The following is a 243,913-nucleotide window of genomic DNA, read 5'->3' on the forward strand; positions in this document are numbered from 1 at the left end:
AAAAAAGAACCAAAACACTATTTCTACCACAGACACATTCCTAGGCAGATCAATTTTAGAAGAGACATGTAGAGGTTGAGGACTTGGTAGACATTGCCTTAAAATTGTCAATACATGTGTATCTCCTGCAAAGTCATTGTGTACCCCCAGGGGTGTATATATTCCTTTTAAAGATAGCTTTCCTAGAATATAAATGCTATGAATGCAGGAACTTGGTATAATTGTTTTTTCACTGCTTGTGTTGGATATTTTGTTTGCCTCCCTAGATACACTTTCCATCCTTCTCTGTCCCAGTGTGTACCCTGACACTGGGCTTCTTGCTTGAAATCTACTTTTTAAACTTTCTTGTCTCATTTTCCTTCTGTCTGTAAAAAACCTTCCATTTTCTACAACTCTTCAGGGCTCCTATCTACTTGCTAGATGGGATCCTGCCAAATTCATGAATTCTTGAATAAAGCCAATTACATCTTCAAATTGACTCAACTGAAATGTGTTTTTTAACACAAGCAATGTACCTAGCCACAGAGTAAATCCTCAATAAATATCTATTAAATGAAAGACAGGGGGAGGGCATAAATAATTGTTCGAAATAAAGGTGAATCAAGGGACACAAAGTTCTCTCTCTCTCTTTTTTTACAAACATATCAAAAAGACTTAAAAAAGAAAAAAAAAAAAAAGCACAGCACTAGGTTGGAGGTAGAGAAGCAGGAGTAGGAGAGGAGATGTCTGAGTCAGAGTCCTTCTTTGACCTAGAAGGACCTTCTAATCCCAGCAGCAGGCAGTTTATTTCACTAATAATACAAGGAAATGAAGCAGGGAGGGGAATGAACACCACATGAAAAGAGTAAGCCAAGCTGGAAACAGCTAGTCATCATTTCCAAAGGGAAACACACCATAGACAGTTATGCTGATTTCTGTCCAAACTCCATGTCCCTCTATAGCCCTGGACCACCTCAACATTAGATGCATATATATCAGTAACTTATTTTTCTAACTTCAACTGCTTACAAAGTTTCTTGTTTCCTTTTGGGATGTGTTTGATTTACAGTTATTCTCAATATCCTAATGACTCTAATTGTGGGAAACTCACTTTAACTTATTCTAGTAGGATCACAATTCTATTTGATACCAGACGCTGACTCTGTCTTTACCTAATCCTTCCTGGAACACTGAATCCAGAGAGGTGTTAAGACCCTGACTTGAAAGTAAGACAAATATCAGGAGCCAGGACCTATGATACTTCTAGGATAGAACCACAAGTTGGCTTAGGGTCCAAATGACAATTGCTTCCCACCATCATCACCACATCTCTTGCTGGGCTCCTGTACTGGCTCCCAGGACATTCTTCATGGAAGCTTCAGCAGAATACAATGCAATCCTTCAGAGTACAGGAAAAAGCTTGTTTGTCTACTTAAAACATCTCTGACACTAAATATGTGGGTTTTCCACATCAAGCAATTCTCTAATTCTCTATGGACACCGACTAGGGGTCCAACCAGTCAATTCTGATACTAACTACCTGGAATTAGCATAGACCTCACAGGTTAAGGGCTCAGTTCCCCACTTCAAATGCCAATTGCAAGTCCCAGGTTGTAACCTATACTTCTAACCAATCAGCTATAAAATGGGAGTTCCCATGATCCCCTCCTCAAATTTGATAATTTGCTAGAATGGCAGGAAAGCACTCTACTTACAATTGCTGGTTTATATAAAGGATACAACTCAGGAAAAGCCAAATGGAAGAGATGCATAGGGCAACGCATGTAGGAAGGGGTGCAGAGCTTCCATGCCCCTCTGGGCATGCTAAACCCCCCAGCACTTCTGTGTGCTCACCAACCTGGAAGCTCCCCAAACCCCATTATTTAGGGGTCTTATGGAGGCACAACTGACTAAATCACTGGGCATGGGTGATTATGTCAATCTCCAACCTCCCAGGAGGTGGGGAAAACACAACCCTCTAATCACTCTCATCACATAGCTAAGTTCCTCTATTAACCAACCCCCCTTCTCCAAGAGTCACCTCATTAGCACAAACTCAGTATGGCTGAAAGGACATTTATGAATAACAAAAAATACTCTTTCATTCCTATCACTCAGAAAATTCCAAGGGTTTTTGCTCTGTGACAAGAAGCTGGACAAAGACCACCCCCCGCCCCACACACACACGCATCTCATATCACAACATCACACAGGGGCTCTATGCAGTAATGTGGCAGGTCCAACCCCCTTCTCCCAGAAGAAGCTATGAAATTTCATGTATAACAATTTTCTCTGGACTAGGGTCTTTCTTCTTCAGCTGCCTCCCAGAACACTACTTGAGATCACTTTCCTCACCTCGGCCAGACTAACTACAGTCACTACCAACACCACCTCAGGGGCTCAACTTGGATTCTCAACAGAGCTACTCCACCTCCCGGCTCACCCAGGAAACTCACATTCATCTGAGCACCTGAGGCTCAGCTGGACACTCAGAGCCATTTGGTATCTAGTGGGGAGTTAGGAGCAATCTGCCTTTCCACAAGCACAAGGAGGTGAACTATCTGTAAAGGATTTTAAAATAGTAATAAAACCAACCAAAAATTAGCCTGACACAACAATGCTAAACAGTGTTAGTGCTAAAATAACACTTGCACAACAATATTTGTTGGTCGAAATTCTAAACAGTTGTTATGGTTACTGTTGAGTTATAATGATATATATGGAGGCTTCAATGTTTATTTATTTTTGGGACAGAGAGAGACAGAGCATGAACGGGGGAGGGGCAGAGAGAGAGGGAGACACAGAATCGGAAACAGGCTCCAGGCTCTGAGCCATCAGCCCAGAGCCCGACGCGGGGCTCGAACTCACGGACCGCGAGATCGTGACCTGGCTGAAGTCGGACGCTTAACCGACTGCGCCACCCAGGCGCCCCTATATGGAGGCTTCAAATGATCACTTTTTAAAACCAATTCAGTAACAATTTTATTCTACATGAAAATTAATTTGGGGGACTATCAGTTACACAGTCAAATTCAGCCACATATGCTACTTTTCACAGTTAACTCATAAGAATTTATGAACTTCCAAACTCACTTCCGGTGCTTTTTGGACTCCAACCCTTCTAGTAGAACATAGCCCTGCTTCGAAAACGGTAAACTTAAAATAAACAATCTTAGGGGTGCCTGGGCAGCTCAGCCAGTTAAGTGTCTGACTTTTGGTTTCAGCTCAGGTCATGATCTCACAGTTCATGAGATCAGGTTCCCAATCAGGGCTCCTCACTGACAGCACAGAGCCTGATTGGGATTCTCTCTCCCTCTCTCTCTGCCCCTCGAGGCCCTGCTCACACAAGCACTCTCTCTCCCTCTCTCTCTCAAAATAAATAACAAAGAACCCTTTAAACAATTTTAGTTGCACAAAATTTTCCTTTACCAAGTTAATTTTTTAAGGTAACGTTTCAGACGAGGCCAATCAGACACAAAAATATCTGCAAACCACCAGGATAAGTCTTGAACAACATACAGTAAAACACCAAGGTTTAAAATTGTTCCATGGGGGCGCCTGGGTGGCGCAGTCGGTTAAGCGTCCGACTTCAGCCAGGTCACGATCTCGCGGTCCGTGAGTTCAAGCCCCGCATCAGGCTCTGGGCTGATGGCTCAGAGCCTGGAGGCTGTTTCTGAGTCTGTGTCTCCCTCTCTCTCTGCCCCTCCCCCGTTCATGCTCTGTCTCTCTCTGTCCCAAAAATAAATAAACGTTGAAAAAAAAAATTTTTTTTTAAATAAAATTGTTCCATGAATACCAGCCCACAAAGCTATTAACTATGCAACCACAAAATGTAAGGAAGTTGACATACAAAAAAGAATCAAATTTTTGAGGACTGCCAGAAGAGACAAGAGATGAAGGCTTTCACATCCAAAAATAATAAAGGACAATGTTTGATACTGTATATCTTCACAAGGTGGACAGTCCTTTTAAAGCCATGATCAAATAATGTCAGTTGCAGTTCATTTTCTCTTAACTTTTGCAGAAGAAAATCTTCACAAGATTTTACCAATAGAAATTTACAATGAATTTTCAATCATGGAAATCCTGAAAGCTGCAAGAATTGATCCCAAAGAAATAAGACACAGGCAGTATTGTAATTCCTGGAATTTATTGTGAAACATGATTTGTATAAATCTACGCCAATGTATCCATGTGTTTAAGACTTTTCCTAAAGGGGCACCCGGGTGGCTCAGTCAGGTAAGTGTTGGACTTCAGCTCAGGTCATGATCTCCTGTCTACTGAGTTCAAGCCCCACCTGGGGCTGCTGACAGCTCAGAGCCTGGATCCTGCTTCAGATTCTGTGTCTCCCTTTGTTTCTGCCCCTCCCCTGCTCATGCTCTGTCTCTCTCAAGAATACATTTTTTTAAACATTTTAAAAATTAAAAAAAAAAAAGACTTTTCCTAACTACTTGTATATCTGTTGCTTCAGACGAAAGAAACTTTTCAAAACTAAAATTAACAAGAAGTGTTCTCTGGTCACTAATGAGAAAAGAGACAAATCTAAGTGTGCTGTCCACTGAACATGAGTATGTGAAGACCGGTGTGTTGGTCTCCTAGTGCTTCTATAACAAAGTGTCACGAATTGGGCACCTTAAAACAAATTTATTGGCTCATAATCTTGAAGGCTGGAAGTCCAAAATCAATGTAACAGTTGGGCCATGAATTCTTTTAAGGATCTAGGGAAATTTTTGTTCCATGCCCTTCTTTTAGTTTCAGGTGTTTGTCAGAAATCCTTGGCAATCCTTGGCTTGCAACTGCCCAACTGGGATCGCTGACTTCTTGGTCACGTAGCATTCTCCCTGCGCGTGTCTCTAGTCTGCACAACGTTGTCTTCACTCTGTGCCTGTCTCTGCACTTGTGTTCTATGAAGACGCCAGTCGTTTGGATTAGATGCCCACCCTACTCCAGTATGACTTCATCTTAATTAATTGCAACTGCAATAATCCCCTTCCCAAATAAGGTCATATTCTGAGGGTGGAGGTTGGGAAGGGTTAGGGTTTAATATATCTTTCTTGGAGGGTGGGGGAACACACAATTCAACCCACAACGAGGAGCAATTTTGACAAAAGTGATTGCAAATTTGCAGACATTAAGGCTTAAAAACAGAACACCAGACCATTACTGCACTTTAACACAAATGCATAGGTATGTTTCTTACGTTTTAAAAAAATACACTGATGCAAGTGAAAAGTATTAACCCATTAGTTTTCCTTAGAGTGCTGTCGTTTTTTAATTGGGATCGTTACTGTGTACTTTAACAAAAGAAAATTTTCACTAGCTGCGCTTCTTTTCTGAGCATCATTGTTATTCGTTTCATTTCACCATTAGAACGAAAAATAATTCTGTGGAAAGGAAAGTCACGCTTAGGGAGTCAGACACGCTGGCTCGCCAACGCTGGGGACGGGCAGGACCGCCAGCTACAGCGCCGCGACCCCGCGGGGGAAGGTGGGGGGATGGGGGGGGCTTCACCTCAGATACTCACTTTCCCAGCAGGCTCCGCGGCGGAGCTTCCCGTCGCCCTAGAGGCCACAAGACGACTGACTTAGCCCAAAAGGAACTGGACGGCACGCACCGTCCCACACTAGGTGGCGCCTGGTTCCCCTGCCCGACGCTGAGAGCTCGGAGCGCCTTGAGGCCCGCCCCCCTCGCCTCCTCTGGAAGGAACTAGCACCTCTTCTCCGCCCTCCCCCAGGTTGCCAACGAGGCAGGCTGTGATACTCATGCGCAAACACGTCCACCACGCACCTAGGTACAGCGCATGCGTCCTCTCAAACCCTTCTCTCCGCAGCTTCTCCCTTCGAATTTCCAGTTCCGGCCTCCCAAGGGCGGAGACAAGCTAGGAATTATGCGGCTATCGGTCGCCGCCGCCATCTCCCATGGCCGCGTATTCCGCCGACTGGGCCTTGGTCCCGAGTCCCGCATCCACCTGTTGCGGAACTTGCTTACGGGACTTGTGCGACACGAACGCATCGAGGCGCCATGGGCGCGCGTGGACGAGATGAGGGGCTACGCCGAGAAGGTGAGGGGCGGGGTCCTCTAGTCCACCGCGCGCGTCTGGCCTGAGATCCGGCTGGACTTGGGAGAGAAGTGGCATAGCCCTGGTATCCCCCGCCCAAAGGCTGGATCCCTTATTACCCTGAGTTGAGTCCACTCCTCCGGCCCCCAAATGGGCCACTGGTGAGAGCTGCGGAGTTAGGGGTGGCCTGAATTAGCGGGATGCCTTGCTAGGGGAATGAATGAGTTGTGGCCCGGCACTAAAGGAGTAAGATTTGCGCCTCCTTTCTTGCTCGGGTTGAATCAGTGATGTTGTCTTCTCAGCTCATCGACTATGGGAAGCTGGGAGATACCAACGAACAAGCCATGCGCATGGCTGACTTCTGGCTCACGGTGAGTGCATCCATCCTGTCTGCCTCCCGTATCTTATCCTTTGCTCCCTGTGGGGAAGGGGATTGTTAGAGGAAGGACGACTGGGCAGAATTAAGCTAAGATACTCACTTTTACGCACACATATTGTAAACTAAGTTAGACACGTGTGCCTTAAGTTAGTTGAATGCTATGTGAATCAACCTGCACAACTGCCTGTAACCCCTCTGTGTTAACTTTGACACTACCACTTTAGGGGGTGGGAGAGTTCAGTGTGTACATGTTTGGACCCTGCTTTGGGGAGTGCTGAAAGTTCAGTGTGTCACTGCAGTGGTGCCTGACTGTCCTCTCTCCCGAATAACTCTCCCCCTCTAGGAGAAAGACTTGATCCCCAAGCTGTTTCAAGTACTGGCCCCTCGGTACCAAGGTCAGAATGGGGGCTACACGAGAATGCTGCAGATCCCAAATCGGAGTAAGCAGGATCGGGCCAAGATGGCAGTGATCGAGTATAAAGGGAACTGCCTCCCACCCCTGCCCCTGCCTCGCAGAGACAGCAACTTTACACTTCTAAACCAGCTGCTTCAGGGCTTGCGGCAGGACCAGAAAGCAAGCATCCACAGCTCCCACACAGCTCAAACACCAGGGATTTAACTGGAGCCAAAGGGTGTATAGCACCCTCATCAGTGCCCATGCTCACAGTAATCTCTAAGAAAAACTGGAGCTAGAGTCCTTAACAGACAGTCTTCATGGAAAAGTTTCTGGGGAACCAGATAAATCATCTCTTTGCACAGTAGATAAAATTCATTATATGAATGTATGTATGTATATATTTTTTTTCCTCTCGTTGGGATTTCTGGAGAATGAGAACTATCCAAATGCTCAGTCTCCTTGGGTTAGTGAATTCACTGCTTATGTTTCTGGCTCTTCATTTGGGTTGTTTGGTTAGCACAGTTTTGTTTTTCTTAATGCCAGTTTATATGGGGCACGTATCCTATAGTTCCAAACTGGCCTCCAAAGGTGATTGAGTTTTGACATCTCGCATAGAGATTGAGCCCCTAGGATTTCTTAGAGAAAGATTACTCCCTGACAGGGACCTAGAATTGAACACCTAGAATTGAACCTTCCATAATAATCTGATACTTTGGGAAACTTCAAGAAACACTACAACTATTCCTGTTTCTAGGCAGGATCACATATTACCCCCATGTGTTCCCCTCAGCCCTGAATAGACCTTAGAGGACAGGACCTGAGAACTCGGATGTACTACCGTCCTGGTCAGCGTCAGTGGAAGCATTCAGTAAAGGATAAGCCCCTTCCCCTTGGAGTTGGGGGTGGGGGAATAAAGGAGATAGTTGAAGTAGGAGAAGGATTAGGAAGTTAAATGGGATGGGAATTTCCTGGAAGCTTTTATTGTTGTCAAATCTGGGCTTCTCTGGGAATTCAGAAAAGGGAAATCCGGCTTCCGAATGGCCACGGCATAGGAAAAGTGGGAAGCTCCTTCATATCCACTAATTATTGTGAACCCAGACTTAGCCCAGCCAGGCTCCCCATTCCTCAGGCTCAAAGGTTTGACCAGGGTAGTAGTCATGGGAAGACCTGTAACTATCATTCCTGCCTGAACACTTGACAGCAAGGCCTGACAATTCCTGTTTCTCTAGCACAGTGAAAAGAAGAAATTTCATCTTAGGCTGGACCTTCAGAGTGTAATGGGCTTGCTGAACCTAACCATTGTCAGAAAATAAGGTGAGGGTCGAGGGGGTCACTGATCTAGTGACAGAGCTCTATGCTATGTCACTGCAGCCGCTCTAGGCTTAAAATTCATCTGCTCCCAACAGGGTTCTTCCATCTCTTTCCCTCTAATTTGTCCTTCACACTATTGCCAGAAAGCTCTTTCTGACATGTTTTTAGTGGCATATCATAGATACACAAAGCATTTTTTCAATAAACCTACAATTCTGAATGCTTCCCCCAAATTCACCCCCTTCCTATCCTCTTGGCATGAACATTCACCTCACCTAGATATCTTGGAGTAATCCCCAACTCCTAGAGAAAGTACTTTCTTTAGAATTAAAACCGCATCTGTTAAGTATTATCACAGGTGGGTTATGGCTGGACTCTACTAGCTTTTCCTCTCAGTGCCCAGAAACAGACCTCCCCTTGGGGCTTTCAACAGTTCCTGAGCATCTAAGCATCTGCTACTATCCAGCATCATTTTAGTCCCTAGGGATACAATCTTGATCAACTGTTTGGTATATGTCAGGCCCTAGGCTAGGTACTAAGGATATAGAGGTGAGAAGAAACAACCTTTGCCGTCAAGGAACTCACAATCTGAAGTGCCACTTCTGCTGCCACGATGGCCTCAGGGAGAGTGCATCTTTAATATTTTGGCCCATAAAAGAATACGTGAGTCCTAGAACACTTACTAAAGGCTCAGGGATAACACAAGGGAAATAAACAACAACACATCCGTTTTCTAATCTGGCCTGTAAATAACTTTTTTCACCTCGGTGGAATATGCCCTCAAAATCCATCTAAGTACCTCTTTAATAAATTCCAAACCCTCAAGAGAGGGGCCCAGATAAACTGGAGTTCCCTCTTTACTTTCACAGGTTCTCTGTCTTGGGCCCCAGTTCTTTATGGCAAGGTTGACAGCTATGCCCACTTCTTTCAAAAAATGACAAGGGTACTCCAGCTTCACCAAACCAGTGACGTAATGTAGTACAGCCCAGTATCCAAAGGAGACACTACAAAAGCCAGGCACTGCTTACTTACACATATTCTATAGTCAAATGAGCAAGTCTCGTTGCTTTTATTTCCATAATGTTTCTAAAATCTGCAGTCATCTCTCCCTAGTCTGAAATCTAAGACATCTCTATCTCGGATTACTGCCAAAGCCTCCTTCCTAACTTGCCTCCCTCCACACTGCAGATGAAGTAAGAGAAATGTGATGTTTTAATTCTCTGATGATCTACAGTGCCTCCTCCTTTCCTATGGGGAAAGAATCCAGGTTCCTTACCATGGTCCCCTTGGTGACCAGGCATCTGTTCACTGCTCCATTTCCCTCCCTTGCCTCCAATTTTATGTTCAGGAAGCATGGAAGTCCTTATTTTGACTTTCCCTGTGCAGAGCTCCCCTTATTACCTTTTGTTCATGCAGTCTCTACCACCCAGAGAACTCTCCCCCTTTTACCTGCCTAACTTGTACATGGACTTTTGGCATTGGGGTGGCTCCTCTGACCATCCCCACACCTAAGTTCCTTGCTTTGTGAACCTAGGTGTTGCTACAATATTTCTGTAATGCCCTGAATTTACCACGTTGCACTCTAGTTCCCTACAGCTACAGCAGTTGGTTCCCAAACATTCATTAGTCAAAGGTAGTCCTAGTATTTCCATTCCCTTGCTGTTAATGGGCTCAGCGATGGACAGGCCTAAACTAATTTGAAGCAGTACGAATCCGGTCTCTACAGTGCTTGATAAGAATAAGGTAGCATGTTATTGTGAGTGCCATAACTGGCTTTAGTCTGAAGATAACACGGAATGGTAGGTCAGAACAACTAAGAGAAACTATATAGTAATAATCTTTCGTGATTCTTCCCACTTGCCCTGGGTTTTCTGTTAATTGCTACCAAAACTAACCTGATATATTGATTTGTACCACTGAGCCTTTAGTGTTTCTCAAAAATGCTTTACTATGCCCCACAGATCAAAAAATATTTTACATCAGAGTACTATTCACATATATGTAATTGAAGCAAAAGCATCACAAAATATTATTTACCTTAACAAATATGATGCACACTGATATTGTCAACTCTTTTCTTGTTACTTTTTTAAAATGCTGGTGCCAGTTCACTAAAATAACTTTTACAACTAACGGTTTATAACCTGTGTTTTGAAAAACACTGATCTGAACCAATATTACAGTGACTCACCATTGCCTTTGCTGGATAAAATCCAGACCTCTCATGACACAAAGGCATTCGATGGCCTGGCCCAGCCGCCTCTCAGCCTCTTCTACCACTATTTGCTATCCTTCCTAGGAAATTACTTCTTCTCTGAATATATCATACCTTTGTGCACGAGGCTTCTACTATAGCTTGCCTCCTTTCACGTTACTTCCTACTAATCATGTGATTCTCTCCTCAGAAGTCACTTTTTTGAGGCTACCTCCAAACTTCACACAACCCTCCAAACAGAACTAGGTTCCTCCTTGTGTGCAGTTACAGTCTTCTGGGCATATGCTTATCAAAGTGCCTGTCTGCTTCACTGACTCCACTCAGCGGAGCTCCCAAAGCCGGTAACTAGGACTCAAATCTGCTGGATAACTCTTCCTACCATAGGACCTGATTCATAATATGCTTATTAAGTGAGGAGGAGTGAGCCATATGTTATCCATGACATTCAACTCGATAGCTGAGCTTGACAAAACCAATAAACATGGTACTATGCAGGCACAGTGCTAAGCTACACTGCTGGAAATACCAAGACTAAAGAAATGGGGTCCTTCCTCTCCAGGGATTTACATGCTCATAATGACTGTCAAGAGTGTGTGTGTCTTGCACATGTGCTCACTCTCTTGCTCTCTCTCTCTCTGTCTCTCTCAAAATAAATAAACATTAAAGAAAAAAAAAAAGAATGTGTGTGTTTAATTCATTTCCCACACATTTCATATTCCAACTTCCTGAAATATTTCTAACCAACCTATAGGCAGAAGACACCTATACTTTTCCCAAGTTTTAACCAGAAGCTGAAATGATGTCTCTTGTGACTTACTGAATTCCCCCAAGCAAAACTGGACATATTCCCGGTATTTCCAGTAGTCCAGTTTCATGTTGCACATCCTTCATTATAGCAATGACACAATTACATTGTTCAGCACCCATCACTAGATTGCAAACTCCTTGGGGGTAGAGGGACATATCTAATTTACTATCATGCCACCCAACAGAGAACTTGGGACAAAGTGGGCATCTATAAACGTCTATTGACCGAATCAGTGCATTGTGCTAAGTGTCAGCCTAGGTCTGCATTTTGGTTGGGCTCGGTAATTCCTCCCTTCCCTGGTTTCCTCCCATTTCATCTGAAAAAGGACTTCCTGCAAAGCTGATTGCCCATTGTTCACTGCAGGGTAATGTTTGTACCCTTAGGCTTTCCTCTCCCTGCCCTTAAATGCAGGGGCATATTATAGCTCTCCTCTGACCCTGGGACTTGAATTTGGTAGTTAAATTTCAGATGCCCTAATAATAGAAATGGTCTGTGTGTTATATTTCAAGGGAAGAAGTTTAAACTTTTCTGACATTTTAAATTCTGTTCCATAATACATGTTTAATATAAAAACTGGTTTTCCTCTTACAAATTAAATATTGTAAATTAGACACACAAGTTTCCTGTCAAAATTGATGCTATAGGAAGATGAGCCTGTTTACACTGGCTTCACATTTACCCTGACACACTACTGTGTAGCCCAGCACAAGAAGCACAATGTTGGAGTTTTACTGCTACTCACTTTCAAGGAGATGAAAATACAAAAAAAAAAAAAAAAAAAAAAAAAAAAAATGTTCCTAGAGATATCACTGAAAATTTTCTGCCATTGTTCTGACTTAATTTGTAATTGCTTTTGCTTAAAATGATCTCAGAATCTTTCTTACAAGTATTTTTTTCTTTTGTCCCAGAAGGAAAAATGGTTTCATTTTTGTATGTGCTGAGTTTGAGATGCCTGAGAGCATCTGGAGCTTAGGAAAGAGTTCTTCACTGGGAGAACATTTTGGGAGTTGTTGGCAATTAAAGCTAAGGAAATGGATGGGGTGACTCAGTGTATATATAGAAGGAAAGGAGGCTGAGATCAGACATTATGGGGCAGACAGGATATAGAAGCTATGAAGAAGACTGAGAAATTGCCTTTAAGATAGGCAAGAGAACCTGCAAAATTCACAATTTCTAGTACAATGCACATAGGCACTCAAAAAAATAATTATCAAATCTATTTAGCAAGCGTATTCCTTCTACATTCAAAGCACTATGGAAATACAGAAAATACAGAGACCCAGCTGGCCATTTGGAGGGAGAAGAGCATATAGTAAGACAGATACTATGAAAGTGGTGCACACAGGCATACTGAGTACCAAGAAAGAAGGTGAGCGTGGAATTTTTCAGAGGAAACAATACAAGGGCTAAATCCTAAAGAATGAATAGGTATTCATTAAGCATGGGGGAAAGAAGTCAGCTTGGAGGACATTACAGGCAGGAAGATCTGCAGGTATAAATGCACTGAATTATGAAACAGCATGGAGTGGTTGAGAAATTCCAAGTAAGTAATTTGGTACAGCTGGGATTTAGTATTTGAGGAAGAAGTGGAGGAAATGAAGCAGGAAAGCCAAGCAAGATCAGGTTACAAAGGGCCCTGTAAGACATGATAAAGTGCTTAGTTTTTATACTGAAGACCAGGGAAAGCCACTGAAGGATTTTTAAATGGGGAGAAAAGGGATCAGATTTACATTTCAGAAAGATTATTCGTGCATGGGTCAGAGGGGCAAGACTAGAAGCAAGGAAACCAAATAGGAGGCTAGTTAATGAATCCAGAGGGAGTTGGTAGAAGACTAGATGAGGCCAGAGGCAGGGGAGATGGAGAGAAGCTGACCAGACAGCTACAGAGGAGACAAGAGACTAGACATTGTATGTAGTTACATGAGGGAGAGGAAGAACACAAGAGTCGAGGATGACACCAGGTTTCTACCTGGGCAGTTGGGTGGAGTAATTACATTCACAGAGAACAAGGATAGCAGAGGAAAAGCAGATTTGAGATCACTGTGCTGAACTTTGTTGTAGGCATATTTGTGTTAAGGAGCTGTCTCGTGAACAGTTATTCTGGAGGTCAGAGGATATGCGTAAGCTAACAATGCAGATGTGAGAGTCACACACACAGGGGAGCTGAAGCAATTATACTAGATGAGATTTCCTACTCAAAAAATACACAGTAAGAGAAAAAGAAGGCCTAGGAGATAGCAACATTCAAAGGCCAGACAGAGAAAGAAATTCCCTGAGGAGGATGAAAAGAAGGACCACAACTAGAACATTGGTGTGTCACAATCCAGAGAAAGAGGGTGTCAAAAATATCCATTTGTGTCTATCTCCCTCAATAGATTGAGTTCTTGGGGGCAGACACTAGATAATTTTGTATTCTCAGAACCTTAATGTTGGCCAGGCTCCAGAGTAGTGGATTAGTGAGTATCTTTAGCCATTGAACTTGGAAATGAGGATGTTCACTGCTGACCTCTGATAGAGCAGTCTCTTGAGAGAGGCAAAATCAACAATCCTAAAGACAACTTGAGAAGTATGACAATGAACGGGGGGGGGGGGGGGGGGGGGCGGGGAGAAGGGGCACCTGGAGAAAAGTAAAAAATCTTGGGTTGAGGGCAAAGCGGGAGGAGGAAAACGTTCTTTCTCTTTTTGGACTCGAAGCACTGGTTATACCACCTTCTCCTGATGGTCTTCTGATGGTCTTGGCCTAAGCTGCTGAGGCATGCCTAGAGCACCTGCTGACCCAACAACCTACAGGAAGTCAGTTGGCAAAGCTTGCAGTTTGACATGTCTGCCTTTGATGAAAAAACATGTTAGTACAAATGAGGGGCGCCTGGGTGGCTCAGTTGGTTAAGCGTCCTACTTTGGCTCAGGTCATGATCTCCCAGTTCATGGATTCGAGCCCTGTGTCAGGCTCTGTGCTGACAGCTCAGAGACTGGAGCCTGCTTCGGATTCTGTGTCTCCCTCTCTCTCTGCTCCTCCCCAACTCATGCTCTGTCTCTCCCTCTCAAAAATAAATAAACATTAAAAGTATTTTTTTTAAATGAATGGTTAAGTTCAGTCAGTCAGAGATCTAACACGATGGGCTACAGCAGACAGAGAATAGAATATCATGAATTCACAATATGACTCAGAGGTCAACATGGAACTAGCAGAGATAGAAGTAAAACAGAAAGGTCAAAGGCATCTCTGGAGGAGTTTTACAAACACTGAGAATCAGCTCCCCCCTCTACCCTTTTTATAACAGGCTGTGTCATTCATGCTGGGCTGATTGGGGATAAAGATGGGGGAACATAGCTTCTGATCACTCACACATTCAGTAAAGTCTTAGGTCCAGAGTCTTGCTCAGCATCCCAAGACCCACTACCATTCTATCAATGTGGATGCCCCATCCAAGACCCCACAGCTCTTTATTGTTCTTTCCTGAAACGCATTCATCCACCCCAGTCTCTTTAGCAGGACTCTGACCTTCCATGACCAGATCTACTTCACCCCTGATACTTTATCCTCCAGAAGCTCATTCTCTACATCCAGCTTCTTGCCTCTGGTTCTCTCATCCCCTTGCACACATACCAAACTTTCAACTTCTTGTAAATCTAGTTGTTTGAACTCTCTCTCCCTTTGTGTACCAGGCCTTTCTTCCTTTTCAACACAGCCTGGATGTCATGATCCAATACTTCATCTGTTCTCATGGCAGTTCCTATTCAATCCCATGCCTTTCTCTCCCACCTACCTACTAATCCCAGATTCCTCTTCTCTTGTGCCCTCATCACTGAGAGCTCTTAGGAAAAAATATTATACGACCATTGGAACTGGCATCAATAGAGCTGGACCCTCAGCACAACTCAACAAACCTGGATTGCTCAATCCTGTCATCTCTGTGACTCCTGCACACTTTCTCTGCTTTTCGTAAACTCTTTGATTCACCTTCATCTCTTACTTAACCTCACCTCATACTTTAAAAAAAAAAAAAAAATGGAGACTGTAGGCATCATCTTCTCAATTTCCTATTCTTCTGACCCTTATCTGCATCCAGGAACTAGGCAATTAGTTGAAAATCTATTACTGAAGACAATTCATCCAATGACCATGCTACTCAAAAGTCACTCAGCAATTTTTTCAAATTTATCAAACTTGCAGTTTGACACCAAAATCCAATCTGATAAAATTATCAAGTCACCAAAAATGTTTCTGTCAATAACTTATCAAATTTACAGAAATTGTGTTACATGGGAAGGTTTAATAGCTTTGTGTCACAGTTTCAATTCATTTCAGTTTGACTTACTTTACTTTTAGTTTTAGTTTTATCAGTCTTTTCATTAGATCTGTTGTGTACCAGATTTCAGTCAAACTCTGTTGAATGTCACTTTTGTGTGGTGCTCATATCAGACACTTAGAATTCAGAGGCCTAAAATAAATAGATAATACTCACTTGATCAAGCTGATAAGTCAATCTATGAATTAAGAACAGCTAAAAACAGCACTTTCTAATTCATTCTGTGAGGCAAGTATTACCCTATACTAAAACAAGAAAAACACCTCACAAGAACACACTTTCTCTCTCTCTCTCTCTCTCTCTCACAAACACACACACACACACACACACACACACACACACACACACCAATATCACTTAAGAATTTAGATGCAAAATTCCTCCACAAAATACTAGCAAACTGTATCCAACAACATAGAAACAATTATATGCTCTTAACAAGTGGTGTTTATCCCAAGAATATAAGGTTGGTTTACCATTCTAAAAGCAAGTAATGTAATACAACATATCATGTCAATAGAATAAAAAACAAAACCACATGGTTATCTAAGTAGACACACAAAAAGCATTATACAAACTCTGACACATTTTCATTAGGAAACATTCAATAAACTAGGAAAAAAGAGAGTTTTCTCAACATAAAAAAGGACATGTATGAAAAACGCACAGCTTACATCATACTTAATATTAAAAGACTGGGTATTTCGTCTCTAAAACCAGTAACAGGACAAGAATGTCTATTCCTACTACTTCTATTCAACATTGCATTGGAGGCACCACCAGGGTAACTGGACAAGAAAAAGAAATAAAAGACATATGTATTGGAAAGGAAGAAGTAAAATTATTACTATTTGCAGTAACATGATCTTATATGTAGAAATTACCAAAGAATACACAAAACAATAATAATAATAATAATAATAATAATAATAATAATAATAAATGAGTTCAGCAAGGTTACAAGATACAAGATTGGTATACAAAAATTAATTGTATGCAAAAATCAGTTGTATTTCTACACACCAGCAAAGAACGATCCAAAAAAGAAATTATAAAAACAAAATTCTGTTTGTAATAGCATTGAAAAGAATAAAATGCTTAGGAATAAATTTAGCAAAAGAAATATAAGATTTATACACTGAAAACTACAAAACATTATTGAAATAAATCTAAAAATGTCTAAATAAATGGAAAAATACACATTCATGGATTTGAAGCATTAATATTGGTAAGATGAAAATACTCCTCTAATTGATTTAAGAAACTCAGCATAGCCAAAATAATCCTGAAGAAAAAAAAAAAAAAGAATAAAGCTGGAGGACTTTACTTCTTGATTTAAAAAAATTCTACCATATAACCAAGTCTGTGTGGTACTGGCCTAAGAAATAGTTCAATGAATAGAATTAAGAGGCCAGAAATAAACCTAAATTTAGGGTCAACTTATTTTTTGATAAGGATGGAAAAAAATTAAATGAGGAAAGATGTCTTTTCAACAAATGATGCTAGGACTAAATATCTATATAAAAAAGAGTAAAGTTGTATCCCTATCTAATACTACATATGAAAATTAGCTCAAATGGATTGTAGACCTAAAACTATAAAACCATTAGAAGAAAACATAGCAGTAAATTTGTCCTTGGATTAGACAATGGTTTCTTAGTTAGACATGATGCCAAAAGAATATGCAACAAAAGGAAAATTAGACTTTATCAAATTTTAAAATTGTCATAATCCAAAGCACACCATTAAGAAAATGAAAACAATTCACAGAATGGAAGAAAATATTTGCAAATCATATATCTGATAAGGAACTTGTACCAGGAATATATCAAGAATCCTCACCTCTCAAAAACAAAAAAGACAAATAACCCAATTTTAAAAAGGTTTTGAATAGGTATTTCTCCAAATAACGTATAGAGCCACTTTCTCATTTGACAAGAATTGGGAGCCCCACCAGGTTCTCACTGTGAAGATCTGGAGAAAATCTCCTGATGCTTCCTGAAGGAGGACAGAATATGAATGATGCACAGAGCGGTCTGTCTGTTCTCTTTAGCAAGTCTTGCCCTCCGGGAAACTATTTTACTAGAGCCTAAGCAACATGGGTTTACCAGAGTCTAACTGACATGGAGGAAGGAACATACCCAATTTCAGCTACTTCTAGCCTTCCTGTCGTAAGGTGGGAAGGCTAAGGTGAGAAGTGGGGGAGAAAAGCTCAGAGACATTTGTGAAAGTCCTAGCCCAAGGATACAAGCTCATTAAAAGGACTATAGAATAGTTCTTCCCCCACACCTTATCATCACATCAACAGGGCTCCTGTATAATAACAGGAATCAGGGCTAAAAGAACCGCAAGCCTCAGACGCTATTTAGTAAGGAGTCTCTAGGGAAACCCAGCACAACAGGGAGGACAAAAACAAGGGTACTAGAGGAAAATTTAACCTCCAATACCACAGTTGCAGCACACAGTAAAAACTACCTAACTCCCAGCCAATAATCATAAAATCTCAAGCTAAAGACATCTACCTCAGTTCCTTTTACCTGATCAATCATGTTCAGTTTCAACCAAAAAATTACAAGGCATGGTAAAAGACAACAACGTTTGAAAAGACAAAGCAAGCATCAGCACCACACTCAATATGGCACAGATTTTGGGACTATGGGAAATTTTAAATAACTATGGTTATGTGCTAAGGGTGCTAATGGAAAAAGTGAGCAGCATGCAAGAAGAAATGGATGATGTAAGTAGAGAGAAGAAAACTCTAAGAGAGAATTGAAAGGAAATGCTAGAAATTTAAAACATTGTAATGGAAATGAAGAATGCCTTTGATGGACTTATCAGTAGACTGGACACAGCCAAGGGAAGAATCAATAAGCTTGAAGGTACATTTGATACAAACTTCCCAAGCTGAAAAGCAAAGAGAAAAAAGCAGGGGGCGGGGGGCGGGGAAGAATAGAATATTCAAGAACCATGGGACAATAAAACAAATACCAAAAACTGGAACAATAAGAAAGTATATATAATAGGGGCACCTGGGTGGCTCAGTTGGTTAAGCGTCAGACTTCAGCTCAGGTCATGATCTCATGGTCTGTGAGTTCAAGCCTTTTGTTGGGCTCTGTGCTGACAGCTCAGAGCCTGGACTCAACTTTGGATTCTGCATCTCACTCTCTCTCTGCCCCTTTTCCACTCATACTCTCTCCTTCTCTCCCAAAACTAAATAAACATTTAAAAAAGTATATTATAATGGGTATACCAGAGAAAAAGAAAGAGAAAAAAAGAACAGAGGAAATATCTGAAGTAATAATGGCTGAGAACTTTCTGGAATTAATGGCAGACACCAAACCACCAGATCCAGAAAGCTCAGAGAACACCAAGTATGATAAATACTGGGGAAAAAAATTTACACCTAAGTGTAGAAAACTACAGAATATTCAAACTACAGAAAATATTCAAACCACAGAAAATTAAAGACAAGAGGAAATCTTGAAAGAATCCACAGAAGAAGATATACAAATAGCCAATAAGCATATAAAAAGATGCTGAGGGGTGCCCAGGTGGCTCAGTCCCTTAAGCATCTGACTCTTGATTTTGTCTCAGGTCATGATCTCACAGATCATGAGTTCGAGCCCCATGTGGGGCTCTGTACTGACAGAGCAGAGCCTGCTTAGGATTCTCTGTCTCCCTCTCTCTCTGCCCCTCCCCTGCTTGCTCTCTTTCTCCCTCTGTCTCTCTTTCTCTCTCTCTCTCTCTCTCTCACACACACACACACACACACACAAATATATAAATAAATATTTTTTTAAAAAAGATGTTAAACATTAGTCATTAGAGAAAGGCAAATCAAAACCTCAGTGAGATACCACTTCACACCCAATAGGATGATTATAATAAAAAAAGATGAATAATAAGTGTTGGAGAGGATGTAGAGAAATTAGAACCTTCATACACTCCTAGAAGAAATGTAAAATGGTGCAGCTTCTGTAGAAAAGTTTGGCAACATTTTCTCAAAATTTCCTCAAAATGTGAACCACAGTTTACAATATATGACATACCAGCAGTTCATTCCTAGGTATATACCCGAAGGAACTAAAAAGATATGTACACACTAAAACTTGTATCTAAATGTTCATAGTATTATTCCTAATAGCCAAAAAGTGAGAAAAAATCCAAATGTCTATCAACTGATGAATGAATAAACAAAATGTGATCTATCCATCTGGTGGGATATTAGTCAGTCATAAAAGGGAATGAAGTACTGATACATGCTAAAACATGGATGAACAGGGGCACCTGGGTGCTCAGTCGGTTAAGTGTCAGACTCTTGATTTTGGCTCCGGTCATGATCTCATGGTTCGTGAAATCAAACCCCTCATCAAGCTCTGTGCTAACAGTGTGAAGCCTGCTTATGATTCTCTCCCCCTCTCTCTGCCCCTACCCCTCTCAAAATAAATAAATAAACATTTGAAAGATTGTAAAGTAAAACATGGATGAACCTTGAAAAGATGCTAAGTGAAAGAGGCCAAGTCCTTGCCCGGCTAGCTCAGTCGGTAGAGCATAAGACTCTTAAGCGAAAGAAGCCAAACACAAAAGACTACATACTGTATAGTTCCACTTATATGAACTATGCAGAAAAGGCTAACCCACAGATACAGAAAATAAATTATTGGTTGCAAGGGGCTGAGGGGAGGAAAGAATGGGGAGTAATTGCTAGAGGGTATGGGGTTTCGTTTGGTTCAATGAAAATACTCTGGAATATATGGTGATGGATACACAACTCTGAATACACTAAAAACCACTGTGAATTGTACACTTCATAAAGATGAATTTCAGGGTATATAAATTGTATTGCAATAAAACTAAAACATAAAAAACAAAATCAAAGTAAAAACTATTTAGAAGTAATAACTACATACTCAAGGATAAGAATAAGTAAGATCTTTCTAAAGTACAGTCTTCCTATTATGATATGAATGGAACTGGCAGAAATTCTACAAATGCTTCCTAGATGTCACTATGGCACAAGGCTCATTTACCAATCGTCCTCATGATATCTTAGAATAATTATCTTGAATTAATGAGTTTATATTAGAATTTATATAGTTAACTTTATCACTTATTATAGTAACTATTAATATCATCTACCACCCAGTATAAAAATAACAGTATGGTCATAATCATCCCACAACTATACATTTATTAAAATTGCAATGGACAAAAAGAAGTTTTTAAAAAGGCAAATTATTGGAAAAAAATAAAAAGGAAAATTATTGGATTGAAAATCTTTTAGAAAAGGGGCACCTGGGTGGCTCAGTCAGTTAAGTGACTGACCCTTGATTTTGGCTCAGGTCATGATCTCACAGTTCATCAGATCGAGCCCCAAGTTGGGCTCTGCACTGATGTCAAGGAGCCTGCTTGGCTCTGACTCTCCCTCTCTCTCTCTCTGCCCCTCTCCCTCCCTCTTTCTCCCTCAAAATAAATTAAAAAACATTTAAAAAAAAAACAGGAAAAGAAAATCTTTTAGAAGATAGAACCCCCCACCATGATTGTTTACCAAAATTTTTTTACATTTGAGTCATCGCATAACACTTGTAGAGCAAACTACACAAGAAGTTCTCATTCCCAAAAGTCATAGATTCGAAGGAAAAACTTAGAATACACTGAACTTTCGCCAGACATGCCAAAATGACTTCAGTGAAACAGCTCAAATAAATTAAAACTAAAAGTAAGCTAAGCTAAACTTCAAATGAGTGAACTGATACTTTGTAGAAATCTTCCAAAAGTACTTAAAATCTGCCCAACCATGCAAGTTGTTGTAAACTATACATACAATTAAAAGAAATAAAATTTTGTTAAATTGACAAAATTGGTAACTTCAGCAAACTGATCACTGTGAATTGAAATTGAAAGAACCGGCCTTCGCGGAGCACCTGGGTGGCTCAGTCAGCTGAGCATCCGACTTCAGCTCAGGTCATAATCTCATGGTCCGTCCATGAGTTCGAGCCCCGGGACGGGCTCTGTGCTGACAGCTCAGAGCCCAGAGCCTGCTTCAGATTCTGTGTCTCCCTCTCTCTCTGACCCTCCTCTGTTCATGCTCTGTCTCTCTCTGTCTCAAAGATAAATAAACATTTTTAAAAATTAAATTAAAAAAAACTGGCTTTCTTTACTTCCCATTCCAGAGGATAGGAGTCCTTCCTCCTCTCCATGTTTAATCCCTCCACCTATGTTCTAGATCCTATCCTCTTCTGTTTCCTCTGGCTCTTGCTCTGCGGAGAGAATCAAAGTTTCCTTTTTTCTGTCCTAGAATGTCTATGGGGAACTGAAGTCCTTCAGAGGCTGGAAAATATACTTGGTCCTGGAAGATCCCAATTCAGACCATGCCAGACTCTGGCCATTTTTTAATACTCCTGCTCAGTTTCTCCAGGGCTGGGCTGGACCAAAGAGTTTTGATGACTGCAGCTTCTCATGAGCATTTGAACAGGGGGCTAAGGCGTGGAGCAGTCTGAAACCGAGCTCTGATGCTACCCAGTGCCTCTTCTGGCACTAAGAAGAAACAAATGAGTAACAGAGCCAGCGAGACCTGTCAGCCCTTATTCTGTCATTCAGGATCATTGTTCACAAGTCAGGCCTTCTGGGTCATCTTTCCTTTCTCATTTGGTCATCCCCACACTGATCTTGCCCATAGTTAAGTTTTCCTTCGGCTGCTTCCCTGCTGTTTAATCCTTTCCAGGGTGGACGTACCTCCCAAGTTTTTCTGTTCTGAAACCCCCATTTCATGGTGACAACCCCCTAAATTCTCATTCCCTTTTTATATCTCTGAGCCCCCACTTCCTCTGCTAGAGACTGACTTTGCTTAAGCACGTCTTCACTTCTGCACATCCTTCCACATGGCAGGGGAGAAGAGGGATGGAGTCTCCAGTCTCAGGGCTCCCCAAGGTCCAAATACAGACAACCACTTCACACATGCACCAACCTTTGAGAATCACACCATGTTGTCATACAAGCCTCCACCCTCCTCAGCGCTGTCATGAAATGACCTCCCTTCCTTATCATCAAGGACTTTAGTGTGGCTATGGCTGTGTCCTCTGTCCTCTCACAGCATCCTCAACTGGCCATCAGTCTCCTTACCAGTGTCTCCATTCCTTTAACACTCACCTGAAGTTCCCTAACGTATTGCCTCTCTCCCCAACGCCCCTCCAGAGAGAAGGAGATCGATCATTTGATGGCCTCAAATCCCTGTCCTGTCCACCCTCCTCCCCCACTGCCATCATACCCTCACACATGAACTTTCTGCATCCTCCCCACCTTCCCTTCCTATCTCTTCTGCTAAAAAACAATTGTTTCTTGTACTCATGACGACTTCTCCAGTCCCTCTTCTCTCCTCTGGGACCTGCTCCACCAGTCATTGCCTCTCTGTGAGCTCCTGACCCACGGTGTCAAACATGGTCCTGCTGCTTTCTTCCAAGCAGCTGTCCATTAGTCCTTCCCTTCCCCACTCTTCCTCCCAGCCTCCTGCTACCTGCCTCTCTCTCCTCACTGCACTCACTGAGTAGTGGTCCTTGATTCTGCTACCTCAGTAATATCCTTTCTTCAACTGTGGAATAGCAGCCCGCTTCATGTCAGTCATACCCTTAACAAATATTGCCTGAACACCACCTATGTGCACGCAAGCAAGTCTGTGCCACAAAGGAGAACACACCAGATAGACTGTTTAGTGGCGTATTTAGGTATTTAATCAAATATTCACACAGCAGAAACTTGCAATTGTGATAACTACCACAAAGGAGGAGTACCAGGCACCATGAGAATCCATCAAATGTACTGATCTAGTTGGAGAAGTCAGGAAGGTGGTCTGTGACTAAGTGATGCTTCAGCTGAGGTCTGAAGGTTAAGTGAGAGGTCACTTAACCAAGGAAAGAACCAAAGCATACCCTAGTCAAAAGGACAAGTTCATGCCAAAGCATTTTTAACAATCATTCTAAATAGGAGCTGCCATCCTCTTAATTGTTCTTGACTCTGCTCCCAAGGTTGATCTAAATGGGCAGGTGAGTCAGCCCAGACCATCTGGAGTCTTTCTCCAGGATTTCTGATTTTTTTTTTTTTTTGGTGTTTAATAAAACCTACTTACCTATTTTTTAGACTAATCACATATGTAATATTAATTTTAAAATTAGTGTAAAACATCAGGAAGGATAAGAGATGAATCTTCCAAACAGAGTAATTCCAAATAATATGCTATATAATATAATGTAGATCATATGTGCCCCCCCTCCAGGAGGTGGAGCTTAATTTCCTCCTCCCTCACTATGGGACTTAGAAACTCACTTTCAAAGAACAGAATATGGAAAGAGAAAAAAAAAGTAGCTTTACAGTAGAAAGATCTGGCAGACACAACCTTAATGAAGCGATCAAAGTCAACATCACCAGTGATAATTCATGTTGCTATCATGTACACCCAATATAATGGAATTAGAAGGTCACTGTACCTCCCTGGCACCTCTTTCCAGGTTAATCATAAGAAAAGCATCTGAGAAACCTGAACTGAGGGATGTTTCCCAAAATGACTGGCCAGTACTCTTCAAAATTGTCAAAGTCATGAAAAAAACAAAAACAAACACAAAAAACAAAGAGAAACTGTCACAGACCAGAGGAGACTAACTAATCATGAAGATTAAATGCAATGTGCTTTCCTGAGTTGAACCCTGGGATTGAAAAAGAACATTAGTGGAAAAAAAAACTGGTGAAATCAGAATAAAGTCTGGAGTTCAGTGGACAGTGATGTACCAGCGTTAACCTCTTGTTTTTGACAAATGTATCATAATTATTTAGGATGTTATCATTAGAGGAAACCGGGTAAAGGGTACGTGGGAACTCTCAATACTATCTTGGCAACTTTGCAATCTAAAATTCACTCCAAAATAAAATAAAAAATTTAAATAAGTAGGAGAAGATGAAGCAAAATAAAATAAAATGAAAAACAGAAACTAGAGACACAGAGGAAGTCTTGGTGGTATTTGAGTTTCTGTTCCATTTGCCAGTCAACTCCCAGGTTTGGTACCCTGGGCCAATAAATATACCCTTCTTTCCTCAGGGAATTCAATTGGGTTTCTTTCACAGACCATGAAGTTTTCACTCTTACACAGTCACTACCATTTTACCTCCACTCCCTCCTTCTCCCTCTGTGGTCTGGTTTCTTTCCCATTTTCTCTCTCTCTCTCTCTCTCTCTCTTTCTCTTAGCAAATTTTATTTATAAAATACAGTATTATCAACTATAGTCACCATGCCATACATTAGATCCTCAGACCTTATTTGTCTTCTAACTGAAAGTTTGCACCCTTTTACCAATCTCTTCCCGTTTTTCCCATCCCCCACCTATCCCCTGGTAACCATCATCCTGTAAGCTTCTGTGAGTTCAGTTTTGTTTTTTTTTTTTAAGATTCTACATGCAAGTGATACAGTGCAGTATTTGTCTTTCTCTTTCTGGCCTATTTCACTTAGAATTATGGCCTCCAGTTTCAGCTATGTGGTCATGAATAGCAGGGTTCCCTTCATTTTTAAAGCTAAATAATATTGCTTTATTATCTGTCTATCCATACCACATTTTATTTATCCATTCATCCATTGACAGACACTTACTTAGGCTGTTTCCATGTCTTTGCTTCTGTCAATATTGCTATAATGAACATGCGGTGCAGATATCTATTTGAAATGATTTCATTTCCTTCAGATATATACTCAGAAGTAAGACTGCTGGATAATGTGGCAGTTCTATTTTTAATTTTTTGGGAAACCTCCATACGTTTTTCATAGTGGTCATACTAGTTTACATTCCCACCAACATTGTACAGGGGGTTGTTTCTTCACATCCTCACCAGCATTTGTTATCTCTTGATTTTGTTGTTTATTTTGTGCTTTTGGAATAGACATCCTAACAGGTATGAAGTGATATTTCATTGTGATTTTGATTTGCATTTCCCTGATGACCAGTGACGTTAAACATCTTTTTCTGTACTTAGTGGTCATTTGGATGTCTTCTTTGGGAAAATATCCATTAAGGCCCTTTGCCCTTTTTTAAATTAGGCTATGGGCTTTTTGCTACTGAGTTGTATGAATTTCTTACAACTCCAATTTCTTACAACATTGGATACAACAATATCCAATGTTTTGGATATTAACCCCTTAGAGGATATGTGGTTTGGAAATACTTTTTCCCATTCCACAGGCTGCCTTTTCATTTTGTTGATGATTTCCTTTGCTGTTTGTTTGTACTTTTGTTGCCTTTGCTTTTGGTGTCAAATCCAGAAGATCATTGCCAAGACCAATGTCAAGGAGCTTACCCTCTATGTGAAGTGCTGCTAGGAGTTTATAGTTTCAGCTCTTACATTCAAGTCCTTAGTCCATTTTGAGTTGATTTTTATGTATGGTATAAGATAGTGGTCTAGTTTCATTCTCTTGTATGTGTATAGCCACTTTCCCCAATACCCTTTATTGAATATGGTATCCTTTCCTCTTTGTGTATTCTAGGCAGCTTTGTCAAAAATTAATTGACAATACATGCATAGGTTTATTTCTGGGCTCCCTATTCTGTTCCATTGATCTATGTGTCTGTTTTTATGTCAATATCATACTGTTTTGATTACTAAGCTTTGTAGTATAGTTTGAATTCAGGAAGTGTGGTGCCTCTAGATTTGTTCTTCACCTCCTCTCTTTTGATCCCTGAGATCATCAGCTCCACCCTAATTCCAAAATCTAATGGAAACCTGCCATACCTCATCTTATTGTGGTATTTTTACTCTGTTGACAATTCTCATTTTGTAGCGGTTTCTTTCCTTGTCTTCTGTGAGAACACATTGGGCACTGCTCTCTTGTTCAATTCTTACCTTGTCAGTTGCTTCTTCCCAATCTCATGCATGAATCTTCTTTTGTTATCCACCCCTTAAAAGCTGCCCACAACCTGTTTTCACTACATATTCTCCACAAGTGACCACATCCATTCTCATGGTTCTACATAACCACCTTTAGTCTGGTGGCTCTCAAATATTTATCCTCTGAAAATACTCAACTGTCTCTTCTGAGTTCCAAATTTTATATTTAACCACCTACTAGACATCTTCATTTGGCTATTTCACATATGCCTTAAACTCATCATTTCCAAAACCAGATTCATTATCTTATCTCTCTCTTCACAAACCTGCTTTTCCTTTGTTTCCCCAACTTTACGAGCAACATCACTAATATATGACCCAGGAACATGGAAAGCATCTTAGAATCCTCCTCTCACTACTTCTTCTAGTCAGTCTATAATTTCTCTCATAGTCTACTCCTCTTTTCTAATCTTACTATCACTAACTTAGGTTAGACCTTCACTACAGTATAAGCTGGGCAACTGAAACTAACTCCTACCTCGTCTCCTGTGATCCTCAATATTGCAGCTATAATGATGTTAATGTCACATAACCTACTCATTTTATTTCCTGCATTAAATAAAACTTTCAATGGCTGCTCAGAGCCTCAACCCTTTGTATGACGTATAATATCCTCCATGATTTGGTCCCATTTACTTTTTCTGGTTTCTCCTTTCATACTAGGCAATATTCCCTACACTCCAGCTAACTCAATCTACTCAGAACCACCACCACTACCACTTATACACCAATCTCCATGGCCAGAAACTATTTTCTTTAATGCTGTTGTGCTTTGGAACATGGTGCTGCTGTTTATTCTGCCTGAAAGTTGTTTCTCCAACTTCTTCATTTGCTATGCTTCTACTCATCCTACAAGATCCAGTTCCAATGTCCTCTTTGTGACACCATTGGCTGACATCCCAACCCTGAGCTGGATGAGGAATCCCCTCTATGTGCACAATCCCATATTTTCCTCTATCATTATACTCCCCAGTACCAATTTGCAGATATGTCTTCACAGTTTACTCTTTAGTCATATCTTAAATATGTATCTTAAGTATAGAGCTGGCACATAGTGGGCACTTACATGTGTCTTCAGTAAATGAAGGAAGCAAGAAAATACATTTAGGTCCTCCCATTTGAAAAACTCTGGCCTCCTAAAATACCTGTCTACCCCCCCCCCCCCCCTTGCTATTGATCTCTCTTCTTGCCTGCAGTCAAGCCTCTTTAAGGAGCAAGCAGGCTGTACTCAAAGTCTTCAGGCCCTCACCTTCCGCTCATTCATTTACTGAGTGCTGACTAGTTTCCACTGCTACAACTCCACCAACCCCATCGTCCCCAAGGTCACCAGCAGCCTACCTCTGGCTAAATCCAGTGGATACTCTTCAGTCCTTACCTCTGGCCTCTTCTGTGCCATTCAACCTTGATGACCACTCCCTGCTTTTGTGACTTCTTTCTTGGCCTTTCCCTTGGCTTTAGTGGTACCACTCGCTTCCCTTTCTTTTCTCTCCCTCTCTGGCCACTCCTCACTTTTCTTTGAGGGCTGCTCCTCCTCTCTTCAACCTTTAAATATTGGAGCTTCTCAGGATCTGTCCTAAACACCTTCTCTTCCCAATGTACATGCTGCCCCTGAGCAACCTTAGTCACTCCCTTAACTTCTCTTGCCATTTGTCACATTTACAACACAAGCAACCCAAAGCTAAGGTGATACCTCATTTTCCCAGTGAGAAAATCCAAAGAGCTTTTGACCAACCCAAAAACTTATACCTTTAGGGATGAGTATGAAATAATCAAAAGTCTACTTCTATTAGTTAATTTACTACACATATACTATACATACTACAATAGTTAATTTACTATACACATATTTAAATTCAGGTATTGATTTATAAAATAATAAACTATATATATATTAATATATTGGCTTATATATAATATAATAATATATTGCCTTATAGATCTGCTTTTTTTCCATTCTCATAATTCAGTAAACAATTTTATTCATACTCTTGGCATGCATCTCCAAAGCAGTGTCTTTCTTACTATTAGGGTCACTTTTAGTCATCTTACCCATTTTCCCAGACGGATGATCTTCTCTCCAGTCTAAGTGAAGAGTTGGGGACAGGACACAGCACAATTTGAATCCACATATGATTCAGTCACTGGAAACTTTATCCCAAGTCACAAGGGCCATTTACATCACACTAGGGCAGTTGGTTTTTGGCCTGTATCCTGCAACAGTATGTTCTTGACCTCTAAAAACCACTTAGTGTATTATTGCCTTTTAAAAATAATTTCAGTTGTTAATTTCTCTTACTGAAGTAACATTCATACAGCAAAAGCATAAATCATAAGTGTTCCACTCAATAAATTGTCACAAAGCGAAACACAACATCACTGAAGTCAAGAAATAGAACACTTCCAGCACCCCAGAAGCCCCTCCCAAGTACTACTGTATTATTTTTTAAAGCAATCTTTTAAAAGCATATTTAGAGACATCCAACACATGCAGTTGTGAGGTCACACCACCAGGAATAGTTACCAAAGCTGTGTTAAACTTCTTTGACAATGGACTCTGTGACAAGTGATCTATACAAGCATCCAAAATAGCATTGTTGAGGACATTTCAGGTTAATGAGTCTTGCCACAAGAGTAAAAATAGCACTTATTGAGCACTTACTATGTGCCAGGTGCATAGTCCTCTCTGTATATTAAATCATTTAATCCAGGGGCGCCTGGGTGGCTCAGTGGATTAAGCGATGAACTCTTGATTTCAGCTCAGGTCATGATCTGAGGGTCATGAGATGGGGCTCCTCGCTGAGCATGGAGCCCACTCAGGATTTCCTCTCTCCTTCTCTCTCTGCTCTTCCCTGCTCTCACTCTCGCTTTCATATTCATGCTCTCTCTCTGTCTCTCTCAAAATAAATAAATAAATAAATAAACGTAAAAAAATAATTTAATCCTTAGACCCACTGTATAGATGAGAAAACTGAGGCAAAGGCAAGTTAAGCAACTTTTCAAAAGCCACAAAGCTTGTAAATGGCAGAGTCTGGACCCCAAACCAGGCAGTCTGGCTCCAGAGTCCACAAGCTTAGTCACCATACCATACTGCCCTATCCAGTGGTTTGTTGTTCAAAATAAATGAGAGCAAACCCTGTAATATGAGAGACTTTGTAAGGACTCAAATATAAGGTTACTCCCTCTTTCCTGAGGGAAGATTTTGGAAAAACAAAAAAGGCAAAACCTCACCCTGTATTCAAGCTTATACGGTATTTGCAGATGACTCCCAAATATTTATGCCCATCCAGGCCATTGTTCTAAGCTACAAAACCTACCTACCCAGCAGGCACTTCAAAGTCAGCAGCCCAAATGTAAAGTCATCATCTTTCTATGTCAACCTGCAAGCTACTGCTGCTCCTTTTGTCTCGCACAGTGAATGTCATTGCCATCCACTCAGCTTGCAAACCAGAAATCTGGATGTTACCAAGGTCTCCAGCCTCTCCTTCACTCCTCTCTTTCCAAATCGCACCCCCTTCTGCTTTAACTGAAACACTGTTTTCTTTTCTCAGAAGTTCCCAGTCTCTCTGTACCACTTTTACACCTCTCAAGCACAGAATACTTTTGGACTCAGCCTACTCAGTCATCAGGAAAGACAGAAGGGGAAGGGTCAAAACTCTTCCACTTCTTTGATCCTCTCCACCTCTGTCTGATTTCACTCCTTCCCATATTCTCTTCCAAGTTGTCCCTCGAGCCCCTCCCCAGCTCCCTGCCCAGTTCCTATCTCATTTTCCTTTTCTGGGGACTATCTCCCGAGTTAAACCATCAGCCGCAAATCTCTTCTTTCCAAACCTTCCAATCTGTAGCCTCAAATTGGGGATGAAAGAAGAGGGGAGTGAAAGAGAGCCGAGCCATGAAGAAGGGAAAAGGGACAGTGCGTGGGACTAACAGAAGTGACTAGGAGGGAATGGAAAGACGAAGATGGAAGAGGAGGATGGAGAAAGGGATGGCAGAAGGGAATGGGGAGAAGGTGAGTGGAAGGGGGCAAGAGGAGACAGGGAGAATGGGAAGGCAGAATGGGTTGGTGATAAAGGGGAAGAGAAGAGAAGGACAGAAGGGGATGGGGAGACGGGGAAGGAAGCCGGGTACAAGAGAAGGGTTGAGGAAGGAGATGGGGAGAATTTGATAGACAAGAGGCTAGGGAGAGAGAGGACTGAGCGGAGGGGATGGGAAGGGAAGAAACGGGTGGAGAGAAAAGGCTGAGGGAAGGGGTGACAAGCAGGGGACGGGGAGAAAGGGAGAGGAGATGGAGAAAAAAGGGTGGGAGGCAGAAGGGCTGGGCGAGAGAGAGCGGGAGAACGGGACAGCGAGGGGGAAGAGGGACGTCCGGGCAATAGGGGCTGGGAAAGAAGATGGAAGAAGAGGACGAGGCAGAGGATGTCGAGATCGGGATGGGAGGAGGGGGCCGGGCGCAGTGACCGGGAGCAGGGACGAGAACGGGGACGTGAGGACCACGCGGCGCTGGGGCTGGATCCGGCGCCGGGGACTGGGGCCGGGAAGTGGAGGGGCGGAGGGAGGACGGGCGGGCGCTGGGGGGGCCGCGGCGCGGAGCGCGGGTGGGGGCGGGGGCGGGGGCTCCGCGGGCGGAGGGGCGGGGGCTCGGGTTACCGCGCGGAGGGCGGGGGAGGGGAGGGGAGGGGAGGGGGCGCGGGGCCGCGGCGGCGAATCTCGCATCCTCCGCGGAGCGGCTGTGGAGGAGGCGGCGCCCCGGCGGCGGCGGCGGCGGCGGCGAAGGGAAGGACGGACCGACGGCCAGGGGCGCACGGACCGACGGCTGGCTGCCCGGAGCTGATCGCGGGCCCGGAGACAGCGGCGGGGGACGATGCGCGGCCCCAGGCCCCGCGCGGGCGGGCGCTGCCCGGGGGGCTGACCGCGGCCGGACGGCGCCCCAGGACCGGGCGAGGGAGCCCGCGCCGCGCGGAGGTCAGTGCCCGCGCCCGCCCGGCCCGTCCGGCCGCGCCCGCCCGGCCCTCCGGCCTCTCCCGGGCGGCGGCGGCGGCGGTGCAGCCGGGGGCTTTGTTCTGAGCCGGAGACAATGGGGGAGGGGGGGCCTGGGCCTGCGGGACGAGGGCGAGCGTGAACGTGAGCGTGGGGGCAGGGCCTGGGGGTCTTTGTGTGTGTGACATCGAGTCGGGTGTGCGGCGTGAGAGTGTGAGGGGGTGTGGGTGCGGGGTGCGAGCAGGGTGTGTGTGTGCTCCTCCGAGTGTGAGTGCATCAGCAGTGTGAGTCAGTGCGTGTCACTGGGAGGTTGTGTGTCCGTGTGTGTCTGTCTGGTTGTGTGTGTATGTGCGTGTCACTCCGAGGATGTGTGGGTCAGAATGAGTGTGTGTCATGGTGAGCAAGCCCCAGTCAGGGTGGGGGTGTGTGTGTGTGTGTGTGTGTGTGTGTGTGTGTGTGTGTGTGTGTGTGTTGCCTGCCTCTTTGGAAGCCATGTGTCAGAATGTGGAGGATGGGTGTGTGACAGAGACAAACTGAGACAGAGACAAAGAAACTAAGGGGGAGAAGTAAAGAGAAACAGAGGAGAAACAGGCAAAGCCTGGAGTGGAAGTGGGGCATCCAGCCTGGTGCTCTGAGTTTGTGCCCAGGATGCTTAGATGAGAATCTTGTTCAGGAGACAGAGGGAGGTCACCACAGGCCTGGTCCCACGCGGAGGGGGTGGGGAGAGGGAGGTCTAGAAGCACAATGAAGTCAGTGTGGTGTGGGTTGGGCCTGCAGCCATGGGGTCATAGGCCAGAAAAATATTGTTACTTATGTCAACTCCCCAAATACCCACAGGGGACACGGTCATAGCCCTACTCAACCCACAAGGGACACAATCGTAGGCAACACACACCCACAAGAGATACCTTCACAGCCATCACATACCCCCAGGAAGTACTGTCAGAGCCAACACACACGCAGATGATGCTCTCAGGACAACACACACCCACAAGAGAATTGGTGCAGCCAACACATCCCCACAAGATCATTGTCAAGGCCAACACGTACCATGGGAGACACACTATTACTGCCAACATCTCCTTGTACACACTGTCACAGCCATGCACATCCACTGGAAACAGTCACAGCCGACCCATCATCTAGGTTATACTTCATCAGAGCTGCCTGTACATAGCAGGTGTTCCAGAGTCCTGACACTAACAGGACGCTGTGTTGCAGTGGCCCTTACCACACACACACTGGAACAACCCCTGCTTTTTTGGTGACATGAATATACCAGGAGTGAGCTGTCCCAATTGCTAAACAAGCTCCCATTAACTTACGATGCTCTCACTCCTCCTCCATAGACCCCTAGGCTCAACGTCTTGTTCCCTGAAAACTGGGGACCTGGATCAGTCTTCCCTTCATCCTATAGCCTGCCTTGATTTGAAGTGTCCTTCTAATACCCCAGCCTCACAGCTTCTTGAGCTCCTTAGCTCCTGTTATCTCCTTCTTCCCTCCCAGGACCACTTTGTAGAACTGGTCCATCTCTAAAATTGTAAACCCCTCCTTTCCACTCTCTGCGCACAGCCTCCTGTGTCCTTCCAGCTCTCAGATGCCCTCACTCCCATTATACTTACTCTTCAACCTCATAATGGCCTCTTGCCCTTGACCTCTTTGCTTTTTCCTCATCTGCCCCTTTCTGGCTTTGTGCTTTCCTTCCAGTATACACACCCGGGACTATCCCTTCAGACACTCCTTGGCCACTCTTTGTCTCATTGTCCTTGAACCCACCCACCCCACCCCACAAAGTCTCAACCCAAATTCTCAACCACACCAAGTAATGCTTCTATAAATTCATGCTTCTATAAATTCCACCCTCAACTGGCCCTCCATAAATAAGTAGAGGAAATTTTTTCTGTTTTCTTCATACCCCTTAACCTCACATCCCTCAGCCCATTGTTTTCAGCAGATTAGTCAATCCACTGGTTTATTCATTCAACAAACCCATATTAAGTACCTGCCCTGTGCCAGGCAGTGTGGTAGGTGTGGCATTACAAGGGTGAATGAAATGGACATGGTCGTTGCCCTCACGGAGCTTACAGGCTATCTGGTGAGTGCTGTGCCATGGTAGCACACAGCAAGGAAAGCTAAGAGAATATAGGGATGTCAGAAGAGGCTTTCTGGAGGAAATGACGTTTAAGCTTAAGCTCAATGGATAAATAGGGAGTCAGCCAAGCAAAGGAGAGGTGGAGATGAGGTAGCCTGGGTGGAAAATATTCAAAACCATGGGAGCAAACATGGAAAAGCCCACTTGCAAGAAGTATTTTATGTCCAAGAGGTAAAGCAATCCAGTGAGCCTGGCACTAATAGTATGTTGTGAGGAGAGGTGAGAAAGTCTGGGAGAGGTGGAGAGACAGCTAGTCAGATCATGTGGTTCTTGTAGGTCACAGGAAAAAGATTAACTAACCCCAAAATAATGGAAAGTCTCCTAATGTTTTGAAGCTACAGTGTGATATGATCAGATCTGGTTTAGAACTACCAAGTCTGACAGTGTGGAGACTGAAAGGAGGGATCTGTAAAGGAGGATCGTTGGCTGTTGCAGGAAGGAGAGGAGGACACTGGCCTGAACTGGAATGGTAGCAGCAGAGAGGGAGAAAGTAGATGGTTTCAAGAGTTGTGTAGGCAGCAGGGTCAGCAGGGCTCAGCAGTGGGATGGATGTAGAGGTGAAGGGGAGGGAAGCAGTAAGAGTAGACAATCTGGTCTGTTCACTCACTGAGAAAAGTGAGGCCATCCAGTTTGAATTTCCTCAGCTTTCTGCCTCCACCCTCAAATTTCATCTGCATTCCCCTCAATCTTTTCTTTTTTTTTCCTATGAAGAGGTGTCTCTTCTGTTTAAGACTACTTCACCCATCCCCTCCTGCCTCCATGGGGACATCACTCCCCTAATTATTCTGTGTCTTATTCATTCTCCAGTTTCTCCCTTTGTACCCATTCCTCCTGCGAGCATACACAGAGCCTCCAGTCTCCCCTGCCTCCCTGAAGCCTGTAGTCCCCAATGAGCTAAGAGACCCTCTCATGTTGCTTCACTGTGAAAGGGTCTTCTGCATGGAGCTGTTCCCACTTCCTCACTTCCCCTTTACTCTTGCCCCTCCAGGGTCATGGCTCTCCCTAAGAGAAAGTGACCTCTCACCTGCCAAATCTAGAGGTTCTTTTCAAAAGTCCCCAACTGCCTGACCCCTTGGCATGGTCTGACATTGTTGACCATTCTTTTCTCTTTGAGTCATTCTTGTCTTATGGCTTCTGAGCCACCATTTTATTCTGTCCACATTTAGTGAGGTCTCAAGTGCCAACCACAATGCCAGGTGATGGGAATATTATGAGAGAAGACACTATTCATACACTCAGGAAGTTTAAACCTCAGTGGAAGAGCCAGGCAGATAAACAGATGATTACAATATGATGGGGTCCGTGCATCTCTCTCCCAGAGCTCCTCCTTGCTGTTCCTTCTCAGTCTGCTTTGGAGAGCCCCTAAATGTTACTGTTCCTTAGGGTTCTGGTTTGGACCTTCTTATTGTCTCACTGTATACACTCCTCTAGGTGATCCATCTCATTCATTTCCAGGGCTTTAATTATCATCTCTATAGGCTGATGACTCCCAAATGTCTACTTTTTCCAGACCTCTCTTCTGACCTGCAGACCTCCATATCTGCTTCCTACCTGGTCTTTGCTATACAGCTCAGAAGCACCTAAATGTCCAAACCTGAACTCATCATTTCTTCCCTCCACCACCACTGTCTGCATTGAGTTATCAGGCTACGCATCCAGAAGTCAACTTCAGCCAATGCCTTGCCTTTGCCATCTGTCTTTCTCCAACCCAGAAAGTCACTGGAACCTGCTGGTCCTACCTCCTTTCCAGCGCTCTCTGGCATCCCATCCCCTTTGCTCCATGGCTTCAGCTACTGCCCTCACCTCATTGTCTGTTCACAAAAATTACTACAAGAGCCTCCTAACTTGTCTCCCTAGACTTCTACTCTTCCTCTTCCAGGCCATTCTTTTCAATGCAGCAGGAGGGATCTCTCTAAAGTGCAAATCCTGCCATGCATTCCCTGCTCAGTATTCTGCAATGTTTTTCCATTATCTTGGGTGAATTCTCCACTTTAATGAGGCTCAGGAGATCCCTCACGATCTGACTCGCCTCGGCCTTCCCAGTCTCATCATCTGTGTCATTTCCCTACCTTCCTCACATTCCAGGTTCTAGCCATATTGAATTCCTTGTAGTTCCTCAAAGACATGGCATTCTGCTAAGCTTCTGGCCCTTTGCACATACTGTTCTCTGCCCTAAAAGCCCTTTACTCCCCTCTTCTTATGGCTAGCCCCTTCCCATCCTCAGATCTAGTCTCAAACCCCACCTTTCCTGACTTTACCGTGCAGGCTTGGGATCCTCTTGTCTGACTGTTGTCATTGCCTCTTCCCCGTTCTGTCTCTCTGACTGGGCTGGGGCCTCTTGATGGCAGGGTTGCATATTATATATCTTCATCTCCCTGGGACCCTTTACATTCACATTCATGGCAATGAACAAATGCATGAATAAATGAAGCCGCTTACTGCATATACCTCACCCTCATTCACTCTTTAGAAGATTGACATCTGGTGTCAGCTGCCCACACAATCGAGACGTTTCCACACGTACCCACTTGTCCCACTGGAGACATTGCCACTCCTCTTCCCCACAAACTGTCCTTCCTCACCCTATGTTCTCCTCCTCTCTGCCCTTCACATGGGCTTCTCTTTTCCTGGATCTTCTTCCTCTCCCTCTCTGTACTTGATTTCTCTTTCATTCAGTTGGCAAATATTTAAGAAGCACCAGAAATTTGCAGATACAAATATATTGCTCCAGGTGCCTATTGGGGTTCCTGGAAGGAGAGGAAGATGAGGAAGCTGTGACCTGCCATCAGGCCACAAGGCACGATAGTGCCCACCATCTGCTCCACTCCAGCAAGCCCCCTTCCTGGGAGGTGCCATAGGCTGCTCCTCCCTCCACCACCCCTCACACACACCCACTGTGGGTCCTCCCAAATCCTGGCACCCTTGGCCCTGCCCCTCCCCATATCAGGTGCCCAACACCTGTGTGTGCCTTCTTCCTCTTCCCTATCCTTCCTGTGGTAACAGAAGCAACTGGACTGTCTGATGCCCTGAGACCTGCAAGCAAAAGCCCCTCCCAGGAGTTCATGCTGCTGGATCCTATCTTCTTCCTGGCTTCCCTCTGCCTGCCCCTTACCTCAGTTCTACGGTCCATGTTTCCTCAGTAACCCTCTGACTCCCAGGCATTTTCAACTACTGACACTTGGGAGGGACTACTACTGAGTTCCTATGTCCACTGGTGAGAGGGTACCTCCTCCCACTGGTCTGCTTGGAACCCCCAAGCCTGGGTCAGGATGCCCCTCTGTGTTCACTTGGCACACTAGAATGTCCTTGTTTATGTTTGTCTCTCTAGGCTGCTCATGGAAGGAGCTAGACTGGTTGGTGAGGAAGGAGGAGGGGAAGAAGGAAAGGGAGGAAAGGAGAGGGTGTAGGTGTGTGTTGGTTCTGACAGTGCTTCCAGGGGGGATGTGACGGCTGTGAAGTTATTCCTTGTGGATGTGTGTTGCTGAGGACTGTGTCCTTTGTGGGTTGAGTAGAGCTGACCTTCCAGCCCCACCATTTACCACCTTAGCTTCTCTGAGTTCCCCTTTCCTCAGGTGAAAATGGAGGCAACATTCAGAGAGTTGCTTGAGAATTTAGAAAGAAAACAACTGGTAAGTGTTGAACGGTTAACTTAGTTTACTTCCAACATCTCAGTTCTTCTACTGTGTTCCCCTGACCCTCAACCTCTCACTTCCCTAAACTTGTTCTTTCCTCTTGACATCTCTGGGTTGCTGCTACGTTTTCACCTTCTTTTCTTGCTCCAGCCTCACTGGCCTCCTCTGCAACCCAGACTATCAGGGTCATCCCTTGCTGCCCATCACCACCAGCCCTTGCCCTCTCACCCTGCCATGCCTGTCCCAGATCATGTCTCCCTACCTGTGGACACCATGAAGGCAGGGACTCTGTCTGTCCAAGTCACTGCTATATCTCTACTGCTTAGGATGATGGTTGGCCCGTTGTAGGCCTTCAATAGATATTTGTTGAATAAATCTATTAATGAATCATTTCACATGCATGCCCTGGGCCAGCTTCTCCCCATTTTTTCTTTGTCTCCTAGAGACCTCCAAGCATCCTCTGGCCCCTTCTCCTGTCTCACCACCTGACTCCATGCCCACCTGATCCTCTACTTGGACTGGCATTTCCTCATCACAGATCTCCTCCTCTAACCCACCTTGTGCACACTGTCAGAATTATTCTCTTATAGCAGAATTCTGCTTGTTCTCCTTCCCTGTTGTGTTGCCTCGCCCTTCATCAGAGCATTCCAAGCCTTCCAGTAGAGAAGCAATATAAGGTAACGAAGCACTAACTTTGGAGTCCATCAGAGCTGTGTTCCACATCTCTCTGCCACCCATTCTGACCCTCAGTTTCCTCATCTGTGAAATAACACTTATCCCAGAGTTGTCGTGTGTGTCTGGCACACAAGAGCAGCTGACATTTATTCAGCCTTCACTGTATGCCAGACGATGTGCTAAGTTTTTGGTAACATTCTTTCATTTAACTCTTGTGTCAACCATATAAAATGGACACTTTAATCCCCTCATTACCAAGGAGGAAACTAAGAAAGGTTGAACAATTCACCCAGGACTACACTGTAAGTGGCAGAGTCAGAATTTGCACTGAAGTCTGTCTCACAGCAGAGCCTATCTTCTTAATTATGCTTGGGCACTTACAAAACACATACTGTGTGCCAGATACTGTTCTAACAGCAAACACAGTGTAGGAAGTGCTATTATTGTCTCTACTTTATAAATGAAGAACTGGAAGCTCAGAGAAATTGAGTGGCTTTCCCAGTGTCACAAAGCTAGTAAGTGTGAAGCTGGGCAAAAAACATTTGGTTTGGCCCCAAAGTCCACGTTTTCACCACTATCCTGTCCTGCCCTACTGTGATATATTGCCTCCCTATCGTAGAAGTGCAGTGTGTAGTGATGAATCAATCTATGCTTTGTTGTTGAGTTGTTTAGTTGATTTATTCTTTATCATTTCCCACTGCAGGAGGCTTGCACCCTTCAGACTCTCCTGAAACTATTCTCTCCAGATCTCTAGTGAATTCCTTACTGATAAAATCAATGGCCACTTCTCAGCCCTCGTCTTGCATGAAGTCTCAGCAGCCCTGGACACTATTGATCCCTCCCTTCTTGTTGAAATATTTCCTCCCTTAACTTCTATGATACTGCCTCCTCTTCTTCTTCTCTGAGAAGAATAAAGGTCTCCTCAGTCCGCCCCTTAAATATGACTACTCCTCAGGGTTCTATGCTAGACCCTCTTCTTCCTCTGCACATCCTAGCTGATGGGTCTCCAAGCCCATGGTTTTCACCTACCCCTGATTTGTCCAAATCCCTGTCTCCAACCCAGACCTCTCTCCTCCAGACCTGCAAATCCAATTGTGTCTGGGACATCACCATGTGGGGATCCCAATGGGCACCTGAAAAATGGCTTCTCCTCGGTGGTATCCTAATGGCACCACTTTAGTAACCAGGCCAGAACCCTGGGATCAGTCTAGACCCTTCCATTCCCTCACCCTTCCTGATGCATCAGTGGCCAAGTTTTAACCAACTTCACCTCCATTATCTGTGTCTTCTGCTACTGACCTGGGCTGTCACAGACACCTCATTCCTGGTCTCTCTCTTCCCATATGTTCTCTTCTTCAGGCCTCCATTGTCTTGCTAGCACTCCCTCCCTTCAGCTCCCCTGCCATTTCTTCCTTTCTTCATCCTTCCCTTCTCTCTGCATCCTAGGCAGCATGGAGTGCATAGTCTTGGGATCAAATTGGGGCTGTGTTAACTCAGAAAAGTTGTTTCACACTGAGGAAGGCAGGACACCTTCCTCACAGGGTTGTTATGATTAAATGGGGGTATGTCTGTGAACTACCTGGCATAGAGCCCAGCACACCATTAAAGCTCAGAAAAGGGACTTTTCCTCTGCTTGTATCTGTCCCCAGCCTCTCTGAAGTGGCTCCCAGGAACCAGTCCTCAGGAGGAACACAACCCTCCCATGAGTTTTCTCAGGGATATCCTGGAAAGCCAGTTTGTCAGCCTTCTCCTTCCTCCCTTCCTCACCCTCCTCTCCTCTCTGCCCTCCAACACAGCTCTGTCTCCCACTTCTATTTACCTCCCCCACCTCTCCAGGCTAGCTGTGTCCACTCTGACTTAGCTCCCCCCTCTGTAGTAACTGCACTTGCCCTCTCCTTTGCCCTTTGCCACATGTGCTCTCTCCTTTGTCACACTGGCTTACTTTCTCTCAGTCTTGCCCCAGTCATCCCCACCAGCATTCTCACATCCCTTCCTCTCCCCGTTATGCCTAGCCCTCCCTTTGCTCACCAAGGTTACTCTCTTCCTCCATGATTTCTACGCCAGTCTGCCTTTCTAGTCCCCCCCTCACTCTGTTGTCTCTCTGGTCCCTGCCCCTCCCTGGCCCTAGGACAGGAAGTTGAGGGAGGAGGCCTGGGCGGTGCCAGCTCCCCCAGCCTGCTTCCCTTCGGTACCTAGGCCACTCCTCTACTTCCTTCTGGAGCACCCCCTTCCTTTATGGTCCCCCTACTCCTCCCCCAACCCACCTCTCTTTCCTCTCCCATGTTCCCCCTGCTCCCAGGTCCTGTAGACACACAGGCTGCGGTGGGGGGAGGATTGACATCACATCGAAGGCCCCAATGAACAGCCTCGCCCCTCCCCCTCCTAATGAGAACCAGCTGTGGTTCCAGAGGCCCAGATGTGGGGCTAGAGAGGGAGAGCGGGATGGAGCCAGAGGACAGAGCAACAGGACCAAAACACTGAGGGCATGCAGCAAGGCAGAACTTGGTGGGAGAGGACAAGTGACCGATCTGGGGGAAGAAAGAAGACAGTTCTGGGCAGGAGACAGGTGGACTACTGAGGCCAGATCTGGGGGAAGGGACAGGACAGACCTGGAGAAGGAAAGAGACAGGAACAGGGAGGAGGAGCCAGTCCTGGGGAAGAGGCACTGAAAAGCACCGGACAGATGGGGAGATGGTGAGAGGAGAGTTGGAGACAGGATGAGACAGTCTCTGGAGAGAGTCTGGAGTGCGAGTTTGGAACTGGAAGTCCTGGAGCAGGAAGTGATGAGGCACAGTCCAGACAGAGGCCCCAGGGACCTAAAGGTCACAGCTGCAGCCACAGAGCTGACCACGAGTGCCCCGGCAGCATGTGCGAGAGCATGCCTGTGTGTGGGTGGGTCTGCGAGTGTATGGCACGTGCCTGCCGGTGTGTCTGCACACGTGAAAGTGTGTCTGTCTGTGTACCTGGTTAGGATGTGTATGTGAATGTGCTCGTGTGTATATTGTGGGGGGATATCATGCGAACATGCCTGCCCATGTGAGGCTGGTAAGAAAGTGTCTTTCTGTGTGTACAAAAGCAGGCCTGTATGTGTCTTTGTATGCCTGCATGTGTATGTGGGCGGGGGTAGGTTCCATGGGAATGAATATGCCCATCTGTGTGTGTGAAAACATGCTTCTCTGTGAGGGGGGGGTGTATCTGCATATGTGCACTGGCTGTGTATATGTCAACGTAGCCCCTGTCCAAATATGTATGAGTGTGTGCTGAACGTGCCTATCTGTATGTGAGTCTGTGTAGCTGGCTGTACATGGGTCTGTGACTGTGAGTATGCACCTTTCTGTGCCCATTGTGAGATTATACTGGGGGTGTTTGCAATGGACAGGAACCCAGGTTATACAGGTTAGGATAAGGGGCAACTGCCTGGGCCTGAATGCCTCTTCTTTCAAGGCTGATGATTCACCTGAGCTTTTATCTCATACCACTCATACATCCTTTCATTCAGAAAACATATTGATCACAAACTATCAACCATGCTCCGTGCTACACACAACGGTGAATAAGATACAATCCTAGCCTCTCACATAGCTGACATCCTGTCTCTGGGTGGGGAGACAGAGAATTATAATACAGTAATAAATACATCGGCCTCACTGTCCATTATCTTCTCTCCCCATCCACCATAACTGCTTTTTCTCCACTGATTGATTAAATAAATACAACCAACTCTTAACCCTTGATCCTTAACCCAGTCTCTAGGCCCAGATCCCTGACCTGAGCCCCTGGGCCAACCCTGTGCACTCACCCTCTCCGCTCTCTGAGTCAGACCTATGTTCACTCACTTCCTTGTTCTGAATTCCTCCGACCTATTATCCAATGTGGCAGTTCCATGAGCTTCTCAGACTTGAGTCCCCAAGGAGAGTGCACACAGAGCAGCCCAGAACTCTGAAGCCAGGATGAAGGGATCCATCAGAGATGGTGTTGAGAGGTGCTGAGAAAGCAGCTTCCAGATGCCCGGCTCTGAGCTCCTTGGTTCCATTGCCTCTAATTCTCACAGAATCATCTGGATTAGGAAAATAACTCAAACTTCAGAATCCCTACTGTTTTTATTGCCTCACACAGGTGGGAGGGATGGGGAATGGAAGTGTAAGTGAGAGGTCAGAAACTCCCTTGGGAGGACAGGAAGTCCTAAAGCAGAGCTAATACATAAAAACCTGAGGACACACTTCTGTAGCCACAGGACTGACCTTGGTGCCTCAGGGGCACAGGCTCACATGTGTTTGTGTATGTCATCTGAGTTGGCATGTCCATGGACATGCTGTCTGTGTCAGCACCTGAGTGTGGTGGTGTAGAATTATAAGGCTCTGACCTTGCACTCAGCATTGATTGCCTGCTCAACCATGCTGGACAGAGTCCAACTAAGACCCTGAAGTTGCTGCCCTCAAGGAGCCTGTAATTCAGGGCTGCTATGCAGTTTATTGCCAGTGTGCACCTAGAGCAGTGAGAGCCCAGAGGCTCTGATGGTACGATGGGCTCTGCAGGTAGGGGGAGAGAGACGTCATAGAAGATTCCACAGAAGACAGGACATTGGAATTGGATCTTGAAGACTGAATAGGAGATGGCCACTTGGAGAGGACTTTTAAAGGATATCACAAGACGAGAGAGCTGTGCATACAGGGCGAAGAGTGGGGATGGCTTTAGTGTTGGGATGCAGGGTGTGGTGGAAGAAAGTAAAGGTAGGGCGCACTGGAGAGGTGGCAGGCTCAGATCAGGAAACTATATATTAAGGACACTCTACTTTATCTTTTGGGCTAGAGGTTGCCTATGAACTCCCTGAAACTGCAGACACAGTCTGCGTGTATGTGTATGTGCATTTTTTTTTTTTCTGGAGAGGAGCAGCAGTTTTTTGCCGTCAGTAATGGGGAACCCATGGAAGCCTCTCTTCAGGAGTGATTTGGTTAAAGCTGCATGGATAGCTCTGGTCAGGTGGAGATGGGTCAAAAGGTCCAAGCCAGGAGGCAGGGGGAGCAGTAAGGGGCTGCTGTAGGAATCAAAAGGACAGATGACTGTGTTCAGACTAGGTCAGCAGCTGCAAAGCAAGAGGAAAGAGCAGACTTGAGACATGTCTTATTGAGATGGTCAGGTGTTGATGACTAACTAGAAATCAGACTGAAAAAAAGCAAAGAAGCAAGAAGAGCTGCTGAGTGGTTGTACTGTTCACAGGAAGGAGAGTGAAGGAAGAAAATCAGCTTGAGGTGAAGGTTAGGGATACGGTGTTCTGCAGCTCTCCCTGTAGGCCTGGAATCCACAGCCACATACTCTGTATGATCCATTCGGCCAAGTCTCACTGGTTCTTCAAAGGCCCCTTCCTCTGGGCTTCCACAGCACCTCATATGCCATCTGACACAGCACTAGTTACTGTGTGTCTCCCTATCTAGACTGGGACCTGCCTGGGAACAAGACCGTGCTCTTTCTTTCTTCCTTGGGACCAGCACAGTGCCAAGCTTATAGCGGGTTAATTCTTGAATATGTCACCTACACACTGATCTAATCCATCCTTCACCCTTAAAGCAAGTTAGCTCCCTAAAAACACAATCTGTAGGAAGGAAGGAGGGAGGGAGGGATGAAGAGGATTTTTAGGGTGGTGAAACTACTCTGCGTTAATACTATAATGCATGTTGTTATATATGTCCATTATATACACATATACATTATACATTTGTCCAAACCTATACAATGCACAACACACGGCTGAGTGTCCGACTCTTGATTTCAGCTCAGGGCATGATCCCAGGGTCATGGGATTGAGCCCTGCATCAGGCTCCAGCCTGCTTAAAATTCTCTGTGTCTCTCACTCTGTGCCTCTCCCCTGCTTGGGCTCTTTCTCTCTCTAAAATAATCAATTGATTAAATAAAATAAAATAAAATAAAATAAAATAAAATAAAATAAAATAAAATAAAATAAAATAGGAAAGTCTTCAACATATTTAAATGCTGACAGAAGTCTCCAAAAGGTGATGATTGAAGGTGAGGTTACCAAAAACACATGGTTATTGAGGTATTAGTCCTGAATGAGAAGAAAAATAAGAAAGGATTGGCCATATTTTTAAGTCCAGAGATGAAAGAAAGGGAGTCCAAGGGCATTGAGACCTGGACAATAGGAACAAAACAGTCTGCTGGGGGAGGAGGGTTAGGGTGGGATGGCAAGCTGCCAGGGAAAGACTGGAACGGGTCCTGAGGAGTTCTGAAACAGGCACTTCTTGGACTCAAGATGGGTGTGCAACAGCACAAATGCCCTACGGCAGGGCTGAACATGCCTCAGTCTTGCTGTGGCTTAGGTCCCAGTCTCCCCGGACCATTGATTCCGTTCCCCACCTCCCCAATCATGACTTTTTTCCTTCTGCTTTTCTCCCAGGTCAGGGAGCCTGAGCTGGAGCCAGGGCCCAAGCTGGACCTGATCCAAAACCTGAGATCAAGCTGGGCCCAGAGCCTGGCCCAGAGCTGGAGCCCAAGTCACAACTGGATCGCCCCTGTCATGCAGAAGGAGCCGGGCATTGCGCCTTCCTGCACTGGCATGCAGAGCTCCAGGCACCTCCCCCTGCTACCACTGCTGCTGCTGCTGCTGCTGGGAGCCAGAGTGTCAGGCGCCTGGGGTCAGGCCGGGAGCTTGGACCTACAGATTGATGAGGAGCAACCGGCAGGCACATTGATTGGGGACATCAGTGCAGGGCTTCCACCAGGCACAGCAGCACCTCCCATGTACTTCATCTCCGCCCAAGAGGGCAGCGGGGTGGGCACAGACCTGGCCATCGATGAACACAGTGGAGTGGTCCGTACAGCCCGTGTCTTGGATCGTGAGCGGCGAGATCGCTACCGATTCACCGCAGTGACTCCTGATGGTGCCACCGTAGAAGTTACTGTGCGAGTGGCTGACATCAATGACCATGCTCCAGCCTTCCCGCAGGCTCGGGCTGCCTTGCAGATACCTGAGCATACAGCTCTTGGCACCCGCTACCCGCTGGAGCCTGCTCGTGATGCAGATGCTGGCCGCCTAGGAACCCAGGGCTATGCACTATCTGGTGATGGGGCTGGAGAGACCTTCCAGCTGGAGACACGTCCTGGTCCAGATGGGGCCCCAGTGCCAGAACTGGTAGTTACTGGGGAGCTGGACCGAGAGAACCGCTCACACTATATGCTGCAACTGGAGGCCTATGATGGCGGTTCACCCCCGAGGAGGGCCCAGGCCCTGCTGGATGTGACACTGCTGGACATCAATGACCATGCCCCAGCTTTCAATCAGAGCCGCTATCACGCTGTGGTGTCTGAGAGCCTAGCCCCTGGCAGTCCTGTCTTGCAGGTGTATGCATCTGATGCTGATGCTGGTGCCAATGGGGCTGTGACTTATGAGATCAACCGGAGGCAGAGCGAGGGTGATGGACCCTTCTCCATTGACGCACACACAGGACTGCTGCGGCTGGAGCGGCCACTGGACTTTGAGCAACGGCGGGTCCATGAACTGGTGGTGCAGGCGCGGGATGGCGGGGCTCACCCTGAGCTGGGCTCAGCCTTTGTGACTGTGCACGTGCGAGATGCCAATGACAATCAGCCCTCCATGACTGTCATCTTCCTGAGTGCAGATGGCTCCCCACGAGTGTCTGAGGCTGCCCCACCTGGCCAGCTCGTTGCTCGCATCTCTGTGTCAGACCCAGATGATGGTGACTTTGCTCATGTCAATGTTTCCCTGGAGGGTGGAGAGGGCCATTTTGCCCTAAGCACTCAGGACAGTGTCATCTACCTGGTGTGCGTAGCTAGGCAGCTGGATCGGGAGGAGAGGGATGCCTATAACTTGCGGGTTACTGCCACAGACTCAGGCTCACCCCCACTGCGGGCCGAGGCTACCTTTGTGCTGCATGTCACTGATGTCAATGATAATGCGCCTACCTTTGACCGTCAGCTCTACCGACCTGAGCCCCTTCCTGAAGTTGCACTGCCTGGCAGCTTTGTGGTGCGTGTGACAGCCCGGGATCCTGATCAGGGCACTAATGGTCAGGTCACCTATAGCCTGGCCCCTGGAGCTCACACTCGCTGGTTCTCCATCGACCCCACATCAGGCATTATTACCACGGCTGCCTCGCTGGACTATGAATTGGAACCTCAGCCACAGCTGATTGTGGTGGCCACAGATGGGGGCTTGCCTCCTCTCGCCTCCTCCGCCACAGTCAGTGTGGCCCTGCAAGATGTGAATGATAACGAGCCCCAGTTCCAGAGGACTTTCTACAATGCCTCACTGCCTGAGGGCACCCAGCCTGGAACCTGTTTCCTGCAGGTGGGTAAGTCCCGCACACAGCGGGATGTTGCTGTGGGCAGGAATGGATGAAAGGGTCACAGGGGACCTCAGAATAGAAACCAAGCCTTGCAGGTGCATCTGTTTATGGTGACTTATGTCAGAGGGTTTGGTCCTATCCTGTGAGCTCCAAAGTCTGTGCAGAGTGTGAGGGCTAACGACAAGATGAGAAAGCAGGGTTTGAGAGCTGGGCCAGGTGAGGCAGTTGAGAGAATTAAGATTGGATCAAGAGAAAAAGTGTCCTGTGGTGTCAAGAGGTGAGAGAAACTCTATCAAATCTCAAAGCTGTTCTGAAAGGCAGAGATGGAGATTCTGTACACCCATGTGGTTCCTGTTCCCCTAAGGGGATGCCAGTATTTATGGAGCCCTTGTCCAGTGCTGTGCTCTGCTGGAAGAAATCCCCATCCCTCTCCCTGGAGCTGAGCCTTGATGAGACATTTGGGTTCAGTCACAAGATAACAAGAAGTATTAATGGGATCCCAATATCCAGAGCAGGAAGGCCTCTCAGAGGAGGAGGTGAGAGCCCTGGACAGATTCTGGAAGCCATAGAGTGCTTGTGAGTCAGGCCTGGAGGAGACAGAGGGGGCATGAAACTAAAGAGGCAGGCCAAGGCCAGATTGCAGAAGTCCTTGGACACCAAGCCGTGAGGTAAGATTAGGACTTTACTTGGAAGGCAAAGGAGGTCACTGAACTTCTTTGAGCCAGAAGAGGGTGTGATCATATTGGTTTTTTTTTTAATATTTTTTTATTTGTTTTGAGAGAGAGAGAGAGAGAGAGAGATCAAGGAAGGAGAAGAGAGAGAGAGAGAGGGAGAGAGAGGGCGAGGGAGAGAGAGAGAGAGAATCCCAAACAGGGATTCCACACTATCAGTGCAGAGCCCGACAGGGGGTTTGAATCCATGTACCATGAGATCATGACCTGAGCTGAAACCAAGAGTCGATACTTAACTGACTGAGCCACGCAGGCCCCGTTGTTTTTGTTTTTTAAAGACTACTTTTTGGGAGCAATTTTAGATCCACAGCAAAATTGAGTTGAGAGCAAAGATTTCAAATATACTCTCTGTCCCCATTCATATACCCTCCCCGACCAGAGTGGTTCATTTGTTACAACTGATGAACGTACATTGACACATTATCACCCCAAATCCCCAAAAATGGTTTACATTAGGGTTCACTCCTGGTGTTGTACACTGTATTTGTTTGGACAAATGTATAATGTATATGTGTATATAATGGACATATATAACAACATGCATTATAGTATTAACGCAGAGTAGTTTCACCACCCTAAAAATCCTCTTCATCCCTCCCTCCCTCCTTCCTTCCTACAGATTGTGTTTTTAGGGAGCTAACTTGCTTTAAGGGTGAAGGATGGATTAGATCAGTGTGTAGGTGACATATTCAAGAATTAACCCGCTATAAGCTTGGCACTGTGCTGGTCCCAAGGAAGAAAGAAAGAGCACGGTCTTGTTCCCAGGCAGGTCCCAGTCTAGATAGGGAGACACACAGTAACTAGTGCTGTGTCAGATGGCATATGAGGTGCTGTGGAAGCCCAGAGGAAGGGGCCTTTGAAGAACCAGTGAGACTTGGCCGAATGGATCATACAGAGTATGTGGCTGTGGATTCCAGGCCTACAGAGAGAGCCGCAGAACACTGTGACGTGTTCAGGTGACTGCATTGTTCAGGTTGGCCCCAACTATGCTGATAAGAGTTGCAGAGAGATGAGACAAAATAGTAGACAGGGACCAGATTGCAAGCTTTGACTTTGTTTTAAAAATCACAGGGGGCCAAAGAGGGGCTGTAAGCAAATCTGGTACGCCTTTTGAAACGATTGCTTTGGCTGCATCATGGAATATGGAGTATGCAAGAGAGGAAACAGGAGGTAGCAAGGCCTCTAAGGAGACTAGTGCTTGAAGTCTTTACATCTCAGAAGTCCACCAGACCCTTGCGCATCTTCTCAGGGCCTAGACTTCAGGCCAGTGCCTAGATCCAGCTGATGCCTTGCCTCTGGCCAGACTCTGGGTATTTGCCTGCCTGCTGCTATCCAGCTCCCACCCACTCTCCCATGTGTTTACTCTCCCTCTTGGCCTCGGACCAATGGGTGATGACTTCCAAACTTTTTCCTCCTCATTAGTGCCTGAAGCTAGAGGGTAACTCTCCAAGGGGTTTCCTGGAGTTTTTACTATTCATAACTATAGGGAGGTGGGAGTTAAAAATGATCACCGAGTGTTCATACCTGTTCATATCTGAATATTAAGACAAGAAGTCTTAATATTCAATTCACTCAATATACATTTATCAAATATCTACCATGTGCAGGTCATTGCATTAGGGACACAGAATACAGTCATGAATGAGTCATTCGCCCCGCCCCCTGCTTCATGGAGTTTATAGTCTAGAGTGGAGATTCATGTGCAAAGAAGTAGTTGTACTGCAATAAGAAAACCTCCATGATGGGGTCTTATGTGAGGTAGACAGGCAGTATGAATGCATCCCAAAAGAGGTGAGCCTTAAGCTGAGACTTACAGGATGAGCAGCAGTTGGTGAGGAGACCAGACAGTGGGGAGTGTAGGGCAGTGGTCCAGGCACAAGTGACACACATGCACAGAGCAGTGGGAGAGCCTGACTTGTTCAGGGGCCTACAAGTGGCTCAGTGTCTCTGGAGGTTAAGGTTTGGGATGGGAGACTGGGAGGGAGACTGTGCAGGTAGGCCAGACAGTGAGGAGTCAAGCCAAGCCAAAGGGTTTGAGCACTTTTCTTTGGAGAACATTAAAGATTTTCAAGTGGAAGGGTAATATGATCATATTTGCTTTCTCAAAAGATGCTTTTGGTAGTCAGTATAGAACAGCGGTTCACAACTGGGCATGATTTTGCCCTCTGGAGGGGACATCAGGCTATGTCTACAGACATTTCATTCTGACACATGAATGTCACAAGTGGTGTGATGCTACTGACATCTAGCGCACAGAGGCCAGGGATGCTGTCAAACATCCTGTAATGCACAGGACAGCACACAACAAAGGATTATCTGATCCAAAATGCCAGTTGTGCCAAGGATGAGAAGTCCTGGTGTAGAAGATGGATTGGAGGCTCAGGCACCTATGAGAAGGGAATCACAATAGTCCAGGGGAGAGATAGCTCAGGCCTAAATCAGGACAGTGATAATGGTGATGGAGAGGATTAGACAAATAGGAGAGATAATGAGGATTTACTTAGTCCCTAGTTGATTGATATACCGGGAGAGAAAAAGGGAAGAACAGATTTCTGGCTTGAGCAACTGCCTGGATGGAAGAGTCATTAGAGAGGGGTTGGAATGATCATGAGTTTAGTTTTAGACACATTGGATTTAAGGTGCCACTTGGGACGTCCAAGTGGAGATATTGAGCAGGCATCGATGTGCAGGTTTGGAGCTCAGAAGAGTGGTCCAGGTCAAAGTGCAGATGATGGTCAAAGCCACAGAAATGGAAGAGAAGGTCCTGAGGGAGCATGTCGAGTGAGAAGGCCAGGGAGAGATCCCAGGGAGCAAATGTGTGAGAACAGTCAGGGAAAGGGGAGGCGGAGGAGTCTGTGGAGGCGGAGGCAGCAGAAGGAGAAGTGGGAGACACCTGGGAGGGAGGTCAGGGTGGGGTGGATGCAGTAAGTTTGTGGTCTGGTAGGAACTTCAGAAAATTCACAGATAAGGGTGTTTACTTCCTCCTTGAAGTAGTGCATTCGATGAGAGCTAAGGGCGGGTGGGGATTAAAGGAGAGCTAAGTGGGAGAGGGGACTGACCAAGGTTGGGCTGGGACGCAGGGCTGAGCGCCTGCTGAGAAGAGAAACTGCATTTGCAGTGGAGCCTCTGAGCTGGAGCTGCACAGGCTGGGAAATTCACTTCTGCCTTGGTCATTTCCAGTCAGTGGCCTGTATGCCTTTTGGGGTCACTTCCTGACAACTTCCCCTGACCACTATTTATTGCTTTCTTCCTGCAGGGAGTCAGAGGGCAAAGGTCTTTAACAGCTTCTGGAGATGATGCAGCAGCTGTGCTGCAGCCCGCCTGGATTGATGCAGGGGGATGTTTGTCTCCTGGGATATCTGGGCCCACAGCCACAGTAAAGAGTTAGAGCAGGAGCTGTTTTCCAGGGTTCAGCCATGGCAGGGTCTCTCCGGAGGGTAAACAGTGCCACAAATCACTTCTGTCAAGGGCCTGGGCAACAATCAGAAGTCCTTGGCTAGCCTCCTTTCTGAGGAGCATTTTCTGGCTACGAAAAGGGAACTCTCCAGCTTCCTCTTACAGCATACCATGACCCTAAGACCCTTGTACACACAGAGAATACTTTGTCACAGGCTACAGCAGTCAACACCAGCTAACACACTGTTGGGGGTCTAATGTGCACCCAATGTATAAAACTTAGTTTGAAGGAGGTTTTTGTTGTAAGGATAATCAGAATATCTGTTTGCTCATTCAACAAATATATATAGAGTACCTACTGTGTGCCTGGCCCTGTCCTAGGCTCAGAAGCTTTTGGAATGGTGTCTCCTGCTGCTCTGCTTCTGAAATGTTCAGAGGCTCCTGACATTGGTGTCCAATAGTTTACCTTTTCCTGAGCCAGTCTAGGAGATGCCCAAGAATTAACCAGGAAAGCCTTCCCCTACTTCTTGGTTTTGTGGAGCCTCCTGGACATAATGCCCTTGATGCCCCATGGACTTGCAATTCTCCCTCTCTCACTTCCAACAAGGTTGGCTTGAGAGGCAGTGGATGCCACAGGTGCGTGAGCCACATCCATAAATCCACAGAGCAGACCCCGATCCCACCAGCGATTAGATTCCAGTATCAATCAAACCCTGCTCTGGAATGGCCAAACTCCAGAAAATGCAGGGCTAGAACATCAGTCCCAGTAGGTGCATCAGTCAGTTAGTTCTCTGTTCAGAGTGATTATGAGACTTGGTGATGGTTATTAACTCCCTGTGACCCACCTGGAATTTGCAGTCATAGCCCAAGCACTCTCCTTTGTCAGTGCAGTTTGACCTCATCATTTGCAGATTCTGCATTTGTGAATTTGCAGACTCTCTAAAATTTATTTCTAACCCCCAAAACAATACTTATGGAGCTTTTGCAGACATTTCTGGACATGTGCAGAATGATGAAAAATTCAAGTAGCCTGATGTGCACATTCCAAGCAATGCTCTGCCTTCATATTTCAGCTCATACTGTAAACAAGGGTCCTTTTTGTGGTCTATTTGGTGCCACATTTTTTGCATTTTTGTCCTCTTTGTTTGGTGATTTTGCTGTTTAAAATGGTCCCCAAGTGTAGTGCTGAAGTGCTGTCTGGTGTTCCTAAGCACAGGAGGGCTGTGATGTGCCTTATGAAGAAAATTAGTATGTTAGATAAGCTTCATTCAGATATGATTTATAGTGCCATTGGCCATGAATTCAGTGTTAATGAATCAACAATATATATTACATAGGTGTCTTTAAACAGAAACATGCATAAAACAAGGCTATGTATTGACCAGCTGACAAAAATGTTGTGATCAGAGGCTCACAGGAACCTAAACCAGGTGGTGAGGTTTGAGATGTAGTTGGGTTTTGGCCCATGTCCTATTAGTCCCCTGTATGTGTCCACCATCCAAAGACCCTGGCTCCCAGCTGGCCCAGGGCCTGCTTCTTCTAATTGCCACTTAACTCTGGCTCTTCTGGTCAACAAGATGGACATCACTCACCCCAGCCTCTCCCCAGGTGACAGCCACAGATGCAGACAGTGGCCCATTTGGCCTCCTCTCCTATTCCTTGGGTGCTGGACTTGGGGCCTCAGGGTCTCCCCCATTCCGCATTGATGCCCAGAGTGGTGATGTGTGCACGACCCGGATCCTAGACCGAGACCAGGGGCCCTCGAGCTTCGACTTCACAGTGACAGCTGTGGATGGGGTGAGTGGGCAGACCATGGGCAGTCTGGGTGTTGGAGTAGGGCATTCACCAGAGCCAGACAAGGTCCACCTGACTTATGGCTGCATGTCTCCCTAGGGAGGCCTCAAGTCCATGGTATACGTGAAGGTGTTTGTGTCAGACGAGAATGACAACCCACCTCAGTTTTATCCACGGGAGTATGCTGCCAGTCTGAGTGCCCAGAGTACACCAGGCACAGCTGTGCTGAGGGTGCGTGCCCATGACCCTGATCAGGGGCCCCATGGGCGACTCTCCTACTACATCCTGGCTGGCAATAATCCCCCACTCTTTGCCTTGGACGAGCACTCAGGTGAGGATCCTCCCATTCCCAGGCCTTGCCCCCGGACCCCTCTCCCCACCTGCTTACATGAAGTATTGCCCCCTCTCCCATAACCTTTTTACTTCTATTCTGTTTCCTTATACGTCAGTGCTTCTATCCCTTCTCCCAGGGCTGTTGACAGTAGCCTGGCCCTTGGCCAGACGGGCCAACGCTGTGGTGCAGCTGGAGATTGGGGCCCAGGATGGAGGTGGCCTGCAGGCAGAGCCCAGTGCCCGAGTCAACATCAGCATTGTGCCTGGAACCCCTGTACCACCTGTATTTGAGCAACTACAGTATGTCTTTTCCGTGCCAGAGGATGTGGCGCCAGGCACCAGTGTTGGTGTAGTCCAGGCACGCAACCCACCAGGTATCATTTATCATTATACCCATTTGGTGCTGTACCCAGACACACCACCATAACCCATCTCAAAGTACCCTAGAGTATCACAGCACAGATAACATGCAGGTTACAACCCCAGCACCTCCCTGGACACAGTGCAGGCCCTCTGCTTCATCCCCAGGCACATGAATGTCCCAGTAGTTTGAAAGACACAGGTGTGGACAGTGCTTCTCCCTCCTTGGGATCAGAGTCTGGGCCCCAACTCGTTAGATGCGTCCCATCTCTTTCCTGACTCCTCTCTCCTCTCCTCAGGTCGCTTGGGGTCTGTGACCCTTGCCTTATCAGGTGGGGATCCCCGAGGACTCTTCTCTTTAGATGGGGCCTCGGGGCTGTTACAAACACTTCGCCCTCTGGACCGGGAGCTGCTGGGACCAGTGCTGGAGCTGGAGGTGCGGGCAGGCAGTGGAGTGCCCCCAGCTTTTTCAATGGCTCGGGTGCGTGTGCTGCTGGATGATGTGAATGACAACTCCCCTGCCTTCCCTGCACCTGAAGACACAGTGTTGCTGCCACCAAGCACTGCCCCAGGGACCCCCATCTATACACTTCGGGCTCTGGACCCTGATGCAGGTGTTAACGGTCGAGTCACCTTTACCCTGCTAGCTGGGGGTGGTGGGGCCTTCACTGTGGACCCCACAACAGGCCATGTACGGCTTATGAGACCTCTGGGGCCTCCAGGGGGGCCAGCGCATGAGCTGGAGCTGGAGGCCCGGGATGGAGGCTCCCCACCCCGCACCAGCCACTTCCGACTACGGGTAGTGGTACAAGACTCGGCGACCCATGGGCTGGCTCCTCATTTTGACAGCCCCATCTACCGTGTGGACCTGCCCTCAGGCACCACCCCTGGAACTCAGGTCCTGCAAGTGCAAGCTCAAGCACCAGATGGGGGCCCCATCACTTATCACCTTGCAGCAGATGGGCCAAGCAGCCCCTTTGGCCTGGAACCACAGAGTGGTTGGCTATGGGTGCGAGCAGCACTGGACCGTGAGGCCCAGGAGTTGTACACACTGAAGGTAATGGCAGTGTCTGGGTCCAAAGCTGAGTTGGGGCAGCAGACAGGCACAGCCACCGTGAGGGTCAGCATCCTCAACCAGAATGACCACAGTCCCCGCTTGTCTGAGGAGCCCACCTTCCTGGCTGTGGCTGAGAACCAGCCCCCAGGGACCAGCGTGGGCCGGGTCTTTGCCACTGACCGAGACTCAGGACCCAACGGACGTCTGACCTACAGCCTGCGACAGCTGTCAGAAGACAGCAAGGCCTTCCGCATCCACCCCCAGACTGGTGAGCACTGGGGCCCAAATTCTGAGATCTCATAGCCTCATCCTCAGACTGGTGAATACCCAGACAGAATTCCCAGACCCCTGCCAAGAGGACCAGGACTCAGCCTGGACTTTCACCCTGGCATTCCCTCCCACACTCCCTAAACCCCAGCTTCTCAGCTGCAGGCCTCAGGCTGTGCCCATACATGACCCTTATCCTGCACTCCCAGGAGAAATGACCACACTCCAAACCCTGGACCGAGAGCGGCAGAGCAGCTACCAGCTCCTGGTGCAGGTGCAGGATGGGGGGAACCCACCCCGTAGTACCACAGGCACCGTGCACATCGCAGTGCTCGACCTCAACGACAACAGCCCTACCTTCCTGCAGGCTTCAGGGGCTGCTGGCGGCGGCCTCCCTATACAGGTATGTGAAGTGGCAGGACCCTGCCCTGAAGAAGTGTGAGAGGCAATGGGGTGGAGGGTCATCTCCCCACAGAGCTGTAGGTGTAGATCAGAGAGACTGGCTCTTGGAACAGGTGTGAGAGCAGAAAAGGGGCTCTGCCTGCATTCAGGTGAGGGGAACTTGACTCTGAGATGTCTCAGGTGAGGGAAACTTGACTCAAGAACACAAGGAAGGACACAGCTGTAGGTGAACTGTGTGTCCCCACAGGTACCAGATCGAGTGCCTCCAGGAACACTGGTGACGACTCTGCAGGCCAAAGATCCAGACGAGGGGGAGAATGGCACCATCCTGTACACACTAACTGGTATGATGGGGGAGACGTGGAGAGAAGGGAGTTGGTGGGTGATGGCATGACCTCCCCAGCTCTGGGACTCATGCCCTCACCCTTCGTATACCTGTCCCCAGGTCCTGGCTCAGAGCTCTTCTCTCTGCACCCTCACTTGGGGGAGCTGCTCACTGCTGCACCCCTGATCCGAGCAGAGAGGCCGCACTATGTGCTGACTTTGAGCGCTCACGACCAAGGCAGCCCCCCTAGGAGCTCCAGCCTCCAGCTGCTGGTACAAGTAAGGCTGCTCTTCCTTAAATCTGTTTACTTCTCCTTAGCCACCACTATGAGCTCCCTCCAAGAGCCACGCTTTCATGGAGTCCTTGTGCCCTCTAGTCAGTCTACTCCTACTGCCCTACCAGGTACCCAGCAGGCCAGCCCAGACCCCTTTAACTTGGCTCCCCTTGATTCTGTCCTTCCTCCTCTGTCCACAACAGGTGCTTCCATCAGTTCGCTCGGCTGAGCCCCCACCGGATCCATCAGAGCCAGACCCAGCGGCTCCGGTGCCCGTCGTGCTGACGGTGACAGCAGCGGAGGGGATGCAGCCCGGATCCCTGTTGGGTTCCGTGGCGTCGCCAGAGCTGGCGGGGGTGGGCGCACTCACCTACACTCTGGTGGGCGGCGCCGACCCGGAGGGCACCTTCGCGCTGGACGCGGCCTCAGGGCGCTTGTACTTGGCCCGGCCCCTGGACTTTGAGGCAGGCCCGGCGTGGCGCGCTCTCACTGTGCGCGCTGAGGGCCCGGGAGGCGCGGGCGCGCGGCTGCTGCGCGTGCAGGTGCGCGTGCAGGACGAGAACGAGCACGCGCCAGCCTTTGCGCGCGACCCGCTGGCGCTGGCGCTGCCGGAGAACCCGGATCCTGGCGCGGCGCTGTACACCTTCCGCGCCTCGGACGCCGACGGCCCGGGCCCTAACAGCGATGTTCGCTACCGTCTGCTGCGCCAGGAGCCGCCCGTGCCTGCGCTGCGCTTGGACGCGCGCACCGGGGCGCTCAGCGCACCGCGAGGCTTGGACCGGGAGACCACACCTGCCCTGCTGCTGCTCGTGGAAGCCACCGACAGGCCCGCCAACGCCAGCCGCCGCCGCGCAGCGCGCGTTTCTGCGCGCGTCTTTGTCACGGATGAGAATGACAACGCGCCGGTGTTCGCCTCCCCTTCACGTGTGCGCATCCCCGAGGATCAGCCGCCCGGGCCCGCGGCGCTGCACGTGGTAGCGCGAGACCCGGACCTGGGCGAGGCCGCACGCGTGTCCTATCGCCTGGCAGCAGGTGGGGACGGCTACTTCCGGCTACATTCCAGCACCGGTGAGTTGGACGCAGAGATTGGGACGAGGGAGGGTGCTGATTTGGAGGGAATGTTGAGGTTTGCTTCCAACCTGCCCTACCCACTCACCTAGGAGCGCTGTCGGTGGTGCGGTCCCTGGACCGCGAACAGCGAGCTGAGCACGTACTGACGGTGGTGGCCTCCGACCACGGCTCCCCTCCGCGCTCAGCCACACAGCTCCTGACTGTCAGTGTTGCTGACGTCAACGACGAGGCACCCGCTTTCCAACAGCAAGAGTACAGCGTCCTCTTGCGTGAGAACAGCCCGCCTGGCACTTCTCTGCTCACTCTGCGGGCGACCGACCCAGACCTGGGTAAGACCTGAGGGATGAGTGGAGAAAGGTACATCTGGAAGGAAAAGGTGTATTTACCCGCTGACCCCCCTCCTTGCTGCCCTTCTTCAGGGGCCAATGGGCAAGTGACTTACGGAGGCATCTCTGGTGAAAGCTTCTCCCTGGACCCAGAGACTGGAGTTCTCACAACTCTTCGGGCCCTGGACCGGGAAGAACAGGAGGAGATCAACTTAACAGGTACACACTGACAGGACCCCAAAAGCCTGAGGTGTTATAAACAGCCAGTGTTACATGGGTAGATGCTCCAAAGTACCTTCTAGAAGCTTCCACCTATTACAGCACAGCTTGTTATATTTTTGGATCATCTTGGGGCAGATTGCGAGGTGATCTGACTACTAGACTGTCCCCGTTGTCATCACACGAAGTCTCAAATACATAATGTCACAGCTGTGCTCTTTAGGATTCCCTCAGATTATACTGTGGCCATTTAACAGAGAAACCTATTGATTGTACCAGAGAGGTTAGGTGACTTGTGCAAGCTAACACAGCTTGGAAGTGGTAGAACTGGGACTTGAACCCACGTTTTTGATATCTCACTTAGTGCCTTTTCTGTCACACTACTACCCATCCAAGATACATCTTGCATGCACTAAGTTTGGGAGATTAGAAGGAAAAAAACATCTTCTGACTTGTATATTTATGTGTACATGTATATGTGTAGGCACCCATGTGCTTGCGGAGTGTGGAGAGATGGACATTTTCTGGCTCATATATACACCTGGTGAACATGTGTGAACGATGTGTGGTATGGGTTTCTCCATGGGATGGGAGCAGGCTAGATCTCATTGATTTTGCTTCCCCACAGTGTATGCCCGAGACAGGGGCTCGCCCCCACTCTTGACCCATGTCACAGTGCGGGTGGCCGTGGAGGATGAGAATGACCATGCCCCAACCTTTGGGAGTGCCCACCTCTCCCTGGAGGTGCCCGAGGGCCAGGACCCCCAGACCCTTACTGTGCTGCGGGCCTCTGACCCAGATGTGGGAGCCAACGGGCAGCTGCAGTACCGCATCCTGGGTGAGAACTGTCCCACACTCACACATCCAGCACCCACTTGCCCAGTTCTACTCCTTGTTGGCTTATGTCAGCCACAGTGTGTCTGGGTTTCCTTTCCTTTCTCTGTCTTCTACTTTTTCATTCATGTATATATGTGTTTCTGAGTGTCTCTTTCTATGCCTCTTCAGTTCTTTATCATCTCCCTTTGTGTCTCTGTCTTCATTTTCCTGTTTCTTTTTTTTTTCTTGTCTCTGTAGAGCACTTGTTCTCAAAATTTTTCCTTTCAGTAACTCTTAATATTCTTAGTTTTTGAGAATTCTAAGCATTTGTGTTTGTGTGATATCAATATTTATTGATATAATAATGTGATACATTATTATACATATATATACGAATACATACATAAATACATATTTATAATGAACACATTACATAAATACTTATTATACTAGACATTAAAGCTAAGAACCATTTTTTATTATTTTTTTAAAGTTTATTTATTTTGAGAGAGAGGGAGAGCGCACGCACAGGGGAGGGGCAGAGAGAGAAGGAGAGACAGAATCCCAAGCAGACTCTGCACTGTGAGCACAGAGGCTGATGCGGGGCTCAAACTCACTGTGAGATCATGACCTGAGCCAAAATCAAGAATCAGATGCTTACCTGACTGAGCCACCCAGGCACCCCATTTTTTGTTTTTTATTTTTTTTTTGAGAAAAATTTTAAAATGTTACTGTAAAACAAGCCAGTGAAGTACTGCTTGCCATATTTCTGCATAAGTACAAAGAAGTATTAGAGGTTCAAATAATTTGCTGGACAGCAATGAGATTGCGAAGATTATAGCAGGTGTAACTAAAGGTAAGCCAGCAAAAACCGAATTGAGTCTCTGAAAACATGTTCATGTTCTAAACTTTTTGCCTATACTCTAGAAGATGTAAGAATCATAAGCACACATTCCATTAACTATCCAAGTGATGTCATCACATGTCATGTAGTATTTGGATTCCACTGTACACTTGTGAAATACTAAGAATTTAAAAGGCATATAATGTCTTAGTATTGTTATGAAACTAGTTTGATCTTATATATTCCCTGGAAGGAGTCTCCAAACACACTCTGAGAAGGGTTGCTTTAGCATATCTTCCTTTATCTTCTGTGGTTCTTTTCTCTGCCTTTCTCCCAGTTTCTTTCCCCACCACTCTGTCCTATTTGCTGTTGCCTGTAAATCACCCCCATTCCCATGGACTCACACGTTTATATGCACATGTACTTCTCTGCAGATGGGGACCCATCAGGAGCCTTCATCCTAGACCTAGCTTCTGGGGAATTTGGCACCATGAGGCCACTAGACCGAGAGGTGGAGCCAGCATTCCAGCTGCAGATAGAGGCCCGGGATGGAGGCCAGCCAGCTCTCAGTGCCACTCTACTTGTGACAGTGACCGTGCTGGATGCCAATGATCATGCTCCAGCCTTCCCTGTGCCTGCCTACTCTGTGGAGGTGCCTGAGGATGCACCTGCAGGGACCCTGTTGCTGCAGCTACAGGCTCATGACCCTGATGCTGGGGCCAATGGCCGTGTGACCTACTACCTGGGTACAGGTGCAGCAGGAGCCTTTCTGCTGGAGCCCAGCTCTGGGGAATTGCGCACAGCCACAGTTCTAGACAGAGAACAGTGTCCCAGCTATGCCTTTTCTGTGAGTGCAGTGGATGGTGCAGCAGCTGGGCCCCTGAGCACCACGGTACCTGTCACCATCACAGTCCGTGATGTCAATGACCACGCACCCACCTTCCCCACCAGTCCCCTAAGGCTGCGTCTGCCCCGCCCAGGCCCCAGCCTCAGCACCCCAACCCTGCCTCTGGCCACTCTGCGAGCTGAAGACCGTGACGCTGGTGCTAATGCCTCCATCCTATACCGGCTGGCAGGCACACCACCGCCTGGCACCACTGTGGACTCTTACACCGGTGAAATACGTGTGGCCCGCTCCCCTGTAGCCCTGGGTCCCCGGGATCGTGTCCTCTTCATCGTGGCCACCGACCTTGGCCGTCCAGCTCGCTCTGCCACTGGTGTGGTCATTGTTGGGCTGCAGGGGGAGTCTGAGCGTGGACCCCGCTTCCCTCGGGCTAGTAGTGAAGCCATGCTCCGTGAGAATGCACCCCCAGGTGGGTCCCCAATAATGTCTCCCAGCTTTGTATCCCTGTATGAGCTGGGGTTACTTACTAAAAATGTCTCCTAGTGGAGACATTAGTCTGGTGCTCACTGTCCAACCAATACCATCATCTCCGCAGGGACTCCCATTGTCTCCCCCAAGGCTGTCCATGCAGGGGGCTCAAATGGACCAATCACCTACAGCATTCTCAGTGGGAATGAGAGAGGGACTTTCTCCATCCAGCCTAGTACAGGTAAGGGGCAGGAGCAGGGGCTCTGTGAGGGAACAGGCTCCTGGGGAAGCTTCCTGGGCCTGAGAAAGCTCTGGTTGTGGAGGGGCTACCCTTGAGGAAGGGCCTCAGCGAGGCAGGCTCCAGGGCAAGCAAGAGCTATCCGTGATGCTTTCTGCTGCCCCCACAGGAGCCATCACAGTTCGCTCAGCAGAGGGGCTGGACTTCGAGGCAAGCCCACGACTGCGACTGGTCCTGCAAGCAGAGAGCGGGGGAGCCTTTGCCTTTTCTGTGCTGACCCTAACCCTGCAAGACACCAATGACAATGCTCCCCGCTTCCTGCGGCCCCACTATGTGGCCTTCCTGCCTGAGTCCAGGCCCTTGGAGGGACCCTTGCTGCAGGTGTGGGGTGTGATGGGAAGATGGGGGGCACGGCTGGCCGGACTTGTCTGTGGCCAGCTCAGTGCCAGCAGCCTCCTCCTCCCACCAGGTGGAGGCAGATGACCTGGACCAAGGCCCCAGTGGACAGATCTCTTATAGTCTGGCCGCATCCCAGCCAGCACGGGGATTGTTCCATGTAGACCCAGCCACGGGCACTATTACTACCACAGCCATCCTGGACCGTGAGATATGGGCTGAAACACGGTAAAGGCTGGTTCTGTAGACTCCTGACACCCCATCCTGTGTCCATCCAGTTTCAAGCCCTGCCCTGTCCCCCACCTCAACTCCTAGGCCACATCCTGAGTCCCCCAGACCTCTAGCCTGTCGGGTGTCCTCTTAGCCCTGCCCAAGGTTCTCCCTTATCCCCAGGCCCCACTCTTGTTTGTTCTCTGTGTCCAGACTGGTACTGATGGCCACAGACCGAGGAAGCCCAGCCCTGGTGGGCTCAGCTACCCTGACGGTGATGGTCATCGACACCAATGATAATCGCCCCACCATCCCCCAGCCCTGGGAGCTCCGAGTGTCAGAAGGTGAGGGCTGGGTAAAGTGAGAGGTACAAAGGGTGGTAGGGTGGCACTGTACCCTACCCTGGGGCTCCAGGGGTGTCTGGGACCATGCCAGACACACATGTCCTATGTATTACAGATACGCTCTTGGGCTCAGAGATTGCACAGGTAACAGGGAATGATGTGGACTCAGGACCCGTGCTGTGGTATGTGCTGAGCCCATCTGGACCCCAGGATCCCTTCAGCATAGGTCGCTATGGAGGCCGCCTCTCACTCACGGGCCCCCTGGACTTTGAGCAACGTGACCGCTACCACCTGCAACTGCTGGCACATGACGGGCCTCATGAGGGCCATGCTAACCTCACAGTGTTTGTGGAGGATGTCAATGACAATGCACCTGCCTTCTCGCAGAGCCTCTACCAGGTATTGATGTCTCCAGATGTCCCCACACCTGGGCCCAGTGTTGTTCACGTTGGAAGGAAGTGACACAGCTAGAAGTGTCTGAGCGGGGGGGAGGGAGGGCTGGATCTTGGAACTGACCTGAGGATGGACCCCTGAGGATGGGAGGGTCCCGTCTCAAACCAGTCTTCCACGTCCTAGGAAATGTGTCTAGGTACTTCATCCTGTGCCCAGAAATGGAGGAAGGTGGGAAGTTTGAGTACTGAGTATGGGCTTCAAGCTGGCATGGATGCCCAGCAGGGCTCATGGGATCAGGCTCTAGAACATAGGCTGAGTGGACAGTAGGGCAGCTGGGAAGCTTGGCCATAAACACTTGTCTTCACCCCTCAGGTGACACTGCTTGAACACACACCCCCAGGCAGTGCCATTCTCTCCGTCTCTGCCACTGACCAGGATTCAGGTGCCAATGGTCACATTTCCTACCACCTGGCTTCCCCTGCTGAGGGCTTCAGTGTTGACCCCAACAATGGTACGTCCTTCCCAGGATCTGACCCCTTATCTTTGACTGTGATGGGCCATATTTTGACCTCATTCCTAGAATTTCTTGCCCGAATTCTTAACTCCTGGATCCCTGACCCAGAGAGAAAAATTTCCCCTCCTTAGTCTCTATTTTAAACCCTGTCTTGACTGCATGTCTAGAAGCCATTTCCTGAATCCTGGAAACCATTTCATAAACTCCCAGCGCAGGCTATTCCCTGGAGTCTGAGTTTCAAGGCCATTTCCTAGGCCCCAAAGGATCACCCCTCTGCTCACCTACAGTCTCTGCTGAATGCATATTTCTCTCCATTCCCTTCTCATCTCAGGGACCTTGTTCACAACAGTGGGAACAATGGCCTTGGGCCATGAGGGGCCAGGAGTGGTAGACGTGGTGCTGGAAGCACGAGATCATGGGATGCCAGGCCGGGCAGCACAAGCCACAGTGCATGTGCAGCTGCAGGACCAGAATGACCACACCCCTAGCTTCACATTGCCACACTACCGTGTGGCTGTGACTGAGGATCTGCCCCCTGGTTCCACCCTGCTCACCTTGGAGGCTACAGATGCCGATGGAAGCCGCGCCCATGCCACCGTGGACTATAGCATCGTCAGTGGCAACCGAGGCCGAGTTTTCCAGCTGGAACCCCGGCTGGCTGAGGCTGGTGAAGGTGGTGGACTAGGTCCCCGGGCATTGGGCTGCCTGGTGTTGCTTGAGTCTCTAGACTTTGAAAGCCTAACCCAGTACAACTTAACTGTGGCTGCAGCTGACCGGGGCCAGCCACCTCGCAGTTCAGCTGTTCCTGTCACTGTCACTGTGTTGGATGTCAATGACAACCCACCTGTCTTCACTCAAGCATCCTACCGCATGGCAGTTCCTGAGGACACACCCATTGGAGTTGAATTGCTGCATGTGGAGGCCTCTGACGCTGACCCGGGTCCTCATGGCCTCGTGCGTTTCACGCTCAGCTCAGGTGACCCTTCTGGGCTCTTTGAGCTGGATGAGAGTTCAGGTGCCTTGCGACTCGCCCACCCCTTGGACTGTGAGACCCAGTCTCGACATCAGCTTGTAGTGCAGGCTGCCGACCCTGCTGGGACACACTTCGCTCTGGCACCAGTGACTATCGAAGTCCAGGATGTGAATGACCATGGCCCAGTCTTCCCTTTGAGCTTGCTCAGCACCAGCCTGGCAGAGAACCAGCCTCCAGGCACTCTTGTGACCACTCTGCATGCGATTGATGGGGATGCTGGGGCTTTCGGAAGGCTCCGCTACAGCCTGTTGGAGGCTGGGCCAGGGCCTGAGGGCCGTGAAGCATTTGCACTGAACAGCTCAACAGGAGAGTTGAGGGCACGAGTGGCCTTCGACTATGAGCATACCGGAAGCTTCCAGCTGCTGGTGGGTGCTGCCGACGCCGGGAATCTCTCAGCCTCGGTCACTGTGTCGGTGCTGGTGACAGGGGAGGATGAGTATGACCCGGTATTCCTGGCTCCAGCTTTCCACTTCCAGGTGCCAGAAGGTGCCCGGCGTGGCTACAGCTTGGGTCATGTGCAGGCCACAGATGAGGATGGAGGTGCTGATGGCCTGGTGCTCTATTCCCTTGCCACCTCTTCCCCCTATTTTGGTATCAACCAGACTACAGGTGCTCTCTACCTTCGAGTGGACAGTCGGGCACCAGGCAGCGGGACAGGCACTTCTGGGAGTGGAGGCCGGACACGACGTGAGGCACCACGGGAGCTGAGGCTGGAGGTGGTGGCACGGGGGCCTCTGCCTGGTTCCCGGAGTGCCACAGTGCCTGTGACTGTGGATATCACCCATACTGCCCTGGGCCTGGCACCTGACCTCAACCTGCTGTTGGTGGGGGCTGTGGCGGCCTCCCTGGGAGTTGTGGTGGTGCTTGCTCTAGCAGCACTGGTCCTAGGGCTGGTGCGGGCCCGTAGCCGCAAGGCTGAGGCAGCACCCGGTCCAATGTCACAGGCAGCGCCCTTGGCCAGTGGCTCTCTGCAGAAGCTAGGCCGAGAGCCGCCCAGCCCACCGCCCTCAGAGCACCTCTATCACCAGACTCTCCCCAGCTATGGTGGGCCAGGAGCTGGAGGACCCTACCCCCGTGGTGGCTCCCTGGACCCTTCACACTCAAGTGGTAGAGGCTCAGCAGAGGCTGCAGAGGATGACGAGATCCGCATGATCAATGAATTCCCACGTGTGGCCAGTGTGGCTTCTTCCTTGGCTGCCCGTGGCCCCGACTCAGGCATCCAGCAGGATGCAGACGGGCTGAGTGACACATCCTGTGAGCCACCTGCCCCTGATACCTGGTATAAGGGCCGCAAGGCAGGGCTGCTGCTGCCAGGTGCGGGAGCCACTCTGTACCGAGAAGAGGGCCCACCAGCCACTGCCACAGCCTTCCTGGGGGGCTGTGGCCTGAGCCCTGCACCCACTGGGGACTATGGCTTCCCAGCAGATGGCAAGCCATGTGTGGCAGGTGCATTGACGGCCATTGTGGCTGGTGAGGAGGAGCTCCGTGGCAGCTATAACTGGGACTACCTGCTGAGCTGGTGCCCTCAGTTCCAGCCGCTGGCCAGTGTCTTCACAGAGATTGCCCGGCTCAAGGATGAAGCTCGGCCATGTCCCCCGGCTCCCCGTATTGACCCACCACCCCTCATCACTGCTGTGGCCCACCCAGGAGCCAAGTCTGTGCCCCCTAAGCCAGCCAGCACGGCTGCAACCCGGGCCATCTTCCCACCAGCTTCTCACCGCTCCCCCATCAGCCACGAAGGTTCCCTATCCTCAGCTGCCATGTCCCCCAGCTTCTCTCCCTCACTGTCTCCTCTGGCTGCTCGCTCACCCGTTGTCTCACCATTTGGGGTGGCCCAGGGCCCCTCAGCCTCAGCACTCAGCCAAGAGTCTGGCCTGGAGCCACCTGATGACACGGAGCTGCACATCTAGCTGTGGCCCAGGCTGGGCCCCGACCTGGGATGCGCACAGTGTCCCCAATGCAGGCCCCATCTGAGCCTGCCCTGGGCAGCCTCGGACCATGATTGGCCACGGGGGAGGCCAGCTCCCCATCCTAAACTCCTCCAGTGGCAGCAGGTCCCACATCTCACCCTGGCCCCATCAGAGCACCAGTGCCACAGAGGCCCTGTTTGGCACTGACCCAGGGCCGGGTCCAGTGTGGGGAGAATTATGAAGGAGGCAGCAGCCCTGGGTTCTCCTCAGTGAGGGCTTCCTGCCCTGTGCCAGCACCTTGAGGTGGAGCTGAGACTTTATTTATTGGGGGGTAGGGAGGATGGGGGGAGGTCCTTCCAACCTGTTCAGGCCCAGCTCCTTTGGGTTCCACTGACACCCCTGCCCCTGCCCAGAACCAAGTGCCAATTCTCACTCTGGAGCCTTAATAAACTGCAGTTTGTATCCAGTGTCCGGCTGTACTCTGTGGGAGCTGTCAGGATGGGGGGGGGGGGTGATTGCAAGGCACCCTATACATTGTGGACACCTCAGGAGGCACGGAGGGGTATTGGACGCAGGGGCATCTGGGGTGGGGATGGCACTGGGAGCCCGGGCCTAGCCTGAGGCTGACTATCACATCTCTGCACTTGGCCTTTCCCTCTAACAAGGGCCAGAGGCCAGGGAGATGTAGCAGTGACCTAGAGAGGTATTGGCGAATGGGGAGAGATCTTGGGGATGATCAACTCTAGGCTTGAGGGTCCACATGTAACAAGAGCTCAAGCTTGTTGAACCTTTTCCTCATCAGGCTCTGGTGAGCAGTGTGTCTGCTTTATCGCTGTGAATTTTCACTGCAACCCTATGAGACAGAGGACTTTTAATACAATAGCTTTCATATTCTAAATGAAGCCTAGGCTCCAGGAGGTTGAGTGGCTTTCCTGATACCATATAGCTAAGCAGGAACCCATGTCTGTGGGTCTGTGTGCCCCAGAGCCCCTCTCTTCAGCACTGCCCTATACCCCCACGGTGAGTGCTGGCTGGACTCTGGCAGCAGTGGGGAGCCCTGGACTTACCCAGTGCTCCTTGAGCCACGGAGGAAGGATCCTGGTGGCAGCCCCACCCATTCTCCAGCATTCAGGACCACCCATTTGAGGGAGGAGCCAGTACAGTCACCAGTTTCTAGGCAGATGCCGGGTGGCGGAATATTAGAGCTCATGTGATCTGTCACATGACAGCAGACCTCCAGAAAGGCAGAATGAGACTCCAAGCCTGGTGAGAATTAGGGGGCCCTGGGAGGAGGGGATCATGTTGGAGGGAGTACGTGTTGGAGGGTGGGAACGCAGCGACAGTCCAGCTCCGGCTAAAACCCGCCTGCTGTCTCTGCAGCTTCCTAGGGCTCCTTGCCCTCTTCGTCACTGGCAAATGCAGTTACAGCCCGGAGCCTGACCAGCAGCTGGCGTAAGTTGACTTAGCACAGACCTTCTCCTTCCCTATGCCCTGTTTTGCACCCACTGTCTTCGTCCCAGCCTCCCTCAACCTCTTACCAGCTCCTGGTATCCACTGCAAAGTCTTATCCCCAGTTGCCAGGCTCAGTCCTTGATCATTCACCTCTTGAGAGCCATATCTGCCTCTGGGATCCTACCCCAGGTCTCAGCCTCTAATCCTGAACCTTCCATCCCCACACTAACAAAGACCATGTTCATGACTCCTGACCCTGCAGGTTGCCCCCGGGCTGGGTGTCCCTGGGCCGTGTAGACTCTGAGGAAGAGCTGAGTCTCACTTTTGCCCTGAGACAGCAGAACGTGGAAAGATTATCCGAGCTGGTGCAGGCTGTGTCGGATCCCGGCTCTCCTCGTTACGGTGCCTACTGGGACTGGGGCTGGGATGTGGGATGCAATGGAGGGACCCAGGGCTGGGCTGAGCGTGGGATGGTGCACGTAATGTCAGGGTCATGCTCTGGGTGCCTGGGGAGGTGGTGATATAGGGCAGTTGAATAGCAGTGGCTTTCGTTGAAGAGTTTCTGAATTTAAAAAAGTGAACTGGAAATAAACTGTCCAAAACTCACTCAAATTCTTTCCCCAAAAACTTTCCACGTGTGTCAGGCTAGAAACCTGAAAATTAAGAGCACAGTCTGTGTGATCAGATCTGGATTCAGATTCTGACTCTACTACTTACCAGCTACCAGACAGATTGGGAAGTAGTATGCAGTACACATAGGTACCCATCAACTCAAATTCCTTACCTACCTTACCCACAACATGCCCATTTCCTCCTCCAGTCAGACTCGAGGGCTGTCAGTTCAGCTCTGAAAGAGCCTCGTCCATTTTTTACCATTGCCTGTTACTGCCAATACATTTGTTTTTTTTCTTGCACCCAGACTGTTGCCCAGCCCCCTGAGCGGTCTGCAGTCTCTTCCCCTCCATCCCACTCCCCACCATGCTCCCTACTCTGCTCTAAAACAGTGTTTTGCTCCAGTGGTCATGCTGGATAGTGTCCCTCCCCTGCATGAAGGGGTGGGGAGTGGTGGGGGGGGGGCAGTCTCAGATTTACCCCGGAGCTATGTGCCTGGTGCTGTGCAGGAAAATAGTGACACACTATTACGTTAAGCTTAAAAACAAGTATGAAGACTGGAACTAAATTAGGTGTCATCTGATAATTGGTTCTGAAAGTTTTGAAAACTTTTACTGTAAATAAACTTAAAATGAAAAATTTTAACTTCTTAACCTTACATGTTGGTTATGATCATGGCAATACATGCTCTGATGCAGCAATTGCAAACTTGTGACCTTTAGGGTAAATCCATATTTCTGGCCATAGCATTCCAAGTCTCCCTAGTCTTTTCTTCCCCTGGCCCCCAAATATAGCTTGCACAACCCGCCTCTTTGCTAGAAAGTTCTCACCCATCCCTCAAGACCCTGTTCCAGTTTTCCTGGGAAGTCCCAATGTCTCCTGGTTGAGGTCCAAAAAGGCAACTTGGAAAAGCAATGAATGAAGGCAAGATCCTCTACTGAATCTATGCAGGAAAATACCTGACCCTAGAGGATGTGGCTGAACTGGTCCGGCCATCACCATTGACCTTCCGCACAGTCCAAAAATGGCTTTTGGCCGCTGGAGCCCAGAACTGCCATTCAGTGACCACACGGGACTTTCTGACTTGCTGGCTGAGTGTCCGGTGAGAGGGAATGATTGCCCCATGGAGGGTACCAATCATCCCATCAGGGAGACATGTCACCCCAATGGGAGAGAACTGAGACCTAGGGTGGGGGGGGGCAGGTACTTGTGGGCAAGAGCTAACACATGGGGAGACAACAACGAACAGTGATGTTCAGGCAGCCTCCTCTGCTCTTGTCCATGCTTTCTGACCTCTGTTTTCTGATCTCTGACCTCCAGACAGGCAGAACTGCTGCTCTCTGGGGCTGAGTTTCATCGCTATGTGGGGGGACCTGGAGAGATCCATGTTATAAGGTCCCCACGTCCATACCAGCTCCCGAAGGCCTTGGCCCCTCATGTGGACTTTGGTAACACCAAGTGGGGCTGGTGGGGGTTGAAGCACATAGAGCCAGGGGCTAGAAAAGTTTAGATGCCATGGCGGGTGTGGGGTGGGGTCAGTGGTAAAGTGGGGGTTGGAGTCTAAAAGATCTCCTCCTCAAGGCTGACCCCTCCCCACAGTGGGGGGGCTGCACCGCTTTCCCCCCACATCATCCCTGAGGCAACGCCCTGAGCCACAGGTGTCAGGGACTGTTGGCCTGCACTTGGGCGTGACCCCATCCGTGATCCGTCAGCGATACAACTTGACAGCACAAGACGTGGGCTCTGGCACAACCAACAACAGCCAAGCCTGTGCCCAGGTGAGCTGTGCAGAGAGCTCCAGGGGCCTCACACCCTATCCAAGGTGCCTCCCCAGTGTGGGGCTTGCTCCCTGACTCCACCCCTGGGTTCTCACCCACTATCCTGTGACCTGGAGCAGTGTCCCCTGCCCTGACTTTGAGGCTGCATCCTCTGACCGATGGTATCTGCTCTGATTCCCTTTGTAGTTTCTGGAGCAGTATTTCCATGACTCAGACCTGGCTGAGTTCATGCGCCTCTTTGGTGGGAACTTTGCACACCAAGCGTCAGTAGCCCGTGTGGTTGGACAACAGGGCCGGGGCCGGGCTGGGATCGAGGCCAGTCTAGATGTGGAGTACCTGATGAGTGCCGGCGCCAACATCTCCACTTGGGTCTACAGTAGCCCTGGTACTGCCAAGGGGACTGGTTGGTGGGGAGGTGGGTGGTGGGGAGTGTTGATCACTACTCCCTCAAGGGAATCCCATGAGAGAGAGAGAGATCCTGACAACCTCCTAAATGATTGCCCTTGTGCTTTCCCCCACCTCCCAAATCCAGGCCGGCATGAGTCACAGGAGCCCTTCCTGCAGTGGCTCCTGGTGCTCAGTAATGAGTCAGCCCTGCCACATGTGCACACCGTGAGCTATGGAGATGATGAGGACTCCCTCAGCAGCGCCTACATTCAGCGGGTCAACACCGAGTTCATGAAGGCTGCCGCTCGGGGTCTCACCCTGCTCTTTGCATCAGGTGACCTCCTACTCTAAACTTTGACCCCACAGGAACTCTTGTGATCTCTGACTTATAATCTGAACTCAACAGGGACCACTGATCTGACCTCTAAACTTTGACCTCTTGCAGTAATAACTCTTTAATTTCTTCTCTGACATCTGAACACACATATCAAGCTCTGACCAATTAATCTGAGTGCTAAACTTGGTCTTTCTCTAGGTGACAGTGGGGCTGGGTGTTGGTCTGTCTCTGGAAGACACCAGTTCCGTCCCAGCTTCCCTGCCTCTAGGTAAGCACTCCAGCTCATCACTTACTTGTGACCACCAATCTTCCATCTATGACCTCATAATCTGGAATCTTTGCCTTGACCCCACCAGGTGCTCCTGTAGCTCAGCCCTCAGTTTAACCAGCTCTGGTTACTGCACTCCCCTCTTCTTCCTATAGGTCTAGGTCCCTCGGCTCCTGAGTAAAACGCAGCTCCCAGTATTCCTCTTCCTCAGTTCCCAAGCATTTTAGTAGAAGATTTGGTGAATGTGCTGTAGAGAAGTGTGCACCGTCACCTCAGGCCATGCCCCGAGGGCGCAAAACCTCTTAGTCTTCCCCCATGTACATGCTTCCCCCCAGAGTCCAGTGCCTCTAGCAAGACCCAGCCCATACTTACCCATCTCCACATATTTTGGAGGTCCCCTGGGCACCCCGACAAACTGAGTGTTGTCTTCTGCTCTCAGCCCCTATGTCACCACAGTGGGAGGCACATCCTTCCAGAACCCATTCAGAGTCACAAATGAGATCGTTGACTACATCAGTGGGGGTGGCTTCAGCAATGTGTTCCCGCAGCCTTCATACCAGGTGTGTATGTGTATTTGTGTGGATGGATGGGTGGGAGGGATCCTCAATTCAGCAGACAATACTCACTCAACAACACCTTTCAGGAGGAAGCTGTAGCCCAGTTCCTGAGTTCCAGTCCTCATGTACCACCATCTAGTTACTTCAATGCCAGTGGCCGTGCCTACCCAGATGTGGCCGCACTCTCCGATGGCTACTGGGTGGTCAGCAACAGCGTGCCCATTCCATGGGTGTCTGGCACCTCGGTAAGAATCAGCCTGGCTCCAAACCCCCACTCAGGAACCATCCTCACCCTCTACAAAGACCTTGCACCCAGAATCCCTGACTCTGCAGAGACCTCTGATCCTTTCAGACATTCCTCCCCCAAATCCAATCCCTCTGAACCCCTAACCTCTACTCCCACCCTCACTTTTGCAGGCCTCTACTCCAGTGTTTGGTGGGCTACTATCCCTGATAAACGAACATAGAATCCTCAGCGGCCGCCCCCCTCTTGGCTTTCTCAACCCAAGGCTCTATAAGCAGCGTGGGGCGGGACTCTTTGATGTAAGTACGGAAGGGAAGGGTGTGGACATTTTAATGAATATGGAGAGTACAAAGATGAACTTGAGGGCAGTTCTGATGGGGTTCTGAAATGTGAATACAAGGTAAGGGAGCTTAGTCTGTTAGTACTGGTACAAGCAGGCCAAGATGTGATGCCCACCTTTTCCCTAGGTAACCCATGGCTGCCATGAGTCCTGTCTGAATGAAGAGGTGCAGGGTCAGGGTTTCTGCTCTGGCCCTGGCTGGGATCCTGTGACAGGCTGGGGAACACCCAACTTCCCAGCTCTGCTGAAGACATTAATCAACCCTTGACCTGTTCCCTGCTCCCCAGCTGGTGGCTCAGTCCCTTATTCGGCACTGTTGGAAGCCCTGCTGAACCATCAACCACTGACTGCTGCAGACAGCTTATCTTCCTAACCCTGAAATGCTCTGAGCTTGACATGTCTCCCAACCTTACCCTGCTCCATCACACTCAGGTCTCCCTACTCCTGCCTCATGTTCCTCTTACAGATGCTATTACCAGTAGTGTTACAGATGTTATAACCAGTACTGTTATAACCTGCCCCACCCAAACCCCCTCCTATTTCTCTTTTCTCTTTTCAAACTGTTGTCTGTGCTCTCTGTGTACACTTTCACTTTATGTTCTCTCAGTTCACTGCAATGAGACCTCTGCTCTCACTTTTACACTCTTTACTTCCCTGGCAATTACAAACAATGGTTGTCCTGCTGCTTCATCCAGTGCTCACTTCCCAGTCTTTGCTTTATGGGCTGTCCGTCAGAGCTGTCCACTTCTCCTTCTTTAGACTTCAGGACTTAACTTCTTTTCTGACTGTTCCCACTTCGTCTTTCATTCTCTCCTTCCTCACTAAATGTTGGTATACTTCATTGCTTCATCTTTAGTCTTTTGCTCTTCTCAATGTTCCCTGGAACAAATTAATCACCTGGTATCCACAGCTATCACAATCTCACAAAATCAGACTTTATATCCAACAGTAATTGATACCTCAAATGCAAGTTGTATAATACTCAATACTTCATCTCCCTCCTTTTCCAATTCCAGACTGTTCTCTTGTGTTCTTTCTTGGTAAATGATACTATGCTTCTTCCAACCAAGCCAGAAATCTAAGTGTTATCCTAGACTCCCATTTCCTTCACCTCCTCCTCCCCATTACTACTGTCAATCAATAACTCCTACTGACTTTACCTCTTAAATATAGCTTTAGCAAGACGCAAGTCCTGCCAGTTACGTTTCCTAACTATATCTAGAACTCATCTACTTCTCTCCGTCTCCACTGCTATTACATTAGCTTAGAGCCATATTCTCTCCCCTGTGAATTGTTCAGAGACCCTTGCAAAAAGTGTCCTTACTTCCTGCCCATCCATTCCACAAAACCATTTTCCCAGAGTAAAATGCAAATCTCATCAGGTCATTTACTTTAAACCCTTCAAAGATTACTGATCAAATTTGGGCTTTTTGCTATGATTCACAAACCCTATCCTTTCCTTGCTATTTGTTCTTGAATAACAAAGTGTTTACCCTCCTTGCTCTCCCTGCCTTCCCCCACCACCACTTTCACTTTTGCTCAAGCTATTCTGCACCCTTAACATGAACTCTGACTCCCTTTGCCTGATTGGCTTCCAGGATTCTTTTAAAGACTCAGCTCAGAAGTCACCTCCTCCTGTGAACCTTTTGGCTCTCTGAAGTTAGTTGAAATTAGTTAGAAAAATTTTAGCTTTTTTCAAACCAAATCTGTTTGATTTTTGGTTCTGATGTAGACTATGAGAGAGCTTTGGGCAAGTAAGTTCATCTCTCTGAATCTTTTCTCTAATCTGTTAAGTGGGGATATCAATATCTGCCTCTCACAATAATCAGGAAATAATTAAATGGAATAAAATTGATAGAGTGCCTGACACAAAGAAGTAGGCAGTAGATGTTCGTTCCCTTCCTCCCTTGCACCGCATACTGTGTCTACCTCTAGTATTTTAACTCCAACATAGTACTGAAAATGCTTGTTTACCTGTTTGCCTCCCTTTCCAAGACTGTTGGTGCCTAGAGGCCTAGAACCTCGTCCTACTTAACTTTGTATTTCCAGGCCCTAGCTCAGTTACGGCAATTGGGAATTAAATAAATGTTGCGTTGAAAACCCCACCCTCACTCGCTGTGATTTTGCATGTGTGGTTTACTCAAGCTGAAATATTTCCCTCCCCATCTACAGCAGCACCGTGCGCTGTCCTGTTGCCCTTCTCTGGACAGCTGGAGGGGAGTGGGGCTTGCGTTCCAACCCGTAAAGGGCTGAGTAAGGGAACTAGAAAGGATGCAGACTACCAGGCAACCGGTGGTCGAGGACTGTCCGAAAGCAGTCTTCAAGCGTCAGGTTGCACAAGTGGTCCCAGACCCGCAGAAGAGCGTCCTCGACATTCACGGTTCCTATGCCGGCGTAAGGGCCTAAGAGTACAGCGCGAGGGGGAAGTGGCCCGTCTGCGCCATTTCGCGGGCAGACTGACAAGTAGGACGCGGGAGGCCCGAGAGACTGCAAACACGACTTGGGAGGGGCGAGGCGCGGGGCGTGTGACGTCACCCATGGTGTGTGCGTAACGTGAACGGAAGCGGAAGCGGCTCTGTTCGCCGCCTCTCCCACCGGCCCGATGAGCTGCAGCGGCTCCGGCGCGGACCCCGAGGCGGCGCCGGGCTCCGCCGCCTCGGCCCCGGGCCCGACGCCCGCGGTCTCAGCCCCCGCAGCGCTGCCCGCCGGCACCGCTGCGGAGAACAAGGCCAGCCCTGCGGGGACGGCAGGGGGACCTGGGGCTGGAGCTGCGGCAGGGGGCACGGGACCCGTGGCGGCGCGGGCCGGGGAGCCGGCCGAGCGGCGCGGGGCGGGTGAGGACTGGGACGGGTGAGGGTGAGGGCAGCGCCTAGGTCTTGGGCCCAATAGTGGGTGAGGGCAGAGGGTTTGAGGCAGACCTAGCTGGGGCCCCGTGCCTCCCACCTCCGTGTCTCAGCTTGCTGGTTCTCCTCCAGCTCCGGTGTCGGCGGGCGGCGCGGCGCCCCCGGAGGGGGCCATGTCTAACGGGGTTTACGTGCTGCCGAGCGCGGCCAACGGAGACGTGAAGCCGGTGGTGTCCAGCACGCCTCTGGTGGACTTCCTGATGCAGCTGGAGGATTACACGCCTACGGTGGGCTTCCTGCCTGAACAAGGCTATTGACCCGCTGTCAGGCCAACTTTCCGCTACGCCACCTGGATTTCTAGCTTCCTTTTGTACTTGCTCCCCTACTAGCTCTTTGGTTTATCCCCTCTGCCCACCCAAACTGTGAGCTTCCTGAAAGCCAGGCCTTCCACCCATTTCCCTCACCCTCTCAGCCCGGCACTGCACAGGGCGAACGCTGACGGTCGTCTCCTTGATCTCTCAGATCCCAGATGCAGTGACTGGTTACTACCTGAACCGCGCTGGCTTTGAGGCCTCGGACCCACGCATGTGAGTACAGTCTGGGCAAGTTAGAGTCTTGGGTGCTTGTGCGGAGTTTGTTGCCCCATCTCTTTCTCACACAGGTTTTTTTCTCTCTAGAATTCGGCTCATCTCCCTAGCTGCCCAGAAATTCATCTCAGATATTGCCAACGATGCCCTACAGCACTGCAAAATGAAGGGCACAGCTTCTGGCAGCTCCCGAAGCAAGAGCAAGGTGTGAGGGGAGGCTCATTGAATCAGTAATTACCTCCCACAGCATCGGAGGCTTAATTTATCCTGAAACTCCTTTGGGGAACCTGAGCCCTAGGGGAGGTGAAAGACCTACTCAGGGTCACCCACCTGGGACTGAAATCTGGGATTCCTATGCTCAGCTGGTGCTCTTCCCTCTTCCCTCAGGACCGCAAGTACACTCTAACCATGGAGGACTTGACCCCTGCCCTCAGCGAGTATGGCATCAATGTGAAGAAGCCGCACTACTTCACCTGAGCCACCCAACCTAAATGTACTTGTCTGTCCCCTTGTCCCCACACCAGCCTGTTTTCATAATAAACTTTATTGTGACAGGCAGGGCTGGTCCCTCCCATGCCGGGAGATACCGTGTGGCAAGTGACAAAGCTCTGAGCCTAGCCCCTTTGGGGGCTGCAGTGGTAGGGATGGGGGCAGGGGGATGGGCCCCATGGCTGGGGTAGTACCATGATTGGAGGCAGGGGAGGCAACCAGAGGCCTGCTGCTTTGGGGAGACACACTCCCCTAACCGTGTCCTGACACCTCTGGAGTTTAGGCAAGGACTTTCCAGCTCTACTTGTCCTGCATCTTCTCCAGGATGGGCACAATCATGTCAAACTTGGGCCGCTTAGCAGGGTCTTCATTCATGCAGATCTTCATGAGCTTACACACATGGGGGGAAATGCCTGGTGGGATGGTAGGCCGAAGGCCTTCCAGTGCCACCTGCAAATACAGGGAAAAATAAAATGGGTCTCAGGACTTGAATATCCTGTGGGGAGAGGCCTCTAGTCCTCAGGACAGGATTACCGTATATTCTAACAAAAATGGGAAGAGCCCAGCCCTGCTATAGTTATTGTCACTACCACCACCATTCCTCTGACACCAGTGCATACAGTTGTGCTCTCACCTTCATTCCAATCTCCATGTTGGAGAGGTCAGCAAAAGGTACTTCCCGTGTCACCAGTTCCCACAGAAGCACTGCAAAACTCCACATGTCTGCTGAGCGTCTGTTTGTATCTTCAGGCTTCTTCTGCAGAGCTGGAGGAACAGGACTTATCTATTCCAGCTGCCTGTCCTGTCTCTGCTCCCTTCCATTACTACTGAGCTGGCCCTTCTCTACCTCCCAACATGATGCCCTCACTCACCTTCAGGGGCCACCCAGGCAGGTGCATACATGCGCCCAGGGCATTGGAAGGAGAACTTGACGTCGGCCATGCTGATTCGGGCAGTCATGTCCTCATCAATCTGAGGAAGAGAAGATAGATATGTGGAAGGAGGTAAGTCCTATTCTAGACAGCGAAAGGGCTCTGGGGGCATGGGCCAGGAGTGAAGTGTGACCTTACCATTACACTACGGCTGTTGAGTGCATGTCGTGGGATGAGGGGCTCTAGAGTGTGTAGGAAGGCCATGCCCCTTGCCATGTCCAATGCAAACTTCACAGCCTGGCTCTGGTCCACAACAAAATCTAAGGAGGCAAGAGTTAAATAGTTTGGAAAGGCTCACACACCCTGCCCCCATCCCTTGAGATTTGGCATCCCCTACTCACTGGTGCCTTCATGTAACACATTGTACAAGGATCCATATGGCATCCAGTGTGTGATGAGGGTGGGGTGTGGAGCAGGTGGAGACTGACAGGCACCTAGCACTGGGAGCACATTCGGATGCGAGAAAATCCTGGAAGAGGGAGAGTATCCCTAGCTGAGATCAGCATAAAAGATCTCCCTTTGGGTGCTATTCTGGGTTCTTCAGAACCAGCAGCTTCCCATTTAGGCCCTGCCGCACCTGAGCCGGGGACACTCCTCATTGAAGTCCCTGCTCTTCCTTGTACTCCAGTCTCGAACCTTTAGCACCTTCACGACGATGTCATTGCCCTGCCAACGGCCCTTCCATAGCTGAGAGACAAGTATGGTTTAGGAGGCTTTAACTAAGGCCACTGCTTTCTTGTCCACTTACCGGAGGAAAAGCTTAAGGCAGGTGAAGAGCAGGTAATTGGTTAGGGGTTGGGGAGGGAGGGGCAAGAAGGGCAGGGTCACCTCTCCAGAGTGATTCTCGTTGAGCTTCGCCAGGAAGTTGAGCTGTTTGAAGTCAATGCCGGAGTGTTTGTTCAGAGTCCCATTTCCTGAGAGTGTGGGCAGGTCAGGTACCCAAGCTTCCCCCTAACCCAGCCCCAGGAGCTCAAGGTTATTCCCTCAACCACCCCTCCCCTCCCCTTACAGCTGACTCACGGGGCCGAGTGCGGGTGGTCCCCTTCCAGAATGTGTCCTTGTATGGAATACGGTTAAGATTCTGGCCCATCTTCTCTGCCCGTTCTGGGGAAGAAAAACAATTTTCGCTTCAGTTGTAATATGGGGCGAGGATATAGGTGGGGGGACAAGACAAGAGGGTACAAACTGGGGGTGGGGGACAGACCTCGGAGGAGCTCTCTCAGGGGTGCCTTGGCTTTGTCCACAGGCATCTCTCCATACTTGTTACAAATACTGACAAGGGCCCCGTTAGCCACTAGGTCCTAGAATGAAAAGGTGGTTGTGATGAGGGGCCCTGCTGCCTCCCTGAGGGTCACAACCAACCATGAATACAGATGTAGTATCAACTCTGAATGTCACACATTCAGCAGTACTCACAGGATGGGTTGAAGGTTCTAGAATCTCCCATTCAGGCTCAGACTTTGCTTCCCACTCATCCCAGGGCTTCGGGCATGAGCACTCACCTCTGCGACCTGATCTTGTCCCCAAAAACAGGCATAGTGCAGGGGCACATTCCCATGCTCATTCACTGCATTGATGTCAGCTTTATACTGCAGCAGCTGGTCCCATGGACAAGTAGAAGAGGCAGAAGACACAAATGACAGACAGGGGTTGAACCATGCGAGGAGAGAGGAGTACATGTGCTTGTGACGGACTTCCAGGCATGTATAGGATGTGGGCTAGAGGGAGCATTCATAAATACCTTCTGCACAATATCACGGTGTCCATGACTGGCTGCCAGGTGCAGGGGGGTGTCATCCCCACGGTTCATCACATTGATTCGTGCCCCCCTCATGATCAGCATCTCAACCACAGCAGAACGGCCCTCTCGGCAGGCCCAGTGCAAGGGGGAGAAGCCATGATCGTCCCTTTAAGGAAGGGACAATGGTTATTGATCTGGAAGGGGGATGGGAACAAAGGCTTTGACAGAAGAAAAACTGATAGTTATTCTGCATATTCTCTCCCGGAAACCTTACCTCTCCAGGACTGATTCTCATTCATGCCAGCAACTTCCAAAGCTATCTAATTAAGACCTTCCCCTGAGCTTCAAACCCAACCAACCACCACCTGAAATCCCAACAAAACCATATGATTCATTGTCTTCATCATCTCCCATGAGCCTTTCTCTCATTAAATGGTACCATTCTTCATTTGGTTTCCTCTGTATTCCTTTTGCAACATCTGTTGGTCCTTGCTGTTTCCACTGCATCTCATACATCCCCCTCCTATACCACTTGTGTACTGGATTTTAAAAATTGAATGGGCTGTCTTGTCTGCAAGACTGTGAACTTCTTGAGAGAATAGACAACAAGTGTTTAATGCATATTAATGCAAGGGAAGGGTGTCTTGGAGAAGGAAGGCCACAACTCATGGGAAAGGGAGCAAGCTTCCCGATTGGCTCTGGTACTGAAACTTAAGATCTAAAAATGGACTGCAATGAAAATAATGTTTTGGAAGGGTTTATAATGAAAAAGAGAAGTTCTTTTGATAGGTCATTACTGATGAGGCAGCTATCAAACCAGGATTTGGTTTGGTAAGACACGATTCCTCTATTCAAACAATCCTGGGCCCAGAAAATGAGGAGAGGAAAATGAGAATGGAATGAGGAGAGGAAAATGAGAATGGCTTCTTTGGAAAGAAAACTGGATCAGAATTTTTCCCCCTAAAGGACATGTATTTTCTAAAGTAAAAGAACTGTACAAAAAGAAAAAAACACTTGGTGGGAGCTGGGTCTGCCTGACAGCCTGGGGCCATAAAAGGAAATTCCCTCCAGTACCCAGCATGGGCTCCGGTGAACATCCAAGGGGCGGGGCAGGGGGCGGTCCGTGGTCTGGGACTGCAGCCTCCGGATGCCTTAGTGCTGCGGTCACTTCCCTTGTGGGAGCTCTGGGCATGGTCTGAAGTAGATCAGAGGTCTGGCCACTGCAGGCCACACAGATGTCCCCCTCCCTCGGGATGAGAGTGGGGCGTGGCCTTTAACTTAATGACTTCCCTCCACAGCTGCCCTCATCAGCTCAGAGATAGCCAAAAGGTTTCCTGGGAGGTGGATTTCCCCCTCCTCCTCTTCTCTGAAGCAACGACTATCCTCTACTTATCAGTCAGTTTTGCCTCCCAGCTTTTTAATTTGTGCCCGGTTTATCAGCCTCCTGCAGTCTGTGGCAAGGAGCAGGCCAGAGCCTGAGGGCAAAAGTATGGGCACAAGGGTTCTGCTCACTGTCAGGTTGCCTGTCATCGCAGGGCCACAGGCTGTAATCCCAAAGAGGCGTACAGGGAATTCACCCCACCTCATATCCAGCATTTAGCCTGCTTGGGCCCCCAAAGCCTATCTCCTCAAACCAGCACCAAAGCCTTCCAGTTTCACTAATGCCAGCCCTTCACGTTTTGGCACCAGAGTTTTACACGATGCAAGTCCCACTGGACAACTTCAACTAAGCCTTTATAACCCTACCAACAAAATAATAAGGGTACTCACTCTTTACCAGAGCACCCTTTGAAGAATTATGAAAGAATTATGGAAATTATGAAAGAATATGAAAAATGGAAAAAGTGACTGGGAATTATGGAGGAATAGCATAGAGAACATGAGTGAAGCCTGGATGAAGATGATAGATGATCCCTACCTCTCAAACCTAAATAGTAAACTCTCCCAACCTGAAGGAATAAGATTTTTTTTTTAATTTTTTTTTTTTAACGTTTTTATTTATTTTTTGGACAGAGAGAGACAGAGCATGAACGGGGGAGGGGCAGAGAGAGAGGGAGACACAGAATCGGAAACAGGCTCCAGGCTCTGAGCCATCAGCCCAGAGCCTGACGCGGGGCTCGAACTCACGGACCGCGAGATCGTGACCTGGCTGAAGTCGGACGCTTAACCGACTGCGCCACGCAGGCGCCCCAGGAATAAGATTTTTAAATAAAAAAACCCTGAATCAAAACCACCAACCTGAATCATCAACACCACTACTGCTTTTCTTGCCTTCCTTTCTGAGCCAACCTTGTCTACATTCACTTTCTCTATTTCCTCACCTCCTGTTCAACCTGCCACCAGGCTGCTGCCTTGAGGGCTGGCATTATGTCTGATTCTGGGCCTCTAGAACCCAGCACAGGAGGTGTTCACAGTACTTTAAATGAAGGAACCCGGTGGCGTCTGGTTTCTTCCTCCGTTTCCCTGTATAACAGCCTTCAGAAAGATCATCCAATATATTAATTGTAAATTCATTAGTTACTTCAAAGTGCTCAAGTTCATTGACCTCTCAACAGCCTATTCTACTGTTGACCACTACCCCTTTGTTGAAAATTCACTTGTCCGAGCTTAACTAACATATTTTCCTGTTTCTCATACAACTTCCAGTGGCTCCTTTTCAGTCTTGTAGGCTTCTCATCCCCTCTCCTTCACACCTGTGTCTTCAGGTATTGTCTATACATTAATACCTCCCAAATCTGTGTCTCCAAGTCAGATCTCTGTCCTTAAATCCAAATGTGCATAGCCAACAATCTATTCAACATTTCTACTTTGCTGTACAGTCACTTTAACATATCAGAGCGGCACTCATCATCGTTCAGTCTTGTCCAACTCCGTAAAAGTAACCACAATCCACCCAAGTGTCCAAGCCAGAGCCCTTGGTCATCATCTTTGACCTTCCTCACTCTCCACACCAGGTCTCATAAATTCTTTATCCTAAAGATTTCAGGAATCCGATCACTTCTTTCTTTTTCATCTGCCTCCATTCTAGTCTAAGGCAACACCTCTTCTGGGATGGACTAAGCAATTCCCCCTCCACATGGCCACCTGCTCCTCAAAAGTTATCCAAGATGACACTTAAATGAACAATCTCATCATATCACAGCAAGGGTTTAAACCCTTGTTCTTAGAAAAATGGCCTTATTATGGCCTAAATATCCTTGCATGATCTGGCTGACCCTTGCAGCAGACCTTTCCAGTCTTATCTCCTGTGGTTCCCCACTCATACCCAATGCTTCAGCCCACAGAAGCTCAGAGTTCCCTCCTGCAGCCATATGGACCTGTAGACAATTTCCAGACACTCTTGCCTCCTAGCTTATGCCAGTGCAGCTCACTGAAACTGGAAAGCTTTCTGCAGCCTCTGACTATGAAACTCTTGTTGAGGAGCAGTCAAGAGTCAGCAGAAACACAGTTTTCTCTGTGGAGACCCTCTGCCCCCCACAGGCTGTGCTTTGCACTCTTCATGCTGGGTAGGAAAGTCAGCTGCCCCCAGCCAACGTGAGTACCCCACATCGCGGAGAGGAGCAGGTCTTTGCCCTTCTTCTCACCCACCAGCCACCTCAGCTCACCCCTGGTTGAGGTCGTTCTCCGTGTTGTCCAGCCACAGGCGAACGGCCACCGCGTTGCCCTCCCGGCACTGAGTGAAAATGTCGTCCATAGCAGCGTCCCGGCGCTGAATCCCCTAGATTGGGGAAGCCTGGGGACTCTGGAGGGATCCAGGGAAGGGGAGTGAACCCCGAGCTTTGTCCCCCACCAGAGATAAGTGTTTGTGTAGGGGGCGGAGGGTCCCGGCTGCCTCTCCGGCTAGTGGAGGTCTGGAAAGGAGTTGGGGAAGACGGGATGATCCCCGACTGTGTACCCTGGGCGCGAAGGAAAGGTGGGTCCGAACGAGGTAGGGGGTGATGAGGAAGTAGAGTCCCCTGAAGGGATGTCAGCGGGCAAGCACTGGGACCCTACCCGCCAACAGAGCTGGGGGAGGGGGAGTTCAGGCGCCCTATACCCTGTGAGAGGCGATCGGGGGTCCTTCCCGGGGGTGGCCCTCCTTCCCTACTCGGTATTCGGGCCGAGTGAAGGCTGACGGGTTGGCAGGGGTCGAGCCTTGGGGAGCGGCACGGGTGCTCTCGCACTCACCGGGACTCGGGCAGAAGGAGCCTTCTCCGGGGAACTCCCGTCCGGCCGCGCCCGCCGCCCAGCCCCGCCCCTGGCCCTCTCGGGCCAGCGCGGGCCCCCAACTCTCCCTCCCGCCTCCCTTGCCCTTCTAGCCAGCAGTGCCTAAACTCGATGGTTTTCGGCGCCGCGCCGGCCTCTCTAGCCACCCAGACTTGCACTCTTTGGTTTCCGGCTCAGTTCCGGCGACTACGCGCGGTCGGTTTACAGGAGACTAGTGCTGCACGTGGAGAGCTGCTTGGCTCTCGCGACTTCGCCCACCCGACCCGCATGTTCGAAGAGCCGGAGTGGGCCGAGGAGGCCCCAGTAGCCACGGGCCTCGAACCTGTAGCTGCACGACCTCGGCCTGCCGCAGCCTCGCAAATCAAGGTGAGTGACCCTGCAGGGGCACTGGGAGCTGTTTCAGAAGGAGAAGCTTACCCTGGTGGATCGGAGCGCTGGGACACTACGTTGTGTGTGGGGGGCGGGGGTGGGGGGAGTGCGCCTGGGCCAACTGAAGATTCGACTGAGTGAAGTTACTGAAGTTACTGAAGTGAAGAGGGTTTCTTGGACAGGAAAAGCACGAGCAAAGGCCCTGAGGCAAGAAAGCATGTCCTGTAGTTAGGGTCACACACACAATGATCCGTGTGGATGGAGCATAGAGAGTAAGAGGGTATGCCTTTGAAGTTGGAGAGGAGAGTAGAAGTTTTGCGCATTTTAAGGATAGAGGCCAATGAAATGGATTTAGTAGGGGAGTGATTTCTTAAGATTTGCATTTTGAGAAAGTCATTGGTTGCAGTGTGGAGATTGGACTGCAAAGAGCAAGAGTAAATGACAATAAAGGATTATTGGCACTACCATTCTAAAGAAGTGGTGCAGAGTGGGTACTGAAAACCTTCAGGCTAAGTGCCTCGCCTAGGACTTCCCAGCAGGACTTCAGTCCAGGCCTCTCAGACAATAGACCTCCTTTAAGCCTTTGCACATGTGAAGGCTATTGTACTTCCTCAGGCTCTTCCTACCTTTCACTCAACCTCCAACATGGAATTGGACTGCTTTATTCCCTCCTGTTCATCCCCTCATTCCACTGCTTTAATCCATGCCCCTGGTCTCCGTCCATCGGCAGCTTGTGCCTTCAGGTTTGTTCTCTACACTACATCTACAGCTAGACTCATCTTAAATACACATGTGTGATCCTGTTACTCATTTTCAAAAACCTCCCTAGCTTTTATAGAAAGATAACCAGCTGGAGGCAAAAGCCTGACATTGAAGGTTGGAACTGTTGCTTGTGGCCTTACCACATTCCTGGGGGAGCTCCATTTTCTCATCTGCAATTTGAAGAAAGTGAGGTGGATGCTTTCTCTGCTCTCCAGCCTCCCAAAGATTGAGATGGTGACTTGAAAGTTGTTCACGGTCTGACAGGCTTCATGACAAGCTAGTGAAGTTGACTAGGAATAATCCACATGCCTCTCCACCTCTCCCTTCTTATTCTCCATTGCCCTCTATTCACCTCACCCCTGCTTTCATCCCTTGTTTTCCCCCAGGGCTCCAAGCACCGTCAGCTCTTGGCCACATTATGGGCCCTGGAGGCAGCAGCTCTTCCCCAGCAATCTCCTAGCCTGCCTGGCAGTGACTCTGAGGAGGAGGTAGTGGAAAGGAAGAAGAAACACTCAAAAAAGGCCTCATTTTCCAATGTTTCTATTGAAGTAGAGAAGAAGAGGAAGAAGAAATGTCAGAAACAGGGCCCACCTGGCAGTGACTCTGAAGAAAAGGAAGTAGAAAGGAAGAAAAAGTGCCTCAAAGGGGTTTTTAATGCCAGTGACTCTGCTGAAGAAGAGAAAAGGAAGAGGAAACACCAGAAACAGGTCCGCTCAAACCCTGCCCAGCACCTGGACAATGATGACCAAACAGGTACTAATGGATATGTACATGTGTGGGGGACAGGGAGGGGGATCAGTGTATCCTAATAGATGACAGAGGTTACCTGCCACCATTAGGTTTGGGATTAGCAATAAGAGGTACTTTCATGCAGGCAACAGTCCCTTTCTCAAGGATAGGGGTATGGCCAGGATGATTGCCAAACCTCTGAATTCAGGGGATCTTACCCCAAATATGCTTTCCCATCTCCCTCCCTGTAGGTCCCAAAGCTTGGAAGAGTAGAGATACAAATGACCTATCCCAGCCAAGCGCTGGGACCACTTCTGCCAACCCCCCCCACATCTTGAGTCGCAAGCAGTGGCGGAACCGACAAAAGAATAAACGTAGGCATAAGAATAAGTTTCGGCCACCTCAGCCACCAGACCAGGCTCCAGCCACAGTCTCCACAGAGGAGACAGAGATGCCTCCTGACCCCAGTCCACACAGCCATGAGGATCGGGCGGGGGCTCTACGAGCCCGCATGGCACAACGGCTGGATGGTGCTCGATTTCGTTACCTCAACGAACAGCTATACTCAGGGCCTAGCAGTGCTGCACAGCGTCTCTTCCAGGAAGACCCTGAGGCCTTTCTCCTCTACCATCGCGGCTTCCAGAGCCAAGTCAAGAAGTGGCCACTGCAGCCAGTGGACCGCATTGCCAGAGATCTTCGCCAGCGGTGAATGGGGGTTGGGCACTGTGAGAAGCGATGTGGGTTAGTCATGGCTCAGACTAGACCAGTAAGTGATCCCTCCCCTCACTCCCAGGCCTGCGTCCCTGGTGGTAGCTGACTTCGGCTGCGGGGACTGCCGCCTGGCTTCAAGTATCCGGAACCCTGTACACTGCTTTGACTTGGCCTCTCTGGACCCCAGGGTCACTGTGTGTGACATGGCCCAGGTAAACCCCTCTTCCTCTCTGTATCTGAACTGTGTCTAGACCCAGCCTCTGTGTGCTAATCTCTAATGTTCCCTCTCTCCGCCCTGCCTGCCCATCCTGGTGTCTGGCACTAGCACTCAGTGTTAGATTTCTGAGTCCCATATCGTGTGCTCTTTATAGTACTCCTACTCTCCACAGGTGCCTCTGGAGGATGAGTCTGTGGATGTGGCTGTGTTCTGCCTTTCACTGATGGGAACCAACATCAGGGACTTCCTAGAGGAGGCAAATAGAGTGCTGAAGCCAGGGTAGGAGCTCTCAGGACACGGATGCATATATATGTGCACATGCCTGTGTCCGTGCATTTACATAGAACTTTTTACCCTTCTCAGGGGTCTTCTGAAAGTGGCTGAAGTCAGTAGCCGTTTTGAAGATGTTCGGACTTTTCTGGGGGCTATGACCAAACTGGGCTTCAAAGTCATCTCCAAGGTGAGGGCCCCAAGAAGTCTTCCTATTTTTGTCTCATGTGGTCGTTTTTTAGAGTAATAGTGTTCGGGAAGGAGGCTATGGGCACAGACACAGACATTTGCTTCTTGAAGGCATGACACATGAGAGAGCCCTGGAAGCTTTCTAAGTGAGGGCGGGACATGGACAGAAGTATTTTGAAGAACTGGGGTGAGGATTTGGAGCTTACTAGGTCTTTTCTGCCCCTAGGATCTTACCAACAGCCACTTCTTCCTGTTTGACTTTGAAAAGACTGGGCCTCCTCGGGTCGGTCCCAAGGCTCAACTCACAGGCCTGAAACTTCAGCCATGTCTCTACAAGCGCAGGTGACCTCTGCGGCCCCCTTGAAAGGGAGGCAAGTCTCGAACTCCAGGCTCAGAACTCTGAAGACTGTATCCAGCCAGGCTCTGACCCAAGAACGGGTACATCCCTTCCTCCATCCAAAGAACGAAGTGTGATGAAACCCCCTGGTTCAGCCCTGCTCTGTTGAAGGCTTCTTGGTTCCAAGATCATAAAGTCATTTGGGCTAGCTAAAGAATAAGGAGTTTATTGTGAAAATACAAGAGTGCTTGGGAATTAGGGATCCTCTAAATGTCATGGGAACTAGGTGGTTTGGAATGCAAGGCATCTCTGGGTTTGTCTCCTCTTTCCATCTCTCAGGAGCTACGTGGACTTTCTGCCCTGGCATCTCTACTCTCTTCTGATTTTCCATCTGCTGAGGAAATCTAAAGCCAGGGCTGAGTACATAGGAGGCGCTTAATAAACTGTAGCTATGGCTGTGATATGTTGTAAGCCTTACTATTTTCTAAAAATCTTCCCTAGGTAGGGTTGGAGGTTGAAAAGTAAAGAATGAATTTGTTGATTGAGGAAGACTCTGGGAGAGCTCAAGATAGGGCTTTCAACAGGTTTTACTTCCCAGGGTATTTAGGGATTGCTGGTAAGATTCTGAGCTGTGCTTGGAGGAAGATGGTGAGGAACGTGGGTCTCTTCATAAATAACAACTGGTTGGTGCCATGGTAGGGTGGGGGTTTGGGCTGTCCATTGGCAGAAGGGTCTGTCTGTTGTTTCTGCCTTGCAGTAGGCCCAGATAAGCATGTCTTGGGATGGCTATGGGCAAGGAAGGCTGGCGCTGGAAAAAGATGAACTGGGATGGTAGACCCTTGGCCTCTCCCAGAGGGTATTTGCTGTGGATCCAGGTATAAAGATATAGCCTCTTTATCTGTTTCAAAGAGCAAAAACAGAGAGTGCCCAATGGGACACAGCTTCTATTGCTCTGAGCCAGTCGGTACCTCCATTGAGGAGATGGAGACTCTGAGGAAGGCTGTCGGCCAGAGGACATGTTTGGAGGCTAGGCTCTGAACCATTTGACACATACCGCACAGTGTCTTCCCATGTGCTCTTCTCTCTGCCAAATACTTGTCTGACTGGCAGAGTCTTATTCATCCTTCCAAATAGCCTCGCTGTTCCCTACTCCACCCTTTCCAAAGCAGAATTAATTTCTTCATCTGTGCTCTCTAAACTGCATTGTGGTGGCTTTGTGCATTAGGCTGTAGTCTTCTCAAGTCATACTTATTTTTGTATTCCCAGAGCTTGTTGCTGAGGTGGTGATAAGGCATGACAGGATCCATTTGAGTGGGACTGATGAGAGTAGTGTGTTGCAAGAACCCAGGTTCGGGGCACAGGATGTAGGCACTGAGGACTAGGGACAATGGAAGAAATAGGCAGATAGGAGAACTTGAGCAGGCAGAACAGGGGAAATGTTGAAGGTTGGTGAGAGAGAGGAATCTGAACTGAGTCTCTGGTTTCTCGCTTGAGCAAATAGTTGAGCTGGTGCTGCCATTCAAAATGTTGGGTTTCAGGTACCTGTTAGGTGTTCATTTGGAAGAGGGACGTAAAAGTGCCGGGAGAGAGCTGGCTAGCATTTGGGAATCAGCAGTTTAGAGGTGGTAATTCAAGTCAAAGGAATAGGTAAGATATCCAGAGTAAGGTAGTGAGAAGAGAAGATGGCTCAGAATAAAACTGAGGAATATTTAATGGATGGGCAAAGGCAAATGGATGAGTGCAGGTTGACAAGATGAGAAGGTTAGGCCAGAAATGGAGGAGTAAAACCAGAAGAGTGGATGCTTTCAATACGAAAGGAAGGGACAGAGAGGTTGTCAGCTGTCAAATGCTGTTGCAAGATCTGTTAAAATCGGAGGCCTGGGTGGCTCAGTCAGTTAAGTGTCTGACTCTTGGTTTAGGCTCAGGTCATAATCTCACAGTTTGTTAGATTGAGCCCCACTTCAGGCTCTGTGCTGACAGTGAAGGGCCCGCTTGGGACTCTCTCTCCCTCTCCTTCTGCCTTCCCCTGCTCGTATCCATTGTGTCTCTCTCAAACATTAAAAAAAAATTTAGAGTGAAGTCAGATTGCAGTGGCGTACAGATTACTGAATAACACTGAGGGCCTGTGTGAGTTCATATGGGATTATTCATGACTTTATGGTTCCACCAGCCAGCCCAGTGGTGTAGTTATCTCTGCCTACTCAGGAGTCTAGGTGTAGCTGTGGGAAAAATGAGTACTAAGGGATCATCCAGAGTTGGAACCTTGCCATATAGTGGAAATGAAAGGAAAGTGAACATAAGTAAATGTTAAAAAAATACAAAAAACTTAAACATTAAAAATTAAAAAAAAAAAACACACTCTCAAAAATAAATAAATGTTTAAAAATTAAAAAAAAATAGGTACCTGGTGGCTCAGTTGGTTGAGGCCAACTTTGGCTCAGGTCATGATCTCACGGTTTGTGAGTTTGAGCCCTGCGTCAGGCTCTATGCTGACAACTCAGAGCCTGGAGCCTGCTTCGGATTCTGTCTCTCTCTTTCTCTCCCTGCTCACATATCTCTCTCAAAAATAAATAAACATTAAAAAAAATTATTTTGGGGCGCCTGGGTGGCGCAGTCGGTTAAGTGTCCGACTTCAGCCAGGTCACGATCTCGCGGTCCGGGAGTTCGAGCCCCGCGTCAGGCTCTGGGCTGATGGCTCAGAGCCTGGAGCCTGTTTCCGATTCTGTGTCTCCCTCTCTCTCTGCCCCTCCCCCGTTCATGCTCTGTCTCTCTCTGTCCCAAAAATAAACGTTGAAAAAAAAAATTTTTTTTTTAAAAAAAAATTTTTTTTTTTTTTTTTCAATTTAAAAAACAATTTGAAAGTAAGCAAAGGCGTTTCACACTATTCAGAAGTAACTGATTACTATGCTGGACTATGGAATTTTGTAGAAGAGGTAGGAGAGTGAAGACATGAGTGGGTTGTTGCACTGGGAGTCATTAAACAGGCCACCTGGGCAGACGGGAGGCAGTGGTCAGAAATCGGAATGCTTGAGTAATTAATGTCCGAGGCCCAGCACCTTTAGGCGGTGGCTGAGTCTAAAGCAAAGCCACATGGGTCAGTGCCTGAGAGGCATGTGAGGCAGGTTGCCCCTCAGATAATGGACTGAAGGCTCTGGTATTGTGGGGAGGTCTTGTCTGCATGGACTTTGAAGTTCTCCAGGATGATGGTAGAAGTTGGTATGGAACAAGTGCCAGCCTCTTGAGGGAGGGGGCAGATCCCAGAGATCTGCAGATAAAATGACAGGGAAGCTAGATGGCATGAATTTCAGAAGTCCAGGGGGTTTGGACTGCCTACTAGAGAGACTTCCATTGTGGGGGTGATGTGAGGCTGGTGAGTGGAGCTGGCTGACACCCTCATAGTCCTCTCCAGCTTGTCAGGATTCACTGCAGATTACTGGGGAAATGACGATCATAAAAGCTCCATAGGGCAGGAGCCTCCTGGGGTAAAGGGGAGGCAGGCCATCAAATCCAAGGAAGGGCGCTTGGATGGCTCAGTTGGCTATGTGTCTGACTCTTGATTTTAGCTCAGGTCATGATCTCACGGTTTGTGAGATTGAGCCCCATGTAGGGCTCTGTGCTGACAGCATGAAGCCTTCTTGGGATTCTCCCTCTCCCTCTCTCTCTGTCCCTCTGCATGTGCTTTCTCTATCTCAAAATAAATTTAAAAATCCAAGGAAATTGTTGGAATAGCAGTCATCTCACTGTGGGACACACATCACCTTTAATAGCTTACCTGTCAGTATTATTTCCCGAATGTTTATATTCCTAGATCTTGGTTAATTTTCCCTGTTTTCATTATGCTCAGCAGGACAGCTGGGACACCTTTGTCCTTTTTCTGTTTTTCTCCCAGAAAAGAATTTGGATTCTTCCTTTGCCTAGTCCTGTTCCATCCACCTGAGTAAATCTTTGGGGCTGATTCAGGCCTTGGGCCTCCCATAACTCAGCCCAGCCCCACTAGTGTCTCCATCAGTTGCTCTGATTCTGAAAGCAGGACTCCCCTGAGCCTGAACTGGGGCCTCCCAGCTCCATCATCAGCTTCAGGAGAAGCTCTTATGCAAGCCCAAGTTCCTGGGCTTCAGTGTTTAATGTTGAAAGCCTAGACTGAAAAGAGACAACAGTGTATATTTTCTTAAGAAATAACAGCATGCTAGGTCTTCAAAGAATAAACTAGTTTAAGGAACAATTTGAGAACACATTAAAGGAAAGGCAAGAGTAGTAAGAGATAAGTGGTAGGAGTTGCTGTACCACCCAAGGCACTGTTAGAATCACCTGGAAGTCTTAGTATAATGCAGATTGCCAAGCCCTCCCCCAATTTCTGATTCAGAAGAGCAGGATAGGGTTTGAGAAGTGCTATTCTGATTGCTTTGGTTTTTCACAGTGAAGCAGGAAGTAGGGTTGAGAATAGCAGTGAACAGGTTGGAGTTGTGAGGTGAGGAGAACATGAATATCCTTAAGAGAGTAAGAGGGAATGAACAAATGGGGGAAATAGAGTATGCTTGCTGGTGGTATTAACTGCATGCTTTTGGTTCAGGGTCAGAAAGAGGATGTGTGGGAAGAGACCATGCAGGATTGCTGTGTAGAGAGCTTATTGTGAGACAGCACAGCTGGACTGTCAGGACCCGCCCCCTCACCTCAGCTCTGACTGTGGATTCCACTGGGACCATTCAGAAAGCTTGAGGTATTTATTCTTTGGGCCTGCTGAGGAATGATGAACTTGGAGTCTGACTCCTGCCCTGGGAATGTAGAGGGCAAGCAGAGCTCACTGACTGCTTCAGTGGTGGGGCCAGGGGAGTGCTGCAGCTTTTGCAGGCCTGTGTTCCCAGAAGTTGCCATAGCAAGCGATGCATGTGTGTATCCTGTGCACCTTGCAAGAGAGAGGGAAGCATGGGGTGGTCTTGGGCCCTGTCCAGTAGGACCATTTGAGGAGGCAAGGAGGCCTCAGTGCAAAGAAGGTAGGTGTATGCCATGTGGGCTGAGGGAGTTGCTAGGACCACCCACTAATGCTCCGCCCCCTAATATGTGACCCCTCCAGGGTGAAGGGGACAGCTGGGATATCCCCTTTAAGTATCCAGGTACTCAGATACCTGGGTGGCTGGGTATCTCAGCCACCTGGGTGGCTGGGTGGCTCAGTCGGTTAAGCGGCTGACTGCGGCTCAGGTCATGATCTCAGTATTCATGAGCTTGAGCCTTGCATCAGGCTCTGTGCTGACAGCTCGGAGCCTGGAGCCTGCTTCGGATTCTGTGTCTCCCTTTCTCTGCCCCTCCCCTGCTTGTCTCTGTGTGTTTCTCCCTCAAAAATAAACATTTAAAAATTTGAATAAATAAATAAGTAAATACCTGCCAAGCCCCTCAGGCACAGAATCGCCTAGTCCAGCAGGAAGTTTATCCCCTTTCTCAACCCTTCCTTCTCTGCAGCTATTAGGTAGAGAGGAGGTGAGAAGAGCCGAGAGCACATAGATTATTCTCCACCTCCCCAACTCAGCCTCCTTGAGACATAGTAAGTGGGGCAGAGCTGGGAGGGGAAGACGGTTAAAGCTCCAGTGGGTGCACATTATTTATTGTTACCTAGGGTTAGATATCCTAATTGCTTGAGATGAAGAGGAGGTGAGAAGAGCAGAGAGCACACAGATTATTCCTATTATTCCTCTTCTCCCCAGCTCAGGCTCATTGAGACATAGTAAATGGGGCAGAGCTGGGAGGGGAAGGTGGTTAAAGCTCCAAGTGGGTGCACGTTATTTATAGTTACCTAGGGTTAGATATTCTAATTGCTTGAGATCGCGTAAGACTGTTAACTAAGAATAAGCTGAAAAGTCACAGGCTTGCTGCAGCTTACCTCCACAGCAGGGAAAGAGTATCCCCAAATGAAAATGCTTTGGAGGGGTGGTGAGAGACAAGAATAAGCTTGGGTTTGGATGGCAGTCTGTGCCTTGTGCTTGTTCAGTATGCCTTTGAGAGGTTTCTTGCTGCTGCAGTTTTTGGTGTGCTCCAGCTCTTGTTCCTGTAACACAGTCCTACGGAACACGGTTCCAAAGGAAACAACATGATCTTGGCAGAGACACAACTTAGCTCCAAACACTCAGCCATTTACATAAATGCACAGAGCCCTTTACAGCTTTTCACAGAGACCCACAATAGTGTTTTTTTTTTATCCCCAGGTGGTCCTCCTTCCCAGATGACTTCTCAGACTGGCCACCTGTTTCTAGGATATTCAACTACTGTAGCAATTGCCTTATTGGTCTAATTCCATCACTCCTGCCCCCAAAGCAATTTGTTTCCCACACAGCCAAGTGATGTTTTTAAAATGTAAATCAGATATTGTCATTTCTCTGCTTAAAATCCTTCAATGGGTTCTCAGTGCTCTGAGAACAAAAGACAGACTCGCTCCCAGGCCCTGTGTGATCTTGCTCAGGCCTTGCTCTCCAACTGCATCTTAACCCACTCCTTCCTCACAAGACTCCAGCCATGCAAGCTTTCTTTTCATTCCTCTAGCATTCCAAGCCATTCCTGCTGGGTCTTTACACATGCTGCTCTATCTTTTTACAGTACTTTTTGTGATGAGCTCATTTTCATCTTCCAGATCTTCACACCAAATCCCCGTTTCTTCTTTGGAAGAAACTGGCTAGATGCTCACCAAAATGTCCTTTTTATGGACACATAGTTAACTATGTTTCCCAGCTCCTTGCATCAAGGCAGGGCTATTGTCTTCGCCAATGGAAAGTAAGTAGGAGTAATGCTTTACTACCAGACCAAGGCAATTAAAGAGTGGATGAGCCTTCTCCACATTCTCCCATCCCCTCTTCTGCCTTCCTGGGTGAGCTTGAAGCATATGTTTTAAAGACTGTGGAGTCAATTGCTTGGAGGAAATCTGTTTGACCAAGAACATCCACATTGGACTTTTCAACAAAAATAAACCTCTATTGCATTAAGTTACTGAGCTTTGGGAAGGTTACAGAAGTTAGTATTATATACTCTAGCTAATATATCTTTTCTGGGCATCCTGTCCACCTTGCTCTTGACCACAAAACCTTTTTTTGCTTCCCTCAGGGTGCTTCAAACATGTAATTATCTTACCAGATGCCAGTCAACACTCCTACCTATCCTATAACTTTGAATCTTAATTGAGAAAAAAACGTCCATGTGAGGAAGTTGAGATACTCATTTTATCAGTTGCATTTTGATTGTGACCAGAAAAAAAAATCCCACTGAAGAATGTCCTAAACAAATTAGATTTTTTTCTTCTACTATACTTAGAAACCTGAAGGTAGATGGCTGCTGTCAGTGGTTTAGGAATTCAAGGATGTTAAGTTTTAGGTCTTTGTTGCTCTTGGTGTCTTGATTCTAATGGTTACAAGATGATGTGTTCTTGATTAGTCGGGGACACCCTACTTACTGTTACACTTCTTGGGAGTCTTGTTGATTGCCACAGCCCCTACCTTTTTGGCTTTACTTCAAGGGTCCTTCTATGTTATTAATACTCTGGTATAAATATGTTTCATTATTCCCTACAACATAATTGAGGCCAATTTAAAATATTAACATTTTCTTTTCTATCTTTATTTTTTTGAATTTTATATTAAGTAGGCTTCATACCCAGTGTGGAGCTTGAACTCAAGACCCTGAGATTAAGAGTCACATGCTCTACCAACCGAGCCGTCAGGTGCCCCTAAAATATTAACATTTTAAAATATATTTGTCTCCCACACTCCTTCCCACACCTCGGTGATCTATTAGCAACTTACCCAGTTTGAAGCTGTTCTTCCTCCAGCCCAGTGGGGTGGGGAAGCATGGTCTTTATGTCATTCGTTACCTCCTCTGTCACTTAGGATTGGGATGGGGAGGACACACTAGAGGAGAAAAAGGTAAACACCATCAGTGTGCTCTACTAAGACAGGCACTTATTTAAATGTTGGCTCTCATGTGGGGTATTGGGGTTCTTTGGAGCCCCCCAGTAGGGACTTGTGCACTGGCTGGCTTTGCTGCTTATTATACACAGCCCACACTCCCCCTCAGCTCTTCAGCTTCTGCCCCTGTCCATGAATCCATAGCTTCCTAATGCTAACATCCCTATCCCTGGCACAGAGGGAGGGGACCTGGGACAGTTTCCAACAAACACTTCAAGATTAGTTCCCTTTCAGGGAGCCCACCAGAAACTCATGCATATTTTTCCCACCAACACTGGCAGTCAGCAGCTGACCCCTCTCCCCTTGCTTGCCTCAGCCAGCCTGACTGACTTCTCCATGTGAGAAGCACCAATCTCTATATGCATATGGCTGCAAACCCTCATAAGTGATTCAGGTTGTATTAACTCCCAAGAGGCCTCTGCCCCAGGCCCCACCTCAGTGGCCATATACAGATGGCTCTATTAAGTTCCTGAGTGTGGCAAGCCTCTAGCTCGAGAATGTAATCTGAATGAATGTTAAGCTTGTCCCTCTCGTGGAGACACAGAACTACTATAAATGGTTCTATTAGAGCCCTCCTCACTTGATTTAGGATGCCTTTCGGGGGGAAAAGTTCTCTATTCCTAAAAAAATTCCCATCAATGCATCTTTCATTTCTCACTTCATATACAGTAGAAAGTTTGATGGTCTCTGGATCAGCTTTATTTTCTTAGAATAAATCCTATGTGGATGTATCCAGCATCTTTATTTAGAATGTGTCAGTGCCTATTACCTATGGTCTTCAGTCTTGGTGTATTATCCAAAGGTTTTAGACGACTGAAAAATTCATTTAACATCCTCTTTCTTATGTACATATTCTTAGAAAACGTGAACTGCGGGGCGCCTGGGTGGCTCAGTCGGTTGAGTGTCCAACTTCGGCTCAGGTCATGATCTCACGGTCTGTGAGTTCGAGCCCCGCGTCGGGCTCTGTGCTGACAGTGCAGAGCCTGGAGCCTGTTTCGGATTCTGTGTCTCCCTCTCTCTCTCTTACCCTCCCCCACTCATGCTCTGTCTCTCTCTGTCTCAAAAATAAATTAAAAAAACGTTAAAAAATTAAAAAAAAAAAGAAAACGTGAACTGCTTTATTTATATAGAGTATTACTGACAATGTATTCTTACTTTCCCTCCCTCCCTCAGCTCTGTTTTTAGTATCCATTCACGTATCAATCGGAGCCCTGTTGGGAAAATGCAAAGCATTTCAAGTAAAGGGCATTTATTGAGAATTGATTCCAAGTGTTGGAAGGATGAAAGAATAGGTCGAAGTTGCTGATGTAATTCAAAAATTAACTGGAGAATTCCAAGAGCATCCCAAGTCCTGGGAAAACAAACAGGAAGAAGTGGTGTAATCACCAGAAATTAGGAGCTCAGAGAAAGACCCCCTTTTGACTGATACTCACATCTTTGTGGGGGAAGCTCCTTCTACATACCTAGTGCTTGGACCTCTGAGGAAGGGAGTGACTGCCTGTCTGCTTCTACAATCTGACAAATGCGGCAAAGCTGCTGCTGAGTGCAGAAGCAGCTAATAGCTGGAGCCAGCTGCCTGCAGCTGAAGTAATGAGACAGCAGCTGGAAAACAGGGACAAAGGGCCTTCCTCCCCTCTCACTTTCAGGTTCCCTTTAGGACATCCCATTGACAGGAACTAATGGAACCAGCTGGCAGTAGATTCTGGGAAATAGAGTTTGCAGACTCCCAGCTGCAGCAACACAAAGAGTGTGTGTAAGGGGGTGGGGAGTGGGGGGTGGAGGGAGATCTGTAGAGGCCAGGAGCCCTAAGAAAATAGGTAAATAAGGGATACACTCCACTAGCTGCTCTTATGCATACTTTGTTGCTTCTGTCAGCTGTGGGTCACCGTGGAGTGTTCAGGGTATACATCCACCAGAATAAACGTATCCATTCACTTGGTTGCTTCAAATTCTTTGCTACCTGGAGAAATTAAAATCCCTGGAGCTGGGGTTCTGAGTAAAAACTATGTTCCACCAATTAGATGCGCTCATCTGAGGTTTGGGAGGCGAGGGGCATCTTCCTGCTGCTTGGCTGTTGCTGCTGGAGAGCAGGTTTGTCTAGATGTTGGGCTTTCTGCAGCAGCATTCCCCTTGAGGCCAAGGACAAAGTAAGGATTCCCACTGTAATGGCTCAAGTTCAACATGGGACGGAGGTTCAACAGGCAAAATACAACTTACTCTGTGACACTATAAGAAAGTGTGGTTAAGAAAAAAATGTACTGGGAGGATATCAGTTAAGTAATTCACAGAACTCGTGAGAAGTCCAGGGAGTGAGGCTTAGAAAACAAACACGGACCAACTGCAAAACCTAAGTCACACTTCAGAGAGTCTGGTTAGGATGGCACTGCTGGCACCATGGCTGCTGGACTTTTTTTGTGTTTTTTTGTTGCCACATAGGTTGATGCTGGGAATTGAGTTAATCCTCCTAAATTTGTGGCCCTGTTTTAGGATTGGCCCATGAAAGCCCTCTCTCCTGTTATTTGTTTCCTTTATTACTTATTTGCTCTTTTTTCCTCACTCCCACAATATGTTTGTTGTGTGTCCCTAGATACGTATGTTAGCAACATGCATGGTTTGGTGTATATATGTTGTGGCAGGGACTTGGCAGCTGTTCCTCACACCCATTTTCTTCTTCCTGGGAAATTAGCTGGACTCTGTTTTCCAGCTCCCCTTATACTTTCGTGTGGCTACGTGATTGAATTTGGCCAGTTGGGTGGTAGTGGAACTAAGGTATGCTACTTGCATATTTGGGTCCTTATATTTTGCTACACATTAGTCCCCATGTCAATCCACTTTGGCCAACTTGATGCATTTGCCCATATGTCCTTGAAAGGTACATGTCAAACATGATGGAGCCAAAAGATGGAGGGAACATAGATCCCTGAACAACACTTGGAGGAGAGCCACCTGTTTGGGACTTCACCTGAGTGAGAAGTCATTTTCTTTATAGATGAACCATTACACACTTGAGGGTTTGTTGTTACAGCAACTATTGATCTTTTTTAAAATTATTCTTAGTTGAACACATCGGAAAAGTAAGCAAAACACATACCCATATGGAAAAGTAAATGAAACCAAAATGTTTGACCCATGGTTTTATCATAGGCCAGCCCCATTGCAACCACCATCCAAATTGAGAAAGCCTCCGCACCCAAAAACCTTTTATGCTACCTCCCAAACATCAACCACTTGTTTCTCTCAACCATACAAAGTTACCACCATCCTGACTCTCATGACAATTTCCTTGCATTCCTTTGTGGTCTTCCTGGTTAAGCATTGTGATACTGTGATTTATAATAAAGAATACATATTTGGTCCTCCCATTTCTAGCACAGAGCTTCTAAAACCCTTGGGGTTTCCTAAGTGATGAGAGCTGGAACCGGTCTTTTGTTAGGTTAATGAGATGACTTTTGGAATGCCCCCAAATCACCTAGGATTGAGGGGTTGCCCTGTGCATCTTTTCCACCTGGATGGTCAGCTGTATTCTTTACTATGTCCTTTTATAATAAGCCGGCAAATGTAAATAAACTTTTTCCAAGCTCTGTGACAACTTGGACTTGGGACTAGCATTTGAAGTGCGGGAGGAGAGCAGTCATGTAGGACTGAGCGCTGAGCCTGTGGAATCTAATGCTGTCTCAGGACAGTTAGTGTCAGAATTAAGATGAGTTGTAGAACACCCTGCTGGTGTCTCAGAGAATTGTTTATTGGTGTGGGGGCCTTCTCCCATGGTGGAATTGGGTGCTCAGACCCTTTTTAAAGCGTGTACACCTAAATAGTACGTATTTTCATGTGTCTGGCTTTTTCACTCAACATTAAGTTTATGGGACTCATCCATGTTGTTGAGTACAAATGAATTTCATTCACTGTTATTACTATAGAAGTATCCTGTTCTGTAAGTAAGTTACGATTGTAAACTATGATTGATTAATTCAATTGTTTAGGTAAATTTGAGTTGTATATTAATCAGAATGGGCTGTGCCATGCTGCAGGAAATTAAAATCCAGAATGTTAATGTCTTAACTCCACAGAAGATCATTTCTTACTATTGCTAGAGGCAGGGACTGTTCATAGTCACTCAGGAACCCTAGCTAATGCAATGCACGCTTCCAAAATCACTAGGAAAGAAAAGGGAACGAGGGAAATCACTCCCTGGCACCCAAAGTTTCAGCCCTTTTTGCCCCTATGTAATTGGCCAAAACAAGTCTCCTTGTAGAGTTCTCCATGTAGAACTCTGTAGTTGGTGAGAAAGTGTACTCCTATTGTGTGCTCAGGGGGAAGACAAACAAGGTTGGTGAACTGCCTAACATCCAGCTTGTGGTCCCTGCAAATAATGCTGTGAACAACCCAGAAGGTCTCTTACTATGTTCAGGGGAAGTGATGTTGGTGGAAGTCCTTATCTCATTCTTAAACTTGAAAGAAAAGCTTTCAGTATTTCATCATTGGGTATGATATTTGCATTGAGGTTCTGATTAGTGGTTATCAGATTCATGATGTGCTTTTCTGTTTGCTATTATTTTTATCATGAATTGGACTTCGAATTTTGTCAAATACTGCTGAATTGAGATGATCATATATATATATTTAATTTTGTTCAGTGTAGCAAGTAATAGATTCATTTTCATGTGTGAAATCAACCTTGAATTTTTAGAATAAAATCACCTTAGTTGATTATTATTCTCTTTATACATTGCTAAAATCATTTTGGTAATATTTTGTCTAGGACTTTTGCAGCTATGCTCATGAGTGAACATAAATGATATTTTCCTATAAATCTTTTCTCACCACAATGCTTTTAAGTGCTGTGCATGTTGCTATATGTACCTTTGGCTCACTCTTCCTCCTCTTCAAATGCTCTAATGGCTTCCCATCTCACTCATAACATAGTCCAGAATTCTTACTGTTTCCTAAGAGGCCCTGTGTTTTCTGGATTCCAGTTATCTAACATTCACTCCCTTTACTCATGTCTTTTCAGAAATACCGTCTATCTTGCTATTTCTTGAATATTCTCAGCATGCCTCCCTGCCTCCGGGTCATTGTGCATCTATGTGGAATGTTATTTCCATGATATCTACCTGGCTCACTTAGGCACTTCATTCAAATCTCTGTTGAAAAGTCAGTTTTTATAGTCCCCCTCTTTACTGCCATACCACACTTAGTTTTTCTTCAAGGAACTTATCACCTTTTAAATTGTATATTTATTTGTTTATATGATTAGTGTGTATTTCTTGATACTAGAATGTAAGTTCCAAGACAGCAAGGACTCGATCTGTTTTATTCAGTACTGCACCCCTAGGATCTAGGCTTATTTGCCTCTGATGTCTGTTTAGTGTTCCAGAGTGTCTGTTTAGAACATTTAACATATCCATTTCCCTAGTTAAGGACATTTAGATTATGCAAATCCTTGTGACCACAAAATAATGAGTAAAGAATTTTCTTATAAGTGTTCTCTTAAATATATATGTGTGAGTCCTGCTTCCAGAGTTCAACTTAATTTGTCAGGCTGGTTATTCCACTATAAAATATAACAAAATTAACAACTATAAAATCTGAACAAAATATAAACCAAAGAACAACTATTTGAAGACACTGAAAAGTGAAGAAAAGCAGGCAAAAACTAGAGGAGAATTTACCCTTAAAATACTTCAACTGCAATGGATAAAAATTATGATTTTGTGGTCTTTGCCTGAAAGTCTTTCCCAGCCCCACAGCATCCACCAGTTCCAAAGGCAAAAAACCACAGCCATACTGGCTCAAAATAGACAGAGGACAGAGTTCAGGGCTGGTAAAGCAGCTGGAAATTTAAGAGCAGAAATCCTGGAAGTGAGAGAGTGCCATGAGGGGTGAAACCAAAATATGAACATAAACTCTGCCCAAACCTTTGCATGACTGCTAAAATACACATGCATATAGAGGAGACTTGGGGGGGGACCTAACACATAAAACTGGCAGAGTCCAGAGAAGAGTCTACCCCTGAATGACAGAAGTGCACTGTGTGAGATGTGCAAATTTGCTTTTTGACTGAGTGCATTCCTCAATTTATGTCCAGCTTGGATGGCAACTGAAGTGTCAGAGGACAGGGTTCGGTAGTGGAGAGCGGCTGGAAATTTAAAAGGGAAACCCCAGAAGCAAAAGGACTGTAGAGGAGGTGAGCCCCAAAATCTGAGCCAAATTCTGCCTAGATCCTTGGCCAGTGACTAAACTGTAAATGTGCAGGTGAGATGTTCTAGACCAGGCTTACAAAAAAAAAAAAAAAAAAAAAAAAGCATGCTGCTGCTATAAGCTAAAAAATAAGCAGAGACATCTACTGTTGCACAACACAGGAAATAAAAAATTTGCAATTTAGGCCTGCTCCCACCCCAGAATGCCTGCTATAACAATACCAATAACAAATTTTTAGAATATAACAGAATGAAAACTTACTACAGCATATTATCCACAATAACCAGCTTTTAACCAAAATTACCAGACATACAAATAAACAGAAAATTATAACCCTGTTATAAAAACATGAAATTATAAACAGTAATTTATACTCAGGGTAAAAGACACTCAATAGAAATTAACTCCACGGGACACAGATATTGGATTTAGCTGTGAAATACTTCAGAGTAGCTGTTATTAGTGCATTCAAGCAATGAAAGGAGAATATGTATTAGAAACTAAAGTATGGCCTCAATGAATATACAGATAAGGAACCTTCCCAGAGACAGAAATCAAATGGAAATTCTAGAATTGAAAAGTATAAATAACTAAAAGCGGAAAGAAAAGGACAATACAAATTACTCAATTTGAGTAACCGGGAAAATAGACTGAGAGAAATGGACAGGCCCTCAGGAACCTGTGGGACTGTAACAAAAGGTCTAATATTGTGTCATCAAAATCCCAGAAGGAGCCGAGAAAGCACTTAATGAAAAACAGCTGAAAACTTCCCAAACTTTGGTCAGAGATAAGAAATAGAGTGAACCTTGAAGAGGATAAATGTGAAAAAAAAAATTAAACTTCTGAAAACTAAAAAAAAAATAATAAAAATATTGAAAGTGGCAAAAGAAAAATGATAGCTTACCTAAGGGGGGAAAAACAATTTGATTGACAATAGATTTCTTGTCAACCATGGAAGCCGTAGGGAGTGGTACAGTATTTTTTAGGGTTTGAAAGAAAAGAACTGTTAACTCTGAATAGTATACCCAGTGAAAATATTCTTCAGGAATAAAGGGGAAATTTGGACATTCTCAGATGAAGGAAAACTAAGAGAATTTGTCACCAGCAACCTACCCTCAAATAATGGTTAAAAGGAGTTATTCAAGTGGAAAGGAAATGATAAATCTTGGAACATAAAGAAAGATGAAAGAGCATGTGAACAAAATATGTGCAAATTGAACTAGCTTTCACAATTCAGTTCTCTGAATTGTGTTTAATGGTTGAAGCAAAAGTTATAATGCTGTCTGATGTTCTAAATATATGTAGGGGAAATATTTAAGATAATTATAAATGGGGAAGGATAAAGAGAGGTGAGGTTTCTATACTTCTCTTGAACTGGTAAAATGACACCAGTAGACCATGTTGAGTAATGCGTTTATAATGCAATACACATAGCAACAACTGAGAAGCTATACAAATATATAAACTCAAAATCACTATAGATAAAATAGAATTCTAACCTGTAGAAGGGACAAAAAAGAAAACAGGCAAAAATCGGGAGAAGCGATCAGAAAAGAAAAAAAATGGCAACTTGACTTCCTAACATAGCAATAATTACATTTTATGTTAATGAACTGAACATACCAATTAACAGAGATGAGCAGATGACTACTTTGTCTATGAGAAACTCAATTTAAAGGTTACAGTATGGGGGGGGCGCCTGGGTGGGTCAGTCTGTTAAGTGTCCTACTTCGGCTCAGGTCATGATCTTGCAGTTTGTGGGTTCGAGCCCCGTGTCAGGCTCTGTGCTGACAGCTCAGAGCCTGGAGCCTGCTTCGGATTCTGTGTCTCCCTCTCTCCCTGCCCCTCCCCCACTCACACTCTGTCTCTCTCTGCCTCTCAATAGTAAATGAATATTAAAAAAATTTTTTTTAATGTTGCAGTATAGGCAAATTGAAAGTAAGAGGGTGAAAATGATTTATCATGCAAAAATTAATTAAACCAGGAGTGGCTATGTTAATATCAGATAGAGTAGACCTAAGAGGAAAATTTGGCAAAGACAGGGAAGGACATTATGTAATGATAAATGACTCTGCAGCAAGAAGACATAACAATCGTAAATGTGTATATACCAAACAACATTGTACAAAATATGTGACATAAAACTGATATAGCAGAAAAAAGAAATTAGGCCAAACCACAATGCAGTTGGAGACTTCAACACCCCTTTCAACAACTGGTAAAACAAGACAGAAAATCTTACAAGTATACAGAAGGACTTAACACTGTGAACCAATAGGATCTAACTGACATTTATAGAATATTCCACCCAAGAAAATACACATTTTCAAGTGTTCATGGAACATACATAGGCTCTATCTTGGGCCATAAAGTAAATTTTGACAAATTTAGAAGAATTGAAATCAGAGTGCCTGGGTGGCCCAGTCGGTTAAACCTCGGATTTGGGCTCATGTCATGATCTCACAGTTTGTGGATTTGAGCCCCGCTTCCAGCTCTGTGTTGACAGCACAGAGCCTGGAGCCTGCTTTGAATTTTGTGTCTCCCTCTCTCTCTGCCTCTGCCCCCCCCCCACAAATAAATAAAAACATTTTTAAAAATTAAAAAAAAGAAGAATTGAAATAATATATGAGTGTTCTCTGGCCACAACAAAATCAAACTAGAAATCAGTAACAGGAAAATCTCCAAATATTCAGAAACTAAACAGTGTACCTACAAATAATCCATTGGTCAAAGAGAAGTCACAAGGGAAATAAAAAATTACATTGAATGGGGCGCCTGAGTGGCTCAGTCGGTTAAGCGGCCGACTTCGGCTCGGGTCATGATCTCACGGTCCATGAGTTCGAGCCCCGCATCGGGCTCTGTGCTGACAGCTCAGAGCCTGGAGCCTGTTTCAGATTCTGTGTCTCCCTCTCTCTGACCCTCCCCCATTCATGAGCTGTCTCTTCCTGTCTCAAAAATAAATAAATGTTAAAAAAAACTTAAAAAAAAAAAAACTTAAAAAAAAATTACATTGAATGTAATGAAAATTGAAATACAATAAATATATCCAAATTTGTGGGACATAGCTAAAGCAATGCTGACAGGGAAATTTTTAGCACTAAAAGCATACATTATTAGAAAGATAATCAAGGTTCCCACCTTGATAATCCAGGGGTGGAAAAGAGTAAAATGAGCCCAAAGCAAACAGAAGAAATAATATAGGTAGGAGCAGAAATCCACGAAATTGAAAATAGAAGAACAGTGGAACTGGGGCACCTGAGTGGCTCAGTAGGTTGAGCATCCAACTTCAGCTCAGGTCATGATCTTGCAGTCTGTGAGTTTGAGCCCCGCATTGGGCTCTGCACTTACAGCTTGGAGCCTGGAGCCTGCTTCAGATTCTGTGTCTCCCTCTCTGTCTAACCCTCCCCTGCTCATGCTCTGTCTCTCTCTCTCTCAAAAATAAAGAAAAACATTAAAAAATAAAAAAAAACAATAGTGGAACAAACCAATGAAACAAAGGCCTGTTTCTTTGAAAAGATCGGTAAAATTACAAACCTTTAAAAAGACTAACAAAGAGAAACACAAATTACCAATATCAGGAGTGAAACAACAAATATTACTATAGACCTTGCAGACATAACTATATAAAGATAGAGTAATACTGTAAACAACTGTATAGACATACATTTGGCAGTGTAGTTAAAATGGGACAATTCCTCAAAAAAAGTATTACAACTCATGCAATATGAACTAATTTAACCCTATGAACTGTTAAGGAAATTAAACTTACTATTTTAAAACTCCCAAGAAAAAGGATTTTAGGGCAAGATTGTCTCACTGGGGAATTCTATCAAATGTTTAAAGAAGAAATAACACTAATTCTACACAATCTTTTTCAGAAAATTGAAAGGAACACTTCCCAATTCAGTTTATGAAGCTAGTATTACTCTGATATTAAAACCAGGAAGAGATTGTATAAACAAAGAAAACTACAGACCAATATCCCTGATGAATATAATCACAAAAATCTTTAGCAAAATAATAGCAAATAGAATACAGCAATATATAAAAAAGAATTAGATGCCATGGCCAAATGGAGTTTATTCCAGTAATACAAAGGCTAGTTCAATAGTAGAAAATCAATGTAATTCACCATATTTAAAGGCTAAAGAGAAAAACAAAACACGGGACTACATCAGTTGATACAGAAAAGGCATTTGACAAAATTCAACACCCATTCAGGTTAAAAACTAAGAAAATTAGGAATAAAGGGGAATTTCCTCAACTTCAGAAAATCTCTCTCTCTTTTTTAATGTTTATTTATTTTGAGAGAGAGAAAGAAAGAGAGAACACGAATAGGGAAGGAGCAGAGAGAGATGGAGAAAGAAAAGGCCCAAGCAGGCTCCATGCCATCAGCACAGAGCCTGATGTGGGGCTTAATCTTACAAGCTGTGAGATCATGACCTGAGCCCAAATCAAGAGTCGGACGCTTAACTGACTGAGCCACCAAGGCACCCCAGGGATATCTCCTTTTTAAAAATCTGTATTAACATTACACTTAATGGTGAAAAATGGAATACTTACCTGGAATGCAAGGATTCACCACTTACTCAAATTAGTGCTAGAAGTTCTAGCTAGTGCAATACAGAAAAGGAAATAAAATGCATACAGAACAGAAGACTCAAACTGTTCCTCTTTACAGTTGACATGTTTGTCTATATAGAAAATTCTAAAGGATCTACAAAAAGATTCCTAGAATAAATGAGTTCAACAAGGTTACAAGATATAGGATAAACATACAAAAAAAAAACCCAAAAACCCATGGTTTTGTACACTAAAAGTGAATATGTAGACACTGAGATTGAAAGTACCATTTACACTTGCTCACAGAGAAATTGAATATTTAGTTGTAAACCTAAAATACATTTATAGGACTTTTATGCTAAAAACTATACAATGCTGATGAAAGAAGTAAAAAATCTAAGTGAATGTAGAGACCGACCATGTTCACAGATTGCAAAACATAACATGGTAAAGATATCATTTGTGTACATACGCAAACCACAGAGGGTGGAACACAATTCCTATCAAAATCCCAGTGTGATTTTATGTAGTCACAGACAAGATTATTCTAAAATTTTTATGGAAAGACATGGGAACTAGAATAAGTAGACAGTTTTGAAAAGAGAATAATAAAGTAGAAGGAATCAGTCTACCCAATTTTAAGACTTACTATATAGCTACAATAATCAAGATTGTGGTATTGGTGGAGGGAGGGATAAACACATAAATCAGTAGAATGGAATAGAAAACCCAGAAATAGACCCACACAACTATGCCCAACTGATTTTTGACAAAGATGCAAAAGCAATTAAGTGGGAGAAAGCCTTTTCAACAGATGGAGGTGGAGAACTTGGACATCCATAGGCAAAAAAATGAACCTTGATCTAGTCTCACACCTTATACAGAAATTAACTCAAAATAAATCATGGACTTAAATGTAAAGTATAAAACAATAAAAGAACTTTAGAAAAGAAACACAGGAGAAAATCTTTGCTATCTATGGTGAGGCAAAGAGTTTTAAACTTGACATCAAAAGTATGATCCATAAAAGAAAATTGATAGATTGGACTTCATCAAAGCTAAATATCTTTGCTCTGTGAAAGATCCTGTTAAGAGAATGCTACAGACTGGGAGAAAATATTTGCAAACTATGTATCTGACAAAGGATTAGTATCTAGAATATATAAAGAACTCTCAAAATCCAGTAATAAAAAACCTGATAGCCTTAAATCTACTAAAGTTGAATTTAAAATTTAAGACTTCCCCCCCACAAAAACAAAACTAAAAACTCCAGGCCCAGATGGCTTTACTGGCAAATTCTATCAACCATTTAAGGAAGGAAGAAATGTCAATCCAACACAAATTCTTTTAAAAAGTAGAGTAGGAGAGAACACGTCCTCACTCACTTTGTGTGTAACCCACTAAGACATAAACCTGGGAGCAGAATTGCTAGAAGATAGTAAATATATATTTTAAGTTTTTATTTTAATTACCCATTGTTCGTCACAAGTGCACTCCTTTATCCTTATCACCTATTTAACCCTTACCTCTACCCACTTCCCCTCTATCAGAGTTACCTATATAAAAAGTTCTCTTAGTTAAGAATCTGTTTCTTGGTTTGTCTCTTTTTTTTTCCCTTTGCTTGTTTTTTTTTTTTTTTTAATTTCACATATGAGTGAAATCATATGGTATTTGTCTTTCTCTTATTTTGCTTAGCATTATACCCTCTGGATCCATCCATGTTGTTACAAATGACAAGATTTCATTCTTTTTATGACTGAGTAATATTCCATTGTATATATGTACCACCTCTTTTTTATCCATTCATTAATCAATAAGCACTTGGGCTGCTTCCATAATTTGGCTATTGTAGATAATGTTGCTGTAAACATCAGGGTGCATATATCCCATTGAATTAGTGTTTTTGTATTCTTTGAGTGAATACCTAATAGTGCAGTTGCTGGATGGTAGGATAGTTGTATTTTTAACTTTCTGCGAAATCTCCATACTGTGTTTCCATAGTGGCTAGACCAGTTTGCATTCCCACCAACAGTACAATAGGATTCCTTTTTTCTCCATATCCTCGCCAAGACTTTTTTCTTGTGTTATTGATTTTAGCCATTCTGATTGGTGTGAGGGATATCTCAGTGTAATTTTGATTTGCATTTCCCTGATAAGTGATGATGACCATCTTTTCATGTATGTGTGTTAGCCATCTGACTGTCTTTTTTGGAGAAATGTCTTCTTTGGAGAAATTAGACTATTTGGTGGGGGCATGTTGAATGCTATAAGGTCTTTATATATTTTGAATACTAACTCTTTATCAGATATATCATTTGCAAATATCTTCTCCCATTCTGTAGGCTGCCTTTTAGTTTTGTTGATTGTTTACTTCGCTGTGCAGAAGTTTTTTATTTTAAATATTTTTTTAACGTTTATTCATTTTTTGATAGAGACAGAGCGTGACTGGGGGAGGGGCAGAGAGAGAGAGGGAGACACAGAATCCAAAGCAGGCTCCAGGCTCCAAACTGACAGCACGGAGCCCGATGCGGGGCTCGAGCTCACGGACCATGAGAGCATGACCTGAGCTGAAGTTGGACGCCCAACTGACTGAGCCACCCAGGCACCCCGAAGTTTTTTATTTTGATGTAGTCCCAATAGTTTATTTTTGCTTTTGTTTCCCTTAGCATATAGTATATTTAATTTCACCAAGTGCTGCTAGATTGCTCCCCAGAATAACTACACCAGGATAACCATCTACCAACAGTGCATGAGAATGCTTATTTTCCACTACCCGCCCCCCCCCCCCCCCGACATTTGGTATGGTAGAGGCAATGGAAAGCTGTGAGGAGAATGAATTCTGAGGACAAATGTCTAGATTCATAAACTGGCTTACCATTTTCTGACTTTGTGACCTTGGATAATTTACTGAATCTGTGTCTGTTTTCTCGTCTGTAACATGGAATAGTACCTATCTTATAGATACCTTAGACATTAGTGGGTAAAACTGGTACTTTTTTCCGCCCATTTCAGACATTTCCCTCTATCCTATTTCTGAATAAGGATTTCAAATTAGACTGAAAAGCTACAAAAATAAGTGAGTTTCAGGTGAGTTACAGAGCAGTAGTCCATGAAAGTATTGGTCTTCGGATTATTAGTGTATACAGTGAATACAGAACAGAATCACAAATTTCCTTACAAATTGGGATATGTAAATAAAATTTAGCTCCTTTCTTAGTTACTGGTCTGGTTTTCCCCACAAGCCTCACTCCCTCCTCCACTCCACTGGATAGTAGTAGAGTCTAGAAATAAATTCAGTCTCTTCGGGTTTCATTTTTTTTTCTACCTTTGCTCCTCCCCAAAGTGGCATCTGGGTATAGAAGGGAGGGCTTATGTGGCATTTTGGTATTAGAAGGAAGGAGTCCCCTGGCTTAATAATGGTTCTTGGATGTGCTCAAGCTGGACTCTTCTGGGTATGGCTTGCCCTGCCCCACACATAGGCATTCTGCCAACATCTCCTTCTAAAGCTGATGAATTGGTGGTCTCTGCTCTCAGGGCCTTGTGCCCCTCCCTGCCACTTTGGCCTCCTCTTTAGTGCTGCAGACCCCAGTGATTCTCTGCCTCCTATTCCATCCAGCCAAAACAGTCTCTGTTCAGTATCCATACCATAGAGGGGTCAAAGGACACTTATTCCTGGCCATGCCATTCTGCCCTCTTCATGCTCTTGGGGCCATGGTAGGTCCATAATGCAGAGTAGTTTCCTTCTAAAGTCTCAGTAGAAAAAAGGGCAAATGCTTCCTTGCCCTCAGTACCTCAGTTTACTCCTTCATCCCAAAGTCCCAGATGAGGTTGATTTTGTCTCTACTTTATCTACCCCCATCTGTCAGGACAGGATGGGACCTGTTTCTCCCTTCTGTCATCTGTCTTCCTTCCTTTCATTGTTTGGGACTTTTGATTTCCTAGTGGGGTTTTAATTTATCTGGTCGACAATTTCAATAGTGGAATTGTTAAATCTGGAACATTTTTACATAGCAGTCATTGTATTTGAGCAATGCAGTAATATGGTACTTATTTTATAATCTCTAATTGACTAAGTTTAATAACTTGGCTGGACATAATTCAGGAATAAATTTCTGTTGATTATACCTCAGTAAAGCTGAAATTGCAAAAATAAAAAAAAAGGAGAAAATCCTACATAAAAGAGAAAAAGATTGAATTTCAGTCTAGAGAATGGCATGGTTTTGTAGGAAATGTTCTGTGCTAACCAATTTTAGATCGTTGCTCCCTGCTCCCACTGGAGAATAGATAGTAGCGATGGTATATATGGATAGAGCACAGGGTTCATTTATCCAAAAGGACCTCTGTAACACTCTGCCAATCTCCTCTCCCAAAGGAATACCCATGCGTCTGGTTGACTGTGGAAAAGAAAAGGAAGGGGTTTCTGAGGAAAGTGGAATTTTTGCTCCTCTGCTCAGCCTTTTGTTAAAGGACATCAGTTGCATCACAGTCACTGGTGAAGGTGTGACTGGAAGAGGTTGTGTACCAATGCTCAGTAGACACTGCCATTTGCATTACTTCCCACCACATAGCTCATACCTAGCCATACAGAGAGGGAAGTAGGTTGCACCTACTGAGTTTTGGTGCTCAGGGGCAAGGAGAGGAGCCCATGTAGGTCTTTAGCTCAGCTGTACAACTAACCTAGCTTTTATAAGAGAAGTTTGTCCTGGGATAGCATGCAATCAGTTAATAAGCATATCAAAGTTTGAGCATATCAAAGCAGAACTCTTGATTCCCTATCCCCCAGCCAATTTCCCATCTCAATTAATGACACCATGATCCACTCAGTTGTTCAAACCTAAATCTCAGAGTCATCCTAAACTTGTCCTCTTCCTTCACTCTTCACATCCAGCCCATCAGCAAATCCTATGGCTTTGCCTCCTGAATATTACCTAAATCTATCAATTCTCCATCTCCGCTGTTGGGACTCTAATCCAAACTCCATCATCTTCCACTAGAATTACTTCAAGCCTCCAAATAAATATTCCTCCTTGTTACTCTGGAATTTCTTCTATCCATCCACCACAGAATAGCCAGAGTTATCTTTTCAAAATCCAAATTAGATCATGTCCTCTCATACCTAATACTCTCTACTAGATTCCTCATGCTTTTTAAAATAAAATACAAGATCATTATCACAAAAAGGCTGTATGTGGCCTACCCCTTTCTATACTTTTCCATCATTTTGTATCACCCTGCCCCTCATTCACCACACTCCAGCTACATGTTCTGTCCTGCCTCAAGACCTTTGCACCTACTGAGGGCTCTATCCAGAAACTCTCCTCCTAGATCTTCAAGTAGCTCCCTTTCTAATGTTTAGGAAGCATCCCCTGACCACCCAAGTTATACTAACTGCTTCCCTCTAGTCGTGCTCTAACATGTCAGCCTCCTTTATTGTCTTTATAACACATAGAAATCATCAAATTTAACTTATCCATATGTTGACCTTTTCCTTCTCTGTCTTCCTGCTTTGGAACAACCTCATAAGTGCCAGGAAGAGCACGTGACCCAGAGGAGTGCTCAATAAGTAATTGTTGAATGCACATAAAACCTTGTATCTTAATTTGGCTTTTATTTTTTATGTGTATGACTCACTGGGAGAATCCATCCCAGGGGAGGGGATGACTGGTAGGGCCAGACTGAGGCATTCTCAGTAATACAACCAAGGCTCTAAAAAATAAATTTTCCAGTTCTAATGTTCTCTATAAAAATATCCCTTGTGAAAAAAAAATGTGTGTATGTATGTATGTATATGTGGAGATATATATATATATCTCCACCCCTTGTGGATTTAGCACAAGTACTGAGACCACAATAGAAAGCTGGGCAAGGATTCAGGATCCTGTGTATTAGCCATCCCCATCTGCCTAGAGCCTTGGATACGTGACCAACACTAGGCCCATCTTCCCACGGAATACCCACATCCCCCTCTCAGTTGTGCACACTGGGGTTTCCCCTTAGCATGTCAATTTTCCATGTGCACACCACCTTGCACTACTAAATCTCAGAAACCTTTAATCGAATCACCCCAACTTTATTTTGGTTGAGGGCTCATGGCAAGGGTGGGCTGCACACATGGACTCTCAGTTGGTCACAGGTGGCGGGGCTGAGCTTCGTGGGCAGGGGCAGGTACATCAGGATGTTCCTGCTGTGCAGCCTAACAATGCCTAGGGGGCCTTCCATGTACACAGGGCAGGAATACACAGCCAGACCGGCTGGGGGTGTCAGGTCATTGGCGCCCCGAGCCTGGACGCAGACGCTGACAGGTGGCAGAGGGCAGGGCTGGCTGGAGGTGCTGTCCTGCAGGGCCCCTGCTAACGGGTCCCACTCAGCGTTCCGGAGCTGTAGCCCAATCAGCAGCAGCCCCATCTCTGGAACTGTAGGATTTGGGCTGTTCACCACCTGGGGGCGCAAGAAGCTTATCAGGCAAGGCTAGGAGGGGTCCTGGGGATGCGGGGTATCGGAGCAGATGGGCCTACTGAAGGGGAAAGATCACAAAGAGGCAAGATGGGGTAATTGCACGATGTAATCAAGGATTTGAGGGGGCGGAAGTGTAAACGGAGGGATGGCATGAATATACCTGGAGGTGCAAAGGGTTGCTGTTCAGCTCCTGACGTTTGTATGGGAGCCCACTGAAGCCAGGGCCTTGGCATTCAGGGAGATTCGAGCTGGGCACACGCTGGTGCAGGGCGCCCGTAGCAAAGGTAGCCTCCGAGCGCAGTGACAGCAGCAGGCGGCGCGGGTGGCAAAAGGCTGATAGGTGAAAGATGCGCCCTGGTACTTGGGCGTCCACCCCCAGGTAGCGAACCAACAGCTGCCCACGGCGGGACAGCTGTCGCAGCCAATGCCAGGGCGGCTGCGGGCCGGGAAGCGCATAGGGACGCCAAGGCGGGGGTAGGCGGCCAGTCCAGAGAGCGTGGGCCACCGCGGCACAGCGCCGGGAGGCGCACGGGGGCGCGCCTTTCAGCTGCTGCAACAGGCAATCAAGGTCGCATAGCACCGTGCGCGCCAGCTGGCTCAGTTCCAGCACCTCGGTCTGGAGGAAGGCCTGCAGAGGCCGCTGCCGCGGCACCACCCACCCGGCGCCAGACTCTTCCGGGCGGGCGGTGTCCATGAGCAGAGCCTGCAGTGACTCCAGCCTCCTCTTGGCCTGCACTAGGCGCTGCCGCAGCCGCCTTTCCGTGCGCCTGGAACCTCCTCGAGCCGCAGGAACCCAAGCGGGTAGACTCCGCTGTAGCGCGCTCAAGAGAGCGCGACTCTTGCGGTGCAACAGCCAGGCCCGGGGGCCGGCACTCAGTCCGCAGCTCTGGGGTTCAGGAGGTGTGGGCAGTAGGTGCATCTGGGCCTTGCACTCTGCCAAAGCATCCAGTTCCCCTAGCTCTTGGAGGTGGAGAGAGGGAAGAGAGATAGATAAGATGGACTCTGCCCCACCCAGACTCAAGGGAGTAGGCCTTCCTCTGACATTTAAGCCACCATCCCATAACTGTGTGAATATTGCCCCCTCCTACACCTTTGTAGGATGCAGCTCACATTCCTGAGAGAGTGGCATGGCATGGTTCCCCACCCCAACACAGATACCTGGCTGGAGCTTACCTGGGCTGGGCAGCAGGGTGGCCAGCAGATACTGGGGTGTGTGTGGTTGAGCCCAGCTCCCGCTGCTGGGGCTCAGACAGGCTTGTGTTAGGCTAGTCAGGGCCTCCCTGTCCTTGCTGTCTCCCACAGGACCCCCATAGAAAACCGAAGCTGAGAATGAGGTCAGAACCCCTCAGTTCTAGCCTCTCCAGTTTCCACCACCTCCCAAACCCAAACCAAAAACTCAGTACTCCCACTCCCCCTGCCCCTTCCAGGGCTTTCCATGGGGACAGGAAGATTCTCACCAGCCAGCTCCTGCATGGCAGCACTGGGATTGCTAAGGCTGGCCCACAGCTGGTCTTGGATCTGAAGGACCTGGGTCAGGGTCACTTGACTCCTGGGGGAGGGGAGCAGGAAGCAGGGTTTCAGAACCATTTATATGCTGAGGACTCTGGTCTGTCTAGCCCAAGCTCCCAACTCATAAGGGCTCACCAGTCATTTGCACTTAGCACTTCCAATATAACTTGTTTTTTTGTTTTTGTTTTTGTTTTTTAAAGTAGGCTTCATGCCCAGCCCCGAGCCCAACATGGGGCTTGAACTCAGGATCCTTAGATGAAGAACTGAGCTGAGATCAAGAGTCAGATGCTTAACCAACTGAGTCATCCAAGCACCCCTCATACAGCTTGCTTTTTAACTGAAATCATATTTCCCCCATACCAGCCACCCAATTGTCTTCGGCAGAAATCTGGGAGGCTGTCTTGACTCCTCCTTCTTCTTCACTCCATATTTACTCTCTATCTCTACTATGACTACCCTAGTCCCTTCCACCCATACCATGGCCTTGTCCCTTGAGACTGCCAGAGCCTCCTTTAAAATTGCTCTGCTTGCCTCCAGCCCTATCCCATCTGGTCCATTCACACTGCAGTCCGTGAGAGTGATCTTTCCAACAGACAACTAGGATCACATTTCTTTTCCTACTTAAAACCCTCCAGTGGCTTCCTACTCTCCTCAGGATAAAATCCAGTCCCTTGCCATGATCTTAAAGGCCCTTTACCATAAACCTTGCCTGTCCCCACTCAACCTCCCAGCGTGTCCACCTCAGCCACACTGAAATCTCTCTCCTGCTGAGCCTAGATCCCTCTGCTCAGAAAGGCCCCATTGGTACCTGATCTGCCTCTGCTTCCAAGACTCAGTTCAAAGTGAGATCTCAAAGTCCTTGGAGGAGACTTTCTTGACTACCCCCCTGCCCTCACACTTTGGTGCTTCCCAGGCATGAATTAGTCATACTCATCCAGGATGTGGAAAATGCACAATGTTTGCTGAGTGACTGACTGAGCAAGATGGATGGGGTCCCTCACCAGCGGCCCCTGTGTGCCTGCAGCTTCATTCCATAGAGCTGCCGGTATAGCAGGAGGCCATGTAGGAGGACCAGAGGCAGTGTCCTGGTTGGGGATTGTACATTCCGTCCTTGCTGGGCTAGCTCCATGCTGTTGATCAAGACATGGCCCAGCTCCAGGGACTGGTCCCAGAAAACAGGCATGGAGTGCTGAGTCAGTACAGCTGGGGCAGAAGGAGAGTGCTGGGTCAGCACAGCACAGGTACCATCCTCCTCCAATCTGAGAGACTATAGTGGGGAGCTCCTCACCTGGTAAGGAAGCAATAGCCTCTGCAGACAAAATAAGCCAAAGACGAAAATCTCTGTGGACAGTGGCCATGTTCCTGCTTGCAGGTTGGGCCAGAAGCAGTTCTGACTCCAGGTCCGAGACCACTAGGGGTCAAACATGGGGCTGAGATCAATCACTGGGTAAAGGCTCAGATGTAAATTTAGGGATCAGACTTGAGGCTCAAGGGTCAGGAGTCAGATACAAGGGACAGACTTGGAGTGAGGGGATCAGCCATGAGGCCTGAGAGTTCAAGGTCAGGCCAGATACTGGACAGGGTCCAAGAAGCCATATTTAGGTAGCAAACGCACCCCTGGCTCCATCCAACAGCCTCCACAAAGGCTGTAGCAGCTCCTTCGGCCAGTGAGGCATCAGATGACAGTTCTCCAGCACCAGCCAGTGCCCTTTGTGCATAGCCTGGCATAGAGTGCTAACCACTACCGAGACTGGATCCCAGGCTTCAGAGCCCAGGGCGATCACCTCCAGATGCTTCTGTCCCTGAAGACCAACAGAGAGGTGGCAGAGTAACTCAAAGTGATCCTAGGTGACCCAAGGGACCCAAGGTAATGCCACAAATGACCCCCAAAAGTCCCTGAATAAGCCAGAAAGATCCATGGGCATGCTGGGAGGGACCACCACACCCCATCTCAGTCCACAGAGGTCTGGTGTCTGTGTGGCCAACAAGCAAGGCTCAAACCTGCTCATGCCTGGCAGCCAGTTTCTGGATGACAGTCAGGGGATGCATGGTGGCTGTGGGGTGACCAGGTGGTGGCAACAAGATCAGCACGGGCTGAGTAGCCTGGCTGTGTTCCAAGGGTATGGTGGAGGCATCCAGGTTTTCATCCAGGGGCCGGCCCAGGAGGCTGGTGGTAAAGTCAGCCAGGGCCCCTGCCAGGCACTCAGGTCGCAGCACACGCCACAGAATCAGCTTCTGGAGGAGACTAAGTGGATCAGGTCCAGGCCCAGGCGCAGGACCCAGCACTGTGGATGACAGGGACAGATAAGCCTGCCAAACATTGGAGTGGTGTGCCAGGGATGCACACAGCCCAGCGAATGGTGGCAGCAGCTCTAACATCCTACATTCTTGCCAGGCTTTCAGCCCCAGCCAGGCCGGTCGAGCCACACTTGGCTTGCTGTAGCCTGTGCTAGGAGAGGCTGCCAGGCCAGGCCAAAGCGCCAGCCTCTCCAGCTCTGGTGCTTTCCTTGCCACTTGCAGCAGAGCCAGAGCACCCAAGGCACCCACCAACGGTAACTGGGTCAGGCCCAGCGCAGCCACAGTGCTGCCCAGTAGCTGGCGGGTCAGCTGTGTTCTCAGCTGCAGCAGATGGCTGGGCAGGTCCTCCCCTTGATGAATCTCATACTGCTCCATGCTGTTCAGGGCCCGCTTGGTGGCTGCTAGCCAGTTGTCTGGGTGCATACGGAAAAGTGGAAGCAGGTTCTGCAGTGGGCTAAGGGCCTTTATAATGGCCATTCCATGCCAGACCACACGCCGATAGGGTGCCCACAGTACCACCTCCTGCCGTCTCATTTCTTCTAGCTCCTCACAGTGGGCACGCAGCTGACATAGCTTTGCCTGGGCCCTCACCATCTCCCGGAGGAATTTGGCTGGTTTCTGATGTTTTGGGTTCTGGAGCAGCAGCATCAGCAGCAGCCCCTCCTGCAGACAGTCACCTGTTCCATGGGTCTGATTCTTTCTCACGTGGTTCCCCCACCATCCACACTCATCTCCACACCCATATCTGCCCCCCGCCTCGAGCTCATCCCCACCCATAACAGGACCCCCAGGCACCTCAGCAGCCTCCACAGCTTCAAAGGAATCCAGGGCTCTGATCTTTATGTCCTGCCAGCGGCTCTCAAGCTCGGGACACTCAACGCACAAGATTTCGTGCAGCATCTGTTCCTCTAGGATTTCCATGTTCAGGCTCAGATCCAGTACATTCAGCCCCTTCAGCAGCTCATAACCTAGCACTTGGGGTCACATAGGGACATAGGGGATGCTTAACCCCTTGACAGAACCAGGGTTGGGGTACACAGAGAGTATGGCACCCTGCTGCAGTACTGAGCCTGCTCGGGGTCAGATTGAGTGAAGCTGGAGACCTGGTGTGTCCACAGAGCTGTGGTGGCAACTTACCCACTGGCACTCACCTTTTTCCAAGGCATTGAGGGGGAGAGTAGTGCTCAGATAGAGACAGAAGCTGGGCTGCACCTGGGGTGGGCTCAGCTTCTCCCGCTGCAGTAGCCATTGTAGTTCTTGGCACCCTAGGCCCAGCTCCATGTTGGTCAGTAGCACGGGCAGGCCTATGAGGGGGAGGCAAGGACACTCTATTCACCATGCCAGCACCCAGCCCCCTCTCCTGTACAAAATCTGGCTCTCATTGGCTCCCCCATGGATAATAGGAGGATTCCCTCAGGGCTCTTCAACAGAGTTAGTGCTTGGGTTAAGGATGGGAGCAGAGTTCAGGCTGGGGGTGAGAGGCTTGTGGGGCCACAGAAGGGGGACATGGTGAGTGGGGACCAGTTCTCACCACTGGCAGCTGCCTCCTGGAGCTGAGAACCCAGCCCTGGGTCAGTGCCTGAGAGCACACTAAGGGAGGGAAGGGGCAGAGCCACAGTCTCTGAGGCCGGCCTTGACCTCTGTCTCTCTGTCTTCTTCTTCTTCTTCTTCTTCTTCTCCTCCTCCTCCTCCTCCTCCTCCTCCTCCTCCTCCTCTTCGTGCTCTTGCTTGTTTCCCTCCTCCTCATTTTCTCTGTCCTCTGTCTTCTGCTCTTTTGTTTTGCCCTTAGTCTTATCACTGTCTTCACTGTTGTCATCTTCCTCTTCCATGGCCTCTTCTTTTTCTTGATTTCTCACAAAGCCCATCCCTATGACAGAAAGATGCAGAGGAGCTCCTCTCAGAGGACAAACTGGGCTCCTAGGGAACACCATTCACCCTCAAGGCTCTATCTCTTGAGGGAAGGTCCACAGGAAGACACCTCAGGAAAGTCACTTAAGCTCTTTCTGACTCAGTTTCCTTAGCTGCAACATGGGGTTGATATTAGTAGGTACCTCACGGAGTTACTGTGAAGATGACATGAAACAATACATAGAGAGTACTCAGCTGGACATAGTAAGCACTCAACAAATGTTAGCTGTCATTATTATTTCCCTAAAACTCCAGGGAAGTCTGCTCCATTTCTGCCTTTCAGCAGAAGAAGAAGATTCCGTGTATCTCTCCTTTTGCCTAAGCTACTTTTATCATAACGAAAATAATTGTTGCTAATATAGAAATCAGTGCCTGGAAGCAGCAACTGCTAAGTGAAAGACCATAAACTGTGGAATTAGCCAAGTCCTGGGCCACGGTATGGTGGACACAGATGGCTGGCTCCCCAGCCACCTTCTCCTTTGCCTCCTCTACAGCAGGAGCTGGAAGAGAGAAATAATATCTTTTTAAGTATTAAGAAATTTAAGAATTTTTTAAAAGTATTAAGCATTAAGAAGTGGGCAAGTGGAGGCTGCTGGGTCCACAGTTTGGTGGATTCATTTCCTATTGCTTAACAAATCACCACAAATTACCACTTAGTAGCTGAAAACAACACCCATTTGTTATGTTTGAGTTCAGAAGGTTAGAAGCCCAGCACAACATGACTGGATGCTCTGCTTGGGGTTACACAGGGCTAATCAAGGCATCAATGGGGGCTGAAGTTCTAATCTGGGACTTGGGTCCTCTTTTAGGCTTACTGGTTTTTGACAGAATTCATTTCTATCTCACACATTCCCTGTAGCCCACTGCATCTTCCACCCAGAAATAATAGTTCCTTGAGTCCTTCTGTGTTTCAAGTTTTCCTGACTGCCTCTTCTTTCCTCCTTGCTTCTTTGAAGGGCATATGTGATTACATTGGGCCCACCCAGATAATTCAGGATATCTCTGTCGTGTGTGTGTGTGTGTGTGTGTGTGTGTGTGTGTGTGTGTGTTTAGCTTATTTATTTTGAGAGAGAGAGGCAGAGAGAGAGAATCCCAAGCAGGCTCTGTGCTATCAGTGCAGAGCCCGACTCTAGGCTCAAACTCACGAACCCCGAGATCATGACCTGAGCCAAGATCAAGAGTTGGACGCTTAACTGACTGAGCCACCAGGCAACCCCAGGATATCTCTTTATTACGGTCAATTGATTAGTAATCCTAGTTACATCTGCAGAGTCTTTTGTGCCATGTAACATAATCATAGGAGTAAAAATAGAGGACAAAGATGACGGGGGCCAAAACTCTGCCTACCACATGTAGCTGTTCAGATTTCTGGAAGATCTTTTGTTTTCCTGATGAAAGGGACAAAAATGGCTAGCAGCAACTCTGACATGATGCTTGGAAGGATAGCACCCAAATATGGTGGCTGGAAAAACCAGGAACTTATTTCCTCATAGTTCTGGAGGCCAGAAGTCCACAGTCAAGGTGTTGAGAAAGCTGTACTCTCTCTGAAGCTTTTAGTATATGTGCTGCCGAAGCGAGCACTCTCTCTGAAGCTTTTAGAAAAGACTCCTTCCTTGCCTCCTCCAGCTTCTGGTGGTTCCAGGAGTTCTTTGGCTTGTGACTACATAACTCCACTGTCTGTCTCCCTCTTCATGAGGCCTTTACTTTCTGTCCCTATGCCTTCTCTTTTTTCTAAGGACACTTCTCATTGATTTAGGGCCAACCCAGATAATGTAGGGTAATCTCATTTCAAGGTTCTTAATTATATCTGCAAGACTCTTTAACATAGAGGTTCTGTGGGTTAGGATTCAACCCACTACATTCAACCCACTATAATGTGATAAGCCAACATGCTAGGGATTATTGAGCAGAAAGACAGAAGGATCTGGGTACTTGAAGGCAACACTGAAGGCTGGTGCCTGCTTATCTCAGTACTTCTTATAATGTGAGATAAATAAATCCTTCTGTCTTAAGCCATGGTAAGTTGGGCTTTTGTTACTGATAGTGATAGCATTTCTACCTGATACAGCGAGTTAGTGGGGAGGCAATGAGGATTTTTCTTTTCCCTACTAATCTGTGTGGTGGGTAAGAAGTTGGTTTATCTCATGGGATTTGGACCATATGCTCACTGAACTTCAATGGATTTAGAAGAAGGCATGCTATGGGGCGCCTGGGTGGCGCAGTCGGTTAAGCGTCCGACTTCAGCCAGGTCACGATCTCGCGGTCCGTGAGTTCGAGCCCCGCGTCGGGCTCTGGGCTGATGGCTCAGAGCCTGGAGCCTGTTTCCGATTCTGTGTCTCCCTCTCTCTCTGCCCCTCCCCCGTTCATGCTCTGTCTCTCTCTGTCCCAAAAATAAATAAACGTTGAAAAAAAAAAAATTAAAAAAAAAAAAAAAAAAGAAGAAGGCATGCTGGCTACTTCTCTACTTAGATGAGAGAAACAACCCTCAGGAAAAAAAAAACTGTAAGAAAATTCCTTTCTGCTCATATCAAGCAATTTCAGACCACAAATGTTCAGATACTCATGCACCTTGCTGATTTGTAAAGATGATTATCTACCTCATGTTGCATGGAATAGGAAATTACTGGCTATTGGAAGAGGCTGGAAAATCAGGGAAGGTAATTTTCCAGATCCATCTCAAGCACTTCTCTTTATGCATTCTCTGCTTGACAAATTTAATAGTCTCCCTTCCCCTTTTGATTTGGATACAGCCCCCAAGTATTAGGGGCTATGCTCCATGGCCAATTACCCTGAGCTCACTACTCATACTATTTTCTTACTACAGCTCTGAGCTGAAGGCCAAGGTTTAGCTGGATGGCAATTAAGGCTTAGTGGAATTTCTCAAGCCCCCAGAACCAATGTTAAGAGAGAAGACAGAAAATAGGGTTTAAATTCAAGAATGAGAGTATACCAAGATTTCTGGCATTGGTTAATAGCTAACAGAATCCTTACAGATGAAATCTGAAGGAAAGAAGATGAGAGATTTAGTGGAATTAGCCAGAAAATCCTCTATCTGGTAACAAGTGATCAGTGTTTGCTTAATTTGAAGACAAATCCTAAGCCCCCATCCCATTCCAATAGGAAGTGGCTATGTACGGCTGAACAGCTACAAACAGGATTCTTGACCAATGTTCCTTTCACAGATAGCCCTGGGTACAATGGACAAGGAACATCATACTGTTCATTAGAACACAGGATAGGTGAAGTGGCTGTCCCAAGAACTCACTCTATAGCCAGTGAAGTGATGCTAATCATTTGCCTTCCTATCTCTGTCTGGCATTACACAGTACATGCTAAAGACTAATTAGATAAGTGTGTGTTTCTTACCCTTATCCAGTTTCTAAACAGGAAGTTTACTGTAGTTATCTTGATTTGATTTTGCTTCACTCTGCATATTGGATGTACTGCTATGGTGAGATTGAGAGTATACTCTGTCATAGGTTATAGAATCACAAAGAGCCACATCTAACTCTGATCAAGAACAATGAACACTGTTCACAGCTCCTGGACTCAGAATTGGATGCTGCAGCTAGATGTTTCTTCATTGTGTCCCTTACTAGAAAGGGTGTAAATTTACTTATAGTTGCACATGTGAAAGTTATATACTGTGTATTTTCATAATGGTGTATGGGCACAATGGAAGGTTATGCTGGACAGCCAAGGGATGGAAGGTAATAATGGTAGCAGTAATACATGAGTAGTAATACTAAAATTTTTGAGAAATTGTTTTTAGGCACTGTGTGAGCCCCTTTTACATAAATTATCTCATTTAATATGATGTTTTGTAAGATGGGTATAATTAAGATGCTAATTTTATTGTCAAATAAATTTTGGCTTAGAGAGATTAAGTACCATGTCTTAGTTTGCATAGCTAGCAAAGAACAGGTATTTGACCCAGACAGTCAGATTATAGAGCCCACATTACAGACTGCTTTATTATGTACCTTCCATTGTAGATATCTATTACTGTCCCCGGTGCAACTCCCAACCCCTTCTGGGAAATAAACACCATTTTCTCCTTCCCCTACCCAATACCCTTGCTTCCTTCCCCTAGGAAACACCTCCTTCTGACACTCTACCCAGATAGGTCTCTGCTCCAAGCAGAGATAATAGAAATATTTCCCCAGAATTCCTGAACATGGGATAAATTCTGACAGTAAGGAAGGCTCCGAGTTGTAGGCCAAGTTTCTAAGAGTGCTGAGCAGACCAAGGAAGTGGAAGATCATGGACTGGTCAGACATGTAAAGTCAGAATCATTGCAGTATAGGCCCCAAGATGCAAATGTGACCTAATTTATTAATATCATGTAGGCTGCTGAAATCTAGGATACGCTGGCTACAAAAATTTAGTGTCTTTATTATGAAAGGGAGGACCACCTGTGGCTGAGTGCTGGCTGTTCAGATACCTGAGAAGGAGAAGCATTATGTTCATTATCCCTGGCTTTATATCTGCACTTTACCTGGACCTGGGGCCAAGCATCTAGTCTCTTGCAGAGGCAGTGGGTTCAGCCAGATGGGGGCCTGGTTGCTAGGGTCAAGCAGCAGAGGCCAACGGAAGCTGGAGTAGTGGGTGTGACTTCGCAGGAGCAGGCCTGCCAGGCGGGCTGACTTTGCCTGGGGCTTCAGGTCTCGGTCCCACTGGAACTGTTCAGATTTGGAGCTAAGCAGGGTCAGAAGGTTGAAGGGAGAGCGTGTGGAGAGCAGGGGGTTCTTTGGTGGCATGATGGCAGATTTCTGCTTCTGCTTCAGGGCCTGTGCCACATCATCTGGGCCCAGGGGCTCCTGGAAGCCCCTGCACAGAGCCAGCCACTTGTCCAGTAGCTCCTGGCGCCGCAGTGCTGGGAAAGGACCCAGGTAGATGATGGCAGCTGAACACAGAAGGGCATCCCCGAACATAGTCGTGCAGTGCCCCTTCAACTTCTGGTGTGGAAGGGAAGAACAGAGGGCATGTAGGCCAGCGAGGAGGGTACAGGCAGAGAGGGTCTGGTAGAGAGGGCGTGAAGCAGGGTATGCAGGAAAGCATGGTAAGGAGGGCAGTGGGACAAAGGGAGGCAGTGAGGGTGCAGGGAGGAGCAGAGTTGTTGGGGTCAGTGGGACAGAAATGAGCTTTGGGGGAAGACCGGGGCAGGAGCTGGTTACCTGGAGCTCTGTAGTCCAGGACTGCATAGGTGTGAGCAGTGCAGACTTTATGGGCCACTTGTGATATTGGCCACATTGAGCGCGAATGAGATTCTCCATCACACGGTTGTGCGAAACCCAGGAGTCTTCCAGCTTGTTGGCCAGATCCAGTTTGTGCTCCAGGGTCTCCTGGGCCTGGAACTGGCGGTGGCCCAGGAGGGCCTGCTCCCGAGCCAGCGTGGCCTCTATCTGCCGCAGCAGCAGGCCCGTGGGCAGTCCCCGACGCTGTGCCAGCCCATAGCGCAGGACGGCCCAGAGCCAGGCCGCCAGGCTCGCTGCAGGTATGCTTACTGCCCGCAGAGCTGCATCACTCATACCTGGAGCCTTCAGAGCTTGGGCTAACTTTATCATCTCGGAGTCTGTCATCTTCTCCTTGGGGAAGAACACCAGCTCCTGGGAAAATGTGTTAAGAGGGGTAGGGGCAGACACAGGTGCTCTGGACCTGGCCCTAACAGCCTCGCTCTGCCAAGTCTGCCCTTTGTGCCTCTGCTCTCCTCCTCCATCGTGCTCCACATTCCCTACCTGATAAAAATCCTCGGTGCATAAGAGCTGCTTGGCGCTGGCCCAGCCTGTTTCACAGTGGAACAGATCGCACAGGGCATCGGTCACCCGGACCACAGATTCCGGTGGTACTCGATAGCTCCGTAGCTCCTCAAAGTCGGCTACCTGCAGCTGGCTCAGAGGCCCCAGGAATGCCTTGCCCATCTAAATGAGGAGATATGCACTCTTGAAGTGAATTTCCAAAGTGTCCTCTTCCTTCAGTGTGTTGCCAGGAGTGATCACCTCTTCCTAGGAGTTCCCATGATGGACCATTTCTCAAGCCATCCTACTTTGCCCCTCCCCCACGAGACTCCATGACAAGTCACCCCATTCTTTCCTCTGGACATCCCGTGAAGTGTTGTCCCCTCCCAAGAGAAGAGCAGCACAGGGCAGGCAGCAGCAAGACCCCACCTGCTCCAGGAAAGCCTCATACTGAGCCCGCAGGGCATCCCGCTGCTTGGTCAGGTTCTTGATGAGGTCCTCCTGCTGCTGACACTCCGCCAGCTGCCGCCTGTACAGCAGCTTGTCTTGCTGGAGCTGCTGCTGAAGTATGTGGAGGTTCTGCAAACAGAGGTCCAGGCACTGCAGCTCCAGATCCTGGGCCAGGTGGGCTTACCCCAAGGGGAGCCCTGTGGGCTTGGGACTGCAGCATACTCCTCACTTGATAGTCAGGAGGAGCTAGTTGAACTCCATGTAGGCCACAGATAAAGACTGGGCCCTGGAACTATCACTCACTGGCCTATGACTTACACACTTGGTGATGCAGCTCCCAGTGGGTGACTGCTTCTCCTGAACTGCCACACAGGCCCAGGCAGTCTGACTCTGAAGCCCACATGCTTAACCATTATGCCATACTCTATCTTACTTGACCCATTAGTGGCATTTGTCATACAAGACAGTTCCCTCCCTCTTGAAACATTGTCCTCCCTTGACTTTCATGACCCCATGTACTCCTTTGGCTTTCTCCAACTTCTGTGGCTGCTCTTACTCAGTCTTCTCCTCTACCATCCCTTCAGTATTCCACAGCAATGTTTCAGGGCCCCCTTACCTTCTCATCCTACACTTCTATGTGCCCTCCCTAATCTCATGCCTTTCATTACCACTTAAATTTTAACAACTCTCGAATTGCTATCTCTAGCCAGATTTTTTTTCCTGAGCCCCACATCCATGTGTCCATCTGCTTCATGGCAATCTCCTCTTCAATGCCTCACAGGCCCCTCAGAGCCCACATGCCCACAAATGAACAACATATTCACTGTGCCCTGCCAGATCTCTTGCAATCTTACTCATCTCCTCACCCGTTCTTTTTCACAGAGAACTGTAGCAAAACACAGTTTCCCAAGGAAGAAAATCTCATTGTTACCCTGGCTCCATCTCTTCTATTCCCCCAAACCCAACTCATCTTCAAGGCCTTTCTGTTCTACCTCCCACATGTCCATCATGTCTGCTCCCTCACTGCATCTCAGTTTCCACTCTTACCCACTTCTTCTCCTCTGCTCTCCATGCCGTAGCCAAATACCATCATCATCATGTTTCAGAACATTTGCCAACTCTCCCAGTTGGTTTACGAGGCCTCTGTGCCCAGGAGACCTCAACTCCGCTTTCTAACCTTGTGTCTGTCCTTGCCCCAGCACCCCACTCTCCCAGCCATTCCTGACTTTCAGCTCCTCCAACGTGACACACATTCTCCTCCTTCTGGGCCTTTGCCCACGCTTTTGCTTCAGCCTGTGACAGTCTTCCCACCCACCCCCACTCCCTTTTACACCAAATCCTAGCTAACCTCCAGACATCACCTTTGGTTCACTTCATTCATTTCTTTACATATTTAAGGAATGATTTTTAGTGCTTGCCGTGTTCTACACATGGCTCTGTGCTACTTACTGTGGCACTTTGCTTTCTCTAGAAAGTCTTGATACTTCAGAGCTCCCTGGACTTTGTGATAACACAGTGTTATCACAGTAACAGTAATTGCTTAGCTGAGTCTATATGTTCCAGTAAACTAGGCACCATGAAGGCAATGACAGTGCCTTATCTTTCTTAATTAGGAGGAGCTATCATTTATTGAACTCTTACTATGTGCCAGCACTTAAAAAATTTTTTTTAACATTTATTCATTTTTGAGAGATAGAGAAAGACAGAGCGTGATGGGGGAGGGGAAGAGAGAGAGAGGGAGACACAGAATCCAAAGCAGGCTCCAGGCTCAGAGCTGTCAGCACAGAGCCTGACACGGGGCCTGAATCCATGAACCGCGAGATCACGACCTGAGCTGAAGTCAGCCGCTTAACTGACTGAGCCACCCAGGCGCCCCTGTGCCAGCACTTTTAAATGCTTTCCAAGTAAGATGTCATTTAATCCTCATCCTAACCTCTCTGGGTCTTACTTTTCTCGTCTATAAAATGGGAAAAAGGATAGCCACCTCAGAAAGTTTTGGCAAGGATTCTAGTGACTTATCTATCTAGATGTAGACATCAATGTAGACACAGACATAAATATCAATGAGTGGCTGGACAGAAAAAAAGTGGAGTTCCCTTAATTGTTGTAGAGTACAGTAATGAATAAATGGACCAGTGGAATATGAGAGAAAAGGGAGATGGAGGGCTCCAGAATGACTCCTGGGATTTGGCTTAAGTGACTAAATGGATGGTGATGCCATTTCCTGGTGTGGGGGACACTGAAAGAAGTACACACTATTACAGCTGTTGAGTGAATGGGCAAAGGATCTGACATTGAATGCCTCTGACACTATGAACCTCTCTCTCCCTCTCTCTCTCTAAGATTTTATTTTTAAGTAATCTCTACACCCAGTGCGGGGCTCGGACTCAAAACCCCTGAGATCAAGAGTCACATGCTTTTCCGACTGAATCAGCCAGGCGCATCCACTATGAACATCTCTTATTCAGATTTTTGGGTTTCTTATGTTGTGCTTTGATATAACTGACTCAAAGAATAGTAGCACCTTTAAATCAGATCAACAATTCCTGGTATTCATCACTTTGGGAAATGGCATGACCCAACACAAGACACTGGAATTTGGAAAACACTTGAATGGGCATTCCTGTCCCTCTGTGAAATGTTTTGTTTTGTTTTCACCTTAATGAGCCCTGAAGTTTTATCTAAGCTAGTGACCCTTGGTGGTGAATGGTAGGAGGGTACCAGTACCGTGAGAACTCCAACATCATTTACAGAGAACACGTTGACAACCATGCATGTAGACACAATGGAAGCCATGCCCGTAGAGTTGCACAGCACTGGGTGATATCCCTGAGGCACCCATCAAAAGGGACAGACTGGCCACTGGGAGCTGTATGGCCCGAAAGCCCAGTTGAGGGGAAGTATTTGTCCTTTTGTCCAACCCATTTGAACTAGTGAGTTGACCACTAGTTCACTTCTCTACAGTTATCCCTGAACCTTCACCAAAGCCTTGTGTAGCAGGAATAAAAAGAAAAGCTATTTTGGAATTCTCTCTTATTAAGAACAAAATGAGATTTAAGTTTGGACGAGAAAAATATCTCTTGTTACATGAGAATTGTGTTGGGAGAGTTCTAAAGGAAAAGTGGAGTGGTTGAATAGCATTGTGAGTGGGCACGGGGAGAGGGAGGAGAAGAGAAGAGCTGATTACTGGGAAATGCCCTGTGGAGGGTGACTAAAGAAATTCAGGACATTGAGGTCTAGTGTACCATTCCAGTCTCTGGTCTGGTCTAAAATCTAAATTGACCCACTGCCATCACCCATCCACATTTCCTCGGTGGACACAAGAGCCTTGTATAGTCAGTGCTTTTGTGGAGGGAAGAGGTACAGAGACAAAGCTATATGGGAGAACAGGATGGCTATAAGAGGTGTGCTAATGAGTCATGATAGAGAATCCAGGAGAAGAAGAGATAAGAGTAGAGGTGATCATGAGAGTATAATCTCTGCCCTGTTTCTGTTGGGAATCCATGGAGATTTTGGGGAGTACACTGAACTTCCCATAGTCAAGGTACATATTGAGGACACCAGAAGAAGACACTGGGGTTTCATGTGTTTAGAAGAATTGGCCTGATCTCAGTTGTGCCATGGGCAACCTTGAGCCTAAGCTCTAAAGGAGGTGATAGCAGAGACTAAAGAGATCCCCTGAGGAAAAGAGTACTCTTAAGAGATAAGAACTGAGGTTCAGAGGTGCCTGGCTCAGTAGGTATGAAGTGTCTGGCTCTTGATTTTAGCTCAGGTCATGATCTCACAGCTCATGAGTTCGAGCCCTGCGACTGGGCTCTGCACTGTTGGGATACTGTCTCCTTTGCCCTCTTCCCCTCCCCTGCTTTCTCTCTCTCTCTCTCAAAATAAATAAAAATAAACTTAAAAAAAAAAAAAACCCTTAGGTTCGGTTTGATTGGTTCCTCCAAAATCCCCCTTTGGTCTCCTGCTTTGACCCTACTGTGCATACCTCACAATCTTCTCCCCCTTTACCTTGCGGGAACTTTTCAGCAGCTGTTCCAAGTTAAAGACAAAGTTGGTGTGGGCATTGTGCTTCTCCATAAGCATTCTCAGATTTTCCAGGGCATTCTGGATCCTGGAGAAACAATATACCAATTAGTGGACCCAAGGAAGCAGGAGGTACAGTGCAGCAAATGGGGCCACTCACCGTTGGGCCTTCTTCTTAATCTGCAGAGTCATCTGTTGCTGCAGCAGCACGAAGGTGTCCAGAAAGTCTAGAAATGTCTTGGGGGTGACTAGTGGCAACTCAGGGCATAGGTGTCCATGGTAGCTGGCAGCCGAAAGGTGGATGAGAGCCATGGCTTTGGCCACACTGGGAATTGACGCCTGGAGGTCTGGGCACTTCAAGGAGTCTGAAATGGGCATGACTTTAGCCTGGGCTTGTGAACTTGTAGGGGAATGGGAAAGAAAAGGGACCCTCTTCTGATTTAGGAAAAGGGGCAGAAAAGGTGAAGGGGGTCACTAGGTTCTAGGGAGAGAGAGAGAGAGAGAGACTGACCTGAACCCTCATTAAAACTTGGTTGGGATGAGTAGTGAGAACACTAAAAAGGGCTCACCATCATCAATGGATGGATTCTGAGCACCCTCCAGGTAGTGCCGGACCACACTGATCAGGGAGTCTTGGTCCCAGGGTTCATAGCGGTCAATGCTAGCAATGGCCAGTTGAAGAAGCCTCAGGTAAAGGGTGGAAGGCAGCTGTTTGTGGGCCTGGTCATCTCCAATCAGGATGAAGATGTGCAGGTGGTTGCACACTTGCTGGTAGAACCTGTGGGCCAGGAGCTCAGATACTGTCCTCCCCTTTATCCCTGTTTGCCCATCGAGGTCCCAACCCCAAACCTGACCCCTTATCCCTGATCTGAGCTCTCACAGCAGCTCTTAGATTTCTTTTGGCCTTTTGGCCAGGACAGAGCAAGAGCAAAGCAGTTCCTAGTATGGGGTTCTTGGCCTCACCTGTGCAACAGCACTTCCTTCTTGATGTTCTGCTTGACACTAAGGTTCTCCTTCGGGAGATGTTCTTCAATACTTTCCAGATCTGCCTCTGTATACTGGTCAGGGAAACTGCCCGAGGTTGCCAGGGCCAGCAGACGATGAAGGGTAGTAAGATCCACACCCTTGGGCACCAGCAGGGCCACTGGCTGGCCTAACATGCCAGCATGCCAGCTGGCATCCCGTAGACACTGGAGAATGGCCTCCTCTGAGCCAGATGGCAGATGGAAGAGGTGGGCCTGATAAATGCTAGCTGCAAGAGTGATGGCAGTACGGCGCCCAGTACCCAAAGCCCCTGAGAGCAGTATGCCGTGCTGCCGAGGCCTGGCCAGCACCCGGACCAGGCGGGCCACGTGCATGGCCATGGCGTGGCAAGAGGCAAGGGAGGCGTTCAACTTCAGCTGAGAGGCTGTGGTGGACAGCTGCTCCTCCAGGCTCTCCCACTGCCGTTCCAGGTACAGGCTGGGGCTCTCAGAGTTGGACCCTAGTGTCAGCTCCTGACTGAAGACCAGGTCAGAGGGCTTTTCCCAGGGGCAGAGTAGTAGCACTGGTAGCAACAGAGGAGAGACCAGGTCCATCTGGGTGGTTTTCTGCCACCAACTCTTGTTTCTGTTTAACTGAAGTTTGCAGCTGCAGGTCTCTGTGCCTTCCTCCTGGCTTGTATCCTGACTTATAATTTCTGTGCTTTCCTTCTTTACTGGTGCTGTGGAAGGTGCTAGACCTGAATCATTGGAGGGTGAGCCTGTGGTGACCTGAAGGCCATAAGGGTCGTCCTCCTCCTCTGTCTCACTGCCACTGTTGCTTAAGTCCTCCCACTGGGCCAACTCCCCTTCAGATTCCACTTCGGGCACTCTCTCCTCCTCATCTTCTTCCTCCTCCTCATAGCCCTTGCCCCCATGCTGGGGTGCTGGCTCACAGCAGAAGACACTCTGAGCTACTTCTAGGAGCAGGTTGGCACAGTAGGAGCGTTCTCTAGGGCTATCCAGCCGGTCACAAAATGTCCTCTGTGCCTCATGCAACCAAAGACGCACCATGTTACGTGTGGCCATCATGACTGTCAGGCGGGTGCCACGTAAGCCTGACACCCGGTGCAAGTGCTCCTGATGGTTGGGAACATCCAGAAAACCCCGGGAGCCCATCCTGGTTGGGAGCAGCTGCAAGCTGCCCAGTAGTTGGCTCACAGAGTGCAGGGAAAAGCGGTAATGTGGGTGGAGCGGGGAAGGCATAAAGCAGTTGCCCACAGCCTCCCAGGCCTCCACTGAGGCCCGGACCAGGGCTTTCGCTAGAACCCCCTCCCGTTCCACAGAGGGGAAGCGCTCAAGCCAGGCCTGGATGCTAGGTGTATGCCTGCTCAGAAAGATGGCCTGGGTCATGCTACCCAGGGCCAGCACTGTGAAGAGTCTAAAGAGACGTGGGCACAGTGGGAGCTCACAGAAGCCTGGTACTGTGGCAGTGGCAAGGAAGTTGACTAGAGGCTGCAGCATCTGCAATTCCAAGGTGCTGTGGGCATACACCGTGCCATCTATGGCCTGGCGCAAAGTCTCCAACACTGGCTGGCAGGTCTTCTCTGGGTCTGTGGGACATGAAGACTGACAGTGAGGACATGCAGGTGCGCACATGACGGTGTCACCTGTTCTTCCTATTCCTGCTTCCCTGGGTTTACTTCGGGCACACACAGGGTTCTAAAGGAATTTTGTACACCGGATGTGCTGGGACTTTGTCATGTCTGAGTATATTGTTCTGTCTCCCCCACACCCTCCCTAAAAGCGAGTGATTTCTTCTTCCTTCTCCCTGAAAATCCTACTTCTGTGACCAATTATTTGTTAACAACAGGAAGTTTGGAAGCTGGGACGGATGGAAGCCTGATCTGACACAATAGGGGGAAAGTGCAGTCATCACAGTCAAGAGAGAGGAGTTCTCACACACACACTTCTGTGCAGTCAGTGTTAAACTATGACTTATGTAAAATAAAATGTACACATTTTAAATGTGTAGCTCACAAGTTCTAACAAATGTGCACACCTATGTAACTGCTACTCCAATGATATTTGGAACATTTTCATCACCTCAGAAAGTTCCCTCATGACCCTTTGCAGTCAGTACCCTGCCACATTGTCCCAGGAACTTCTATATGATCTGATTTGTATCACTATTGCTTAGCTTTGCTTGTTCTAGAACTTCATGTAAAGGGAATCGTATTGTATGTAATTTAGCATGTCTGGCTTCTTTCACTCGGCATGATTCTGATATTCATCCATGTTTCATGTGTGTCAGTTTATTCTGTTTTATTGGAGTAGTAGTCCATTATAAAAATACCACAACTTGTAGACCCACTGACACGCTGATGGACATTTAGGTTGTTTCTAGGTTTTGACTGTGCAGAATAATGCTGCCACAGGTGCTGTTGACCACTCACTAATCTTTCTTTTGTGAAGTATCTTTTATCCATTTTTAAAAATGGAGTTTGCTTTCTTATTGAGTTGTAAGAGCTTTTTTATGTATTCTGGGTATAAGTCCTTTGTCAGATACGTGTATTGTATTTTTGTCTATGGCTTACTTTTTCATTTTCTTAACAGTGTCTTTTGAAGGGCATAGGTTTTTGATTTTCACAAAATCCAATATTTGTGTCCTAAGAAATCATTGCTTCTAACCAAGGTCATACAGATTTTTCTCTAACATTTTTTGTAAAGTTTTATAATTTTAGCTTTTACATTTAGGTCTTTAACTGATTTATAATTAATTTTTGTGTATGTCATGGGGTAGGATTCAGGGTTTCTTTTTTTTCACCAAACAGATGTGTAGTTGTTCCAACTGCCCCATTGAATTATTTTGGCACATTTGTTGAAAAGCAATTGACTATATATGATTATATAAGATTCTCTGTTTTCTCCCATTAGTCTGTCTGTATCCATGTCCTTATATGAATACCCCACTCTCTTGATTACTATAGCCCTGTAGTAAGCATTGAAATAAATAGTGTAAGCCTTTCCACTTTATTCTTTCCTTCCTTCCTTCCTTCCTTCCTTCCTTCCTTCCTTACATTTATATATTTTGAGAGACAGAGACAGAGCACAAGTTGGGGAGGGGCAGAGAGAGAAGGAGACACAGAATCCGAAGCAGGCTCCAGGCTCCAAGCTGTCAGTACACAGCCCGATGCGGGGCTAGAACCCACAAACAGTGAGATCATGACTTGAGCTGAAGTTGGATGCTTAACCGACTGAGCCACCCAGGTGCCCCTATTTTTCTTTTTCAAAGTCATTTTGGCTCTTCTAGGTCTTTTGTGTTTCCATATAAGTCTCAGAATAAGCCTATCAATCCTGTCATTTTATACCAAAAAAAAAAAAACCAAAAAACAAAAAACAAAAAAGCCTGCTCAGATTTAGAAGATTTAGATTGGCATTCCACTGAATCTATAGATCAACTGGGGGAGGAGAATGAGCTCTGTAATGATATTAACTCCTCTGACCCATGAACATGGTATATCTCTTCATTTATTTGTCTCCTTTACCTCAGCAATATTTAGTGATTTTCAGTGTATAGATCTAAGTTTATTCCTAAATATTTTAAGCTTTCAGATGATATTTTAAGCTATATTTAAAATTTTTGATTGCCAATTGTTACTAGGATATAGAAATACTTATGATTTCAATAGATTTACTTTGTATCCTATGACCCTGCTAAATTAAATTCACTTATTTATTCTAGCAGTTTTGTAGGGTTGTTTTGTTGGTGGTGGTGATGGTGTAGATTACTTAGGATTCTCTGTAGAAAATCATGTTGGGGCACCTTGGTGGTTCAGTCGGTTAAGTGTCCAACTCTTGATTTCAGCTCAGGTCATGATCTCACAGTTCATGAGTTTGAGCCCCACATCGGGTTCTGTCTTGAGATCGCAGAACCTGCTTGGTATTCTCTCTCTTCCTCTCTCTCTGCCCCTCCCTGGCTTGCTCTCTCTCTCAAAAAATAAACAAACATTTAAAAAATAAAAAAAGAAACAAAATCATGTTATATGACAGTAGAGAGAGTATTAGTTTGTCTTTTCCAATTTTAAAAGCTTTTATTTCTTTTTCTTATTGCACTGATGTGGTGCACTGATGTGCACCAGAGACCCACTGATGGGCCTCTGGTGCAATATTGAATAGAAGCAGTGAAAGTGGATGTTATTGCCTTGTGACTGATCTTATAAAGTGTTCAATATTTCACCATTAAGTACGTAATTAGCTGTAGGTTTTAATAGATGTCCTTCATCAAACTGTGAAAGTTCCCTTTTATTCCTAGTCTGCTGAGAGCTACCATGAATAGTGTTGAATTTTATCAAATGCATTCTCTTTATCTACTAAGATGATCTTACATGTTTTCTCATTTATTCTATTAATGTCATAAATTATACTGATTTTTGAATGCTGACTCAACTTTACATTCTGGGGATATAGTCCATTTGATCACAATGCTCTGCTTAAACTACATCCCACAGATTTTGATATGTTTTGTTTTATTATTCAGTTCAAAATATTTTCTAATTTCCCTTGTGATTTCTTTGATGCATGAATTATTTAGAAGTGTGTTAATTGCAAAGACTTTGGGAATTTTCTAGCTGTATTATTGTTATTGAGTTTTATTATTGTAGTCAGAGAAAATATTCTACAAATTTTAATCCTTTGACATTTGTTGAGACTTATTTTATAGCCCAGCATTATCATTTATCTTGGAGAATGCTCCATATACACTTGAAAAGAAAGTGTATTTTGCAGATGGTGGGTATGATGTTCTGTAAATGTAAATATAGTTGATAGGGCTATTTAGATCTATATCCTTATTTCCTCTCTCCTGTTCTATTAAGTATTGAGAGGAGTATTAAATCTCCTATAGTGATTTTGGACTTGGTATTTGTCCCTCATTTCTATCCATTCTTTTTCTTTGTATATTTTTGTATTTATTTATTTATTTATTTATTTATTTATTTATTATTTTATTCTTATTTTTTATTTATTTATTTTTGAGAGAAAAAGAGAACGAGCAGGGTAAGGGTAGAGAGAGAGGGAGATACCTCTATACTATACAATAGTATAATCAGAAGCAGGCTCCAGGCTCTGAGCTGTCAGCACAGAGCCTGACGTGGGGCTTGAACCCACAAACTGTGAGATCATGACCTGAGCCAAAGTTGGACGCTTAACTGCAGAGCCCAGTGCGGAGCTTGAACCCACAAGCTGTGAGATCATGACCTGAGCTGAAGTTGGACACTTAACCGACTGAGCCACCCAGGCGCCCCTCTTTTTCTTTGTATATTTTGAAGCGGTTTCAGGTGCATACACATTTAGGACTTTTATGTCTTTTTTATTAATTAAATCTTTTAATTCTGAGATATCCAGTTCTCTATCTCTGGTAATACCCTTTGTCTTGAAGGACTTTTTGGAGTGCTTAGGACTTTACATTTAATGTAATTATTCATACAGTTGGTTTAAAGTCCATCATATTGTCATTTGTCTTCTAATCGTCTCTCTTTTTTTTAATTCCTCTATTGCTCATTTCCTGCTTCCTTTTACATACTTAAATATTTTTATATTTAAAATATTATATATTTTAAATTATACTCTTTGCTATTGTTATTGAGTGATTTTTCTAGGGTAACAATATGCCTCCTTAATGTATCAATACTTAGAAGTAATATTGTGCCACTTCACACCTCATGCCTGACCTTCCCCAATTCCTAGTTCACATTTCACGAATGCAAGAACCTTACAATAGTATAATTTTTACTCACTGCTCCCACCCTATCCTTTTGCTACCGTTCCAGGTTATTTTCTACTTCTGCCAAAAATGTTATTACTTTTATTTTTAAACTATCAACTGTCTTTTTACATTTTTTAAAATGTTTATTTATTTTTGAGAGAGACAGAGACAGAGCGCAAGCAGGGGAGGGGTAGAGAGGGAGACACAGAAGCTGAAACAGACTCCAGGCTCTGAGCTGTCAGCACAGAACAGAGCCTGATATGGGGCTTGAACTCACGGACCATGAGATCATGACCTGAGCCAAAGTTGGACACCCAACCGACTGAGCCACCCAGGCGCCCCGACTATCAACTATCTTTTAAGGAAACTAAGAGATGAAAAAGAAGGTTACTTATATGCACCCACACATTTACCATTTCTGGTGCTCTTCCTTCTTTTCCATAGATCTGAGTTGCCATACAATTCTATTTCCCTTCTGCCTGAAGAACATCTTTTAGCATTTCTTATAGTGCAGTTCTAGCGACAGTAAATCTTCTCAGCTTTCATGCATCTGAAATACTTTTATTTTATCCTCATTTATGAAGAGTATCTATACTGGACAGAGAATTCTAAGGTGACAGGTCCGCCTCCCCTTTTAGTACTTTAAAAATGATATTTCACCATCCTCTGGGTTCTGTTGTTTCTGATGGGAAGTTAACCATCATTCTTAATATCATTCATCTGTACATAATGTGTTTTATCTTTTCTCTGACCACTTTCAAGTGTCTCTTTTCTTTGATTTTCAGCTGTTTGACTATGATGTGCCTGGGTGTGGTTTTCTTTTTATTATTTTAATTGGGGATAACTGAGTTTTCCCTTTCTGAAAGTCAGTATTTTCCAAGAAATTTGGGAAAATTTTGTTCATTATTTCCTCATAGGTTTTTTTCTGCCCTAATCTCACTCTCCTTTCCTTCGGGAACCCCAGTTACATGTGTGTTATACTGAAGCTGTATTCATATTCAGTATTTTTCTGTTCTTCAGGATTCACTGACTTTTGCTATTGCCAATCTGCTGTTAAACCATGCAGTGACTTTTTCATTTCAGTTATTGTGTTTTCCAGTTCTTTCCATTTCCATTTAGTTATTTTTGGTAGTTTCTATTTCTTTGCTGAGATTACTTATGCGTTCACTCATTAAGATCATATTTTCCTTTAAGAATCTGAGTACTTTTATAATAGCTGCTATAAAATATTTGCTAAGTTCTACTTCTAGACCATTTCAAGGTCAGTTTTTATTGACTGTTTTCTCTAGACAATGGGTCACAGTTTTACAGTTTTTTGTTTTGTTGTATGTCTTTTAATTTTTTTTAATTTTATACTAAATGTTTTGTTGGCTATTACCGTAGGACATCTTTTTTTTAATATCTTTTTAAAGTTTATTTATTTATTTTGAGAGAGAAAGAGAGAGAGAGGCAGAGAGAGAATCCTAGGCAGGTTCTGCACTGACAGCGCAAGAGCCCGAGGTGGGGCTAGAACTCACGAACCATGAGACCAGGACCCAAGCTGAAGTTGGACACCCAACCGACTGAGCCACCCAGGCACCCCCACCCTAGGACAACTTTTACAATGCCAGCTGTAATATACTTCACTCCACAACATTGTTGCAATGTTTTCAGCCTTCCTGCTGAAATCTCTTCTCAGCTGCTATTCAGATCTGAATTTACCCTTTCTATTTACAACTGACAATCTGATTATTTGTGCAAATTTACTGAAAGGGCCAAATAAGATAGTTGCAGAAAATTACAGGTCTTGGTGCTAAACAGACTTAATTTTAATCTTGGTTCTGACATTTTACTGGCTAGAGTATCTTGGGCAAGTTATAAAAATCTTCCAGTTTCTTCATCTTTAAAATGATCATAGCAAATTTCCATCTTAATAGGATTTTATGAGCACTAAAGATGATATAAAGTTTGTAACACACAGTCCTCAATAAATTGTACCTATTATTATTAAGTGTGTCTACAACCTGATTCAAGTTTTCTACATTTCATAAAAGACTTCAGTGTCTAACTGGACAATCCAGCTAATACTTTGCCCTGTACTTTACTTCTGCCCATTCCCATGGGCATATCCCATGGCCACATTCAAACCTGTCATTATCACTTCAGAAACTTTAAATTTTAGTATCCCAGACTTTTATCTCAATTTCCCCTTTCCTTTGTAATCTTTGCTTCTATAAACTCTTAGTGAGTACTTACTTCCTCTTGGGTCTATCAGAATGAATAAGACAAATCTCTCTTCTCATGAAGCTCAGAGTGTAGTGGAAAGGATCAACAAGTAAACACACAATCATAAAACACAATCATGGTTGTCACAGATTTTTGTACAGAGCATGAGATGAATATCTAACCTAGCCTGGAGGCTCAAATTTCCTGGAAAAGATGTTGCCTAAGCTTATGTGTAAAGAATAAGGATTTATCCAGATACATAGAGGAGGGAAGACAGAGAAGACAGCAATCCCAGAGGCTAGAGGAAACCTGACTTACTGAATGCTTGTACATAGTTGACTCCAGTTAGAGTACAGAGTGTCAGAGAAGAAAGCCTCATCGCAAGGAATCTTTCAAGAGCATTCACCAAAGTTCCAGGTAGTGACTGACTGAACCAGGGAAGATGGAATGGAAATAAGTGGACAGATTTGAGAGATATTTAGAATGCAAAATTGAGAGACATGGTGACTGGACTTCGGTAAGATGGCAGGAGATGTCAACAAGATTTCTGACTTAAGTGACTGGATGGATGGTTGTACTCGTTACTAAAGGACAGGAACAGGTTTTCAGGGTCAGATGAGGAGTTCAGTGTTGAGTCTGAAGTGCCAGTGGGACAAGATAGAGATATACAGTAAGTAGCTGTGTAAACAGGTCTAGCACTTAGAAGAAAAGCCTGGCCAGGGATAAAGATTTAGCAGTCAAAGCATAGAGATGGCAGATGAGGCCATGAGAGGGGTGTGATTGTTCAGGGAGCACATTTTCAATGAGAAGATATTAAGAATGGGATGCTGAGGTTTGGTCTGTAAGTGTCTAATTGAGAGTCAGTAAATATCGTTAGGGATTTTACAGTCTCAAGAGATCACCATGACTCCTTTCTTCCTCCGCCCAGCTACTTACTAGAAGTGGCCAGGTGCAGATCTTCCAGCAGGAAGAGGAGGGAGCCTTTAGAATCCAGGTGCGGCCCAGGTGATGGGGCAGCTTGTACTTGGCCCTGGACCCCCTGACTCAGCAGCAGGCGCAGGTGGGTGGGACTAAAGGCAGAGTGGATGGGGCTGTACGTGTAAGGGTGATGTGGCTCCACCAGCATCTCCACAAAGGTTGACTTCCCTGTTGCCGCCTCTCCAGCCAGCAGCACTGGGTGTCCCTCTGACAGCAGCAGGTCCACCACATATAAGAGCCGTTCAGCCTGCAGGACAGGAGCAGGGCTTACTGGGGCAGTGCCAATCTAGGCAGTAATCTAGGTGAAAGCAAAGGTCTAGGGGTCTTGTCTTAGAGCTGCACCTGCAGAACACTTCACATATTCTTGTGATTGTGAAAACATATCGAAGAACAGAAGCAGGGGGGAGCCCCAGCTGGCCCCAGAACATAGACTTCCCCAGGATATCTCCTTGAGCCCCAAGCCCAGCTACTGCCCCATTGTCTTCACACCTGGGGAGAAGGGTTGAAGGTGCCCGGAATTCCTCTGATGCGGCTACCCAGGTAATGGCCAGTGAAGGGGACCAATGTCCCATTTTCAGGGCATACATGTAGATCAAACACCAAGGCTGAAGGCAGTGGCTCCAGGTAGTTGCAGAGGCAACTAATAGAACCCCTCATGAAGGTATCAAAGAGGGGCCAGAGCCTGTTCAGATGGATGTACAGGCAAAAGTGTCAGATAGTTACAACAATTCCGTTTGTGACACACTCACACATTCCACCCTCCCCGACAGTCATGTCACCTGGGTTAACTCCCATGTGCCAGTCCATCTCAGCTCTCTGAATCCCCCACCCCCGGCCCCACCCCTGCAGATACCTGGAGGGAAGGTGGGCTCCAAAGCCCCAAACCAATGCAAAGAGAAAGCTGCTGACAACCAGCGAATGCTCCTTGCATTTATTAGGTACATCATCACTGGCAACCTGGGATGGGTTCAGAGAGCTGCTTTTTGAGGACTTGAAGCTCTGGGCCACAGGATCACTACAGCTGAGGTCCTCTGCAAAGGTCACGATGGCCAGAATAGGAGCACAGGTAGGAAAAAGTGGGGGGTGGAGGAAGTGAGTAGAGATTGGCTCTGCTGCCCACTTTTGGTCCCCAGGCCCAAATCGACTAAGGAACCCAGACCCCAGGCACCAGCTGTATGCCAGCTGTCCTCAAGGCCCCTTGTCCCAAGCCATCCCTTCTCTTTCCCTCACCTGAGACATGTGCCTTCTCCCCTTCATCTATGCGCAGGTGGGGGCCAAGCAGACCACGCAAGATACGGGCCAGGCTGGTCACTTCGGCCACACCTGGGCAAACGGCCTGCTGCCCATGAACCTGCAGCAGAGAGCTGGCGCCCTGCCGGGTGAGGAATCGGAACGTCGCTGGCACCAGTGCTTGAGCCAGGCGGTTGAGCTCAGTGACTGTCTGGGGTTGCAGGCGGTACTCGTGGGGCAGGGTTGCCATCAGAACACTAAGCATGCTTTGCCAAGTCTGCTCCCCGCCACACCAGACGAGGGCACACCGGCCTGCCACTTTGGGGGACATACCTGTTGCATCTCCCACCTCCATCAGGAGAAAAGTACCTGGGGGTCGTGCTATCTGCTGCCCGTTGGGGAGGCTGAGCTGGGGGGCATCGCTCAGGAGGCAAGTGATAGAGTCCAGCCAGGCAGCACTGGCGACCCCATCACATATTATCCAGTGCTGGATACCCACCGATTCCTGTGGTGGCCCCTTTGGGCCGGCAGTCTTACATGGATTGGCTGCACGAAACAGCCTGGGGAAGACGCCATGGTGCCAGCAGGGGCCCTCTAGCCATCCCAGGAACTCCTGGGGGCTGAGGACATTGGGATACAGGTGGGTGATCTCCACAGGCTGGCAGCCCTGAGCTGAGGTGTCCTCCCTGGCTGCCAGCCGATTCTGGATCTTAAATAAGCTGTGCCAACAAGTGGTCTTGCCACTGCCTGCAGGGCCCAGGAGCAAAACACCCGAAACCCGGCTCAGAGCCTGGCTCAGCTGCTCCAGGGATCCCAAAATATCAGGGCTGGGATGGAGGCCTATCTGCTGTAGTTCCTCCACCAGCAATGGCTTCCTCAGCGTGTGGGTCACAGGCTCTGCCAACACCTGGCGGGCATTAGGGAAGAGCCCACAGAGCAGCTCTTGGAGGTTGTGCAGGTGGACACCACTGAGGATGCTGAATAGTGGTGAGCGTAGCAGGGCACGCAATAGGGCAGCCTCCTCATTGACAGCTAGGCTATGGGGCTGCTGGGACTTGGGCTCCTTGGTCACATGTAAGTCTTGTATCGTGTCTTCCAGAACCTGCTTGAGCAATGGCAAGCGGCAGGGCAGGGATGCAGACACCAGCTCATGCTCTAGGGAGAAGAATTTAGACAAGCGGGAAGCCATGCGGGAGGCATCCCGCATCCCTGCACCCAGCAGGGTCAGCTCTGCCACTTGCTGCAAGTCAGGCAGTGTCAGTGCCACAGGCCGTAGCAGAAGGTGCAGGTTGGCAGGCACAGCAGGACTCAGGGAACGCAGCGTCAGGAAACAGCCATAGCAAAGGTGTATGTACACGTGATGTTTCTCAAAGAAGCCACTGCCCAGGAGCTGGGGGTGTGTGGGGTCAACAGTGCTGGTACTTCGGGAGGCCTCCTGGTACAGTGGGGCACAGAGGTGGTGCAGCTGAGTGAGGCGCTGGCCCAGGGCAGAGAGCAAGCCGAGGGGTAGGCGCTGAGCCTCCTCCAACAGCAGCCAGGCACCACCCTGCAAGGCCCCGTTCAGGTAGTTGCTCAGGCTTTGGGCTTCTGTCTGAGGCAGGCAGGGCATTGTCACCAGCTGGCGTCCCAGGGCCTGTGCCATGCTCTTCACCATGTCTGTCTTGCCCACTCCTTCAGGGCCCAGTAGAACCCCACAGGCCACCTCTTCCAAGGCCAATAACAGCACCAGGGCTGGCCGCTCAGGCAGCAGGCTGGGTAGAGACCCTAGTCTGGGACCCAGGTATTCATAATTGTACAGAAAGGACCGACCCAGCACATCTATCCAGCATGCAGCTGGTGACAGAGAAGTCTCAGTAGATGCAATAGTCTTGAGACTCTGCAGGGGTTTCTGGGGGATGATGTGAGGTGAACCCAGGTGGTATTTGAGTTGGCGGGCCCAATGGAAATCTGTCAGATCACTGACCTGGTGCTCCTGCAACAGCTGTGCTATATCCCGGTGAGTCACTGCCATGGCCAACAGAGCACTGAGCAGGCTGGTCTGGCGGACAGAAGACAGGGGCTGCCCACCCTGGGAGGCCCTGTGAGCCCGTATAAAATGCACCAGTGCCTCGAGCTTGCGCACATGCGTGGGGACCATGGCCAGGGTCCTCCCCTCTAGCAGAGCCTCCTCCATCTCTGCCCACCATACCACCTCCTCCGCCACCATCACACACTGCCAAGGGAAGGCCTGGACTAAGTCTAACCAGTGGTGGACACACAGCTGCAAGGGCAGCTGGCCTTGCTGGGGCAGCTGCTTGAAGGCCTCATCTAGGGACGGGCCCAGAGCGAGACGGGAAGCCACACAGCCCTGCAGCATGTGCACAAGTGCCAAACGCAGGCACTTCTCCAGATGGGCCAGCCATTTGGGGAGATCCGGATGCAGAGGAACAGACCCCTGCAGCTTCACCTCCTCCCCACCCGCCCCAAGCACTGCAAATGCCTCCACCTGAGTAGATGGCTTTGGGCTTGAGTCCCGGTCATCCGTGTTTTTGTCAGTCAGGCTGGAATTGAAACTCACAGCATACACATGAGGAAAGCAGCGTCGTACCCAGAGCTGGGCCTCACATGATTCCAGGGGGGCAGCCAGCAGGGCTACCAGCTCACTATTGCTGAGGAAGAAGAGGCGGGGGAAGTCAGCACACACCCCATAAAGCACGGTCTCCAGGGCCATGATGATGCCCTCCAGCTCCACCGAGCCTGCTTGCAGCAGTTGTTGTAGCTGCTGGCCTCGGAAGTGAGGGCTCCGCTTGATGCTGGGCACTACAAGTGACAGAACCAGGGGGTCAGCTACAGAGGTCTGCATCAGGATCCGATACTGATCATCCATGGCCTTGAACCGGGAGTTCTGCAGTGAGGGAGGGGTTAAAAGTGAGGGCAGCTCCCCCTCCCATGATAAGCCCCACTATGCAGTAGCCCTTGTCCACCTGCCTCACCCCTCTTTCCTACCAGGTTGGAACTAGGAAACTCGATCTTCATCTCATACAGAACTTTATTCAGAAAAATCCACTTCTGCTGGAAAGTCACCCACACCTCCAGCAGGGCACCTGTGTGAACACCAGAGGATCACTGGAGGGAGGCTAGGGTTCCAGCTTCCGCAAGGTCCAGCTGACCCTGACCTCTCAGGGTGCCCCACCCCCAAATACTCAGCAGGACCCAGGGACCTTCCTTGGAGAGCAAACTTGTCCTGTGAATAAACTTTCACCTGGTCACCTGAGCCCAAGAAGTAGGAAGAAGGTCCTCGCTCGGTCCTTCTGGTCTTCCCCCACCCAACCCCCACCTCTCACCCCATCCCTCTGGGCATTCCCGCCCTAGATCCCACCCACTCTCCAGGCTAGAGGCCTGCACTCACTCAGGCTATGCATGATGGTCACCCACTCCAAAGCTATTTTGTTTAAGTCTCCTGACTTTTGGATGGCCAGGATCTTGAACAATACCTGAAGACTCTCCTGGATAGAATCCTGCAGGCTGCTGTAATCTAAGGAAGAGTGGGTTCTAGCTGAGCAGAGCTGGCAGGCAGATGGGGCAAGGGTAGGGATGGTGAATACCCAAATTATACTGAAACTCAGTTCTCAAGCTATTCCCTAGAAGACTCAAACATTTTTTCTTCCACTAGTTGCAAAGTATCCTCTCCTAGAGTCAGAGTGTGTTTAAAGCCTGTCCATGTGAGTTATAATCTTAATTACAGAATTTGATCTCATATTATGTTAACCACTGAAATATGCGTGAGGAAGAGTTGCTGGTTCTATGGAAACTATGGAAAACCTTCAGTAAAGGTGAGCTGATAAAAACATGATATTAAATTAGGTATACTCCCAATTTTTTTTTTTTTTAAGTAGGCTTCACGCCCAGCAGGGAGCCCAATGTAGGGCTTGAACTCACAACCCTGACATGAAGACCTGAGCTGAGATCCAAAGTCAGTTGCTTAACTGACTGAGCCACCATGTGCCCCTAGGCCAGCCAATTTTTAAAACTTGGGAAACTATAATAACATCTAGAAAAATTTTGGACTCCAGCAACTTCACAAGTGTCTTCATGTCACTGCTCAACTTTACAGAAGCTGAAAGTGGAAATGGCGGACAATGCATTAATGCAGGAAAGGCAGTGAGGAACTTCTATCAGTCGACTGCAAATCAAGGTCAAGCCCTTGTCCTCAGGCTAAAAGGTTATGTTTATATGTTTTAAGCTAAAGTAAAAATTTTAAGCCATGTATATCTCATATTTTATGATCTCTCTATTTAGCTCACTTTGAATTTGCTAGTTGAGTTTCAAGTGGATTGGATAAGACAATTTCTCCTCTACTGGCAGTTCCCTAACTATACCATCTTGGGTGCCTGTACATATGCTGTTCTCTCTGCCCGGCATGCCCTTCTCTCCTTGTAAGTTTGGCAAACTTCTGCTCCTTCAGGAGTCAGCAATGAGGCCTTTACCTACGGGAAAGGAAGATTCCTCTGACTCTCCCCAGTCCTTTGAAGCTAGTCCTCTTTCTGAGATTCTACTGCCCTCAGTTAAATTCTCCATCATGCACTTATCTCTATTCTATCATCCTCTCTCACTGGACTAGGAGCTCCTAGAGGACAGAACTTGGACTGTAAATCTCAAGGGCTCTTGTGTTTGGCTCCGAGAAGGCAGGTAGGTTTGATGCAGGAATGACAAAAGAGTGAATGAATGGGGCAAGAGATCTGACAACAGGATGCAATATAGAGGAAAGAGCACTGAAAAATGGAGAGACATGACTGTGAGGGATTTTTTTAGTCCACCCAGAAAGGGAAGGACCTTTGCTGAAAGGGCCAGGCATTGGGTAGGAGGGAGCGAGCAGGGGGCTCCCAAGATTAGGACTATACAGGTGCTACATGGAAGAACTGTGTCAGAACAGACAGATGTCTCAGGTTGCTCAGTAAGGACGGGGCCCTGGCTAGAGAAGCCAGATTGGGCAGGGTTGTGTGGATGTGGTGGACAAATGTGGCCCCTAGCAGAGGGCTATAACTGGACAAAAAGAGCTGGGTCTTACCTGAAAGGATGAAGGTGCCGCTATCCTTGCTCACCACCTCCCACTGGGGGCTATGGAACATTTGCCTCTTGGAGCGCTCCAAGGCGGGGGGCTCATAGGGTACATACAGGATGAAGTTCATCAGTCGCAGCTGGCGTGCCTCCCAGACCCGCTGCAGCCGCCGGAGAGTTTCTTGGGCACGGATTTGTTCGTTTTCACACTGCCAGATCTGAAACAGCTGGGTCTCAGGAACCAGCACTGGGTGATGGCTCAGGGGATAGCCTTGAAAGTGGGACTCCAGGGCTAGGGCTCAGGGGAATGGAAGTCTCAGAAATGTAGAGTGGGACCATTTGGCCTCAGGTAGCATCAGCAGCATACTTTGACCTAGGGCTGCTGCCTTGAAGCCTACTCTTTTGCAAGGTTTCAGCTGAGCAGATAGTGCCTTAATCAGTTCATATTGGAACAGGGCAAGTGTTGGAGGACATCTGCCATCCTGTGTGCCCACAAATTTGGGGCTGCCACCCAGTTCCTTCTGGGGGTGGGGAATGCTCTCAGGCAGAGTCTGAGACCACCCGTCAGATCCCCACACCCCCCAGGCAGGACCAAAAACTCAACCTCCCGCCTTCCCACCCACAAGCCAGTATCTACTGTCCCCTGTCTCAAGGGGCTGCTGGGACTTAACTGGCTCTATTAGAGTTTAGCACATAGGTTCTGGGCTTGGATCAACTCCTTCTCTCTGGAGGGCCCCACCTGATTGATTTGATCTGCAAATTCGAGCAGCGGACAAGTTAGCAGCTGGCCCAGTGTTAGGAGTTCCGTGTTCTGAAGACTGCCCAACCCTAAGGCTGGAGGTAGAGGGGACAAGTCAGAGCAACACTCAGTACATGGCAGAATCCAGCCCATATCCTAGAGCCCAGATCTGCAACCCTGAACCCAGCCCAGCCCAGCCCAGCTCCCAGACAGCAGATCTCAAAGCACAACATAGAGCCAAGAACCCAGAACCTAGGGTCCAGAACACAACACAGAGCCCAGAGCTAAGACTGTAGCTTGAATTTAGCCCAAGTCAGCAGAGGAGACTCACATGGTGTGCATGAGGTTAGAAATGTTTATCCCTGTGGGGCAAAGGCAGGGAGCAACCCAGGGAAGAAAGGTGTTTCCTACAGGAGCAGCAGGGAACTGAGTCCTTACATTGTTCTAATCCCCCTGTACTTCCCTTCCCCTCCCCTCTGACTCTACCCAAAACACACCTCGCAGGAGGACTTGGAAGTTTAAGTTCTGCAGCTGGAAGCTGCCCAGCCTGCTAAGTATTGGCAGGTAGATGCGAAACTCCTCCAGCATGTGCATACAGCGCTGCAGAACCGGGCTGTGCAGCCCCAGGGTCGTGCTCAGCCGGGCCGCCTCTGTCAGCCAGCCATCTGTCTTCTCCTGGGCCATAGTCATGCTGAACTGGAGGGAGGAAGGCTCACTGTTAGCTGGATACCCTTCCCCGCCCACCCCTGCAGACTCTCCACTCTGAGGCAGGGGCTCCAAGAAAGGGTGTCAGCACCTTGGCAAAAGCCATGCACTTCCATTCACTGATGTTTTCAGAGATGACTCGGTACAGGTGCCAAATGCGCTGCTGCTGCACGATTGGACGGGTCCCGCAGACTGGCAAGGGCACAGGACTCTCCTCCCCTGAGGGACAGGGCAGGTTAAGGCCTGGGCTGGGTGCAGGGGAGGAGCACGACAGGGAGTTGTCTGTCAAGAGCCCATAATGGCAGGAAGGAAGGTCCTGAAAGTGCCAGGGATGGGGTGTCCAAAATTGTCCAATGGGGACTATTGTAGGTGGGGACCATCTAAGAGATAGTTATTCCAAGGAAAGGCTATCTGGGAAAATGTGATGGCAGCAAAAGGGAAGGGTTCCTCTTCTGTTAGTTTCCATCTCACTCTGCTCCAGACACACCAGGCTCTTTGCTGATGCTTGTATACACCCCAGGTATGCCCTCTCCTGCTGAGAGCCTCTGACTGGTAGCTCATTCTTTCTGGAACACTCTTCCCTTAGAAAACCATATACCTCACTTCTTCACCAAATTCAAGTCCATCTGCATGAGGCCTGTGTAGCCCAACCCGTTAAAAACCGCTTTCTAGGGGCGCCTGGGTGGCGCAGTCGGTTAAGCGTCGGACTTCAGCCAGATCACGATCTCGCGGTCCGTGAGTTCGAGCCCCGCGTCGGGCTCTGGGCTGATGGCTCAGAGCCTGGAGCCTGTTTCTGATTCTGTGTCTCCCTCTCTCTCTGCCCCTCCCCCCTTCATGCTCTGTCTCTCTCTGTCCCAAAAATAAATAAACGTTGAAAAAAAAAAAAAAATTAAAAAAAAAAAAAAAAACCGCTTTCTACCCTCTCTGGCATTCTCAACACCTCTTACCTTCTCTATTCTTTTTTCTATGCCACTTATCACCTTCTAATGTACTCCATAATTTGGTTAGATACATACATATATTTTTAAGTTTATTTATTTATTTTGAGAGAGAGCTGTGTGCAAGTAGGGGAGGGGCAAAGAGAGAGGGAGAGAGAATCCCAAGAAGGCTCTGCTGACAGTGCAGAGCCTAACGTGGGACTTGATCCCACAAATTATGAGATCATGAATTGAGCTGAAATCAAGAGTCAGATGCTTAACTGACTAAACCACCCAAGGTGCCTCCATAATTTGGTTATATTTTATGTTTATAATTTGTTGTCTTTCTCTCCCTGCTACAATGTTGGGCCCATGAGGGTGGGTGGGGGGGATGTTATTTATCTATTGATATACCTCAAGCCTGGTGCACAATATAGGCACTCAAGGAATACCTGTTAGACAAATGAATAAATCCAGTGAGATGCATATGAAAAAAGATCTGGTCTATAGAGAGGACCATAAGGGGTAAATGGTGATGCTTCCTATTTTGTGTACTTCTGGTCATTATTCACTCCCTTCATCTCATAAGCTGCTGCATAATCCTTGACCAATTATTTATATTTGGTTGTGAGATATGTGTCAAAAGTAATTTGCAGTTAATAATAGTTATGGTACTGAGATTTGTAATTTACTTAAAATATATCTGACTAGACTCAAGGATATTACAGAAAAGTTGTGGGGCGCCTGGGTGGCTTGGTCGGTTAAGCGTCCGATTTCGGCTCAGGTCATGATCTCACGGTCCGTGAGTTCCAGCCCCGCGTCAGGCTCTGGGCTGACCGCTCAGAGCCTGGAGCCTGTTTCGGATTCTGTGTCTCCCTCTCTCTCTGCCCCTCCCCTGTTCATGCTCTGTCTCTCTCTGTCTCAAAAATAAATAAACGTTAAAAAAAATTAAAAAAAAAAAAAAAAAAAAGAAAAGTTGTCATTCTCATTCATCTGAGTTCCAGTATACTTTCTTCAGTGAGATAAAAAGGGATAAAATAATACCCAAATGATGGGAATCATGAATCTTACATGTGTAAGAATCATCCATCATGGAGAGCAGAATAATGAAAGACTGAGAATCACTATCAGGCTATCAAAGCTCTCATCTGACCAGAAAAAAAAATGATAGTAAATTTAAACCCTTCCAATCTTCCTTTGTCTGAACTCAAAAGATCTGGCTAGAGACTCATATAATCTTTGACAGCAGTTGTCTCAACATCAAATCTTGGACAAGTGAAGAACTTCCTCTGTAAGAAAGAGCAGGCATTGGGGCACCTGGGTGGCTCAGTCGGTTAAGCGTCCAACTTCAACTCAGGTCACGATCTCGCGGTCCGTGAGTTCTAGCCCCACGTCGGGCTCTGGGCTGATGGCTCAGAGCCTGGAGCCTGCTTCAGATTCTGTCTCTCTCTCTCTCTCTGCCCCTCCCCCATTCATGCTCTGTCTCTCTCTGTCTCAAAAATAAATAAACGTTAAAAAGATTAAAAAAAAAAAAGAGCAGGCATTGTATCCCCAGACACGTGAGAAGATACACTCTTGAGGATTAACAGCAAATATCCTCTGACACAAATTTGCTGTGGTATCTACTCAGTAAGTTTCATTGCATTTTAAAACTTTATTTAGAAGTGATTTCAAATTTTTTAAAGTTGCAAGAAGGAGCAGTAAAAAGAATAGATGTATACCATTTGTTAACATTTTACCCATTTTCTTTATCACTTGTGTTTACAGGCTCTGTATGTATATGGGCATATGTATACACCAACACATAATTCTTTACTGAGCTATTTAAGGGTAAGTTACATATATCATGGCCCTATTTATCCCCCAAATACTGTGTATTCCCTAAGAATAGGGATATTCTCTTATATAACTATAATTATCAACTTCATATATTATATTGATACAATTCTTTAACCTATAGTCCATGTTCCAATGTTGTCAATTGACCTAATAAGGTCCTATAGCATTTTCCCCCTCAACTACAGCACCCAGTCCAGAATCAAGTACCACATTTACTTGTCATGTCTCTTTAACTTCTTTTAATCTAGAACATTCCCCATAGCTTTAATCTTTTCTAACAGACATTTTTGAAGTATATTGACCCTTTTCTCCCTTTTTTGTTAACAGAAAGTTCCTCATGTTGTGTTTATATGATTCTTTTCATGACTGAAGTTATTCATTCTCAGCTGGACTACTGAATAGGTAATGTTGTGTCCTTTGGGTATCATGTCTGGAGGCACATGATGTCTGTCTCTCATTGGTGATATTAACTTTGATCACCTGGTCAAAATGTTGCCCAATTTCTCTACTAAATAATTGCTAGTGTTTTTTCTCCCCTCCCTTGCAACTAATAAGTAGTCTCTGTAGGAGAATCTCTAAGACTGTGCAAATATTCTACATCTCATCGAATTTGCCCCACTGATGACTTTACCTGATCCAACATTTACCAGAATGTTTGCAAAATGATGATTTTTCCCTCCAGTTTTTCTCCTTCTACATTTATCAGTTGGCTCTCGGCATTCTATTGTAAGTGCAAGTCCTCATTTCTCCCTCACTTATTTATCTACTTATTATCAGTGTGGATTATAAATTCCTATTTTTCCAATAGTTTACTTTGTACTTCAGTGCTAAAATTGCCTCAGATTTGGACAGTTGGCATCCCTTCTGTGTCCTCAAGACCTTAAAAAGATATTCTAGACTCATCTTGTACCTACCCTGTGACAGCCCTGGAGTCACCCATTTTCTGAGGAGCCCTGGTAGGGAATGATATTAGCAACTAAGACCGGGACACAAAGTTGCTTCTTGCTGTTGGAGTGTCTTTGCTTCTTAGTCTCTTCAGTAGACAGGGCTAGGAAATATACTCAGGTATATATCACATATGCATACACTTATATACATATACATGTGCACATAAGCATGCGTATACATATAATATGTGTGTACTTCTAAATGCAATGGAAATTACAGAGTAGATGCCAAGAAAATGGAAGTTTATAAGATAAGCTCATGATATTTCCTCAGAATTCAGAATAAAGGAATGAATGATGCTGAAGATAAAAGAAATGGAGAAGAGATCCAGAAAATCCAATATACAAGTATGAATTCTGGAAGGAGATCAGAGCAAATCTAAGAGCCATTATCAAATAACTGATAAACAGATTACCTGCCCAGGAAAAAAAAAAAAATCAGATTGATAACAGATTGGCCCACAATGCTAAATATCAGAAGACAATGATGCAATATCCTAGGTTTGGAGAAAAAAATGCCTGTGGCTTCAGAATTCAATATCTAGCCAATCTGTGATATAAGGACATTATAAAGTCATTCTAGACATAAAGAACTTAGAAATTTTAACACCTCTAACTCCCTTCTTAGAAAAAATAAATACTCAAAGAAATATTGCTGCCATTTAAGTAAAGAATGAAAATAATGAAAAGATGGGGTATTTCTAAAAATGGTAGTGCAACAACATGGATGACCTAGAGGGCATTATGCTAGATGAAATGAGTCAGAGAGAGAAAGACAAATACCATGTGATATCATTCATGTGTGGAATCTAAAAAAACAAAACCAGTGAATAAACAAAACAAAAAGCAGAAAACAGACCCATAAATGCAGAGAACAAACTGAGAGCTGCCAGAGGGGAGGGAGGTGGTAGGTTGGGCAAAATGGGTGAAGGGGAGGGAGAGTTACAGCGCCCGGTTATGGAACGGAAAGGTCACGGGGATGAAAGGCACAGCATGGGGATATAGTTGATGGTACTGTAATAGCGATGTATGGTGACAGATGGTGGCTACACTTGTGGTGAGCACAGCAGAATGTATAGAAGCACTTGTCAAATCACTATCTTGTACATCTGAAACTACTGTAACATTGGTTGTCAACCATACTTTGATTAAAAAAAAAGGGGGGGGGGGAGTGGGTAAACAAAACCAGTAAACCTTATATGTGAAAATAGTTGATAACTTGGTTATAAAACCAAGCAAATGTCAAAAGTATTAAGATTGGGGTGCCAGGGTGGCTTAGGCAGTTAAGTGTCCAACTCTTGATTCTGGCTCAGGTCATGATCTCATGGTTCATGGGTTCAGGCCCTGTGTCAGGCTCTGCGCTGACAGTGTGGATCCTGCTCGGGACTCTCCCTCTCTCCCTCTCTCTGTCCCTCCTCTACTTGTGTTCTCTCTCTCTCTGAAAATAAACTTTTTTTTAAAGTATTAATTAAAACAAGATACATAATGGAAAATATAGAATAGTATTAATAATCTAGCTTTAAGATCCTGGATTATTTTAACAAAAGCTGGGAGTTTGGTGAAGAGCTAGGGATGGACGATGGAACTAAAAGCATGCTCTCGGGCTTCCTGGGCCTAGCATCGCAAGGCCTGAGGCCCCTACTCTGCCTTTTCACAAACATACCCAATCCCTAGAGGAAAGTTTAAGGTTTGTGGTCTATGTCAGTTAGAGGATCTCTCCATACTTGGCTGAAGAAAAAAGTCCCTTGCTTAAGGATGGTCCCAAGGTGTCCCCTCCACCCTACATTTGGCCAAACGGCCCTGGGACTAGGGATGCCCACAGGCAGTGTTGGTAATAGTTGGTAGTTGGCCAAGAGGCAACTCAGAAGCAGTGTGCCCTTCCAGGGGATAAAAGTAACCAAAAGAAGTGACTGGATCTGAAAGGAGAAACGTGACCCCACAAAGTTCTTAATGTGCAGAAGGGAACCAGTCTAGCTGCACCCCTTTGTACAGAGGGCTAAGACCAATAGTTCTGCCCTGGTCTCCTCTGTGGGCCAGGGAGACCCTCGGCAGCTGCCCCTCTACACTACATTGGCTGGAAGCAGGGGCTGTGACTTATCAAGACCTATTTTTAGCTGGGACCTGCAGCCTGGTACAGGACTGGGCTGGATCGGCTAAGGACTACAATGAGGGCACCTTTACATTTCCCCTGCAGAGGCTTTTAGCCCTTCAGCCCCATCACATTCTAATGTAACATTCACCGATTTGCCTTCCCTACCAGACTGTGAGCCCTCTGTCTTCCCCCGCTAAGCAGAGCCCTTAACATAGCCAATGTACAAAGATTCTGTCCTGTAATTTTCATTTATAAAAGAGACTAAAATGAAGGTATGTGACTCCCGAGACTTGCTTAGGGACACTCAGGATACAGGACCCTTATCTCAGTTGATGGGTCTCTCACAGGATGGTGGTAGAGGGAGCAGGGATCCTCAGTACCGGTGAAGGTGGCATAGGCATGGTGCAGTTCACTGAGGTGACTGGCTGTGTTCTGGAACTGACGCTCCAGGGAGATGAGCTGACGCTCCATGCTCCTCTGTTCTTGCGCAGGGTCCATGAAGGGGCCAGATAGGGCGTTCTCAATCAGACCTTCCAGCTCCACAAGTGCCGCTGCTATTAGCTGCTGCAGCTTGGGCACAATGGCATGTCGCTTGCTGAGCAGGAACTCTGAGGCCTGGCTTTTCTCAAATTGAAATGCCTCCCACACATCCAGTAGCTGTGGGGCAAGGGGAGTGCGGTCAGGTAGGTGCGGCTGTGGGGGAGGGAGACTGGGAGGCATGGGTGACTTCCCCAACTGCCTTCTCACCGAGATGTCCAGTGCCTCATTCTCAGCACTAAAGAGGCTAAAGTGGTTGCGGATGAGTTCGTGGAGTGCCCGTATGTATTCCATTCGCTTCTCCAGCTCTGCATACTGCTCGTTGGCCTGGTTCAACTGCAGGGGGCTACAACATGAGACCGGCACCCCCACAACCCTGTGCACCAGTTTGGGCTCATTCTGAGGGGAGCTCCCATCTTCTAGGGGCCCCAGACCCCAACAGCCACCTTTACCCAACTGGGATCAGGGGCACTGTGGGATCAGATCCCATCTGACCCAGGTCTCTCTGAAGACAGCAGGCTCCTCCCCCACCAAGTCATTACCCTGATGACAGGGTGGTAGATCCCTAGCTGACTGTCACAGAGTCTCTCTCACACCAGGGCTTCTCCCTGATATGAGGAAACTGAGGGCCACGAGAACAGAGTGAGAGTTAGTAAGGACAGATCACATATGTGAGCACAGTTTAGAAGCATCAAGCCCCAATGGGAGCTCAGCAGAGACCTGAAGAGAGTGTGTTGAGCATGTGAGCAAGATGGGCCCCTGGATAAGCTGGGAAGGAAGGATGAGAAAAGCCCACCTTCTGGGAGCACCGTGCAATAGTATGAATGTCTGAGTTGATGGTTTGGAAGACCTCCGTGAAATCTGTGAGCTCCGTTATTAGTTGCTGACTGCGGGTCCAGCACTCATTCTGTACATGTGTAAGAATGTCCTTCCTGATGCCATCCAGCTTGGATTCTGAAGACAGGAGAAGGTTCGGTGTTAGGAGGTACATGAAAGAGGAGGGGTGCTGGTCAAGCGCTGTGGGTCCACAGTGGGGGAGGGGTAATGGGGAAGCCAGACCACAAATTGATTCCCTGACTCAGTGAACACTTACTGGACCCCCGCCCAGTGTCTGGCCAGCTGCTATCCACTGGTGCTATCCACAGCTACTAAAGGCTATGCTGGACACCGGGAGACCAGAGTGGGTGGGTGAGACAGAAAATGTTCCCACCCTCAGAAGTTCACAACATGGTGGCAGAGATAGACAAACAAATGGACAATCACAAACCAGTGCGATAAATGCTCTTCAAGTGCCCACCTCTTCAAGTGAAAGGAGAGGAGACCTGAGGAAGCTGGGAAAGGCCTCCTCCAGCAGGGAACACTGGAGCTGAATGCTGTGAGGAGCTAATGCTCCAGGGGCAAAGGCATGCCAAGCAGACGAAATAGCACGTGTAAAGGCACGGGAATGACATGCTCACGAATAGTAGAACAACCTATCCAGATAAAAGTTTTCTGTTTGGGGAGTCTTAGTGGCTTTGCTCTAGTAGAAGAAGTAGCAAGAAGAATGTGTAATCTGCGTTTTGTTTTTAAGGATTAGAAAAAAAAAAAAAAGAAGCTGTCAGGTGGATATGGGGCTTAGAAGGTAATATTGGAGGCTGCCTTTGGTGATATGAGCAACTCCACTGTTTCCAAGGGCAGGAACAGCACCAGTATGATGCCTCACCAAATCACTAACACCACTAAAGTAACACTGATTATAAGAAGCATCATTATTTTATATACCATGCAAAAAGAAAAAAACAATGCCATCTGGACTCTGACATGCTATCAATCATAATACACCTCTTAAGTTCAGAGATGTTAAAATATGCCCAGGACAGCAAAATACAATACAGAAATATGATACGCAGTATACCACGAAATACAGTATAGAATGCTTGCTTACTACATGCCATATACAATGTCAACTACTTTGCTTATATTAGTCCTTTCAATACTCACAAAACCCTTTGAGGTAGATACTATTATTGTCCCTGTTTTACAGATAAGCAAACTGAGCCTCAGGAGAGGTTCAATAGCTTTATCAATATCACATAATGTCAACAAAAGTCCAGGACAAGATGACTTCATAGGCAAATTCTACCAAATATTTAAAGAAGAGTTAATACCTATTCTTCTCAAACTATTCCAAAAAATAGAAAAGGAAGGAAAACTTCTAAATGTATCAAATGTATCCTATGATGGCAGCATTACCCTGACACCAAAATCAGATAAAGACACCACTAAAAAAGAGAACTGCAGGTCAATATCCCTGAACACATGTGCACAAATTCTCAATTAAATACTATCAAACTGAATCCAACAATACATTAAAAAAATCATTCACCTCGATCAAGTGGGATTTATTCCTAGGTTGCAAAGGTGGTTCAATATTCACAGATCAATCAATGTGGTACATCACATTAATAAAAGAACGATATGATCATTTCATTAGATGCAGAAGAAGCATTTGACAAAGTATAATATCCATTCATTATAAAAACCCTTAACAAAGTAGATTTGGAGGGAACATACCTCAATATAATAAAGGCCATATATGAAAAACTGAAAGCTAGTATCATCCTAAATGGGGGGAAAAGTGAGCGGTTTTCCACTACAGTCCATTCTCAACATTTTTATTCTACATAGTACTGGAAGTCCTAGCCATAGTTATCAGACAACAAAAGGAAATAAGAAGGCATCCAAATAGCCAAGGAAGAAGTAAAACTTTCACTATTTATAGATGACATGATACTATATATACAAAACCTGAGGAGCACCTGGGTGGCTCAGTCCATTGAGCGTCCAACACTCAATTTCAACACTTGATTTCAGCTCAGGTCATGATCTCATGGTTCCTGAGTTTAAGCCCCACCTCCAGCTCCCTCCACATTGAGCTCTGCACTGACAGTGTAGAGCCTGCTTGAGATTCAATCTCCTGCCCCTCCCCAACTTGCACGCATGCACATGTGCTCTCTCTCTCTATATATAGATAAATTTTTAAAAATTAAAAAAAAAAAAAGAAAACCCAAAAGACCACTAAAAAACTGCTAGATCTGAGAAACAAATTCAGTAAAGTCTCAGGATATAAAATCAACATACAGAAATCTATTGCATTTCTATACATCAGTAAAGAAGCAGCAGAAAGAAAAATTAAGGAATTAATCCCACTTATAGCTGCACCAAAAACAATAAGATACCTAGGAATAGACTTAACGAAAGAGGTGAAAGATCTGTATTCTGAAAACTATAAAACACTGATGAAAGAAACTGAAGCTGATACAAAGAAATGGAAAGACATCCCATGCTTGTGAATTCAAAGAACAAATATTGTTAAAATGTCTATACTACCCAAAGCAATCTACACATTTAATGCAATCCCTATCAAAATGCCAATAGCATCTTTCACAGAGCTAGAACCAACAATCTTAAAATTTTTATGGAACCACAAAAGACCCAGAATAGCCAAGGCAATCTTGAAAAAGAAAAGCAAAGTTGGAGGCATCACAATTCTGGACTTCAAGTTACATTACAAAGCAGTAATTTAGTAATCAAAGCAGTATGGTACTGGCATAAAAATAGACACATAGATCAATGGAACAGAATAGAAAATCCAGAAATGAACCCACAGCTGTATGGCCAATTAACCTTCAACAAAGCAGGAAAGAATATCCAATGGGAAAAAGACTGTCTCTTCAACAAGTAGTGTGGGAAAACTGGACAGCTACATGCAAAAAAGTGAAACTAGACTACATTCTTATACCATACACAAAAATAAATTCAAAATGAATTAAAGACCTAAATGTGAGACCTGGAACCATAAAAATCCTAGAAGAGAATACAGGCAGTAACCTCTTTGACATTGGCCATAGCAACTTCTTTTTAGATATATCTTCTGAGGCAAGAGAAACAAAAGCAAAAATAAACTATTGGGACTTCATCAAAATAAAAAGCTTCTGCACAACAAAGGAAAACAATCAACAAAGCTAAAAGGCAACTTACAGAATAGAGACGATTTTTGCAAATGACATATCTGATAAATGTAAAATATATATATAGTTCTTTATATAACACAACATATATAATTTATATTTATAATAATAATTTATAATTCTTATAAAACACAACACTCCAAAAATGAATAAATCCAATTAAGAAATGGGCAGAAGACATGAATAGACATTTTTCCAAAAAAAGACATTCAGAAAGGTAACAGGCACATAAAAAAATGTTCATCATCACTCATCATCAGTGAAATGCAAGTCAAAACTATGAGATATCACCTCACACCTGTCAGAATGGCTAAAATCAACACAAGAAACCACAAGTCTTGGTGATGATGTGGAGAAGGGGGAACTCAATTACACTGTTGGTAGGAATGCAAACTGTTGCAGCCACTGTAGGAAACAGTATGGAGGTTCCTCGAAAAGTTAAAAATAGAACTACCCTATGATCCAGCAATCACACTACTGAGCATTTACTCAAAATATACAAAAATACTAATTCAAAGGGATATATGCATCCCAGTGTTTACAGCAGCATTATCTACAATAGCCAAATTATAGAAGCAGCCCAAGTTCCATCCATTGATGAATGGGTAAAGAAGATGTGGTGTGTGTGTGTATAGAATAAAATATTATATATTATTATATTATATATGATTTATGTTAAATAAATTATATCATATCATCTTATTCAGCCATAAAAAGAATGAAATCTTGTCATTTGCAAGAATATGGATGGAGCTAGAATACTATGCTAAGCAAAGTAAGTCAGTTGGAGAGAGACAAATACAATATGTTTTCACTCCTATATGGAATTTAAGAAACAAAACAAATGAGCAAAGGAAAAAAAAAGAGAGAAAGAAAGGCAAACCAAGAAACAGACTCTTAACTATATAGAGAAGAAACTGATGGTTGCCAGAAGGGAAGTGGGTGAGGGGATTGTTTAAACAGGTGATGGGGATTAAGGAGTGCACTTGTGATGAGCACTGGGTGCTGCAGAGAAGTGCTGAATCGCTATATTTTACACCTGAAATTAATGTTACACTGTATGTTAACTACCCAGAATTTAAATAAAAACTTAAAAAATATATCACACAGTGGCAGGGCAAATAGTCAAACTGAGGCAGCCTGGCGCCATTCTGTTCTATTTTATGTTTTGAGGGGTGAAAATAAACTGACTTATCCTCTATGAGCATCTCTGCAACCAGAAAGTGAGGTAGTGAGTTCCAGGGACAGATAATTGAGACACACTGGGTATGACCCATCTGGAGCTTCGAAGGAAGTAACCAATAGGACTCAATACCAAGAAATGAGACTGAGAAAACTGAGAGAGAGGGAAGCCATGGAGGGACATCCAAGGTTGAACAGAACACAAGGAAGAGAACATCTCCTTTTTCAGACTATCCCTGTGCCCTCTAGCAGTAGCTAGGCTGTTGCAATTGTGCTGCTTAAAAAAAATTTTTTTTAAATCTTTATCTTTGAGAGAGAGACAGCACGTGAGTAGGGGAAGAGCAGAGAGAGAGGAAGATACAGAATCTGAAGCAGGCTTCAGGCTCTGAGATGTCAGCACAGAGCCCGACATGGGGCTTAAGCTCACAAACTGTGAGATCACGACCTGAGCCAAAGTCAGACGCTTAACTGACTGAGCCACCCAGGTACCCCTGTGCTGCTTTTTAGACCAGCAGTATCAGGCAGGTGATGGCAGAAAGGAGCTCAACAGCGACATCATATGGTGTAAATCAGCGACAGACTGAAAATACCAGAGGGCTGCTGGGGGTTAGAAGTTGGAGATGGATGGGAAGACAGATTTGAGAGATATTTAGGAGGTAGAAGAATGGAAGAGATTTGGTGACAGGTTGTATGTGGTGGAGTTAGGGAGAGGGAAGAATAAATGATGAACACTAACTCACAAGAGTGAATAATTATGTCATTCACAGTGCAGGGAAGCCCAGGCAGAAGACGAACAGAGTTGGAGGACAAGTAGACAAAATTAGATCACAAGAAGAATGAGAGTAGACAGAAGGGGATAAGGTTAAATGAAAAAATTAAGCACCTGTTGCATACCTTATTCAATGCTAAAAACACTGCAAAAAATATCTCATTTACTCCTCCTTATTATAACCCTGTGGGTGACTGCATTATCATGTCCATGTTACAAATAAATGAACTGAACAGTGACCTGAGGTCACACAAGCCAGTGAAAAGCAGAGCCATGATTCTGAACCCCATGGTTTTCTCTCTCCATCCGTTCTTCTTGAAGAGGCCAGCTGATCTTGGACTAAGGACGAAGAATCTAACAAACTAGAAAGAACAGAGGCTTCCTGAACAACATTGGAGCAAAGCCAAGGTCAGAAAGAAGGTAGGCTAACCACAGGCCCTCCCTGTTCCTCCCATGCCAGCCTGAATCCCCTATACATTTAGGTGGGGTTGAGGGAGGGCAAAGTGGGGAGTTTGTGGCCCAAAAGCTACATAATTTGGCATGTGCTTTTATTTGTTGAAAAGGAAAGACAAGGAGGGTGAGGCAGGCAAGGACTTTCAAGAAATCTCTTTCAGAGCCACCCAAAGCCACCCACCTTCATAAAGAAAGCAGCCCTGGGGACCATGGGTCTGATAGAACATTCTCTCTGCAGGAAGCAGACACTATTGGTTATTGGGAGCTAGGTGAGAAAATGGAACCACCTTTCTGTTTCCTAGAAGTACAAATCAATGGCTTCCCAACCTACCCCACTGTGAACCTTTCTAAGACCAGCTTCTAGGCAGAGACACTTTAGCTAGTAAACAATAGCATTAGACATCCTTCCCATTGGAGGGGGGGGGGGGTGGGGAGAGGACCAAAACTAGGTTTTAAACCAGATTTCTCAGAGACCCAGAGAGACCAACAACTGGGCCTTGGTCTAGTGGGGGTAGATAAGAGACAAGAAGGAAACTGAGATGGTTGAGGAGGAAACAGATTGCAGAATGGGTTTCAGCTCCACCTTCCATGTGGAACTTAGGGAAGATACCACCTTGCAGATTGCCCACATGCTAACATGAGATATCCATAGCAGAGTAGAAATCATGTGATGTGTTGCAGCAGAAAGAGGGCTAAATACAATGCTTCCAAAGTCCCCCACAACTTCCAAATGGTAGGGGATACATAAGATATAATAGAGATTTAATAACCAGTGGGCCTGGATGGGTTCCAATGTAGAGGGGTGAGGGACCCTGAAGCAGAAGCTATGGGAGTGGCCAGCCCAAGACAAAGATCGAATGAAGGGTTGACTAAAATCCCATGGATCTGCAAAGCCAGCAGGATCCAATGCAGGGCTGAGTTAGCAAAGGTAGACATTCTGAGCTCCTACTAGCCAAGAGAACACACACAGTTACACTAGCTCAGGCCATAGCTGCACCAGAAGCAGCAAAGTCAGAAGGAGGGCAGACACCAGGAATGGATGTATCACACCTCAGTAAGGGTTGACAGAAGCCAGCAAAGAAGAGCACACAGCCCAGGAGCCCTCTCCAATGACAGCTGCCACCTTGGGGAGGAAGAGAAGCAGAGGACACTTGAGAATAAAAACAACCCAGAACTGTAGTACGAATTTTGAATTGACCAAATACCCAAAATAGACTGAGTTAAACCAAAAGTGCTGCTTTAAATGAAAAGTGCTTTCATTTTCTTTTTCTTTTTTTTTTTTTTAAATTTTTTTTTTCAACGTTCATTCATTTCTGGGACAGAGAGAGACAGAGCATGAACGGGGAGGGGCAGAGAGAGAGGGAGACACAGAATCGGAAACAGGCTCCAGGCTCCAAGCCATCAGCCCAGAGCCCGACGCGGGGCTCGAACTCACGGACCGCGAGATCGTGACCTGGCTGAAGTCGGACGCCCAACCGACTGCGCCACCCAGGCGCCCCAAGTGCTTTCATTTTCAATTGGAATACATTCTTTCGCCATCTGCAGAAGTTAGGACTACACAGTAAGAGGACATCAGTTAAGGAGACTAACATTTTATACAAGCAAATTATAGCGTCAATTTTGACTCTGCTGCGTGTGGGGAAGGGCACTCTTGATTCCTGAGAATATCTGCAAAGAAACTGAGCTCACTAGCCTAAGGAGTAGGCTAAGATTTTTCTCACTCACATTTGGTTTGAATTACTTCCATGCCAGAAAAATAGAAAGTGTCAGGTGACAGAAACATGTTTCCCACAGAGCATGGGGAATGAGTAGCGCCAAAACAGATGGAGAGGCCATCATCTGTAATGATCACACCTTTACTTGCAAAGGGAAGGGGCTGGGACCTGGGACTTTAGGAGGCTCTAGAGGTCCAATGAGGGGCCTTCACCAAAAGTCCTTGAAGGACATTTGCAGGCCCAAGGAGGGCCATGCGGATGAGATAAGGAAGGTGGAAGGAAAGGAAAGAGGATAAGCAGCACTCACCCATCTCTGCCTGTATGTGATAGCAGTTCAGCTGCAGCAATCTGCCTTTTGTGATCAACTTCTTAGGTATATTGGAGACATCAGTCTGCCACATGTTCACGCGGCTCACCAGCATCATGTAGTTCTTGATGGGACAACCTCTCATGGACTCCAGCTTCTGAGGCCCCCAGGCTTGCAGGAACTCATGAATGCCTGTCATCCAGTGATGTTCCTTGCAGAATTCCTTCACCTCCCACAGCATGCCCTAGGTACAGACAAGGTGCTTAGGGCAGAGGTGGGTGGCTATGATTGGAATTAGTGGGCATGACCCCACTGCTTAAACCTCTTTTCTCACCTCCAGCAAGGCCTGCTGCAGAGTCAGTGCCTGCTGGATTCGAGGACTGTTGTCCAGGTCTTCTTGCAGCTGCTTATAATTGGGGGGCAAGTACTGACCCCGCAGCCGGCACCCACGGACCTCCAGGGCTTCAGTAACTGTGTGAGACTTCCAGGGCCACACCAATCCTATATTTGGGCCACAAAAGATGTGCACAGCATCGCTAGGCTGGCCCTGGAGCTTGGGCATGATGAATTCCTTGTTTGAGTCCTCCTCTTCATCTTCTTCTAATGGGACACATGCCAAAATTGTCCATGAGTGCCCTTCAGGGCCTCCACACAACCTCTCTCCCTACCTGAGTGTGTACATTACACATACACACACACACACACGCGCGCGCGCGCACATGCACGCACACACACACACTCCCTGCTCCTGAGTGAGTTTACACATACATCTATATCACAAGCACCAACACACTGAGGGAATTTACTAGTTATGGCTCGGGTTCAGAAAACAGAATTTAGTTAGTATAAGCAGAAAGGGAATTGTTATGGGATATTAAATGAGTTGCAAATAGTTGGAAGGGCTGACAAACAAAAACACTCGAGGCTGAGTATCTATGGCTCTGTGCTGCCTGGCAAATTGGGATGTCACTGCCATATCAGCAGCTACAAAAGTACACTACCTCTATTATGATCTCCTCCAGCAGAATGGATGGCATATGCGTTGGCTCTCTCCCCCTCTTACCTTAATTCTGAACTGAAATCTCTTGCAGATCTCAAGCACATACAACATCTAGCTATAAGGAGATATGGGAAAAACCCCAGCCTCTGTGGAACAGAGGAAGAGGTGGCAAAGATGTTGAACATGCCAGTCCTCAGTATGTCTTAAGGAATATCCTTGAGCCTGGCTTTTCCTTTAACTTCTTAGAAACCGGCTAAGTGCCAATTTCAGTATTTGTGTTAAAACTTTGTGCAAAAAGAGGTTGATGGGCACCTGGCTGGCTCAGTCAGTTAAGCATCCCACTTTGGCTCAGGTCATGATCTCACGATTCATGAGTTCGAGACCCACACTGGGCTCTCTGCTGTCGGCACAGAGCCTGCTTCGTATCCTCTGTCCCCCTCTCTCTCTGCCCCTCCCCCACATGCACTCTCTCTGTCTCTCACACAAAAAATAAATAAACTGAAAAAGAAAGGTGGGGGGAAGCATTGAAATGTTCAGAAATTAGATGCATAGTACCAACACCTAAACATACAGTGCCCCCCCGCCCCCCACCAACAAGTCTCAGTCCTCAGGTCTCTTCTCTTCTCCATCTGTAGTTTCTAGGAGAACACATCCAGTTTCATGGTTTTAAATACCATCTATTTGTTCTCAAATTTATGTCTAGTTCAGATCTCTCACTGAATCCCAATCCCATTTAAACAATTGCCTATTCCACATCTCTACTTGGATGTCTATCATGTACCTCAAGGGGCTCCTGGATGGCTCATTCGGTTAAGCATCCAACTTTGACTCAGGTCATGATTTCACGGTTTGTGAATTTGAGCCTATGTCAGGCTCTTTGCTGATAGCTCAGAACCTGGAGCCTGCTTCAGATTCTGTGTCTCCCTCTCTCTCTGCCCCTCCCTGGCTCACATTCTGTCTCTCTCTCTCTTTCTCTCTCTGTCTCAAAAATGAATAAATGTTAAAAATTAAAAAAAAAAAAGATCTCTGATTTCTCCCTTAACCCAAACTACTCTACTTGCAGTCTTCCAACTTCAGTAAATGGGAACACCATCCTTCCACTTGCTCCAGTCAAAAACTTGAGTTATCTTTGACTCTTAACCTAACATACAACACACCCAACCATCACAAAATCCCACTGAGTCTACATTAAAAATATATCCAGAATCCAACCAACTCTCATCACCATTACCACCACCTGTCCCCTTACCTCAGCCCAAGTCACTATTAGATTTTCAGTTAGAAGGGCATTACTGCAATGCCCTTCTAACTCATCTCCCTGCTTTGGGCCCTTGCTTCCAACACCTGACAGTCTCTGCCTCACATAACATCAAGAACGACCCTTTAAAAATAATACTAGGAGGGATTCTGGAAAAATGGTGGGAGTGACAGCACAATTTTGAAATCTCTCCCAAATTCCCACATAAAAGGACATAAAAGTGACAGATCAATTAGACAGTAAAACCCCAAACCCATGATAACATTTTAGTGAAAATGGGGCTAAGAGATCCTTACAAACCCCAAAATGCAAGTGGGTGGGGACAAAGCACCTACAGCCTCAAGAGTTACATGGCATTGTCATTTGTAGGGCAGGAAGCAGAGGGGAATAAAGACACAACTGACAGACCTGAGACTAGGAAAACTCCAATACAGCCCAAAGGCATTTCCTGGGGATCAGAGGGCAAATCTGAGAACAGGAGGTGAAAGTGGAGGGAGTTTTCCCACTCCAAAAGCAATGAAGTCTGTAGGAGCTGAAGCAATCTATGCCCGATGGACTCATGAAACCAACTGGCCAGGGTCCCTTCTGGGACAGAGCTTGACAAGAAGGAGAAAGTGCTGGGGGTGGAATTAAAACTGAGCAGAGTGGAAGCAATAGAGAAAAAGAGAAAAGGTCCAGACAAAACTGGGAGAGCAAAACAGAAACCAGGAAATCTCAGAATGCTGGCCACCTGTTTTTGAACACTACAGAAAAACAATAGAAAAGGAAACAGAGAGGTTAGAAAGCCAGTTTGAACCTCACTTCTTCCTAAAAGTTCAGAAAAGCCATTTTTTCAAAGGTGAGCAACAGAAAAGTATCAACATCAAACTCGTACAAAACTTTTATAAGAAAAAAGAATCCGGACAGAATAACATCTTTAAAGACAATGGAAACATATCAAGAAACAGTAAAACAAGCCCACTGCAAAACAAGATAAAAGACACTAGGAAAGTTATATAAGTCATGAAAGAAGAACACATATCAGAATTAGAAAAATTCAGAAATCATTTGATAGAACTCAGGAAATAATTAGAAATAAAGGGAAAAATCATTTCAGAATGGAAACTTAACTTAAAAGGAATTTGAGAGCAAAGAAACTTAACAGGTAATACCTTAAGAGAAATAAAATGTAAAAAAAGGATAACCATAAAATAAAAAGGAAATAGAGGGTTTTTTTTAAATTTCAAGATAAAGGGACAAATATTTGGGATAGATGATAAGGATCTAACATACATGTAACAGGAGTCCCTAAAGAAAAAACCAAAGCAAGGGAAGAGATCAATACTAAAAAACTTCAAGAAAACTTTCCTGAAATAAAAAAGACGTAAAATTACATTTTGAAAGAGCATACCTGAGAATACTGCCTCAGAATGTTCAATAACAAGCATACTCTACTAAAATTACTGAATTTCAAGAAAAAAAGAAAAGAAATGTTCCAGGCATCTAGGCAAAAGGGGAAATAAAATTTTGCTTCCACAAGCCCTTCCTGAGGAATCTAAAGAGAATTAGCTTCAGACAAACAAAATTACTGAGAGACTGATCAACACAGACTGCTTAAATACATTGTTGCTTGTAGAGCTAAAATTAAATGAGATTTTACTAAATATCAGTTACTAGAAGGGAAACAATATAGTATGAAATGATGCTGTGGAGAATGCTGGTAATTCTCTTGCTTGCCAGGTTTTGAGAATGGAAGACTAGAACCTTGGAAGGCATGTTGGCTGACGACCCAATAGCTATTCCCTTCTCCCTTCTTCTGTGGTGGTAGAGTCCATCTTCCACGGGAAACTAGAAATGTCAGCCATTTGACTTCCCAGCCCTTCTTGCTGCTGGAGGTAGCCACATGACCTAGATTTTTACAATGAGATGTAGAAGTGTGTCTGCTAGGGAGTTTCTGGAAAAGATTTCCTTTCCTGATAAAATGTGAGAGTTAGAAAAAAAAAATAGTTTCAGGGGCGCCTGGGTGGCTCAGTCGGTTAAGCTTCCGACTTCAGCTGGGTCACGATCTCGCGGTCCGTGAGTTCAAGCCCCGCGTCGGGCTCTGGGCTGATGGCTCAGAGCCTGGAGCCTGTTTCTGATTCTGTGTCTCCCTCTCTCTCTGCCCCTCCCCCTTTAATGCTCTGTCTCTCTCTGTCCCAAAAATAAATAAAACGTTGAAAAAAAAAATAGTTTCAAACAGAGAGGGAGGCAAATGATAAGAGACTCTTAGATACAGAGAACAAACTAAGGGTTGATGGGAAGGGCAGAGGGGTGGGGAAATGGGTGATGGGCATTGAGGACGGCACTTGCTGGGATGAGCACTGGGTGCTGTATGTAAGCGATGAATCATGGGAATCTACTCCCGAAGCCAAGGGCACACTGTATACACTGTATGTTAGCTAACTTGACAATAAATTATTTAAAATAATAATGATAATAAAACCTTTAAAAATATTTTTTAAAATGTGAGTCGGGCAGGAAGAGCTCTCCCTGCAGTGTTTGTTTCCCTTTCCCCTGATTTTGCTTAAGAATGGGATGCTTGGAGCTGGAGCTTGTCTTGCATTTATAAGGCAATAAGCCTAAGGATGAAAAAAACTTTTTTTTTTTTTAGTTTAATCTATTTGAGACAGCCAGAGACAGCACAAGTGGGAGAGGGACAGAGAGAGAGGAAGAGAGAGAGAGAATCCCAAGCAAGCTCTACCCTTCCAGCCAGTGCAGAGCCTGACACAGGGCTCAAACTCATGAAACTGTGAGATTATGATCTGAGCCAAAATCAAGAGTTGGATGCTCAATCAACTGAGCCACTCAGGCGCCCTGAAAAAACTTTTTTGATTACAGCCTCCCCTACCACACACACCCCTCTAAGAGGCTCTGCCCTTACCTATAGCTAAAACCAGAAAGGAGCAGGGGACAGACATGAGGAACCTGATACTTGATGACATTTTTGAGCCACTGAAACAACCTGGAAGCACCTACCTGGAGACCTCTCATTATGTGAGAATTGTTTTCGCTGTTAGGCTACTCTCAGGACTTCTGTTACTTCCAGCTAAAAGCATTCTCGGTGACTCAGAATTCAAACACATAAGCAAAGTCAAAAGACAAAGAGAAATAAAGCCTCAATGACATTGCCTGGGTGCTGAATCCAGCTCAGCCTGAATCCAGCTGCATCCATGTATTTTTTTAGTTATGGGAGCCAATAAATTCCCCTTTTTGCTTACGTAGCTCTGAGCTAGAAACATGTTATCCAAACCCAACTTGCACATTTAGGCCTACATAATGTAGGTTTATAGCCAATACAAGCATAGCTAAAGATTGGAGCCTCCTCTACTATACATACCCTTCTAAGAGGATCTGCTGTTACCTGTAGCTAAAACCAACTAGTTTGTAACACAACCCATTCCCCTTCCCAGAGCTAATGGATATGTGGTTCTCTCTATAGGGTAGGTTAAATCAATCATATTCCTTCTCTTGAAAATTTGAAATAAGTCAGTCACACATACAGGAAAACCTAACTGACAGATCATCTAGAGTCAAGGATGGGGTTGGTACCACAGGACGCCCAAGTCATTTGGAAGCAATAGTTATAAGGGAGCAGAAAGTTCAAAGAAAGCAGAGACAGCTAGTTTTAGGAGAGAATCAGGGGAACTGGGAAGAAGCACAGAGAGAAGTAGAGATAAAAGGATAAGCAGCAATTTGAGAGATGTGGCTCTCTTCCTGACTTTCTAGTCTCCATTTCTGTGAAGAGTGGTGCTATTACATCTTTTCTGCCTTTGAATTTGGTAACTTTCTGTTTTGTGAGCTCCAAAACACGAGACAAGGTTGAAGAGCTATGATTGAAGGTACCAAGACCCACAGGAGCACTCAAGCAATACGGTGCGATACAGTCAATTCATGTGTGATTCTGGGCCATGGAAAGAAAAGCTAGTGTATTTTTAATACAACTTGGTGAATGCAATATCCCAACAAAACAAAACAGAAATCACTAACAACTTCATAACCAAGTGAAAGAAAGAGTCAAATAAAGCTTTCTTATGATAAGAAATATGATATCAATTAAATCAAAGAAACATAAATTACCTGTCACCACTGAGGGATTTGGGCTTCAATTTAAAATAGATATGTATCAGTATAATGTGTGTGTGTGTGTGTGTGTGTGTATAAGTCAACCTGGAGCTGCATTTTTAAATATCAATCTAACTGTGAAAAACCAAATAATGTAGACCTTTACTGTAGGTTTCCTTGAATGAGTCACTCAGACATTGAGTCACTCAGACTGCTGCTTAGTCCACAGAGCAGCAAAAGCTTCTCGTCAAACATATTTATATACTTTTCATGTCTTCAGTATTTCTTACAGGATGATTGGGAAAAAAGTGTCTCTTCTCTTCCATTTCTGGTCTACTCACTGTTACAATTCTTACCTCTATTCTTCCTCTTGCTGGTCATACTCATTATGTGTCACACTCCCAAGAGACCCTTCCTGCCACATGTAGCCCCTTGGCCAAAATATACAGTAAGGACAGTTTAATTGTTTACATTCTATCTCTACGCTAACTTCAACACCACCCCAACCAAAACATACAGGAAAGAGTTTATAATAAAAATGGAGCAATCCTTTGTCCCTTCTCAGTGTAACAGATTTATCTTACCACAGATATCAAAAAGATACACTGATCTGGGTAAAGTTAACGTAAGAACCTTAAGTTCCTGAACTTGACACCTGCCAGATGAGAAGAATCATTATCTGATTGTATTTTCCTAGTTTTAAACTGCTCAAAATTCCTGAAATGATTGTAAGGGTAACAATATTGATCATCTTTTTTTGGTTCTAGTACTAAGACTGTTCTGTGGAAAATGTTGGAGAATGAAGCTTAAAGACTGCAAGACATGTTGTAACTGTGTTATTAGTAATAGATTGAGTCTTCTTCTAGGGGTCAGACTCTGGTCAGTGTGTAAGTTTCTACTCTAAGGGGCTGATTTTTCATGTTTGTATGTATAAGTAGAGGTACTGAAATTATTTTGTAATTTGGCTAAAACGATGTACACATTTTGCCTCACTTAAGTAACAAATTTCTCAGATAGATGTATGTTTCTTAAACACCACTAGTTCTGTTTTAACTGCTAGATATTTAGTTTTATTAAATACTACTCCAATTTTCATCAAGAATTTAAGAAAAATCCTAAATCAGAACTTTGGTTCTAGTTCCTCCATGATATTACTTTGATTTTCCATGTTGATCTTTTTTTTTTTTTCCTTCAAATGTTGGTTTTGAAAAATTTCAAATATGTAAGAAAGTTTAAAAGTACTACAAACTCCTTTTACCCATCCACTTTGATTCAACAATTATTAACATTTTGCCCACATTGCTTTGATTTTCCTTTTCTCTTTCCTCAAAAACATTTGAAAGTAAGATAACAAGCATCAGGACATTTCATGCCTAAATGTACCGGTCCATGGTGATCTTTTAAAAGTAGAAGGGATAGGGGAACCTGGGTGACTCAGTCAACTGAGCATCCAACTCTTGATTTCAGCTCAGGTCATGCATGATCCCAGGATTGTGGGATCAAGCCCTGATCAAGCCCTGAGTTGGGCTACTCGCTGACCGTGGAGCGTGGTTAAGAGTCTCTCCCTCTTGCCCTTCTGTGTGTGCTCTCTCTCTCTCACTCTCTCTCTCTCTCTCTCAAAAAAAAAAAAAAAAAAAAAAAAAAGTAGACAGGACAACCCAGGACATTGCAAGTGAATATTTTCACTTTCATTAGAATTTAGAATAAAATTTTAAGGTTTTTGCTTGTTTTGCCATTCAAAGAAAAATACTACAATATACCAAAACATGAATTAGTAAAAAATATGAGAGAATAATGTGAAATATCTGGTTTTCCTCAGTCCTTAATACTAATAATGCTAAGAAGTTACTATCTTTAGCATGTATCATTATGTGCTGAGCACTATACTAGACATATCACCTCTTTTAATGCTGCAAGTTAGGTATTTTAACAAAAATACCTAATTCCCATTTTACAGGCTAGTAAACTAATGTGTTTGGTTCTAGAGCCCTACCTCTTTCCACTGACCATGTAAAACAAATATCAATAGTCTCTACCATTTAACCTAGATGCACTTGAGAACAAATATGCCCCAATTGGTGTGATTTGTAAAAGACATGTGCTGCTTTCAATGAACCTTCCACTTCCTTGTCATCTATTTCCTAAAATTGACTTCATGTCTTTATTTTTAAAAAAATTTTTAATGTTTATTTATTTTTGAGAGAGAGAGAGAGTCAGAGTGTGAGCAGGGGAGGAGCGGATAGAGAGGGAGACACAGAATCGAAGCAGGTTCCAGGCTCCAAGCTGTCAGCACAGAGCCCGACACGGGGCTCAAACTCACACACTGTGAGATCATGACCTGAGCTGAAGTCGGAGGCTCAACCAACTGAGCCACCCAGGCGCCCAACTTGATGTCTTTAAATCATCCTGCTGAAAACATACTAGTTGAGTGAAGGCGGTGGTGGGGGTTAAGTACTTACATGTCAGATGTGCCTGAATGCATGTAATAGTTTTATTTGTAACTGGGTTAGTATTGCAAATAAAGGAAATGTGAACATGTATTTCCTCCCTGATTGTTAACAAGTTTGAGGACTGAAAGCCAGTAATAACTGGTCACCATAATAGCTCAATACTAATAGATTATCTTACATGAAATGAAAAAGAGTTGTCTGAAATAAAGCAAATATCAAATAAGCAGAGTTCTTCAAGTAAATACAAATTTACTTGGCAATCAAATTTAATAGTAAACAAAATGCCATTATGACATTAGAGAGTAATTTCACGGAGTTTGAATGAACGAGAGGAAGGACAATGTACTTACATTCTTTTACACACCTCTCATTCCACTCAACTGGATGCACACACATGCACACAAGCACAGGCATGAGTGAGCAAAGACACACCCACACTCTCTAACCCCCGCCCCCCACACCTGTGTGCAGTACCCAGGTCATAGCTGCTCCCTCCACACCTAAGGCCTGACTCTGTGGCCATGCCATTGGCACTGTGCATGTGACTCTCCCTGCTCCTTCACCCTTCCTACCTGCCTGTCTGTGTCTCCTTACTTAAATACCTTCAGAAATCAAGGAGTCCCAGGGGGTCTTCAGGTCTGTAGATTGCATTACCTTCACACCAAGGCAGGTAGAGGGGGGCAGAAACAGAAAACAAGGAACTAAGTTCAGACCAGGCTGAGAACTTCTGATTACACAGGGGATTAGAATTGGGAATTCCTGCAGCCAGCCCCCCTGCCCAGTCCAGGATACCTTCAGGGCAGAGGCCTTGACAGACTGCAGGCCCCCAGTTAGAATCTGGATCATGTTTTCAATACATGGCTCATGAGACAGCTGGCCACAATCGTCAAAGACCAGCTCTGCTGAGAGAAAGGGATTCTGCCTTGGGGCCTGTCAAGAAAGGTCAGGACAGCTCGTGGGGCTACAGGTCAGTATCTGCTCTCTGCCATGTGGCCTTGACTGCCTGTCCCGCCTCCACACATGCCATCCACTCCCTTACCTGCAGGATGTTGGCCACGAAGGAGGTTATCTCCTCCTCTATGATAGACACAAGGTTCTGGCCAATCATGTGGTCCACCAGGCGGGCCAACTGTCCCAGCCGCAGCAACCACACCTCTGTCTGCCTCAGCTTCTGCTCCAGCTGCTGGCCCTGTACCTTCTGAAGATACACCGAGAGTTGGTCAGTCCTGATCCTCTTGCAGTTTTTCAGCCGCTCCTGCAGGCCCTGTTGCATGTGATACGTATCCTCGTGAACCTGTCAGAATAGAGAGTGGAAAACTCCTGGACAAAGGGAAAAGAAAACAAACTGGCTACCCGCTGGCCTGTGCAAAACTCTCGGGTCTCAGAGTCTGAAACCTAGCACCTCGATATACCCACAGAAGGCTGCTTTTTGGTAGAGATTAGCCCCCGAAATCCTTTAGTGACCAGAGAAGATGCAAAATGGAGAACATACATTGAGAGGCCACAGTGCTAATTTGATTGGCCAGGCCTGTCTGCTAAAGGCCCCAAGGATCGAACTCAGAGAGAAAATGTGTGCATGTGTAAACAGAGAAGCTTACTAACACACAGGCTACACAAAAGAAGAGAAAGATTGGATAAGTAGGGTTCGGCAATAATTCCAGGACACGGATTCCAATCAGCGGGGCTGGGAGGTGTGGCCTGCTGGCTAGCATAATACTCCTTACGTGACAGCAGATGCTGTCTCGGCACTGATAGAGGCTTTCTACTGGGGGATGAAGAATGTGGGATAAAAGTCTAAGAGCCTCTTGGTGGCTCTTTCTCACATCTGGGAGGTTGCTGACAGTTGCCACCTCTCAGGATTTGTCCTGTTGAGGAACAGAGGGGAGACACCAGGAAGACATGCTTGGCCAGATGGACCTTCTGTCCCTGAAGCTCTCCTGTCTGTTTTGATGCTCAGTAGACTCTGTGATTAGATTGTATTCTGCTCAGCCTGAGCTCAAACCCCAGTCTTCTGAGACCCAGACATAAGGCACTTGAGGCCTGAGCCACACATCATACACAAATGTGCCCTTGGGCTTGACAAGAGGTTCTCTTTCACGCTCTAGAAATACCCTCCATACTTTGAGTGCTTCCCACTTCACAGCCCATAGTGCGACGCATCACCACTAGCTAGTTACTCGTGTCACTCGTGCACTGCACTGGCAATTCTACAAGGACAAGGCCTCTGTCACATCTTATTGCATTTATTGCTTCACATAATGCCTGGCACAGGTGGTTCCACAGGACATATAAAAAGAATGTATCACTCAAGCTGAAAGGGCTTACTGAGTGCCAATTAGGATAAAACCATACACAAAGCAACAATAATTACTACACAAGTATGTAATCAGTATACATTTTTAAAGCCTCACCACTAAGGGGCAATATCTTCAATACCTTCAAAGTTCTGAGGAATTTTTTTAACCTGTAATTCTGTATCTAGCCACAGTATCACACTGAAATTTGGGGATGAATAAAGACATTTTTAGATATACAAAGACTCTAACATTTACCATCCACAGATTCTCTCTGAAAAAAATGAAACAAAACAAACAACAGTATATTTTTGACAGAGGAAAATGAATATAAGAGCTACAAGAAGCTTTGATGAGCAAAGACATTTGTAAAACATATTGCCAGGTCTAAATGAGCAGGCTACAAAACAAGAATGTTCATAACAATCCAGAATTAAATTCCAGTAGATCTGAACATAAGTGGAATAGGGAGGGTGGAGGGTGGGGAGAGGAAGAGAGGAGAGAAAGGAAATTAGAATACAGTAAAGGTTCTTATTCTGCTAGGGAGAAAGACATGGATACAAATGCACACTTGGCATTCATTCACTCAAAACACTCGCTGAGCACCTACTATATGACATAACCTATAAGAAGCACTACAGATATATCAGTGAATGAAACAAATAAAAATCCCTACCCTCTTGGAGGTGGGGGGAGAAATACAATAATATATAATATAATAATATATAATAATAAATAAGTAATTTATATTCTATGTAAAAAGGTTATAGGTGCTATGAGCAAAGGAAACACAGAGTAGAAAAAGGGGTCAGGGATGCTGGTGATAGTGGGGGTTTGCAAGTTTAAATAGGGTGACCCAGAGAAGGCCTTCCTCACAAAGTGCTTTTAGAAAAAGACATGAAAGAGACATTGTTATAAAAGTGTAAATGGAACAGCTACATCTTTTGAGCAGGTGTACACATTTCTTACATATGGATTCAGCTGCAAGTGAGAGAAAACTGGAAAAAAGTGCGGTTTAAGCAAGTAAAAGGTTTATTTAATGCAATAAGAAATCCCTTAATGGTATATTGGCCCAACAGTATCGATAAAAACAACACTCGTTTTGGGGCACCTGGTGGCTCAGTCGGTTAAGCGTCCGACTTTGGCTCAGGTCATGATCTCACTGTTGGTGGGGCTCAAGCCCTGCATCGGGTTCTGTGATGACAGCTCAGAACCTGGAGCCTGCTTTAGATTCTGTTTTTCCCTCACTCTGCCCCTCCCTCACTTATGCTCTGTCTCTCTCTGTCTCTCAAAAATAAAACATAAAAAAAAAAGCTCCTTTTATGTTCCATCTCCTCCATCTTTAATATGACTTTTGCCTTTATCATTGTGTAAAAGCTTCTCTATCACCAAAAATTTCATCCAAGGGTCAGACAATAAGTCAGGAGTAAATGCTCACTATGACATCCCGGTTAGATATGCCTCTTTTAAAAAGTTTTCTTGGTGACTTCCACTTATGTTTCATTGCCCTGAACAGAGTTAAGTGGCTTCCTTCAGCTACAAGTTTATGAAAAGAAACAATCAAGATTCTAAAACTATGAAGGATGAATAGGCATTGAGTGGTTCCTGGGCAACTATGACAAAAATAAAATGTATAACATCCAAATCATTAGAGGACAATAATGGCAACAAAAATGTAAACAACCCACCAAGAGACAAGAAACACAAGGAAGAATCAACCAGAAATTGCAGGAAATAAAAAACATCAAAATAAGATGGAAAAAATAAGCCCAAACCTATCAGTCATCATAATAAATGAGATAAACATAGACTCTCAGACTAAATGTCTTCCAGCTATTTGTAAGAGATACACATAAAACAAAATAACAAAGGAAGGTTGAAAACAAACTAATAGAAAAAGATACATGGAGCAAATGCCTGATGTAGTTTACCTCAAACAAAAGAGAACTCTAGCAGAAAAGTAGTAACAGAATGCAGACTTTTCATAGCAATAAAGTCACCAAGAAATACTATTATGAATCTTTATGCATACAACATGATTTTGAAATACATGTTGCAAAATGAAAGAACATCAAGGAGAAATGAACAAATCTATAGTCATAGGAGGGGATGTTTTTAACATGCATCTCTCAGAAACTGAAAGATAAGGTGGATTAAAAAAATTATTGTGGTGGTAGAATATTTGCACAGTACAATGAGTGAGCTTGGTCTAATATATACATTTTCTTAGACTGAGTTCCCTAGAAGAAGAGCCTGAGAGAGGAATTTGGGGAAATGTGATTTATTAAAGGAATGATCTTCAGGAAACAAACCTCCAAGGGAAAGAGGGAAGCAAAACAGGAAAGGGGAAAGTGCCAAGCAAGAGCTCAGCAAAGGCTGTTCTTGTTCTGATGTGGAGGGGGAGGAGGCTTTGGAATGAAGACCCTATTGTACGGCTGTCCCACCATGAGACAAGGAGCCAAAAAGAAGGCAGAGGCACTGTGACATGAAAGAGACTATGGAGAAGTGACCATTAAATGCAGTGCACAATTTTGGACTGCATCCTGAAACAAAAACAAAAACAAAAACAAAAAACAAAACAAACCCCCCCCCAACCCCCCCCCAAAAAAAAACAGTTATAAAGGACATTTTTGGAATAATTCGCAAATTTCTAGGAAGGACTATGGGTTAGATAACAAAATAGTATCCAAGTGAAATCTCCTAATGTTTGATCATTGCACTGGAGTTGTGGAAGAAAATGTCCTTGTTCTTAAAGAGAAACACACTGGCATATTTAGGGGTAAGGGAACTTACCATGTGCAACTTAAAACTCTCAAATGGTTCAGGAAAATAATGTATACTTACATAGAGAAAGAAAAAGAGCAGAAATGATAAATAAGACAAACTAATAATCTGGGTAAAAGGTAAATGAGAGTTTATTATACTATCCTTGCAACTTTCCTAATAAACTTGAACTTATATCAAAATAAAAAGTTATACAAGAAAGAAGTAAGAAGAAAAAAAGAAAATGGGTTTGTCCCAGTAAATGCAAAGCTGGTGTAACACCAATTATTCACCATATTAGACTAAAGGAGAAAAATTCCCATAATCGTTTAAACAGAATCAGGAAAAAAAATCACTGGACAAAATTCAACACCCATTCGTGGTAAAACCTCTTAACAAACTAAGAACTGATGGGAACATCCTTAAAAATTGATAAAGGTTATCTACCAAACACTCACATTTTATATCATTATTTATTTAGTGTTTCAAATCTATTTTAGTTATTTAATAATGCTACAATTTATTGGGCAGCAGCATGCTTTTATTAGCACAGAGTACAGGCTTGGTTCTATAACAATTCAGTTGCCATTTGGGATGATTACTCCTTCTCCCTCTCCCCTGTGCCACCCCTCACCTTTGGGGTGACTGCCAACAGGGACAAGTTCCATTCCATCCACACAGCAGCACAGAAAGTGGCTCTACATGTTGCATTTGCTTGTCTTTTCACTTTTCCTATGGTGCTTTTTAAAAAGTTAATTTTAATTTTTTTAATGTTTATTTATTTTTGAGAGAGAGAGCATGAGTTGGGGAGGGGCAGAGAGAGAGGGAAACACAAAATCTGAAGCAGGCTCCAGGCTCTGAGCCATCAGCACAGAGCCCCACGTGGGGCTTGGACTCATGAACCATGAGATCATGACTGGAGCCAAAGTTGGACGCTCAAGCAACTGGCATCCCAAAAAGTTAATTTTAGTACAGACAAATGTCTTGATATTTTTATGGTTTACACTTTTTAATATCTTAAGAAACCCTGAGATAATAAACATGTGATATGGTCTTCTGAAAGCTTTTTGGATTTTCTTTTCAAACTTAAGTCTTTCATATACCATGAATTAATTTTTGTGTATGGTGTAGCAACTATTAGAAAACAATAATGTTTTAAAATACCATTTACAATAGCAACAAAAAGATACCAAATATCTAGTAATAAGTCTAATGAAATATATTCAAGACCTCTATAGGAAACCTATAAAACCTCAGTAGGAGAAATTAAAGAAATCAAAATACATGAAGAGATCCATGTATATGAATTAGAAAATGAAATATTAAGATATCAATTCTCCCTCAAATTGATATACAAATTTAAAACAAGCCAATAAAAAAAATCCCAGCAAATTATTTTGTGGAAATTAGCAAGCTGATTCTAAACTTGATATGGAAATTTAAAGACCCTAGCACAGCCAGGGAAATCTTGTATAATAAAAAGTTATAGAACCTATAATACCAGATATCAAGACGTACCACAAAGCTGCAATAATTAAGATGGTGTGACACTGGCCAAAAGACAGACTAATCAGACACAAGACAGTCTAGAAACAGACCCACACATATACAGTCATCTGATTTAAGAAAATGACACCACTGTAATTAGGTGGGGAAAGGATATTTTTTTCAATAAATGGGGAAAATAAAACTTGGCTCTTATGTCACACCATACATAAAAATTAATTTGAAATGTATTATAGACCTAAATGTGAAAGAAAATATAATAAAAGTTCTAGAAAAAAACAAGGAAATATCTACATGACTTTGGGGCAGGCAAAGATTTCTTAAACCAGGACTCAAAAGGCACTAATCAAAAAAGATTGACAAAATGAACTTCAAGAAAATTAAGAACTTCTGTTAATCAAAAGACACCATTAAGGGACACCTGGCAGGCTCAATTGGTAGAGCATACATCTCTTGATTTCAGGGTATCAGGGCCATGAGTTCAAGCCCCATGTTGGGTATACAGCTTACTTAAAAAAAAAAAAAAAAAGACACTATTAAAATAGTAAAAGGGTAAGCCACAGACTGGGAGAAAATATCTATTTTATATATATATATATAATATATATATAATATATATAATATTATATATAATATATATAATATATATAATATACAATATATATTATATATATAAATATATTATATATTTATATATATATTTGATACAGGATGCATATCTAGACTATCTAAAAAACTCTTACATATTAATAGGAAAAAAACAGACAACAGTTAAAAATAAACAAGAGACTTAGACCATCACAGAAGAAGGTACCAAAACAGCCAATAAGCATATGAAAAGACGCTCAACAACCTTGGTGATCATAGAAACACAAATTAAAACTACAGTGAGGGGCACCTGGGTGGCTCATTCGGTTAAGTGTCTGACTCCTGATTTCGGCTCAGGTCATGATCTCATGGTTGTGAGATCAAGTCCCACATCTGGCTCTGCACTGAGTGTGGAGCCTGTTTGATATTTTCTCTCTCTCCTTCTCCTTCTGCCCCTCCCCTGCTTGCATGTGCTCTCTCTCTAAAACAAACAAACAAACAAACAAACAAACAAACAAAACTACAATGAGATACCACTATATACCAGTTTGGCTAAAATTAAAAACCCTGACAATAGTAAAGGTTGATGAGAACATAGGACAACTGGAAGTCTCCTACACTGTTGGGGGAATACAAACTGGTACAACCACTCCAGAAAACTGTTTGGTACTGTAAAACAGACATGTACCTTATTCCAGCAGTTTCACTCCTAGAACATATACTCCAAACAAATGAGTGCTTATGTCCACCAAGGGACATGCACAAGAATGTTCTCATCAGGGGCGCCTGGGTGGCTCAGTCAGTTAAGCGTCTGACTTCAGCTCAGGTCATGATCTCACGGTCCGTGGGTTCAAGCCCTGCGTCGGGCTCTGTGCTGACAGCTCAGAGCCTGGAGCCTGTTTCAGATTCTGTGTCTCCCTCTTTCTCTGACCCTCCCCTGTTCATACTCTCTCTCTGTCTCAAAAATAAATAAATGTTAAAAAAATTTTTTTTTTAAAAAGATGTTCTCATCAGCATTATTCATAACAGCAAAAGCTGAAACAAACTCAAATGTCTATCGATAGGAGAATAAATTGTGGTATATTCATACAGGAAATACTACATAGCATACAAAAGAGTGAACCACTGCTTCCTAGAAGATTATGGATAAACCTTGCTAACATAATGTTGAGTGAAAAAAAAATGTTGATTCCATTTATATGAAATTCAAAATCAGACTAAAGTAATCTATGGTGACAGAGATCAGAGTAGTAGTTACCTTTGTGGGGGTATTGAAAGGAGAGGTACCAGGGAGCTTGCTGAGGTGCTGGAAATGTTCTACATCTTGATCTGGGTGGTGGTTACATGGATGTATATACATGTAAATATTTCAACAAACTGCACACTTACAATTTGTTTACTGCATGCAAAATTTACCTTAATTGACAAAATAAACCTCTATTTTTATTTATTTATTTTTTATTTTTAGAGAGAGAGAGAGAGAGAGAGCAGGGGAAGGGCAGAGACAGAATCTTAAGCAGGCTCCATGCCCAGCACGCCCACAACCATGGGCTCATGACCTGAGCTAAAATCAAGAGTTGGATGCTTAACCAACTGAGCTACCCAGGCACCCCCAAAGTAAACTACTATTAAAAAATTTTAATATTTTTGTAACATTAAAACAAGAGTGGGATTTAGGAACTGGGAGGTATAGAAAGGCCATGGAATAGCTTGCCCCCACCTTTGGCCCCATTCAGCTTAGTGCAGTGTCAGGTCCAGCTGTTATTGTCTGGAGGCTGAAGGCCATTTCCCTGTATGAATCTACCTAGGGCTTCTCGTACATTATTTCTCATGTACTAGATCTCTCTCACATCTAGTTTACCTAGAGACGGCGATCAGCCAGAGAACTGGGTAAATACCCAGCCCCACCCAACAGACAGCAAACTATAGTGACAGGAACATGTAGCAGGGCCTCCAGGAGCCCTAGGCAGAGGGCAGGTACCACGGATGCAAAGTAGGCATAATTAGGAAGGACTCCATCACCGGATGCTTCTACCAGCCACAGTGGCCTACCGAAGATTCAAAATAGGTTCAAAGATAAGCCTAGTAGCATAAAAGATCCAGACTCCAACTTTCAAATTCCCTAATGCCCCTGGCACAAACAGCTAAAGAAAAACCATTGCTATGTTCCTTCTCCTCCCTGCTCAAGGCCAGGACCAACCCTTAGGGAAAAGGTTGGGTCCAAGCCTCTGCCCATCTGTAATTGATCCATCCACCCCACAACAGAGACTGCTGGTGCCGGGCAGGACAATGGCTCTGGGCCAACTTCAGAGTCCAGACCACACAGGGGATCCCAGGAGAAGCGTGAGCCAAGAGGAGACTGGGCCTCTGGCAAGCTCAGCTTGGGGAAAAGGTTCACAATAAATTGCACTGCAGCCTCTTACCAGGTGCAGGATGGATGTGCAGAGGTGCAGGCAGCGATGGAGCAGCTGCAGAGCCTTGTGGTTCTCCTTGGCTAGAGCCCGTTGCAGGTCCAGCAGCCCATAGCATTGATCGGGGTCTCGGGGGAGCCAGGATACAGAGCGCAGCTCCTGCAGAAGCCTGCAATCAATGGCTAAGCTTGTCAGAGCCGGCATCTCAGCCTTCTTTCCTTGAACACTTCTGACCTCTTCCCAGCCCAGCACACCGCAGAATAAGCAAAGATTTAGAAAGATTCTAATATTCCTGGTGACCTACAGAGACAGATTCCTCTTGAGAATTCTTTGGAAGAATTCAAGCTGAGGAAGTTGCTGGCCGGGGAATGCTTTGGGAAAGGCCTGGAGTTATGTGCAAATGTTTCTACTGACTGACCTTTCTGCCAGGAGAGTGTCTCCTTGAAAGGCCTAAGGGCCCAAAAAATCTAGATGGGCAGATCAGTTTTAGGATCAAAGGTGAGGAACCTCTAACTTCTCTATGGGCTGACCATCCCTGAGAAAACCTGCTTCTGTTATCTACTCTCTCCATGAGAATTCTACATCTCTAAAAATCCTTGAAAAAGACGAAAGATCCCCAATAAGCAAAAGGTGATCATAATGGGTATCATTTATTCAGCACCTATTAAAAGGCATTGAACATGGTACTTTATATTTACAATCTCACTTAATTCTCACTATAGCTGCGTGGTAGGAACGTTTATCCCTAGTTTTTATATCAGGAAACGAGGCTCAAAGAGTAAAGTCCTTGCTAGGGTTCAGGATTTAAATTCAGATCTGTCCAGTCTCCAAGCCCTTATGCTTTTAATTACACTATGATGATTAGGCTAGACTGGAGGATTCCCAGAGCAAAGGTTTCAAACTAGTAACCCGTGGGTCAAATTCAGACTGAAAATATTTTCACATGTTCCAGTAAGAGTTGGCCAGCACACTGTTTTAATAAAAATTTGAGTTAAGTAGGTAAAATTAAGACATTTTACAACAAAATGTGGATTTCCAGGAAATCCTGAAAAACAAGGCAGCTGGCATGCTGTACCCATATTCCCAGAGGCAACAGACAACTGGAACTCAGTAGTGACTGTCCTATTTAGATGCAGTCTCCAGACTGTATTCCCCTGCTCCCTCATGTCTTGCACCTAATCCACTACGTTTCTTCCATAGCTCCGGCTCAGGCCCTGTGGGCATCTGAGTTTGCAACTTCTATCACTGAAGAGAATTAGAGTGGCTGAGGAGTGCAAGATAAGTAAGAAAGTACTGAAAACAGGAATAACTAAGCTTTTCTTCAAAAAAAAAGAACCCAAAAGGTACCATGGGAAGAGCAGAGAATTTGAATTCAGGCACCTGAGTTACATCCCTGGATCCAATACTCAATAATTATGTGGTCTGGGGCAAGGTGATGTAGGAATACCTAATTACATGAAAATATGCTCAAGATACATTATTCATAAAAAAACTGCTTACTTAACAGTATGTCAAGTATGACCACATACGTATATGTGATAGAAAATAAGACCAGAAGGGAAATGTGCAAAATGTTTGTCGTGGTTATTTACGGTTGGTAAGATTAAAGATTTTTTTCTCTTTGTGCTTTTTCATGTCTTCCAAACCTTCTACAAGGAACATGTTATTGTTTTTTTGTTAACAATAATTCAAAAGGTCCATTGACATTGTATTTTGAAGACCTTACCTGCTAATATGCAGAAGCCCAGCTCCAAAGTGGGGCACAGCAAAGAGCAGATGCTTCCCTAGGAAAGTCCGGTGCCGGTGCAGCCTGTGCAACTTCACACTCCTCTTCCAACTACAGACCAGAGGGCAGCGACAGCATGCTACTGCTCCCCACAACACTTCTCCCCACATCCCATACTGTCACCACCTACCAAGCCAAGGCCTTGTATAAGAGGCAATATTTGAAGAACGGGATGGACTGGAGCTGCTGCCAGAGGACAGAATGGCGGTGCCAGGTGCCCAGCGGGATCGTCTCACTGCCCTCCACAGGATGGACATGCAGGATCCCAAAGGGAGAGAAGATGTAGTACTCAGGGTTCACCTTCTTGGGTGGCACCACCACCAGGCTGTAGGGCCTTTAGAAAAGAGCTCTGGTCAGCAGGAGCCCTGGGAACTCCTGCAGACGTCAGGAAGGGACAAAAGAAGGATGGAGAGGCGAAACATGGCAGCAGGAATGAAGGCAGAAGAAAGTGGGAAGTAGGGAAAGAGAAAAGAATGATCTTCAAACTCAAAAAAGGAAACAAATATTATTAATGTTTTAAAAGTTTATTTGTTTATTTTGAGAGAGAGAGCAAGTGGGGGAGGGACAGAGAGAGAGAGAGAGAGAGAGAATCCCAAGCAGGCTCCCTGCTGTCAGTGCAGAGCCCCACACAGGGTTCCATCCCACGAACTAAACCGTGAGATCATGACCTGAGCCAAAATCAAGAGCCGGACCCTTAACCAATGGAGTCATCCAAGTGCCCCAAGGAAATAAATATTAATAATAAATGGAAGCCAAAGATGGAAGGGAAGAAAGAAAAAGGCACCCAGCCAGGTCTAAGAAGATCATATCTCCAGATCCAGATACCTTACATTGCATCAAACCTAAGATGCCATCAGTTGTAAGCTGCAGTGTTAAAAAAAAAAATGAAACATTAAAATGCTACCAATGTGATACTCCACCAATTTGTAAGATGCATCATAATTTCAGAGATGTTAAAATGTAAAAAAAAAAAAAGTACATCTTAGAGATGATAAAATATGTGTATCTCTAGGTACTGAAATAACATGCAGAGAAAAATCAGTGGGTGCTGTTGGGAGTAACTGAGAATGGGGAAAAGCAGGGGGTGAATAGAAGACTCGACACAGGCAAATAAAGAGGAAAACTGCAACCAAAAGAACCACTCAAGTACCTCCGGAGCCACCTTAAAATCCTACTAAGTTCTCTTACTTCAGCACAATGCACCTGCTTCCCAAACTAAATGCCATTTATATAGTTGTATCTAGTTGCAGGGGACTGGTTAGCATAATGCTGTTTGGGCACATTCAATAAAGTATTTATCAACTTTTATTTTACAGTTTTATTTTCATAACTTGGAGCCAATAATATACTTAAGCATTAAGTATATTTGAAAGCCCTTTATAAGCTTTGATGTCCCAGTTCCTATGCCTATAATGCCTAAGAGATAAAATGGCCCTCTTCTATCTCTTCCCTCTCAACTTTCTAGAATACATGATTAAGCAAATGACTGAAGAACATTTAGATAGATCCAGAATGAACTCACTAAGTCAAGTCATGTAAAACTTTGTTTCCTTTCTGACAAAGTGACTAGATTTTCCCAAGTACTCTTTTTCCCCAAACCATTTCTTCTGAAACAAAGAGGAGCCATAACTTTTTCCAAGATAGTTAAGGAAAGAATATAGGATTTAAAACTGAATCTACCTGACTCAAGTCACCTCCCTTAACCACTGGGCTGCTTAGTTTCCCACAGTTTCCTGTACTAATTGAACCCTGGCTCCCCCAAGGGGTCATTCCTTCCCTTATGACCTTCTTAATGAACACTACTCTTTCTTTTCTCTTTTTCAAAAGCTGCTTTCTTCTTCTTTTTCTCCTCCTTCTTCTCCCTCTTCTCCTTCTTCTTCTAGGATTTTAAGTAATCTCTACAACCAACATTGTACAACCAAACTTACAACCCCAAGGTCAAGAGTTCCATGCTCTACAGAATGAGCCAGCCAGGCACCCCTAAATGCTACTCTTCCTGCACACGGTCAGGATAGAGGGTACTCTTCTCACTCCCCACAGCGAGTGCTCCTTTGGGGGATAGTTACTCATTCGACTGTGCTAGGCACTAAGGATATAGCAGTAAACAGGAAAAATTCAGCCCCTGACTTCATATGGAATTTAATTAAACCATTTATCGAGTTTCCCTTCTGTCCAAGTGCTGTGATTGGAGATGAGGACATAAAAATAACTGCTACATAGTCCTTGCCCTCAGAGGGCTCAGATCAATGGGAGTATTAAGTGATGCTAGAGAGTATTCAACTGCTTCCCAAACACCTCAAGCTCTCTGCTTTACTGAAACACAGCAAGTTCTATATGGAACTCATCATCTACTTGCCTCCATGCCTATTCCTACTCTGGATAATTCATTCATTCATTCAACAAATGTTATTGAGTCTCTACTCTATGTCAAATTGTTCAAAACCCTCAGGGTATGCTGTTAAACATAACAAACAAAAATCCCTGCCCTGACAGAGCTCTCATTCTATTGAAGAAAAAAGATGATAAACATAATAAATGAGAGGGGAAGAAAAGCACAGGAAGAGGAGGTTGGCAATGCCAGGGGAGGACAGGAGTTTTGGGGGGAGGGGGGAGGGGGGAGGGAGGGAGAGGTGACACTTGAATGAAGACTCTAAGGAAGTGAAGAAATAAATTCCTATCTGAGTATGAATTAACATCCAGGACAAATACCAATATAACACTATATGTTAACTATGTTAGAATTAAAATGAAAAACTTAATTAAAAAACCTGGGACAAATCCAAGAAAAAATTGATAAATTCAAACACATTGAAAAAAAAAAAAACCCACTACATGTCCAAGAAACAAAAGGAAACAATAAAGGGCAGGGTTCTGCTTTAACTAATGGTGCACTAGAAATTTAGAACACTCTCACTTGAGAACAACTAGAAAAAGGCAAAATAAACTGGTAAAATATGAAAATCATCTGTATGGATACATCAGGGAAGTCCAAATTAAATGCCGTGGGCTCTGGGTTTGTACCCTGGTCACATTATAGGTTGAAGCAGAAAACATGGCTTTCCTGGGTGTGGGTCCCCAGCTGCAGCCTCTGATCTTTGGCTGTCTGTGCCTACCCAAAGCTCGGCTCAGGAGCTGACAGTAAAACTGACACACAATCGCCAATAGTGGGATCCACAGGCGCCTCTGTTTGGGGAAAAGCACCACCAAATGCTAAACTCACTTCACTGGATTTCCTTCTTTGGCAGATGTTCGTCCTATAATTATTCACTGCCTTTTAGTTCTCTTGCTCATGGTTTCTTGTCTCTCCGTGTGCCTAATTATCTTTGATTGTGCTGCTTCTCTGATTATGATGGAGCTGATAGTTTAAAAGTTCTAAGCTTGTAATTTTCTTGGTGTGAGCTCTCCACTGCAGTCAGTAAGCATCCCGTCCCACACCGCCACTGTTACTGGTCAGGTGTGGTGGCTGGCCACTGGGTGTCAGTAGGTAGTTCATCACAGTCAGCCACAAGTGATCATTTCATTAACTGTGATGCCACTACATGGCATGGATTACTAGGACCCTATACACCATTTGCACGGAGCTCAGTACTGTTCAAGGCCAAGGACACTACCAAGGCAATATCAGAATCCCTTATTTGAGGCTCCTTTCCTTTCATGATATCAGTAACGGTCCAATCAGGAAAGCAGAAACCAAACAGGGCATTTCAACAAAGTGAATTTAATAGAGAGCTTTTTTTTTTTTTTTAAGGTGTCAAAGAAACAAACAGCCGAAAGGGAACACCAAGGTGGCACTGATACAATAACCGCAGGAATGGATGCCAGCTTGAGAATGAGAGGAACATAGGGAAGGGGTCTGGATTCTCAGAAGCTATGAGCTTGGGGGAGGGGCTTGTAGACCTGGGGCCTGGATTTCATTGGAGGCGCTGCCAGACTGGTACTAGCGCCTTTGGAGTTTGGAGGAGGGGCAGTCAAGATACAGAAAGCTGATGGGCAGGTGCCACCCAGCTGGCGCTGGTGCCGTCAGAATCATGAAGAGGCTAATTCAGAAGGTGCCCACTGCCGCCAGGGTGGAGGACCAATCCTGACAGAAGGAGCAAGCAAGGGAAAGAGGAAGTTCCTTCTCTTATCTTGCTGTCCAGTCTCCTTCTAGCACCCCCTACTAACCAAACCTAACAGGGGGCGCCTGGGTGGCTCAGTCAGTTGAGCGCGACTTTGGCTCAGGTCATGATCTCCTGGCCTGTGAGTTTGAGCCCCGTGTTGGGCTCTGTGCTGACAGCTCAGAGCCTGGAGCCTGCTTTGGATTCTGAGTCTCCCTCTCTCTCTGCCCTTCCCCCGCTCATGCTCTGTCTCTCTCTCTCTGTCAAAAATAAATAAACATTAAAAAAAAAAAACCTAACAGGAGGCCAGTTGAAAAAGGAGGAGTAAAGTTTGCAGTCTCAGCCCCAGTGTCATGAAGTAGTGAGAGAAGAGCCAAAAGACAACTGCTTAATAACTGGCACAATGCTTTCAGTGAGAACTTGTTAAATGACCTGATCAGTAAATGCATGGATATGCCCCATTAGTGCTACATAAGCTCAGGAGAAAGACAGCAGTGTATGTAGGAAACAGAGCCTTCTGGGAGGGTACACGACATACTGCTGAAGAGAATGGACTTTTGAGTTAAGACAGTGCTAGGTTTGTCTGTTTCTACCACTTAGTATGTGACAAGTTACTTAACCTCTTTATGCCTCAGGGTGCTCGTCTCATGTATGGAAATAATAACAGCACAATGCTTGGGAAAAAATTGATTAATGGTAATTATTATTTCTGAGAAGAGATGGGATTTGAACAGGGCTTTGAGACATACATAAATTTTAGAGCTAACAGAAGAAAATGAACACTTCCTGAGTCATGTGGAAGGAGGGGACTTGTTTTTATAGCCCCAGAGCTAAAACCAGGACCAGAAGGTAGAAGTTAAAAGAAGGCAGAGCTTGGTTCAGTCTAAGGAACAGGGCCCCTTGGGAAACTCAAAGCTTCCCCTCACTGTTCAAACACCAGATTTGTGCACTGGAGTTGGAAGAGATCCCCATTAAATTCCCTTCCGAGGCTACGACCAAATGTTTCTACCATTTTAGGACAGAATAAAGAAGACAGAACCAAAAGTAGAAAAGGCTGTGAGAGCAAAGGGAGCAAAGAAGAGGTGCAGAACGGAAAGGAGGAAGCTGAGAAGGGAAGAGGGAGGCAAATTGGAAGACAGAGGAGAAGCAGCCAGAGAAGAGAAAGGTCAGGAGAGGAGTGGGTAAGGAGAGGAAGCCGGGTGGGAGATAGCATGGGAGGAAAACAGGGAGTGGCCAGAGTAAAAGCCATCTGGACTTACCTAAAGTGCCGGCTGGGAGCTACATTGAGATAGAGGAAGTGGATCTTCTTCAGGTATCTCTCTGTCTTCATAATGGTCATCATCTGGCTACCCAGGAGGGAAGTCTGAAATGAGAAGCCAGAGCTTCTCTTCTGTAATGTTTTCTTCCCAGGAACTTGTTTATCAAGCTGATACCTGTATGATTAAAAAAAAAAAAAAAATCAGGAGAAAAGAGACAGAGCAAGGAGTCAGCTTGCCGCTGTTAGCAGTGAAACGAGGAGCAGATTGGATGCCGAAGAGGATGTGATGTAGTATTGTCAGAGCCTATACCCTACCCTACCACCTATACCCAAAGGTATTCACATACCGAGCAAATACCGTCAAGCAGCTATATTCACATAGACCAATCAATGAACAACACTTCCCTTTCTGACAAATGAATAATCATTCTGGACTTCTTATGATTACTATGAAGCTATTATTATATAATACTGAATGAAATGGGAATATTTTGTTTTCCCAGCTCATCATCTAGCAAGCCCACAGGACTGATTTCTCCACCACTGCTTCCTAACCTAGATCTCCTAACCATTGCCCCCATTATGCCTGCTTTCCAACTCTGCATGATTCCATGCCTGTGAGTCTTTCTTGCTCTTCCCCCATCACCACCTAACTTCTAGTTTCACATCCTTTCCTTTCCAGCCAGGATCCAATGGTGCATTCTTCAATCCCCTCAAGCCTACACCAGTACTTTCAGTCTTTTTACCCTTCAACGCCAGCCAACAAAATTGATATAAAAATTAATTTTCCAAGAAACCAAAAACTGAATACCTGGACTATACTAGTCAAGTATATAGCAATGTCACTAATTGACCCAAACCTAGATCAACAGAACAAGTTACCCCAGAGATAACAGTGCCATCCTATTCTAAAAGTTCATATCAACAATAGGGCTTGTAACCTTGATGTTGGATCGGGACATTTGAACCGTGTAACAGCTACTGAAGTTTCATTTCCTCAACAGTTAAGAGTCCTACACAATCTAAATTGGTTCAGAAGATTACTGAACCAGGAATGTCAGCCCCTGGATGGATTCCTGGTATCTGATCTCAGTTATGGGCTCATGCTGCTCTGGTATCTTCATACAAGTCCTCAGGCACCCTATATCTTTCAGTCCCCTCAGCTGCTATTCCAGACCTCTACCTACTCCCATGCCCAGCCCTGCCAGGCCCCACCTCATTCCCTTCCCTGCCTCCTTCCCTGCCCAGAGAAAACTGAGGTTCTTGGCCATCAACTAACTTCCCCTAGTTCAGCTGCTTTCCCACACATTTATCTGCCCAGATTCCCATCCTAATCAACTTGAGAGGAAGCAATGCCCTTTCTTCTCTGTAAGACTAATTCCTCCATTTGTGAAGTGGATCCTTTATCCTCTCTTCATGCTATATTTTCAATCTCTTTCTTTTCTTATTGTTAGCCTATATTTATTCATGCACTGTGCAAAAAAATATTGAACACCCACTTCTCAAGCATTGTCGTAAGGGCTATGAACATCTATCTTATTTTTTTTAGGAGGCCTATCCAGACACCAGTGTCCCATTATCTCTCTCTCCCTTTCAAGCCAACCTTCATGAAAGAATAGTAAAATGTGATTTCTACTTCCTTATCTCCCGTTTGCTCCTGAATGCACTAAAATCTGGCTTCCCCTTCACAAAACTGCCTGAAATAAATCACTCTCACCAACCTCCTCCTTGTTACCAAAACCAATGAACATTTTTCAGATTTTTCTTACTTGCTTCAGTAGCATTTAATACTAACTGCTTCTCCCTCCTTGAAACTCTCCTCTTATTTCACCTCATAGCCTGCAAGATATTTTGTTAATAACTTCAATCTAAACCAAAGTGCCTCTGATGTGCTTTCCCCTACATGTACACACACACGCACCCGTACACATACACACACACACACAGGAGCAGCCAGGGGAAAGGCGGTGTTCTCTTTATTATATAGCACTTACCACAATTTGAAATTGTATTTTATTGGCATCAACTTATTTAATATTATTCCAACTGAACTGTAAAACCCCAAAGAAAGAGAATGAGTGTGTCTTGTTCATGTCTGTTATCTCCAGCATCTAGCAGTTCCTAATACGTACTGGGTCTCCAGTGATACTTATTGAATGAATGGATGTCTGGAGGAACAGACCTGGAGAACTTCATGCAAGCTAAGCCACATTAGCTAGGCCGCAGAGACTTATCACCAGGTCCAAAGAGAAAAGCAAAGAACTTGACCCCTTTCCAACATCTCAGTCCATTCTCACTTTAGTTATATACTCCCAGGAAACATATTCAGGGCACAGGGCAGGTCTTGGAAAAAGAAAGGATCTGCTGGGGATCTTGAAGATATGAATTGTCAGCACTGTCCCCTTCTATCAGAGCCCCAGGAGCCTACCTATCTGTCCACCATTACAGCTTTAAGATTTTAGGAAAAAATTTGACCCAGCCATAAACTTAGAGCAAAAACTGAGGAAGCCAATCCAGATTAAAGGTAAAGCTACGCTTCTTCCCAGTGAATGTGTACTAGACAAGTTGCAAAGCACTTAGAAAATCAGGCCAGACTAGTATCCAAAATCTATAAAGAACTCACCAAACTCCGCACCCGAAAAACAAATAATACAGTGAAGAAATGGGCAGAAAACATGAATAGATAGTTCTCTGAAGACATCCAGATGGCCAACAGGCACATGAAAAGATACTCAATGTCACTCCTCATCAGGGAAATACAAATCAAAACCACACTCAGATACCACCTCACACCAGTCAGAGTGGCTAAAATGAACAAATCAGGAGACTATAGATGCTGGAGAGGATGTGGAGAAATGGGAACCCTCTTGAACTGTTGGTGGGAAGGCAAACTGTTGGTGGGAGTGGTGCAGCCGCTCTGGAAAACAGTGTGGAGGTTCCTCAAAAAAATTAAAAATAGATCTACCCTAAGACCCAGCAATAGCACTGCTAGGAATTTACCCAAGGGATACAGGAGTGCTGATGAAGAGGGGCACTTGTACCCCAATGTTTATAGCAGCACTTTCAACAATAGCCAAATTATGGAAAGAGCCTAAATGTCCATCAACTGATGAATGGATAAAGCAATTGTGGTTTATATGCACAATGGAATACTACTTGGCAATGAGAAAGAATGAAATATGGCCTTTTGTAGCAACGTGGATGGAACTGGAGAGTGTTATGCTAAGTGACATAAGTCATACAGAGAAAGACAGATACCATATGTTTTCACTCTTATGTGGATCCTGAGAAACTTAACAGAAGACCATGGGGGAGGGGAAGGAAAAAAAAAAGTTAGAGAGGGAGGGAGCCAAACCATAAGAGACTCTTAAAAACTGAGAATAAACTGAGGGTTGATGGGGGTGGGCGGGAGGGGAGGGTGGGTGAGGGGCACTGAGGAGGGCACCTGTTGGGAGGAGCACTGGGTGTTGAATGGAAACTAATTTGACAATAAACTTCATATTAAAAAAATAAATAAATAAAAAATTTTAAGATTAAAAAAAAAAAATCAGGCCAGAGGATGGGGGGGGGGCGGAATTCTAAGACTAGTGTTAAAGAACTCTCAGAAGAGGAGGTCTCTGTAGACACTCTGAAATCTTGAAAGGAGCAATGAGAGCCCGATTGGGGAAAACAATTGGCACTCAAGGGGCCAGGATACCCACACTGGCAGGGCAGGAAGAAGGCTCTGAAAAGGTCAGAATGAATGTCGCATTTGCCTGAGCTGCCAACTCTAACGTGCTTTGGGCTGGCTTAGCTCACACACAAATGTGTGGGAAGGTCCCTCAGACAAGCATTCACCTAGGAGCGTCCTGAGGGAAGAACCTGTATACAACATCCAGCACCCAGCCCTAGGCAGGCCCAGAGGAGAGGGTCAGGGATTATGAAAGAGTGAGAAAAAGAACTAAAGAAGCTTCTAGCACCATCTGAGAAAGATCTGGAAACTGTGGAAACTCAAGCTGTTTTCTGATGCCTTGGCTTCCTTATAGCTGACTTTTGATTTTCATGAATTTCTGCATTGCCTGAAGGGGATTAACAGAAGACTCGGTTTATTTGCAGACAAAAAGGGAGAAAGAAACAGCTACAACCAGCATAGCTTGGGGTTCAGGCTAATGCCTAAAATCAATAGGGAGCTGGCCCTAGACTTCGAAGTGATGCTGGAGGCACCCGTTAAGTTTCTTCTTTTTCCCCTCTGCTCAAAGCCCCACTCTGGGTCCCTCACTTACTTAGTCTCTTTTCTTCCAACAGGCTCCTCCTCTGCATCATCAGTGTCCCTGCTTTCATACCGTATGGGGATGTCTGTGGCCAGTGCCAAGGGCAGGAGGCTAAGGCCATCTAGCCACCAGGTCTCTTTCAGGGCCACCTGGGCACCAACAATACCCAGGCTGCGCTGTAGCTCTGGCAGTGTCAGTGGTCGCAGCCATGTAGCCAACTCCTCCCCCACGTGCTGCCCACCCCAGCGGGCCTGCACAAAAGGGCAGGCTGGGTGTGGGAGCCTGTGACGGAACTTCTGCTTCTGGGAACAGCACTCAGTATGTGAGGCACTCTCTAACAAAGAGGTGTCTGGGGGAAAGGCCTGCTCTATGGCATCTAGCAGGTCCAGCTGGAGCTGGGATTGGACCCAGGGTGCCCAGTGGGACAGCTGCTCCAGGAAGGGCAGCAAATCAAGGTGACCAACAAGCAGCACACGATATGGAGGCAGCAGATGCAGCACTGCATGCAGGTAGTGCCAAGCTGCAGGGCTGCCATCCTGCAGGACAGCTGAGAACAGAGTTTGGAGCTCAGCTACCAGGAGCTCCAGCGCTGTGGGCTGCTCTGACTGGCTCACTGCCTTTGGGGACTGTCTCTGTGTCCTCTGACGGTCCTGGAGCTGCTCTTCCATGTCTGGAACACAGACGGAGTGCTGAGATTCAAGGGCTTCAGGTGATGCCTCTTCAGGAGACAAGTCCACCTTTGGCTCCGAGACCAAGAGGAGCTGGGCATTCAGCTGCTGTCGAACTGACCTTGCCCACTGTTCAGGTTCTGACTGCCAGTTCCAGGCTCCTGGCTGCTGGGTCTCACCTGCTTGGCCCAGCCCAGAACAGGGGTGAGAGAAGGGGCCTTAGGTTCTGGGCTAGGAATGTCAGGGTCTAAGGGGCTGGGGGACAGGGGAGGGGAGGGACTTAGGACAGGGAAATGGATGGAGCTGCAGGGCAGCTGCAGGGCAGAGCCAGAACAGCAGAGGACAACAGTTTCCCCAATGACTCTGGTAAGAAGCAGGCCCAAGACAAAGGCAGGGGCCCTCTCTGCACAAGAGTTCCTTCCCACCACCCAGGACACAGTCCCCCTCACCTGGTGTAAGGGGTACAGGAGGCAATGGAAGGGAAGAGAGACTGATGTGCTGGTAAGGTTTCATCCCAACTGCCTGTTGGAGAAACTGGTGAACCAAGACTTGGGTCCCAAGCACAGGCTCACTCTACTCACAGCTGCCCATACAGAGAGACTGGCACATGGAGGAGTGATCACTTGCACAAACTGATGCACACTTGGAAAGGGCTCACTCAGAGAACTTTGGTAACAGCAAGGAACGTCACTGGGAGTGGAGCCCAGGGATGGCCTGAAGGAAGGAACAGGTAGTCACTCTGTGGCAACAAAGCCCCAGTCCTGTCTGAACATGGGCTGAGGGGGGCTCTTGGGAACAGAAAGCACAGAGAACTACATGGTTCAGATGAGGTTGGGGGAGTGTAGAGAGGAAAAAGTGGCAAAGGACCAAGCTGGAAGGAGGAGGAGGAGAAGGAGGAAGGGGAGGAGGAAGAGGAATAGGAGGAGGAAAAGGAAGGAGAGAGAGAAGGGGAGAAGAAGAGGGGGAGGGGCAGGGGGTCCCTGGGAGTGTGGGAGGAGGGGAACTTCCTGGGGGCAGTGGCAAGGAAGGTCTGAGGGCAAAGGGAAGAGGATTATAAGCTGGAGACTCACCCGCAGCTCCATCCTCTCCCAGCTGTTAGAACCGTTACAGGGTCCCTAAAGGCCCGAGCCTTCACCCCAGAATTCCGGAACCCTCAGAAACCGGAAAGGGGAGGAGTCAGCATCCGTGCTGGTCCGGGGTCGCACAAGGGCAGGGCGAGGGGCTAGGGCGAGGACAGGGAAGCTGAAGCACTGCGGCCCAGACCAAACCTGCTGGCTGCCCACACGCTTTGAGAATAGGTGATCAGTCTGGCTGGGTCTGAAAAAGAAATGACATGGTGATTTGGGGAAGTAGCAACCGTGAGGGCGTCGTGGGAAAGTATGATCCCTGTGCCTATTTATGCATTCACTGAACGTCTTAGCTGGCACCAAGTACCAGCAAGTTATGTCTTTGGGACCCTACCTGCACCCCATCCACATATCCACCAACCCTACCTTACCACCTCCCCCACAAGCAAACCCCTAATAAGACAAAATCCTTGATCATAAGAAGTCCAAAATGGGGTGTGGGAAGGTCTGAATGATTTAAGGAAAGAAGGAAGGAAGGAAGGAAGGAAGGAAGGAAGGAAGGAAGGAAGGAAGGAAGGAAGGAAGGAAGGAAGGAAGGAAAAGAAAGAAAGAAAGAAAGAAAGAAAGAAAGAAAGAAAGAAAGAAAGAAAGAAAGAAAGAAAGAAAGAAAGAAAAAGAAAGAAAGAAAATTCAGCATATGACACAGTCCCACCTCTGCCCTGCAATCCAGATTTGTACGTCCATCTGCTCCTTAATGGCTCTACTTGGATATCTGATAAATAACATAAACTTAAAATCTTAAAATGTCCAAACCAGACTTCTAACTACCACCTCCCTCCCGGTGGCAAAAGAAACCTACTCCTTTCACCGCCTCCCCCAAAATGACAAGTCCATTTTTCCAGTTGCTTGGGTCAATACCTTGAAATCACCTTAGATTTCTCTTTCCATCCCTCTCTTCCCACCTCAGCCTACCTTCCATGTTGAATCCTTTGGCAAATTCTGTTGGCTATAGCTTCAAAATCTATCCAGGATCCAACAATTCCTCACCACTTTAAGTGCCACAACCTTAGTCTGTGTCACTATCACTTCTCACCTGGATTATTCCATAGCCTTCTAACTGGACTCCCTCCTTCGACCCTTGTCCCCACAATCTGTTCTTTTCAGAGCAGCCAGTGACCCTTTTCACAGGGCAGCTCTTGTCACTCCTCTGCTTAAAACTAATGCCCTATCATCTCATTCCCTCCGGTGAAAGCCAAAGTCCTACATGGCCTACAAGTTGCTATGTGATCAGCCACCTACTATCTCTCCTTCTCTCCTATTCTCTCTCCTCATCCACTCCACTCGAGCTGTGCTTGGATAACACCGAGGATGCTCCCATCTCAGAGCCTATGTATCAATTACTCTGCTTGTGTATCTATTAGGAGACATACAAGGTTTCATACAAGTTTTCTGTGCCTGTGTAACAAATTACCACAACCTAAGTAGCTTAGAAACAAATACCCGTTTAGTACCTTGTAGTTCTGCAGATCCATGTTTAGCATGGCTTGGCTGGGTTCTTTGCTCAGAGTATCAGAAACCTGAAATCTAAGAGTTGGCTGGGCTGAGTTCTCATCTGAAAGCTCTGGGGGAAAATTCTTTTCCAAGCTCATTCTTGCTGGCAGGATGCAGATCCTCACAGTTGTAAGACTAGGTCCCAATTTCCTTTCTGGCCATCAGTCGGGGACCATATTCAGGTCCTAGAGGCCACCTTCCTTCCTTGCCATGTGATTCATCCACCTTCAGGCCAGCAACCATGTCTCAAACTCTTTGCAAGCTTGGAATCTTTCTGAATCCAGCCAGAGAAATCTCCCTGCTTTTAAAAAGTCCATGTGGTTAGGTCAGACCCACCCAGATAATATTGCTTTCTTACAGTCAAGTCTGCCATATAAGCTGTCATATTCATAGTCCTAGCGATTATGTAGGATATGCACACAGGGAGTGGGAAATTCAGGACCATCTTAAAATTCTGCCAACCACATATGTTGTAACAACAAAAGGACCCCAAAATACAGTGGTTTAAACCATATGGAAGTTTTTTTTCCCTCTTACATAACTGCCCAAGTATAAATACTTGAGGGCTAACGTGACAGCCTTTCAGTTGTTCTACTTTCTCCAAGAAGGTGGTCCTTGTCTTCCATGTCCAAGAGAGTTCACCACCATGCTGCTAGGTCCCATCACAGTCCGTGGAGGAAAAATTAGGAGCCACACCCTTACTTTTTTTAATAATTTTTTTCATGTTTATTTATTTTGAGAGTGAGAGAGAGAGAGAGAGAGAGAGAAAGTAAGGGAGGGGCAGTGAGAGAGAAAGAGGGAGAATTGCAAGCAGGCCCCACAATGTCAGTGCAGAGCCTAATGCAGGGCTCAATCTTATGAACTGTGAGATAGTGACCTGAGCCAAAAATCAAGAGTTGGACACTTAACAGACTGAGCCACCCAGGCACCCAAGTAGGGGGCACACCTTTACTTTTAAGGGCACAATCTGGCAATGCACACATCACTCAAACACATGGGCACACCCAGCTGCAAGGAAAGCTGTAAAATCTGATCTTTATTTCCAGTGGCCATGTGCCCAGATAAAAGTCAAGAGTCAATTAGTAAAGAAAAAAGGAGACAATGGATACTGAGGGACAATGAGAGGCTTATACCACAAGGAGCACTCTTCCAGATGTCCCCAAGGCTTATTCCCTCATTTCAAGTCTCTGTTCAGAGACCTTATCAATGAGTTCTTTGACTATCCAGCATAAAATAACAACACTGTTCCTACTTTCCTTACCCTTTCTACCCTGCATTATTTTTCTCCACAGCACTTAGTACCATCTCATGTAAATACTTATTTGCTTACTGCCTATTTCCCTTGACCAGAAACATAAGTTCCGTGGTGGCAGAGATTTTGATTGCTCTCTGTTGCATCCCCATTCCCTGGTGCTGGCACCATGAGTAGGTGATCAGAAAATATTTATGGAACAAATGCATAAATGTATAGCAGTCTTCACTGATGAGAAAGGGGATCACCTCTGGAGTCAGACTGTCTGGATCGAAAACCTGACTGTACCACTCACTAGTTGTACGGTATTTTGCCTCCATTTCAATTAAAAAAATTTTTTTAATGTTTATTTTTGAGAGAGAGAGAGAGACAGAGTGTGAATGGGCAAGGGGTAGAGAGAGAGGGAGATACAGAATCCGAAGCAGGCCCCAGGCTCCGAGCTGTCAGCACAGAATCTAACATGGGGCTCAAACTCATGAGAGATCATGATCTGAGCCAAAGTCAGACACTTAACCAACTGAGCCACCCAGGCACCCCATCAAAAATTTTTTTAGAAATAAAATGAAGGTAATAACAGCATTTACCTAACAGGGTTGCTGTGAGGATTAAATGAGTTAATGTACGTAAAATGCCTAGAATAAAGCTCAGTGAAGCTATGTGTTTTTGTTGTTTGTGGCACTCTACCAAGTGCTGTTTAGGTAAAGGTGGACAAGACATAATAGTGTTCAGTAAGGGCAGCAGTTCTTCCTGGAAAGGGCAAAGAAGAGTCCCAGAGTCACAGCAGGCCTTGAAATTCATGGCCCTAAAACAATGGTTTTCCAGACAGACAAGGACAGAAGAAAATCATGTTCAGTGGCCTCTACTGAGCCCTCAACACTGCCTAAAAATTGAATTATAGTTTTACTGTCAGTCTACTCTTCCATTCTGTGAAAATTCTATTTCATACTTGTACTCTTTCATCTTCCATTTTCTTGTTTTACTCTCCAATGATAACTTCATCTCCTATTAAAAAAAAAATTAGATGCTGTTTCAGAGTTCTTCAGAGAAACAGAAACAATAGGATACACACACACACACACACACACACACACACACACACACACACATATGTAGGTAAGTAGGTAGGTAGATAGATTTATTTTATTTTATTTTAGAGAGAGAGGGCATAAGTGAGGGGCAGAAAGAGAGGGAGGGGAGAAAGAGAGAATCCCACAAGGAGAGAGAGAGAGAATGAGAGAAGAGGGACTCACCTGAAGCAGGGCTAATTTTTTTTTTTTTTTACCTGAAGTGGGGCTCATGCTCACCTAAAGCAGGGCTCAAACTCACTAACCCTGAGATCATGACCTAAGCTGAAGTCAGATGCTTAACTCACTAAGTCACCCAGGCGTGTCCCTAGATAGATTTATTTTAAAGAATTGGCTCACATGATTGTGGGGGCTGGCAAGTTCAAAATCTATAAGATAGGTCAGTATGCTGGAAACTCAGGCAGGAATTAATGCTGCGGTCTTTTTTGTTTGTTTGTTTTTTTAAGTTTGTTTGTTTACTTATTATTTTGAAAGAGGCAGAGACAGCATGAGCAGGGGAGGGGCAGACAGAGGGAGATTGAAAATCCCAAGCAGGCTGCACGCTACCTTGTGCAGCCTGGTACACCAGTACCAGTTGCAGAGCCTGATCCAGGGCTCAAATGCACAAACTGCAAGATCATGACCTGAGCCGAAACCAAGAGTCAGACACTTAACGGACTGAGCCACCCAGGCACCCCAATGCTGCAGTCTTGAGGCAGAATTCCTTGAGAAATCTGTTTTGCTCTTATGGTCTTCAACTGATTGAATGAAGCCCACCTTCATTAAGAGTAGTTTCTGTCATTTAAAGTCAACTAATTACAGATGTTAACCACATCTATCAAATACCTTCAGAGCAATACCTAAATTAGTATTTGATTAAATAACTGGGCACTGTAACCTAGCCAAGTTGACACATAAAAACTATCACACATGATATTTAAAAGAAACTCTCTTAGGGCACTTGGGTGGCTCAGTTGGTCAAGCATCTGACTCTTGATTTCACCTCAGGTTCATGATCTCATGGTTTGTGGGATCGAGCCCCACATTGAGCTCTGCGCTGATACAGATGGGATTCCCTCTCCTCTCTCTCTGCCCCTCCCTTCCTCGCACATGCTCTCTCTCTCTCAAAATAAATAAATATTTAAAAAGTATATTAAAAAGAATGTTTAAAAAATAAAATAAACTCTCTCAATCTCCCAGTACCAAATTAAAAAACTACTTAGATCTGCTTTATCCATCCTCCATCCTTCCTGTTACCAATGAGATGCTCCTCCTTTCTCTAAAGCCAAGCTCTAGACCTTTGCTCTGGGACTCTCTTTCTTGCCTTCACTTACTCAGCAAATAGTTATTGAGCACCAATTGTTTTAGGCACTATTTTAGGTCTTTGGTTACATCAGCATACAAAGCAATAGCATTGACAAAATTCCTAATTTATGATTTATAGAACGTAAATTCTAGTGGGAGATACAAGTAATAATAAACAAAATGAGCCCCCTTACCCATTTCACCAATGGGTGAAGGGGACCAAAAGGTAAAAATAAAAATAAATAGAACTTAGGCACAATATAATTGCAAGCCACAGGACTGGTCAATACATAGGGTATGATTTAAAACTCTCAATTTCCATAGGAATATTATTGATCTTAATCTTCACCCTCTCCAGTAGGATCACATTTAGAGAATTTATATCACTAGTCTTGGGAATGAAAATAATACTTTGAATCTGAAGGAAGAGAATTACATGCGAAAGCCCTACAATTGTTTCTATCCTAACCTAGTTTCTGTTTAGATGATAAAACAAGCCTATTCCAAAAGTCCACACTATGTACTGTTTATGTGTGATAACAGTCCAAAATAGTCTTCCAGGGGGGAAAAAAAACAGTAATGTAAACCACTGCAGGAGACAATGCCAATATAAACAATTTTGTATAATCATGGTAATATATGACCAAATTTTATAAAATCTTGATCCAGAATTAAAAACAAAGAACAAAATGAGTAAACTACATAGTATGTGAGAAATGATAATGCCATGGAAAAACAGAGAATAAAGAGAATCAGGAATGTCTAGGGAGAGGATGGGTTGCAATGTATATATGTATGTATGTATGTATGTATGTATGTATGTATTTTGTATTGTTTTCAGGAGTAGAATTTAGTCATCACTTACATATAACATCCAGTGCTCATCACAAGTGTCCTCCTTAATACCCATTACCTATTTAACCCATCCTGACCCACCTCCCTCCATCAACCCTCAGTTTATTCTCCATGGTAAAGAGTCTCTTATGGTTGGTTTCCCTCTCCTTTTTCCCCCCTTCCCATAAGTTCATCTGTTTTGTTTCTTAAATTCTAATACGAGTGAAATCATATGGTATTTGTCTTTCTCTGACGGACTTATTTCACTTAGTATAATACGCTCTAGCTCCATCCACATCGTTGCAAGTGGCAAGATTTCATTCCTTTTGATGGCTGAGTAATATATATATATATATATATATGTATATATATATATATATACATATATATATATATACATATATATATATATATATATATATAAAACCATTTCTTCTTTATCAATGGACATTTGGGCTCTTTCCATAGTTTGGCTATTGTGGATACTACTGCTGTAAACACTGGGGTGCATATACCCCTTCAAATCTGTTTTTTGTTTTTTTTTTTTTTTGTATCTTGGGGTAAATATCTAGTAATGCAATTGCTGGATCATAGGGTAGTTCTATTTTTAACTTTTTGAGGAGGCTCCATACTGTTTTCCAGAGTGGCTGTACTGCGTTGCAGTTTTAAATAATGTTATCAGAGGGGCACTTGGGTGGCTCAGTCGGTTAAGCAGCCAACTTCAGCTCAGGTCATGATCTCTTGGTTTGTGATTTTGAGCCCCACGTCGGGCTTTGTGCTAACAGCTCAGAGCCTGGAGCCTACTTTGGGTTCTGTCTCTCTCTCTCTCTCTCTCTCTCTGCCTCTCCTTATTCTAAGCAAAGACATGAAGGAAAGGAGGGTAGCCCTTCTCCCTGTCTTTTGCTTAATTCTAACTCATCCTTCAGATCTCAGCTTCTAAATCACTGCTCTGGGAAGCTCTCTTTCATCCCCCACACAAGTTCCTACCACTGTATGTTCCCATTACAACACATATTTCTTCTTTGTAACATGCACCACAGTTGTGATTACTCATTCTATATTGAACTTCACCATACCTGTGTTAAGTCCCAAGAGAACAAAGATTGCCTCTTTTATTCACCTCTGTACAGGGCTTAACAGTGCTGGAAAACGCAGTCACTCAGATATTTGTGAATTACTGAATGTATGAATGCAAGTGGGGCACACTCAGAAAAGGAAAAAGAGTCCAGAATTGGCATGATGTATCTCAGCACCACAAATAAATTGATCCTTTTATAACCAAGGGTGAGAAAATCAAAAACTGAGAAAAGGGGGTTGGAGATGAGGCAGAGAGATCACCTGAAATCTGATCACCCAAGAAAGCCTCAGTTATGAAGCTAAAGAGGCTGAAGGTCATGGAAGGCATTAAGTGGATGAGGACCATTGTTAAATTTATATTTTGCAAGAATCACTCTTGACTAATGTGGAAAACAGATTGGTGGGTATCTTCTAATAGCCATTCTCTTCTTTGTTAGTAACAGAGCTCCCATTTTTTAACTGGGTAAAAAAAATGATCAGTAAGAATAAAGTGACATCTCCCAGCTTCCCTTGTGACAAGGTCTGACCACATGACAAATTTCTGATGTGCAACTTTTAGGATGTGTCCTTAAAGGGAGGGGGGCATGCCTCTTCACCCACCCCCTCCTCCATTCTGACCCTTGGAATGTTTATGTGATAAGTAAAACTCCATCTTGGGTCACAAAGTTGAGGGTCATACCACAATACACTGATACAATAAGCAGATTGTACACTGATACACTGATACAATAAGCAGAAATCTGACGAGTATCAGTTCTCAGTTGAGTGTGATGCCACACCAGTTTTGGACTAGATTTTTACTTGAAAGAATAAAAGTTTGTAAGTCACTGTCATTTTCAGTCTGTTACGTATACCTTAGCTAAATGCTAATCAAAGCAGTCCAGGCTCAAGAAAGAAGCTGCTAGGTGATTGCTGCTGTAATCTTTAGAAGAGCTGATGAAAGTTTGACTAAGGTAGTGACAAAGCAGATGGAGAGAAAAGAAAGGGTTCAAGAAATATTTAAGCAGAACTACAATACTTAGAAAGTGAGTGAAAACTAGAATGACTGATTCACTCCAGATGGAGGCTTTCAGGTGTTGACTCATCTGTGAATATTAAGGGTAGAAGATACCAACCAGTGAGATTTTGAATGAAAAACACCTCCAAATCATTGGCAAAAGATCAAAAGTTCAATGAAGATTCATTTCTGTCTCTTCTCATATAAAGCCTTTCTCTTGATATGTAAATAGTAAACTGAGCTGGGAGGAACTTGAAAGATGTTCATTCAATATTTGCCAGGCACATATTATGTGCCATATTATGTGATAAGGATACAATGGTGAGCAATACAGACATGGGACTGTGACCTCATGAGGTATATAATTAATTACCAACTGTTAGAAGTGTTACATGCAAAAAACAAGAGCAAATATGGGAGCTGGAGTCTAGGAAGAGTTATCTGAAGAAACAGCATGTAAACTAAGTACTCAAGAATGAAAAAAGTTAACTACGTAAAGTAAGGGGGAAAGCACTGCAAGCCAGGAGATAGCAGGTGCAAAGGCCCTGAGATTGAATAGCACATGACAGGTTAGAACTGAGAAGGCAACGTGGTTAGAGCACAGAGAGGGAACAAGTGAGGTGTGGTTCAATTCAACAAACAGTGCTGACAGTCCAATGTTTCACAGCCAATAAAATAAAGCTGAGGTGGGCAAGGGCTGGATCATACAAGGCCTCACAGGTCACACGTAGAATGTGTTTTATCCTAAGAAGAATGGGAAGCTATTGCAAGGTTTTAAGTATCAGTTTGTGTTCTCTGACCTATGAATGGAGAACAGATTGGAGGGATGCAAAAGTGGACATGAGGTAAAGTAGCAATTGCAGTAACCTTGGTGGAAGATTGTGAAGACAGGGAGAAGCAGACAGAATCAAGGGCTATTTAGAAATGTAAAATGCAAACTGATGGGATTTGGCAACTGAATAAGGGGATGAGTGAGGTTCCTATCTTCTGCAACTGGAGAAGTACTAGGTATAAGATGAAAATTGATGAGGAAAATAGTTGAGGTGGGGATGTTTTTAAGACACCTAAGTGGGGATGTCAATCAAGTAACTCAGAAGAGAGATCTGGGAGTCATCAGTAATTGAAGCTCGGAGTAGGGAGGAAACAATTCTAGAAAAATGTCTGAGAAAGAACAGGCCCTAGAGAAATCTTTAGATGTAAAGGCCAGAGACAGGTGAGCCTCAAAGGAGGCTATGAAGCTGCAGTGAAAGTAGCAGAACCACGACTGGAATCACAGACACCAACAAAAGACTGCTAATGATGAGGAACTAGCCAATACTACCAGATGCTATTGAGAAGTGAAGTAAACTGAGGACTGGGAAATCATCACTGAATTCAGAGATATGAAAGTCACTTGGTGAGCCAGGGTAACCTCATTAAGAAGATTTCAATATAAAGGTTGTAGAAGTCAAAACAGAGTGGGTGGATGAATGGGAATGGAGAGCGCCGAAGTATCCAACTGTTTTTGAGAAGCTATAGAGTGGGGGAAACATAGGATGGTAACTGAAGGAGAAATAAGGTAGGGTGGTTTGCCTGTTACTACAGGAAGTCTTTAGCATGTTTAAACAATGGTGAGAATGTAGTAAAATAGGAAAACCGATGTCGGAGATTCCCAAAGAAGGACTAGTATTTAGGGCAGGAATAGGCATTGGCCTGAAGAGGCATACTTGCTCTGTTTACACAGGAGGGAAAGAGAATGATGCAGATGTAGGTGGGTGACCAAGTTTTGTTGAGATTTTGTGGGAGCTCCCAACTGATAGCTTCTACTTTTACCTATGAATTAAAAAAATGTTACCTGTAGAAAACTTGAGAGAATGGTGAGGGTAATAAGAGGTTTAAGAATATTGGTTTGAAACAGTCATTGCAGGGAGAGACTAGAAAAAATCTAGTGGGATTATAGGGGCTGAGACCCCAGTTGACGCTGGTAATCATGAATTCATTGTGATGTAAATCTGCTATGTGGTGATTTCCTTGGGCTTTTAGCTGTCCAAATGCAGGCAGACAAATGTCCTATTTTATCAGATTCCAACAAAGAGATGACAGAGAAATTTAGTCTGTTCCAAGAGAGTGACTGGAATTTAAGCTGGACAGGAACAGAAAGACAGAAGGTGTTAGTGGAGAGAAGGTAGAATCAATGGCTTGAATGCTCCAGTGAAATCAAGGAATAATAGTAGAGAAATAGATCAATAAAGTGGAAGGAATACAGTCAGTGAATAAGATGCTGGTAATTGTGTTTTAAAGATGGAGCAGTTTGGGGTAATGACAACGGCCAGGACATAACTAAGGGAGTGGGTGGCTAAGATAGAGTGAAAATTATTGGAGACTGGGTCAAGGAACTTGACTGGTTCAAGCAGCCAAAATATTGAATGGACTGTCCATGTAATATTAAAGTATCAAGGGATTGATAGGAAGACCAAGGGCTAGCTATTTAGAGGAAAATAGGAGAGTGGTGGTTACTAAGGACAGTAATGAGAAACTGTAGTATAGCTGAATAGGTTCCAAGGAATCAGAATTTGCAAACAAGTTCTAAAGCTACAATGGCAAGAACATGAACGCTATCTCCAGTATGTACATATAAGGGATAAAGCTTTAACACTTATTCTTGTGTTGTGCTTGAAACATCACATTGTTTTCGTTATGCCAATGGCTATCACTTTATGGCAAGACCGGAAGGAGACGTGACTAGAGCAGATGGATAACAGGGATAACAGGAGTAGGATTCTTCTTCCAAGTACTGAACATATTTATAAACAGAGAGGAAAGAAGAGGTTAAAAAGTTAGAGATTAAATGATGGATTAGATTGAGATACCTGTTTTTCCCCATGCCTAGGGACAGGTTGGGTACAGATGAACAAGCAAAGATAAGCCTCTGCAAGTTCAAAGCCTTTAGAGCCAGACAGATTTTGTTCCTGGTCCTTCTCCAGCAAGCAGAAGTTATGTGGCATGGAAACCCAGACAATTCACAATGGAAATTTACTGGCGCAAGGATACACACGAACATCCATGCGGAAGAGTCCTCTCAGCAGCAGCAAAATATTCTAGGTCCCCATTCCCCCCATCTTGGAATTGTTACATTTACAAGTGGTTTCACCTGCACTTGTACTTTTCGAGGACAGAATTCTATTGAGTAGACATGAAGCCACTCAGTAGGGAAGTTCCTGGTCAGCAACTTCTACATTCCTAACAAAACCTTCTGTTCAAAGTATAGCAGCTAAAGAGGCAAAAAGCTGTTTGGAGCCACTTTTCTCAAGAAGTAATTATGTATAAGATGGGGTTCTGGTACATTCTGGATTCTTGCTTCTTCATCCATTAAATGGGAATAATACCTCTTACTTGTAGTTTTGCTATAGAGATTAAGACATATCAGTATCAGAACCCATACGAATTGGGTGGTTTAATGGATATTTTGAGGCAGCCTGGTGTAGTAAAAAGAACATGGATTTTAAAGTCAGATCTAGGGGCACCTGGGTGAATCAGTCGGTTAAGCATCTGACTCTGGATCTTGGCTCAGGTCATGATCTCATGGTTTGAGAGTTTGAGTCCCACATCAGGCTCTGCACCGACAGCACAGAGCCTGCTTGGGATTCTCTCCCTGTCTCTCTGCCCCTTCCCAACTTGTGCTCTCAAATATAAACAAACATTAAAAAAAAAAAAAAAAAAAGGTTAGGTCTATATTTTAAAATAGGGTCTGCTACTAAAGAATTTCAACTTCCTGATCCACACAGGGGAGAAAAATGTCTCTTTTGTGCATGGTTATAAAGAGTTTAATTATTGTGGGAGCCAATGTCTAAGAGCTTCCATTTCCTCTGTAAAAAATAGAACATGGTCACCTGATGGGGGGTAGTTGAGGGTGAAGTGGGGGATGAGAGCAGTGAAGGTGTAAAATAATTGCCATGGTAATTATAGGAGATGAAGGGCACCTGGGTGACTCAGTCGGTTAAGCCTCCAACTTCAGCTCAGATCATGACTTCATGGCTTGTGAGTTCAAGCCCCACATGGGGCCCTGTGCTGACCCTCAGAGCCTGAAGCTTGCTTTGGATTCTGCGTCCGTCTCTCACTCTGCTCCGTGTCTCTCTCTCTCACAAGAATAAATAAACATTAAAAAATTTCTTTAAAAAAAAAAAAAAGAGAGATGAAACACACCACGAACTGAGAAAGGATTGATTGCCTGTTGGTAGTGAGGGCTTGGTTGAGGTTGGAGACCTTGAATACTTAGTGGCATGCATTACACAGCCGTGTTTTTCTCTAGCAGTCTGAATAGAGGACCAGAAAAGATAAAACAGCTGGAATGATACAACAAGGACACAGAGGAGGCAAGAAAATGTGGTGACAGAGTGATAGGCCATTCAGGCTGGTGAATACAGAATAAATTCCACAAGGAGGGCAATAATGAGGGAAAAATGGAGAAGCTCAACATGGAAATAACAGAACAGAGACAGTGGAAACAATGTGGGATAGAAGATAGAAGAGCTGGAATTAGATTATAGACATGCAGGTAACATTAAAGAGGTCCCAAAGATTTGCATTATCCCCTTTGCCCCCCATAACTACCATCATCTACTTCTCCCTTGGGTTCTCTCCCTCAGATCTGGCTGTATTGCAGAATACGGTCCCTCAAGTTTCCCCTTTCTGACCGCTCCTGAAGACAAGCACACAGACCTTCTCTATTTAAACGCTGTACTGCTTATCCTGGGGAAGAGGGAAAATAGTAAAAAAGTAACAACTTGGGGAAATGGTTGAAGTTCCACAACTCCCCAAAATTCATATAGGTTTCAACTCTGTTCTGGGACTACTGACTTCCCAAGAGGCAGTCCCTAGAAGCCCTGTGATTTCTTGATCTGTTGTCCTTAGAGATCTCCTCTTTTCCCTAAATTTAGCAGAATTTCTTCTTGAAAGATAGAGTCCATGAAAAAATAGTTATGAATGAATGCATACCTGGCTCACAAATGAGCCATTTAAGTCAGACAGACTTAAGTGAAGGACAGCTAGAAAGAGCTCTCATTTTCTCTGTCATTTGGGCAGGAACCAGCTTCCTGTTGCTATTACCAACATCAAAATTGTACCCACAGACCTTGCTTTAACCAGGCGCCGGGGAATCTTCTACACATAGAAGGCAATTTCTCCACTGCCAGGGCTGAGGCCAGCAGATACGCAATAACTGACAGAATAAAGGATGTTGCCAACAAAGTGGGCAAAGCTTCCTGCCCAGAACATAAACCAAACAGAGTAAAAGCGGGTTTATTGGCTCCAGGAAAAGGAGCAATAGTACCCAGCTCTCAGGCAATCCCTCACTCTACATACAGGCTGCATTCAGCCCAAGGTCCACTGGCTCCTTCAATTTGAGGGTCCATCCAGTGCCTCCCTTCCTGGGGTTGAGGAGGGCTAGCTGCCTGATGGTGAGGTTCCGGGCTGTTCAGCAGCAACACCTGGCCCAGCTGAGGCAGCCTCGTAGTCTGCGATGCGGCGCTGTACCAGGGCAGGCATGAGCTGCACGTAAGCGGCCATGAGGCGGTGGTTGGAATGGATCAGCTTTCCAGCACAGCTGTGCAAACAGGCCTCCTGGAAGGAAGACAGGGTGAAGCAGAGGCCAAAGGTGTCCTGTCGGGTCCGCCTCCTTCCTTCCCATCCCTAACCTAAGGGTGAGGGTCGTAGAAAGGCCAGGGCCAGAGGCAGGGGAGTGGCGGTTGGGAAGGATCTACGGCGCACCTCCCTACTGAGTTTCCCGCCTAACCTCCTCAGCATCCAGAGCTCGGTGGTGCAAGCTGGGCACGCAGCGCTGGAAGCAGAGTTCCGTCATCCGATTGTAGACCAACAGGAAGTCCCGCAACTAAGAGAAAAGGGGACAAAGAACTCAGCGGTAAGGGGGCAACTCAAGGCCGCATCGCCCGAGATTTCCCAGGACCCTGTGCCACAGCCCGACATTCCCAGCCCTCAGATCTCCAACCAAACGGACAAGGATGCTGGCTGAACTTATGGCCCTGCAGCGACTTAGCGCGCACTCACGTTTCTCAGCTGCTGCTGCTGCTGCTGCTGCTGCTGCTGCTGCTGTGGCTGCTGCGGCTCCATCGCACCACCCGCGCACCCTACGTCACTTCCCCACAGCTTCTTGGCAACGCCCCGGAAGTGATCTCTCCTCCCTCCCCAGGGAATGAGGGGTTGGCTCCAGGATCGCCCTGCCCCGGGCTTTAACGTCATCTCCGCCCTTATAATCTGCGACGTGGCCGGCTTCTTCTGCCCGGGAGGGGACGTCACTTCCGCCGAATCCCTGACCTGCTGCTAGGATCGCGACGGGAACTGGAGCCCGAGGTCCCCGCGCGGCCCGGGCCTGGCGCCCTGAGGGGAAGAGCGGCCCGGCCCGAGGTGAGGAGAACAGACTTGGGCGAGGGGAAGTTGAACGCACGAACCTGCCCTGAGGGAAAGATGCCACTGAGCTCTGGGGAAGGATGAGGGCACACCTGATGCCCAGGTGTGAGGGGTGGGGGGGGCGGGGACTCACACACCTGGGGGACATAACTGACTTTGGAAGGGATCACCTATGTCTTGGGAAAAAGAGGCTTTACTCAGAGGCCGGGAATATACACCAACTGATTCAACTAAGGCCTGGGGGGGGGGGGCGAGGAAGAGGAGGTGCATGAGATGGAGGAGAGGGAGACCCCTGAAGAAAAGGGGAAGAAACACTACAGGAGTGTGAAAGGCCAAGCAGCAATGGAGAACATACCTGAATGGGAGGAGTAGGCTCCTGAGCCTTGGAAAGGGGTTAATCGGATGGGGGGAAACAGCTGCATGGGGATAAGCTTCAAGACAGCACAGACTTTATCTCTCTTGGTCACTGCTGTGACCTCAAATAATGCATGAGACATAGTAGGCACTCATTAGATGTCGGTCAAATGACTGAATGCATGAATGATCACCGGGGCCCTGGTGGGATTGAGGGTTCACAAGAAGACACCTGGGGCCCGGGTGTGCATGTGTAAAAAGAATGCACCTTGGAGAGGAGAAAGACATATCTGTGAGAAGAAAGGAGTCGTGGCCAAACCCCAGAATACTCAAGTCCTAGGACAGCCTCCAAAAGTTCTGAAATGGTGGGGAAACCTTTCTTTCTGGAGTACTGGCCACTTTCCAGAATTGTCTGTGTTGGGCTTTGCAGGGCGCTGGGGTGGAGACTTTGACTCCAATCCCTTCCCTAGCCATGACGGACGGGATCCTAGGGAAGGCAGCCACAATGGAGATCCCCATCCACGGGAATGGTGAAGCGGGGCAGCTTCCTGAGGATGATGGGCTGGAGCAGGTGCTTCTGTTTGATTCTTCTCCATATTGTTTCAATTTAGGAATCCCAAATCATAAGCCCTGGCCTTTCACCCCATTCCAGTAGACTTCCCCTAACTTATCTAACTCCCTCCAATCTTTTTACAAATCTTCGTTCTGATTCTATGCAGACTTCCCTTGTGTGCTCTCTCTGTGATGCTTCAAGCTTGTTCTCACCCCCCAAATGCTTCAGCTGCCCCTATGTTCCTGAAGCCCCCCTCTTCTCTGGCCTATAGGACCTCCAGCAGGTGATGGTGTCAGGACCCAACCTCAATGAAACCAGCATTGTGTCTGGTGGCTATGGGGGCTCTGGTGATGGACTCATCCCCACAGGTATGAATGATCAGAACAGGACAGGAAGCTTGAGTGGAGAGAGGGAGAGGAATGGTTCTGGGGAGTATAGGATGTGTCAAAGAAAGCTTGAATTATGACTGGAGATCTTGGGAACTTCTGCTAGTATGAACCTTATGGACTGTCCTCAGCCCAGGGTTGTCCAGTTGCTCCCACTTGCCATTTAGCCCCTGAGATGTGTCCATTTGTTCTTTCTCTGCTGCCACCACCCAAATCATGTTAAGAACTCTGTTTCACAGAAGTTCTCCCTGCTCTAGAGCTTGAGCCTGATTTGGAACTCTGAAGCTTCGTAGCGTTTTACTTTAGACTCTAAAGCTTAGAGGAGCAAACAGCCCTGAATCTCACACTAAGATTCCACATGGGAATGTTAGTGAGGTTTCTTGCTTTCAGGATCCACCATCCTTGACCTGCCACCCCATATTCAGTGTATTTTTTTCTGTTTCCTCTGTCCCCGTACACCAGCAACTCCCTCCCCCACTCCAGCCCCCATCACCACCTCAAAAGGAGGCCAGATGTATATTGGGATATGGGTCTTAGGGCACAAGGTATGAGTTCTTCCTAGTGAGTAGGAGAATCTCATTGTCCCTAGTTTCTGCTACTTCAGGGAAGCAATTTTCATATGCTGGGTGGGAGGTACGGGTGGAGCCACAGAGACATCTGATTATGTCTGAGAGAGGCTGGTGTCAGAGAACTTGGTCCTTTAGGGTCTGGCCGCCATCCATCTCACAGTACCACTCCTGCTGGCCCCGGAGATGAGGTGGCTCGGGGCATCGCCGGAGAGAAGTTTGACATCGTCAAGAAATGGGGCATCAATACATATAAGGTGGGATTTAAATACCTTTCCCTTCCCCCAGAGTCCCCCTGGGTACCTTTTCCCCATCTTCTGAATTCCACTATCCCATCTACGGCTGAGACTAGGAGCCTGGGGATGCTAGGGTAGATATCTGTTTGGAGGGGCGGCAGGGGGCAGGGTGCTAGGGCTCTGACTTATTCTCCCACTTCCCAATCAGTGCACAAAGCAGCTGTTGTCAGAAAGATTCGGCCGAGGCTCCCGGACTGTGGACCTGGAGCTAGAGCTGCAGATTGAGTTGCTGCGTGAGACGAAGCGCAAGTATGAGAGTGTCCTGCAGCTGGGCCGGGCACTGACAGCCCATCTCTACAGCCTGCTGCAGACCCAGCATGCACTAGGTGACGCCTTTGCTGACCTCAGCCAGAAGTCCCCAGAGCTTCAGGTGCCTTGGTCAGGCCAAAGAGGGTGGGGAGACTGGGCCCGGGCCCTCCCAGGCAGTCAGCCCTCAGCCTCCCTCCCTCCCTCCCTCCTGCAGCCCAGAGGGAGAACCCCTCCAGGGTGGGCTCAGCCCTACCCCCAGCAGCACTCACCTGTGGAGGCAGCCTAAGGGTTTGTACAGAGGTTCAGAAGTTGGAGGGGTGGGGGAGATGGCACACTAGATGCCTCACAAGTAACCCTTCTCTGCATCAGTGCTCGGCCTAATCAGAGCCCCTCCCTTGCCTGCTGCACTAGCTTTCCCTATTCCAGTCCTGTGAACTTATCTGAGAACCCCACTCCCACATTCCTACCCTAGGCATTTCTGGGTGGTCCCACTAACTTTCTGGCTAAGAGAGCCTTGCTGGAGACAGTCCTTGGTTGTTCCAGTTTCAATGGCTGTTTCCTTCCTGGGGAGGAGGGGAATGAGGGCCCTACAGCTTGATTCAGGTAGGAACTGTTACTCAAGGCCTGTCCTCCCCTTCTGCCTCCAGGAGGAATTTGGATACAATGCAGAGACACAGAAGCTGCTGTGCAAGAATGGAGAGACACTGCTAGGGGCTGTGAACTTCTTTGTCTCTAGCATCAATACATTGGTCACCAAGACCATGGAAGACACGCTCATGACTGTCAAACAGTATGAGGCTGCCAGGTGTGGGCACCAGCAGGGCCCAGGGTTTTGGGAGTTGGCTGGCATGGGTGGAAGTTTGAGCTTTGGGGTCGTAAGAATTGAGGAAGGAAAGGAAAGTATATGTGGACACAGGGGTGGAGACCAGCCTGTATTACCCTTCCCCAGGCTGGAATATGATGCCTACCGAACAGACTTAGAGGAGCTGAGCCTAGGCCCCCGGGATGCAGGGACGCGTGGTCGACTCGAGAGTGCCCAGGCCACTTTCCAGGCCCATCGGGACAAATATGAGAAGCTGCGGGGAGATGTGGCCATCAAGCTCAAGTTCCTGGAAGAAAACAAGGTGCCAACCCCACCCCTTTGACCCCAGTCCACTTTCCCATCTATAACACTGACCTTCTACCCCTAAGACCCTCCCCATCACTGGATGGGGAAATGCAGCCTGGCTAAGAAGTGGGATCTTTCCTCCAGCCCCTTCAACTCCTGAACCTTTCCAGTCACCTACCCTCCAATCCCTGGCCCTTTTCTATTGGAGGATTTGGTTGCTGATCCCAGGAACATAACTGGGAAAAATCACCCCACCCGGGGCTGGGGTACCAGAATGCCAGATCCAGCAAATCAAGTCAGGTTTCTCCCATCAGATTGCCCTTATCCTTTGACTCCATTAGTGGCGGTCAACCCCCACCCTGAAAGCACCATCAGAGCAGAATCCATGTACCCCTGGTCTGGGCTCAGGCTCAAGAAGGGCATCTGAGTCCAGTCTCAGCTGACCCTGCTGGACCCCCAGATCAAGGTGATGCACAAGCAGCTGCTGCTCTTCCACAATGCCGTGTCAGCCTACTTTGCTGGGAACCAGAAACAACTGGAGCAGACCCTGCAGCAGTTCAACATCAAGCTGCGGCCTCCAGGAGCCGAGAAGCCCTCCTGGCTAGAGGAGCAGTGAGCTGCTCCTAGCCAAACCTGGCTATCAAGAAGGACATTGGGAGAGGCAGTCCCAGGGTGGGAGAGATTGGACATGGGACATCCCTTGCCACCTGCCCTCTGGCTTGGGTTCCCTTTCCCTTGCTGGGGCCTCATACCAGTTTTGCCCACACTGCTGTGGTAGGGAGAGGGCCTGCAGGCCCAGCAGCTGCTGCCCTGTCCTTTATCTTCCTGGCCACTGGGCTTCATTCCCAGATCTTTTCCTTCCACTCCACAGCCAAAGGCTATGACAAAACCACTCCCTGGCCAATGGCATTACTCCTCAGGCCTATCCCCAGCTCCTGGGGTGTGCCCCCTGACCAATGGCAGAGTCTCAAAAGGCCCTGTCAGCCAATGGCAGCTCTTCTTGGGCTCCCCTGAGCCAATGATGTTGCCTCCAATACCCTTTGTCCCTCCTCTATGCGTCCCCAATGCAGAGAAGGGGACTGGGACCAAAGGGGTGGGGATAATGGGGAGCCCCATTTCTGGCCCTGCATCTGAATGGGCTTCCCCTCACCAACCCACCCAGTTTAATTGTGCTTAGAGCCCTGGAAGATTGGGAACTAGCACTAGGAATAAACCTTTCATAAAAGCAGGACCAGTGAGGTCAATTTGTGGGGGGGACTCTAGGAGGGTGGGCTGGGTGGAGAAATACTCAGTCTAATCATACACCAAAATCCTATCAAGTCAGAAGAGCAGAGACCAGATAGCTGAAGTCACAGGTTTCAGGAACAGTCTGAGATCCTACTCTTCCCCCAGCCCCAGCTGGAGCTGAAGCTTTATTTGCTCTTTAGGCCAGCACCCAGATAGCTATGGTCTTCAGAGCATGGGGCCTAGAGGGGGTTGGGCCCGCTGACCTTCATCATCCACTCATTCATACAGCAAATATTTACTGAGTGCTTTTATTTGCCAGGCACTGCACTAGACCCTGGGGAAACATCAGTGAATAAAACACAGTCCCTGCCCACAGCGCTCATGGCCTAGTGGGGGATAGAGACAAGTAACCAGGCAACTACAATACAGTAATGAGTACTAGGATACAGAAGTTCAGGGAGCTATGGGAGTGCAGAGGAGGGGTGTCTAGCCCAGTCTGCAGCGGAGATGGGATGTCAACTTGAAAACTAAGAACTGAACAGCAAGTAGGCACAGCCAGGCAAGCAATAGGGAGAAGAGCAACCTAGGCAGAGAGGCCAGCGTATGTGTAAGCCCCGAGAGGACCAGGGTGCAATTCACTTTGGAATGAAAAGTGGAAGGGGAGTGGCTAGAGGAGGGCTAGGGAAGTGAGGCAGCAAGGAGTCACACTGGGCCTGTTCAGGCTCATTAAGGACTTTTGCCTTTAGAGGAGAAAGGTAGCTGTGATGCTTTTTCAAGCGCCAGTTTGATGGGATGGGAGAAATCTAAGGTTGAGGAAAGTAGTCCTCATGAGGCTTGAAATAGTGTTATACAGACCCTGGCTCCCTTACATTGGATAGTCTAGTGGCCCTGGCCCAAAACCCCAAAGCAAGCATGAATGCTGAGGCTCATTCACAAACATTGGAGCACCTGTGCTGGGTGCCAGACCTCATCAGGTGGATGAGAGGTTGAGGGTGCACCCAGGTGTTGAGCCCTTATCAACTTTGTGTGGGGCAAGAAAGTACCCCCAACAGCACTTTGATTCAATCAGGGCCTTGGTACCATCACTTCTGTGCTTCTTGGCCAAGGAGAGCTCCAGAATTTTTCAACATTCTCCCCTACCTCTCTCAAGAGCTGGAAGAAGGGGACAACCCAGTCAGCAGATTGTCATAGCACTGAGATCCATGCAGCCTGATTTTGCTCTTTGTCACTGACTCTGCAGCTTCCAGGCAGCCTTTCTGGGTTTTGGTCAGCCTGCAGTCATCTGACTGGAGCTTGATTATTAGGTTGGGTGGTCCACATACAGCCCCCCACTTTATGGGCCACTGGGGACTTCCAACATGAAATGTACTGAATCTCCAGGTGATTGGGAGCAAGATCTAAAGCAGAGCTCAAACCATAGCTACACCACTTTCTAAGTGAGTTAGCTGATCAGGGTTAACGTCTGGGGAGCCAAGGGCCCTCAGTTTCTTCCGCTGTAAAACACATCTAATAAAAGAGGATACCTATTAAGATTATGAGTATTAAGGAGATAATATATGTAAAGTGATTCGTTATGTGTCTGGCACATAATAAGCACTCAGTCCCTGTTAGCTGTTATTATAATTTTTATTATTTACCACCGGGGCTGCTTTTCCACAATGTGATGATTCTGAATTGCTCTGGTTTTTTGGAGTGTGGAAGGGAGTCGCTGGATGGTCTGAACCATAATCTCCTCGCGAGGGGTCTCCTCACCTACAGCCAAATCAAGTCCCCCACCTTTCACCACCCCGTCCGCCCCTTCTCCTAGCGCTTTGGGTGCTGTGCTTCCACCTGGAGGCCCTTCCGTCGCCCAGAGATCCATGCCGAGGTACGGACTATCCCGTATCCCCCTGCCGCAGCAGAGAGCACACTAGCATATTCCCAAGGAGCCCCCGAAGAAAGCTGGGAAGTGCACCTCCTGGAGGGCCCGGACCGGCTCCCAGAGTCCGAAATCTCTGCTGCCCAGCTGCGTTTCCTTGACGGAGCCTCAGCCCAGTTCCTGAGACCTGCCCCGGAGCGGTCGGGAGCCAGAGGCAGCTGGCAGAGATCGTGGATCCGGGATCCGGCTCACGCGTTCCCCAACCCGCCGGCTGAGGCAGCTCCCGTAGGAGCCTCGAGGGGGTTGGGGGAGCCCGGCGGGTGGGGTAAAAGGGGGCGGGGCCTCCGCGGCGGCGGGCGGGCCGTGGGTGGGTCTTCAGCACCCGAGCCGCCCCCTCCCCCGGCGGGTCTGCAGCCCCGCCCCGGCCCCTCCCTCCGGCCTGTGCGGCTGGTCCGGCGGCGGCGCCGGCGCGGGGACAGGCGGAGGCGCGGGACGTGGGGCGGCGCCGCGGGCAGGGCCGGGCGGACGGGCGCTGGCAGCGGGGGCAGCGCCGCGGGCCGCTCCGAGTGGCCGCAGTCTGGGCCTTGGCCCTCCCATCCTGCTCCGCCGCGGTGAGTGCGACGGGCGGCCCCCAGGGGTGCGTTTGTGTCCCTGTTTGCTCGGGTCCGCGTCCAGGTCCGAGCCGCGGTGTGTCTGTCCGAGTGTCTGTGGGTGGGGGCACAGATGCTTTTCAAAAGCTGTGCCTGTCTCTGTCCACGTGAGGCGTGTCCGTGTCTGTGAGAGCAGTGGGGGGATTCTTCGGGCTGTGGCTGCTCACGTGAGGTCCATGTTTGAGGGGGGAGGCGCGGGTGGATGGGTGATGGTTCCTTGGAGGAGCGCGGGGTTTGGGAGCTTGTGTATGTTGGCGGAGGGTGTCGAACGCTGCGGCCGAGGGTGGTGGTGGTTTGGCGGGTGGGGTTGCTGAATGGAACTCTGGAATCTTGTGGCCCAGCTTGTCTGAAGGGTTCCTTTCTCCCTGGGTGCAGACACTTCCACCCCTAGCTTCCCCCACCATCCTCCTCAGCCACCCAGAAGCCCACCAGCCAGGGTGGAGGACACTCTTTCCTCCTCTAGAGCTGCTCCCTTGACAAGAAGCCTGATCCGGAGGCTGCTTGTTGTAGGAAAAGACCCCTCTGGTTCCCCTTCAGCCTGGGCCCTGCCTGGAGGACCCCAGGCCCCTCCCTGGTTCCAGCCTCCTCCCTTCTGGACTTGGCTTCAGATCCTGGGCTGCAAACCTGCAGGGACAGATGGTTGCAGGTTGGAGGGGCAGGCTGCACCCCAGAGAGGTCGGTCTGACTGAAGGCAGGTCCTGGGCTTGTTCCTGGTGTGGGGGTCTCTGATGTGGATAGCATATGCCCAGGACTAGTCCCAGTAGGAAGATGAAATCTGGAAGGTTGGAGTCGGTGCAGAGGTCTTTTTCACAGGTCTCTCCCCCGTTTGTGTGTCCAGCTCACCAGTGCCCATTCATCCCCTAAGTAGGGCTCTGGTTTGCTGCAGAATTGGAATCAGAGCTGCAGGCCTGACAGGTGCCCTGCCTCTCTTGGCTTACATGCCACCAGTGACAGAGCACTTACTACCTTATGCTGTGGGGAGGCTTTTATATGTTAAGTAGAGGTCTTTTTCCTTGGAACTTTGTTCACTTGTCTTGTTATTGCCTGTGCTTTTGAGTCTCTGTCTGGTGAGAGGGAACTGCAGTGATTTAAACATGGCTCTCCTGTCACCAACATATACTGAGCACCCTCTGTGCCAGGTGCTGCCTCAGCCACTTAGGGGACAATGGCATTCTTGCTGAGAGAAGAGCTTGAGCAAAGGCCCATGGTTGTGATAGTACAGCCTGTGTTCAGAAAAACAGAGCAAAACCATATGGCTAGAGAGAGGGTGTCCAGAGGGAGTGTCATGGGTGCCCTAAACTTAGCAAATGTTTATTCTGGAAGGGTGGTGGAAGCAGCTGCACACCTAGCCTTACCGTGGAAAGCAATCAAATCCTCAAGGTGGTACAAGATGGGATTTAATCATGGCACATATTAGAGTCTGTAGGGACCTTTGGCTGGAAAGAGAACCCAGGGGATTGCAGATTTGGAGAACAAAAAGACCCTCCCCATCCCAATTTACAAGTAAGGGGCTGGAGTAGAAACTTGCCCAGTGTCTTACCTTGCCTTAGTGAGATTAGTGTCAGAGTCAGGATTGGCTCCTAAATCTCCTGACCTTTTAACTTTGACACATTTTAGAAGCAGAATATAGGATATAGTCATAGCTGGTATCTGAAAGGTGAAAGAACAGGAAGAATTGAGAAGATTCCCAGGGTTCTGGCTGGTGTGGCCAGGTGGATGATGGTACCTTTTGTTGAGATAAGAAACGCCAGCAGGAAGAGTAGGTTAGGGGGAAAATCAGTTTTAGACTAATCTCTATGCATCATCCACGTAGAGATGTTCAAGATATAGCTGGGTATATGGGTCTGGTGTGCAAGTAAGTTTTCTGCACAGGAGATAAGGCTTTGAGAGTCAAGTGGATGGTTACTGAAGCCATGGGAGTTGATGAGATTTCCCAGGCAGAGTATGAAACTAAGAGAAGAGGTCCTGGATCAAAGACCTTAGGAACTAAACGTTTAAGGAATGGGCAGTGAAGGCACAGCTAGAGAGGCAGGTGGAGAGCCCTCCTTGAGTGGGTTGTGAAAACATCTAGGACAACCTCTGCCCTTTCAAGTCTTGCTCTCTCAGTCTTGTTCTCTTGCCCCAACTGGTCCATGTTTCTTAATTTTTCATGCTTCTGTTCCTTTACTCACTGTTTTCCCAATGTACCTGTCAAACTCCTTCAAGAGTCAGCTCATATATCTCTTCCTCTGGAAGCCTTCTTTATTCTCCCCCACCACCTTCAGAGTTAGATACTTCCTCCTCTTTTTGTCCATAATAGTTAGAGTATATCAGTATCATGACACGTACCACATTATAGTACTGTATTTCCATGTCTCTTTCCCACGCTAGTCTGAGAATTGGTGAAAGACCGGGAGTGCAGCTGTTTCAGCTCTGTGTCTCCAGTTCCAAGTTTAAGAGCCTGGTCCAGGGTATGCCCAGGGAAGTTTGATTGTTTGATAGGTTAATCAGCTGATTAAATGGTTTATCCACCTGCTCATTCTGGCAGTGATGGGGGAGATGGCACTGTGAATTGCATCACTTTCCTTCCCTGCCAATCTTATTGAAAGGATTCCTTTGCTTTCAGGAGTCTATCCTTCCAAGGCTTCATCTGTCCCAGAGAAGCCCCAAAACTGTAACCTGTAGTCATTTGTCACTTTTCTGAGGCCTCCAATGATCAAATACCCTTAGGGGCTAGTGGACAGGAACGAGTCATTTTAGGAAGCAAGTGAGCCTAGATGACCTCTTGCATTGTTTTTTAACAATGCCGTGGTCACCTACCTCCAGTCACAGCTGTGTGAAGCATGTATACTGGGACTCTCGTAAGTCTGTAGGAGGAAGTCATGGGGGAAATTGGATGCTGTTTGAGAATTTGGAGAAACTGAAAAGCCTTGAGACATATCCTTTGCAGATGCCAAGGATCTAGTGGAGTCAGCACTGGCTTTCTTCATCTGCTCAAAATCAACTTCCTCCTCACCCTCTGGATCTGGCTTCCTTTCCTCCAGCCCCTGGAAACCATACTCCCTAAAGTTAGTGACAGCTTCTTTTTGGCTTTAGATCCTGGGGATTCTCTGCAGTGTTTCACAATGAAGATTGTTCCCTTATCCATGAAGCTTCTTCTTCCTTGGTCTTCATGATATCTCTCTTTCCTGTTTCTCCTGCCTCTCTGGCCATAACCTTTTCAATTCCTTTGCAAGCTTTGTTTCCTGGACCTATCCCTTGAATGATGAAGTTCCTCAGAGCACAGTCACAGTCTCTCCTTTCTCTCCTTATGCTCTGTCTGGGTGATGTCAGCCAATACCATGGCTTCGGGCACCATGTCTACACCAGTAACTCCCAAATCCCTATCTCCAGGCCGCTGTCTTTCCTAGGCTCCAGCCTAACTTTCCCACTGCCAGCTGGACCTCTCCACTCAAAATGCCCAATAGGCTTCTCAGATCTGTCTTATTAAAACCCTGAACTTATCCTCTCATCCAGCTGCTCCTCTCCTAGAGTTTCCAAGCCAGAAAACAAGGAATCATCTCCAGTTCTTTCTTCTCCATCTACTGTTCACATCACACCAACCAGTCATCAATTTCTGTTGATTCCTCCCTGTGAAATCTACTTCTCTCCACCTCCCCTTTGCTTCTTCCCTAGTCAAGGCCACCATCACCTCTCCTGTGGAATATCATGCAGTCTCACTTTTCCCCTGGTAACTTCTCTAAACAGTTTTTCACACAGCAGTCAAAAAGCTACTCTTTTGACTCTATTACTTTCTACTTAAACCCTCTTTGCCCGCCTAAACCCCCCACCCCCCCCCACCCTACCCAAGGTTTCCTTTGCTCTTTGGATGATGACTTAATTCCCAAGCAGGGAAGAGTAAAGTCTAAACTCTTTAATAAGGCCAATAAAGCATTGTATGATCTAGCTCCTGCCTATCACTCCATCTCATTTCTTAGCCCACCTCTGTCACAGTGTGTGATTCAGTCTCCTGATGCAGAAGGCACCATGCTTTGTAACTCTTACACATCCTGGAGCTCTCAGCATGAAAGGCACTTTCTTAGGAGAACTCCTTTGACCCCCAACCTCTAGTAACCCCCCTCCCCTGCCCCAGCTCTAGGTTAGGTGACCTCTGTGCTCCTGGAGCAACCTGTGCTTCCCCACAAAGCCTTCCATATTACATTGCAGTCATCTATTTGTTAGACTGGAATCCATGAAGGCTGCACTGTGACTATTTATGTTTGTGTTCCCAGTCCTAACAGAGGTGTTGAGTGAATGCTGATTGGGGAAATGAAGTGCCTTTAGAACTGAGCCATAAAAGATGGGTAGGATAAGGGATGCAGGGATGGCAGTGGCAGCCTGAGGAAGGAGGGTTGAATCTCAGGTTTAAGTTCAAGATCCTCCAAGTTTCTGCTGTGATAAACAGTCCACTTAAACCATTGCCTAGAGGACTTTGGGGGCAGATCTGTAGGACACGGTGGGATGGGAGAGGTGGGAATAAGAGCCCAAGAGAAGAAGGGATTCTTAGTGATTCAGTCTGGGGTATGGCCTCAGCAGTTGCATGCCTGGCAAGTCTGGGTGGGGAACTGAAGCAGGAAGGGGAAGGGAGGGAGGAGCTGTCCGTCCTGGATGTAGCCCAGTCCCCGCCCCTGTGTGACAGGCTGGGAGAGCCCCTTGGGCTTGGAGAGAGGCGGAGCCTGACATCCAGCTGCCTTAGCAGGACCCGGTAGACCACTCCTACTCTTCTTCCCAGCCCTCCCCTTCATCAGACAGAAGCTTCAGCTTGGCTCCCACCTCCTGTTCCTTCCTCCAACCCTCAATCTGTCCTCTTCCTGCTATGTTGTCCTGGTGTTAAGTCTCTCTGGAGAGAGAACCTCTGAGTCCCAGTGCCCACATCGGGAGAGGATGCTCTCAGGGATGCCCTTCCTATCCTGTTCCTACTCATTCCCACCCTTCTACAAACATAAGACACATGCAGTTCAGCCCCCTGTTCCTCCTCAAACCTGGAGAGGGCTCTGGACTGGCCCCACTGCATGCATGTATTCATTCATTCATTCATTCATTCATTCATTCATTATTTTTACAGAAGCCCATGATACATCTAGCTGGGCACAGATAGTTGTTACCTGATTCTAGTCATCTCCTATTTTGAAGTAGTCCAGCTATTTTTCTGCCTTCCTTCATGGCCACATTTCTGTCATGAATTGTCTATGCCACTGTGTTAATTTCTTCATCTCCATTCATCATTCAACAACTCTAACCTGGTTGCTGTCCCTACTGTGCCACCAGAAGCAAACCTGGTGGGCATTCCAGTCTTCATCTTACTTCACCATCTCTTCTTTCTGGAATCATTCTCTTCTTTGGAAGAGTCCCACAGTCTCTTGGGTTTTTTCTATTCCTTTGGGTTCTCCTTCACTCTCCACTCTCTGTCTCTAGGAGGCCTCATCCATTCTCATTGCTTTAAGTGCTGTTAATATGCCAGTGCTTCCAAAACCAGACAGATTCTATTCTATTCCTTACTTTACATCTCTACCCAGATATCATATAGCGTCTCAAACCTAGCATGCCAAAACCGGAATGCCCCAGATCAGTTCTTCAACTTTTACTATCTCTAGGCATGGCCTACCACTTCCTTAAGTGAAAAACCTGGGAGTCATTACTGGCATTCCATTATCCCTCTCACACCCAATCCATTGTGATGTTTTTTTGATTCAACCTCATGAATATTTCTCAAATCATTCTACCTTTTTGCCTATATCTCTGCCAGTACCCAACATCATCTGACCCAAAGAACTGAGGCAGCTTCCTAACTGGTTTCCCTGCTTCCACTCTAGCCTCTCCTCAATCCTCATAGCTACCAGAAGAGCTTTTTAACTTTGTTTTTATTTTTTTTGTAAATTGGACCATCCCTCCTCCTCACCCCCAATCAGGATAAAGTCCAAATCCTTAACCTCAAGGTCCTTGGTGATATCATTTCAGCCTCATTTCCCGGACTTACCTCTTGTCTTTTATTCACTTCGCACTGATCACATGGTCCTTTTGGGTTCTCAGTGAGCCTTCTGCCTAAGAACTTTCATTCCTGCTGTTCCTTCAGCTCAGAATGACTTCCTTCCCTCAGTCTTTGATGCCCCCACCCTCATCCCTACCATTTTCCTTCCAACCCTCAGAGCTCGGTTTACAAGTTACCTGCTTGGAGAGGCTTTCTCTGATCACCCAACCAAATCAGTGTTGTTTCTCACAGGATCCTTTCTTTTTTATAGCACTTCCTTCCCCTGCAGTTTATAAGTATGTATTTGCTTATTTACTTTTAAAACATCGCCATTACAAGGACAGTGACCATATCTGTTTTGTTTACGCTCTATCCCTAGTGCCTGTACAAAGTAGGCACTTAATAGATATTTGTTGAACTATGGAATAATTATTCAATAAATATAGATCAATCCTTTATGTCAGGCTTTCTGCTAAGTGTTAGGGATAAAAAAGTAAAATATCATGCCTGCCTTGAAGAACTCTTCATGCAGTGGAAGAAGTAGAGCAGTTACAAGGATATTATAATATAGCATATATGGGCTAGAATGGAAGAAATACAGGGTATGTAGGGATACAAAGATGGAATACCTAACCCAGACTTCAGGAAACCAGGGAGGACCTTCTGGAGGAAGTGACATTTATGTGGAGACCTGAAAGATCAGTGGGAGTTGGCCAGACAAAGGGGGGCTTGTAAGAGGATCTCAGGCTAAGGGAACAGAATGTTTGATGGCCCAGAAGCAAAAGAGAACAAGAAGTTTTCCAGGAACTGAAAAGAAGCCAATGTGATTTTTTAAATAAATGTTTATTCATTTTTGAGAGAGAGAGAGAGAGAGAGAGCATGAGTAGGGGAGGTGCAGGGAGAGAGGGAGAGAGAGAGAATCCCAAGCAGCCTCTGTGCTGCCAGTGCAGAGCCTGAACTGGGTCTCGAACTCATGAACTGTGAGATCATGATCTGAGCTGAAATTAAGAGTTGGACACTCAACCGACTGAGCCACCCGGGCGCCCTGTGACTGATCATATATAATCATGAGACGTGAGGTAGTAGAGGGAGGTATGGAGCAAACAAAGCTAAACCTTGTTGGCCAACATAAGGAGTTTGGACTTTGTTCTCTGGACAATGGGGAACCAGTGAGGGCTTTTAATAGGGAGTAAGTGACAAGATAGAACCTGTGTTTTAGGAGCCTTGGTCTAGCTGCAAGGGAGATAGATGAGAATGCACAAGCAAGGAAACAAGGATACCAGTTAGGAGGCTGTTGTTGTATCACAGGAGAGACTCAGTAGGATGAGGATTCGGGGAAGGCAGAGGAAGTGAAAGATGGGTGTGTCATTGAAAGTGGGCATCCTTGTACTATGTACTCAATAGGCACTATCGCAAATTCTCAAAACATCCATTTGAGGTATGGATTATTCCCATAATTCCAAATCAGGAGACTGAGGCTCGGAGAGGTTGTATGAATTGCCCAAGGTCACATAGCTGGTAAGAGGCTGAGCTGGGTTTGAAACTCAGTCTAACCCTAAGTCTGTGGTTTTAACCAGAGCACCATGCTCAGAGGTCACTCAGCCCACCTCCCTCACCCTGTTCCCTCCCAATCACTGCCTGTCCTGCCTCTGTCTGGAAAGAAATGGGGTTAGTTCTCTGCAGGGGATTTGAGTGGTGAGATTAGGTGGGGAGAGGAAATGTGAGCTTCCCTAGGACTGACCATGTCTCTGTACACAGGCTGGTGTGAGTGGTAGGAGCCATCCGTGAACACCATGGCGAAGAGGGAGGACAGCCCTGGCCCAGAGGTCCAGCCAATGGACAAGCAGTTTCTGGTGTGCAGCATCTGCCTGGATCGGTACCGGTGCCCCAAGGTCCTGCCTTGCCTGCACACGTTTTGTGAGAGGTGAGAGGGTGTGTGTACCAGGGAGGGATGAGGACCTTGCCGCCTCCCCTGAGAGGGGGTGGCATGTATAAACCTATAGGAGGTGAGGAAAATGGGTATACATGTAGGGGAGCAGATGTACCCCAAACTGCAGGAGGTGAGGGTTTGGTGCAAGAACGTGTGAGAGAGGACCAGAAGCTGCTAACACTGGGCCGTGGTCTCTGCCCCTTCCCAAACCAAGGCAGCTTTCAATACCATCAGAGAAATCAAACAGAGCCCAGACTCTCAACAAGCTGCAGCCTCAGAAGAGTTTGTCACCAGTGGGAGGATAGAGGAAGGCCTGTCCTTCCTTCCCTGCTTATCTTCATGGTTGTTCTGAGGCGCTGAGTGAAAGGCAACCACCCCCTTTAGGCTTTATCCGTTATTTACTCATTCAACAAATATTATTTATTGAGCATTTCTATGTGCCAGACCTGTCCCAGGCATTGGGTATGATAAGGAAACAGGTATCATACTTGCTTTTAGAGTATAGTTAAACAGAAAGCCAGTGATCAAAGGATCATACAGCCAGACTATAGATAAATGTAAGTATTGCCCCCTTCAAAATGCTGCACCTGAAGTGCTAAGATATGAGAGTTTAGGTAGGATCTATTGTAGTGCGGAGAATGAGGGAAGGCTTACCTAAGGTGTGATGCAGAGGGTGCACTATAGTGAAGGGTGCACTAAAGTTAGCTAAGCGAAGGGAGTGCTACGAGCATCCTAGGCAGAAGGAAGAACGGGAGAAAAGGCGTGTGGCTTGAGGAAATGTGTCAGGTAAGAGGGCCTGGAGGAAGCCAGGTGAGTCTGGAGCACAAGTGTGACTGAGGTGGTGAGGGTGAAGCCAGACAGGCAGGTGGGGCCCATACTACAGGGGCTTTGTACACCTGTTAGGGAACTCTGCCTTTACCCTGAGAGCTTTGGTCCCTGGGTCTTCTTGCCACTGCCTCCACCCACACCTTCCCGCTGATTCCTGCCTTCGTGGAAAGCTGGCTCTGCCACAGGGACGCTGCTCCCCTTCCAGTGCCCCCTCTCCCCCATGCTCTTTAAGATTTCAGCTCTGCTGCTCTCTCTCCTTTGTCAGCTGGAAACACTCTCAGCCTTCTGGCCTATTCCAAGCTCTTCCATCAACCTGCATGGCTTCACGACTCACTTTGGCCTCTTGGTTCTCGACTGTTTCTCCAGGAGCATCCTCCTTACCACCTCAGTCATACTTTCTCCCAGTTGTGCCTGGACCTTGCTATCACCCAGAATAATATCACTTCTGTGGTCATAACTCTGGCATCCCACTCCTGGCTCCCATTACTCCACTCCCACTATGACATCTTTGAGTGGGTGTAGACACCTAGCCCCCTCAACTCTTCCTTTTCCCAGCTGACCATCTGACTGGCTGCCATGGTTCCCTCAGGTCTTTGTTCTTTTCAGAACCTATGCAGCAAACATTCAAAACTGGATCAGAACTGTAATTGGACATCTCTGTGCCTCCTCATAGGCCCAGATCACTGACAACTCCTGGAGAAAACTAGTGCCTGAGAAATTATGATAGTAGTAGCTACCATGTATTGATTGCTTATTATGTGCCAGGGACTGGCTAACCGATATACATGCATTGAATTACTTAATCCTCACAACAGATACTTTATTACCCCCATTTTACAGGGGAGTAAACTAGGGTTCAGAGCCACTGAGTAATTAAGAAGTATTTCTGAGGCTCTGTAGTAAGTAAGTAGCCAAGGTCTGAATCCAGGTTTGATTGTAGGGCCTTCACTGTTAATCACTACTCATTCATTTATCTCTTGGTCCCTGCTCTCAAAGAGCTTATGCTCTAGTGGATGGTGACTGACAGTAAGCAAGCAAACAATCCAACAGGAGAGTCACAGCTTGTGCTAAGTGCTTTGCAGGAAATAAACAGAGTGTGTGGGGATGGGTGGGCCAGGGGCTCTTCTACATAGAGTCATCAGGGAAGGCTTCCCTGAGGAGGTGACATTTGACCTCAGACCCAAGGATGAGGAGACAGACTTGCAGATTGTTCCAGGCAATGGGAAAAACCCATGCCAAGGCCTTCAGGAAGGAGTAGACTGGGCATGTTCAGAGATCAAAAGAAGCGAGTGTGGCTGAAAGAGGAGGATGAAGTGAGGTCCAAAAGCATCAGGACAACTCATGGAGGAACTTGGTTTTAGGGAAGTGTTTACATTTTATTTTTAAACACAATGGGAAACCATGAGAAGAGATTTTTTTTTTTTTTAAGGCAGGGAAATAATGTGAGATAAATTAGATTTTTAAAGCTCACTCTGGCTGCTGTGCAGAGAATAGATTACAGAGGAGCAAGAATGGAACGAGGAAACCAGTTAGGAAGATAGTGTAAGCCAGGTATGCTCAACACATAGGAAGGAGGTCTTGACGAGTTTGCAAGTATTTGGCAGTGACTGGAGATGAGAAACAGGAGGTGGGGAAAGCATGGGAATAGACAGCTGAGGTGAAGTGGAGGAAAAGATTACTGGGTGTGAGGAGGTCAAGGAATTAAGAGATCCTGTTGGTGGATGGGTCACGTCGTGGATGTCAGAGCCCCTGAGAATGATGGCAGGAGTGCATGGATGGAGGGCCTATTATGGGGGTGGCAGTAACAGAAAAGAGAGTGAGCCAGAAAAAAGACTTCAGTAACTGGGGAAGCATCCATGAGGTCAGTGGAGATAATAACAGGAGGGGTGGTAGAGACAGAAGGCGTGAGCTTCCAAGAAGAATAGAAATGTCCCAGTTGGGGGCAGGGAGGACTCAACCCCACCTGGCCCTAAGGAATGTGGAATGTGAGACAAGCCACTCTATACTTGAGAGGACTGCAGGGAAAACTAGGTCACAAATAAGTTAATATTTGTGAAGCACTTAGAATCGTGCCTGGCACATCATGTTTGTTAAATAAATAAAAATTAATTAATGCAGATTCAGACGTGTAGAGAACATTAAGAGGAGAGATTGAGGATATGGGAAAGTGTGCACCATGCAGATCTTCCCTCCACAGATTCATGGTCTCCCAACACAGCCACAGTCTGTGTGTTTCTAGCAAGCTGTCTCTCGTCCTCCCTCCAGTGACTAATCCCAGCCCTCACCAGTCTCCTGAACCCCTCCTTCACTCTCAACAGCCGATCTTGCCTGAGGCGAGTGAAGCATGGTGTCTAACTTCACCCCTGTGCTCAAGTGCATTCACCTCTCTTTCTCTCTTCCCCCATTCACAGGATGGCCTCTTCAGGCCAACCTGAACCATTACCCCCTCTCAGAGACCTGTCCACACTTCTTCTTGTCTCTTCTATGTCTCCCTCTCTACTGGCTTCTCAATGCATAAACATGCTCAAGGCTCCCATTACAAACAGATAAGAACTCTCCTTTGTCCCTTTGTCCCAGCTAGCGGCCAAGCAGTCCTTCATTCCCCTTCTTCCCCAAACTCCCAACCTCCCATTCATTCTTCAACTGGCAGCAGTCAAGCTCTCCTCCCCCCACCCCTACCCCACACTCACTCACCCAGTTTTCCTTACAGACGAATGTACTCTCACGCTGGCCAAATTCAGGGGGCATTTTCCAATCCTTTCCTACCCTGACTCCTCAGCTGCTTTTGACACCGATGACTGCTTCTTCCCTCCTTCTGGAAATGCACTAGTCTCTTTGCTGTCTTGACGGTGTCTCTCCTCTTACCTCTCTACTGGTTCCTCTTTACTCTCCTTGTTCAGTATTTCCTGTGTGCTCTGCCCTGCTCTTGGCACTGAATCCACCTTTTGGGCTGATCTCAACCTCTTCTGTGGCTACAGAGGCCTTCTCAGTGTTGATGGCATCCCCATCTCTTTGTAACCTGCCTTTTCCCCAACTGTCTGCTGTACCTCACCTCCTGGATGTCCCACTGTTCCAGTAAACTCAGCCAGGTCAAAGCTGAAAGCCTTTATAAACCACTCCTTTTTCTGTGTTTCTCATCTTAGTGATTGGTACCACCATCCACTCAGTCCTCTAAGCTAGGAATCTGGGAGTCAACCAAGACTCATCTCTCACTCTCCATATCTACTCAGAGCTAACACCTCCCACTGCTTTACTTCTTAAATACTTCTTAAATTTGTACCAGCTCATAGTCTACATTGCTACTGCCTAATTCCAGGTTTTTCTCATCTACCGCAAGATCTTTTACAAGATGATTGCAAGAGTATCTTGGCTAAACACATGTTTTGTCTTGGATTTGAATCCAGGCTCCAGTGCTCACTAGCTTTGTTACCTTGGATGACTCACCCTTTTTTAGTCTATTAACATAAACATAAAGCACAAAGCATAGCACCCAGCACTTAGTACTTAATAAATGGCAACTGGATGATGATGATGATGATGATGATGATGATGCTACCATACCCTGTCTGCTGTCTCACCACGTTCAAATTCATCCTCCACACAGAGGCAATGAGGAGGATAAAATGTAAACCTGGCTGTACCATGCTCCTACTGCTCCCTATTGCTATTGGGATAATTTCTAAGTTCCTCATGTGGCCCATGTGGCCCTCCATGACTGGCCCCTGCCTCTCTCTCCAGACTTCTCTTACATTTCTTGCCTTGGACTTGGTCTCCAGCCATCTCAGACTGCTTCCCTACTTACATGATGCTGTTTCTGGCCACCTTCTGTGTCTGGAACACCCTTCCTCTTCTCCCTGCACTTCTCTTTGGTTAGGCTAACAATGATTTATCCAGGAAGATTTAGCTTACAACATTTCTTCTGAAGCATTTCCTGGCTGTTCTCTTCTCCCACCCTGGGCCAGATGCCCCTTCTGTGCATTTCCTTATCACTGCATGTACAGTCTTCTTTATGTTAATAATAAATAATATAATACCCTGCAATATATAGTGGTTGCCATGAGTCAGCATGTGAGCACTTCATATTTAATCCTCCCTCCAGCACCCTGTGAAGTCTGTGCTGTCTCCATTTTACAAAGCAAGGATCCTTGGCTCATAAAAGTTAAGTAACTTGTCAGGGGTCATGCTGACTGACATAGATGACTGACCTAAGAATTGAACCCAAACAGCCTAACTCCAGGACCCATGCACTTATCATTATACTATTTACTTCTCTAAACTCTTTCTGTGACTTTTTTTTTTCTCTGTAGATTTGGAAGTATTTTAGAGATAGGCACTGTGTTTTATCTTTGTATCGCTAGAGCTTTGCACAAATTTGGCAAGAGTAGGCAGTAAATGTTTAATGACTTAATGGGTGGAGGGGCTAGTTGCACATTTTCTATGAGAAGGGTTTGTAAACACCTGTGGAGTTTGTACACACTGTGAGGAATGCAGATCTGTCTGCTCTCCTGAGAGAGATCAGGGATGTGTTTCCACTCAGTTGTGAAAGGTGAGGCCTTTTACACCTGTTGGCAGGACAAGATGTACGTGCCAACCAGAGAGGTTTCAAAATGAAGTGTACAATTGCAAGAAGGATTGGCATCCTTGGACGGCATGAGGAGGGATACACTGATTTTGCCCACCCCTCCTTCCTTTGACTCCCCCTCCTCCCTGGTCAGATGCCTCCAGAACTACATCCCTGCCCAGAGCCTGACGCTGTCATGTCCGGTGTGTCGGCAGACGTCCATCCTCCCCGAGCAGGGTGTCTCCGCACTGCAGAACAACTTCTTCATCAGTAGCCTCATGGAGGCCATGCAGCAGGCATCTGATGGGGCCCAGGACCCCGAGGACCCCCACCCCCTCAGCGCGGTGGCTGGCCGCCCCCTCTCCTGCCCCAACCATGAAGGCAAGGTGGGCCCAAGCAGGCCCAGTGAGGCCAGGACTTGGGGTGGAGGGGGAGGAGAGGTTGGGGGAGGGGCTGAGTGGCCGTGGGTGAGAGGGTGTTTCTCTGGATGAGTGGTCCAGGTAGGGGATGCACCTGGAAGGCGAGGGGCAAGGAGGGCAGATGGGGAGGGGAGAAGACAAAGAAGCTTGGGGTGTAGCCGTTGCCTGACTGGAGTGCTTATGCCACCAGACGATGGAGTTTTACTGTGAGGCCTGCGAGACGGCCATGTGCGGCGAGTGCCGCGCGGGGGAGCACCGAGAGCACGGCACCGTGCTGCTGCGCGATGTGGTGGAGCAGCACAAGGCGGCCCTGCAGCGCCAGCTCGAGGCGGTGCGCGGCCGGTAGGAGCCTGCTGGGGACCTGGGCTGGGGGGGCCATCGGCGAGTGTCTCAACCGGGGCAGCGGGGCAGGGGAGGGACGTTGGGGAGGCTAGAAATAAAATTCTTAGGGAAGGCAGGGAGGTCAAGGTAGGGCGTCTCCTAGAGGGCACAGTATAGGGTGCCCCCTGAGAAGGACCGGTTTGGTGAGGGCATCCTCAAGCAACCCGGGTATGAGATGTTTCCCTTCCCCAGACTGCCACAGCTGTCCGCAGCTATCGCCTTAGTGGGGGGCATCAGCCAGCAGCTGCAGGAGCGCAAAGCAGAGGCCCTGGCCCAGATCAGCGCAGCCTTCGAGGACCTGGAACAGGCACTGCAACAGCGCAAGCAGGCTCTGGTCAGCGACCTGGAGGCCATTTGTGGGGCCAAGCAGAAGGTGCGTGTGTTCACCCTTCCCTACCACCACCCACTGTGACATGGCTGTATTGCCTCCACGCTTTCTCTGCTTTCCACACCTGGGCAACCCTTTCCCTAGACTATACGTTCTGCCTCCCGACACGGTCCCATTGGTACCGCGGTATCGGTCTCCTGCCCATACTCACCTTCTTGCAATTCTTTCATGCTATAGTACCGTAAGTTCCTAAGGAATCACAGAGACCCTCTCTGCGCGACCAACCTTCCCCTGTCCCCTCCTCAGGTGTTGCAGACCCAGTTAGACACACTGCGTCAGGGGCAGGAACATATCGGCAGCAGCTGCAGCTTCGCGGAACAAGCCCTGCGTCTGGGCTCGGCCCCGGAGGTGTTGCTGGTGCGCAAGCACATGCGAGAGCGGCTGGCCGCGCTGGCGGCTCAGGCCTTCCCCGAGCGGCCACATGAGAACGCGCAGCTGGAACTGGTCCTCGAAGTCGATGGGCTGCGGCGATCGGTGCTCAATCTCGGTGCGCTGCTCACCACGAGTGCCACTGCACATGAGACCGTGGCCACGGGCGAGGGCCTGCGCCAGGCGCTCGTGGGCCAGCCCGCCTCACTCACCGTCACTACCAAAGACAAGGATGGGAGGCTGGTGCGCACAGGCAGCGCGGAGCTGCGCGCGGAGATCACGGGCCCCGACGGCACGCGCCTTCCTGTGCCGGTGGTGGACCACAAGAATGGCACGTATGAGCTGGTGTACACGGCACGCACTGAAGGCGAGCTGTTCCTCTCAGTGCTGCTCTACGGCCAGCCGGTGCGTGGCAGCCCTTTCCGCGTGCGTGCCCTGCGTCCTGGAGACCTGCCACCTTCCCCAGACGACGTCAAGCGCCGCGTCAAGTCCCCCGGCGGCCCCGGCAGCCACGTACGCCAGAAGGCGGTGCGCAGGCCCAGCTCCATGTACAGCACAGGTGGCAAACGGAAGGACAACCCCATTGAGGACGAACTTGTCTTCCGAGTTGGTACAGATGGCTGAGGGCTGAGCCAGATGGGGGCGGGCAGTGGGCAGGGTAGATCTGGGAGGGAGGCTCAAAATGACCTAAGAGTGAATTCTTTTTTCCCCCCTCCCCCGCCTTCCCCACAGGAAGTCGAGGAAGGGAGAAGGGTGAATTCACCAATTTACAGGGCGTGTCGGCAGCTAGCAGCGGACGCATAGTGGTAGCAGACAGCAACAACCAATGTATCCAGGTAAGCATCTTTCCTGCTCTCCCCTGACCCAATAAAGGTTCTCAAACTATAGCCTCCTGAAAAAACAGGGTACAGGTCACCTCCTGAAAGGTGAACCAGTCCTTAAAGATAGTATCAGTCCTTAAAGAGCAATGAATCATAGCACCACCCCGCACCCACCCACTTCCACTGGCCACACTATCCAATACCCTGGCAGTTAGGCCCCAGGGTTTTCCTGTGCTTGCAGCCTCTACCTCCCAGGCTGGGGCTCAGGCCAGACCAGCTCCTGGACCCCGAATATCTGGTTCATTCTTCACCCCTCTGTCTCCATTTGAGCCTCCACCTGGCTGGCTTACTTTCTCCCCTTTTCTCTACGTGGTCAGGATGCAGGCTCTGCCCTCCCCTGCTTCCTTCTCATGCCAGCCTGCCTCCAGAGTATCTGTGTGGGTCTCTGAAAACATCTGGTTTGGCTACCCCCAAATGGGGGTAACTTGTGAAAAGAGGTGTCTTCCAGAGGCTGCAGTGTAACCTCACAGGTGGTCCTGCTCTCCGTGCTCCCAGTCTCTCACATACCCGATTCAAGCATCTGCCATACAAATGGACGTGGCCATGCTGCGCTTTGAGCTCCTTAAAGCCAGGAAGCGTGGTTTTCTCTCTGTATTCCATAGAGTGAGCCCAGAGCCTAGTGACAGGCACCAGCTTGGCAAACATGGTATAGCAGTTAGAAGCTCAGGCTCTGAAACCAGACACCTGGGCTTGAATCCTACTCTGCCACTTACTGACAAGTCATGTGACCTCCCTAGCTTCTGAGAACTCGTGTAAAATTAGGAAAAGAATACCTCATGGAGTTGCTGGGAACATTAAAATGACATAATGCACTGTGCGTGACACCTGGTGAACCTTCTAATGTTAGCTATTGTTAAAAATATCATTGTCCAGGTGGAGACTGTAAATAAAAGCCAGGAGGTGGGAAAGTGCTGGAGGAGGTTGTTCAGGGAACTGGAAGGATCCCAGCCAGCTAGAGGTGGATTACTATTAGAAGCCCAGTAGCTGAGGTAGCGTTGTAAATGGTTTTAGAGAGGATGCTGTGGAATTTTAATTTTATCCTGTGCAGGATTGTTGGACTTCATTCAGTTCTTGCAAACATTGTATCAGGTGGCAAAACTTTCCTTGAGGATTCTTACTTCACTACACCTATACATTTAAAATGTTTTTAATGTTTATTTATATCTGAAGGGGAGAGATACAGAGCATGAGTGGGGAGGGGCAGAGAGAGAGGGGAACACAGAATCCAAAGCAGGCTCTGTCAGCACAGAGCCTGATGCGGGGTTCGAACCCACAAACCACGAGATCATGACCTAAGCTGATGTCAGACGCCCAACCAACGTGAGCCACCAGGTGTCCCCCTACACCTATACATTTAAAGTCCTTCCTAACCCTGACTGAGTACCCCTGTCACACTTCCAGCTCTGCCAAAGGTCTGTCACCTTAGTGTCAGCTCTTCCCAACCCCTGCTTTCCATGTAGCAGGCTGAAGGTGCCAGGAACTTTTCCATGACTACATTCCCTGTACTGTCCCACCTGCTTTGATTCCTCTGCTATTCCTAAGAGCAGAGGAATGAAGAGGTGCAGGGTAGCACATGGCAGCATTTGGGTCCAGCCCAGATAGCGAGGGAGGGATGAGGTGAGTAGGGCTGGTGCCAGGTCCCTACTCAGTCCCACCCTTCACCTTCTAGTTCTTTTCCTTCTTCTTATGCCGGGGATGCCTTCTGGCACAAGAGCTGAGATTTGGGAAGCCTTCCCAGGTGTGCACACACATGAGTGCTCGCATGCACACAAAGATGCATGTTGCTTTGTCTCCCTGATGAGGGGCTGGGGAATTGAGAAGGAGGGCCTGGAGCAACCCCCCTCCCCTCCAGACACCCGCCACTCCTATGGCAGCCCTTCTTCTCATTCCTATTCCCATCAGCACCCCAGCGGCATAACCACTAGGACCTGGACTCTCAGATCCCCGAGCTGAGTTTCTGCTTCTTTTATTTTGGGGTCCCCCAGCTTGGTAGGGACCGGGCCCCAGGTGGATGTTGCCTTCCCACCTCACTTCCCAAACAGTGAGATTTGGTGACCTTGTGAACTTTTCCTCCTTTGGATGGTCTGTGGTGACAGCTGAGACAAATCCCTTCATTGTGCTGAATCAGCATCAGCTGACAGAAGGGAAAAATATTTTGTGATTTTGAATGAAGAATTTTATTTGTATATATTATATCCGTGTGTAATCATCTTAGTCCAGAAATTTTATCAGCTCTTCTGTGAAGACTTCCTCGTTTCCTTCAGGAAGAATATTAATCACATTCTCCTTTGAGTTCCCTCCGCCTTTGCTATCACATTTTTCATACTTTACCAGAATCACTAGCTTGTTTTGTTTTGTTTTGTTTTATTAGTCTGTCTCCCCTCAACTAGACTCAGATCCTGAAGTTACTTAGTGCTACTGTGGTATAGGAGAGAGATGTTAAGGACCAGACTAGGGCACCAGCAGATTCTAGAGAGGTTAAGAAAACAAATGTGTCAGATGATAATGGGCCATCACATGTCAAAGGAGAAGAAGGGGTCAAGAACGGCAGGACTTGGTGCACCGGGTAGCTGGTGCTGCCTTTCAGGAGCAAGCCTGGGTATAAGTTGATGAATTCTCTTGCACACATGATGAGTGTGATATGGCTGTGTGGCACCCTAGTGGTGATGGCCAGTTCTGTCTGAGCTTGAGCTGAGGAATTCATGTACTTGTTACTGTACCAGTGCTGCAAATGCAGTAACAAATAAGGCAGACAGTCCCTGTTCCACCTGAGGCTTACATCCTTTGGAGACAAGGGTGTTTAGCAGTTAGTTCCAGAAGTGTCATTTGTTAGCAAAAGAACTGTAAAGCATGTATCATGGAGGCCTACCTTTATGCGTATATATTGATTTAAGGGCTGGAGTTGGTCATTAAAGGCTTTTCTGAAGAAGCGACCTGGAAATTTCTAAGAATCAAAAGATGAGTAGGAGTTGGCTAGGTGTCAGGGGTGGGATAGGATAGGATGGGAAGAGCCTACTCCATTCCCCCTCACCCCTACTCCAAGCCTCAGCGTTGAGCCGGAGACTGAGCTGTTCAGACTGGAGGAGGCACACGTGCAGCCTCATTGCTGATCTGGCAGCACCTTTAGTCCCTCTTGCAAGATGGTGCCTCCCTCTCGTGCTAGCTAGTGCTGGCCTGCCACAGGGGACCAGGGCAGACCCCCGGGCTGTGCTGGCCTGCCAGCTGAGGGCATGATAGAAGTCCACATCAGGAGGGAGGACTAGTTCAAACAGCCCTGCAGGCATGAGAGATGGAGCAGGGGCAGGGAGCCTAGCCCACTTAGGGGGAGCAGGTCTGGATGGAAGAGCAAGGGCAAGGCCCAGAACTTGAGTTCCCCAAGGCTGCTCCTGGCTCTGACTCATCTTGTGTCCCTAGAGTCTATAACAAAGCAGATCATGTGAGACTTGTGTAGTGAGTGATGTTTTGGCTGTGAAGGAGAAGCAAGAGGCTATAGAGGGAGGGAGAATTGAAGGATGGGAAGACCTGAGTATGTTGGGTGGCTAAAAGAGAAGGTAGGAGAGGGGAAAAGGTCAGAAGGTTCACTCTGTCCAGGAGGAAGGTTATCTTGTCAGCCCCTTGGCCTGTATGTGCTCATCCTTGTCCACCACCCTGCCCTTTCTTGTGTGCTACCAAGTCCTGTTGTCTTCCTCCCATGTCTCCTGAGTCCATCTTCACTCCAGCAAGTACCCTGGTCAAAGCCATCATCACTTCTCACCTGGACTAGTGCAGTGCCTCTGGCTACCCAGCCAGTGTCCAGTGTTGACCCCTCCCTGCAGCCAAAGTGCTCTTTCTTAAAAGCACCCATGTGGTTTTTTCAATACCACCAAGCAACTCTCAGTGGACATTGACCAGGTGTCCTGCAAATTTAACTCCGTTTTGACACTGTTTACCTATAAAGATAGCATCACTTCCCACAAGACTGCCCTCACATCAGATGCCAGTCACAAGTCTGGGTTGTTACTTGTGCTTCTTACTGACCAGCTATAAATTGGAGTGTCATAGGACCCCCTCCTCAGGTTCTATTAATTTGCTAGAGTGACTCATGGAACTCAGAGGAGCATTTTATTCTGTTTGCCAGTTTACTACAGAGGATACTATAAAGCATACAGACGAACAACCAGATAGGGAAGTACAGAGGGTGAGGTCTGGAAGAGTCACTACTGCAGGAACTTTGGTCCCTGTGGAATTGGGGTGCGCCACCCTCCCGGCACCAACATGGAGGCACTTCAGATCTGTACCATTCCCCTCTTCTCCTTCTCAGAGGTTGGTGGATAGGGCTGAAAGTTCCAACCCTTTAATCATCAGGTCTTTCTGGTGACCAGCCTCATCCTGAAGCTTCATAGGGGCCCCACCCTAAGTCACCTAAGTCACAAGGGGCTCCTTGTGAATGACAAAAGACAATCCTATTAATCAGGAAATTCCAAGAGTGCCAAGCACTGGGGACAAAGACCAAATATATTTCTTGTTATACCACAAAAGCAGATCTCATCTTGTCACTCCTCTGCCCAGAAATTTTCAGTGAATTCTCATTATACCCAGGGGGAACTTTACTCCTGCTGTTCATGGGAGTGCTTCCTGCAATCCAGCCTCACTGGACGAGCAGTGCCCATACTGCACCCTGTGCCTTTCACACACTGTTGACTCTGCTTAAAGTGCCTTTCCACCTCCTTTACTGGCCAGCTTTGGTTCATCTCTTGGCATCTTTATTAGGCTATTAGCTCAGATATTCATCTTTCAGAGCCTTTCCTGGCCAGTCCCCCTTATCTCTCTCTTATTCTTTTTTTTTTTTTTTTTTAAGACACAGAGTGTGAGCAGGGGAGAGGTAGAGAGTGAGGGAGATACAGAATCTGAAGCAGGCTCCAGGCTCCGAGCTGTCAGCACAGAGCCCAATGCGGGGCTCAAACCCACGAACCATGAGATAATGACCTAAGCTGAAGTAGGATGCTTAACTGACTGAGCCACCCAGGTGCCCCATATTCCCTCTCATATTCTTACAGCCCTGTTCATACCTGTGCTACATGTCACCTCAGGTCTGCGGCCTTGTCTGATTCTTCACTGTACCCCCAGCATGGTGTCGGTAAATGTTTGTTGAATGACTGAATGAACGGGGGGGGGGTCTCCTCCCTCAGGATCTTGCTCCCTTCCCTCTGTGCCCACAGTCTCTCCCCTCCTCCCCGCTCCCTCCCTTGCTCCTCTGCTCCAGGTTTTCTCCAATGAAGGCCAGTTCAAGTTCCGCTTTGGGGTCCGAGGGCGCTCACCTGGGCAGCTGCAGCGCCCTACAGGTGTGGCAGTGGACACCAATGGAGACATTATTGTGGCAGACTATGACAACCGTTGGGTCAGCATCTTCTCCCCTGAGGGCAAATTCAAGGTGAGAGGCCTACTGTCACTGTGCTCTGCATTCCTAATGGCCAGCTCAGGTGACCATTCTAGTGCCTCCTGCTGGTCAGGGTGTGACCATCCCCGGCCCAAGGTTCTCCTTTAGTGTCCATCCCCAGCCCAAGGTTCTCCTTTAGTGTCAGGCTGGGACTACTCTCCCGACAAGGCAGGATAAAGGCCCTAATGGGTATCCCCTTCTTCCAGACCAAGATTGGAGCTGGCCGTCTCATGGGCCCCAAAGGAGTGGCCGTAGACCGGAATGGACATATCATTGTGGTCGACAACAAGTCTTGCTGCGTCTTTACTTTCCAGCCCAATGGCAAGCTGGTTGGCCGTTTTGGGGGCCGTGGTGCCACTGACCGCCACTTTGCAGGTATTGGGGAATAATTCAGAGATCTATTCTGATACCCCAGTCCCAGAGAACTACCCCGGATACCCCAGCTTCAACTACCCCCCCATATCTTGGCTCCAGAGGACCCCCTCCCTTCACTATACCTTGGTACCATACCTGTCAGCCTCTGAGACCCCACCCCTTTTCCAACGCCCCAGCTTTATCATCCCAGATATTCTTCTCCATCCCATGCAGTATCCCATTTTACTGCCCTAGAGACTGCTTTGTATTTTCAGGGCCCCATTTTGTGGCTGTAAACAACAAGAATGAGATTGTAGTGACGGATTTCCATAACCATTCAGTGAAGGTCAGTGTCTTTCTTCCCTCTATGACCGCTGTCCTGACATCTTTTCCTCTTTCACAAGACTGCTCTCTCCCTCACCATTTTCCCCCCTTGAGATCATTCATTTGAACAATAAACATTTATGGCATGGCTACTTAGTCCCAGGTGCTATGCTAGAAGCTGGGGATACAGCGATGAATAAAGCAAATACGCTGTGTTCTTTGTTATGGTTTAGTAGGGGAGAGGTAAAGCAGCATATTGCTGTGTATTATTATATTAGAGTATGATGTGATAGATTCTGTGGTAGGGCAGTGTAGGGCACTGTGTGAGGGCATGGTAGAAGAAATTGATTCAGGTGAGACTGAGAACCACCTAAAGCAGCAGGGGAACTAACCGGAAGGGAGAGAAGGAGGAAAGGATTTGAGGCAAGGAGGACAAGAGGACCAAGATTTGGAGATGGTCCCTTAACAGTGTGTTCGAGAAACCACCAGTTGTTCAGACTGGGTTTAAAGAGGGGAGTATGGATCAAGTGTGGATGAATCTTGTGAACCCTGTTAAGGGGCTTGCTCTTTTCCTAAGAGTTATGGGGAGTCACTGAAGGGTTGCAGGCAGCGGGGTAATGCAGTGCTATGTCTTAGATCACTCTGGCTGGGGTGAGACTGGTATCGGGATGATCCGTCTTTTGTAGTAATCTAGATGAGAAATGTTGAGGACCGCTGCAGGGGCAATATATACAGTAGGGTGCAGTTTTGAGAGAATCAGCAATTTGTGTTAATTCACTGGCCGTCAAGCAGAGGAGAAGGTGGAGTTGAGAACGACTCATGGCCAGATGGGCATTGCCATTAAAAAAAAAAAAAAAAACGCGGGGAAGTTGAGCTGTTAGATTTGATAAGCTCAAGGTACATTAGCTGGACCTATTCAGTAGGCAGTGGGAAACATGGATGTGAAGCCTGGGACGAAGAACTGGGCTGGAGCTGTAGACGTGGGGGTCCCCAGCCCTGGGGCTTCACCCTCTCCTCCTTGAAGGCTCTGCCCGAGGCCAGGTCCCCAGTCCCCAGCCCTTTCCCCTGCCAGGTGTACACTGCCGACGGAGAGTTCCTCTTCAAGTTTGGCTCCCATGGAGAGGGCAATGGGCAGTTCAATGCCCCCACAGGAGTAGCAGTCGACTCCAACGGGAACATCATTGTGGCCGACTGGGGCAACAGCCGCATCCAGGTAAGGCCCAGGGATGGCATGGGGCTGAGGCTTCCTGCTGTGCTCCGTGCACCAGCCCCCCCCCCCCCCCGCAACTCCCCTGCCACACCCCTGCAAATGCCTCTCATCCACCTGATCTCACCTCTCCCTCCATTGTCCACTCATTCCCCAGGTATTCGACAGCTCTGGCTCCTTCCTGTCCTACATCAACACGTCTGCAGAGCCACTGTATGGCCCCCAGGGCCTGGCACTGACCTCAGATGGACACGTGGTGGTGGCCGATGCTGGCAACCACTGCTTTAAAGCTTATCGCTACCTCCAGTAGCTGCACAGGGGCCCTGCCTGGCTCATGGAGGGACAGACATGGGGGGATTGGACAAGAGGGTCTGGCCGGGAGTTGGGCCGGACCTGGCAGCACTGAATGTGGGCTGTGGGCGTGGGTGCGCCCAGTGCCCTCCCTCTCCCCGTCTCCCAACCCCACGGTTGCACTTTATTTATTCGGTTCTTGCTTTGGTGACTGGGTGGGCCTGGACTGTGGTCCCAAGGATGTGTGCAGAGCTTCACCCTTCCCCCTCTCCCCACCTTACACGCCTGCCCTGTCCCCTCAGTCTGCCCTCCACCCCCCAGCCTGGGGCCAGAACAGCCTCTCACTCCAGGGCAAAAGTCCCTCTGGTTGTCTCCCTACCACACCATACACACTGACAGAGACAGCAATACCCCACCCCCCATATTAAGTAAATGTGTTCACCAAGATGGTTTTGTTGCTTTCTTGTGGGGTGGGGCTTCAAGGGTATGGGAGGGTGGGACTCACTCTGAACTAAAAGGAAGCAGGCAGGCAGGTGATCCAGAATCCTAAGAGCCCTGATGTTTTAAAGTTTCAGGAGTAGAACACAAGAGAGGGTGAACCCCTGGGACTCTTAGCCACCTGCCAAGTCCCTGTCCCTGGGCCCATGTCTCCTGCAGAAATAGTAAGTCCTTTGGCTGTGTGCCCTACAGCTGAGAAGGAGCTTGGGAAAAAATGACCCTTGCCCAGAACCCAGCCAGCAGCTGCAGGGAGAACAGTTTGAGGGTATGACAGTAATTCCTGAAGCCCAGGCCTGGGTTGGGGACCTTGGGGCTATCCCAGGTGGAAGCCAGGTGTGGGAGACTCCATGGCCAATTTTCAAGCTCACTGCTGAAGCTGTGGAGCCCTGCTTCATCCTCCTGTTCCCCATTCCGTGATCATCGCCCCTTCTCCACAGTGGAATGAGAATCCTCATACCCCTCCTGAGTTCTAGTCCCCTGGAGTTGACTACCAGTTCCAGAGATAATTATAACCAGCACTCAGTGATTTGGGAGTCAGGGGCTCTGACTTCTCCCTCTACAAAAGGCTGAGGCTCAGAGGAATAGGGCATATGGCTGATGAAGGGCAGAGCCCGGACTGGAATCTGTAGCTGTCATACTCCTAATCTGAAAGCTGTAGCACTTAACTCATCCTTACATTCCTTGCACCTGGTGTAGTAACCGGCAGAGAAGGCACTCCACAAGGTTTGGGGAAGGACAGATCAGGGAAGGTTGGTTATGAGAAGCCATGGGAAAGCTCGACATTGTCCTGGTGTATGATTCCTGGGACTAGGATGGGAGGACCTGTCCACGGAGACCATGGGGGCTTTATAGAGATCAAGGGAGCACCACGCAGACCACATGGAAGTCTTGGTTATTTTCACCTCCCTGAGCCTCTTTGTCCCCACCAGTTGGGACCTGCTAGGCAGGTGTAGGGACAGATGAACTCTCTGAAGTTCTAGGGCAAGTGTTCTTATGGGGCCTGCACTTCTGGCTCCAATTATGAGTAGGACTGCCTAGACCCATGCCCTGACCAGCATGGATAGTGTGCTCAATTATCAGTCACTTGGCACCAGTGCAGTCTTCCCCTGGGAGCTCTCAGGTGATAGTTTATTCCTCCTGCATTCCCTTCTTTATATTTATTTTTTTTATTGAAGTATGGTTGACACATAATGTTATCTTAGTTTCAGGTGTATGTACTCCTTTCTTGACAAAGCACCAGCAGTGGCATTGAGGATGGAAGCTCAAAGTTCCCAGCCCTCAACTCTCACACGCTTACATCTGGACACCTAAAAGTAGCAGGGGAATAAAATGGCAATAAAAATGAAGTCCTTTGGGTGGGAAGCCCCAGATGGCTTTCCTACCAGCACAAGAATAGGCTGCTGGGGCTGATTTCCATAGATACCAGATTAGGTTGTCTGCCTAAGCCATGCAGAAGATGCCTCAGGGTAGGGTTACTCACTTCCTCTTAGACTTGATCACAGTGGGCATTTTTTCTCCCAGTTCAGGCCATGGGTCCAGAAGTAGGCAGAAGTGGTGTCTGGAAGTGGAGGCTATGCCTTCACTTGGTTGGCATGTCTTAAATAATCTTTACAGACTTGGATATTGCAGCAGAACCCTTGCTGGGACAGGTCAGAAAGTTATTCTGTGGTCCTGCAAGGACTCACACCTGCTTATGTAGGTCAATCAGGTGATTGCAGAACAGCCTTCTGGACATATGTGGCCTGTGGGCTCATGTATTCATTCAGTAAGTGCTTGTATGCACTTAGTATCAGTCAGAGTGGTGGGCCCTGAGAGTACAGACAGAACTGTTCTTTGCCCTTATGAAGTTGATAGTATAGTGGGGAAGGCAGGCAAAAAAGTAAACACAGGAAGTAAATGTATAGTGGCAGTTTGTGTTAAAGCTGTGATGGAAATGAATAGAATGCAATAAATAAAAGAATGTGATGTTAAATGGGGTAGGCAAGGAAGGCCATATATATATATATATATATATATATAACAATTTTCTTTTTTTTTTTTTTAAAGAGAGCACAAGCAGGGAAGAGGGGCAGAGAGGGAGAGTCTTAAGCAGGCTTGACACTCAGTGGGAAGCCCAATGCAGGGCATAATCCCACAACCCTGGAATCATGACCTGAGCCAAAATTAAGAGTTGGTCACTCAAGGAGCACCTGGGTGGCTCAGTCAGTTAAGTGTCCAACTTCGGCTCAGGTCATGATCTCACGGTTTGTGGGTTCGAGCCCTGTGTTGAACAAAGAGTTGGTCATTCAACCCACTGAGCCACCCAGGTGCCCCCAAATAACTCCTCTTTGAGCAGTGACCTGCAGCCTGGGGTGGGTGGTGAGTAGGGAACCACCTGTGTTAAGAAGAGGAGGTAGAGGGGCATCTGGTTGGCTCAGTCGATTAAGCATCTGGCTTTTGACTTCAGCTCAGGTTATGATCTCACAGTTTGTGGATTCAAGCCCCACATCAGGCTCTGTACTGGCAGTGTAGAACCTGCTTGGGATTCGCTCTCTTCCTCTTTCTCTGCCCTTCCCCTCTCATGTGCTCTGTCTCTCTCTCTCTCAAAATAAATAAACTTAAAAAAGAAGAAGAAGAAGAAGAAGAGGTAGAGATTTCCAGATAAAGAACAGGTACAAAGGTCCTGGGGAATCAAGATCTCAGTGTTTGGGAGGACCTGAAAGGAGGCCTCTGTGTTGAGGAAGAAGGAAGGTGGAGGGAGAGAGGGAAGGAACAAGTTTGGAGAGTCAGGCCTGCGTTGGATCATTTAACTCAGATAAAGGGTTTGGATTTGATCTGGAGTTTAATAGTAAACCACAGAAAGAGGTGAAAGGGTGTCTTTTGGGATGGACTGGCAGCTGGACAATGACTCTGTGGGGTGGAAAGAAAAGTGAGAAGAAAGAACAGAAGAAAATCCAACATCTCTAAACTATTCCCCTCGTAGACCAGAGATACTCTAAAATCATCTAGAGTCTTCCAGTTCTAGGATGTTTTCAAAGGAAATAATTGGGCAAAAGCACAAAGAGGTGTGTGTACCAATGTGTGTCACAGCTTTATTTATAATAGAAAATAATAATCCCAGAGAAACCTAAATGTCCACTAGCAGGGAATGGCTATATCAAGTTTTGCTTAAATATATAATGGAATATATGCATCCTTTAAAAATGCTAGTGTCCAAGATACACTAAGGAAGAAAAAAGCTTTATAAAATTATATCTTTGTTTCTGAAGGGATGTTGAGGGAATAGAAAAAGACTGGAATAGATAAAATATTAATAGTAGTGTTCCTGGCTAGTAGAATTAAAATTGATTTTTGTCTTCATGGAAAAAAAACTTTTAAGCAGAAGCATAAGGTTGTTTCAGGTATGTTTTTGAAAATTACTGTTCTTGCTATGAAGACTATTGTAGAGGGGCAGAAGTGATTTCAGTGATCAAACAAGAAATGATAATGTTTGTACTTCAAAGGAGGCAGAGAAAGTACATAAATACATAAGTACATAAGTACTCAGAAAGTAGGAACAGGATTCAATATTTATTAAACATATACTGTGTTTCAGGCACTGCTCTAAGTACTACAGATACAATGGTGAATAAAGCAGATGACATCCCTTGTCCCATTCATTAAGGAAGTCTGGTGGGCAGTGGCGTGCTGGAGCTGGCTCATATGGCTCATGAGGGCTCGTTGTTGAATTTTCAGGAATTGTGACAGCTGGTTGTTGCAACCCAGCCATTATTAAAAATTAAATTATGTAAATTTGAGGTTAAGTACATTTTATGAAAATCAAATGTAGTACTCAAAACTCATCACTTCCTAATATTTTTACTGCATTTTATTATTACCTGTGCTCTTGAGGTTATTTACATCTATTGTATCTGTGTGGTGGAAATGCCATATAGCAAGTAGTACGTTACTGTGCATTTTTTCATAATTCCACTTTGATGGTGTCATTTGTAGCTTGACGGTGGCCACAATAGGAGATTTATACCACAGAAATTAGCAAATGCTACAATCAGGGCTTTTTCCATTCTGGAAAGCTGGCTCTTATGTACTTTGAAAGGGTAATGAGCATACCCCAAAAGGTCAGGCAGCCAAAACTTAATCAGGGCTCTACCATTTGCTAACAATGGGATTTAGCTACAATACCTAATATTAGTTACCTCATTTATAAAATAGGACTAATAGTATCCTGTATGTATATATGTCATATATATGATTTAATGAAATAATCCATGTCAAGAACACTGCCAAGCGCATACATGTGTCCAATAGATATGAGCAAATTATTACTATATTTATTCACAGAGAAGCAGGAATAGACTATGCAGGAAGGCCCATTATGACAGAACAAGAGAAAATGTGCATGTTGGAGGAGTCAATTGGGAGCAACTAGCTCTTTTTTTTTTTTTTAATGTTTATTTTTTTTTTTGAGAGAGAGAAAGAGAGACAGAGAGTGGGGAAGGGGCAGAGAGAGGGAGACACAGAATCCAAAGCAGGCTCCAGGCTCTGAGCTGTCAGCAGAGAGCCCAACGTGGGACTTGAACATGAGATCATGACCTGAGCCAAAGTCAGAGGCTCAACCAACTGAGCCACCCAGGTACCCTTGGAGCAGCTAGCTCTTTTTGGTGCCTGGAGCTTTATCCCAAGCCTTCTAAGTCGAGGGAAAGGAATTCAGGCTCTGCTCCCAGGAGTACACAGCTGGGCTGCAGGCCCAGCACACCCAGCATTCAGTGGGCCCCAGGAGAAATGACTGAGATCAGAGAACTCAGACCAGGGGTGGGACCGGCTAGACAAGCCATTCCAGGGGATGGTGGGTGAGTGTCCAGCTTAAATGTAGCCCATGCAATGCAAGAGGAAATTCTGTCCATGAAGACCTTTGCAGACCCACATTCAGACCCCCTTTGTGGGAAGTCTGAAAGTTGCTGGATAAGAGGATTCAGAAGACCACAAGGAAGGGATAGTTGGCTCTTTCTGGGCTTGAATTCCCCAGGAAATCAAGCAAGAGACTGAGGTTCCCAAACCTGCTCAGGGCAGCAGAGGTTTGCAGAGGAAGGGATGTACCATTAAGGCCCCACAGCCAGACTGAGAGGAGGGGGGAAAGAAGGCTGTGGAGAGGAAAACTGGCCTCCGGTTGAAGGGTGGGTGCACACTAAATCCTGTGGCCTCCAGGGGGCGCTCTGGCCCAAGTATGGAGGAGCCCTTTCTCAGCCCAGCCCAGAGGGCTGCGAAGGACTCAGGATAAGCAGAAATGGCCACCTCAAGTGAGCAAAGAAGCAAGGCCAGTCCTATTTGAGTCCCCTGAGAAGAGTTGTCTTGTGCCCTGTGACCAGCACCGGAATGATCAACATACATATCCACAGCCTGGGTTCCCAAATGGACACAGTCCTCTGCCTCTTAGCTCCTGCTCAGAACTTGAGCTTGAACAGAACTGCCTGCCATGCAGAAGACTCTGCTGGTCTATCCCTGGGACGGTGGGGCAGGGGAAATGGGGTAGGGGGATGACGGGGGGGGGGGGGTGGGTTGTGGGGGGCAGGGAAGGAAGAGAAAGACTCCTATAATGGTATCTAAGCCCCCTTAGGGTAGACAAGAGAATTAGGAAACAACAGTGAGAAAGTGCCACAAATCACTCTTCTAGGATAGATAGACCCAGGGATGCTGTGAAGGGGACCAGAACTGTGTGGAGAAAAAGAGCCCAAGCTGAAAAACCACCATCCAGTATGTATGCTGTCTCTCCTCAAAAAGTCCTGCTAGGCCAGAGGGGAGGCTGCTCCCCTGGGGCAGCAGGGCCATTCAGGGCCCTGATAGTACAGCTATTGAAGACCCTCACTGTGGATTTTCTGGGGGGTGTTTGTGACTCAATGTGAAAACCTCCATTCCCCTGGTAGGCTCAGCAAAATCTAGTAGGGCATGTAGGCACAGGTCTGGAGCTACAGACAGTGGTTTGAGGGGGTTTCTGAGGAAGAGTCACTGGGTGCTCAGGAGGGAGAATTCCAGGAAGGTTATATGAGGTTTTAGAGACTGAGAGGCAAAAACAAAAAACAAAAAACAAAAAACAAAACAAAATAGGTGAAAGCAAGTCTGCGGGTAGTGCTCCCTGTGTCCAGTGCCTAGAAGCTGGGGCAGAGCAGGTCCAGCCAGGGATGCCCTGCAGTGGGGACAAGGTGGGTGTCAGGCATCTGCTATAGGAGCTCTGACCTTTTTTTTAAGTATATATATAAATTTGTATTGGTTATATACCTTGAAGTGGCATTGCAGAGTATGCATCCTAGAGTACGCATATAATTACTTTTGGTAGACATTGCCAAGTAGTTTTCTTTTTTTTTTTTTTTTTTTAATTTTATTTTTTATTTTTTAAAATTTACATCCAAATTCGTTAGCGTATAGTGCAACAATGATTTCAGGAGTAGATTCCTTAGTGCCCCTTACCCATTTAGCCCATACCCCCTTCCACAACCCCTCAAGTAACCCTCAGTTTGTTCTCCATATTTATGGGGTCTTCTGTTTTGTCCCCCTCCCTGTTTTTATATTATTTTTGTTTCCCTTCCCTTATGTTCATCTGTTTTGTCTCTTAAAGTCCTCATTTGAGTGAAGTCATATGATACTTGTCTTTCTCTGACTAATTTCGCTTAGTATAATACCCTCTAGTTCCATCCACGTAGTTGCAAATAGTAAGATTTCATTCTTTTTGATTGCCGAGTAATACTCCATTGTATATGTATACCACATTTTCTTTATCCATTCATCCATCGATGGACATTTGGGCTCTTCCCATACTTTGGTTATTGTTGATAGTGCTGCTATAAACATGGGGGTGCATGTGTCCCTTCAAAACAGCACACCTGTATCCCGTGGATAAATGCCTAGTAGTGCAATTGCTGGGTCGTAGGGTAGTTCTATTTTTAGTTTTTTGAGGAACCTCCATACTGTTTTCCAGAGTGGCTGCACCAGCTTGCATTCCCAAAGGAGCCCTGACATTTGCCTATACTGCCAAGGGCTTGGGAAGTCCCGATTTTCCCACTAAGGAGGAATGATATTATAAAGGCACATTTTCATCTGTAAGTCAGGGGAGAAGACTGAGCCTGAGGGCAGAGGCCTAGTGATACATTGTTCCAGAGGTCCCAGAAATCTTTGTTTTTCTGTTGGGAGAAAACTTTGCAGAGTAGGAAAGGGATCTGAGACTTTTGCTAGGGTTATATAGGGAAATGTCAGGGGCATAGGGCCATCTGAGAGGAATCAGGCCCCTTTCAGGGGGGCTAGGGAATAGGGGTCCTGGAACCTCAGCCTGGCCCATACCAGACTACCTATATTTGTCTCCTGACTCAGCAGCCAAGTCTCAGATGGAAATGGGGCAGGCTTTGGGAGTGGCCCCAAGGAGTACTGAAGATAGCCGATACTAGAGATAGCAGGTGAGATACCAGGGCTGGAGAGAGAGAAGGATATGGGGATGGGACACTGGAGAGAGAAACAAGACCATCAGATGAAGGGCAGTGACAAGGGGACATATGACTCCTTGATCACAATATGCTTCCCATCATTAACACACCCCCAATTCCTGATATACCCCTTTCCCCAGAAGGAAAACAAATTGTCAGAAATTTGACTGCAATAATAGCAACAGTAGTCAGTACTTGAAATCCGGTCTTTTCCCCCATTCAACAAATAGTTATTGGGCATCCATTATGCACCAGGTACTATTTTAGGTGGATAGAATGTAATGGTAAACAGGATGGGCAAAACAAACAAACAAAGCAACAAATAAATAGATGAAATAATTTCAAGATTTAATAAGTGACATAAAGGAAATATGCAAGTGTCTGAAATGGCTGGATAAGGTGGTCAAGAAGGACTTCATTCAGAAGATAGCATTTAAGCAAGACTCAGCAGTAAATATTGTGAAATCCCAGTTACAGTTCTATTTATTCTGTGATGGGTAAATAAAGTACTTTTCCCTTAAGGTGGAAACTACCAAGAAAGACTAATTACTAGAAATGCAATCTGGGAGAGAGACACCTCTTTCTGCCCCATTTAGCCCTTCCCTCCCAGGTGATTCTTCAAAGCTCTTTACCAGTAGGGGTGGGGCTGGGGGCAGGACTTAGACATTTGGCAACAGCGAAATATTATTGACCCATTAAGGGCAAAGCTGAAGAGATTTGGGAATGCCCCCAGAAAGACCCTTGATAAAGCTTGGAAAAAAGCTGTTCTCTGAATATGTCTAAGTATGTTTGTATGAATGTCTGGTTGCTAAATATGTGTAAGTATCAGTGTCTTTAGCTATCTTAGAGCAGGGCTTGACACTTAGTACACAAAAGTGGTAATTTCCTCTTCTCTCCTCCCCC

At 46.5% G+C, this 243,913-nt stretch overlaps 10 protein-coding genes and 1 long non-coding RNA gene across 36 annotated transcripts; 8 read left to right on the forward strand and 3 right to left on the reverse strand.

Moving 5' to 3' along the window:
* Positions 1 to 5,711: 5,711 nt before the first annotated feature.
* MRPL17 (mitochondrial ribosomal protein L17) lies at positions 5,712 to 10,981 on the forward strand. The gene is made up of 3 exons (XM_025928686.2): positions 5,712 to 6,040; positions 6,340 to 6,408; positions 6,760 to 10,981. Exons 1-3 carry the CDS (start codon positions 5,780 to 5,782, stop codon positions 7,033 to 7,035), a joined length of 606 nt encoding a protein of 201 aa, XP_025784471.2. The 5' UTR covers positions 5,712 to 5,779; the 3' UTR covers positions 7,036 to 10,981.
* A 20,086-nt stretch (positions 10,982 to 31,067) lies between these two features.
* Positions 31,068 to 65,155, forward strand: DCHS1 (dachsous cadherin-related 1). Its single transcript, XM_025928669.2, has 21 exons — positions 31,068 to 31,336; positions 44,220 to 46,130; positions 51,864 to 52,052; positions 52,149 to 52,380; positions 52,520 to 52,756; positions 53,042 to 54,067; positions 54,276 to 54,469; positions 54,716 to 54,812; positions 54,914 to 55,071; positions 55,271 to 56,135; positions 56,228 to 56,467; positions 56,558 to 56,683; positions 57,312 to 57,521; positions 58,778 to 59,656; positions 59,783 to 59,896; positions 60,063 to 60,274; positions 60,363 to 60,517; positions 60,713 to 60,843; positions 60,959 to 61,242; positions 61,609 to 61,747; positions 62,082 to 65,155. Exons 2-21 carry the CDS (start codon positions 44,340 to 44,342, stop codon positions 64,691 to 64,693), a joined length of 9,891 nt encoding a protein of 3,296 aa, XP_025784454.2. The 5' UTR covers positions 31,068 to 31,336; positions 44,220 to 44,339; the 3' UTR covers positions 64,694 to 65,155.
* A 690-nt stretch (positions 65,156 to 65,845) lies between these two features.
* On the forward strand, positions 65,846 to 73,026 carry TPP1 (tripeptidyl peptidase 1). Of its 2 annotated transcripts, none has more exons than XM_025928586.2 (13): positions 65,846 to 65,959; positions 66,074 to 66,145; positions 66,408 to 66,547; positions 67,709 to 67,859; positions 68,078 to 68,205; positions 68,357 to 68,535; positions 68,722 to 68,920; positions 69,068 to 69,256; positions 69,458 to 69,527; positions 69,967 to 70,087; positions 70,171 to 70,329; positions 70,502 to 70,627; positions 70,796 to 72,773. In XM_025928586.2, the coding sequence occupies exons 1-13, from the start codon at positions 65,916 to 65,918 to the stop codon at positions 70,934 to 70,936; spliced, it is 1,719 nt and encodes a 572-aa protein (XP_025784371.1). In that variant the 5' UTR covers positions 65,846 to 65,915; the 3' UTR covers positions 70,937 to 72,773. The 2 variants fall into 2 exon arrangements, with proteins under 2 accessions (XP_025784371.1, XP_086534217.1); XM_086678091.1 differs by lacking the exon at positions 70,796 to 72,773 and adding an exon at positions 72,841 to 73,026 and having other exon boundaries at positions 65,851 to 65,959.
* A 213-nt stretch (positions 73,027 to 73,239) lies between these two features.
* Positions 73,240 to 74,680, forward strand: TAF10 (TATA-box binding protein associated factor 10). The gene is made up of 5 exons (XM_086678096.1): positions 73,240 to 73,502; positions 73,644 to 73,798; positions 74,034 to 74,098; positions 74,189 to 74,303; positions 74,486 to 74,680. Exons 1-5 carry the CDS (start codon positions 73,271 to 73,273, stop codon positions 74,573 to 74,575), a joined length of 657 nt encoding a protein of 218 aa, XP_086534222.1. The 5' UTR covers positions 73,240 to 73,270; the 3' UTR covers positions 74,576 to 74,680.
* ILK (integrin linked kinase) lies at positions 74,624 to 81,559 on the reverse strand. Of its 6 annotated transcripts, none has more exons than XM_025928402.2 (13): positions 81,428 to 81,559; positions 80,866 to 81,002; positions 77,261 to 77,426; positions 77,022 to 77,117; positions 76,724 to 76,820; positions 76,540 to 76,623; positions 76,348 to 76,433; positions 76,097 to 76,206; positions 75,861 to 75,988; positions 75,658 to 75,779; positions 75,460 to 75,559; positions 75,222 to 75,352; positions 74,624 to 75,037 (listed from the first exon to the last, which is right to left on the reverse strand). In XM_025928402.2, exons 2-13 carry the CDS (start codon positions 80,952 to 80,954, stop codon positions 74,888 to 74,890), a joined length of 1,359 nt encoding a protein of 452 aa, XP_025784187.1. In that variant the 5' UTR covers positions 80,955 to 81,002; positions 81,428 to 81,559; the 3' UTR covers positions 74,624 to 74,887. The 6 variants fall into 6 exon arrangements, with proteins under 6 accessions (XP_025784187.1, XP_025784189.1, XP_086534219.1 ...); XM_025928404.2 differs by having other exon boundaries at positions 80,866 to 80,933; positions 81,428 to 81,506; XM_086678093.1 differs by lacking the exon at positions 81,428 to 81,559 and adding an exon at positions 81,297 to 81,417.
* A 63-nt stretch (positions 81,560 to 81,622) lies between these two features.
* On the forward strand, positions 81,623 to 97,712 carry RRP8 (ribosomal RNA processing 8). Of its 6 annotated transcripts, XR_015241040.1 has the most exons (10): positions 81,623 to 81,832; positions 82,984 to 83,350; positions 83,578 to 84,031; positions 84,120 to 84,249; positions 84,427 to 84,533; positions 84,618 to 84,714; positions 84,940 to 85,151; positions 89,621 to 89,767; positions 90,505 to 90,586; positions 91,245 to 97,712. XR_015241040.1 is itself a non-coding variant. In XM_025929065.2 (7 exons), exons 1-7 carry the CDS (start codon positions 81,734 to 81,736, stop codon positions 85,057 to 85,059), a joined length of 1,374 nt encoding a protein of 457 aa, XP_025784850.1. In that variant the 5' UTR covers positions 81,623 to 81,733; the 3' UTR covers positions 85,060 to 85,511. The 6 variants fall into 6 exon arrangements, 1 of the variants encoding a protein (XP_025784850.1); XR_015241039.1 differs by having other exon boundaries at positions 89,621 to 90,586; XR_015241038.1 differs by having other exon boundaries at positions 90,505 to 97,712.
* Positions 97,713 to 109,800: 12,088 nt separating this feature from the next.
* On the reverse strand, positions 109,801 to 189,501 carry DNHD1 (dynein heavy chain domain 1). 13 transcript variants are annotated; one of them, XM_086678132.1, is made up of 43 exons: positions 189,383 to 189,501; positions 188,278 to 189,112; positions 184,017 to 184,190; positions 178,791 to 178,994; positions 178,601 to 178,711; positions 176,887 to 177,043; positions 168,352 to 168,606; positions 168,105 to 168,242; positions 167,915 to 167,966; positions 158,859 to 159,124; positions 158,525 to 158,768; positions 150,885 to 151,042; positions 150,299 to 150,424; positions 149,932 to 150,208; positions 143,848 to 143,975; positions 143,549 to 143,747; positions 143,052 to 143,146; positions 142,323 to 142,530; positions 140,664 to 140,789; positions 140,261 to 140,358; positions 137,276 to 140,159; positions 136,899 to 137,076; positions 136,535 to 136,727; positions 136,004 to 136,292; positions 127,100 to 128,708; positions 126,706 to 126,914; positions 126,297 to 126,501; positions 126,122 to 126,224; positions 122,090 to 122,239; positions 121,661 to 121,843; positions 121,100 to 121,531; positions 120,421 to 120,880; positions 115,546 to 115,881; positions 115,166 to 115,318; positions 114,810 to 114,988; positions 113,718 to 114,677; positions 113,332 to 113,518; positions 113,005 to 113,127; positions 112,718 to 112,919; positions 111,665 to 111,756; positions 111,381 to 111,530; positions 110,368 to 111,167; positions 109,801 to 110,189 (listed from the first exon to the last, which is right to left on the reverse strand). In XM_086678132.1, the coding sequence occupies exons 1-43, from the start codon at positions 189,444 to 189,446 to the stop codon at positions 109,839 to 109,841; spliced, it is 14,343 nt and encodes a 4,780-aa protein (XP_086534258.1). In that variant the 5' UTR covers positions 189,447 to 189,501; the 3' UTR covers positions 109,801 to 109,838. The 13 variants fall into 13 exon arrangements, 12 of the variants coding, with proteins under 12 accessions (XP_086534258.1, XP_086534257.1, XP_086534255.1 ...); XM_086678131.1 differs by having other exon boundaries at positions 121,100 to 121,843; positions 158,859 to 159,025; XM_086678129.1 differs by having other exon boundaries at positions 121,100 to 121,843; positions 158,859 to 159,121.
* On the forward strand, positions 140,769 to 156,303 carry LOC147576689 (uncharacterized). The gene is made up of 2 exons (XR_015241055.1): positions 140,769 to 141,476; positions 146,441 to 156,303. It is a non-coding gene; the product is annotated as an uncharacterized LOC147576689 (long non-coding RNA).
* A 13,840-nt stretch (positions 189,502 to 203,341) lies between the features above and the next one.
* On the reverse strand, positions 203,342 to 204,234 carry TIMM10B (translocase of inner mitochondrial membrane 10B). The gene is made up of 3 exons (XM_025929024.2): positions 204,123 to 204,234; positions 203,851 to 203,946; positions 203,342 to 203,678 (listed from the first exon to the last, which is right to left on the reverse strand). The coding sequence occupies exons 1-3, from the start codon at positions 204,183 to 204,185 to the stop codon at positions 203,502 to 203,504; spliced, it is 336 nt and encodes a 111-aa protein (XP_025784809.2). The 5' UTR covers positions 204,186 to 204,234; the 3' UTR covers positions 203,342 to 203,501.
* Positions 204,235 to 204,321: 87 nt separating this feature from the next.
* On the forward strand, positions 204,322 to 219,602 carry ARFIP2 (ARF interacting protein 2). 2 transcript variants are annotated; one of them, XM_086678136.1, is made up of 8 exons: positions 204,322 to 204,479; positions 205,267 to 205,407; positions 205,661 to 205,757; positions 206,480 to 206,598; positions 206,786 to 207,007; positions 207,534 to 207,691; positions 207,836 to 208,010; positions 219,474 to 219,602. In XM_086678136.1, the coding sequence occupies exons 2-8, from the start codon at positions 205,309 to 205,311 to the stop codon at positions 219,501 to 219,503; spliced, it is 900 nt and encodes a 299-aa protein (XP_086534262.1). In that variant the 5' UTR covers positions 204,322 to 204,479; positions 205,267 to 205,308; the 3' UTR covers positions 219,504 to 219,602. The 2 variants fall into 2 exon arrangements, with proteins under 2 accessions (XP_086534262.1, XP_025784260.1); XM_025928475.2 differs by lacking the exon at positions 219,474 to 219,602 and adding an exon at positions 208,455 to 209,222.
* On the forward strand, positions 219,507 to 235,511 carry TRIM3 (tripartite motif containing 3). 2 transcript variants are annotated; one of them, XM_086678134.1, is made up of 11 exons: positions 219,507 to 219,639; positions 225,189 to 225,420; positions 225,644 to 225,795; positions 226,027 to 226,207; positions 226,469 to 227,201; positions 227,324 to 227,427; positions 232,715 to 232,882; positions 233,095 to 233,263; positions 233,518 to 233,588; positions 234,639 to 234,779; positions 234,931 to 235,511. In XM_086678134.1, exons 1-11 carry the CDS (start codon positions 219,509 to 219,511, stop codon positions 235,081 to 235,083), a joined length of 2,235 nt encoding a protein of 744 aa, XP_086534260.1. In that variant the 5' UTR covers positions 219,507 to 219,508; the 3' UTR covers positions 235,084 to 235,511. The 2 variants fall into 2 exon arrangements, with proteins under 2 accessions (XP_086534260.1, XP_086534261.1); XM_086678135.1 differs by lacking the exons at positions 233,095 to 233,263; positions 233,518 to 233,588; positions 234,639 to 234,779; positions 234,931 to 235,511 and adding an exon at positions 233,016 to 233,042 and having other exon boundaries at positions 232,715 to 232,984.
* Positions 235,512 to 243,913: the final 8,402 nt, after the last annotated feature.

Source organism: Puma concolor, chromosome D1 (genome assembly GCF_028749965.1).
Source record: "Puma concolor isolate L17-30 chromosome D1, mPumCon1.1.hap2, whole genome shotgun sequence".
NCBI classification, from domain to species: domain Eukaryota; kingdom Metazoa; phylum Chordata; class Mammalia; order Carnivora; family Felidae; genus Puma; species Puma concolor.

Bases quoted from the DNA above. Each gene is read 5' to 3' on its own strand.
- MRPL17 (XM_025928686.2), top strand. From the start codon at position 5,780: ATGCGTCCTCTCAAACCCTTCTCTCCGCAGCTTCTCCCTTCGAATTTC. The intron at 6,041-6,339 runs GTGAGGGGCGGG...TTGTCTTCTCAG, and splicing joins TGAGGGGCTACGCCGAGAAG to CTCATCGACTATGGGAAGCT. The intron at 6,409-6,759 runs GTGAGTGCATCC...CTCCCCCTCTAG, and splicing joins TGGCTGACTTCTGGCTCACG to GAGAAAGACTTGATCCCCAA.
- DCHS1 (XM_025928669.2), top strand. From the start codon at position 44,340: ATGCAGAAGGAGCCGGGCATTGCGCCTTCCTGCACTGGCATGCAGAGC. The intron at 52,757-53,041 runs GTATCATTTATC...TCCTCTCCTCAG, and splicing joins CCAGGCACGCAACCCACCAG to GTCGCTTGGGGTCTGTGACC. The intron at 55,072-55,270 runs GTAAGGCTGCTC...TGTCCACAACAG, and splicing joins GCCTCCAGCTGCTGGTACAA to GTGCTTCCATCAGTTCGCTC.
- TPP1 (XM_025928586.2), top strand. From the start codon at position 65,916: ATGACAGCAGACCTCCAGAAAGGCAGAATGAGACTCCAAGCCTG. The intron at 65,960-66,073 runs GTGAGAATTAGG...CTGTCTCTGCAG, and splicing joins AGAATGAGACTCCAAGCCTG to CTTCCTAGGGCTCCTTGCCC. The intron at 66,548-67,708 runs GTGCCTACTGGG...GAATCTATGCAG, and splicing joins TCCCGGCTCTCCTCGTTACG to GAAAATACCTGACCCTAGAG.
- TAF10 (XM_086678096.1), top strand. From the start codon at position 73,271: ATGAGCTGCAGCGGCTCCGGCGCGGACCCCGAGGCGGCGCCGGGCTCC. The intron at 74,099-74,188 runs GTGAGTACAGTC...TTTTCTCTCTAG, and splicing joins GAGGCCTCGGACCCACGCAT to AATTCGGCTCATCTCCCTAG. The intron at 74,304-74,485 runs GTGTGAGGGGAG...CTCTTCCCTCAG, and splicing joins GCTCCCGAAGCAAGAGCAAG to GACCGCAAGTACACTCTAAC.
- ILK (XM_025928402.2), bottom strand. From the start codon at position 80,954: ATGGACGACATTTTCACTCAGTGCCGGGAGGGCAACGCGGTGGCCGTT. The intron at 76,821-77,021 runs GTGAGTGCTCAT...TTTTCATTCTAG, and splicing joins GACAAGATCAGGTCGCAGAG to GACCTAGTGGCTAACGGGGC. The intron at 75,989-76,096 runs GTGCGGCAGGGC...TCCCTCTTCCAG, and splicing joins GAGGAGTGTCCCCGGCTCAG to GATTTTCTCGCATCCGAATG.
- RRP8 (XM_025929065.2), top strand. From the start codon at position 81,734: ATGTTCGAAGAGCCGGAGTGGGCCGAGGAGGCCCCAGTAGCCACGGGC. The intron at 84,250-84,426 runs GTAAACCCCTCT...TACTCTCCACAG, and splicing joins CTGTGTGTGACATGGCCCAG to GTGCCTCTGGAGGATGAGTC. The intron at 84,534-84,617 runs GTAGGAGCTCTC...TACCCTTCTCAG, and splicing joins AATAGAGTGCTGAAGCCAGG to GGGTCTTCTGAAAGTGGCTG.
- DNHD1 (XM_086678122.1), bottom strand. From the start codon at position 189,446: ATGAAACCTTACCAGCACATCAGTCTCTCTTCCCTTCCATTGCCTCCT. The intron at 159,125-167,914 runs GTATTTAAGTAA...GTGTCCCATTAG, and splicing joins GGACTCCTTGATTTCTGAAG to AAGAAGATGAAGAGGAGGAC. The intron at 158,769-158,858 runs GTGAGAAAAGAG...GTCTGTACCTAG, and splicing joins TGCAGCAGGCCTTGCTGGAG to GGCATGCTGTGGGAGGTGAA.
- TIMM10B (XM_025929024.2), bottom strand. From the start codon at position 204,185: ATGGAGCCGCAGCAGCCACAGCAGCAGCAGCAGCAGCAGCAGCAGCAG. The intron at 203,947-204,122 runs GTGAGTGCGCGC...CTTTTCTCTTAG, and splicing joins AGCAGCAGCAGCTGAGAAAC to TTGCGGGACTTCCTGTTGGT. The intron at 203,679-203,850 runs GTTAGGCGGGAA...TCTTCCTTCCAG, and splicing joins GAGCTCTGGATGCTGAGGAG to GAGGCCTGTTTGCACAGCTG.
- ARFIP2 (XM_025928475.2), top strand. From the start codon at position 205,309: ATGACGGACGGGATCCTAGGGAAGGCAGCCACAATGGAGATCCCCATC. The intron at 205,408-205,660 runs GTGCTTCTGTTT...TCTGGCCTATAG, and splicing joins AGGATGATGGGCTGGAGCAG to GACCTCCAGCAGGTGATGGT. The intron at 208,011-208,454 runs GTGCCAACCCCA...CTGGACCCCCAG, and splicing joins AGTTCCTGGAAGAAAACAAG to ATCAAGGTGATGCACAAGCA.
- TRIM3 (XM_086678134.1), top strand. From the start codon at position 219,509: ATGGCGAAGAGGGAGGACAGCCCTGGCCCAGAGGTCCAGCCAATGGAC. The intron at 219,640-225,188 runs GTGAGAGGGTGT...CTCCCTGGTCAG, and splicing joins CTGCACACGTTTTGTGAGAG to ATGCCTCCAGAACTACATCC. The intron at 232,883-233,094 runs GTGAGAGGCCTA...CCCTTCTTCCAG, and splicing joins CCCCTGAGGGCAAATTCAAG to ACCAAGATTGGAGCTGGCCG.